This window comes from Melospiza georgiana, chromosome 1, assembly GCF_028018845.1.
Source record: "Melospiza georgiana isolate bMelGeo1 chromosome 1, bMelGeo1.pri, whole genome shotgun sequence".
Lineage (NCBI taxonomy): Eukaryota > Metazoa > Chordata > Aves > Passeriformes > Passerellidae > Melospiza > Melospiza georgiana.
In genome coordinates this window covers 146,467,940-146,730,301 of record NC_080430.1, presented here as the reverse complement: position 1 = coordinate 146,730,301, position 262,362 = coordinate 146,467,940, and the positions used below count along the sequence as shown (strand labels likewise).

The following is a 262,362-nucleotide window of genomic DNA, read 5'->3' as shown; positions in this document are numbered from 1 at the left end:
ATAGGCTTTCCCCCAACCATTCCTAATCTGAATTTGAGAGAATTTGAAGTCTCTTCCATCCTTAAACTAAAATAGAATATTATAAGGAAAATGAGTGCTAGCAAAGGGAAGGAAAACCTTGTTAAACAGCTTCACAGGTCTTAGATGCAAGAGTTTGTTCATGGGCTAAAATAAGTGTCAAGCTAAATTTAAAAGTAGGCAAAGCTCTCTTCTTGAGGCTGGGCAGTGATGGGTGGGTGAATCACTCTGATGGCCAAACTAGAACTAAGATGTTTCCTTAACTTCTGTTCTGCTTTGGTTACCAGCTGGAACTCAGCTGTGCCAGGTTGGGTTGGGATGAGCCACTCCCAGCCCCTCACCCTAAGCAGCCATCCAAACTAAGAGGGACATGGAGCTGTTGGAGTGAGTCCAGAGGAGTCACTTAAGGTGATCAGAGGGATGGGATACCTCTCCTGTGAGGAAGGGCTGAGAGAGTTGGAATTGTTCAACCTGGAGAAGACACCAAGAAGACCTTATAGCACCTTCCAGTATGCAAAGGGGCTCCAAGAGAGCAGGGGAGGGTCCTTTGGCCTTCAAGTAGGGACTGGATAAGCAAAAATATCTTTATGCTGAAAAAGGCTAGATTTAGATTAGATATTAGGAAGAAATCCTTCCCTGTGAGAATCATGAGAGACTGGAACAAGTTCTCCTGACAAACTGTGAATTCCTCATCCATTGAAGTGTTCAAGACCAAGGGCTCAGATCTTGGATGGGGCTCTGAGCAACCTGGTCTGGTGGAAGATGTCCCTGCCTGCAGAAGGGGGGGTTGGAACTAGCTGATCTTTAAATTCCCTTTGTACCCAAACTATTCTGTGGCTCTCTCCCAGCCCTGCTGGGTGTCTGGTGCCACGTGGGGTTTGCTCTGCAGATTTGGCACACTGAATGCTCAAGGCTGGGGCTGACAGTGAGTGGGGTGAGGAGGGTGAGAAATCTGCTCCAGTGACTCCTGGTCACACAGCAGCTTCTGCCCATCCATGCTGTGGGATGTGGCATGGACAGAGTAATGGTTTCACACCAGCTGGACCAAAGGGCTCTAAAAGATCGGTTTGTTTGTCTGGACAGACAGCTGCTCTGGGAGATGATTCAAACAGAATTAAATCAAACTGAAGGAAGTTCCACGAGCTGTCTTCCTCCTCCAGCACCTTCACCCCTGCCACAGCCCCTTCCTAGGACTCACAACCCTGAAGAGCAGGATCAGGATTATGTTTTCTGTCAGGTTCCTCCAGAACTATGTCTATTCTCCCTTCTCTACATCCTCCCCATTTTCCCTCACTTCCTCCTGTGTTTGTTCATTCCAGCTTTTTCTATTTCAATATTTCTCTCACCCTGCTGTCGCCAGCACATCCTTCCTTGTGCGCTCTTGATATTCTGCAGCACAAACCCTGCAATCTTGGTGTCACCCAGGTGGTGTTCACTGCATGTGGACACTACTGAGTGCCAGACTTTGGGGTCCAAACCTCTAATACTCTCTGAAGTGAAAGTAGCATTTTGAGAGTTCAATTCCTCTGACCTAGGTGAAAAGGCCTCTTTAAAAAAAAAAAAAAAAAAAAAAAAAAAAAAAAAAAAAAAAAAAAAAAGTGAAACTATTTGGGTTAGTCTAGGGTAAAAGGCTCAGATGTAAATCTGATAGATAATATTTCATACAGACTGTGATTGCTGCCTTGGAGATAAAGGAGCCACGATAGCAGGTCTGGCAAAAATAACTTTCCAAATGGAGGAGCAAAAGTTCAAAGCTCACGTGGTATCAGACTACAACATCAAGGGAAAGAGCACTTTAGAAATGACATAAACATGGCACTGTGTTGGTTTGGGTTTCTTCCCAAAAAACATTTGGTTATCTCCCACTCTTTGACTATTTCCCCAGTGTATTTCATTGCCTCAGTGAATTCCTTAGCAAATGCTGTGGTTGAGTGTGTCAGCAAGGATGAAGTCACTGAGATGTGGACATCTGCTGCTTGAAGCTCCACAGCCCACCTCAGCTGACTCGGAGAGTTTGTCATGTGATGATAAAGCATTCACTCTGGCTTGGCTTGGATGAGACAGGGCTCAAGGACTGGCCCTGCAGCCCCAGGGACACCCAGGTGCCTGAGCAGCCTTCTGGTGGTGATTCCTGAGTGGGTATGGCACACTGGGGCACGGTGACCGTGTTCACAGGGGTCTTAGGATGAGGGAAGAGACGAGGATCTGACTCCATGTTTCAGAAGGCTTGATTTATTATTTTATGATATATATTATATTAAAACTATACTAAAAGAATAGGAGAAAGGATTTCATCAGAAAGCCAGCTAAGAAGGAAAGAATGATAACAAAGGCTTTGTCTCAGACTCTCTGTCCAAGCCAGCTGACTGTGATTGGCCATTAATTACAAACAACCAACATGGGCCAATCACAGATGCACCTGTGGCAATCCACAGCAGCAGATAATCAATGTTTACATTTTGTTCCTGAGGCCTCTCAGCTTCTCAGGAGGAAAAATCCTAAGGAAAGGATTTTTCATAAAAGATGTCTGTGACAGAGCACTTGCAGGTGCCTGGGTGTAATGTAATTTCATTAAATCCCAAATGACAGGGACATTTTGGCTCTTGTTGAGCTCTTTGACTGCAGCAGCCCAAACCTGGGCTTCTATGAGGTCTCAGGTCCCTCAAAGGATGAGAGTGCTAAAAGAGATCACTGCAGTCCTGTGTCACCCTGGCTTGATCCTGGGGAGTCTTGTACTGATCCCAGTAAATGAAGCCTCTAAAGACACTTCTCTGTCTAATTCAAAGACTTCAATTTAAGATCTTCAAATGATGGAAAATCCACTTCATGTTTTGATGAGTTCAGTTACATTCACTATTAAACATTTGTGCCATATTTCAGTCTGAGTTTGCTGGTTTCATCTTTCTGCCAATGTCTGCTTGGCTGATGAGAATTCAGCACTTTCTTCCAGCATATAAATATGCAAAGGTTCCATAAATCACTGCTGACTCTTCCCTTTAATAAAACAAGGAAGCCACATTGCTTTTAATTCTCAGTGTCAAATTGTTTTTTGGGAACTTGAATATAATAGTTTAATGGCTTTTACCTCTTTACCTTTCCACGGACATTACATATGCACATGGCACTATCCATCACTCTACAGCCATCCTCAGTGAGCAGGCAACAGGCAGCATGTCCCAGTTCCAGCTAGCTCTGATTCTCTCAGGCTGGTGCTTTAATATCACTTCTTCTTCAATACACCCCTTATGTCTCTCAGCCACATAAACAGGTTTCTCAATTTGACTTCATTTTACAGTCTTAGAACAAATAAACTGGGAAATAGATTGATTTATTTTATGCTGCTTGATTTGTCTGACACTTTTACTGAAGGCTATAGCCAGCCAAAGAATACAGGGACTACTAAAAACAGAAAGAGAGCTCAGGGAGGATGGGTGCTGTTTCCTCTTGTAAATGCATGGCAAGGATATCTCCTTGTCTGTAGCTGATTTCCTTCATAAATAGGTGAGATCAGAGTCTACCTACATGTCCAAGGGGGAAAAAAAACCATCTTGGACTTTCCTGACTCATTAAAGGTAAAGGCTGAGTCATGGATCTGACTTTTAAATTATCCAAATTACTGGCTGTGTTAGTTTCCTACCAGGATGCTTTTACTTCTGCTTTTCTCTGTGATGGACGTGACATCCCTTTCAATCACCAGAAAGGCTGGGATTCAGGAAGCACAAACTGGGATGGAAAGGGAAGTGGAGAAATCAAACTGTACCATCAATTATTGTTATTTTTTTTGACATTGATTAGGAGATAGGAAGGAGAGTTACATCAGCCTAGGCCTTTGAAATATGAAAGCTTTACAAACCAGAGCGTGTAACCATCTGTTTTAGCTGAGTCCTGATAACATCAAGAATCTGAGCACTCATCCAGCCCCACTTCAGCACAAGTGAATATCTCATTTTCAGAGATGCTGGCCTTTGCAGATAAGACCTGGCACCTGAGTGAAAGAAGCTGCAATACAGCAGGAAAACTCACTCTTTTGCTGTCTAAAGAGTCTTTCCAAAGAAGAAGATGGACAGGAATCACACTGGATTCAGAGCCAAGAGCTCCTTTGCTGCTGTTCAGCCTCGTGTCCCCCTGATACAGTGATGCAGAAGGTTCCAGGGCCTAAGGGAATAAACCCAGCACTGAATTCCCTCAGTCCTTTAGGACATGCCAGATGAAGGGATTTACCTTGGAATGTTACTCAGCCCAGGTTTCCATTACTGAGTGTGCCTGCACCATGCTGTGTGCGGATTGAACTCCTTGTGCCAGAATATTTGTGGGGCTGATCACACATCCAGCTGCTAAACAGAAAATCAGCTGGTCCAGGTAAACCAGCCTGACTGTCAGCACTCTAGGACCAGCTGGTCATTTCTCCAAAGAGCTGGTGTAAATCAGCTCCACTGAGTTAGGTGAGGCAGCAGCCAAGTCTGAAAAATGGAACATTCAATATTTAATTCATTCATGCAGCCAAAATAATTTATTCCCACCATTTAAGCAGGACTGCTGCCTTTGAGGAGACATGACTGTGGTTTCATTCCCCATAAATAAAGTCAGATTTATTAGGACAGGTCTTCAGCTGGTGTCAATCTGTGTGACTCCTTTGATTTCAGCAGTACTAATCTGGCTGACAGCATCCGAGCTGTGCAAAAATGAACAGGCACCAATGGCAATAGCTAAGAAAAAAGTCATTAAAATACTGTAGTTTGCCATATAAAAGATTATATAACTTCATATCAATTTTCAAATCTGTGTTATATTAGATTTTCAGTTACTGATGACAGCAACATTGTATTTTCTTCATTGCCCTCAATAGCCTCACTACTGTGTTCATCCATTCATAAATTCTCATCACTTCCTGATGGACATTATGTGGGCAAAACACACACTCTGATGGTTTTGAACCACCACCAGGCATTTGTAACAACAACAGCAGTACCCTAGGGTATCCAGTGTTTTTCCTGAATAATTGTCTGTCTTAATATCTGCATTTAAATCCCCAATTACTTAATCAAACCTTTCAAATTGAAATTTGAATAAAAAATAATAACAATAATTTTTAAAAATCAAACACAAAACCATCACATAAGTAAGATACCAAGCTCTAAAAATAATTAATGACCAAAATGAACAGGCCATAAAGAATGAGGAAACTGCCAGAAACACAAACAAACTCCTAATAATTTCTTCCTGTAGAAAAGTAGTCTTCGGGAAAGAAATATTTACATAATGTTTACTGACCATTAAAAGAAGCTGGCTTAATAATACATATTGAGTCTGAGCCTCAGCTGGTTTAAGTATGAAGTGCTTGGAGTTGCATTGATTTGTGGCATTCATGGGTGCAATGCATTATTCATAAATATTAGTTCGACTGTTTGAACAAATGCAGGAGGTGCAGGGGAGGAATTAATCTTTGGGCTTGCCTCCTGCAGATGCTTTTCTTGATGCCCATTAAAAGAGAGGAAAATATATTGGCTAAAAAGCTATGAAAGCATGAAGAGTCCTAACAAAAACATTCCTGAAATTCAGGAATATTGTGCCATTCCTGAAATGGCACAGCTTGCTCCCTTTGTAGGTTTGTCAGCTTCATTATCATGGTCTCCTGGACAAGCAATTTTATTACATGCTCCAGAAAATGATGTCACCCACTGCAGATAATGTCCACATGCTGACAATTCTATTCTCTAGATCAGTGACCACAGAACTGCAAAATTACACATTAATCTGGCCCTTTTTTATTTCTACTAGTGCTGCAATATTCTGCAGTCTCTGGGATGGAGTTGGCTACACGAGGAGGGAAATCTCCTCTGTTCTCCTGGAAATTCAGTTCTAGGGAAGAATAGATTTTGAACTTTTCACTCACACACTGAGGCTTCCCAGCACTGTAGATATGTCTGTGCATTTCCAAGACTGGGTTAGATTACACATATATTTGATTGAGGGAAATACCAATCAAACAAGCCCATGAAATTGCCTTAAATGTACAAGAAATAAATGAAGTCTATAAAACAGAACTATCTCCTGTCTGAGATTGCCTTGTTTTTTGTTGGAAACCAGGTCTGCTCTTCCAGCCCAAGTGTTGTTTTTAAAATTTTTTTTTTCATAAATCAGACAAATCATACTATTTTCTTATTAAAGGAAATAATAATGAAACCTTGTGAGACGTTTAGAAAAGTTATGAATAAATTCCCAAGAGATCAAACCTGCTTGAAACATGAAATATTTGAGGACCAAATATTTTTCCTCCATAGCCCAAGTATCCAAATTCTGCATTCTAACTCTGGTAACTTTTTATTCAAAGTTTCCTGTGGCATTTGGTTAGTAAATGTTTTCCTTTCAACAGAGCTACTTTCAGTCTGTGTTTCCTGGGGAAATGGAGCTTATGCAATCACTTTGAGCGTGTTCATGTCTGTCTGTCTGTGTGCCTTTGCAGTCATTTTTGAGCCTTTTGGGCAAAACCAAGCCAAATTATGTCAGAAAGATGGGTATCTCACTTGATGATGCCATCTCTCCACTCTGTGAGAGGAGGCACAGAGGGAGATAAGAGAGGCCCCTGGAGTGTGACACTTTTGGGAAAAGTGAGCTGTTTATTCACACACCATTAGAGCCAGAGAAGCCACACAGCTGAGACCTGCCAGTCTGCAGGAAAACACCTTCAGCTGCAGTTTGCAGTCAGCCTCCAGACACAAATCTGTGGGGAAAGTGGCTGCTATTGATGTAATGCTCACAAAAATACTGCTACTTTAGGCACACATGGCCCACGTGCTCTCAGGTTCTCATATTTTTATTTTTTATTTCTTGCAAGCAGAACTCTACAGTTCCTCTTCTCCCAATTCATGCCAATTTTTGTTCTTAATTTGATCTTGGTTATAAAAGCAAAAGAGTTGAAAACAAAGGTATCCATTTTCACACTACTAACTTAGGAAGTAAAATATTAAGTCCATTCCCAATTCCTGCCTGGATGCTTTCAAAGTGCAAAGATACAGCCACTTTCCAGTAGATATAGAGTGGTTCTCTCTCAAGAAGATGAATAAATTGAGGGTCTGATGATGTGAGCTCTTTTAGACCTCTTCTCAGCAGAAGGAGGTCTAAAAGGAGATCATTCAGAATATTCACATTTTTATTACCATTGATAATTGTATTTGAAGCATTAAAAAAATATTACAGTGAAGATAATAAACTACTTTTCCATGCCCTGGAAGGTGTTCATCACAATATCTGCTGGCATTCAATGTCATTTTTACAAAATTGGGAGCATTATGTCTTTGTCTCTTAATTTTATTTGGATACTGTTGCCAACACAACAAACCCAAGGCAAAGAAAGGAACCAGAGCACAAGATGTATCACACCTGGGATGCCAGAGCAGAATCACTGCCCTGAGCTCTGATCTTTGTGATCAGTTCTACTTCTTTCCATCCCTGCCTAGTGTGATAAAACTTTCCACCTTCTCCTGGTCTGAGAGCATCACACACAGTGATCGCTGTTTCCCTCTGGACTTATTTTTCCTTCCTCTTCTCTTATCACCCTTTTGGAGCAGAAGACATGATATAGACTTGTATTCAACCTGAAGAAAGGGAGGAAGGAGAAGGAGAAAGAAGGAGAAGGAGAAGATCAGGCTGCATCAAAGCACTGACCCCACATGCTCAGGGGAAATGTTGGTGCAGTTACGTCTGCCTTGATCCAGCAAATGTTTTTCTTCTTCATCAATTGAACTCAGGATCTCCTGGGTTCTGGGAATACTTCTTTCCTTTTAATATGACTTTGGTCCATCTCCCTTTAATCACACCTGAAGCTTTTGAGTCCCTGAGGAACAGCTGGGCTGCAAATATTCAGTCAGGACAGGCTTCCAAAAGAAATTTGGACAAGGAAGATATATTTTGGGGCACTGTGTGAGACCTCATAGGGGATCCACCACATTGTGTTTCTTAGGCTGCATTTGTTATCCCTGGGTTTAAGCACAGGAAAAATATCCAGAGGGAAAAGCCTGTAGTTCAATTGAGGAAAAATTGTGGCCAGCATGGTGTCTGGTGTTTGTCTGTTTGATTTTTTGTTTTTCTCCAAGAAAATCACTCTTTTCTTTGCACAGTGGGGACTGTTGACTTCATCTTTTGTCACCTTCCAAAGGAAACTCAGAAAGAAAAATATCTGACCCATCTGATGCTTAAAGCTGTTGCTGAGATTACAGGTAAGGTGACCAAGTCAGGAGAGCTTTCATCTGTTAAAAACCTCTTGGCATTATTTATTCACCATGTGCTGGGTCAGGGCTCTTGAAATGTGCCCAGGAAAAGTGTCCACGTGGGTGGTGGAGAGGCCTGGCCTCCATCAGGGTACCAGAGATGGAGCACAGCTCCTGGCAAGAACCTCCTCAGGTGGGAGCCATCACAAGCTCTCTCCTGCCTCAGGACTGCAGGTTTTTTGGACCAGGGAAGGATATGGGCTGAGAGCAGGGCCAAGGTCCTCAGCCTTGAGTGAGCTGACTGCAGACATGAAGAGGAAAAACAGGATGCAGCTCCATGCCTGCTGTTCTCCTCAATGTCTTTATGAAATAATTCCTTCATAGGATCTCCATGGGATCTTTTATTTTCAAACCTGGATTTGCATCATCAGCGGTGCAGCCCTTATGTGCTGCTGTTCAAGGCAGATTTTGCAAGACCCCAGCCTACATTCCAAAGCCCCCCTCCAGCTTTTCCTCCAGGACAAGGGGGCAGCACAGATAACCCCTGCTGAAGATAGCCATGGACACTACAGGATGGAATCTGGATTAGCTTTCCAATTCACTTGAGCAAATTTCATGTGAAATATTAGCAAAAGCCTTCCTACAGTCAAGGTGAAATCACACCACAGCAACTTCACCTTCTTTTACAGTATATACTCTGTCTCCCATACCTTCAAGATCTGTCAAGTTTGGTGTTCTTTTAATCATGATTTGACTTTCAGAGTGTTCCAAAATGGTCTGCTTCACTTGTTTCAGTATTTTTTCCAGGTGTTGACAGTATGCAGATTGGCTGATAATTCCCTAGCTCTTCCCTTTCCTTCAGAACATCAGACCCAAATCTGCCCTTTTCTCTCCCTCCTAGGTCTCACATATCCTTCAAGACAGTGGGTAGCCAGTTTTGAAATTTGAACCAAAACAAAAAATCTGTGCTTTTAATGAAACCCCTTAGCTGCCTTCTGCCTGCTGGCAGCTGAATTACTCCTCTCCCCTCACTGGTATTACCATGTTATAGGCTCGCTGCAGTTTTAGTGAAGGCTGAAAGGTGAAAGGCATTGACCACTTCAGCCCTCCAGGCAGTATCAGCTGTTCTTCCTCACTACGTGAAGGACCAGCTTCTTCCTTCATCTTCCTCCTTCTGCTGAAATATTAGTAGGAAGCTCTTTGCTATCTTGCACCATCCCTTGCAAGTTGTGTTTAATTTTGTGCTTTGGCCTTTATGATTTTGTCCCTGTATGCTCCAGCCATTCTTTCATAGGCATCTTCATTAAACTGACCCAGCTTCCACTTCTTGCATGTCCTCATAGAGCATTTGCCTGATGCCTGGAATTGCCAGTCCATACCAGGGTAGGCTGTGATTCACCTCCAAGCTGGAGACTGCGGGAAACCAGGATCCTCTGCACAATCATTTCCACCAGGATGAGGTTGCTCAGAAGAAATATTTTGGGATCATCTCTTCTGCAAGCAGAGAAACCTCAGTATTGCACTGGATTGGGAAGCAGGTGCCTAAGAAAGAGTTGCACCATTAAATGGCAGAAAGTGTCAACCCTCTGTATTCAATTATTGATGTCTCTTTTTTACACCTTCCTTGGAAACTGAGGCATGGGAATTTTGAAGAGAAATAGGATATTTAGTGGTTTCAGTGGTTTCAAATTCACATCCTTCTCCCATGTTTTCTCAAAATTTTGCTCCTTTGCTCAGAATGGTGACACATCCTCACTAACAAGCCCAAATCTGGCATTTCTTCTGTCCCCTCCCGTGGGAGATGCAAGTACTTGCTGAGGAATAGCTGTTTCCACTGTGCCGTCCTGTGGAGGACCGTGGTGAAGAAAGTGCTGGAGTAAATTATCTGTTGTTTGAGTTATTGTCATGAATGCTAAAACACATGTTTCTTATGCATGAACTTTTCATGATCTTGGGCTGCAGGCTGGCAGGATAATCAAATATTATTACAGCATGGAACAAGGAGTTGTAATGGGCATATAAATCTCAAATCTAGCCCCCAATGATATAGTTTTTTCCACAGCTTATCCCTTAAACCACACACGTGCTAGTTCTTGCACATCCAGCAGCATTTTCTGTACCAATTCTTAGCTGGAAGTGAGACTTTTGGCAAATTATGTGGAAAACTCCATAAAATGTATACTCCTGCTTCCTCAGCTAATGCTAAGCTCAGTGTCCTTCAGTGTGCTCGGGGTCTCTGGAAGGTTCTTGGGCATGATTCTGTTGCCTTGTCCCAGATGGGAATGTCTATTCCTACACCTACCATTAGCATGCCCTGGGCTTTGCAGGAGAAAATGCATCAAAGCCCTTTGCAGTGCCCCAGGGACACGGAGCAGCTGTAAAGCAAGCTAAAGCAGCTAATTGCTCTGCTTCCCCAGAGCAGCATAAAGGAGCTGGAGCTCCCTGGAGAATCCAGCATTTAGAGAGTAGTTTCTGCTGTATGAAAGGCACAACTCAAAATCATAGGCATAATGGTCAAGGGGATTTTGGATCACACAGTCCAACTTTTCCCACTGGGGTGGGCTCAAGGTGAGAGGCAGGTTACAGCTGATGGTGCTTGCTTGCTTACACCTTTTTACGAACTGGAGGTGTTTATACAATGTGTGTCTGGAGGCAGCTTTGTCCCTGCCCATGCAGAGTGGCCAAGCTCTCAGAAGTTTGCACACCAAATCCTCAGCTGCTCTTTCTGTTTGCTGTGCTGTTCTCATACCTAACGTGGAGCATCTGACAGGAACCAGCACTGGACACAGCAGCAGAACTCTCTTCTTCCAGCATCCCCTGGCACTTGAACCTGGATTCAGATTTGTCACTGTGTGGGGGATTGTGACCCTGTGACCCTGAATTTGGGATCCAGGCCAAGCCTTCCTCCAGCTGCACTGCTGGCAGTGCTGCCCCATTGAGAGCTGCCTTTCCAGTGAGCTTGAGTACATGAGCTGAATATCCCTGACATTCTGCACATGCTGATCTGAGGTCAACTCTACATTATGTGACTGCCACATTCTCTTGTTGTAAGCAGGGGGAAGAAAAGGACTTTTTGTATAAATGACTCTCATCTTTAGCAATTCCTTGCAGTATTTCCTTGCACTCACCCTACTAATCATGAGGTTAGGGAAATACTGCATGAAAGATGTGGTAATGACTTGAAACCCAGCACAAGCAGTAAAAAATTGCACTGCTTTAGGAAATATTGTCATTATCTTATAAATACAGCATATCTGCATAGTCTCTGTCTTAGCACATATGGACCACAGAGAAGAAATTATATTTCATCATCACATTACCATGTGCAGTTGGCCAGAATTCTGGGAGCTGTTGCTTAACTCCAATGTCAGATAAGAGCAAAAAGGGGAAAAAAGCAAGTGACAGGTAGAGCTGCATCAAAATAGAATGTTCAATTTTTTAGAATAATTTTTCATCTAAGATAGTTTTACAGTGGTAGAGATATAAACCCATCTTCCCCCAGTTTGGACAAAGTTTCTATGGAATGAAGTTCTTTGCATGCAGTTTATTCATGTGTTGAAGTAATTTGCTTGGCTGTATCCTAAAATAACAGAGACATCAATTTTCCTTTACCATATGAAATAAGAGTAATTGCCAGACAGGCCAGAGCAATGCATTCAGTTTGGCCTTTTATGGCACTCATATCAAACCCTCAGCAACAGGGAAGATCTGTAGGACAAATAAAAGTGTGTTCATGACATCTGCCATGGTAGGAGGCTCACCTGAGCTGTCTGCTCTGCACTCACAGCCCCTTGAGCCAGGGGAGCTCATGGGCTAGGTTTTCCACCCATAGACAGGTGTGTACTGCTGAAAGTGTGTCACATTCATATTTTCTGAAAAATCCCTTCACCCAGGATTCTTCTCCTGGGAAGCTGAGAAGCCTCAGAGAAAAAGGAAAACAAATTCTTATTTCATTTGCCTCTTCTGTGTTTTGCTCACATGTGGAATGTGTTTGGAGATTTGTTTACCAACAGGTGGTTGTTTTGTTGGTTTTGTGTGAATTGTTTTGACTCACTGGCCAATCAGGGTCAAGCTGTGTCAGACTCTGGAAGGAGTCACGAGTTTTTTATTATTACCTTGTTAACCTTCTGTAAGTATCCTTTCTGTATTCTTTAGTATAGTTTAGTATAGCATTCTTTAATATAATATATTATCATAAAATAATAAATTAGCTTTCTGAGAACATGGAGTCAGATTCATCCTTCCTTCCTGCCACGGGGCACCCCACAAATACAATAAACATGAACCATTCCCTCAGCCTCACATTACTGCTTGGCTGTTCATGGAACCACAGTCACAGAATCACAGAATGGTTTGGGTTGGAAGGCACCTCAGAGATCATCAATTCCAACCCCTCTGCTATGGGCAGGGACATCTTCCACTGGACCACGTGGCTCAAAGTTTGACCACACGGGGAGCCTGGATTGGTTTGGGCACATAGAGAGATGGGCACTGCTTGATCTCAGAACCACTCACTGACTTCTGTAGGAATCTGCAGAAGTCATCCTTCCACCATGGAACTGAATGGTTTGGGGATTTGAATTTGTTTCTTTGATTTTTGTTTCCATGAGGAAATTTGCTAGGTGGTGGAAATGACTCATTGATGGATATGCAATGCCAGATACGTACATGGGAATCTGAGCTACCGGCCGGGTTGGACATGCTTTGATTTCTATCAATAAATGAAGAAAAATAGGTCAAAAAGAACAGAGACAATTTGGAGAACTCATATATCCTGCTTCATAATCCTTTGTTAAAAACCAAGATATGCCTATGATACACATATGAATGAAGTGGGCTCTGAAATCTCTGTACAGTAATATATGGATATATATTATGCATTACTTGCTCAGAGCAGGGACATTTTTACAGGATTTAAGACCACCTTTCTGTGAATTGTAAGTCACAGAATATCACTCAGTAGCCTGCAATCAGATCATGCTAAAAGATTACCTTGAAAAGCCTCCAGCCATATCTGGAAACAGCGGGAGACTGAGCAGCCACCACTACTCCTGCTGACTTATTTCAGCAATCCCATCAGTCTGCCTTTGCTGAGACTGGATGATCTTACCTCGACCGTAGGCTTGCCTCATGTTTACTGATAGTTTTGTATTCTGCACTGATAATTTCTGTATTCTCTTGGTGTTTTCTCCATGCCTCCAAGAAGCATCTCATTCTTCTTACCTAGTACCTTACAGAAGCCAAATTTTTTAATAATTTGCTTATTTCACTGTGAGATATTTTCTTGCTGCCCTATTCCTTTGTTTTTTTGGTTTTTTTTTTTTTTTTTTAATGGCTTTTCTCAGGTTCTGTGTAATTTTTCAGCATCCCTTTAAAAACAGAGCTATCAGGCCAAGGTGTGGTACTCCACTACACACTGCTGCTACAAAACCAGATAGAAATCACATCCCTTCTCTTACTCACTTTTCTCCCCTGTGTAAGTCTGATGACCACATCAATGTCATTTCCCCCAGCATCGTTCTTAAGGTTCAAATTAATCTGTGCATCCAGTACCATCTTTAGGTCTGCTTTGGTTTGTGCTTCTGGGACTCACCTGCCATCTTTATTCACTTGCATTTACTTTGAATGGCCCTAATTTACAAAATGTTTCATCACCTCTTGCTTACTGCCTAAGCACAGGAAAAAATTAGGAGTCTGACAAGATTTATGCCATTGGAAAGGTCAGGTTTCAACCCCAAAGTTGTTGATAAAAACTTGGGTTTGCACCAACCTCTGTGAGATCCACTATGAGATCTATTGCTTGATAAAATCTACTCACTAAAAAAAGTAAATATATTAATAACTGATAGTTAAATGGTTCTTTAATCCATTAATTTTTGTGCTTCTGTGTTTTATAGGGCATATTTTATCATAGTTTATTTAGAAAATGATGTGCTACTAAAATCCTAAAATATCTAGAGATGTTCGAGCTATGCAGTTTACTGCCATAAACAAAGTATCAGTTCTGTTAAATAAGAGCCATTTTCATATTAAGATGTCATTAACTGTAATTAATTGCAGTCCTAGCCTTGAGCCTTATTGTTGATTTATGAACATGTCTCTTTTTAATACAAATAACTTGTTGGCTTCAAGCCTATCTTTGCATGGTCTTGCTTGTCTCCAACAAACATTGGCAGAGAATGAACATTTTTCCAGCCATTTGTAGCCTCCCCAGCATTGTGAGATTAAAAGGGAACATCAAGAACCAGACACGACACCAGCTTCACTTTAAGGTGCCTGAGTCCAAGTTATCCAGACCTGCTGTTGTTCCTTGCTCTCTGAAGCGCTGCAGGCACAGGAGGGGGTTTGTCATCCTCATGTGATCTCAGTGTGTCTGTGTCACCCCTCAGCTCCAAAACAGACTGGCAGCATGCCACCTTCGCTGTTGCTGGCATTTGAGCTGTTCCTGATGCACTCAGAAAACCCCTCCTTCCTCTTGCCTTTGGCCCTTCAAACCCTGATGAGTGTCCAACTTCTCTTATCAACCACTTAATCAGAGAGGAATCCCAAAACATATCCCCAACCTTTCCATTTGCAATATTGTTTTATTTTTTAATTCTTTGCACTTACTGCATTTACTTGCCAATTGTACTTCTAACTAACTAGCGTGGGGTTTTTTTCTTTTCTGGTGTTTTAACACCATTTTATCAATAAAGTCCAGCTGCTATCCCTGATGACTCTTGCTTTCCTTTCTTTTAGTGCATTTTTAATTGTGATACTTGAGTTTATGGGCAAACATCACTGTTTCCATTTCTGCTATGAGAAATGCTGAACAAGTGACAAAGAGAGTTTGAAACTTCAGGAGGAAACTCCCAGTATACAGACACATCCAAAAATAATAGCTAAAAAATACAAATCAGTACAAGAAATCTTTTGGTGATTTTGTTAAAGCATCTGCAAGAAGGCATCAGAGCAGGGTATTGGTTTGGTTACTGGGATAATCAGGCCACCGGCTGACCTCTGATACCATCTGGTTGTGTGACCACTTTCAACTTTTTCTCTGCATTTGTCCTTTAAAAATGAACAGATAACATTAAATAAACTGTATAATTAATATCTATGTTTAAGAAGAGTTCAGTGAAGACTGCAGATGCAATCACAAATCTGATGTTCTTAACTGTTGAGGACTTAACTAGCAATGAAAAGGTTTTTATCTGCATATTTCCCCTTGTTTGTTTGCTTTTTTAATATGCAGTTTCCCAAGAATCTGGGTATTTTTACTGAAGGAAGAAAGCAGCTTTCTTTTCATACACTGCTGTTTGTTTACTTGGTTTTCTAATATGCTGCTCCCATGGATTTCTCCTTTTTTTGTGGCAAGGGAAGAATCCCACAATGTTTTTGCATCATTCTCCTCACTCAGCAGCACCAGCAGACAGAGCTGCTCTGAAGCCTTGCAGGAAACCTCTGAGCCACAGCCTGCAGGTGTTGAGCAGTGCTGAGCCTGATGTGGTGGGCACAGGTGAGTCTACACAGAGATCTTGTCTTTTTTTGCCTCCTGCTTTTATGTCTCTGCTCCTGTCAGTGGGGTTTTACTGACACAGAATATGTTGTGTAAAACATGAATGTATGTGGCCACACATTCATTGTTAACAGGCTCACAGAATATTCTTAAGAATCACCTGGGACAGAAAAATGCTGGTTTTATTAATAAAGTTTAGCTAAGGCAAATACATCTGGAATTCCACATAATAAATGAAAAAGGCAAATCTCTTAACCCTGGCCTTCCTTGCAGTGAAACTTTTAAGGCCAGCAGACAGAAAAGGTCTTCTTGCATTTCTCAGAAAGATTAGAACAGTGCAGGAAGTCTGACAAATATCTCCATAACTCTCCCTGTGCTATGACAAGGTTAAGTTAAATATTTGCGTTGCTCAAATCTTATGCTGCATTGCCGCTGAGGCTGCTGCTGAGCACGCTGTGATCCACCAGCTGTGAAGGCACTGCAGGAGACACAGGGAGCAGAGGAGGCCACTGAAATCTGTGGAGGATTCCTTTGCAGATGATGGGATTGCTCCTGGCAGAGGATGCTCCTCTCCATAAAGCTATCACTGGCTGATCTTTCAAGGGCTGAGTGCCACCAGCTGCGATCGTCAACTCTGGAACACTTTATAGGAAACTACTAGAAAATGTGATTTCTTTAGTCATTCAAATTAACTGCAGATTGAACATTTGTATAGGAAGCTTAAACTCATGGCTGCATTTCCTTACTGTCCTCAGAATGTTTTTTAATGGGTCTTGTTCTGAAGATGCTGGAAAATATGTTTTTATTGGAAATTCTCTTGAGGAGTTGCAAACAACATGTTATCAACTTAAAGTTCTGTGTTTGTCTCTCTGGGTTTTTTTGCTGAGGCCACTTACTAATCCCACGCTTAAGTTCTTGTTTTGATGATTTCAGCTTGCACAATGCAAAATATGAATGACACCAGCAAGAGCCACATCACGTATTGGTTGAACCCAATCCTGAGTGAGGTACTTGCCTGTTCCCACTCTCCCTTACTGAATACTGGGGATACCTTCCCTCTGTCAGATAACACCACCCAAAACATACCTTCAAGTCCAGTCCCCTGTTCATACACTTTCACTTAACACTGATTGTAACTTGCACTTTCTTTTGGAGTGAACTGTCTCTTCCTGAAAAACAAAACCTGTCATGGGGCACAATTCAGCTCAAAGGTCCTTCCCACAAAACAGGAACAGTAAATCTGCAATGTGCACAGCTCCAAGCCTCACACCAGCCCTGCAGCATCCTCCAACACAGGCATTCCTGCAAGGCAGGTCATGATGGCCCATTCCACCAAACACCCCTGGTCCACACGGTGCTCCACAAACTGCTCCAAGCAGCTGAAGCAGAACCAAAGCCCAGGGGCTGGCAGGGATATCTCAGGGGCACAGAGCAGCTGATGCCAGGAAAACACCAGTGCCACTGCTGAGCACTGTAACAAACAGAGAGTGCCAGCCCTGAATGATGTGGGCACGTGGTTCCTGCACCATTTGTGTCTGGCTGGGTCCATATTCACCCTTGAATGGCTATAATAAATATATTTAATACACCTGCAGCCTGAAATGTCCTTGCCCATGCAACTTATGAAGTCTTCCCATCTGAGCCTTCTGTGTCTACTTCTGTAGGCTTAAAAGAGATTTAATCTTTTCATTCTTCATAGATTATTCATAATAAATATTTTAAAAGTTGAAATAAGTAAACAACATGTTTTAATCCATGTCTAACACAGTTGAATAACCCACTTGATCTTTCACTAAGCAGCCACCTCCAGTAGTATAGAATATACCAGTGTCCATAAATGGTGAAAGAACCCTGGAATCCCCAAAATCCCCAACAGCCATCCAAATAACAACAAAAAAAGTCTGTTTTTTTCACAATGTGTAATGGGAATGCTATTTGAGATGCATCATACTCTTTACACACTGCAAGAAGCATCCTCTGTTACTTGAATCCCATCATTTCCCTTGGAAAAGGGTCATGGAAAAGAAACCCACAAACCTTATGTTTAAATAACATTGTAGGCCTGGCTGCAGCCCATGACTGTAATGAAAATGCCTAATTAAGGTTTCCAGCTTACCCCTAATTCCCTCCACAGTGCTCAAATATTACAGGATGTGCCTCATGTTGTGCTCACAGTGAGATCCCTCAGGGACTCAAGAATCCCCCACACCCAGGCAGTTTGGGTTAATCTGAAAGTATTTTATGAGCTCTGAGTGATCTTTAATGTTATTTGACTACTGCATTCTGGGCAGGAGACTCCAGCTTTTACAATAACATTGAAATAATTCAAGGGCAGCCTAAATATGGCAATGTTATTAGCAGAGCTGTTTAAGATTACTGCTTGATTTTTTCCTTCTACCACTACAACATACAAAGACAAAGCACTAAACAAAGGTCTTATGAGACAGGACTTTCTTACAAGGTTTCTAGGTGGCTTTGAAATATCACTTTGGTCCACATTTAGCCCAACTAACTTTGATTTGAGGCTACCTACATTGTCAGAGGATGAGAAAGACAGAGAAAGCAAAAAAGGAGTGAGAAGCTTTCAGAGAGAAGTTCATTATTAATTAATGAGGATTGTCCAGGTGTCCAGCCTTCTCTGAAAGTTGCAGGAACCTTGGCCAGCTGTTTTCCTGCTTGAGGATGTTCAGTCCAGGCAGTAAACTAAATAAAACATATTTGGGCATATGTCTCTAGGCAGCAGATCTGTAACTGGTAAACATTTTTTTGGTGTAATGGGGAGCATTGCAAAAATATTCCCTAGAGATCAAGAGACACTGTATCCAGAGTATCCCAGCTGCTCCAGTGCAGTCCTGTGAGCAGGACATGATGTACATTTGATACTGGAATTCACAGAGAGGGTACCCTTCTCCCTGGCCTGTGTGCATTACTTTCATAAGGTGTGAGCTCAGACCAGTTTAAATTGAAAGAAGGCAAATTTTGATTAGAAAGTACAAAGAAACTCTTTCCTGTGAGGGTGGTGAGGCACTGGCACAGGTTGTCCAGAGAAGCTGTGGATGCCCCATCCCTGGATGTGCTCAACACCAGGCTGGGCAGGGATTGAGCAACCTGGGCTAGTGAGACACGTCCTGCCCAAGGCAGGAGGGGTTGGAACAAGGAGATTCTTCTGTTCCCTTCCACCCTACACTGCTCTGGGACTCCAGGATGAGCAGCCTGAGTCTGGCATTGCCCTGGTGAGCAGCACATCCCAGACAAGCACAGCAGAACAGCTGAAATTTTGCCCTTGCTGTTGTTAGTGCCTGGTTCATCTGGCCTTGTCCAAGATTATAGTTCATCCACTGACATCCTACTGCTCATTGTAAATTGGTATTTGCCACACACACACTTCTTTAAGGGCAACCCAAGTTTATGGCAAATTAAATACCATCTAAATGTAAAATGTTTGGATTTGTAAATTTGCTTTGCTGCTATTTTAGCTTTTATTGACAATTGTATTTGTTTTTACAGAAACAGTGTTTTTCTTTTCCCATGTTCTACAACATGGCTAGGAGAGACACAGAGAATTAACCCTTCCACATCCAACTCAAACCCAAAGCACACCCAGCCAAGCTGCTGAGCTGTAGACAGACAGCTCATGGGAAAACCACTATACCTGTGAGGGTTCCCAAAACCAAGGGCATCTTTGTACAGAGAGTATACATTTTGCTAGAAATTTGTGCCCCGTGTGAACCCAATGTAATAAACAATTATTATAACCAAGTTAGAATATCTTGGTTCTGGCAGCTTCCTCAGTGAGTGACATTTTCTGCCACAGACCTCTGCCCCCAGAAATTAATTTCAATTTTGAAGCTAATTTCCATTTTGCAAGGGTCTGTAAGCTGTGTCTACATCAAGTGACAACCACATAGCCTGTAGATATTGGGATATGCTTTGAACTGACTAGGACAAGGAGCAACACCCCAGAGCTTTAATGTGGATTTGTTTTTGAGGCAGATAAGCCAGCCTACCCCTAGGCCATCAACAGGCTGCTACTCACACGTGGAGGGGAGAGCTGGGTGGCATGGACAAACCTGGAACAGCTTTGGTGCTGGCAATTAACCTTGAGGTATGACCATGGCACAGCTAGGTCTATTCCCCTTTATTAAGGCCTCCTCTTATGTAATGAGGCAGTGTTACTTCATGGAGTTGAGGCTCCCATTTTTACAGGACATAAGACAAAGAGAGGTGGGTTTGCCAGGAATGGATGTGCTCACTCCCCCACCATATTTGCATCACAGATGTCTCACAAGACAAAGAGCTAAGACTGTTCTGCAGCAGCACAGATAATTTATGTTCCCCTTTCACAGTTAACTTTCCTTCCATAATTACAAAATATTTCCTTCTCTTTCCTCCTTAAAAAAATATAAATTAAAAAAAGCACTGGTTGGGATGCTTGGTGGGATGATGGAATGTCTGTTACACTGAAATAGGGGACTGTGCTGGCTAAATGTTGATGTGTAGAGTGCAACTTTTATCTAAGTTGTCATCTTTAAATGTTCAGCATCTGCTCCTCACACAAGATGCCCTCTGTCCCTGCAGAGTGAATGCACAGCAACAACTGTGATGAAATATTTTGTGTTCTGGGGTTTAGAATGTCTCTTCTCTTATGGCAGAATGTAATAAAAAATTAACCTGTGGATGACTAGGAAGTGTTTAACAAGGGTGGGAAGGCAGGCAATGTTTTTTTACTCAACTGAAGCCCCATGACGGCTAAAATAAGCTTTTGTCCTGAAATGAAATACAGACTTGAAGTTCAAAAGTAGAACCTATGTTGCCAGCTTGCAATTCTGACAAAGCTATGGGGGTTTACTGGAACCAAAGCAGCTCATGGCTTCCAAAATAAAGCACAAGCCCAGTCATGGGATGAGAGGTCCATCACAGACTGAAACCATGAAAGATCTAATCATCAGATGTGATGACAAGGGGAAACACCCAAGGGTCAATCTCTTTTTTTCTCATTGTAAGACTAGCTAAGGGCAAACATTTTTTGTCCTCTTTTTATTTTTGTTTCTGGATCATTACTTATAGGGAATAGGATGGAGAGTTTTTACATATGATTCTATGATTTATTTTTCTTGGATTTGTATTTATTTGGGCAAATGATTCATCTGTGATTAATTATATTTGCTTTAATGCCATAAACATGTTTTTCCAGAAGAGATTTTCTGTATTTCTTTTGTCTTCTTTATTGCATTGTGAATATATTTTTTTCCTAAAAAAACCTCTCCAGAATCTCACAGCTCTTGTTACTGAATATTTATTAATAACAAAAATTTGCTCAAGAATCAGGATTAAAATCTCCCTTAGCTAAATATCACATATAGGCAGAAAATAGAGGATATGACTGCAATTGGTGTTGTTGTCCATGCTCCAAGTGCTGTTCTTTAATATCACAGTGTCTTTAATAACACAGCATCTCAGTCATGGCCTGGAGGATGAGCATGTTACTGTGAACAGATTCTTTTTCTGCTAGTTCTTCCCTAGTAACCCCAGTTCCCTCACTGATTCAGAAACTACAGGAAAAGGCATTAATATTGCTCCACACTCAGAATTTGCAGCTGTTTTCATTTACCTGCCACAATTTTACACAAACAAATTTGCCTTTTCAACCAAACCATAAAGGTTAGAAATGTACTTTTGTTTAAAAGAACAGACAAAGCCTTGCAAAATCACATGACCTCAAAGCTGTCTTTTGAAGGAAAACAAAAATTATGGATCTTTGAATGATATCATTGTTCTTCCAGGTCTATTCTCACCAGTTTGACAATCTGGTCATGCCACTCTTGCTAAATTTGGCATAGGATGGAGATCAAGGCAGAGTTCAATTTGGCCGCATAAAAGTTAAGATTTCTGAGCTGAGATAATCATCCTGTGTCGACATTCCAGAGTCTCCAGAAGAAGACAGGGATTGGGAATTGAGCCAATTTATTTTAAACACTTATTTTAGTATGAGAAGAATTTTCCTCTGGGATTGACTGAAGAGGGCATGTAGCTCACCATTTGGAATACAGGCACAACAGATGCATAATCTAATTATTGTAGGTGACCCTAATTATATTTTATATGCCCTCAACAGAGCCCTCACAAGTCGTGGAGTGCCTTTCAGCATAAAAATGTTCTGAGAAAATACCAACCTTTGCTAAAGGCCAGAGGAGACTCCATACATGAAAGAGTGCTCCAAAATAGCATTGGAGTGGACATAAACAATGTGTGTCCTCTGTGCAAGGACAAATTCCACCATCTCATTCCTGTCCTGTTCCTGAACTTGGGATGTTAAGGCCCTCTGGGATCTGATAATGTTGTTAAAATATTTCACTTATGAAATTAGCTCTTATAACACACATGGTTATCTTAAAAGAGTCCAGTGCTGGAGAAGTACTGGAAGGGCAGCGTATCCACCATGGAAACACCTCCTAAATCTGAGGATTGATTTTTTTGCCTCATGCAGTACACATGCATGCCAACCCTTTTGTGTCGCAGACATCTTTTATGAAAAATCCTTTCCTTAGGATTTTTCCTCCTGAGAAGCTGAGAGGCCTCAGGAACAAAATGTAAACAATGATTATCTGCTGCTGTGGAATGCAACAGGTGGATCTGTGACAGGCCCATGTTGATTGTTTCTAATTAATGGCCAATCACAGCCCAGCTGGCTCAGACACAAAGCTGAGCCACAAACCTTTGTTATCATTCCTTTCTATTCTTAGCTTAGCTAGCCTTCTGATGTAACCTTTTCTTCTATTCTTTTAGTATAGTTTTAATGTAATATATATCATAAAATAATAAATCAAGCCTTCTGAAGCATGGAGTCAGATCCTCGTCTCTTCCCCAGTCCGAAAACCCCTGTGAACACCGTCACATCTTTGGAAAACAGAAACCCACTGACAATCTTCACCACAATCTCCCCTGGTCTGATGCTGAGCTATAAATAGAATGTGTGCTCTCTTTCCTCATGCCAAGCCACAACAATGCACAGTAATGGGTGCTTCCCGTTGGGACAGACAGAGCCAGCTCAGAAACACCATGGTGAAAAAGCACAGCCCTAATTGCCTTGAAATTGGGTATAGAGGGAGCAGTTTCCTGTCTGAACCTGCTGTGCTAATTATAGTCCTGCAAAATGAGCATGAATTCTGACCCATGTTTGCAGACAGAGCTCAAAGAGAGCCCTTGGCCAGCAGCAGTGTCCAGGCAGTGGATCCCAGAGCCCATGGATCTCCAGGAAAGCAGATCCTCCATGGACAGAGGAGAAAGCAAAAGTCGGCTGGACGAAGAGATTATAAACAAAATCTGCAACACAAACAAGGTGGGTGGAAATTCAAGAAGAGTGATGATGGCAAATGAGCCTTGTGGAAGTGTATTTGTGTAACCACAAGCTGGAAAATAAAGATTGTTTTATAATTGAGATGTGAAATTGAAGGGAGTCCAAGTTCAGACTCTGGTTCTTGTAGACACTTGTTTCATATTTTTCATCATGTCAGTGATTCTATGCTTCAGAGCTTAGAAAAGGCTTTGAAGAAGAAGTGCCAGGTGTCCTTCTCCTGCAAATGGGGAACTTTTAATTCCTGTCTACATGTCTCATTTTTTTGCAGGAGCCTTTCCCCCCTCCCCATCACAAAGAACAGTTCAAAGATGCAGACATAGCTACAGACTTAACATTCATAACTTGTAAATAGAGATTGCCATAAAACTCTAGCTTCTGAAGGAAAGAAAATGTATGAAAAATAACTTTTAAAAGTCATTTAAATGTGTCCAAGTTTAATTTCCTGGGGGTTTTTCAGCAATGGCAAAGTGAGCTGAGCCTTCTTGGATCCTTGGTAATTATCAGGCATCCTGAAACCAAAGTTTGCTTGATGATTTAGATCTCATAACTGAGATAACTGAGATTCTATATTTGACATATGAATGGAAAGAATATTTTTTTAATTTGAATGCAAAAAATAATATCTTAGAGGGCATGAATGGAGGAAGAGAGTGTCTGTCAATCCATAAGAAATGTGTCTGTCCACATGGGTCAGCAGTGGCATGTAAACCATCCTCAGCAAATTTTCCTGGAAAGGTGCAGCAGAGAAATAAATCATTGGACCTGTTCACTGGGACCTTGGGGAGTGGAAGCACATCTCATAGAGCCATAGAATCATATCTTGAGTTGGAAGGGACCCACAAGGGCCAATAAAGTCCTGGCCCTGCACAGAATATCCTGACAATCCCATCATGTGCCTGAGAACATTGTCCAAACATTTCTTGAACTCTGTCAGGTTTGTGCTGTGACCTCTTCCCTGGGGAGCCCATTCCAGTGCCCAACCACCCTCTGGGTAAAAACGGCTCCTGATATCCAACCTAAACTTCCCCTGGCTTTTCTTCAGGCCATTCCCTCTGTCACTGGTGGCCAGAGAGAAGAGATCAGTGTCTGCTCCTCTGCCTTCCCTCCTGAGGAAGGTGCAGGCTGCAATAAGGTCTCCCCTCAGACTCATTCAGGCTGAACAAACCAACACCTCAGCTGCTTCTCCTGTGGCTTCTCCTCCAGACCCTTCAAATCCTCACAGCCCTTTGGATAATCTCTACTAGCCCTATATCCTTCCTACATGCAGCACCACAGGTTAATTAATCCACTGCAACCAGTCACAAATCCCATTTAATTTTACTTCCAAGCCTGGAAGAAGGCATTATAGCCAAGGGAGCATGATTAGACATCAAGTGTTTAAGGACAGTAGGCTTTTCATTAAGAGGGTTTTCAAAAGCATCCAATTTCAAAAGTGTTGATGAGCCTCCTAGCCAAATCTAAAATGCCTAAAACATGTATAGGATCATGCTTTATTGATTAATTGATTTCAGACAGAAGTAATGAATGGAACATGCTAAATCAAAATGAGACCCCGGCCTAAAATTCTTCGCTCTTTAGTAAGGAGGGCTGATGATTTTCTCTTCAGCCTCAAAAGGGTAATTGCTATTCAGTTCCAAAATTCTTTGCCCTGACAAATCTGAGCACAGTTTATCAATTCATCCAGCTAAATCCATCTGACAGCAGCAGGAGGCTCTGAAAGGTTTTGCAGCCAGGGTGGGATTATTGGTGTCTCGCTTGTTACCAGAGGTAACTGGGCACAGCCATCAGCACTGCTGATGTGATGACAAGGGGAAACATCCAACTGCTTTTTTTGCTAAAAGTTCCTCTGAACTTGGCTGTGTGAAAAACTGGAGTAAATGGAATGTTAGCTTCCAGGTTTCCAGGTGATGTTAGTCACACTGGAATTAATAACACTTAGAAACAAAATGCCTTCTTGCAAAAATACAAAATTAGCTCTGGAAGAAATTAAAATCTTTTCATTAATGCAGGCACTGAACATAATTGAGAATACATCTGTTTTTATCACATGAGAAGCCCACAAAGCATCCAGCACTTTCAGGATTAGGGAACAAAAGGAATATATGGCCACTGGCACGATGGAATTTCCATCACAGCAGACAAGAAACCCATGTTTTCACATCTCAACATGGAAGAAAAAATGAACACATGCCTTGGAATTATGACACTGTGGTTGAATTTCCAAGAAATCTTAGCAGCTGTGACTGAGCCAAATGCCTCAAGCCAGGAATCCTGATGTGAGCACTTTAGATGAGGAGAGAGTGTTTGGGATGCTTGTGGCAAGGAACCTCCTCAGGCTGAGAGAGGTCAGAGGGGCTGCCCAGAGAGCAGGTCAGGCTGAGAGCAGTGTGCAACCAGGGCTCCTCTCCAAGGGACTGACACAGAAAACAGAGATTAACTACAGAAAACAAGAACTCCTTGATATCATGCATTCATAACTGGCTGAGGTTTCTGAGCTCTAGGGTAGTCAGGTAATAGAGAATCTTCATTGTGAAGAAGAGACTCCAAAACTGATCTTCAAGAGAAAGCCTGAGCAGGAAATTTATATTTCAGCTGTGTTTTCTGCAATTCCTTGCCCCTTTCTTAGCTCCTTGCATGTCTCAGACACTCAGATACAGCTCAAATGATAAATGAATTTTCATATTAAAAAAAATACTAAGGTGAAAGAATCAAATCCTGATAAACATGTTACTTCATATTTTTATTCAATATGCATTCAAATCTCTGTCTTCAGGAGAGAGAAGAAAGGGGGAATTGAAGATAGGTAACATTTTGACTGGCATGTGCACAGTCCATACAGCAGATGGGACTGTTAGAATTTCATTTTGATAATTCATCCCAAAAGAGAGACAAACTGAACTGGGAAGTTCTCTGCTCACAGGAACATTTTAAAATCATGTGAGACTCCTAAAGCCAGATTGGGGTGTCTCACAAGAATCCCTTAGTAGCTGCTAGTCAGTTATTAGACTTTTAGGCCATGAAGGAGCTGATCCATGAGGTGCATCAGCCCTGGAAGAAGCCCTCACCCTATGCCCTTGGCTGCTCTGTCTGCTGCAGGGGAACCTGCTGAGCTGGAGGCACATCCTCAGCCAGCCCCTGTGGGTCATCATCCCCTTCAAAAGGCTCCAGAACAATTTAATCCTGGCATTTTGTAAATTATAGGGGAAACAAACACAGTGCTCTTAATAAATATTAGAAAATGTAGTTTTCTGTAGTTACTTCTTTCCATTATCTACCGTGTCTCCAGCCATATTAGTGAATTAAATAAAGGGGAACTTATCTGTGACCTCCTACCCTGAGAATCATCTGTGCAAGACAGGCAATTTCTCGTGTGTTTCCTGGCCCTGGATTGTCACCATCACTTCACATCATCCCTCTTTTCAGAATGATCAGTTCTGAAAGAAAATAAATAATATCACGGAACACAGGAAGAGACAGGATAAGTGTCTTTTGGTCAGGATAAAACATTTCAAATTACTCTGTTGATGAAGATCAGAAAGGATTGAAGTCACCCAGACATTTGGAGAAGCAGTGAAACACCTGGCCCCAGACTGATGTTGATTTCTTGAGGGATGATGAAACGAGGGCCTTGGAGTAGCTTGCAAAAGCAAATGTATACAGGGACTCCTGTTTGCTGGACAGACATTTTTCCTCAGTCAATTAAAAAGAAAAAAAAAAGAGAAACTCACATTTTATATTGTGCTTTTTGGTCTTTGGAACTGAATACAGAAAATACTCTACTATTTCAAATTAATAGCCTGAAGACTGAAAATTTCTGCCTTGGTCTTTGTGGTGGAAGAGTGACTGCATCCTCCACAACAAAATCTCCCCAAACAGCCAAGGCCTTATGGAAGAATTAATACACTGCCATATCCTTCCTCTTTTTTCTCTTTTTGCATTTTTTTTGCAGCAGTTGGTTCTATCAACATTTCATTTTTCTTCATTGAGGATCAACCTTTTATCCCAAAGGAACCCTGAATGGTAGCCTGAGCCTTTTCAGAGCTTTGAATGTTTGGATTCCTTCAGCAGAGAAAAAAAAATGAAAGAAAACTTCAGCTCTTCATCTGAAGGCTGTGTCTGACTCACCAGCTACTGGATGACAATTTGGAAAGTTTTAAATTCTCCTGACAGTTCTGGCCATTAATAACTGAGATGATACATGCTTTTTTGAGACTGCCAACAACCTTGTCTGTCCAGGCTTTTGTCACAACTCTGTTGATTGTTTTTATGTAACTTAACGCGTTCCTTTAATAAAGTTGTTCACAAGAAGACTCTGGAAGGTAATAAGAAAACCCACCGGGTCTCTGTGGAAGGATATCTGGTTCCACAGCCCTTTTCAGCTCACCCCAGTACTGGTGCAGAGCCTCCCAGTTCCTTCACTGGGGTTTTGCTGTGGATTTATGAATTTCTGTGATATCTGCAATTTCCACAGGCATAAACAAGTAGAGTGGTATTGTCTAGAGGAATGACAGAGAAACCTGGCACTGCTAAATGCTTTTAAAGTTCCCCTTCAGCTATGAATGGTACTCTGTACTTTGGGGATTTAAGATAAGAGTCTTGATGCAGCTCTCAACATCACCAACTCATTTCTGAATTCATCATATTTTCTGCCTGTCTGCAGGGATTGACCCAGAGCTGTAATAAAAATTGATGTCCTTCACATGCCACCAACTCCCCAGGTTCAGACCACAGCCAGAAAGGGCAGTGCCCAGTGGAGGCTGCAGCCACTGGGGCAAAACAAATATGTAAGAGTAAATTAGATGGGCTGGCATTGCGAGGGATGAGGAGGTGATGATGCAGAAGAGAAAGCTTTCAGAAAATCCTGTTTCTGTTAGCTGGGCATTTAAAAATGGTGTAAGGACTTCACAGTCATGGGGACCAATTAGCAATGTATTTTAGGAGGGTGACAACATATTGTGAGTATGTTGTATATAGTAAATGTACTGTGTCCTAACAGAGACTGATACACCATTCCTGCCTAAGAATTGCTGAAAAAGGTCTGCCCTGGGCTTTTGTTTAAAAATTACTAGCAAGTAGCATGGAACATGCCTGTTGCACATTGCACAGCAAATATCTCATTATTCATATCTCCCTGTGTAATCATAGCAATATTTCAGCTGCATTGGGTCTCTGGTTTGTCTCATGATGCACACCTCTGGAAGGAGACTTGCCCAGACAGAGGGAACATTTTGTGTTCCACTGTTCACCCTGCTTAACCCTGGCCCTCCTTCTCCCCAGCAGCACCAGCTGATGCTCTGACACGTGCTCTGAGTGGGGACATCTGTGCCCCTCTCATTGTCCCTGCTCATCTCTGGTCCTTCTTGCAAAAAGTCAACACTTAGGTTAGTAACAAATATCATGATCTGATATTTGATGTTTTTAGCTCTTGTCCTGGTTCTGTCTGCACTGCAGCACACAGGGTGTTGGGGGAAGATGGAATTTTGCCCCAGCTGTTTCTAAATGAGCCATGGACCAGACTCAGCCCTGCAGCACTCCCCTTTCTAAGGCTGGGCCTTGGTGGCCTTGCAGTGTCAGCAAGTTTGTTTTGCTCTTCCCTGACCATTGCTGTCATCAGGGAAGACAGATTTGAAGCCAGAGGGATTTTAGCTGTGGGTTTCAGTGGGAGAAGACCTCAGCTCTGTTTGGTTTTCTGGCTTTTTTCAAAGTACTGAGAACTTCAGGCTGCTTCCAGGGCCAGACACTTTCTTGGCCAGTTGCAGGAAGTGTTCCTGATCTGGCCGCAATACAAGTGGCCAGAATTTCACTTGGATGAATTGTTCTTGTTGGAAACAATGTCCCCAATGTATTAGGCAAAAAAAGGCTTTTCTTTTGATGTTAGCTGTTATGCAGGTTCTTTTATCTCAGCAGACTTTCATTCACAGACCTATTTACTGTGGTGGTTGAGTGAAAATGCTGAGTGGGAATTAAAGAAGTTGTGTCTCAGGCAGCACTGCACTGCAGTTTGAATTTATTATTTTTTCCTTTATACTATTACCATTAGATTTTATCTACTACCCCTAAATGTTGCTCTTAGGGGCTGTGAATCATCTGCTTTCTGCAGAGCTCCACTCCTTTAATCAGCATTAAACTAAGTCCCCAAGCACCTTTTAACATTAAAACACCATATTATTTTAAATATTCTTCCTTCCTCTATTTTATTTTTTATTCACAGTCATCATGAAATGTTAGGCAAATCTCAGGAAAAGTGGAAGTAGAATAGGTCTGAGTTCCCCACAGCAGAAGTTCAACAAGCTCTGGTTGAAGGCGGGTGAGAAGAGTTGTCTGAAACCAAAATAGACAGTGAGAAGAAATGGGATAGAGTGGAAATAAATAATTAGGGATTAAAGAGAAGAGCAAAAACAGCTGCAGAGGGCAAGAGTGGGCAGGAAGGAGGCTGAGTGCTGGCTAGCTCAGGCTCAGCAGCCCAGGGAGGGCTGTGGATATGGAGCAGAACTCTTCCAGGACAGCATTTCCTGTTGGCTCAGGGGTTGTGAGGAAACCAAAATCAGTTGGGGAGTGTGGATTTCTTGATATGCTTCTGTACTGGCAAAAGCATCACCATTACAGATTAAAAGTGCCCCTTTTTTGGAGTTTCAATAGGACTGCTCCTCCACTAGTGTAAATTGATTTGTGCAGAAGGATCTGTCTGGAATAACCACCCCAGTTCCAGTGTCCTCACAAACAAGACATTTTTCTCACACAAACCTGACCTATGGCAGGATCAGGAGCATGGTAGGAGTGTGGTCTCCTCTAATTTACCTTTTCCTGAGGGTAATTTCTTACTTTGCTGTACCTTAAAATCTACCTTCCCTTCTACCCCAGCCCCATCCTGCAGCCCTCATGAGGTGACAGAAAAAGAGGATTCAAGCAAACAATAAAAGAAACCCATGAAGATGTGTTTGGGGGCTTACACTGGAACAGCCAGCCTTTCAATGGTGCTGAAATGAAGCTAAACCACTGTCACCAACTGTCTTGGTTTGGAAGGACAGGAGTTTGCTAAGCAAGGCAGGAGCCTCCCCTGAAATGGAGAATGTAAACCCTTCTCTACCCCTCTGAATTGCTATAAATTTTAAATTAAGGGGCTTTCAGGCAAAAATATGGGAGCAGGAAATAACAGTTCTTTAATAGGGAAGGAAAAAAAATGATAAAATAAACAATGCAGTACACTAGAACAACACTAACAGAGTCAGAACTCAACCTGACACTCTGTGGCTCAGGGTGTTGGTGGCAGTCCCATTGGAAATGTGGCTGCAGTCCTCCTGAAGTTTCAGGTGAGGTTCTGTTGGAGCAAGGGGGATCTGTAGAGGAGGATGCATTCTTCCTCTGAAGATCCAGTGGAAGAAGAGGCAGCTGCTGTTCCTCTGGGGAATCCCATGGAGAAAGCCGTGCTGGTGTCTCAAAACCTCTGGATTATATCTGGGTAGGAATGCTTGGCTCCTCCCCCTGGGCGGAGCATCTCACAATGGGATGTTATAGCTCTTATCAGTCATGCAGTGACATTCAATAGCTGTTATCAGCAATGTCCCCTCCTGAGGGAGGTGTGAAGAGAGAGATAAGGCAAACTGCCCACTTGACAAAAGTAATCTGCCATACAGATGGTAATAGAAAATATCTTGCATTGCAACCTTCAACACCAGCTTTGGGTCACTGACAGCTACACACAAAGGGGAGCAATGGATCCTTCACCAGAATAGCCTGGTCAGCTGTGGAGAGCTGCAGGCAATGGAAAGGAATGAGAATAATAACAGGAAAGGCAAATTTCACCCAAAATAAAAGGTAGTGGACTGAAGGAGTATGTTAGATTTGTCTGGGCAGATCCCAAGCACCTGATCCCTGGGAATTACACTCAAAATTTGGCTTTCTAGTCTTCCACCAAGCTTCCTTGAGCTCCAGTCTGTGAGACAATGGCCTGACTGAGAGCTAAGCACAGCCCAAGGGATCTATTTTTAGCATGCTAAAATGTTCCAAAGAAGGTGATAAAAAAGGTGTAAATCTGCAGCTGGACTGCAGGATGGAAGGCCGTGGGGAGGGGCTTGATGAAAAATGGCTTCTCAGAGAAAGTGCTCCTTTTGGAGCACTTGTGGCATCTTGGCAAAGGAATAATCCATTGCCTCATAAACACAGTAACCATCCTGAGTGCCACTGCTCTGGATCAGTGCAGCTTGCAGCCTCTGGCTCTGATGACATTTTTGACTTCAGCTGAAAGGCAGGGCCATGGCTTTCCTGCCAAATTCAAGAGCCTCAGCCCTTGGTGAGGCGTTTATTACCAGGCATGAAAGGAGCAAACTGCCATGGAAGTGATGTGAAGCAAACACCCTGTCAGAGTTTGCCTTCTCTCCTGCCAGCCAGCTGCTGTCTCTGAAAGCAGTCAGGCTTGTGATGGGGTTTTTGGCTGTGTTGGCTCTGCCAGAAACCGCTTTTCAGGATGTTTTAATAGACATGGGAGCCTGTCTCCTGAGAGTGCTGTCCCTGAGGAGTCCCTTGGGTGGGCATGCAGCCTTTGCATCATCGTGTCCAAGTGATTCAATCTTCATCTCTCAGCCACAAGTTCTGACAGCCCAGGAGGCTGCAACAGAAACTGTGAGAAAACAAAGCTTTGGAGCCACAGAAACCAGGCTGTCAGGCACAACTCTATCAGTTCTTGAAAGCCTCATTCCATACTCACATCTTGTAGGAGTTACGGACAGTAATGAAGGGTAGGACTGCAGGTGTTTGGCTTAGCTAGCTCCCAAGGTCCCAAGTTAGGTGCCTAAATAGCTTTGTGAACTTGGAGAGAATGGGGAGATGAGACAGGGCTCTCTTCAGCACAGGGTGGGAAGGGACTGCTTCCTCTTGGGATGAAAGGAAGAGTCAGGTTGAAGTCCATCCTTCCCCTGTGGTGAACATTGCTGGAAACATCTCTACTACATCTGCCCAAGGGCTGTTGGTCACCACCCCAGGCTGATCTACACCCTGTGAAACAGAATCTGCCTTGTGTAACTGCCCTACACCTTACTCTGCTGTAAGGTAGCATTTTGAATGAACACTCATCATGAATTTTTTTGCACTTTAGGCTGATCTGAGATGCTGAATTTAAATGGTGCTGCTTTGGCTTTTTCCTACAATAAACCAAGCAGTCAGTTGTTAAATATTTGAGTGATCCTTAACATGGCCTTTACTTTAGAGCTGAATCTCCCAGGTAGCCAGCATGCAGCCATTGGCTTTTGAATGGCCACTCCAAAGAGCAGCTATCAATTCATGGTTGTATTCCCTGTGTTTTAGGATACAAGTACTGAGGAAACTCTTCAGAGCCAGAATAAATCCTTGCCTTACCTAGGTATCCTGTTTTTGAGGTATCCAATCAAAATCTTTTAAACAAGAGATTTTTCAGTGAAAAATCATTCTTCTATTACTTAAAATTGACATATCTCAGCAATTGTGATTGCATAATGTAGAAGAACACAAAGTCTCTTTGCTCTTGAACTTGGGCTCTCATTTCCCTCAGGCTGACACATGCAGAGCAGATCACTGCTATCAGTGGTATATATAAATAGCTGCAGTAAACTGATTGTGACTCCTCTGAATTCTTTCCTGAATTTAAAACAGGGATATGTGAGACCCTTTGGAGGTGTGCATTACTTCTCTGTGTGAGACAGTACCTGTGTGCTAATAATGGTCATGAAAATGCTGGCTGCCCCTGAAAACTGTCCACTGTCTTGTTTGGATGAAACAAAAATAAGCCAGCTTTTTTGGTCTGTCTTGCTAAAGATCTCAGTCTGGACCAGGGAAGCTAAACAACAAGTTAAATTCTCCCCTTGTGGGTCAATGAACTGTTGCCAATTGCAATGGTGCTTTTGTCTGTGGCCATCCACTCTTCATGAAAGGGAAAAGATTCCTAAATGAGCCCTGACCATTGCACAGGTGTTGAGTGGGGTTTCCAAAGCCATAATGGGAACCAGGCATTCAAATTCCCTACAGGTTAGTGGGATCTGACTTACAGAGTTCCTTAGTCAGCTTTGAAAAACAGCTGTAATGTTTAAAAATATCCACTCCCATCTGACTCCAATCAGTGGCCTAGAAGATACTGAAAGTTAGATTGACTTGTGCTCACCAGACTGCCTGTAGAGTGATTGTGTAAGAAGCAGGAAAGATAAACTCCTGAGGCATTGCCTCTCGTGCTGTGATAGCAGAATATATAAGGACTAGCAACAGGAAGGAAAAGAGGTCTCCTTAAATAATAACTTCTGTAATGATCCAAAATCTGTGCTGTGAAACACAGCATTCTCCACACCCAGTCATACACCAGCCTCTCAAAGAGTGAGTAGATTTGTCAGGAATCCTGAAGCAAAACTGTGTTAATTGTCCTTGAGGGCACATGAGCTCTCAGCTGAAGGTCACTGAGTTTTAGCCAGTGCTGGATTCAAGGGTCTTCCCATGGCAGCAGGAAAATCAGGAGAAGGAGCAAACATCATCATGACCAAAGGCCATACTAGAGGATTCACATCTGCAGGAGCAGGAAGTAGCAACCCTCAGCATTGGGCCAGATCAGCCTCATATAAAAACAGAAAAAAAATATAAAAAGTAGAAAGCCCTGGCTATCACACTTCCGATTAAGGAAACTCTTTCACACCTGAAACTTAAATAAAATCCTAGCCAGGCCAGTGGCTGTGTTTCAAAGACCAAATGAGAACCATGTGGAGGATCTTTTGCTTTGTTTATTTTTTTTAAGCCTCACATAGGGAGAAGCAACAGTCCATAAATATCTAATTACTACTACATAAGACACTGCTCCAGAGCAGTGCATTTGGAGCAAGTTAGAGAGAATGTGAGTCTTTATGTGATACATAACTTTGACTATGATGCTGCTATGGTGAAAGACTGAGTCCCTAATTTTAGCCAAGGGAATTATATGATGTGGGTAATAGCATGATCACAACTGTGATGTTCCAGCTCTATGTGTCAAGTACTTATGCAAACAATTAACGTTCCAGCATTGCCATTAAGTCAGTTGTTTTCTTTCCAACTCTGCATGGTAAAATATTTCAAATACTTCACATTTTTTCTCTGTTGCCTAATACCTCCTGTGTGAAAAAATCACACAAAATGCTGTAGGTTAGATATTCAAGTATTAAAAGAAACATATACAGAAAGGTTCTGATGGCTTGTCTTTCAAAAAGTTCAGATTAAATAACATTAATGACATTAACTTGAGTTGTCTGTGTGTGTGCTCATAGGAAGTTTTAAAGAATGCTGCCCTTTTAAAATATTATAGCCATTTCCAGTAGAAAGGAGGAAAGCATGGCTCTAGTTGTGCTTCTGTGCATTGCCTCAGTACCAGATCACTGCAGCCTTTGGTATTTCAGTTTAGAGCTCAATGACCTAAATAGTCTGGGAATGTATTTTTCTTACTAGGAATTATATGTGGGAGCAGACTTGGCCTCTCAGTATCACCAAGGCTAAAGTTTCCTGACCTCTGTCAGTCAGTCCACATGTGTGCTTTTCTAATTAAATCTCCTGTTGGATTTGACCAGGATATTTCTAACAGTGTGGTTCCCCATAAGAAAGAGGAGTGAAGCCAGGAAGGTGATGAGACTCACAGCCAAAAAGACTGACTCACTTGTGCTGATGCAAAAGTTGTCTTGGAATTCAAAGATGTTTGAGCTTGAGGATATGGGATGGAAGATGAGGAAATGTGGAATTACAGGAACACAAGGGATCATGGGACTGCATTTGTCAGCATCAAAATGTGCCTTGACAGAAGCAAGTTTAATGGAGCATGGAGAGTGAGCAGGACTAGCATAAGAGAAGAAGAGGGTGCAGAGAACTGGGGAAGAATATATTCATGCTTTTTTAAAGGAGGAAACCAACACTGGGCTATAGAAAAAACACTTCTAGGAAACCTGGAGAGAGATAGAACAGCCTAAAGACCTGCATCCACTATCACAGGGTGTATGGGGGACAGTCAGTCATGACATAAAGTTGTTTTCCAAAAAATCCACACTAAAGAGTCTCTTTTACCAAATTGGCAGTTGAGCTGGATATCTCAGGAGAGGTGACCGAAAAACCCAGTCAGACCTGTCCATCTACCAGTCCTACCAGATGACCAAAACTGTAATTAGGAGCCTACAAGGCTAAGTTGCTGCATTCCTACCTCAAAATGAAAACCTGTGGAAACCCAGGGCACTGGAAATATTTCTCTGCCTGCTCTGGGGTGCCCTGACACCCAGGGGAGCACTGACTTTGATCCTCATTCATGGAGAAAGTTCCCTAGACTTCAAGGTAGACTGGAATCCACAAAAGTGTGAAATAGATTATAGAGAGTAGTGTAGGTATATCACATGGTGAGAAATTGAGGTTTTGGGATTTTTAGTATGTTGTGGATGGAAGCAAGATGGAGAGCACAGGGTGTTGTGCTGGGTTTCTTCTTCATGCTTCTTTTTCCTTCTTCTTCGTGGGGTTGGGTGGCATTTTGTAATTGGACAGAAAATTCCCCATTGCAGCTCTTTGGGATCAGTTATTGGGTTAAAAAGGAAAATAATCTATGGGTCCATTCTTACTTGGATAGTTTAGTCTTAAAAGACCTTGTAACAAGAGATTGTTGGCCATTTTGTGCCTTCTAATGAAAAGCTGCAGAAGTCAGTAGTGAGACTGTTTTACTGATAAGAAATAATAAACACTTGAGTCCAAACACAAATTACTGTCTCAAGTACCTTCAATCCAGACCTAGAAAAACCAACGACTGTTACCCCCACAAAAATCTTTTCTCAAATTCCTGAGACATCTCTGGACTCAACGTGGACCTAAATAGGGAGTGGGAAAAGATTACATATTTGTCTTCCATTAACATAAGTCAATACTGAATCCTTTTAAATCTGTTCTCTCTTTGCCAGTTCTATGGGCAGCAGAATAATACTGGAGTTACTGTGACCAACAATTACTTCTCAAAAAGGGCAAAAATGAGCCCAATCTTGCCCAAGGAATCAGAGCTGCTGTATCTATGGCTACTGCAAAGAAAGCATCCTCTACAGAGAGAGATAGATGTTTAATATCTGGGCTTTTTAAAAAGCTCCTAAATAGTTCTGGGTTTTGTTTTGTTTGTTTTTGGTTTTTTTTTTTCCTTTACTGTTAGCTTATTTAGGTATAGGTAATGATGGAAACCAAGTTTGAGTTCTCCATATTTACTCTTTTATATTTAACCAGTTAACGAGCTTCTTGATTCTTCCATTGTTTATTGAAAAGGATGTGAGTGTAAGAACTAGGAATGTTACACAGTTTTTCTTCTATCTTGGTAAGACCTTTGGAACCTGGATACATGGCAGACAGCAGTAACAGCTCATGTGCTGTCAAAAGGCTCAAGCAGCAAACAAAACCTTTTGAGTTGTTTTGCTAAATCATTTCAGCACTGCACAAGAAATTTGTGTCCTACTGGGCAACCTTGATTTTACTTTTTGTGAGGTCTCATGGACATGTGTGTGATATACTGTCAACTGAATGCTGTCTGTTGCCAAATGATCACAGCAATAAATTAACAGCCTAATCCAAAATACCTTCAGAGCCATTAGAGGTATCCTATGATTTTCCTTATGCTCCCAAAACTATTGTGTATCTCACCTTCTTCTTTAAAAATATAAATGTCCCAGGGATGGCATGATCTAAGCTTTAATGAACATATTCTTTGCATTATCTCTTCTGTGTACTCTGCCTTATCCAAATAGTCTTCAAATAATTTCACAGGGTATCATGAGTATAGCATGTGCATGACTTCATGAGAACACACTCAATGCATACATTTGATTCCCTTAATTGCTCTTCCTTCCTACTTTAGACTTCTTCATTTTTCTCCAGAATGCCAAAGCAGGCTCTCTCTCCTATCAGCAGCTTGTGATGGGATGAGTAATAAAAAGGACAATACAGATATGACATTTAACAAATGTGAGACTCATCATTGAGGGGCTTCTGAGTATTTTAATGTCTGTCCTTTTCTGGCTGGTGGTACCTAGAATATGCTGGCATTTGTGTAGTTGCAAGAAATAAAGACCAAGTGTAGTTGTTTTGGTTTTGCAGTTTTTATTAGTACTTAATTTTTTTTTAATTACAGTCTCTTTTGAGTTAAAATATTGGCTGTAGTGCTCATTTTGTGCCATATTAATAAATTTTCTTGAAAACTACTTTATTGAAAGGTCTAATGGACTTGTTGAGAAATTTAACTAAAATAAGTGTTCATCTGGTGTGAGATGGTTGTGTGGATGCACAATTGTGTGACAAAGCCACCCCACAGCCCTGTGATTGCCTATCTGCTGTAAGCCACCTCATCCCCCAGGGGCTGGCTCTCCAGGGAGGGAGCTTCACTTGGAGCTTCACCAGAGCTGTTTCCTGCAGAGGGCTCTCCACCACTTGCACTTCCTGAAAGGACAATGCAATTAAGATTAAAATAGGTGTCGTATCATTGAGGCAGCAAGCTACAGGGTACACATTTTGTCAGCCACACCTAAAAACCTTTCATGCAGCTATAAATGTTCAGGAAACTGGTTTTTTCAGTTAGCAATCCATTTGAAAAATGCTTTAGAGTAATGGTTGATCATCTCATGGTAATTAAGTATTGTCCTTTAAATAACTGCCATTGGAATACATAACAGTTTTTTCTCCACTCATGAAAGGTTTTATTTTTCTATTATCTCCTGAAAATTCCTTACCAGGTAGGAAGTGAGGGCAACATTAATTTTTTGTCTGTCTGTAATAAAAAAAGTCTCAAACACCCACCTCCAACAAATCTTTTTTGTTATCTTTTACCTCCTATGATTTCAGTTTTCAACCCTATTTCAGTGATGCAGTTGCCTCAACACCACCAAGTTCTGTCAAGAAAGTGCACTGAGGGTGTTTATTTAATGCCTCATAGCCAAAGAGCTCTCATTGCTGCACAGATGTCCCTCATACTAAAGGAATGTTTTCTATTTGAGATTTCCAAAAATGAAGGTGTGACTAGAAAGCATAAAAGATGAATGCTAACAACAACATTCTTGATTCAGTTTTGATTCAAGTTTGAACTCTGAATACTCTTACTTTGTTTGGACTCTTGTTTGGCCTCCATGGCATCCCAGAGCTCATGGAGAAGGCTCCATCTTTGCTACCTATTGAATTTTCTACAGATAAAGTCCAATCTGGCCAACTTAGGCATGGAAAATATACCTAAAAGTCAAAATTTAGGCACATGAGTTAGGCAGACAAGAATTCACTGTGAGACACTAATGCCACCTCTTTCTCCCCAGCTGCAAGACTGTTGCAGAGGCACTTGCTTTAGGAGGATTGGTTCTGTTTAGATACCAGCTAGAGGAGCAAGAGATGCAGGCTGGATCCAACTCCACCTGTTTGGGATGCAGTGAGAGGCCCCTCACAAAGGGACTCACTGTTAGGCACACACAGTCCACCACACTATGTAACAGGAATGTTAGCATCCAGACATCTGTCTGAATATATATAAACATTCTGGAGATCCTGTTTTGAACTGAATTTCTAACTGAGTTTCAAGTTATTAACACATTCCCTGGAAAAAGCCATCTACAGCTCCTTTTTTCCACAACTGCCACTCTTCTTGTTTCTCAGTTTGATGTTTCCCATGGAAACCGTCATAATTCAAAATATAAAGCACATCTTTGAAATGCAACCATGGGAGCTCCAAACCTCTTCAAGCACCATCACTTTCATAATTCCCCTAGCAAACTGCTCCTCAAAATGCCAACTTTACAAACTGGTCTCAAACAAAACTTCAAGAGATTGTTAGTTCATTGGCAATGAAACAGATTCCAAGTTCCCACCATAGTTTGTAAAGGCACTGCCAGCAAACATTATGATGAATCATTGCATTTATTAAATGGATTTTTAAAAACTATCTTCAAATACAACAACATACATTCCAACTGTGTGCCAGGGACAAATGATACATTCTGTCATTAAATATTTTGTTCTGATCACAAAACAAAACACAAACTTGGACAATTTTTTTACTAAATGGAAAGCAAATTACAGGTAACAGTTAAGATAAACAGCTTCTATATCCAGCAGTGAATAACCTAAAAGACATTTCAGATTCCTAATATGAGAGGTTTTATTTCAGAAGTTGAAATTTATGAGTTTAGCTTAAACCACAGCAAGGAATACCTCAGTTTTCTGTTGGACAGAGATATTGAGGTTTGAGCCTTTAGTCATCCCTGACTTGACATTTCCAAGTCAAGACATTTCCCACAGCAGTATACAAAGGATTGAGAAAAATTTTTAAAATGCCAGTTCCAGCTATATTTTATGATCATTGGTTTGTCCAGTTCTTCTCCATTTTATTGAAATATATCGGGGATTTTTTTGCTTATAGATTCCAGATGGGATATGAAGCTGGAAAAATATTGATTTTAAGGAAAAGATGAGATGAACAAAACAGGATTCATCACACCTGGGTGAGATTGCATCACACTAGTTCCTGTACACTTTTGTACTTAGATGTGAAGACTGGAATGTTTTGTTATCCATACTTCTCGCTGGCACACTTCTAAATTCCATCTACTTGGCATGAGGCCACAAATTGCAACTCAAAACAACAATCCAAGAATGTTATAATGAACATTTATAATTTTTGAAAGGCAGAAAAGTGTTAGATTGGATCTCAGGGTAGCTGACAGACAAATAAATCCCCCTCAGGAAGTAGTACAAGGTGCAACATCCAAAAATGGTTTGCAGCATTGTTCTCTCAAATCTAGTATTCAGCATATGCCAATGCCCCACAGGACAGCCTGACAGCACCCCAGGAGCAGAGGCTGGAGCAGCCAGGGAACACCAGAGATGCAGGGCTTCAGTTCTGAAGGCAGGTACAGCAAACTGGATGCAAGGACACACATCAACAAGGTAAAAAAATAATGTATAGGGACTCAATTCCTGCAGAATCTAATTTTTGGGAGCCATGAAAGTGATGAACTTGTACTGGTAGACTGAGCGTGCTTTGGCATGAATTTCAGCACAATATCCTCTCAAAAATAAATTAAGGCTCAGCCATCACCATCTGAGTTTTTTGCAGTCTTTCTAACTGAACTGATGAACACTATGAACCTTTTCTCATTAGGACCTGGGGTCAGATTGTTCTCAAGAGACTCACAGGGTGTGTCTCTGTAAGTTACCATCCCAGGCTAAGGGGTCTGTAGCAGAGAAGGGTTTGATGTGATGTCTACTTAAACTGTATGAAAAAGTTTAGTATTCAAGAGAGAGAACAAATTAAAAATTACTATCAAAGCAGTGTCAAGCCCACATTTCTGTGAGATGGAATTTAGCTTGGAATTTAGCTTAGATGGAATTTAGAAATCAGCTTTGTAACTCCATTACCATGGTGCTGAGGCCAAGCAAATACTGCCTTGGAGATCCAGCTGGGTGTACTCAGTTCTGCTTGAAGATTAACATGTACTTTTGACATGTACTTTTTAAACATTTTCTTGACAATCCATGCTCCATAAATTTCACACTCTATGGCTTATTTTCAAATATTTTACTCAACCTTGTGAACTCTTCAAGTATGTTTTTCTCTTGCTCCCTGTATTTTTATGTTTAACATGCAAGTATTTGGCTTTGGCTATGGACAAGAGCAGGATGTTGAGCTAGACAGATCATTGGACTAACCCATACATGAATTTTGTGTTACTACACCAGTTTGGATAGTTTTAAATCTTGTCTATGTCAAAACAAATATGCCCTGGTGGATATTTTCCCACTTTTTGGGAATTTCCATAGGTGCTAGGAATAGTCTCTGTCCGTGGTGCTTGGTGAGCAGTCACTCTACCAGAGCTGTGACTTCAGCCCAGTCTGGCATTACACAGCCACAGTGCTGTGAGGTAAGGTTCAAAAACATCTAGGAGTTATTGCCAGGACTGTTTAAACCTCAGAATAAAGCTGTGAAAATTAGCAATATCTCAATCAGCACAAACCCATTGGAGAGATCAAAATATCCCCTCTGACCCTGAAAGACATTGAAGGATACCAGGAAACTGATGAAAAGGCTAACAAAATCTTTGCTCCACTTTGGAAGAAAGACCGTGAGTAAAGATTGAGTTTATCTATTGAAGTAGATAATTGATGCTCTGTGTTTGCATCACAACCACCAGCTTGATGGTTCTGAGATGTTTTAGTTTTGAGTCACTCAAACATCAGCCTCAGCCCATCTGAGGTCTCGTGTCAGACACAGATAGCCTGGGTAGCTCAGTGTCTTGGAAAGTACATTTTGTTCTCAGAAATTCAACAGCCCCCAAAGCAGAGCAAGCCTGAACTGTATTCACTGTGAAGATGAATCCTTAAGACATAAAAAACACATGCAAAACTTGCAGGCCTCCAAGAACAATTCAAAACATCTCTGCCTGCCAAAAAGGGATGGTTTTGTTTGGTTTGCTTGAGGCTATCCATATTTATTTACAAGATACACAGATATGAAGAGGAGTTTATTTACTAGAATAAATTCGGGACAGGCAGCAGATTGAAATCTAAGGAGAATTGGTTTTACTGTCCTGTCAGTTTTAAGGACAGTTTTACTGTCCTTACAGCAGTAAGAAAAAATTGAAGGGCTCTCATGGCTGCATTAAAATTTATGGCAAATATAAAAGGACACATGCAAGAGGCATAATCACCACAGCTATAAAAAAAGTCCAATAAACTAATCTAGTGAGAAGTCAAAGCATGCAGGAACCATAACAAGATATAAAGCCTCAGCTGCAATTTTGCAGTGGATGGAAATGATTTGTGCCCTTCCTAATCCATAGGTGTCTCAACATTTTCATGTTAGGTGTTTCCAGTATACAAAAGAGGCCTGTATAGACAGCCTTCCTGTTTACCCAGAGTCTATATTATGACTGTAAACAGGGAGCAAGCCCTCTATATGGCTTCACCACATCTTCTACCATCATAAGAATATTTCTCTAACTAGTTAAAGTCCAGGACAATTAAACTTTATTACACATTATCTGCTATAAAGTAAATTTGTTTAGTGTTACATTCTTAGCTACATACTCTGGACATTGCAAGATGTTTAATTTGCAAAAAGTGTTTTTCTACAGCGATGTAACAGCACTATAGTCAGATAAAAACATTTAGCAGAGAATTTAGGGTTTATTTAATGTCAGAAAATACTTTTCTCACCTGTGGATGCTTTCAGCCTTCTGATATAATCAGACCAAAAGGAACAGTCTGCTTTTTTCAGTCCTTTAAGAGTCGGCAAAGAGGCAGTGAATTCCTTGTAGTTATCACCACCATCACTTGACAGATACATTGGCCAGGCAGGCACCACCCCCAGCATCCTTCTCGAGAAACTGTGTGGGTAGTTTGGATTTCTAAGGGAGTGGGAGATATCATCATTAGAAAAAAATGACATGAACAGTAAAATGATAAGAAGATTGGCTAGGTCAGGGAAATGTGCATCCAGTCCCTCTGACCAGCAGGGTTCAGATTCAGTCCAGACTGGTGAATCATTCATGGTGCCTTGTCTGACTGTACCTTTTTAGTCTGGTTCACCTCCTAAGAACAGGTGCACAGAACCTGTATAGACACAGGCTTATGAACACCCTCAACAGCCCTCAATCCCAGCCCAACCCAAGACACTGGAAAAAGCACATTAAGTCAGTGTTCCCACCATTCCCACACTAGCTTTCCAGAGATACTCCTCATTCTCAAGCATGGGCACGGCACAGTAGTACAGAATGATGTTCACAGAGTAATTGGTAAAGGGTGCACTGTGTCTTCTTGTGCTTTCCCTTTTCTTATGGGAAAAAGAGAACTCTTAGCCAAGAAGTTTAAGAATTGGGGTCCTAGAACTAAGCTCTGAAGAAAACATCAAGGCCTTTGAAGCCTGCATGTACTTTAGGAGGATTTGCAGCTGGTCAGTGGAGATAAAATCTCTATTCCTCCTGGCTAAGTCTCCTACTCTAAACCTTTGGTGGCTGCTCTGGTTGGTAACTTGGCCATGACTTTCCAACAGTGTGGACCAAATCCCACTGTAGGCTTACAAACTGTAGAGGACATGGAGAATGATTAAGTGAGGGCAGGGTCTGGACTGACGACATTCCCTTTACTTCTCACTGTCTCCCCAGTCACAGCAATTCTTAAATGTTTCACACTTACCCACAGTTTATGAAATTGGAGAGATACTGCATAATTTGCAAGGAAAGGCCCTTTTCTTCATCAGTAAATTGTGCTTCATACTTCGGGTAAAAGGGTAGACCAAACGCATACTGAACATCCAGCAGGAACTCCTGACCTGAGCTAAACCAAATATTTATAGAAAGGTAATTAAAACCATCATTTATTTATTTGTGGAAGAAAGAGAAATAAATTACTTCAGAGAATAAAGCAAAGTTGTAAATAATTAATGGCCATTAATTAGAGTGTGGTGAGCTGTGGGACTTCTTCAATCCAAAACATAAATGAAGAGCAAGCTATAACAAGGAGAATTTTCCATTATGTTAGTTCAAGGTCATTAACATTTGTTACGAAAGGAAACTGTGGAAGGTGTTAGAGCACAATTTTTAAATTAAATGGGTGTATAAGGGAGAGTGATAGAGGGAGAAAGTCACTTGGCTATTCCTTAAATGCCTCTTAAGTTCTGGACAGATTTTCACTAAAATTAAATTCAGAAAGTGGAAACAAGTGGTGACATGGATTCTGGCAGCCCCAATGGAAGGTTAATTATGGCTTATTTCACAGACTTGGAATAAAATTCTGGCCTTTCTTAGCAGCAATTGGAGTTTTTCCATTGACTTCATTGTGGCCAGGATTCTGGATAAGAAAAGATGTAACAGGAGATGTTTATGAAGATTTCTCTTAGACATAGTTTTAATCTAATTTCTCTGCTGGCTGGGTGGTTTTGGTTCATACACTCTGTTCATCCCAAGTTTTATATGGCAGACAAATCAAAACAGCTTGAAATAATCTGATAAGATTTAAGAAAGAACAACTGCTGTGTAGTTCCACGTAGTATTTATAACTCATTATAAGGAATATTTCACCATTTCAGAGACAAGACTGGCCAGATAAGACTTGCAGGACCCTGCAAAGATTTCAACATCGTCAAGTCCTGCAGAAAAACAGTGGTCAACTTCTACAAATAAAATTATAACTAAATATGTTCTACACAGAGCTTTGAACCACAGCTCAAAGCTGTGGACCTGGCCTGGTCCAATTGCCTTTTCCATATCTCCACATTTGGACAATGGTCTTATTGACTTGGTTGAATGCTGCATGAGGCAGACAGCATCAGGGGACCTGGGACAAGGAACAGATGTCTGTGAGGCAAGAATAAACAAATCCCAGATCCACTCAACAAGATTTCATCTGCAGTGGCATTTGTCAAAAGGTAGCACAACTGAAACTATTTTATCTTTGGACATGAAATGCAGCAGCACTGGTGTGACCCTGATACTGCCTCCAATGGAACAAGGTGGTTCCACCACCATTATGGGCAGGTGGTCTAAAAGCAAGATGACTGCTTTACACTTTATGAGTGGTGGCACCAAAGCCTCTATTTTGAAAAGCACACAGCCCTCTAAATTAAATACATCTTGGGTTGTGTTTTCCTTAGTCTTATCATAATACCTCAGTAATACTTTGCATCTGGAAAGTGAATTATTCACAGATTATTCACCAAAAAAATGTAGAACTGAAACAACATTAAAGCATATTTTTCTTTCCCAAATATTTATAGAAGGATTAAGCAAGATCATAGTTTAATAATTTTGCCTTAAAAATAATTTGCTTGGCCCAGTACGTAACAGCAATTTCTCATGTCAGTATTGCAGCAAAGGTAAGATATACATAAAGAGGCAATTTTCTTGGCAAAGAAGAGTCACTTTTGATTAGATTAGAGAACATGAAATTAGTTGAGGTGCAATGAAGAGACAAATCTACCCATTTAGGGACTGCACAGCAGAGGTGAACTTAGCTGTGAAGCTAAAACAAGTAAGCTGGGACTAGGGGTTTCCCCCTAAATGGGATTTTGTTCTTAGCCCTCATGTTTCTAGAGGTGAAAACTGTTAAGGTCACAGTCCAGACTAATCTCATAAATAGAAAATTTATTTCATTTGAAATGATTTGTATGACTGTACTTGGTTTGGTACAGAGACATAAAGTGGTACAAAACCCTACAATTTCACAATTTGTTTTCAATATTTCTGGTTGATGAAAAAGAAAACATAAGGATGGGAAAAAACCTCTGAGGTTAAGAGGGAAAAGAAGCACATACATAAATGCACAGAAGAGCAGGAAAGACAACTGGGAAAGTCTAGATGGCAGCTGGATGGGAAATATCAGGAGAATATTTCTGTCTCTTTCCTCAAACTCTGATCAGAGATTCATAGAATCGTGATCATAGAATCACAGAATCATAGAATAACAGGACCATAGAATGATTTAGAAGGACCAGAGGGAAGTGAAAAATGCCCAGAAATACCCAAATAAGGATTTTGGAGTCATGTAGGAGCTCTGAACATACTTAAGGTAACACCAGGTAGTGACACTTTTCACTGGAGAAGTGGAATGAGAGAAAGAAAGGAGAGACAAATAAATAAGTATTTATAACTTTGATGTTGGACACTGCCAGCTCTGAAGGCAGTTTTTTATTTCCTGAGCTGCTCCAAACTGCACTCCCAAGCATGTGCTCAACAGCAGCAGCTCTAATTGGGGATATGAAGGTCCCACAACTGTTGGACTTCAGAGGACAATCTGACAAAAGGGAGGACTGCAGAGACAGAGGCAAAAGGAGTTTTTAAGGAAACCAAATAGCAAGTAACTTCCTCTACAGAAGTTTCTTTTCAAGGATCAGATCTATTATTTTAAAGACAGCAGTGAATGTAATTATGTGTAAGGATGAAATCTTGGCTTTGTTGACTTTACAGGACTTGTATTTTGTGCAAAGTTGGCTCTTCAGATCTTCTCTGCATAGCTTTGCTTTTTAAGATGTCAATATCTTTCAGATTCACAGCTCTTTTTATTTGGCAGACCAGTAAATTATGCCATAGGGAAGAGAGAAACCAGATCCTACAATTTGTTCACACTAAAATGAGATCTCCATGGGGAATTCTTACCTCACCTCAGAAGTGAAGTGTTGCTGGAGTCCAGTTTACAGAAAAATAGATGGTAAAATCAGAAACTTTGTGATATTCATAACCAACAATTTAACAGTAGACCCTGAAATATCATTTGCTGGGAATTTTTATTATCCAGTGCCAAGCCATTTAATTGGGAAGGTATAGGTTCTGAGAAAATTTTCCTTAAACCTAAGATGGATTTTCCATTTAAATTTTCAAGTAGGAAAGACAGAAAGAGATTACTCAGCCATCAGATACTTCACTTCTCTCTCTGCAGAGCTGTGGCTACTTTCACACACAAAGGACAGCTTCAACAGGGAAGGTAAAAAGATGAGTAGATCAGAATTTAGAACAAAAATACCCCAGTTATGGTTGATTTGGTTTAAATTTTCGTTCCAAATCAAACAGACAATAGATATAAACCCCCATGTCCAAGAGCTGAAATTAAAATTTTTATCACAAGCTTTTGGCACAGAAAAAAAACCCAAGCCAAATCAACAACTAACAAATAATACCAGACAAAAAAAAAAAAAAACCCAAACCAAAATGCCTCACCACCACCACCCCAATTCAGAAATCCTCAAAAACTTTGCCGAATGGAATTGTCATTACTGGCAATTCATAATGAGTCAAAACAGAATATGATCTGGCAGACTACCATGCTATGTTAGGACTGAATGCACAACTCAGAGCTGGGGCAGCAGGGACCTCACAGTGGGAACCATAGTAAATTAGGACTTAGATCTCATTTTGAACCTTGTCCTTATTCTAGGTCTGGCTAATTATTTCATACTGGAAACTCATTTTGATGATTAATGATTTACTGTAGCCTAATATTTCTCCTTTTCCTTTCATTTAAAAATAGTCCTTACTCTCTGTTCCAACTAATATCAATTAATCTCAAAGCATTTTGAGTCATAGCTTCTATTCTTAGTTGCCTTAATGTAGATTTTGGTTCTATTTTAGACCTCCACACAAACACAGAAGCCAATGTAAATTAACTCAAAATTCTAACGATGTCCTATATGATACCAAAACACCAAACTTCCCACTGCTATTCAATCATTTAAATTTTAAAATAACAAGATAGATATAACTAGCTAGAGTTGAGCCAGAATTACCAGTGATCATCGAGAAATGCAGAAGAAATATTGTGCTCAAACTCAATCAGTCACCAAGTAAAGCAGATGTTGGCAATCTGTGAGATTGCTGAGATAATAAAACCATTTGTCCTTCAATGTAAACTTTTATGAGAATAACTGCTCCTTCTAAAAATTCTGTGAAAGATTTTGTGTCAGAGAAGAGATCATGACTTTCAGTTCCCAGCCTCACAATCAAGGCCCTGTTCTGTATCCCATTTGCAAGGACATGCCTACCACTAGGAAAGTAAAAATCCCCAACTCTTCAGTGTCCCTTGGCTTTGCTGAGAACAGGTTATTTACATGCTGAGTGAGTTGAACAGCACAGGTGAAACCCAGACTCAAAGACTGCTCATAAACCTCGTGCTGATTTGAGCTGAAATAGGATTTCATAACAACTCTGTCCCAGGAGAAGAGGATATGATTTACATAAAATGTTCTACTGCCTGTGTGCTCTACTGCCCCCATACTGGTTTTTATTTTCAGCAAATGCATTTAAAAATATTTTTTTAAGAATTATTGGAAATATTAAATGCACAATTAAAATTGCACACATCTGCATTATTTTCACATTAATACCAGCAGATTTTTGCAGAGTATATTAGCATATCCAGTATCCTGAACAGGGACTGTCTCATCTATGTCATGGGAGAGGAGCAGCCTACCAACCCTGCACTTTGCTTGAACTGAAATGTTCATTTTTATGCCAAGAAAAAATAATTTTAAAAATTATGTACAGCCACACATTTTATGAAAGGAAATGGTATGTGATTGCAGGGAGAAAAAAATAATCAAAGGATAGCTGGATATTTATAGAAATTCAGTGAGCCAATATGAGGCCTGGTGTGACCTCAGCAGTTCTAGGGATGCATTTGGCTCATTGTGTCTCCTCTCATCATGAACTCCTGCCAAACAAATGGGGGAAAGGATGTAAAAAACAGATGAACATTTTGCTTTCTTCTTTTCAGGAAAATCAGGACATATGGAAAAAGCTTAACTCCTAACAGGATTGAACTGCCAAGTTTATCCACCTTTGTACCAAAAAAGCCCTATAGATACATGTGATTTGCAAAAGTATTCTAGAGTCTGCTGTGTCTTTTCCACTTGAATTACTCCCAACACACACAATGTTCCACTTTGCATTATAGCTGTGCCAATTAAAGAAAATAAAACTGAAATAGCAGACAGTAAATTCAAGAGCCTGAAAGCTCACACTAATTGAAAAAAAATATCATAGATCTTAAGGCAGGAAGAAAGAAAGCACTTTGTCAGAAGAAAGAAATCAGCTTGTCAGAATTCCTAAAGAACATAGATTACACAAATCTGTCAGGGAATTACTGTATTTAAGATCTAGTAATAGGCATGCTGACATTTGATTGGACTTTTGGGGGACAGAAATTCATATGTCTGTTCAGTATGGCTACTCTTGAGTGGAATTAATGGATGAATCTCCAGAAAAAGGTGATGTGTACACCTAAAGACCCCAGAGAACCAAGGAGAACATGGTGCTCAATATGCATCCACTTTGTGCTTATCTTGTAGATTACATTTGATAGGAACTGCCACTGCAGCACATAGAGCTCCAAAATTGCTTTGATTTTTTCTGAGTCTTTCAGCTGAATTTTGGTTCATTTAAAGATGTTTTCTGCTTTTTCTGAGCTGGCTACTTTGCCTTTGCATATTTATTGCTGATTTTCAAGATCTGGAAAATCTACTGAATTACAAAGGTCTCTAAACTACTTCACAGGAGGAAAAAACAAATTGTCCAGACCCCAAGCCTTTAGAAGCAGAGAAACTTTGCAAAGAGTTGAGAATAGGATGATGTGGCTGTATCAGTGGGACAGTGTTTTCATAGCTGCAGCTGGCACAAAGCAATGGATAAGGCCAAAGGAATGAGAGGCACTTCCAAAACAACAGCTTTTAGGGGATGGCTGGGAGTAGAGACTGGAATAGAGAGCACAATGACAAGAGCTTGATGTTGTTGCAGCAAGTGGACACAGGCAATTGTGGTGCTTGCCCAGCTATGAGCAACATGCATTTTGTAATTTATTTGCCTTCTGGTTTTAGATCATTCATTTGAAGCCCAGAGGCACTCTCCTGTCTGCCTGCACAGCACCCAGCTTAGACTGTGTCCCCAGCCTGTGGGGTGTTGGTATCACATCATCTCACATGGGAGAGCATCAAGTGGACAGCAAGTAGTGCATGGATTAAAGGACAAGAATATGATATCATTGTTGTGAAATGAAAAGAGTAGAAAAATCTCCTTTAATTAAAGAGATATTAAGTATAGCCAGAATTCCTGCTGCATCCATAATAAACAGAAACCAAGAATACTTCACATAGTTGAATGGGCTTATACACAAACATTTTTTGTTTTATCAGTCAGGAGTTCTCGCCTTCAGTTACAGGAATCTTTAGAAGTGTCACCAAAACCCAGCCAACTATGTGAGCCTTGGCACACAGCAGCCTTTTAACAACTCACACTAACACACACCAGTGTGCATGGCCAGGAGGTGAAGACAGCCCTGACCAAAAAGACTCAAAAAAGGCAGCAGCTCATTAACCTTGGGTAAATCTGCCCCATGCAAAATAAAGAAAAGCTTTAATGATGATTATTATGGTCATGTTAATGACTACAAGATAAAGCCTCATGAAGTCTCAGTTTGATGCTTTTCCATCCTGCTGCTGATGATGATCAGCCCCTTTCAGTGGGCAGAGCACTGAATTTTAACCACCATCTTTAAGACAGAACATTTAGCACCACAATGTGACTTGGAAACTGTGCTAACATGGCAAGAGGTGCTTCTTCAATATAACACACAAAAATCAGCCAGAAACCTCTGGAAGGGTTAACAAGGCAAATCTTTGTACAGTTAATAATGTTATCCTTGTCAAAACATACTTCTCCTATCACACATTTCTTTACCATACCTAAAGCTATCCTCCAGTTCTCCCCTCTAATCCCAGGCAGTGCTGAGCAGTCAGATTCCTCCTACATTGTTTAGAATAAATGTTTACTCCAAGGCCTAAGTGTTCTCAAAGAGAGAGTGAGAAAATGGCAGCTGGGTCATGTATATATTTTTACCACAGATTATTAATGTGGGAGTTGGCTCCTCATTCAAATGGGAACTGAGGACTAAAGCAGACATGGTGTCATGCCAAGCTCAGGAGAATGCTACCACGTGGAAGGAGATATTATTTTGCTTTCTGCAAGATCCATTCATTTATGCAAAAACTGTCAGTTCATGGTTTTATGTGATTTTCCACATATGTCATAGGCATCAACGTAGAGCAGGCTTTTTAACCCTACCCTTGTATCTACACAAGCTTGAATGTATATGTGTATGTGTATGCATTTTAGAAACATCCAGCTAAGAGACAAACTTTGGTAATTTACTTTTACTGGCAGAAATTCCTCCCTGTTTAATAATTTTTTGTCCACTTTGCATCATTGTGGTTCAATCTGTCTTTGCTGGCTGACTTCTCCCTCCCTCTTGTTTATTTTGCTGTTAGTTATTAAGTGAAACAAAAGGAAATACCAGTATTTTTTTCATCCCTACATTTTAACTCTCTTTTCTGTTACATTTTGGGAGACCCATAAAGTAGGAGAGAGGTGACAAAGTAAAAATTGAAGAATGTGTTGCTATAGGGTGCCTTATCTAATTAGTGAATGGCTATTTTCCCAGACAGAATATTTTGTCCAAGAGTAAATAGTCTTCCAGTGTTGTAATTATCTAAACATTATTTTAATGTAGTCTTTCCAATACCACTGTGAGGTAACCATTAGCAATTATTATAGATTATATATAATTATATTATCATCATATTTATGATACAGATTGCAAACACAAAGAGACAAGGTCCATCTCCCATGTAAACTGACTTCTTAGGAACATTTTAGACACCAAAGTAAAAAACTCTCATTATTTAATCTTTCTTGTTACCCTATGGACATAACACTATAAAAATTCCCATTTTTAGAAGTGAAGGGTTATATCTCAGCAAACTGATTGAGAAATAATTATTCTGTCAAAAGCCTATGAGTGATAGGAATGTCTAATGAGGTTTTCCTCCAGCTACAAAGAATGAGATCTTATTTAATGTGTGCACTCACAGAATGCCCTGTACACAGCTACCATGTGAAAAAATAATACTCTGGCTATTGCACTCATTAACACAAAGAAATGGCTGTAACAGGGTTCTGCTATTCAGGCCTTTAAGAGAATGTTTGCAGGGTTCAATTCTCACTTCTGCTGAGCAAGTTCACGCCCACAAGTCCTGCCTTCCAGCCTAGGGTGTAGCTTATCTGGGAGAGTGCATGCCTCTGCTTTCCCCCCTAGGAGTCACAGTTTTCAAATAAGAACTTGAGAACTTTCAGGACTCTGTTCCAATGGTTACAGAAGTCTTGTGGAAGTTGGGGACATGATTGCCAGATCTTTCCCCAAGATTAGTTTATATATTCTACTCGAAAGCTGTTTCATGGATATCACTGGTTTTAGTCTGGTAAGATAAATTGCTGATAATATTCACAAGAACTGTTTTTTTTTTTGTTCCAGATTCTTGATGGTTTCCCATTTTTAGGAGTCACTCTCCCATTTGAAGCTCCTTCCCTCAACAGCATCAAAGCACTGTCGTGAGTGGGGCTGCAATGCACCTCCATTGCATGGAGGGGGAATGCTCCAGAGAGGGTGACATGGCAAAAGTGGGATGAAGAATAAAGGAAAATTAGTTTAGGAATGAATGAATGAATGAATGAATGAATGAATGAATGAATGAATGAATGAATGAATGACAGACAATATTTAAACAAAATACTTGCAGTGTATTCAGCAGAGGACCTCATGTGGGATCCCTGGGGAAAACGAGGGTATCACTTCATAAATAGAAACGTTGCAGTAACAAATGTGATCCTCTCATACATAGGCAAGCTGAATTCTGCAACTTCTGTTAAAGTGCTTGATTTTCAAGCCTTTTTTTTTTAGCATTTATTTTAATGGCACTAAAGGATAAATAAAGATGAAAGGAGTAAGGATGCCATGCAGCATATCAAGTTGGGCCATTTCTCCATGCAAGTGGCTTAACTTAAGGCAATTGAGCCTCTGCCTCATGTTCCTGCAAGGTTCAGACAGCATTCTGGCTTTGTTTGTTCTTTTAAAGAGGGTTATGTAAAACCAAACCAATAACTTTTGCACTAAAGTTAAAGTAATTAGCCTAGAACACCACTGTCCACATAAATATAATTACAAAGTGTAGCTGCATGCTATGTAAACTATTGCTGCACAGAAGAGTGTGAGGAGAGCTAAATAACATCAGCACAAGAGAAATCTGAAATAGGGCTGGATAGAAGAGAAAATTCTTATCAATTCAAAATCACTGCCTCAAAGCCAGTGAGTCTAAGCTGTATAAGTACTATTTAATCTACTTACAAATAAGATCTAATCGTAGATGGCTGGGTCACTATCATTCTCCAAAGCAAGAAAAAACTTGCTGGCTCATTTGAGAACACATCTTTTCTTTTTGTGTGGCTGGATTTTTGGCATACCATAGCTCAGCCCTGTTTGGAGCCTTGTAAAAATCACTTATCTGGGCCTATCAGTAGCCAAATGGAACACTGTGAACATTCTGGCTGGAGCTGCCAGAGAAATAACAGCTCCCTGAGGATTAACTTCTCAGTTAAAAAGAAAGCAAGACTGTGTTACCACAGCATAATGGCCTTCATCTGTAACCTAGATCTGGGCTGGCTTCTTTCAATTGCTTTTTCATTATGCTATCAGGAAGGGAAAAAACCCAGGCAGTTTGCAGGGAACTTCACAGGATCAAATGGTGCCAGTAGGAATCCACCATCCCTCCCCTGAGCCCTTTTGGAGGAAGCCTGAGAACAAGGAAAAGGTCTCAAAAAGCCTTCCTGGAGAGAGGTGAGAGGCAGTCCAGGGGGCTGGGAACAAGCATGGACTCCTCATAAGGAAACAGTATGAGGATAAACATCCCTGTGTGCTTATTCCTGCCCTGGTGGGGGGATTCAGGGAACAGAAGGGGTGACTGTCACTGCGGTTTCTGGTCACCAGGCCTGTGAGAGCAGGAGTCACTCTGGCGAGTCACAGGGCAGCCCAAAGTGCTGACCACTGCCTGCAAACATCAGCACCTCTTCCTGACTTCTGTGAAAGGCTGGGTCTAAAATAAAGCCAGGGAAGGTCACCTGAAAGGCCTCTGCCTACCAGATTGTTCTGTGCCCAACAAGACATTGCATCTCCCACAGCCACTTAGGCCTTTCTGCCTAAAATATAATACAGCTTGTCCTGCTGACAGTCTTTCAAGAAAGCTTCTAAAATGAAGGATGACACAGAGTCTGAGTCCACCAATGCTTGTGTGCAAAAATACTTTTCTTCCCATGAGACAGTCTGTCTGCAGAACAGCAGTCACAGTGCTGGCACAGGAAGGAATAAATCCCTGAGCTCATCCACACTGAAGGCCAGTCAGTACAACTGGAGTACAACTGCACTGACCTCAAAAAAGGGCAGTGTTGAATTAATGTTGAGTAATTAGAAAATGACACCCCATTTATCTTGAGAGCCGTGGACTCCTGCCGACTTGGACCAAATTCTGATTCTTTGTGGGAGGTTTATCAGATACAGAGTAGGAATCTGAAAGGCCAGCTTTGGAATTGGTCAAGGTAGGTAAGCTGGAAAGGGGAAACTCAATTTAGATGTCTAATGGGAACTGCCTCAGTTCAGAAAAAACATTTCTGTAAAGGTAAATAATTTATTAGAGACCAATCCCTCCTTTGCTCATCTGAACTGTTTATTTGACATAACTACATCTATTCATGTATTCCACAGTGCATACACAAGCTGTCAGCCCTGGTTTTACAAACTCTAAATCCAAGAAACATAATAAAATCCATCTCCTTACCTGCTCTGTGTGGAGCTCTCAGGTACATGGTACATGAAGACATTTCCTTGAGAGGCAGCAGCCCAGTAGCTCGCCATGTTTATGATGGGACATGTGATAAACTGGTCACTGACAAAAAAGGGGGAGCAGAGAACAGACACAGTTGTGTAAAGGAAAAAAGGGAAGAACCCTCACAAGCAACAAGTCTCTCTCTGTTTTGATAGTTTACTTCAGTTTTCCAAACCAGCTCATATCTCTGTCTTCAAATCAACTGAAGGAAACCATATTCACCCTCTACAAGACTAGAACTACTTAGAATTCTCTAGAAGTGCTGTTTTATGGAGTGCTGAACAATGATAGTAAACACTAACCAGATCTGACACATAAGAAATATCCTGGCAAAAGAAAAAAAAACCCAATCCCACTTTATAAGGGGATTTATAGTTTAGTTTATAGTTTATAAGGGATCATGCTTATAGTAGTTTAAAGTTCTTTCTGGCACCTCTAGGTTGTGATGGCATCTAATAAGAAGTCTTATGTATTTCCTGGTTTAAGGACCAGTAATATAATTTCTGAATTTGTATCTGTGTGATTTCTTGGATAGAGTTTCCAGAACAGGAAGAGGTAAGAGACCATTTTTGAAGATAACCTGCAGGGCTCATCCATATGGAATTCCTGGTGCAATATGTCTGGGAGGGAAGGATTAACCAATAAAAGTGCAAGAGGAAGTCAAATGGTCAATTTAACACCAGGTCTAAAAGGTACAAGTGAAGAAAATGTATCCAAACCTTCCTACCTTTCTTTGCCCCAAGAAGGGGGCTGGCAGGTGGGGTGAGCAGTAGCTGGAAGAAACATGAGTGGTTCAGGAGGGGCAGGAAGAAAAGAGGAGACCTGACTGCAATAAATCTCCCTGTGATTCCTCAAGGCAATATTATATAGACATGCACCCTCACTCCCTGTTCTTCCTGTGCCTGAGGACTCAGCACGTGCTTTGGGTGTTTATATACCTTTACCTAGGTGAGTGCACACAAACATTTCTGCTGAGGAACTGGGAGGTTTCAATTCTCAGTTTAGTGAATCTGAAACAGCAGCTTCTCCTTCGGACTTGATAGGTTGAAAAACAAAATAAGAAACCACTGGTGCAAGAACAAATGGCATCAGAGAAGCATGAAAACATGTTGCTATTTTTAACTGGTATGGTTATGAAAGGCACAGTTTGGGTAGCTATCTTGGTTCAGCAGAGTTTATTTTAAGCTCATCTGTGAGACCACAAGCCTTGGGCTCACTGACCACAGGGCTCTTTGACAGTTATGGTTGACAACACCCAAATGAAACAAAAATTACTGCTCTTCACATGCCTTCACATGTCAGCATAGGGCTTTAGAGGAGCAGATGGTCTTTGAAAACCAGGGAGTCTGGGGAGAGTAATAGCTCTCAAGAAATGCTTTGAGTTACATTTAAAATGGATTCTCAGTTGGTTCTGTGGGCAGGAAAAAAGTCAGCTATTCTAAGGAAGTAGAAAAAAAAACCCTAAATGCATAGTAGCCACAAAAATGTAATGCCTGTTTCTGACAAGCATGGAATACCAGAGTTTTAAAAAGGAAAAAAAAAAAAGGAAAGAAAATGAAAATTAAACTAATTTTACACTTGGGAAAAAATACCAGAAAATTGCAGCTAAAACAAATTAAAAAGTAGAATTATTTTAAAACCACAAAATCTACACAAGGTATATAGTTTATAACAACCACTTATGTTGCTTTATCACACTTTGTAATCCTGTTAAAACTTTAGCAGTTAATTCCTTACATAAAACTCTTCTTGGCTTACACATCTATGCTGGTAGTAAGTTTTTTGTTATAAAGAAATAAAACCAAGTAGAAAAAAACCTGAAACCAAACCAACCAACCAAACATCAAAAAACCTGTTTTCTCCACCACATATGTGATGCTGATATAGCATCTCCTATATCACCTATATGCTGATATAGGTGACTCTCATTCCGTACCTAATGTTTCACCTCACTTTCTGCTGTAGCTGGAGTAATTTCCAAAGTGTTTGAAGTAAAGTATTATCAGATGCCCTTGTCTCACTATTCATCCTTTTGCTTGGCCAGGAATAAACAATTCACTTCTTTTCTTAGCCAAGGTATTTGCCTCATATCATAAAGGAGCAGGTAATCCCTATACCCAGGAGGCTGCTGAGCCTGTGGAGCTGCTGGTGTATCCTGTTTCCCTGCTGGAAATGTGTGGTGTATCCCATCCCTGCTGGAAATGTGAAGTGTATCCCATTCCTACTGGAAATGTGAAGTGTATCCCACTCCTACTGGAAATGTGTGGTGTATCCCATCCCTGCTGGAAATGTGAAGTGTATCCCACTCCTACTGGAAATGTGTGGTGTATCCCATCCCTGCTGGAAATATGTGGTGTATCCTATTCCTGCTGGAAATGAGTAGTGCATCCCATTCCTGCAGGAAATGTGTGGTGTATCCCATTCCTGCTGGAAATGTGAGGTGTATCCTATTCCTGCTGGAAATGTGAGGTGTATCCCATTCCTGCAGGAAATATGTGGTGTGCCAGCCCTTGCAGCTTTGCAAAAGTCAATGTTTGCACCACACTGAACCCTGGGCTGAATGCCAGTGATCAAATGTGACAGCCCTGTGTTATAACTGCTCCTTCTAGAGGGTTCTCTGGGTGGGAAGAATGGCTAAAATGTAAATTGTATAGTGGTTTATTATGAATTAAAACATCATTGATCTAAAGAATATTCCCCCAGGGGTAACAGTGGTGATAGAAGGAGACAAGACAAGTCCTGGCTTTGATGCCCACGAACCACAGTGCATGCACTGCAGGCAATGGCACCAGTGTCATGGTGATGGGAGGCCCCTCCCTGGGAAAGGCTACAAAGAAGGACAAATGTGGCAAGATGTGTGAGTTGAAAAATGGCACAAAGCTCAGCCCACAACCCTCTGGCTTGTTTCCTCCATGACCTCAGTGCACCAGCACACCTGGACCACCCAGAAAGGACTGTCTTCTTTTTGAATCAGATGTTTCCCAGAGAATCTTGGCTCCTGCTCCTCTCTTGCTCCCTAAGGCTCTCCCAGAGCAACATTCTGCAGCTCTGATGGAGGAATAAAAAGAAAATCCTGTCTCTGAGATGTTGTGGATAGGCTCACAGTGGGACAGAAAACACTGAGAGTGCAGACACCAGGAGCCTATAGCTGTGATGTCTCAGTTCAGAACGCAGGTGGAACATCTTGGACAGGCCCATTAGGATTCAAGTCACCAGTTTATAAGCTACATCACATTTGAAAAGTGAAGAGTTTTCACAATGAATCTGCTCATAAAGCAGAGACAAGAATAGGGAAATAATTTTTTAAATCATTTCTGGAAAATCTGTTCCACTTACACTTCCAGTCCCCGAATTTGCTCAGAGGCAGAAAACAGGAAGTTTTCAACTTCCACCTCCCAAAGGTTCACACAATGTTTCAATGCAAAGGATGGAGGTGCATTTACTGCAGGCAAGTTGCTCATTCCTCTGCTGACATGCATGAGGTGATGGAGCCTGTGCAGAACAGGGCAATGGGGTGGGGAAGGGGCTGGAGCACAAGTCTGATGAGGAGCAGCTGAAGGAACTGGGGGTGTTCAGCCTGGAGAAAAAAAAGGCTCAAGGGGAAGAATTTTACTGTTCTTTACAACTACCTGAAATGAGGTTGTAGTGAGGTGATGATTAGTTTCTTCTCCAAAGGAACAAGCAAGAGGAAATGGCTTCAAGTCATGCCTGACACTGTGAATAAATGTATTTTGCAGGCTTCATAATTAAAAAAAAATATTATTGTAATTGCTGAAGTTTTCAAATTTTACCATCAGGAAAAAGTATCTGACTGTATAATTAGGAGACTGGGAATAAAAGGCAGACCATTAATTCTATTGTCACAGGGATGAGACAACTCAAGGAACTGTTGATGCACAGTGTGCAAGCAATCCAGACATCTATGACATGAAAATGCAAAAAGAAGTATTAGTACTCTGAACTCAATATCCACTTCTAGAATGACATGTCAAACTTTTCACAAGGCATAAAAATCAATTCAATGTTTGTTTACCAATGACATTGGAAACGTCAGAGAAAATGAAATCACATTCCCCATTTTCTGTTCATTTACATAAGAATTTCTCAAGTTTTTCAGAATATAAATGCACACTTTAGATAAGCAAAACAAGTCTTGCTCAGCTCCAATCACACAGTTGTTCTAGGATGACTTTCTTACCGGGTGGCGTTTTCCAATGCCCTGGAAAAGGAAGAATAATCATCAGTTGAGTGTTCCAGGGAGTAATACCATGTAGCTGCATCTTCAATGAACGAGTTGGACTCTTCTCCTCCTAGAGAATTTTGCAGAGCCTGATAAAAGGCTGTTTTGCTGTTGGCTCTTCCTTGACTTTCTTCAAATTTCTGAGAAAAAAGTGCATACATGGAATTCAGAAACAAAACCAAAAGATAAATTTTTTAGGAACAATGTAGGCTCAGATCTCCCTCTGCTGGAACAAGTCCTCTCTGCTGTGATCTCTGATTCCTAGGGGATTGAGTAGGGGACAGTCCTACTTTTGCTTTGTCATCAATGAGAAATATTGGCTTCCTCTGGACACACAATAGTACAGAAACCCTGATCTAGTAGGTCCAAATCATAGGTACCAAGTTGTGGCAATGGATCTCTAATAGTACAGAAATCCTGCTGGCTCTGACAGAAGGAGTTCCCAGGGACAATCCTCCACTGCAGGTCTGTCCAGTGCTGCCTTTCTGATGATCTCCATGAAGGAAAACTAGAGGGGAGAGAGGGAATTACTGTTCTTTTCCTTTGAAAATTACAGAAAGCAAACTTGTGTAGGCCATTTCATGGCTATGTCCCTCTGCCTCTTCTGGGAACACCTACAAAGGAACATGGCTGCTCCAAGTTCCATATTTAGGTCCCTTCTGGAATAATATCTGCCTTAGACCTGGAAGAGAAATTCCATTCCTTCAACTCCCAATTCAGGGAGCAGCCATGATCTTCAAACTTCATAACCCTTAGGGCCTTTCAGAGAAACCAACAGGGAAATGCCCTTTTTCCTGAGATCTGTGACCTTTCCTAACATAAAGGCAAGTTCCCCAGAGCAAAGGGCCTATGTCACAAGGACCACCTTCTGTGCCAAACTTCTGTAATCAAATATATTTTTACCAAAGCTAAAGACTGCTGGAATTTTTCAACACATCTTTTTTTGAGGAAGTTTTTTACCTTATCCATTGAAAGTTTTCACTTTTTAAAAAAATTATTTCAATTTCAGAAACAAAACAACTTCATAAAAAAAAAATCTACCCTGGACTTTTCTGTGCATCAAGTCAGTTCTAAAGAGGGCACTATACAGGTGTATATTGGTTGAAACTTGGATAAGAACCCCAGAGAAAAAGATCTAACAAACCACCTCTATTATTTTGGGCAGTCAAACCACCCCTATTATTTGATGCAAACTAGGCCAGTGTCTGCCCAGTTTAGTTACTGTAGATGCTTTACTTAATATATTATTTTGATGGCCCACAGCTGGTTTTCATCATGCTGCTAGAAGGTCTTTCCACAACCCTATACAGAAAGTACAGATGGAATTATACCTTTTCAGTAGAGTCACAGAAACTAAAGATGGAAAATAAGTTCCTATGTGCTGAGGGTGAAGTTTGTCCTTAGTATTCTAACACTGTGCATTTTGAATAAGTGACTTTGAGGGATTTGAAAACTCTACCAAGTATCCCAAGGTCCAGGAAGATCTTGGCAATTTGCCTTGTATTTTTAATAGATTCTTCTTTTGCTGGATTTTGGCCTATGCAATGTGAAAGAGTCATGTGGTGCCAGCTTCAGCAATAAAGCTGTACTCCAAAAAGGATGGGGAGCTCACTCCTGACACGTCACCTCATGTGCACAAATGCCACATATGAAACTGCACAGCACTCCTGCCTGCAAAATCATTCAGCTTAAAACCAGAAAGGACACATATTCTTCTGCAGAAAAATGTTCACTGAAGACCTGACTGCAAGTTCATTGAATTCAAAAGCAATTTCTCCATCACAGCTTTGGCACACATCACTTTGGGTTCCGACTAACCATCAGAGGCATTGCTTTGCTTAATTAAGAATCTCTCATTTGAAGACTGGGGTTAGCAGTTGTGTGTAAGAAAAAATACTTTTCTGTAGCAGAGCAAAGCCCAATCTCTTGTGTATGAATCAACCCATACAAGAAACTTACATGAAGTGCTTTCATTTTGTTAGCTTTTTAAAAGGGATTTGTTAACTTGTTCTACTCTTATCATAGATACTTAAACCAGAGAGAAACAAAGTGAAAAAACATTAGGGTATTGATTATGTAATCTAGGAACTTATCCATCACTCTCTCATCAATGATCAAGTATCAAATAAAGGTTATGGTTGAAAATTACAGAGAAGGAGATGGATCATCATACACCAACATATGGCTAAGGTGACGAACTCTCTGCCAAATGTTTTTGTAAATGGCAAAAATTGGTGAAAATTAGGTTTCATCAATGATTTTTTGAAGTAAAAAAAAATTAAAACCAAAATAATTTGATAGTTATTAAATACAGAAGGATCAGTTCAGGATAGGAAGTCCCTGAGCTGTAAAGTACTAGAGGTTTGGGGAGCTTTTACCAGAAGTATCATATTTGCTTACTCTAATCTTACAAGCAGCCTCTTTTAACCACTGCTGAAAACAGCATTTTGTGCTGAGCAGCCCTTTGATCTGACTCAGTGTGGTTGGCCTTGGGTTTTAATGTCAGAAGTCAAGGAGAAGAGGCAGAAGGCTGGTTTGGCTGGACAGGGATCTTCTCTTGGAAATAAGGCAAAAAAGAAAGGTATAGGCCCAGCTGAAGCAAGGTCAGGTGACATGGGAAGAATACAGAAATGCTGCTTGCCACTGTAGAGAGAGAATTCATTTGGCCAAAGCTCAAGTGGAGGTGAAACTGCCAGGAAATTGAGGGGCAATAAAAAGCTTTTTTTTCAAATATATTAATGAAAAAAGGCAGCGTAGAAACAACATGGACCCTTTCCTGAATAAAGATAGTCAGTTCTCCCAGAGGGACATGGACAAGGCAGAGATGTTCAATCCATTTTTTACCTCTGACTTCAACACTGATGATGGGCCATGAGGGACTCAGTGCCCTGAATTGGAACACCATGACTGTGAGAATGATGAACTCCCAGGTGACTCTGAAATTGTGTGGGATCTGTGCTCCAGCTGGATTCCTACAACTCTACAGGGAGTTGTAGGGATCTGTAGAGATCTGATGGGATTCAGCTGAGAATCCTCAGTGAGCTGGCTCATGTCATTCCAAAGCCTCTCTCAATGACTTTTGAGTAGTCTTGGGAATCAGGAGAGGCCCAAGCTGACTGGAAGTTGGTGAACATTGTCCCAGTTTTCAAGAAGGACAAGGAAGACCCAGGAAACTACAGGCCTGTCAATTTCACTTCAGTGCCTGGTGAAGTTATAGAGAAGATTATTCTGTGAGGTATTGAAAAACACCTGAAAGACACCACTGCCATTGGTCTCAGTCAGCGCAGTTTCATGAGGGGAAAGTCCTGCATATTAAACCTGATTTCCTTTCATGACAAGGCAACCCACTTTTCCATGATCTGGGAAAGCCAATAGATGTAATCTATGTAATCTCTTTGGAATTCAGCAAAGCTTTTGATATTGTCTCTTACAAAATCCTTCTGGACAAAATGTCCAGCTTTCACCTGAGTAGCTGCGATACATGATTGGTGAACATCTGAATCACAGGTCAGGCACCAAAAGGGTGTGGGATGGGGTGAAGCAGCCTGGTGACTGGTCCCTAGTTGGGTTCCTCAGGGTCCATGCTCAGCCCAGCTCTTTTCAGCACCTTCATTAATGACCTGGGCACAGAACTCAAAGGAAGTTTGGCAATGACACTGAACTGCCAGGGCAAGGGAGGGGATTGTCCTGCTCTGCTCTGCACTGGGGCAGCCTCACCTCAAGGACTTTGTGCAGTTTTGGGCACCACAATAAAAAAAGACATTAAGCTTCTAGAGAGCATTAAAAGAAGGGACACAAGGATGGTGAAGGGTCTGGAGGGGAAGGCATATGAGGAGCAGCTGAGGTCACTAGGTCTCTTCAGCCTGGAGAAAAGGAGACTGAGGGGAGACCTCATTGCAGTTACAATTTCCTTGTGAGGGAAAGTGGACAGGCAGGCACTGATCTTTTCACTCTTGTGAAGAGTGACAGGACTCAAAGGAATGCCTGGAGTTGTGTCCAGGGGAGGATTAGGTTAAATGTCAGGGAATGGTTCTTCACCCAGGGGATGGTTGGGCATTGGAACAGGATCCCTAGGGAAGTGGGCACAGCACTAAGCCTGTCTGATTTCAAGAAGTGTTTGCACAATGCTCTCAGGCAGAGTGTGATTCTTGGGCTGTTCTGTGCAGGGACACAAGCTGGACTCAATGATCTGGAAGGATCCCTTCCAATTCAGTGTATTCCATGATTCTGTTCTACAATTCTATAAAACTACCTGTGCCTATAAATAGGTTTCAGTGGTCTTCAAAATGCCCCCAGAACTCTGCATTTTTTTCAGTTTCCTCAGCAATAATTTTTAATATTATGGAGCCATCAAGACGTGTTGACTCAGATGAAAGAGGGGTCAACAGGCAGAGATGGATGATAAACAGAACTAGCATTTGTAAGATGGCAAGAATTTTCATCCCTCAAATAGCACTGAAATAGCACAACCTGAAACAATTTCTCAAGCATTGCTTTGGCTACAGTATAATTTAAACATCCGACTTAAACATGATAGCCAAAACCAAAGCAATATGTTCAAAATAAAATTCATTAAACATGAAAAGGAGAAAATATTTTAACTTCTCAGAAACTTATTCAGTTCAACTGATTTTCCATGTCCAACATATGTTCCCATTAGAAAATATATGACCAAGGAACAATTTTGAAATCATAGTAGATACAGCAGCTGCTACCACATTAATACAAACAGCTGCACATCATATAAAATCATTTACATTTTGCTAACCTTTAAAGAAGCATTAGGAATTGGCTTAGAGTTATAGTCCAGTTTTCTAAGAAATTATTTAAGAAAATATTTAAAGGCAGCACATGCACTCCTTTCTACTCTTCTGATTATTCAAAAACATCATAAGCATTGCCTAAATAATGAGTTAAATACTGCTTATTGTTCTTGTTGCTGCAGGATAGCTTATGGAACATATGAGTAGAACTGGCCCAGTGTTTTACTTAAAAAGAAATTGAAGCAGTAGGTAGATCAAATATTTACATCTTTCAACGGGCAAAATGTACTTTTTTGACAAACTGAAATGGTGATAATGCTAAAAGTGTATGTACAGACCTTAGGCCTTAAATGGTTTTGACAAACACTGTCGCAAAAGATGGTGAAAGACCTGCCACCATTCAGCAGAGTCTTCCAAGATTTTTAATGAATTTCAATATGAAGTAAAGAGTTCAGCCCATTCTCCTCACTGATGGCATTTATGGAGACACTTCTTTCTGGTTATTATAACAAATATACATATATCTACCACCTGTTGTATATTGCTGAATGCCTTTTTCCATAAAGGAATTACTGACTGCAATAAATTGCAGGATGGTAGTTCTGTTCTGCACAGATCCATTTGCTTACATGAGGTAAATAAACTAGATTTTTATCTACCCACTGCCCTATGTACTGGATTTGGGTTCTGCATCCAACTAGATTGTACTAAGGAGGGAGAGAAAAAGAAAGGAAACACATGAAATACAACCTCAGTCTTTCATATCCTTGCAATGTGGAGATTACATAGTAGTTGTTTAAAATATGGAGGACACAGAATGGGCTATACTGACCTCCGTTCAGACAGAGATAAACACAGACATAGAGCAGCATGAGTGAATCCATAAATTTAAGGCCATTAGGTGCTCCCACCTGACCATCATTTATAGGACAGGGATAAAATTTTTGTCCAGTTGGGAATTGAAATCAACATTTCTAGAGATTTCTGCTCAGCTGCCCTAATCTATGACTGCTCAAAGCTAATATTCCCTGAAGGTGTGCCATGGGAATTGCAGTGAATGGGTTCAGGCTTACCCACTCCATATGTCCATAATAGTGCATTATGGTACCACTTGCCATTCCCTTAACAAACTCTGCTTTGTTTCCCACTTAGTTTCAACTTTGTAATTGCTGCACTGGGGATGAGTAGGAAGTGCTCCAGGAAGTGATGAATCTGGCTCAGTTCACAAGAATAAGCATCTCAGTGAATGCCATAAAATGGACACTTCATGAGCATACTCTCTGCTGCAAACATCACTGAGAGACCTCAGCCTTTAATTGTAAGCAAATCAAACATAAATGTTTTGCTAGCACATAAGCGGTGCCTTCTGTCTTTCTATTTCATTTTTCATCGCAAAGACCTTAATAGGCACAAGCACAGTGTTGCAGTGGGAGCAGAGAGACACTCAGAGCAACCCAAGGCCACTGAGATCCCACAGAACAACATGGTGCCAACTGGATTTTCCATTTTCTGGTCTGGTTGCTGCCTAGAATTTCACTCTCACTTCTATGAGAAGAGTGCCAAGAGTTTATAACACTTGCATGCAACTTCAGTCTAAGGTGATAAGATTTGCATTATGTCTCAAGCTTGCTTACATCCAAATGGCTCAAAGTGCCTCCTTACCATTTACAGGATCAGTACTAAGAGAAATCAGGATTAATAGAACAAGTCCTTGACAGGATTGCCCAGCACAATTATTCCCAGAAACTGGTAAAAAATGTTTTTACCCCTCACTCTTTGAACTGTCTACACTGACATCAGCCATCCTAAAGAAGATGGAAATTAGGACTTGGCCAATTCCATAGGCTTGTCAGAGCACCTTTCAGCTGTGTTTGTCCACTGAAATACATCCAGAGATCTTCTCTCTGCAGAGCAGGAGCACAGCCATAGATGAATTTTCACCTCAAGAGGGAGGTTTGCTTCCCTCTTTTTAGAACAGATGAAATACTTAGGTTGTAGTTAAAGGCAAACTAGTAATTATGCCTTTGTTTCCCAAGTTCAGTTCAGTGCTCTGTCCATCAGCTAAGCCTTCCCACACTCCTTAGTGTACCAGTAAAATCAGCTTTGGCCATTCCTAGAGAGGTACAAGTGAGATTTACCTCAAAGGAACCCTTAACATTAATTATGAAGATGATTGGGATACAGAGTGGATTGTCTCAAATCCTTCTGTGAGGTCTGTTGTGGAGAGAGGACATTTAGCACAGGTTAAAGGTCTCTCATGACATTTATGACAGAGGAAATGGGGTACAGACTTCCAAGTAACAACCACCATCTGCACTAGATTTTGTCGCTGTAGCTAAATACGTCTGTGGCTTGTTCAGGACTTCATAATCTGATTGACTGCAACCATACATGGTCATGGCCAGCACACAGAAATGCTGCTGAGGACCTGGAGATTGCATCTTTATAAGTAGCTCAGTGATGGAAGGAGCATTACAGCTTCCCAACAATTAATACCCTAACTGTGTTGACAAGGGAGAAATCAGGAAACTTCAACCTTGTCTTTAAGAAAACAACCCAGACAGGAACACAGACTGGTCAAGGCATTCATATTCCCCTAAGTCCTAAAAGCCTGAAGCCACAGGAAAACAGAAATAGAGAGAAATTTTAAAAAGCCATCAGTAGATATGATCCTTTCTTACAGTTGAGTTGCCCCAACTTACTGATTACCCTTCCAATCTTATTTTCTGCAAGCCTTTAATTAAAAAAGATATTTCCAGTTTTATTTTTGGACAGGCAACATTTTTCTACTGAACTCTCAGTTTCAAGTGTTTTTCTTTTCATTTCAATCTGACAGTGGGATTTAGCACTTGTGCACTTCATCAACACCATGATTTGTTGCAAAATTTTTAATACAACATGGAATTTCATCTCAATTTTGCAGACAACTGTCATATGCAGAAATAGTGGTAAAGGAAAGATTTCACTTCCTTGTCTTCATCACAGGACTTATAATGAGGTCAATGAGGTTTATTCCACTCTCAGAGGGCCTTGATTATTATCTGCAGGCCTCCAGCATCACACTATGTCTTCTGTACCTTTCTCTTATGACTTCCTCTTGAAATTGATTCCGAAAAAGAAATGAAAAAAGAGCAAGAAATTTCTGACAGAGTGTAAACAAGTAATATGAACTTTAATTCATGTGGGCCATTAATTCTGAATTAAATTGGTCTATGTACTATTGGCTACCAGCAAAGAGAACCTGGAAACGGCATTTCAGTGCCTTCTAAGAGGTGAAGTATTGCAACACTCCTGTTGCAAGGTAGCAACAGACAGTATAGCATGGATGGAATTCTTTTTGTTTTCACCAGTTTCTGTCTGGAAACCTGAGACCACACATGAGGCCAGTGCTGCTCCTTATAACACCTAGTCCATAATCAGAATCATCTTTACAAGAAAATGTATTCTAGGAGACAAAAGGAAAAAAAGTTGCTAAAAAAACTCAAAATGATGATTTAATCCTGCTGCACAGTGAAGAAATTTATAGTTAAGTTGCTTTCATCTTTGTGAGATACTACTGAGATTGAAATATAAATAGGATTTGAAAGACAGTAGAGTATAAATGCTAAATCACTTCTGGTGTCTTACCATTTTGTATCTCCCACAGAAATATTAATCAACACATATTATTATGTCATTAGTCATCTTGACCAAGAGTGGCTGGAGAAGGACAATGCATTTGCATATTTCTGTGGAGCATAATTCACAACTTGTAGAAATCAAAAAGCATCTCTCCAGGCTGCATGTGGTTACAGTCATTACTGTAATCACAGTGATGCCATCAGCTCATTACCAGTGAGTGTCTTCCTACCTTAATTGCCTTGGCTCTGCTGATGAGACCATCTTGTTGAGCACTTCCAATGAGCAGATCTATTTTCTGAAGCTGAGGGCGCTGCAGGGCTTTAGCCAAAGGTTCCTGGAGGTAGATTCCATCCATCACTGGACCCCAGTACTGGAATGGGCCACTTATAGCCAGCAGCTATGTTGGCAAAAAAAAAAAAAAAAAAAACAAACAAACACCAACCCAACAATAATTGTGCAGTCAATTCAGCTTACCCTTTAAATTCTATTTTATTTATGCTTAATTCAACTGATTGATTCCTTTCAAGTGAACGAGTGGCCAGGTAATACAAGTGCAAACTCATCATTGGCAGGAAACAATGATTTTGCTGACAGTCTCAGTAGATGAAACAAACTGAAGAGGCCAAGAGAAAAGATCGTCTTATAGTCATAGAAATGTTGTTTTAAACTAGGGATTGACTCCATGGTGGTCCTCATTGGAAAATTTATTGCAGGTGGGTGTTTTAATTTGTGGGTAAAGGATCAATCTCAGATTTATTTATACTGCAGATTTCACAAGCCTCCCACTTCAAACACTGAACACTGACATCCTATCCTACTTCATTTTCTGTGTAAGTTCTGTTATTAAAGCTGCAGACATTTGACTCTGAGCAGAGTAACACCCAGGGGCAGGCTAGAGGGAACTGAAAGGAGGGAAAAAACAATTTTTAGATTTGTTTCAGAAGACATGATTAAAGCAGTGCAAAAGGAATTTAGTCTAAAGGACAATCAAATTGTGATTATTCATAGCTCAGAGCTGAATGTCATGGACAACTTCCTTCCGCCAAAAATAGTCCAGTTCCTCTTTCACAAGGATTCAGACTAAATTATTTTTTATGGTTTCTCTCTCACAGCTTTGTGTGAATGGAAAATTTTTGATTTCTTGCCAATGGCATTTGCTTTGCTATGTTGTACCTTAGTTTGAGCATCATTGAGGACACGGGCAGGCAACTGACGAAGGCAGGCTACAATTTCCTCACTGGTGGATGAAGGGCATCCCACATCTTCAGCCAGGGCTGCTGCTTGGGTCTGTGCCCTCCTGGTAGTAATTATGGATGCTGGAGAAAAAGCTGAGCCTCCCTAGAAAAAATTCCACAATACCAGTCAATATATGTTGTCAGAACACCTGGTTCCCTGGTGCAGGTAAAAAAGATGAGAAGAAAAATCTTTCCACCTGTAGAACTTAAAACCTTGGTACTTTAAATTAAAGTAAGCAAGTTCTAAAGATCAAAGCAAAGGGGTGAAGGGTCAGTTAGGCTGCTTCCAGCTCTGCCACAGTTATTTTGGAAAAGCTCTAAGTATCTATATTATGTCTCTAACCAAATCACATCACAAATCTTTCTGAAAACCTTGGTGGAAGGAGAAATATTAAGACTGGAACCGATATAAAGAAGGTGATGTGAGGAAATTGAGACCTCATCTTACAAGAGAAGACAAAACAGATTTTTATCAAAGCTCTGATAAACAAGAACAGAGAGCAGCTGTGATGTCCATAAAGAAGAGCTATTTCTACCTTGGGACAATGCTGGTACAAGGACAAATGAGCACTAAGTACTCACACTGAGTGTAAATCAACTTCAGCTAGAAACCAAGGATAACTAGCACAGGGAGCAGTGAGGGTCTGGAGGTGTTATGAAATGAGGAATTAGGAACAAAAGGAAACTGCTGAAGATTAACCAGAGCATGAAGATCAAAACCAGAGCACAGGCTCCAGTGTCTACTCCAGACTCCGTATTCTTGCTACAGCTGTGCCAACAGAGCAAATGTTTTTCACAAGAAAGAATGGCACAAGGTTTTTGAGTAAACATGAACACTAGTTGTTGCAAATGCAGATGAATTCGTTTAAATCTGATAAGACCTGACCTAGAACAGAAAGGTTGGAATAGCTCTGACATGGTTCCAATGACTAATTTCCAAACATTTGCATCAGTTTACTGATAATAGCTGCTAAAATTAGCTCTGTCCTCTAAAACACCCCACAACCCAGATGCATGATATGATAGACCTCAATCTATTGAACTGGTTAACATACTTCTTACTGAATTTGCTCAAAGCATAACTACAAGTTAAAAAGAAACAAAAACCAATCGGCAAATCTTTAAATTGAACTTGTCTCAAACCTCTGAACCCAAAGAACTCTGTGAAGCCCTGGCCAGCACCCATGAGATTTTTTTATACTTCAAAGAAGCAGAGCCATTGATACTAATGGGGTTCCATTGCTCACAACTGGAGAAATTGATTTCCAAAAATAGTGAGAAAGAGGTACTTTGAGTTTGAGAGTAGAGACAATCTTTTTAGTTCACTGCGTGCAGAATTTCCAGTGCTACTACCCTCCTGAAAGATTTCTCTTCTTTTTTAACAGATCTGGAAAACAAGCACTGTTATTATCTTAATGATTGAGATGAAAATGGTTGCAGACAAGCAAAGGAAAAACCTAATTTTCTGGGCCACTGTAAGAGCCATCTTGAGTTTTAGAGAGTCGAAGAACTAGAGAAGAAGAAATAAGCACCACTTGGTGTTATGCCTCATTTCAGCACTCAATTTAGATGAGAACTCAAGTGAGCAATGGGCTTTATTCTCTCATAGGATTTGCAGTGGCCTATTTTGTGTTTGTAAGGCACGATATTTGCCAGCTGCTGACTAGGTGCACTGACTCAGCTGGTCATGAGTGAGAAAAAAAAATATCTTTGATGAGAGTATCTTGTCTGTGGGTGGGTTCCCAGCACATGGAGTGAGAACCATGTATTTTTAACCTGGCCTTTGGAAGTACATGTTCATCAGAGCTATGATGAACAAGACTAGAAAGGGATAACACACCACGTCAGCTTCACTCAGAAAAGGAACTTCCTTGCATTTCATGAGGAGTAAGGAATTATGAGCCCACTCAATTCTGCAGAAAAATGAAACGCAGGACTGCACAATATTTATGTACTAATCTGGCAATATTCTTCCACATCAGATCTGAACATGCTCAGCATGCTTTATCAAGTATCCATTACCTCCAAATGGTATTAATTTAAAACAAAATAATAAAAAAATTAAAGGATTTCAGTTCCCTAAACTCCAAAAGTCTCACAAATTTTGAAAGTGTCAGTTTCTGTGGAAATTCTGAAGTTGCCATCTTAAAAGGCCAATTTTGGTAGGGAAAGAGTACTGAAATCAGATGATACATAGAATCCAAAAATTCACTGGGACCAAGCAAAACATCCTTGTGTGTGCTTGATTTTGAACACATTTCCTCCTGGAGATTTTAAAAGCTGTGCAAAGTTTCCCTGTCTCAGGTATCTACCACCTGAAAGATTGCCCTGAGATCATGTACTGAGCAAAACAAAGACTGCAAAGGTTCTGGATAGAGGTGTCCCCCAAGTTCTCTACTGCAGGGGCAGAACTAAAAGTTTGGGCAGGCAAATCTTCATGTCACAGCATGGGACATGTATGGGCTGGCAGTAGGTACAGTCAAAGCTCAATGAGTAAAACAAACCCACAAACTTCTGCAAATACATTTCTGAGGGGAGAAGAGCTTGATGGAGCCTCAGTCTTGCTGTGGATATTTTCTCTTCTTTCTGTGAGTGGTTACAACAGGTTTATTTGCTCTTTTTGCTCTTAATTCTGTATACTTTTTCTTCCATTTTTCCACCTAAATGCCACTTCCTCAGTTTGCTTTTTTAGTAACAGCCATATCCAGGAAGCAAGTGTTGCATCTGGGGTTTGAAAGAGACCAAATCTTTGGAGTTTGAAAGAGATGTGGAATATACTACTTTTAACCATGTTTAATTTTTGCTAGGACTGGAAGCAGGGGATAGAGAAACACAAGGCATCATTCAAAGAGTATTTAGGAACAATACCATTATGTTTCCTTCCAAGGTGCATCCAAAATATGTTCCAGGCTTTAGAAACATGACTTCTCTTAGAGCAGAAGTTATGCAAGCAAAACTGTACCAGTTCTCTGCTTTACAAATGCACATCAAAATTCAGGGTCAGTGTTTCTTCATTATTGTAAAAAAAAATCCTTCAGGAAAAAATAAGTGAGCATAGAAGCTGGTATTGCCTAGAACTAATTTTCTTTCTTTTTTTGAGCTTGCAGTTTTCACATTAAACAGAAATCTTCCCTAAACACTGAATTCACATTACAGGTTTGGCTCAGGACAGAGAGAATAACAGAGCTTCACTTAGCAGTTCCCTCTTTTCCTATAAAACTATAATTTATTTGTGTGATTAGTCCCAGAAATCAATAATGGAAGACTTGTGTACTTTAAAAAATAGTACTACTTAGGCAGAAGCAGAAATAGTGGAGGGCCTGTTTGTTTCCATTACATGACACCCGTATTACCATCAACATGACAGAATCATGAATCAGAAAACCAAAAATCATGAGATCAGCTCAAGAATAACAAACACTGTGTTCTTTTTGTTAGTCCTCTGGTTTTTAATTCTCCAAGAATTCTCCTGTACCCATGGACACAAGAGCTAAAAAATTCACTTTTAAAACTAACAAGTGAAATCTTTGCTGTTCCAGCAGAGTTGTTTATTGAAAGTGAACCTCTAAAAAATTACATATACAATAAAATTGTAGTCAATAGTCACTTTGTCATCACTGGGGGATCATTTAGAAGTGATTTACAGGGAACTGAAGCCACACACACTTCTTGTTTTAGCTGTCCTTACAGACAGACCCACAACAAGGGGGAAAGGGTAGACAGAGGAAGTTCCATTGACATTTTTGACACCAACCCCGTTGAAAGGGTTTGAAAGAAGAAGCAGTAGCAGCTGTTTTACACAACCCACAACAGCATCCTTACACTGCTCTCCAAAATTCACAGGAATAGGAGGAACTATACAGTGTTGAGCAATAGCACCTACTGAACAAGTGATGGCATTGAAAATTGGAGTCAAAGAAAGCTTTGGGTACTATTTAGTTCAGGGAACAGAAGCATTGCCAGCATTTCTTAATTTCTCTTTTCAATATTAAAGGTTCAGATACACAGTAGAAATTCAGATACCAGGAAATGTTGCAGTTCACAATGGTGAGAAGCTGATGAATCAGTATTACATGAAGGTGAATTCTCACTTTGTTATCAGGTTGTGACCAGCTGAGCTGGGGCTGGTGCCTCTTGCAAACTTTTATTTTGGGACATCAGAGCTCAAAAAACTTTCATTGGTGCTATCCTGGCCATCCCACTTCTTTCTCCACAAGCTCTTGCTGCTGTTCTGATGAGATGATTAAATAGAATATATCGACATCTGTTTGGTTTGTGTGCCCATGTTTTGGTAGTGAGGGAGTCTAAATGAAATAATTGCAGTGTTGTGAGGAAGAGTGAGAATGGAAAATCCCAGATGGCCATAATCATGCTTTACTTCTCATTATCCTGCTCTGTTTAATTGGTAATAAATTAAACTAATTAAAATAAATTAGTTTAATTTCCCTGTCTGTGCTGGTAACCAGTGGGTGACTTCTCCCTGTACTTATCTTGATCCATGAGATTTTCATTTTATTTTCTCTCCTGTGCCAGCTGAGGAGGGCAGAGCAGGTTTAGTGAGCAGCTGGTGTCCAGCCAGAGTCAACCCACCACAGTGCTATCACTGTACTCTGTACCTGCCTCACAACATATCTGGAAAAGACAATTGCCAGATAAGCTGCAGTGCTGAATGTCTTTTGATTCCTCATTTAGCTTGGAAGCTCGCTTCTGCAAAATGTTTCAAAAATTATTCAGAACACATCTAATGATTAGAAACTTCACGGGAACTAGATTTTATCACCCACACTCTGCAAACCCAAACGCAGCTTCCTCTCCTCACATCACGATCTCATGTTTTTTCCCAAACTGACTTAAAAATGAAATTCTTTCTTGTTCCCTCAACACACGCACTCCCTGAAAGTGCAGGGGGTTTCTCTGATGGCTGCAGCCAGAGCAGGCTTTCTGTGTGCCCTGAACCATGCTCTAGGCAATGCAAACAGCAATTACAGTAACACCACCCAAAAATGAGATCAAAAGACATCTAATACAAACAGTCAGAGCAAGGAAATGTCCTGAGAATTCTGCTTTCCCAAAAGAGCCAGCTGCACAGCAATATTTTATTTGTTAAAAATAGGCACTCTCCAGGCTCAGATGCACACAGTTCCCAGCCAGAAGTATCTGTCAGACCATCTGGTCTGACCTCCAGGATAGCCAGGGCTCTTCCATTTCCTGACTGCTGAGCTCAAGTGCTTCCTATCCTTTAAAACATGGCTTGTGTTTGATTTTGCATGAAGCATTTAAGCTGGGCTCAGAGACACAGAGAAACAGATACTACAGCCTTCTCCTTGGTAGTCTGTGCTTAAGGATAACTCCATGGACAGCCAGCAGAACCTTATTTCTCTTTGAGGGTGCCTTCAGTTTTAGCTGATGCCAGATTAAAGATACTGTTTAAATCCTGTTTTTCTTTCCTGCAAAAATAAGCAAGCTGCAACTAAACAACCACTGACTCACTTTCCCAAAGAGTTCAGGAGAATATTCTTTAACAGACCGGAATTAAACTATTTTCAGAATCAATTTAGACCCTATTTGCTTCTTTCTTGCAGGGCTGATTTTCAGTGTCTTTCATTGTTTTTCCTTAGATAACCAATTCTGCATAGTGATCAGTGCTTACAGGATACCGAGGCTGCAGGGCTCTGTGTGATGACATTAATGTCATTCTCCCAGGCTTTCATGAAGCCTGGCTTCAAGAGCCTGGAGAAGTGGAAAGCTTTGGGAACAGCTCAGGGAGCCTCTGTCACAGCTAAGAAGACATTTGGCAGACACCTGGCAAACACCAGCACAGGGGGTGTAACAGGGAATTGTCAGGTCAGTTCAGCAATGGAAGGGGGGACTGAGAAAGAAACATCTTTCCCTCCATAATTGTCTACTAGACTGTACTTTCCATATAAAAATGGGAGGAAGGCAAGGATTCTCTCTCTTATATCAAAAATAACATTTTGAAGAAGGAAAATTTCTTTCCTTTGCAAACCCCTCTTTGCTGACATCAGAGGCAGCCCTGCAAGGACAATGCTCCTCTCACAAGTGACTCACAGAGTGCCTGTGTCAGGTTAGTGACTTGAATAACAGGATATGAATATTTCTAAGATGACATACAAAGTCCTACTTAATTCATACAAGCACTTTCTTCCATTTAGACGTAAACACTAATTATCAAATATCCTATTTGACACAAGGTATTAGGTAAATGCACAAAAAGAGTAAATCAGCTGTCATCCTTGCATAGCAGCAGCCAGCCACCAGCAACAGGCAGAAATGACAGGCAAATGGAGAATTCTATCTACCACCCTTCACTGCAAACTCATCTGTTCCTCTACAAGCACGATACAAACAGCATCTGAGATTTACTGTGTTTCCAGCAGATCATGTTCTATCAAGCAAGTCCAACTTCTTCTTAAGTGTGACCAACTCTCCTGCTAAGTCTGAGACCTGTCCCATTCCCAAGTGCATCTTAGAATGGTAACTTTATTTCTTATAAAGGCACAAAGACTGTCAGAGGCAGCCTGAGGCTTAGGGTGGTAAGAAGAATTGGGAAAAGGCTCTGCCTATTCCCACCTGCAGACATCCCCTAATCCATGATATTTTAGTAATTCTAGACACACTGTTCATAAATTTAGTGAATACCATTAATGGACATGCGTGTCCCATCCTTGTGATTTGAAGAAAGCAAGATGGTCCTAAAAAATAAAATATAACTGGCATGGGTAACCATGGAGCTGTGCTTTAGACTGATTAGCTTATCAAGCTCCCTTGTGCTTTCCTGACCCTTCAAACTGAAGACTGCTATTACAGCCCATCAAAGAGAAAGAACATTCTCCTGAAATTACCAATTTTTTGCACAGCTTTGGGGATTTGATCAGTGTCTCCTGGTTTCAATAATAGTTACACAACAGCTTCCACAGAAGCACCTACTTAGAGCTGCTCTGGTGCAAAGTGGGAAATCTGCTAGGGCTTGCTGGGTTATTTTGTTTCCTTTAGGTTTGTCGAGAGTTTTTTAACATTTTCCTGTATTATGTTAGGGAGTTTTTCAGATCCCATCTTGGCTATAAGAGCAAAGGGCAAACTTTAATAAATCCTTTTGACTTCTATATTCATACCCACAGTACAACACTCTTCAGTGACTTTAGTCAGGTTATTCAACAGGCCAGTATCTTGGTTCCTCCATCTCAGACACTGAGATGAGGAAGGTCCTGAAGCTTCTGCACTTTTTACAACAAATGTGAAAATGGGCTTCACATACTGGTTTTCAATCCATATTTCTTCATTGCTGATCTTAAGCTTCAATTATTTGCAGACAGAGGTATTTGGTGTACAGAGTGAAGCATAAAGCAAAGGCTGCATTCCTATTCAGACTCAATAAGAGAGAAAAAAATGTTTTGTGCCTCTTCCTGCCTGTCAGAAAAAAAAAATAGTAAAACTGCATAAAAGAAAACAGTTGGGAAATAAGCATTACTGGATAAATAAATTCAGAAGAAGAAGAAAAGAAAATAAACCCTTTTTGTGTAAGTAATGCAAACTGGGTTTTTTCCCTCATTTTTTATATCTGCTGAAACCAGCCCTGATGCAATACATTGAAAACCTCCCTGTTTTTCTCAGCCCATAGATAAAATGTGCCTTCAGTAGTGACTTGCAACAGGAACCTCATCTGTTGCAAACACTTTGAGCCTTCCTTATTTCTCAGAGAGGAAGTATGTGGCCTGTTTGGCAAATGCTGCTCTACATGACAGCGTGAACTTCACAACACTCTCATTCGACCGGCTGCTCCTCCACTTGATCAGCTAAACCTTGCTGGCAGCCTGAGAGCAGTGCTATGACTACGGCTTTTCTCAGGAATACTGCAACCTGGAATGCCATGCCCAGCATTTAAAGGTAATCACTGCTGTGATATCTTTTACATTAGCTGCGTACGAGACCAAATGTTTCCATTTTATTTATATACAAGGGTGTTCTATTTCATTAACAATGACAGGATTCAGACCGGGGATTTCAAGTACCACCAAAGGCAGAAATAGAAGAGCCTGCCTTGATCCTTTTCATAAGGAGTGGTACTAAAGATAGACAGGACAAGGAGTATTTCTACTGAAACCTAAAAGTAAGACAGATGCTCAAAACCTTATGCTAAAGCAAACTGCATTTCACTGTAACCAAAATATAAGCCCACAGATTAGTGGGCTTTTTATTCAAAGTGTTAGAAGTGTGGATAGTGTGGTATTTCTGTATTGTTTCATGTTTGCATGTGTCTCTGAATTATTTTGATGAGAGTATTTTGTTATTCTTTCTAAGTGCAAAGCTACAACTGCCTCAAAGCTGGAAGGATGTTCATTTTGATTAATGATAAATTAAGGAAAATTCACCAAAAAACATATACAGTTTCTGAAATCTAAGTTGCTTTGCTTTTTCTTTCCACACATGAAAAATAACAGGATGCCAGTGCTTTAATTTTCAAGCTAAATGAGATTCAGACATTACCTGTGAACTTTATTGAGAATTAAATTTTAAGACCTTAGAAATATAGATGTGAATATCAGGAAAGAAAAATAAAATATGGTATAGCATCTCAGGAATGATAAATGTTCTAATTTTACTAGTCTACGGTATTCCTTGTAGGAGGGCTTTATTCATGTGCTTATCTATCTTGCCTTTTTATTCCTCTTATTACTTCCATTTCTTTATATTAACTAATTCTCAATCATATTAAATATAACTTTTTCAAAGTTCTCACCGAGGAGCAGAATTTCTCATGTTCCATGCTATTTAACTGCTGCAGAAGCACGTTTTCTCAGAGAACAAATTCTGCAAGAGGAAGTTATTGCTACATGTGCTGCACACAGGAACGGAAGGGGAAAATTGTACCACAGGTTTTGGGGTCACACAATGTAGGTCAGTGGGATTCCAGTCTTGACAAGTGAAGAATTCATATCTGCTGAGAGTTCAGATAAATAGGGCACAGAGCAGGTCTAGGACCGCAGATATTTCCACACGTTCCTTTTGCCAGCAAAGGTCCCTAAGCCCAAACAGCTGTGTGTGCCATCAGCCCTGTGACCACCCTTCCCTGACATGATGTGCACAAGTGGAAAGGGGAGAGGAGGAAGGGCCAGTGCTTGGAACACTGCAAATGCGATCTTAACAGTTAAAACCAAATTTTCATGCAAGCCCACGGAGGTGGCTGCTGAGGGCTGCAGGTAGATTTTGGTTCCCAGCATCCCAGCGGGCTTGGGGTAGATAAGACACAGTGAGTTCAGAGGCTATCATTTCTCTTTAGTTCTTCCTTCATCACCCTCAGTGAATTATTTCCTTTGGATATGGCCTAATTATCTACTCCTGTGAAGGAAGGATGGCACTTCTACTTGTACCCCAAACTCTGTCATCAAGTTTAGATATAAGGAACAAAGTTTTTACAATGAGGGAGGTGAAACACAGGTTGTTAGATGCCCCATTCTTGTAAACATTTAAAGCCAGGTTGTATAGGGCTCTGAGCAACCTGATCTAGTTGCAAATGTCCATGGAGGGAGGGCTGGACTAGGTGGCCTTTAAATCTCCCTTCCAACCCAAATTATTCTATGATTCAATAAGGTCAAGTGAGATGCAGTGGCTGTAGCAAATTTGCTATTTCAGAAGATTATAATCTATAAAACTGTTACTGTTCTATCGATTTCAATGAAAAGAATTGGTTCATGAAATTTTTAAAGCTTCCAGTAAGTCTAGTTTTGCAGAGTGTCTCAAAATTTCAGAAAACCACAAAAGAATTTATCATGCAGTGATGGAATGGATTTGTATTGTGCAGACAATAACTCAATACAAGCACAAGCTACTTAAGCCACCAAGTTCTATCACTCACTTGAGAGCAAAGCACACCATTGTTTTAGAAATATGACCAATTTGTACATTCTTACTCCAGAAACTGTGATACTACTTTGTACATTCTTACTCTAGTGACATGCCATTGCTAGCCATCAAGTAGAAACACTTTTTGCCTCACTATTTCAAACAAAACTTCCATGTCCCATTTTCAACATCTGAACATTGAGTCATACCTCAGAACATTCACTCCACCACCTTTGACTGGACTATGGGAACCTTTACTCTGTCCATACGCACAATGACAAATAGCATTAGTAGTAAAATCTAGTCTGATGTCTAATTTTCCTTTTAGTCACTTTGGCTAAGTGAATTAACAGCAAGAGTCAGAGCTTTTAATTTTTTTATTTTCACTGAGCACTCCTGCTCTGAAACTGGAGAGCATCTTGAACTCTCTGTCCCTTTCAGGACTTTATGCTACCACGGTAGTGACAGTAAGAGAGCACGGAAAATGCAATGAGAAACGGAAAAGCGACAAGTGAATGATGGCAAAGCCCGAGACGTCACTGCTCCTCACTGCACTGAAAGCACTCTATAACCTTTGCATTTTCCACAAGCCAGATTATTCCTCATCTAAGGCAGCAGCAGAGAGCTGCACATTGTGCTCTGATGATCAGAGGTCCTTTGAGAACAATGCCTGGTATGGCAGAAGGGAACCAGGCTGTGCCCTGCAAAAATACAAATTAGGAACTTCCCTGTTGTCCAGTATTGAATTCCTCTGTGGTTTAATTGCAAACAATGTATAAGCAACCCTGCAGAAACACTTCAGGTATTTCTAAAGCAGCATTTAGAGTTTGGATCCTTAAACACCATTCTAGAAAAATGTAATTGCCTTGGTGAAATGTGCCATGCTTTTAGAAAGATTGATAGCCTGAAGTAAAATTTTCAGAAGCCTTTCCACCATGCACAAATACTACATATCACTTTCCAAAGAGATTCAGGCATGCCTCAAATTAGGAGGAGGAAAAAGGCCACTGGTCACAAGCCTGACACTTGTAGGATGACTTGCTCTCCCAGCCCTCAAATAACAAAACCCAGCATTAAATGATACTAAGAGGTAGGACTTTTTTTTTTCCCCATACACTTTTGGGACACAAGAAATTCTCATCTAAATATCAATTGCATGTGTCAAAATTACAGATGGACATCAGATGTTTATGCTGTTATTCTTGCCACCTACCTGGAATTGTCAACGTTTTCGATAACTGCAGCTTAGATTCTATACACTGAGCAAGATTTGAGCCCCTCTTCTAAATTACTGCAAAAATGCATCTACCAGAGCACAGAGCTCAGCAGAGTTTTTCAGCTCAGGTATTTATCTCACTCTCTTGGCTGACATTTTCAGCCCTGTTGAGCTATCTACTGCTGTGCCCAGGAAATTTTTCTGGCTGATTTGAAGATGAGCCATGAACATCTATAATATCTGTAGCCAAAATACTGGCTGCACTACTCCTATGGGTTTACCTCTTGTTCTTTATGGGATACAAGTAAGAAAAATGTTCAACAACTTAAAATTGGGTCTTGCAGAAAAATACCCGTAATTAGATCAGAAAATTATGATCTTGAAAGCAGACATTGCCTGACAAAGTGAATTCTGGTTTCAGGTTTAGAAATTAAGGTGCATTTGGATGAAGAAAGATTTTTTTGTTTTGCTTTCTATAAAGAGACCTATTTTTAAAATGTGAATATGCAAGTAATGTATTTAAATTTAAGGGCGCTGTTTTATTCAGCTTCTAGACTTCTCCTATCAGGCAACACATTTTTGTTCTTGTGAAAGTAGGTTTCAGATGCTTGTCAGAAAGACACTGGCACAGCTGCACCCTCCAGATGTGCCACAAGCCAGTTCTGAGTGCATAAAGTGAAGGGGTAATGTTCCATTTGGCCAATGAAATAGAGAATTCTAGCAAAGAGCCTTTGGGAACAGCACTAAGAAGCTTGGAAAGCAGATGAGGTGGAGTCAAACTGTGCACTACCATCTGTTCTAGCACTGAGCTCCTTGCATTTGGTAAGGGATGAATTTTCTTTCCTTTGAATGGCATTTTATTTTGTAGGATAAAATTCTGTCTTCCTAAACTTTCTGTAAGATGTTAAAAATTTACTGTATTAATCAACATACTGAAATTCTGCCAATCTTATTCTGAAAGACAATTAGCAATAAAATCTTGCTGATGTCCGTGGTTCTACTTCTCAGCTTGGACATCTCTCCGCCTGACTGACCCTCATCAGGCTCTAGCATGTGTAAGTGAAGAGCAGCACACCAAATTCAGTAATCATCTTTGAAATATTCAAGCTAGAAAAGGCCACAAGATGTAAAATACTAATACAATGCTGCTAGAGCTCCTGTTATCATTTTCACAGGGCAATGGACGGAAATACATTCTTAAAAAATAATTACCCATCAGCTGGTGGTATTTTTTCTTTAATGAACAGTTTTAAAATAGATATAGCTTTTAGTCTTCTGCCTCTGAAAATATACCATAGCATGATACACCTTCCACATTCAAAATATTTATCTCTCTGTACTCTGTCAGAGAGAATTAGGATGGCTGCAGCAAAGCTATGAGAAAGAACTGCTCTTCTCACACTATTTAGTACCACAATTGTCTGATACTGTTTCTTGTATATCCACCAAAACTTTTTAATACAGGTATCTGAAGAATTTTCACTGGCTGGCTTTATGCAGGAGGACTGATTTGAAATCAAGCATTTTTTTAGGCAAGGTGTTACTTTTAAAAAAATTGCCCACATTTGCTGAGGGCACAATTGCATCCGAAAAAAGCCCAAACGTACCAAACTGTGTTCTTTGTGCTCAGTAGTAAACCAGGAAAATACACACACAGTGCTGAAAACCAGGGACATCATTCTAATTAGATCCTTTGTAGCCTCAGTACCCTAAATGCTGAAAAAATATTTTGTATATGAAATGCCCATATGGGCACAGCTCTGCTGCTACTTCCTATTGTGCTGAGGTACTGGTAATGGAAACTTTTACTACATCATGTTCTTCTGAGCAACTTCCCTAGCTGCGGTTTTCTGCTATTCCCCTGATAAAAGCACCAAAGTGGTGAGAGTTTAGCAAGTATGTAAAACTCTTGCATGAATTTGACACCAGAGTTCTCAAAAGCAAAACTGTATGAAATTGGAGACGCCCAAACGAGGTCATTTCTCATCTGCTGGCACAGCAGGTGTTATTGTGATGTTAAATTTCAATGTCTGCTTTGATTTAGTTCCGAAGAACTCTGACGGAATTAGCGAGCACAATGGGAAACACTGTGAAAGCTCCAAGAGCATCTGAGGAAACAAACACGCTGAGCCAAACGGGTAAGAGCTCATTTCACTCATTTCACTCATTTCATTCCTTCAGGAGAAAGAGCCGCTCACGGTACGCGACAGACTCAGCCATGTGTCGCTCCTCAGCCGCCTGACAGGAGCAGGCGAGTGCATGGCTGCTGTGGCAGAAGGAGGGCATCCACCAGACACTGCTTATATTTAGCTACGTTTTAGCTCATTTTCCAAGAAGCACTTTAATTAAAAACCCCAAATGTTAAGCGTATTATTTGCTGGTGCTCCTTGAAAGACGTTCCTTCCAAATCAGAAAGCACTGAAACAACACTTCAGAAACCAGGAATGCTGTGTTCTGACATAATTGCATGTGATATTTTATACAAATTTATCCTTGAAATTTGGGGTTCCTTCATTTAAGGTTAAAAGTTTTAATGATGTATTGCATTGAACCTTATGTCCATCCACTGTCAGATAATTGCATTAGAAGTAGCACACAGCCAGCCTGTCACCAGATTTATCCATAAAGGCTAGAGAGGAATACAAGTTTCACAGGGCCAGCTGCCAAAGAAGAATAACACATCTGCCCTCTGTATCCACATGTGAATAAATCAGGTTGAAAAATCCCTCCCTGCCACCTCTGTAGGCTGCTAGAGGTCATGCACTGGAGGGGGAAAGGAAGAGGGGATTTGGTGATCAGCTACTACAAACTGTGAGTGAGTGGGTGGAGAGCCAGTAGTGCCTCAGCACTCCTGGTGCACTAATACAGGCAGCTGGCACTGAGCTGCAAGAAATCACTCTGCAAAGCTGAAGAGGAGAAAGCAGTTTTGGTTTTTTCCTTTGTGTTTGGGGTGGGCTTTTTAAGTAGGTTTATTTGTTTGTTTGCTTGCATTTTGTTTTGTTGTGATTTTGGGTTTTTTCCATCAAAGATTTTCCGATTGGGCTGCTCATTATTATAAGGATAAGGAATCAGCCTGGTTTAATTTTTACTGCAAGGAAACCCAGGCCTGATCTTAGTATGGTTAGGAACTCACTGAGATGGACAGCCTTGCAGAGGTCCTAACACAGAACATAGCAGAGACCAAAAACTACTCAGCAAATTGCCTTTTTTTTTTTTTTTTTTTTTTTTTTTTTTATGTTTTTGGGGGTTTTTTGTGAAGAAAAGTGCCTTATGCTGATATTCCCAACAACTGTTGACACGAATACCACATATGAACACCAAAATAGAGACATGCATTCACTCAAAGCAGTACCTTGGTGATGAGCAGGCCATAGCTGTGACCAAGTGTGTCCTGGCCCTGCATGTGCTAAAAGTCAGGATTTAGCAGGGCTAAAAACAACTGCAACCCTTTCTGTGATCGAACTATAACAAATCCCTAAAACACACCTCTGCAAACATTGATAGCACAGTAGTTACAATGGGGAACTATCTCTTTAGGAATTCAGGACTCAGTCTACTTGAACTTTCCTACACACCCAGCACATCTAGAAAGGGATGTTGTTAGTCCTACCTGACCACCGCGACCACCTGGGGAGAGAACAAATCTCCTGTAGATGCAGTGGCACCTGCCAAGGCTGGAGGGATGTTTCAGACACTCTCACAGCTAAAATCGCACCAGACACCCTTGTTTAATCATCCAATGGCAGGGGGGTGTCACAAAAAAGGTCAGTGATGGAACACCTTTCCTATGAGAAAATTTTGAGAGAGTTGGGGTTATTCAGCCTGGAGAAGAGAAGGGTCCAGGAGATCTTGTTGCACTTCTCAGCATTTAAAGAGGGCTTATAAGAAAGATGGGGATGCACTTTTCAGTAGGGCCTCCTTTGATACAACAAAGGATAAAGGTTTTAAGCTAAGATAGGATAGATTTAGACTAGAGATAAGAAAAAAAAATTCTTATAATAGGGGTGGTGCAATACTAGACCAGGTTGCCCACAACAGTTGTAGATGCCCATCTCTAGGAACTTTCAAGGTCAGGATGGTTGGAGCTCTGAGCAACTTGATCCAGTTGAAGATGTCCCCACTCACTTCAGAGGGTTGGGCTAGATGACCTTTAAAGGTCCCTTCCAACTCAAACTACTCCACGATTCTAGGATTTATCAGCCTGAGTAGCTCTTTGGATCCATCCATCTCTTAGTCTGGATCAAACCAGTATCTTTCATAATGGTTTAGATGTTGCTAATGAAAGTTGGGAATACAAACATCAGTACTGTCATCCAAATCCAATAAAAAAATGAACCTGGTACCAAAGTGTGTGTTGGGGTTCACCCAGTGGGTTTGTATCTGTTTGCCTTCCTGAGCAGATCAAACTCCAAATCATATCACAAACCAAAGATTTCCACCAGGCCAGGAACAGACTTCATTTAGCTGAGGTGAAGGATCCAATCCATGGACTTTCAATAGTTGAAATAGTTATTAGGAGAAGTAGGTTTGTCACTGGCTCATTTCAGGGAGACTGAATAAAATGAAGGATTGAAACAGAAGGGAAAGAATGGAAGAGTTTCCAAGAAAAAGGGGGAAGAAAATAGATAACTGCAGTCGGCAGACTTGGTCTGCAGTGTTCACCAAACCCCTATGAGCCCCCTGTGTTCTGAAAGCAAAACCTTGTGCTTTCCTCAGCACCAGTGGGTCAGTCTTGGCCCTGAGAAAGGGAACAGTGTAAAAACTGCATTTCCCAAGCGGGATTTGGAACCCAAAGATAACTGCATCCCAAATGCTCACACACTGACAGGCATTCCTGACACAACCCAGGGACTGATGACAGAGTGAGCAGAGAAACAAGGGGTCATCAAGGGTTGTGAGCCTCTCTCTGTCCTTCTTTGGGACCCTGAATCAAGGGTTAATCCTTTTGGGCTGCACCTGCACAAATCTCAGTTCCCAAGCTGGCTGGTTTAGATCTAGCTTGGGTACCAAAGTGTGACTCTGCAGCCACATCTCGTGGTGCTGCACAGTTTCCCAGATGAGTACCCTTCTTCCCCCTCTCTGGTGCACCCCCTGCCATAAATCATAATATTTCTGCTGGCCAGTAAAGCTGGATGATGCATGGAGCTGAACTCCAAAGAGTTCATTCCCACTCCAGACATGGACCACGTCAGTGCCCAGCCCAGCAGATTTTTGAGGGCAATGACCTGGATCTGGATGCTCTGCCTATGCTCTAATAATGCTTCATTCTCCATTCCCAATGAATAATTTGAAGGATACAATATTCAGTCTCACACTTTGCAAGACATGTGGGTGTGAAGACATCTAAAATTAGCATGTATTTCACATTCATTTCCTATTCCTAAAAAAACCACCCAGAATTAACACCTGATGCAGTGGAAACGATTGTGCTTCGATCTTTCCACTCTAACTTTTGGGTTGTTCCATTGCAGATGTAACCTCCACTTGCCCTGTGGAGGAGAGTTTGTGCTAGATAAACTCAGGCAAATCTTTTTTCTTTTACATCTTGAAAGTGTGGGGAGCTCATCAGATGAAATCTATTAGATCACTGTGAAATTTAGGAGTGGAGAAAGCGTGTAATTTGTTTCGTTCCTGTTTCCAGGCTTTTGTGTTTGTAAGGAGCTGGCATGGGTTCTGTGAAATGTTGTACAGCGTGGTGGAGCGTTTTGCATGACCAAAAAACCCAGTGAGGTTTGACTTTAATACCAATCAAAACGAAGAAAAGAAGGAGGGGCTCACTCCTTTACTTTCACTTTAATATAATTGTATGTAGTTCAAGAGGTAACATTTGAATGGATGTGGAAAATAACACTCTGATATATTCCTTCCTATTCAGAACTAAAAATTACATGCAAAATTGAAACAAAAATTAATATAAATATGAAAGTGTAAGCAAAGTGAGACAGGTCTTGCTAGAGTAGACAAAAAGTCACCTCCCCCACAGTGCATAATGAAATGCAAATGACAGTGCACAAGGAAGGGGAGCAGAAAAGCACTTGTTTTCCACTCTTTCACCATGGAAGCAGAATATTTTTAAATAAACAGCATAATTTTTAAAAAAAAAAACAATGCTAAAGGCATTAAGCTAAAAATAACTATATTCAATGTAGCATTACATGATGTTTTATAACCTATAAGGAGAAATTAAGTGATGGAACTTTATCCTCATTTTGCTATTATGCTCATTTGCTACTTTTAAAATGTATCTTCTGGTCCATAATTCTTCTAGTAGTCCTGGGTAAAGATTTTGTTTCATCAAAAAAGACTCAGTGCCAATGCTTAGGTGTTATTAGCCTCAGGTACTAAGTAGCTTCAGAGACAGGAAGGTGCCACTGGATTTTCTGTGCAGAACAAGGCAGCCATCAAAGGCTTAGCACAGAATTTCCTCAATAGGGTTGAACTAAGTGTATAATAAGTCATATTAGACTTATCACAGTGGTTGACTGTACTGGACTGGTCCTACTTAATTCAGTGACACTAATCAACTAAGAAATTCATGGCAATTTCAATATTACACGCTCTCAAAATAATCATAGAATGGTTTAGGTTGGAAGGGATCTTAAAGATCACCTAATACCACTCTCACTGCCATGAGCAGGGATGCCATCCACTAGATCAAGTTGCTCAGACCCCATCCAACCTGGCCTTGAACACTTCCAGGGATGGGGCATCCATAACTTCTCTGGATAACCTGCTGTGTTTCTTTCCTTCATGTTTCTTTCATGAAGGAAAGAAACACAACAGATTACCCAGAGAAGCCTTTTGTCATTATCTCTGTGAGTTGTTTCTAAGGCCCTGAGATACATAGCTAAAAACACAGAGCATTCATTCAGGTATTGCACCTAGCTTTCCCTCAAAAGCTGTCTTCCTTAAAGAGAACTTGGCAAAAAATCTATATTAAATGAGAAAAAACTAACAGGATACAGAAGTGTTTCTATCTCTCTAATTTTTTTCTGTCCTACCCTGAATTCACATCCATATTTGCACATGTTGGGCTGCACAGAGTGGGAAGAATGGAGGTCAAACAACCTCTGCAAATGAAGTGCTAGATGGTACTCCTAAGAACCAGGGTGCTGATGCTGGTGGAGGCAAAGGGAAGCTCTGTCTCCCTGTGAGATCATGGAGGGTACTGAGATGTGGAAGGGGGAAACTGCTTCCAAGAGAAATGCAGGCAGTGTATGGCACAATCCCTCTTGCCAGGACTAGTGACAAAGAGCTCAAAACACCCAGCATGACACATTTCTGAACCTCCCAGCTGCCAGCATTTACTGGGCACCACAGATTCCAGCAGGATGAGGAGCATTTCACATTTGATGATCCCAGTCTTGTGTATAGTGCTCTACCCCTCAGAAACCCAGAACACTCAGCATATCCTACACAGGGTGCAAGTCCCAGCTTCATCCCAGCTGATGTAAAAGGTCTTCTCATCTCTTGGCTGACCTCAGCTCTGCAAATTGCCATTTTACAATGGTTTCAACTTAAACATCTCTGTGCCTGTTTTCTGTCACTGAAGCTCTTGCACTTCTCCATGCAATGCTGAGAAAAAAGTGTGCTGGCAGATCATTAAGCTCCTTTAAAAAGTTATGGAAATGGGCAATAATGGCTATACTTTCATTGACCATGATCTAAACTACCATTGAAAACTATCAGTGGTGTAACATTATGAAACAATTCAACATGCATCTTCCTTGTCTTAAATTTAACGATACAAAACTGTAGCTGGAGGCAATTAGGGACAGTGGCATTAATCAAACAGGGTTACTTCCTAATACTCTAAATAATTACTAATTTTTTAGTTCCAAGCTGAATATGTCCTTTAAATATGGTAATTGCTAGAAAAAGTGGTCTAAATTTAGTTGCTTACAATTAACCACATGACTTTTCATTTCTAGTATCTTCAAAGTCCTCTTATAAATCTATAGGTTCTTCTTTAGCTCCTTGTTTATTAATTGACATTCAGAGACTTTTTCCCCATTTGACCTACTACGTAAAATCTATAACACTTAAAGAAAAATCCATTTATGTCTCAGAGCACTACCTTTGTTTTAAGTGACCGTTTATTTCTTCTTTCACAGGTCAGGAGAGTGATTTCCTTGCTGTTCTCTATGACTATCCTTCAGCAGACATAAGCCAACCTATATTTCATGTAGGGGAAAAGCTACGTGTGCTATCAGAGTAAGTTGATCAATTTATTTCTAAATTAGGTTTTATTACAACTGAAGCAAAGCTCTGTTTTATGCACCTGGCCCAAACTGGATGCAATTCAGCAAAATCAATTGAGTTCAGAATTTTCAGGGAAGGATGTTTAGCCATAGCGTAATTTTCCATGTAGTTTAAGAATTTGGGATTACATATTTTTTATACATTTATCTTAGGTTTCTCAAGCTGGATTCAGACTCTATTCTAAAATAAAACTCAGAACAATTTTCTTTAAAAAGCAATTGTAAGAAAGTATTCCCCAAATGTAATGGAAAACAGAGTAAGAGCCAAAATAGTTTGAATCACATAGAAAATGAAAATCACCCTGAATTTATTTATGTCAAGTGTGTCTGTAATTTTCTCTCTCACCCTTTTTAACCTAACAACTCCATTATTATTATGTCTTAGAATTTCATCCCAATTTGAGGCAAATGTAAAAAAAAAAAGTTTTAAAAAGGGGAGGGGGTGTTTTTATGTTTTTTAATCAATTCTGCATTTTCTTAGTGAGGGAAAAATGACAGATTTCTCAGTCAGTTCCACTCAAAAAATTTAGGAGCCCCAGAAGTACATAGGCTTTGGAGAACTAGTTCAGACTGACCTTAACCTTAGTGCAGTATTGCCAGACACAAGAATGAGCACGTGTACAAAAAACAGAAGAAAGCAGCCCTGAAGTTCCCCTAGGCACAGCTTGTAGCAGCACACAGTGACCTCCTGGAAGTTACTCAGCCCCACAGCCACTACTTGCACTGCTCAGAATGAAATGAAAGGTTTCATTTTTGCAGCTGGTCCAGCAGATGGATTCAATGGGAGACCAGACAATTGATAGCAGAGGAATCCTTGGAGGACTTCTAAAATAATTTTAAAAACTCTCAACCAGATAGTGAAATGGCTGGAGGAGAGAAATAAGAGAAGCATCACGGATGGCTGATGAATTCTCAGACTCTTCTCCAGGCCACCATGACCTGCAGTGGCCTTCATCAGCCACAAGACACAGGCTTACAGGGCCTTTGGTCTGACCCAGAATGGCTGCACTTATGTTCTGCTAACACAGTGCTTTCTCTTCCTCCACCCAAAACTCAGACAATACCACCAGATAAATTTTCTGCTGATGGAGAGCTCCTCTAAACCAGGGGGATTCTCTCTGCCTGCTTCTAGCAATGTAAACCTTTCTGCAGTTTGCAGAACATACATGACATGGTGCAACAACTGCTTTAGCTTGGAAATTCCAGCTCAAAGCCTCACTCTCAGGTTTCATCAGCTACAGGCCCTCACACACCACAGGGCTGCCTATGCCCACATCAATGGGAATTATATGTGTGGCATATTATATGGACACATGTGCTGCAAAGTAAAATCTACTGCAGGAACACCTTCTAAAAGAGTAGGCTTTGGCAGCAGAAGGTTTTGATATGTTTGTCTGTTGTACAGTGAACAAGGGCTTCTCCTGATGGATAAATTACATCCAGAGCAAGCCTTGATGGGAACTTTCCTCTTATTTTGAATCGTGAACTTGCTCACAGATAACAAGACAGTCCAAAGCTCTATGCAAACCACAGTGTCCTGATGAAGGACCTGCTCTCCCCTGCTGGGGCACATGCTGATGTCAGCCTCCTCCTCTTGCCTGAAGCTTCTTCCTGCTCATAAGCTGTAATTCTTTTTCCAAGATCATTCAAAGAACTAAAAGACAGTAAAAAAGGAGCTTTGACCAGAGCACAAGTGGTGAGGAGTCACCACAGAGGAGTCAGCGCAAGCAGCAGCTTTTCAGTTGCTTTTATAACAGCAGCTTTTCAGCCTTCTACCAAAGTAATGATGTGTAGTGGCAATCAGCCCCAGCAATCCTGCCAGGAACAGGACATATGGCACCTCCATAGGAAATGCAATTCCTCACAGATATTTGTGGCTGCTCTGGGTTGGTAGATTTATGTAAGCACCACTGGCACAGATTCTCACTCTCCACACTGGTCAGGCACCTTTCATTACCAGATGAACTGCATTTGGCTGGCAATAATCAAGCCAAATGCCCTCCAAGACTGACCTCAATATACATAATGTCTGTAGCTCCTGCAGCAGGAGAGATGAGCTGCTTTGGAATTTTAAATCATCATAGGGATTTTTCAGGGTTAGTAATATTAAAGTTTGGGAGGAGAGAGATGACAAATCTCTCGGTTTTGGGTTTGGTTTTTTTTTCGTATTGCAATTCTTAGTTCTGTCTAGGAGAATTCTGGGGGAAAAGGACTAAAATTTTTATAGATAAATTCATTTCATCTGGAAACCCAAACCCAAAACTCCCCCTTTTTCCCTCAGCACAGACATTCTAGACCATGGTCCCAGAAGCTATAACTCATGACATTTAACCTAAGTGATTTCAACTCAGCTGTTCTGACACACACTGAGAGTCAGATCTGCAGTGTAGACATTATTTTGGGAGCATTTATATGAACATCCACAAAACCAGCATTTAAACAAGACACAGTTCCTTGGATTCAAACTCCTAAAGTGAAGGTGCAAAGAACCCAAGAGTCATCAGGGTCATTGCACTAAAGAATTCTTGTACCAAGAATTTTCACAGGGATCCTTTGCAGCATCCCTGTGAAAATTCTTGGTACCCTTTGTTTCTGAAGGGATTCAAGAGTAAAAGCCAGAATTCAGTATCACAGCAATAACTTAAGACATAGTGGGGGAAATGGATATGCCTGCAGCTTCAGCTACAAGGTCTATTTGATTGGAGTCTGCTCTGCAGCTCATGGAAGACAACGAAAAGAGCAAACCACAAAGCAGGTTCAGTTGGACTCACAGCCTGTTCCCAAGCTGACAGGCTCCATTTCCCAGATCCTCTATCCTGGTGTTACAGGGCTGTTCAGACACAACACTCTCAGCTGTAAACTGAATATCTTGGACACCAGTACAAGTCTAGCTGTGGGAAGGCAGAGCACAGCATGGTTTAACCACGGAGTATTTATCCTTGTTCTTTCAACTGCAGAAAAATATTTTATTACTTACGTAATTTAAATGGAACAAAGTAGCTTATTTCTGCGTCCACATTTAATTCTCAAGAAGGTTTAGAAATGGAACTACTCTAAATGAAACCAAACAGGGTTCCTTTCTGAATACACAGTTTCAGAAGCACACACAGAAGGTTGCAGGCTAATTTGTGTAACTTCACTAACTTCCACATGATGAGAAGCTCTGAAAATATATCTGAAAATATCCCTTCTCTTGCTTTCACACAGTGAAGGAGGCTGGTGGAGAGTCCATTCCCTTAAAACAGGTCGAGAAAATTATATCCCAGGAAAATATGTAGCAAAGGTTTATCATGGGTAAGTAAATGCATTTCTATAGCCCTTCATCACCACATTTTTACATATCCTCCTCTGATTACTCTGAGTCATAGGCCAAATAGTGCCAATAGTGACTTGGCAGACAGAAATTTTATTTATTGAGAATCTAAAAGACATCTTTTGAAAACTGAGAACGTAAATCCACTTATAAATTTAGACTAAGTGAAAAGGAAAATCCTTCTTTTAAATGCTGGAAAGAGCCAAAGACACCTCAAATCACATATAAGATATTTAATATGCATCTGTTGCATGGACTGATCATTTAAGTTAAAGACATTAATGAAGAGAGCCTATTTAGAATGGATTTTTAATATTTACATAGAGTAAAATTTTAGCTAGGTTTGCTCATGGAAAACAGGCCAAAAAGAACAAATAGAAATGCTAATAAGTCATTCAAGAATGTAAACTTTCTCACTGGATGAGCTAAGAAAATTTCAGACATTTCTTGTTGCCATAGTCACCACTCAGGGGGGAAAAAAACCAACAACAACAAAAAACCCCCCAAAAAATCCATTAAAGCACAGACTTAAAAGCTTTCTGACAAGTGTTTTAATACCTGTTTAATTTTAAGGATATGAACTGCTAATGTCATTGTAAACTATGCAAGGGCTTCAATTTTAACATGCTTTTACATCCTCCTGAAACAGTGATGCTTTCCCAAAGGCAGGGCACAGATGTGGGGCAATGGAAGCCACTGTCTGAAACTTCAGTGACAGCAGACTGGATCAAACATATGAGAACAGCTTTAAAATATAATTCCATTCTATTCCATAAGTCTAGAAGAGCTGAGCAAGCCCAAGTGCACGGTGAGACACTGGCTGTGGCAAAACACAGAACTGGACAAAGTTATGGTGGAAATTTGTAGGACTAATTCCACATTCCCTTATCCACAAAGCCCATTAACTTAAATGGTTGGACTGTTCCCTAGAAGAAGCAAAATAATTGTAACTTATTTGGGGTTTATTTATGATACAATTTGGGTTTAACAAAAGTGGTTTAAATGAAAAAGAGAGATTTAACTAATGCCACAGATGTCATCAATACACCACATGAATCTGTACCCAGAAATACAGATCAAAGCAGCTCCAAAAGTTTTGTTTTCCCTAATAAGTCCAAATCTTATTACTCTTCTCTTAACCTCACAAAGGTTAATGGAACTCAAAACCAGCAAAAGTTTCTCCATAAACTGGGGAAATAGGGCTGAATATAGACGAGAGAATAACTATAGAAAGCCACAGTGTTATTTTTGCAGTCACTTTTCCTGGCTAATGCAGCACTTTCACAGCCACATGCTGCTCACTGTTCCACTGGTATCCAAATTTCAGAATTTGTTTTTTCCTGCTTCACAGCTGGTTATTTGAAGGGCTGGGAAGAGAAAAAGCAGAGGAACTTCTACAGCTGCCCAACACCAAGGTCGGCTCCTTCATGATCAGAGAGAGTGAAACTAGGAAAGGTGAGACAATACAGATATTTTACCTCTTGATCTCAGGCATTAACTCTTTTACAGCTCTTTAATTCACTCTCTGTTCTGATTCATATGGATCAGACCAAAACCAGAAAAGGCATGTAATGGGAAGGTGAAGGCACCCAGTGCAGTGTGCCAGCCTTTACCAGTCACCTACTGGAAACGGGGTTATTGATGGACATGGAAAGTTCCACAAGAATCAGCACAAACAAGACTCAGTTTTTTAAACACAATTATTTACTTTGGTTGCATGCAAACCTGATGAGACAGTGGGACTTTCAATGAAGGAAAAGTCACAATTTTGCCTTTGTCCACAAAGGATTGATTCAAGAAGACGTAAAATGTACACCAAGTACTAGGGGGTGGTGGATAAGTGTTTACTATATAAAAAAGGGAGGTCTTTTATTTATTTTTAAAAATGACTGGCCTTCAATTTTTTTTTTCTTTTTACATGGAAATTATACTGTACCAACTTTATACTTTTATTTTCTTCAATGGGGACATAGAAACAGAATCATAGAATTCCTGACTTGGAAGGGACCTACAGGGATCACTGAGTCCAGCCCCTGGCCCTGCACAGGATCACTCCAAGAATCCCACCATGTGCCTGAGAGCATTGTCCAAGCCCTTCTTGCACTCTGTCAGGCTTGGTGCTGTGACCACTGCCCTGGGGAGACAGTTCCAGGGCCCAAAAACCCTTTGGGAGAAAAACCTTTTCCTGCTATTCAACCTAAACCTCCCCTGACACAACTTCAGGCCATTCCCTTGGTCCTGCCACTGGTCACTAAAGACAAGAGATCAGGGTCTGCCCCTCTGCTGCCCCTGCTGAGGATGCTGAACACAATAAGCAATAAGGGCTCCTCTCAGTCTGCTCTTCTTCAGGCTGAACAAACCTCCCATGTGCAACATGCTGTATTTCTTTTCTGAAGCACCAGAACACATTCTAATATCATGATACTACAGATAAAAGGGAATAACACATCATCTCTTCCGACCTCTTGCATACCACAGGCCAATTACCTTCTTAATATCTATACTAAATTCAAAGAAATTTAGGATTGGCATTTAGTCCTTGCCAATAAATGCCGCAGAACAGTTCTAAACAAAGAAACAGAAAAACCCAAGTGGTCATCTCCTGCCATGACTGCATTACCAGGTCTCAGCTACTGCATTACTCTAAGCTGTACATAGAAGAGTACCAATCTGGGAGTCTGATCTCCCTATTCAGTGGAGGGCAAACAACTCTGTGAAGGCCTATTTCCTTTGTGCCCTTTCAAAAGATCCCATGCCAGCAATAATAAAGGAAAAGCACACCAGAAATTTGGTTGAATTTAATTTGGTTGAAATTAAATTCAACCAAAATCTCAAGTCATGTTATATTTATGTATATCTATAAAGTATAATAAGAAATACAAGATGGCCACTTGGGTTTTTTTAGCTGTTTCTGAGATGTTTTGAGTAATGGCACCACACCTTACAGATACTCTATTCTGCTACAGACACCCAAGCAGCCCTACTTTGGTGTAATTAGTTCTTCTCTCTCTCCAGGGTTATATTCCTTGTCAGTGAGGCACAGGCAGGTGAAACATTACAGGATCTTCCGCCTCCCCAATAACTGGTATTACATCTCTCCACGACAAACCTTCCAGTGCCTTGAAGACCTTGTCAATCACTACTCAGGTAAAAATGAGTGTAGAAAAAACAAATTTTCCACTGGCAACTGTAAAACTATCTATCAAAGGTCCAGAACAAGAAGTTTTGCTTATGTCCAAGACTTGCAAATATTGCCACAAAACAAGCAATGGAAAAAGTTTTGGTTTGTACATTTTACTTCATTTTTCATCCTAAATTAAAATATGCTGCCCTTAACAGTATAACTGAAATCAATACAAGAACTCAGCTAAATAAGGCCAGATGGGATCTGTCTACATTGGTGTTTTGTAGGATATTGTATAGCCATGTCAATAACAGTGTTTGAGCCAAACACCAGGGTCTAAGGGTTCCCTAAAGAACTTCCAATTGCAGTTTGGAGGTCAGCACAGGTCAGGGATGCCCAGACCCTCTATGAGCACAGCTAAAGCCAAAGTGTGAGCATACAAAAATGTTCAGCTGTACAGAAGCCATGTACCTGTAGATCTGAGTTCAAGAGACAGATTGCAACTCCTGGCTGACTCTGTTTGCCAACATGAAGATGTCTGCCATTCATTTATTTGCCATTTAAGCAGGCAGATAGCTTCAGGGCATGCAACACCAGGTTTCTATTCACATTTCCCCAAAGAACCACTACAGCACACAACCTTATCTGCAGTAGAAAATTTTCAGAAATGTTGTGAGCTTCTTCCCTATCACTTTAGCAGAAGTGCATGGCAGGAATTTATCAGCAGAGCTTATATCAAGAGGCTCAAGCTGTTAGCTCAATTGCAGAGTCAGTGCCACTGTTACTAACGTCAGTCCAGTGGATGACACTTTTTCAATGACAGTTTTCCAGATTTATGGGAATTTACCCATATCAGAAAGGTGTCAGAAAGGTACCTTGACAAACAACACAGTTAAGTGGTTGCAGTTACTATGCATCATAATGAGAGTGTTCTAAAATGAGGAAGGAAATGGCAAAGAACAAATTGCCTAAAAGTTACAAGAGAACAATAGATTCTGTGCTTTAGCAAGCAATGGATACTCTGTAATTTTAAAAGTGTGAAGATTCCATTCCTAACTGTTTCACAGGTAAAAGAAAAAGTATGATGGACAAAGAGTACACTAAGGAGATTAGTGATCCACATTTAAAACAAGCAAATTAAACTTTCAAGTCCAATGACATAAAGAGAGTAAGAATTTGGACAGTAGATACATGTGTATTTACATGTTAGCTAATTGACACCTTTCACTATATAGAAAGAAGGAAACAATTGAAGCCTAAAATCTGGGCTGGGGCAGAACCCAAAACTTGTAACAACTAACATTTTCACTTGGGTTATAGGTGTAAGAGGACACATAGTTAGATTTAGGTCTCCTCCTTCCCTCACCATAAGAAGATACAAAATCTCACTCTGAAATAAGACTCAGAGTTGTAGAATACCCGCATTTAGGCATCATGTTCTCTATTTGGGCAGAAGAGTATCTGTGATGTTCCTAACGGAGCAAGAAGGTAGAGCATAGAAACATTGATTAAGGTAATATGGGAACCCCAATTCATTCCACAGTCATGTTCCACAGAAGAGTAGGTGTGCACACAATCCAATCTGACCTTTTTACGCTCAGTTTGCATGGCTGAGACAATAGGAAGCAAAGCAGAACTCACCAAAGGCTCCGAAAAAGTGGGTTTAATTTTCTATTGTCACAAGATTCTTTGTAGTCTTTGAGCAAGTCACATTGCCTTTCTGAGTCTCAGTTCCTCACTTGTACTGTATAAAATATGCCCAATGAAAAATTAAAATGCAAAGGTATGAGGAAAGGAAAAATTAAGCCTGTGTTAATGTCTCCTTGCTGAGAACACAACTTTTGACTGCTGCTGCTGAGTCCAAAACTGTTTATTTGAGCATGCAACAGAGAAAGAAAACAGTAAGCAAAGATTAACTGTCTGTGTGTTCATTTTCTGTTCAGAAGTTGCTGATGGTCTCTGCTGTGTCCTTACAACACCCTGTCTCACCCAGTGCACTAACAACAACACCGAGATGAATCCAGTTCCTCCTGTGGTGATGAGGAATAAAAATTTCAACTGGAGAAACATTCACAGGTACCACATACAGCACAGGCTGCCAGAAACAACAGGGCTGCTCCCAGCCATGTGTATACTTGTGCTTGCAGCACAGAACACATAGCTATTTATTTCCTTCTAAAGGAAATTAAAAAAGCAGTTTTAAAGTTTGAACAATCTGACATCAAGCTAACCCATGAAAACTGAATGCCCAGCTCTCTAACTGATAATCTAGGTTTTAACTTTGAAAGAAGTATTGTTAGCATTCAATCATTTTTCCTATCCAGCTATCCATGTGTTCAGTCCCTTTGGGACTCCTGAGTCCTTTCACCACGGGGGAGGAGTGAGACCTGGGTCACAAAGCCCAGTGACATCCACCACTGCTGATCCACCCCTCTGATGCGCAGGGCAGAAGTGGTTCCCCTCTCTTCCCACACCCAGGGAACAGCACAGGTGTAATGAACATATCATCCAAGAATGAACCTTTCCTGTTGTGTCTCTCTTGACACACAGCCCAATTCATGAGATTTCTAATATCATAACTGCCCCAAGAGAAAGTAGGTCAGGTTTCAGAAGCTGGGGAAACAGCCACCCTCAGAAACAAAAGCACCTTTTACTCTTGAAGGGTAAATTTCCCTTCACTACTCTTCTTCACAAAACATTCATGTGCTTTTGAAGGTAAGAAAATTTTGTGCAGTATTGAGGTCATTTTTCTTACAGATTAAGAGAATATAGATGATACTTCGTTTTCAAGTGCCAAAAATATTTATATATTACTATTGTACTTTTTTATGAGAAATGCTAAGCAACAGAAAGGCTTGGTGATTTATGAGGCAGAAATGTTTTTATACAACAAAAATAACATTATTAGGTTTAACAACTGTTAATATTATCCCAAGAGGCTCAGTCCAAGTAGCTGAAATGGTAACAAAATTCTGTTCTTTTAAAGGCTGGAGGTGACTGAAGATACCAAGAGCACCCTGGCAGCAATAGATGACTCTTGCCTCAGCTATGGCCTGAGGGAAAGCATCGCTTCCTACCTCTCCCTAACTGAGGATGACAACGCTTCTTTTGCAAGTGCCAGAAAGAAGAAATCCCAATCTCTCATATACACAGGGAACAAACATAAGAGTGCCCTCCCCTTGCCACCTAGATACTATGATAACTAAATACAAGACAAGCAGGAAAGAGCCACAGACTGACGAGTTAGGACAGAAACCAGAGCATCCTGTGGTCCTGCCATCCTTCAACAGCTGGGAAATACAATCTGCTAAGCTGGTGACCAAACACCAGCAGTGCTTCTGCATTTCCTCTTCTGAAGACCTTCTCAAGGTGCTATCCCAGCCATGGCATATGCTGGGAATGTCCCCAGTGCACCAGAACTGGTTCACAAGCAGGATGAACTGAGATAGACTCAAAATCAAAAGCCAAGTGGTGCAGGTGACTCTTCAGCATTGTATAGAGGTGACTGCAGAGGGAAAAACTAACTGCAGCTCAAGAACTTAAATTAAATCTGACTCTGGTGTTCTCCACAAGGCTGAAAACCTGCTTTGTAGAACCTATGTACACTGAAAAAAGGAGCATTTTTCTTCTCAAGATAGACTTATCCATTGTCATTGAGAATGGATCAGAGAGACATCAATAACCCCAAGAAAGTATCTAACATCTGGCATCCAAGAAACACCTGATTATAGTGACTCCATACTTATCTTTTAGGAGAGAAAATGAAAATCACTGACTTTACAAGAAGCATTCAACTCACTTGCTGGCAATGCTGCAGTTTCATAGAATAGTCACAAAATTAAGAACAGGCTTAATTCACTGAGAAAAGTAGTTCCTACTCACACCTGAGATGGGAATTCAGGCATATCCAAACATGCAATTCAGCTGCTCATAGTAAAGCAGAGAACAAAGGGGGGGTTTAATTGAAAAGTAAGATGTGATGATGTTGTGCCTAACTGCAAAGGTTGGCTTGCAAAGGTGTGACCTTTTATGTGTACAGGGAGATATTTTAACTTTGACTTCTGAAGTCAGCCACATATTTATGTATAATATTTATATTAATAGCAGCTTTAAAAATAATTAAACTAAGGAACAAATCAGTAACAGTGGATGTTAGAGATTTTTTCTCATTTCTTGTCTGACAAGAGTTATGTCAAAGAGAAATTACACTTCCCATCAAATCACTTAAGGATTAGAGGGTTTTCTAAATTTTATTTTGTTTTACTGGTATGTACACTTTTCTACGTCATAAAACAGTACATAGCATTTTCACAGAATTCACAGAATGACTGGGTTGGAAGACACCTTCAAAAGCATCAAGTCCAACACATGCCCCAACACCTCAACTAAACCATGGCACTGAGTGCCACATCCAGTGACTCCACCACCTCCCTGGGCAGGCCATTCCAGTACTTTCCTTTGAACCTGCTTGTGATTGCTTTCTAAACCAAGCAATCACTCTTGTTTGAGTGTGTAAAATGTGGCAACCTAGGCTGTCAAGCTGAGATAGTTTCAATCCAATCATTTGCACTAGCAAGGACGGTTCAGAGATCAAAATATTTCACATGTTTAAACATATTTCAGGACTTAAAGGATGAATATAATTTGGCTGGTCAACACTGAACTCCAAATAACAAAACGCACTCAAGAACTCTAGGCATTTGTACAATCTAATTACTGTTACTGATAATCAATACATTATGGTGACAGCATTTAATCCATGAAATGTATATGGGGAGAATTTCAGATTTCTAAGTCATGACTTGTATTTATTCATTAAAATAATATTCAGTAGTTACTTTGTGCTCCTTTTAGAAAATGAGAAACCTGGTGTGCAACTAGTACAATCAGCCAGCCTTGCAATGCCAGTACCAGAAGGTATCTTGGATGGAAGGTGACAAAAGAATCCCAGAGCCCACACAATTGGCAGCACTCAGACTCTGTGAGAAGGGGATAAAACATTCTGACATTGACAGGTTCAACAATCATGGACCAGTTCAGTGTGGAAAGGACCCCCAGACATCCTCTGCTCCACCGGGGCCACCTTGAGCCATTTGCCCAGGACCATGTCCAGGTGGCTTTGGAATACCTCCAGAGATGGAGACTCCTCAACCTCCCTGGGTGACCTATGCAGACACTCTGTCATCCCCACAGTAATGACATGATAAAGTTACAAGAACTAATTAAATGTGCCTTAGGAATGGCTGGATTTCACAGATGGTTATGGGGAAATTCTGTGAGGTCTGGCCATTTTTACAGTTAATTGAAAGACTTTACTGGGGACCTTTTGGGAAACACAAGCTTGCAAGGGATAACAGCCCTTGCTGTGATTTTATACAAATCTGACATTACCTATGAAATGGTATCATACGAAAAAGTAACCAAGAGAGGTGGTTGGTTTATCTGAGAAGGAATGAGACTGATAACGGGAGAGAAGAAGGAGATGGGAAAAGAGGGAAGAAAGGGGATCTAAAGAGTAGCTAATTACCAGGATCAGGGATATTTAGGGTCCATGTCAGAGAGCCCTGCACCTGACTGCAGTAGAAGAGCAATAAACCTTCTCTCTGCACCATTGTCTGATCTGCTTCCATGGCCAGGAGGGACCTGGTGTGTTCCCTTGCACTGGGTGGAAGAAGGTTGGAAGCTGCCCTTGGCACCCACCAGAAATGCCTGGAGAGGACACCCAGCACAGCTGCCCTCTGCAGCCCCCTGCCATCCATACCACTCATCCAGTCACCTACATTAACACTGCACTGGTAAATTATTTGATTGATCAGAAAATGAAGCCAAATGCCAGGCTAATGCTCTTAAGCCATTTAAAATGAGACCAGAATTACTGATAACACTTGTTTCTAATCATACCACTGAAAGATGAAATAAATTCTAAAAAGTCCCCATGATAGCTTTGCACTGATTTTGTTCAATCTGCTTTCAGATTTGTTCCAAGCAAAAGCTATTATAGGGTAGACACGGGAAACTCAAAAACATTTTGCTATTTCAGGTGCACATTTTCTAGTAAAGAAAGTTCATGCACCACTCCTCTTTGCATGCTCAGGAACAACATGGTTTTATCATGCATAACAAATACAGAAACAAGGAGCACAAAGCTGAATTTTGCAGAAGAGCTCTACTGAGGGATTTTCCCTCAGGAAATGTATACCTGGTATATATTCTCAGTTTCATGATTCTAATCTGTGTGCACCTCCTTTTTTACAGTAAAATTAAAAGTACTCAATGATTTTGGTGTCTTTGAACACAAACAAGACACATCCCTTTACAGGAGATGTAAGTGAAAAACCAACTTTGTCAACACTTAAAAAAATCAAATATATTTTTAAGCTACAAGCTACTTCTATTGTTGATCGCTTTTCATTTTTCCAGTGTATTTCACAAGAAAACTAAATCCACTCTGAGGCTGTCAGGATAAATAATTAACACTACTCTGAAATCTGAAATTAAGACTACTCTGAACTCAGTGGAGATGCTGGTTTTGCCAAGACAGTCATCTTCACAGTCCCAGAAAAAAAATATATAAACACTAAAAAAGTGGGCAGAATTGGTGCACCTGTCTGCTCATTGCTCTTGCCACAGTTTTCTATCAGTGTTCTGCTGTAGGAGAAAGAATGAGTTTAAACTTCTTTTATAAAAGAAAATACATAATGTGGAACTACTTTCTAGAAGCAACAATAAGCAAAGAGGTCCTTGCATTTCCCTTCTCTAAGTGGCTCAGCTGTTGAATTGCACTGTGTCCTGCCACAGTTTTCACAGGGTCCCACCCTCAGCCATGTCAGTAAAGGGTTTGTGACTTTAGAGTAGGAGGAAACTGAGAGAAAAGTACTCTGGGTCTTCTAGCAAATTAAATTTCATGTCAAGAGCTGACTAAAAATTTAGGAACTGTGAGAGGAATTATCTGATAATGACAGAAAAAAAAAAACAATTAATAAGCAGCAATTTTCAAAAACTTCCTTTGCCTTCCTCACTAGAGTGATACAATTAAAATAAACATATTGAGCCACAGGGATGCAAAAGCAAGTTATGTTTCCTGAAGCCAGGACACAGTGAAGAACAATTAGGTACTGAATAAAGAGGTCATTATAATCAAGGCAGCATTTTATTTAATTGGGCCCTCAGCTTCCTGAACCAAGAATTCTATTCCGCTGCTCACTGTTCCAAGGCAGCACTGCTAGCAGAGCTCATTTTGTCCAAGTACCATTTCTGATGGATATATAAACTTCCTCTGGTGATTAAGCCTCATTTCAGAGCACACTGAGGCTGTGAAGATAAATGGCAGTATTGATGCTGACAAAACTGGTATCAGAGTCCTGAGACTCAACACAGGAAAGGCTGTAAGGATATGGATCACTTGGAGTGACTGAGAAAATGGTCTAAGGTGACAGGAAACAAGCCCATCTGTAAACTGATTTTTACTCTCTGAAACTTGTTTTTTCTTTTAAATGAAATCTGTCTTAAGATCCGATAAAAAGACTGGATACTTGAACATGTGGGAGTTTGGCTCATCAGTTTCGAGGTCTAAAAGCTGCTGAGCAACATCAAATTTATGGAATGGAAAGTAAGCTGTTGTACCTCCAGGTTACGAAACAAGGTTATTTATATAACACACAAAAAACCACAATGACGAAAACTGGATTCTTACTATGAGTAAACCAAACACCAAAGTGCATCTCTTGTACATCCTGGCGAAGCATCCAGCTCCTGGAGATAACAGTCACAGGTGAGATGAAAAATAACTACAGCAACAACAGCCCTGGCAGGGTATGGATGAAATAAAACCAGCACCCACACACTGCAGCATCCTCATCTCTGCAGCAGCATCCTTTCCAGTGCAGGTGAGGCTGAAGCAGGAATGGACTCACCATCAGCAGCAGCCTCCTGAAGAGCTCTGTGCCCGCTGTGTCGGTCAGCAGGTGGGCGCTGGTGACATCGGCCCCGCCGCGCGCGGCGCCCACGGAGACGCGGCCGGGGTCGCCCCCGAAGCTGGCAATGTTCTGCTGCACCCACCTCAGAGCTGCCAGCTGGTCCCAAAGGCCAGCGTTCCCCCTGGCCTCAGCAGAGCCTGGTGGAGGAGACAAAACACAGCTGAAAAGAAAACTGTAAGCATTGAAGTTTGGGGTAGATGCTACATTTTTTGCAGATCTTGCAGATGAAACTTGACAAAACTGATACCAGGGTTTAAAAGTCTGAGGTGGTCTCCTCCAAGGTAATCACTATATACAGTGAGTCCACTTCAGTTTTTACCACTCCACAGGGCAGCCCTGGGGGTGCTGCTTTGTCCCAGTACAGAAAAATAACACATGAACTTCTAAGCTTCATTAGGACACATTAGGACACGCAGAAGACTAATCCAGGCTCAAGTGTCCATAGATTTACCCATAAGATTATTTTTCTACATAACTAACTCAATCTTAAAATTAATTAAAAACAAGCAAAATCTGTGTATTTGCCAAGTTCACAAGTTGGAAGGGATCTATAAGAATTACTGTTTTCCTGGAGTACACCTGATTGCATGTTTCCTTCCTACATACCTCTTACACTGGCCCTGCCTGACAAGTCATAAATCACAACATTTTGAATTTCTTTACACTCTTCCAGATATTATTTTAAAATTTATAATATTTCTGTCTATATTCTTTGAGATCATCCTATGACTATCCAATACAAATCTGATATATATATATAAATATTTTTGCAAACATAAAAACAAACAAATAATTAATCATGTGCTTCTCATACCTAAATATGACCACCTCCTTTTCAACACCAGAAAGTGATAACCTGATACTTTGATTAATAAGTAACTAATGCTCAAAGTATCTAATGATGCAAGAATGTAGGTAAGCTTGATTTTATGTCAACAAAAGCAGAAATAAGTAATTCCTCCATGGTTTGTAAAAAGGGGAACAGAAAATTATTATTCACTGTCTTGCTTTTTAATCCACAATGAGCCATTCATTTTCAAAGTTTTAAAATTCTTCACATTTAAAACTTGGAAAAAACCAAAAACCCACAGGATAAAACAGAAAAACTGTGAATGGAAACACAGCTGAAACTATTTGTTTCTTCCATTGCCAAGACCAAATAGTACAAGTTTAAAATAAGAGTAGGTTCAGAAACTAGTGAATTAAAAGTATCAGAGAACGGAATAAAAAGATGCTGCTTTGTGGACAGGTCTTGGGCAAGGAGCAGTTTAAGTGTACATCCTGTAGTGAATTCCTGAGGTATCAAACACACCAGTTTGCATAGCAGAATAAACACAGAGGAGAACAGAATAATGGTAACCTTGCAGATCTTAGAGGTGCCCTACACTACAAGAGCCATTGCTAGGAACAGCCTTTCAGTAGGGCAGCCAAAAAGTGAAAGGCCAAAAAAGCCATGACCTGCAGCCATTGTTTCAGATGATCAGTCCAAGCCACACCAGGGAAGCAATGGAGGAAATATTTTCCCTGCTTAGTTTTTTTAGTTTTGTGATATGTGTTTTTGGGTTTTTTAGTTTGTTCTGCATACCATGACCAGCTCCCAGAGACCTCAATCCAGCAATAAACCCACTCTTTAAAAAGGAAATCTCATTTTAAGGACTTGTTCCATCCCCATTGAGACTACTCCAAAGGAAGTGAAATCAAAGAATCAGTCAGGTTGGAAGGGACCCTTAAACCATTGAGCCCAACTGTTAACCCAGCACTGTCAAGTTCACCACTAAACCATGTTCCCAAGTGCCACATCTACATATTTTTAAATATTTCCAGGGATGGTGACTGAACCACTGCCCTGGGCAGCCTGTTCCAATGTTTTGGTGAAGAATCCCTTTGGTGAAGAAATTTTTATGTGCAGATCCATGTAAATGTTTTAGCCACACAATCTGCCTTGCTTTCACTATACTAAAGAAAAAGACCAAAAAGGGAAATATAACCAGTTCCTTTCACCCTTGCAAAAACCACAACTGGGTTGTGAGATGTACCACACTGGAGAACAGATGCATGCATTGATGGACCTTCGTAGGAGTTAGACTGAAAGAAACATGTCTGCCAGGAATCTTTTCCACTGCCTTTTTGTAGGAAAAGATCACATTCCTGAGGACCACAGGAAGCTGAAAAGAAACCGGAGTCCTCGTGTGCTTCTTTCTGTTTTTACTAAACAGAAGAAGAACAATAGTGCTAAATTAAAGCATGAAAATTGTTCTGCTTTATATGACTTCATGGAATCTTTAAAGAATAGAACCTAAAAACATGATTGTCTTCTCCAAACCCTTGCCATCCATATCACTGGCAACTCACTTTAATTTTTTTGGATACAAAGTAAGAAATGGAGGCATTAGTAAGAATGTGCATCACTTTTTGCAACATTAATGGGTGATAGTAAATTTAATTAAACATCTTTTATATTTAGAAGAAAGAGAGCTCTTTCACTTTCTGCAAAAGCCCTGCCACTGAGAGACAAGAAGAACTATAGAACTAACAAAAACTCTGTCCACACAAAAGGAAATCTTCTGTTTTCACTATCCTTCAATTCCCTAAAAATCCATTTAACTCCTTCCTCTCTAGTTTTGTAATTTATAACAAATCAACTTGAGAGGATTCAGGACTTTGCTTAGTTGGACAATCAAACTAATATTACTCACAAGTTCATAACTTTTATTTCTGACTGCAGGGCCTTCAAACAGCCCTGCTGTGAAGCCCTAAGGGTGAACTCCTGCTCCCTTTGAAACCAATGGCAAAAGTTCCAAAGGCCCAGGTGCAGGAAACTGGAATGTTAATGGTGAATGACCTAAATAATCACCCATTTATGGTCATGGCACCAAGCCTGACAGAGTTCAAGGTGTGTTTGGACAACATTCTCAGGTGTATGGTGGGATTCCTGGTTGTCCTGTGCAGGGCCAAGAGCTGCACTTCAATGATTCTTGTGAGTCCTTTTCAACTTCAGATATTTTGTGATTCTAGGACTGTACGATTTTCCCAAATCCACACCATGGACTTCCCAAAGACGAACAGGCCAGGAAAGACTGAAATTTTCTCTGACCACAGCTCCACAGTACAGAGAGCAGGAGAAGGCCCCCAAAAAGTCCTGTAATGAACCACCTCTATCTGAAGGTTTGCAGGAATGCCAACCAAGCCCATGTACTGACATTTTTGGACATGAAGGTAGAACCCTGTGAAACAGAGACCAAATAATTTTCCTAAATTATGCATCATCATATAAATACTGCTGTATCATATTCAGCCCAACCAGCATTTTCCACTTAGGAGGAAACCTAGGTGAGGTTCACAGGGCTGAAGGAGGGTGGTATGGGCAGTGCTGCATACTGGAAGCTCCCACAGCATATATCCATACTGCATTTGGCTCTAGACAAAATCAAATTATTGCATCACTTTCATAAACATTGGGTTTACACTATGTAAAGAGTAATTGATTTTTTTTCTCCAGATACATTCATGACCAAATTCTTATCTAAATAAGTAACAATCTTGTAGTGACAGCTCTCTACTTATAGAATGAAAGAGACTTTGCTGTAAGTTTTGAACAAAACAGTAAACTCAGAAGGGAAAAATAACCAACAACTACAGCTATAACCTCAAACCAGGCAAAATCCACCCAACATTACTAGCAGTGGACACTCAAAAGGATCATGAGGCCAAGTATATAGGTCAGAAAATTGCAAACATGGCAAATATGACATCCTAAAAGTTTAAAGTGCATTAAAATGCACACTAAAGAGACCAAGGATTGCCACCAGACTGAGAGAGAGCTCCACTTGCAGCTGTTGCATTTTCTCTCAATGGCTCTCTACCTTAAGTTCCCCTGCCCCATGCAGAAGTGAAAGATGGTAGAAAGAAAAGTGTTTCCTACTTGCTTAAAAAGGCAAGGCTAAAAAAAGGCAAAATGAAAAAAAGCAACCCCAGGACCAGGTGGCACTATCCCAAAGATTTAGGAAGATTGAATGTGTGTTTTCATACCTCTTTATACAAGACAAAACCCTGTTTGTAGTGGGAATTTGTATAATTTTTAATGACAATTGGCATTAGGAGAGCAAAAAATTCTTTGGAACAAGGGGAAGGGTGGCAACACAAAACATGCACATTTTGAGTCACATCCAGGACAGTGCAGATTTAGATTAAATGTGGCAAGTCCTTCAGAGAAGTCAGGCTGAATTGTTAAGGAACCAACCAACTACCTTTGTGCCTTACTTTCCATCCGCTCACATCCTCCTTACCGTGAACCCACAGTTATCTGCCTCTGCCCCTTCCCCACTCTGACATGGGCACAAGAGAGCATCAGCAACATTTCATGGATGGAACAGGTTGGGAGTTGGAATCATTGACAACTCTACCCACAATGATAGGCCACTGGAATTCACAAGAATTTTGGTACTAACCTATCTTCACATGCATCTGCAAAACTCAATATCCAGAAGTTCATCTGCAAGCACAAGTCTAGCCAGTGCTTTGATACAGATATTGGGTTTGGTTTGTTTCTCTCCCTGTTCCCCTAGCCTCTCCCCTTTCTTTTCAGATCAAGTCTCCGCTACTTCTTGGCCATTTTTTTCCCACAATAATTTATAAAATAATCTGTGAAAGATATAGGTTACTTGAGTTAAAAATAACTTGAAAAAATAAAAATCAGAACCAGAAGAGTCACAGAATGCATAATTGTGTTTGCCCTGGAAACCCATGACTTACCAGTGCTCAGGAAGCCAAAGATGCCGACCCGGTAGTTTGCCATGACGACAATGACGTTACCGATGGCAGCCAGGTATGACCCATCCAGAGTTGTCTTTCCCTCCTCAGCATTGTAATTTCCTCCATTGTGGAAGAACAGCAACACTGACATGTTTTGGACCTGCCATGACAATGAGCAGATTAATATTCCTGTTGCTTTGGTAGGTCACAGATGATAACACAAGCAGGTTCCTCATGAACATTATCTAAGCCATTTTGTAGCTCTTTAAGAGTGACCATAAAGAGGGAATATCTGCCTATCTGTCTGGAATTTAAAGGGTCTTGTCCACAATTGCCCACAAATTGTCTGCAATGATCTGCATATCACAAAGGGGGCACTACCTCCAGTATAAAATAGATCTAACAGTACCACAGTATTCCACCAGCCAAAATCTCCTCTAGGCCAGCTCCTGCTGCCTTGGCCACTGAGCATGTGGTGTGCTTGTCTTTGCTTGAGCACATCTGCTTTATACAAACATGCAGGACAAGTTCAAACAAGTAGGAAACAGGAGAAGGAAAAGGCCTGTTGGGTTGCTCCAGCTTGAGTAAGACTAACAGCTGTGCACAGCTGCTTCCTGCTCTCAAGTTTCCAGCACTCACACTGCCTAGGCTCAAAAATGTCACTTGATATTGATAATACTCCATGCTCCTTCAGTGCCCATGGAAATTTTCCCCTACCAGATACACAGAGGGATCCTACAGAGAGGACTTTGCAGAGGAGAGACCCACATCTCACAAAGTACAGATGGACCCAGATCAAAAGAGCCCAGCAGAACTCCTGGGATGGCAAGGAGTGCCAATCTGCACCCATGTTAACACTCCTGGCAGAACTATATGATTTTGCACAGAAACAGAAGCTTTTTTCCCAGAGCAGCAACAGGTATGGACCCTCTCTGCACACACAGCAGGGCTGCTGCTGCTGCATCAACAGGAAAAGGCAGAACAGCCCCAGGACACCTCAGCACTCACCAGCAGGTTACAGACACTCAATAGAAAGTTCCTTCAGTGAACAAATGGGGCGAGGTTGGTTTGGTTTTCCCCTTTCCTGTAGCAGCATCAAAGTACATCTGGGGCTGGTTTTCCCTGCACCTAGAGGGCAATGGGCTCTGCTGCTGTTATTTTCTGGATGGAGCTCAGCTAAACACAGCAGTCCCATCTGTTCTGGCAAAGAAAGTCTCCAGCAAAAACACAAATGGCTGTATGGGAGAAGCAGCAGAGAAGCGATGGCTGCAGCATCCTGCAAAATTACATATATCTGTGTGCACTCCTCACTTATCTCTCTGATGAATCAGTTCAGGGGCTTCTTGTGAACATAACAATGTTGCCATGAAAACACAAGACATTACAAGCACTGGGACAGTTGTTTTTTCTCATGAACTTCTCTTGAACTGAAACTGCCTAACTTGCAGTGCCTTGTCCCTGGTTCCCATCCATTTCTGCACTGCATGCAACACAGAGAGAGATGGGGGTGAAGAAAATGAAATCATCTGTTTTCACATGGAAATTCATTCTGAAATACAACCAACGTCAAGTTCTGTCAGCTAAAATGGTATTAACAGTTATATTTAGCCTGCTCCATCTCCTCAGCTCAGCATGGTTAACCCTGAGGCTCATGTTAAGCATTTCCCACATGTTCACAGTCTCCACAGCACCATGACCTCCAGCTGCCCTGCAAATTGCATATTACCTTATTCTGAGTGACCCTACACAATAAAAAGCTTATGAAGGGCAAAGATGGGCAGTAAAATTTGGAAATGGCAAACCAAAGCCATTGACAACGGCTGCAACAGATATGGAGTAATTCAGGGAATATTTAGCACTGGGATTGTGCACAGAGCCAAGTGTCTGGATGCAGCATTCCCATTTCTTTTTCTACACCAAGCAATGGGAAGCCCAGCAGCTCCATCATGGTCTCATGGGGACTAGGAGCAGGGGCTTAGGTCCCATGTGCAAACCCTAATGGGGTAATGAAGTTCAGCAGCCAACAGGATGCTGCAGCTCAGCTGGAAATCTGAGAAGCTTCGTAACATTCACAAGCATCTTCTCCATCACAGAATGCCAGAATGGTTAACCTTGGAAGGGAACACTCTTGGGGCCATCTGGTCCAACCTCCCTGCTCATCCTTCTGTAAAACACTTGATGAGCTACTTGACAGGGACAGATTTAAACTCCCCCAAGACAGGAAACCTTCAGTGCTTTTACTACTGTACAATATTGATCTGTAAAAAATTGAGTGCAATGGGGATGACACAATAAAGATGGGAATGTGCAGGAAATGGAGAAAGAAGAGAGAAGATTTCTCTTCCTATTTAATGGGGATTCTTAAGTCTTGATCTTACAATTAAATCCTTTCTAAATAAAGGCAAAGCACAGCTTTGCTGAGCTAGTGTGACAGGTGGTGATAATTATAGGTGGAAAAAAAGTCAGAAGCACTAGTTTAACTGTGGTACATGTAGCTATGGAAGCAAAATTATGTCATTCAACTTCTTCAGTGCTCGACACTTTGAAAGTCCTTTGGTGACAGGCAGCAGTCCCTGCACTGTGCTCTTTTTGAGGCACAAAATGCTCCTGAATGACCTCTGCATTCACTGCTCTCTGTGTAAATATATTCCATATTTACTAGCTAATTTAACTTTTCACAGGCTGAAAATATATAACTTTCTATCTGCATGGGAGCAAAAAATAGAACTTGCCACAAAAAGAGAAGGGAAAGTCAATGCCTTCTGTTCCCAGCTACTTCTGCAAAACCAGAAATTTTAGTTCTCTCCTGGACTAGACTTATGCATGTAAAACTGATTTTCTTGACTGGATCTACTTCTACCTTACAACTTTACAGAAGACAGGAGAGATTCAGTTCACAGGACTGAGAAGGAGAATAGAAAAGCCTATTTAGTCTTTAAGTGGAAAATACAAGGTTTTCAAATAAAGTATCTTGAAAGCAGCTCTTAAGCATAGATGGCAAACTGCCTGGGACAGTGACCTGATGTTTTCAATAAGTGGTGACGGCACTCTAGGCAAAATGACAGCCTGATGCTGCAGGGAGAAGACAGACTGCTGGTCTCTCTGATGGTTTAAATGGGCCTGCAAGGGACTCTGTGCTGCTGTCAGATTGCTAAACCAGCTCTTTCCAGACATGCAGTATGACAGATTCATAAATTTCTATTACAACTACCACCACCTTCTGAAAATTGCCAGTACTGTGGGAAAAAAAAAAGTTCCTGTCTCTCGGTCCTCTCCTCAATGGGATTCACATGTTATTCAGCATCTTCATCCCCAGCCCCCCAGGGGCTGGCCAATCATTTTAGCTTGGCTTTAACTTGCAGCTTTCTTTTATATCTGCTTAGAATGAGAAAATCAAGAACTTTCAAATGAAAATTCTTCGCATTCTACTAGTGGCCCAGCCATTTTTGGAAACATCTATTTTTAACCTCTGTGAGCTGGCCACAAATCTAGCACTGCTTGCCACTGTCATTTCCCAACAGACTCCCACAGATGTCAACAGAGGAACAGTAAAGAGGAGGGTGAAAAAAACCATCAGCAGCCTCCTGTCTGCTGGTAAATGTTGATGTATTGTATTGCATTCTTGTCTCCTGGACAGATGGTCTGCTTGCAGGAGCACTGCCATCCCTGTCCTTGATTTCTCCTCCTCTGCTGTCACCTTCTGGTGTTGTGTTTCCCTCTCTGTCTCTCTCTCTCTCTTATTTCTGGCTTTTTAGTGTGCTGTCCTCCTAGTCACCCAACACCTCACACAAAGTAGGGAATACTCTTGTACCAGTAAAGACACCAGAGTGCCTAATTTAACTTTGCAGACTTTGTGGACAACACAGGCAAAACAGCCACTCATGCCAATTAAAAGCACTTTGGAAAGAGACAATCTTCAGCTACAAAAAAATTTGATTTTAATTACATCTCATACTTACAGTGGTGTCAGGAACAAAGATGTGCAGATACAGGCAGTCTTCACTGACAGACTCTGGTGGGGCCTCCCCATCTCCTGGCTGCCAACATGCTGCCCTAGAGACACAGATTGAAAAAGTCCCAATAAGAAAGACTTTTACTCTTCTTCCACTGCTGCTACTTCCTTATATTTTGATGCATTAGGTTAATAAAACCTTTAAATCTGTAAATCTTGATCGCATTTAAAAATGTGCCCACCTATAAGTTAACAACAGCTATGTGGGTTTGTATGAATGCACATAATGCATTGAATTTGTGTGCCTAGAACCACTCCTCAGAAACCCTGTCTCATTTTAAAAAACTTAAAATTGTGCTTTCAAAAAACCCACACTTTATATAAAGTACACAAAATTACCACCAGCTGTAAAGAGAGCAGGCCTGAGGCTCACAGGCAGTCTCCCCTCATACCTACAAAATCCACTCTTTTGCTGAAATGCTGGATATTTATTTACATTCCTAATAATCTGTGGGCTACATACATTTTGATTTATTTCCCAGTGGTCTGTGGGCTACATTTCATTGTGTTTAATTTAATTTCTAATGGTCTGTGGGAAAATTTGGTAACTTCAAAATTTTAATGCATTTTAAAAATCTCTTTGTTCTAAGAGCATAGCAGGCCATTAACAGTATCAATTAATGTTAAAAGTACCCTTCCAATAAGAATTCAGTAGCCAACCACATAGAGAAAATTATTTTCTGGCCACCATCTGAATGAGATTAATCTGCTCAAGCTTATCAACCTTGAATCAAGGGGATGATTTTTGCTGTTTAGTGATAACCTACTTTGAAGCCAGTTCCTCTATTTCACAGCTTTATCCATAGCACACAATGAATTAGGAAAAAAATCACAATTTCTTAGTGAAGAAGCCAAAAGTGCTTCAGAAAATATGGTAATAGCCCAGAAAATTATTTCTAAATTATCATTTTTAATGTCCTTGCAAAATTTTGTCCTAGAGGTGTAAAGAAATTATTAGAAAACTACAAGGAAAAGGACCAGACTTAATGGAATTCTACGAGTTTTTTTTTCCATAAGGGGAGATTCATCTAGGATGGTGATGTCACTCAACAACTTTCACACTGACATAGTGGAGCACATCATCTCCAAAACAAAAAACTGCTGAAGCCACTTTTGGCAGAAAAAATACAAATTTCCAGGTAGGAAACCTGCCAGGAAAATAGGTATTACATTATTAATCATGCAGCTTTCCACAGGGCAGCAGAGATCACCTGTGACCAAGGCTTTTTTTGACCAGGAGAAAGACTGCCACCTGCTGAAGCACAGGAGCTGGAGACTCCAATAGCTAGCTGCTGGTTTTGGTTGGGTTGGGTTGGTTTTTTCAAGTTTTTAAAGTCTTTTATCAAGTCCAAGGTGATAAATAAATATTTCTGTTCCATCAGTAATGGCACTGTGCTAATGTGAATTTCTTGTATATATTTAGCATCAAAACAGAATATATATAATCCTAAAAAAATCAACACTTTCTATACATAAAGTGAGGCCTCTCCAATTCCCCAAGTGTTAACTCAAATAACTGCCTTTTTAACTTTAAATAAATAATAGAAGATAATGGCCAAATTCTTCATTGGACTAAGCAAGAATCGTGGATTCAAAAGACAGGAACAGATTGACAAAGGTCCCCAAATTGTTTTGAAAATCTCAGCCAGGTTGCTCACTGAAACCCTGGGTCTTCAAGGGGAGATCACAGAGGCAGGTGAGTCTAACTAAGCCCTACAAGACACCTCACTGTGGCTCAGGCACCAAGAGCTGTTGCTGTGTGTGCTAAAATAATGCCACTGAACACCTTGGGAAACAAAAAGTCACATCCCACCAGACCCCTGCACTCAAGGCTGTGGTTTCACAACCCCACAGCTCAGGTGCATCCTGAAGGATGGGATAACCAAAGGCCAAATACACTTTCAAGTCCCCAGGTATTTGCCTTTTAATAGGTTTTGGACAGAAGAAATTGATTTTCTGATCTCTAGGACATCACCAGGCAGAGAATTTCTTTATGAGGCCCACAGCTTCTAGTTACATCAGTATTGAAGTGCCCCTTTTGAACGAAATGTGTTCAAATGTACAGCTTAGCAGGATCAAAACTGTTTGCATAAATATAATAAATACCTGTATAAATACTATTCAGAATGAAAATGAACTGACAGCAGACAGTTGGTAGGGCGTTATGCAGAGATTCAACAGAGTGTACAGGAATTTGACTTTTCTCTTGAGGTGCTTGCATGCTTTAACATATAGATGGAGAAATTATTCTCTTAGCTAATCAAAGTTTCTATCTGTACTCTGTAGGTTGCTTTAGAGGAAAGGACATGAATATTGTTGTCATCACTCCAGCAGCTTTCCCAGCCCTGGCTGGACCTGCACTCCTGCATGTGGGAATCCATAAAATCAGAGGTTTTGGGAAAGCTGCAAAAGGCAGGCCTCAGAGGTAGCAGAACTGTGATTAGAGCTAAGCAGTAGCCATAAGATTTGTCAGCAGAAAAATTATGTAAGAAGTAGAAAAGTAAGGCCAAATAGAACAATGGTCTGTGTATTAATGCTTATCTAGAATAACTCCTTAAGCTGCAGAAAAGTTATCTAGCAAGATATTAGGAAGTTCTAAGCTTAATACTGGAGCTAGAACCATTATTGTGTGTCTAGAACTCATCCTCAGAAACCCTGCCTCATTTTAAAAAGCTTAAAACTTTAAAATGTTCTTTCAAAAAACCCACACTTTACATAAATGGCACAAAATTAGCACCAGCTGTAAAGACAGCAGGGCTGAGGCTCACAGGCACAGTCTCTCCTGCACACCTACAAAATCCACTCTTTTGCTGAAATGCTGGTTATTAAATTTATTTAATAATAACAGTTTATTTCAATTTCTAATAATCTGTGCATTGTGTTTTAAGGTTTACAAGCAGGTATTGTGTTTGAAACGAGCATTGTTTTAACTGAAGGTATGTGTGATTACAGCGATTGGATGGATGGATTGGATCAATATGCTTTTGCTTTGTGTGATTGGTCAAAACCCTTTTAAAGTGAGTTGTAACATTAAGTTCTCGCTCTGCTGCCTGGGATGTGAGCTGTAGCACCTTCCCACTGTCACAGCCGTGCAATGAGGCTGATGCTGGACAATGCCTGCTGTGCTCAGGGTTCCTCACCGGGGCTCGGAGGCGTTCCAGGGCTCCGGCCAGGCCGGCGGCTCCGGGGCGCTGAAGCGCCGCTCGCCCAGGGGAGGGGCGGCGTAGGGGACGCCCAGGAACTGCCTGATGCTCCTCCATCCTGAGCCCACCTGGATCACCTGGGACCTGCCCAGCAGGTATCCCTGGGATGGGATGTACACTCTCGGGGTGGAATCCGATTCGGAAATGGGCTGGAGTAAATCTGTCAGAGGGTGAGCAGAGGAAAAATAATTTGTTTTTTCAAGTTAGGACCATCTCAGAAATGAAAATTAGTCCCATTTCCCATAGTTTTAAACTCTTATATTTAAAATTCTTGTAACTCTGTTATGTTTAAAATTCTCTTCTTTAAATGAAACACAGATACATTTACTGTTTACTTTTACTGTTTTCCCATAAATCAGTTCATTAAAACGCAGAGAAGTGACACCTCCTGCTATTTTTCTCCTAAAACAATGTATTGGATAGACAGGAACAAAATTCAACGTCATGGGACTAAAACCAAACCTGTAACGAACAATAAACACACAAGTTTTGAGTCTCAGTTTGTGATTTTTTTTTTACTTGGCAATGGTAAAATGCTTTTTCTCTCATTGAGTTTGAACCTCAAAAGTTCTCATTGACTTCACAGAATTTCAGTGAAAAGGAAAATTTTCTTCCTTTCCCTCTTATTGTTGCCTGGGCTCTAATTACCTTTAATAAATAAAATAATCAGTATTACATAAAAGAAAGTAGTCTCTTTAAAAATCAAGGGGAATAAACCAAACAAAACCTATACTTTCAAACAAGTATGTAACCAAACAACAGAACTGTTACTTATCTACACTGTCTACACAACTTCTTTTTCTCTCTAAACATTTTTCACTTATTTAAAATATTATTTTATCCTGTTTAGGGAGCAGGGATATCTGTTTGGTTTTTTTGTTTTCTCTAGAGATTGTCCTTAATACTTTCAGGTGACAGTGGCTTTTCAACACTCCTAGTGTTATTCTCCCAGCTTAAAAGGAAGAGCATATCAAAGCATCTTCTGCAGATGAAAAGCTGAGTTGGACTTGTATTATGTTGTTGTTTGGTTTCACTACTCTGCACTTTCAAAACATCTTTCATAATCTAGACTTCCCCTGTTATGCCTGCTTCAGAACCAGAGGGTAACACTATGATTTCACGCATTTTTAAAACAGTATTTGGGGACAATTTTCCCATTCCCTTGGCTGTTACTCCTCTGAAACAGCCATGGACAAGTGTCTAGGAGACCTCCATGCTGCTTTATGAGGTGAGGAATTCCTCAGTCCTCCATTCACAAGAATTGAGCACCACAGTTGAGCTCCTTCCTCCACAGCTCTGACCTGTCCTTACCTTGTCTCCTGTAGATGTAGGTAGCAGGTTCTTTGATTAAAACCCAGCAGTTGTGCCCTTGCAGGCCATGGGCACACATCTGAGTATCAGGGTAGAACATGCACCTTATGGCTGAAGGCTGGATCTCCAGTGTAACCACTGAGCATGACTGGTTCTTTGAACAAGCTGTGAGGTGAAGCATGAAGAAAAAGGGCAGGTCAAAAATGTGTTCTGACATTTTGCATGACAGTGTTACACTGTTCTTAAAAGAAAGGTTTTACAACAGGAGAAGCAACAAGGGTATGATGTAATTCAGAGTAATGGGACATAAATATCCCCAAATGCTCAGAACATTGTTCAAAATAGCCAAAGGACAGAAGCTTCTATTGGCTTTAAAAATGAATAATGCAGCAAAAGAACTAAAACTAGGTTTTAGAAGGAGAAAAACATCATCTAGTAAAGTGCTGATAACCTCATCTGAACTCTAACAGTCCCCAGTGAGTAAGTGGGAACTTTCCCTTATTTCTAGTACTCTGTGGCATTGAGGATTTCCCAGTCTTGTGAAATTAAAGAACTCTTCTGTCTGGTCAGGCTGTAGAATAAAGCAATTCTCTTTGCTGTCACTACAGCTCAATCCCTGCTTGCTCCTAGCCCTCAGTTAACCCCTCCTCTCACACCCCTGCCACAGGTTGCTTCAGGTGTTGGCAGGTGGGGTTAGCAAATATCTGTGGTTCTATAGAAAAACAAGACATCATTGCTTTAATTATTTGCTATAATATTCTCCCAGCTGTACAATGCCTGGAGAAGTAAGAGATCTCTGTGCCCAAGAGGTGTCAAAATTACCTAATTACTGTATTATATTACAGCATTTATATCTATTGCATCTATCTCTAAACTACTTCAGACCCCCTCTCTCAGACTAGGAAACACTGGGATAGTCTTTAAAGACAAGTAAAATCAGTATATCTATGTCAGAAGTGGGAAAGCTGCTCTTGGTTTTCAGGCTCACAAGCCAGTATTTTCTGTAAAGCTGTGAATGACGATTCCTTACCAGATAGGCAAAAATCTCTGGCAGTGGAGAAGTCATTAGATATATCTCTGCTAACATGCACAACTTCAAAGTGGGAGATGGATGAATCCAGGAGAACAGATGACATATTTAAGGGTTGCCATGCATCCATATACTCTGTAAAATGAACCATAAAAGAATAATATGACTAGAAGGAGAAGTAAAAATTTCAGAGGAACCTAATAAAGAGTTAAAAGCATTGGGGATTTCCTCAATGTACAAGTGTAATTTTCCTTTGCATCAACTGAGAATAAATTACATATTTAAAGGCCTTTAATCAGCTTGAAGGTCCAATCCCATGTTCAGAGGTCAGATATTAACTGGTTTACAAAGGTAAACAAGGTTTAGTAAAGTAAGGTTAAAAGGTTTAGCAAAGAAACAGACAAATCCAGAGCAGCTTTATCCAGTTTTGAAGTTAAATCCAACTGATTTAAACAAAAGGTTTCTGAACAGCTCTAATTACATTACAACAGGAAGAAGTCCAAAAAATAGAGAAAATTGAGGAAAGATACTGGTTTGAGTTTACTGTGCTTCAAAAATTATGAAGAAGACAAAAAAAAAAAAAAAGTTAGTTTCAAATTTACCATGACAATAGCAATTTCTATCTTAAAATAGTACTTTTTATCTTAAAGCAATATATATACACAAATACATGTATATGTGTAAATATAATCATGTGTATTACATATATGTGTATTCCCATACATACATTTAACATCTATGCACTTGTGTGAGCCTGCAAATACACACACATGCACTAACCCCGGTGTTCCTCAAGGACTGTCCTTCTGTCTCAAACTATATTTTAAAAAATACCACAAACATTCTTTTCTCATACACAAACAGATAAAAATATCTGAGAACTCTTAATTTTGCACACAGAAGACAAAACAGAAGGTTTGGGACAGAATGGGCCTTTAATTATTTTAGTTCCTTTCAGAAGTTCAATATGTTCTAAAAGCAAAAGGTCCTGCCTGCTGTGGCCACTGAGTCCCAAAGAGTAGGTTGGTGTTGCTCTCTCCATGTAATTGTAGGGTGAGGACAGAGCAGAATCAGCTGCTCCTTTGCTATTCCTGGTGAGCAGATCTTGCCCTTGAGTTCATTCACCCACACAGACACAAAAGTCATGACCTGTCATTTCATTAAACATTTCTTTTATTCTACTGAGAAATCAGTGACTGGCAAAGATGGCCAAAGCTTCCCCCTCTCAGAAAGACAGTTTGACCACAGCTCTCAACATGAGTGAAGGTTAATATGGTGTTGCACTGTGTCATGTTAACACCACAACCTTCCTGGAGTCACAGAGAGGCAAAGTCATCACCAGTGCTACAGATCAGGGGGGATCTGAATTAGTCAGGAGCAGTGACCCTGCAGCCACAGCTTTGCTTGTATGACAGACTCACTGCACTGGATTTTTTTCTTCCCTTTAAGGACTGATTACTCAATTATTTTAGAGGAACAGAGTGATTTTAGTCATGTGGAAATTACTATTTTCTGTATTGTCAATGGTTTCTCTTTTTAAAAACATCCAGTATGAGCTGTTGCATAACCTATGTTAGAAAACTTCAGCCTCTACATTTAGAGTGACAGTTTGTGGCACTTGTTTAGAAAGATACTTAAAAATAGACATCAATTTTAAGTGATGGAGAATTAACCATTACATCCTCTCCAGAGATTTTCTGCCTGCATTACTAGGTCCCCCAGGTCTTTCTTTTCCAGACTGAATCTTACAAATTTATGTTTTCAGTTTGTGTTTTGTTTGTTTTTTCTGAGGAACATGAAAAGCTTTCTTTTATCAATATGACTCAAAGTTTGTTTTTACAAGAGCAATGTTGCCATCCTGTGCTGTCCACAGTACCAGCAGCTGAGGTCCTACTGCTGGAACAAGCAAAATCTCTCTAGGTTCAAACACAAAGCTTCAAATTACCAGCTGTGGTTCTGTCAAAAGAGAGCCTTGTCTGGATTCCACTGTGACACAGAAAGTCTGGGTGCACCAGTGGTTTTGGAAGATATTTCCCCAGACTCTCTTCCCTGACTCACCAAGTGACCTGGGGCAAGTCTCACCATCCTCATTTGCCTCCATTTCCCACAGGCCAAACTTTCAGAGGAGACTTTGCTCTCTCAGGAAGGAAATTCAAAATTAATCCACAAAAACAAAATAAACTTTTTGGATTTTCACCTCTGGATTTGGATTTACACTTGAATTTTATCTCCTATACCTAATTTCACAAGCTAAACTTTCTACTTCTGCATTAGAAATTTCTTTTGTCCCTTTATCTGGGATAGAGTCAAGTCCATACCTTTTAAAAACATATGAGGCATACTGGGCATTTGCAGTCCATGCTAGGCATGGAAGAGTGATCACTCATGATGTAAACATCCACAGCTCATACATTCCTACCTAAACTGATTATTCATTGCCACAAATCTCACAGAAGTGACCCTTGCCATCTCCCACTGGGGAGGTTCTTTGGGTTGGGTTGGGATTTAGATTGTTTTGGATTTTTTTTTCATCCTCCATCCTGGACAAAGCATTCATTACCTCAGGTCATAAATGCTGAGACTCCCAGTTTTTTTCTTTTCTCCTTTTACTGCCCACCTGACTCCAGATGCAGAAAAATTAATGATTATTTTAACAAAAGAACAAAACTCTTTAACCCAGAGCCGTGCATGGCACCACTGTGGACACTGACAGCCAGCAGCGAGCTGCTAAAGAGATTTTGGATATTGGTTCTTCCCTTCTCCTGAAAGCAGATTTAGCAACACCCACAGCCACGACACCCATTTCATTCTGTGAGAAAAACACAACTTTCCATGGCTGATCTCAACTTGTCTCATGTGGAGACTGCTCTCAGGCAGAGCTGCAGCCTGGCCCTGTGCTCCTGGCAATGCACAGTGCACCTGATGGGCTGGAAGACATTTCTGGTTTATAAATAGGTTAAGAGCTGACCTTCCAACCCACATTTTGGCAAAGGCTTTCATTGGATAATTACAGCCCTCTGAATCCAGCCATCCCCGCAACTCTTATTTCAAAATTATAGATGTCCCATATAGAGAGCCTCTCTCTTCCAGATGTTCTTGTTTGGGTAGGCAAGGTTTAAGAATGGATTTGCAAAAACGCTCACATTGGCCTTACTCTGCTCCCACTGCAGTCACAAGAGCCCAAGACTGGAATAGATTTCCTGGCAAAGAGGTTATAAAACCCTTGCCATAAAGTCAACAAAAGTTTCATCACTAACTTCAGTGGAAGAAAAGAGGCATCAATTATGAGTTTGCTGTAAAATTTAACACTTGATCTAAGGAGACAGAGATACAGAAGTGCGTTAAAATAACAAGTTAAATTTAAAAGAAAACTTGTGAAGTTGAAGAGGTCAATGTGAGGTTAAGGAGGTACATAAATCAGACCTCTGGGTTCAGCATGCCTGATTTATGTTTGAAAAACAAATTCTGATCTTAATTCTGAAATTTGTGAGACATATTTAATACCCCTGACTCAAACCCAAAACATGCTTACAGACTGAACTCAGTGCTTTATACTCCTGGTTTTCAGAGGTTTTTTCCAACAGCTTGCTAACTTGTTTGTATACCAACAATCTTCAAAGCCAGCAAATCATCAACTCAGAGTGGACATGCAGAAAATATACTCTTCCTAAAATAGAACTACTTGTTTTTGTTGATCCATTGAGATTTGTATAATTCAAAATGAATTATTTTCTTTAAACTGCTGCATAATAACTGTAATCACACCTCAGACAAGTCTCAAAAATAACAACTGTGTATTTATGGCCTTTAGCAGGGAGCAATCTTGCTGTGTTCCTGTTAAATACAAGCTTTCTGTCTCCTTTAGGGGTGCCAATTATAGCAAATGATATAGTAAAGGTATTAAAAATGTACTAGGTATTTATCCAGGTTTAAAATAAACAGTTTTCAAAAGGCTAAAATTTTCATATTTACAAACAATAAAAATCAAACTAAAGACCAAAGATAGAATAATCCCATGTCAGGGATCAAATTTGCTGTGTGGGAGCATGGTAAATCAGTTCCCAAAAACGGACAAAATAAGGTTTTGTTTCACACTAAGGATGTTTCTGACAAATACTCTACATTATGGGAAAACAGGAAGATAAATGATGCTATTAATCACCAAAATCAGCTACACCAGCACTTGTACTGCTATCAGCATCTCTCTTGAGAATGGAAATACCCCATGGGCAGACATAGCCCGATGGGAAATTTACTCCCATGTTGGAATATCCTGTAGCCACTGCTCTGCTCAGTCCTGCCTCAAGGGAATGACTATAAATCACTGGGGGATCATAGGAGGCAGCAACAGGAAGGGCCTGAGATCATTGCATCCACATGCCTGGGTGGTTTCTCTGTCAATTACTTGATTTGCATGGAGTGGGAACAGAGACCACACGATCTGTGTGTACTCCACAGGGCCATGCAGGATCCACCCTGTAAGGGCCACTGCCTCCCAACAGCTGCCAAATCTAAGATAGATTGGTATGCTCTATTCAAAACTGAAGAAAAAAAATCATTAAAGTTTAGATAATTACTGTATTCAATTAATAAATCTCATTAAAAAGTCATAAGTCACCAAGGTTGCTCCTCCCACATACACAACAGTGTTTTCAGGCTCTCCAGTGTGCTCTAAGCACAAGTGTTCCTTTAGAAATTCAGGTAATATGTCTCATGGATTGTTTTGCTTCTTTCACACTAATTTGCAAACACATAAAAATTTCCAAAACTCAAAGTCTTGTGCATAACCTGCTTGAATAACAGCATTGCATGTTTGGAAAATAACAACAAAAAACATATAATTAAAAACCTCATTTTCTTATCTCTCCTAGCTTACAGCTGGCTGCAGGAAGTTCCATCTCAAACCTAATTATGAGACTTGGCTGCTTTCTCTTTATAAGACAGTCCAAGATGTTCACACAACTGAGCAGAGCTGTTTAAATACCAGCCTAAGTAAACCAAGACTGCAGGATGACATATGAGCATTTTCAGCATGGGCAGTCTTAAAATAACATCTGTTCTCCCATTGCTAAAGGTCACAGATTGTACCTGAAACTCCCCACAGATGGTTCCATGCTCAGTGTCATCACAGCACATGAACTTCTACAGGGGAAAAAATGCTCCAATCCTAACAAGCTGGACTTCCCCAGTCAGCTCAGGCTATCAATTTTTCAAGCAGCACTTGTGAGATCACAGAAACTGTGTGGAAATGACAACAGACCAGCAGGAGCCTGCTCTGCTCCATGCAAAAGATGCATAGAAGAAAATGGAAGTATTCATTCAGTTAAAGATGAAAACCATGCACTGAGATAAACACACTACAGCCTGGAGATGAGATGACTTGGAGAGTTCAGCCTTGCAGCAGAAAGGCTTTTGCAAAACTTGCTGAGGCAACAAAAATCAATGAGAATTCAGGTGAAAGCCATTGTGCACTTCACCTCCCTCCTGCTAGAGATCAGTGGGCTACAGGCACTACAGAGCACCAATTCCCTTTTTTCAAAGGCTAATGAATGTTAGAAACACAGTGTTGTTTGTAGGGGCAATAATTTGGGAAAAGCCCACTGGAGCCTCACGCTTTTGAGAGAAATCACAGGGCTGCAATGCACTGCTGGATGAACATTCTGGTACAAGACAAAGAACGGGAAGAACCCTGACCCTCTCCTTTTGTTGGGTCTCTCCCAGGACTGGCCTTACATAGGGAAGGGACTTTTCTTGCATCTCCCTAGTGGCTGCAGGCTGTTCTAGGAAAAGACATGAAAAGAAGTTGCTCCTGAAAATTATTTTTGTCATTGCAGATTCTCAACATTTTATGGCGATTATTGTTGAGGAACTTTCTCAAAAGCCCAGACCAGGGAACAGAAAGAAAATATATAATCCCCTCATCACCTTCAAAGGTACTTGAGAGTGGCCTCAGAATGACATTAACCAGCTCCCTCTGCAATCCTGGATTTGTATGTCCAGCTTGGTCCCTGACCTGATCCTCCTTCTCAAAGGCTAAAATTTCCTTGCTGCAAACTTCCCCCTGGTCTGAATATCCTGAAGGCTGGACTTGCCAGGAAAGACTGAGGTGAAAAGGCACCTTGTCCTTTCCCATCTCCTTTCTCATCCTGCCCCATTCAGCAGCCCCATATTTTCCCTACCCTAACTTTTGCTATCCATGTACTTGTAAAAACTTGTTGAGATCTTTCTGTTGCTTTATGGTCCTACAATGCCACCACCCTCTCTGTTGAGAAGAACAATGAGTAAAACAGGCAAAGCATCTACTTCCCACCAGGCTGAAAATAAGTCTGCTTGTCTGGGTTTCTTTAAAGCATGCTGGGGCTGCAAACACCACAGATTTTGAAAGGAGCAGCATTGTAACTGCAAATGGGAGGAAGCAAAATGCTGGACACTCTGTCCTGAGCGTTGCAAACTGGCTGATGCAGAAATGAGGCAGTCAGGGCATTAACTTTCAATGAAATGTAAGCCTTAATAGAGCTCCAGTTAACTCAGGCTCTAGATCGGACATAACATTAATTCACAATCTCACAGAGCCTTCTGGCAAAGTATGCAAATTTAAGTATTTTTCTGATCTTTTGATGAATAATTTCTATTTTTCATATGTATAGATACACTTACATTCACACACACACACATCTACTCATGGCAGTGCCCTTTAATCAGTGACATTTTCTCACATTCACCATCTGGCTACCACAGAGCAGACACAGTAATTTTTTATCCCCATGTACAAGCATTACCAAAATGTACAAAATTCAGTAAATGCTAGTAGCTTTTGTGTGATGCCCAGCTCTAAAACAATTTGTCTTCTATAGCACATATTAATATAACATACAATCATAAATTGTTTGGAAACAATGTTTTTGAAAATTTTCTAAAACCTCTGACAACACAGCCCAGTTCATAATCTGACGAAAATAAGCAGTCTGGTACTTTTACTATCAAAATGAGGCAGAACAAGGACAGATGGTGTCCAGGTGCATTTTGAGTGGGTTGCTCCAGTGATATCAGAGGCCCAAAGTGTCCAGGAAATGGGTGCTAATTTGACTCCTAGCCTGGTTGTGTTCTGTAATTAAGTGATTTCTCCTAAATACTATCAGTCCCCAGGACAACCACTGTAACCCAGAATCCTGCATCTCTGTGGGAAGCTTGGCTGGCTTGGGCTGCTTAACCAGAGATACCCATAGTTGTTCTGCATTTGGAAAGATGGCCTGGAAATGGATGTGTGTGATAGATCAGGGTTGTTACAAAGGATGAGCCCCTCACTTGCTGAGGCTGCTGTTCTGGGCAGCCTTAGAGGCAAAAGCAAACAGCAGAAAGACCCAATTTCCTGATTTTCTTAAGTGCTGCTTAAGGCACTGTTTTCCTAGATTTAAGCAAGCAAGAAAAACATAAAAGGAAAATTACAAAATTACTACTAAGCTTCTCTCTGGGAGGAAGAAAGCTTCAGTAAAGTTGTTTTCCAAATCCCAGGGGAAAAATATTCAGCATCCTTGGCAAAGGAGTTGAATTGTCCAACCTACAGGCCAGGCCTCCTCCACCACCTCCTCAAAGTGTTTCATACACAAATTATTTCTGCTTAACTACAAAGATAGGAGTTTTCCTTCTATTGCATTAAAATGATCATATAAAAATCACAAAGTTTTCTAAAAATAGACCAAACTTGATTATGACTTGTGGTTATGGATATATGAAAACACAGATCATATAAATTCTGAACGGAGTGTTGAAAATTCTTTGCAAATATCAAGTCCCCTGCATGCTCAGTTGAATAAAGTTTAAAGAAAGACAGATTCAAACAGATTAAATATTTGTTCAGATCAAAGGCAGAGATGGAAGTGACTTCTCAATTTCAGTATAACTGGAGGGTTAAATTGACTTTTCTAATAAACTATCAATTATTAGATAAGTCCATTCTCTTCCTTTCTGTTAGACACAGCATTTTTCACAGTGTATTTCTGGAAAGGACACTTCAGGGAAGCCTGCAGCTGCTGACAATTTGCATAGATTTTTAGGGGTCAGTAGACGCAAAGCCCTGAAAGAGAGCAGCTAAGTTTCATTTACTAAGAAGATCCACCCACTTTTAAAATAACACATATGAGGGCCACCAGATTTATTGTATCTGGAAAGTGAAGCAACATCCACACTCATAAATAACTTTTTTCATCAGTCCTGACAAATATTTTGTCTCATGTGGCAGCAAGTGTGAAAAATTAGGTCAGCAGTGTGGACATGACAGGTCTTTCTTTTAAATGATTCACAACTAATGAAAATGAGTAAACATCTAAATGAGTGACCTCATGGGGAACATTTTCATTATAGTGTGATTTTTCAACAATATAAACAAGATAGAGGATGAGGGGATTTTTACTGCTCTCTTTATTTTTTCGTTTTTGGTGGGGGAAGGTGGGGGGGAGATGTTTGGTTTTGGTTTTTGTTCAATTCATAAATTTACTTACCACTTTCTTGCCTGAAAGGTAAATTAACAGGTGGACACAGGTTGGGAATGGTGCTCTTCAAGTCAGCTAAAAGCAGAAAACAGTATAAATAATAAATAAACACTGAAAACAATAATACTTAAAGGTTTAAAATGCAATGTTACTCAATATTTCCAGCATTACTTCTCAGACCTGAATGTTGAATCTTCTCCCCACAAACACTAAGAGTAAGGATGCAAGGCTGCTTTGCTATCTAATCCTTTTGAGCTTGTACATGAAACCAGATTTTCCTAAATTTCTGTATTTATAAACATTTCTACAAATGCTTTTTGAGGTGCAGTTATGAACAACTCATTTCAGTATTTCTGTGTTTTTTTCTATGCCCCTCTCTGTATTTGGGTTTCTGCACCAGGAGAGAGACAAGATTCTCTCTGCTTCCAGCAAACTGGAATTTCTCAGAAATATGAATTATAAATAAGGCAGTTTCCTGTACAACACTTTCCAAATTGAAGTGCAAATAAGAATTTATCATACACAAAACTTCATATTCATTTCCATATAAAAAACTTCTCATTTGCCAATACTTCCCATAAATATTTTACAATCACAAATAATAAAAATGAAGCTTTCGCTGTGCATTCATATTTTGTAGAACACTTTGGCTAGTCAAACCAGTTACAAATTCTCCACTAAGACACAATAAATGACCATCCCTACAGAAGATGATGACAGATCAGATTTTCTGTTAACTTCTTCCAGTATGTATTTCCCATGCATGTAACTGATAAATGTTTCTAAAAACTCAGAGGTTTTCCCATTCACAGCAGTGAAGGATTGGGAAAGGTCTTATCCAAAAAGTCTTTGAAATTCTGCTTTATGTTCCTTTTTGACTGAGCTGCAGCTCTGACTATACAAAATCAAATAGCTCATGAACAGGGCTGTGCAGCAGATAGACACACATCAACTCAGCCTGTTATGAAACACAGAGACAGAAGTGCCTTCCTCAAACAAAACTGTGGAATACAGTCACAGACCCTGCATCATGCTAATATCCCACTGCCTACAGTAAATCACTCCTTCAGATTTTACTCATTTTTCTTTTTACCCTCAGAACGTTTTTGTTCCTTTTCCTGGTTCTCAGGCCCTCAACACACAGCAGAACTGATACAAATATTTTTCTGTAAATATCTCCATTTGCATAAACATCTGTGCCCTGTTGAGTGGTATGGTGGAAACACATCTGTAGCTCCCTCAATGCATAAGGAAATGTCACTGTCTCTCTTAACATTCCCTACTTTGCATACACCAGGGCTCCTCTTCATCATCTCTCTGTCTGGCACGTGAGAAACAGCCTTTATTTTCTGTTGGTTCTTTGTCAACAAGGGGAAAACAATTCCAAGAAATGGAAGTGTATCCAAACCACTGCTGTCCTTCTTTGCTCCACCTTTCTTTGTTTCGCTTTTAGCCCTGTCTGTATCTCAAGTCCCCCTGCCACCAGGATGCTGCCATTGCTTTAGCAGGGTGTTGTTCCCTTCCTCTAAGTGCCAGACCCTCAGCCCACCCCCTCCCAGCTTCCAAAATGCTTCCATGCTGTCTCTACCCTTTAACAAGGGCTGCCCCACAAGAGGACATGGATGGCTCTGTGGGCACAGGGACAGTGCAAGACTTGAAAAGCTCTAAACTCAGTTTACATTTCTGACACTTAGAGTGTGAATGAAGGTTTTGTTTATCAACACTGTAAAATACACTGAATTGACATAATATCTGATCCATCTCTACACAGCTTTAACTGGATTATCTTTCTATCCCATTCCCTGGACAATAGATATCCATGCTTTGTGCCCCCCTCTCCTCTCAGCTATCAGCCCTTCTCTACTCTGCAAGAACTAAGGGTATAATCCAGTATAAAAGTAGAAAAAAGTATTCCTTATTCAAAAATTTTCCCTGATTTTGTCAACATACCAGACTTGCCCCCATGGGGGCTCTCAGCTCAGGAGTTGTGTCTGTATGAACAAGAAACAGGCTGTCCTCCCATAAAGGGAGACAAACTCAGATGGGCAATTGCTTTCCTTATTCTTTCAGTCATGCAAAATCAGAGCTTAAGAAAGTAGAACTAGACTTGCCCAAAAGGAGTGTGACAAATGGGAAGCCCATTTAAAGTTTTCAAAACAGCAATGACGCTTTTCTTTCTCCACAGAAAATAAAATCCATCTTCACTAGGAGTGGTTTTGATTCCTCCCCAGAAAACAACACAACACCTCATAATTGCTCTTCTGTTTAAACACCTGATGGCTTCTTGCTGCTTGAAAAACACAAGTCTGCTTTGGAATTTGATCTTGATCCTTTCTTTAACCAAAACAACCAGAATGGAATTTTAAATTCTGCAGCAAACCCAAATCTTTTGAGGTTATGCATCCACATGGATGGTAAAATCCTAAGCCCAGGAATGAGAAACAAAGAATGGTTTCCTGATCAGGACTGCGCAGTGAGGTAAAATGTATTTAAATTCTGACACTGGCCACAAGTTTCTGATATAATGTAAGAAATTAAATTATGCATCTTTGATGTATTGCTATTCCTTTTCTATTAAAATGGACATCAAATTGCACCCTTCTTTCCTTTGCACATACTTGTTTGCCTTGTCTACTTGAGGTCCTTGCAAATGGGTCCTACAGCTGGAAGCTGGAATTTTCACACACTGAAGCCAAATAATAAACTTCAATGTGCAGAAATCCACTAGAAAGGTCATGTGTCCTGCATCACTTACCAGGCTTTTGATACCAGCCAAATGGGTGTATTTTGACTTCAGCATCTGGTGAAGTGCAGTTTGAAATGTGCCAAGAACTTCTTGTTTCCTCAGCACAGGTCTGGATTCCAAGGCTGTTCAGAGTCACACACACAATCTTCCCACCTGCCAAGGATGCACGTGGTTATAGAAATAAGGAAGAAAATTTTCCTTTGCTAGACAGTGTTGTGAAGAAAAAGAACACAGCATGGCTCCACTGAGTGTTAAGTGAAATTCAACCAACTTAGAAATCAAAGGACGGAAATACCTGAAATGAGGCAAATGATTGAAACTAGTGCTGAAAAATCCCACTGAATTCATTGTGAGGGAAGGTGGGTGCCAGCATTAAAATCCATTATAATCCAAATCACAGTGAATTTCACTGAGCAAAGGTCACAACTCTGAGCAAGGAGCCCTTCCATGTTAATGCAATCAAAAATCTGCATGTATTTTGAAACATGTTCCCTACTTACATAAAGATAAAAATTCTTTAAAAGCTCTAGTGTAAATAATTTTGTTCCTGAAAACTATGGAGAGTTTGAAACACAGTTTCATTGAAGATTTCAGCTCATGTTAAAATCACTATTGAAAGTTCTCTTGAATAAATGAGTGCCAAGACTGGATGTCTGAAATGTCATAGATATTAAATATTAATCAGATAAAATAAAAATGGTTCCATTTTGCATGTTGGGCAACTTAAATTTTTCTATTTATTTTAGAAATACTTCAAGAAACTCAAAATCATATTCAGTTAAGACTTCAGATTTTACATGATCATATGGAGGCATGAAAACTATCAACTATTTTTTATTTGCACATTAATTCTTATCCAAAACACACTGGATTAATTTCATAGGCCATTCACTTTTGACCAAGTGAAAATTTTGTCTGCTCAACAAAAAAAAAAAAGAAAAGGGATTAAAAACATGCATTTCTGAAGCGTTTCAAATTCCAAAATGCATTATAAAACCAGCCCATTTAATGACCTCAGGGAGAGCTGATTAGCACATGACTCCACCAAAACCAAAGTTACACATTTCAGTGGCCTAAATCTGAATTTGTAATAACATATTAAAATCCTTTTAATTGACTTTGAGCTGGGTGTTATCCAGTTTCAAACACCAGCTGAAGACTTTGCTCCTCAAGCAGAAGACTAAAATTTGGGAGCAGAGAAGATCAGACAACCAAGCAAGCAAAAAGGCTAAACTGCCCCAGAATATCCACAGACATTATGTGCTTGCATGTACCTAATTTCAGTAATATTTAGGTTTCAGAGTCCTTTAAGCTTTAAAAAATGAAACAACATAAAAGGGGAAAAAATCACTAAAAGAAATCAAGTAACAGTTTGGAAAAGAAGTTGATGGATGACAAAAAACTGGAGTTTTATCAGTTTGAATTTTATGCTGTTGGAATTGCAGCCTGTTAAGGACTCATTCTCATGATGTTTTCTTAATAATTTCTGAAATGTGGAATGTATCATTGGACTGAATGCCTAGATATGGTTATGGTTACCCAAAAAGGTGCTGAAGAGAGGTACATGAGATCTGAAAGGGCTTTTAAAGTGCACTTCAGAGCAAAAGAAGGGTAAAATCAAGATATTGAAGAAAGACTGAAATTATTTTAGAAACAAAAACAGGGGGGAAATACCTGTCAGCTGTGAGTCATTAAAAAAGCCAAATCCTGTGCAACAGGGATCAGCATCACACCAACGCTCACACTCAAAAAACCTGGGAAAGGAAAAGCATTATCCATGAGAACCTGTAGAGATTGTGAACCTTTCACAATAAGGCTGCAGAACCAGCATACACACACACTTCCATACATTTTCCATATGTAGATGAAATTATGCTTGATTAGTATATTTATTAGACTTCATCTATTAATTTAGATAATTATTTTGATATCTGCCCTAAAAATATCAGCCTAAATTGATTTGGTATATCTTTGGTAAGGGATTTAACAGGCCAAATGGTAAATAGTAGCATTGTAAGTAACAATTATCATGTCTATAATTAATAATTATACAGATTATTATTTATAACTCAATTATAAATCTCCTTTAAATCATATGTTATCTTTTCTTCATTAAATACTCTCAAACAATGCAATTCTTTGATCAATACATCTGATTTCCTGTATCTGCATAACACAGCCTTGGAATTCCAGACATGGTTAAAATTCCAAGGAGAACAAAGGAACTTTCATGTCCTACCCATCTGAAACAGGTTTTCTGCTCATGTCAGTTTTATTCCTCACTGAGATTTCTGTTACTTTCTGGAATGGTACACGTGTGTAGAAGCTCTTCACAGAACTTTTAAGAGTCACTGGAAGGAAAAAGAAAAACAAAATTGGAATAATCAGTTTAACTTTGTTGTATACAAAAAATGGACAAGTAATCAAATGGTAGGGGTCCAGCCTGTGTTTTTATGCTGAGCTCTCATTGATTAAAAGATAGTTTCATGCTGTCACAGAAAATTCTGATTTTTTAAGCCTGAAGATGAATAAAAAATGACTGAGTGAAGGTTCTGAAAGCTTAGCAAATTACATCACCAAGGAAAGACTTCCAGACAGGCCCTTTGTTGCTGAGACCTGTTGATGCTACTTCTTCCACAAGGCCTTAAACTGGGATACAGCTCCAGACTCAAAGACTCCAGTGTGCTCATGCATTATTCAGCCCATGCTGCCCTTTGGGCTCCCCAAAATGACATGATTGAATAGCTCAGTTCATGGACCTTTACATTTGTCACAGCAAAATTACATGTTCCTGTGAAAACAGGCTTGTTTGTCCAGCTTTCTTTCATGTGCCCTATGAGAAAAACATTGAACTTCCCAAGTATCCAAAGAGCAAAGGTTAAAATTCACATCTAAAGCTCTGCATTTGCTAAAAGATATTTAAAGCAAAATAAGAATTACACTCAGTGCTTTCAGTTTTTGCATTATTTAGCTACTGTAGAAATTTTAATGGTAGATTGTGACATTCCAATGATATTCCTATTTCACCCATATTATAAAAGGGGCTAAAACTAAAATACAAATTTGAGATCCCCTTGGCCTCTCCGACTTGGGAATGGCTGATGTGGACAGAGTGAAATTTCCATTCTGAACTGAAAATGAAAAACCTTATCCCAAACAGCCTGACCTTCCCTTGCACCATCACATCCCAAGACTCATTTATACATGCAGACTTTTTATCTCAGAACCAACAGCCAAAAACACTGGCTTGCATTCCCAGGGTTAGAGCAGACATTATACATCCAAATAGCAAAACTTGCCTATTTTATGGTACAGTGTCTGTGGCTGCCAGGGTAGCACAGTTGCACAGTTTCCTGGTATTTGGTTGATGCTGCTGTCACAAACCTGTGCCTCTGGATAGAGGGTACACACAAAGTATTTGTCTGTGGCACTTTGCAGATCTGCCATTCGACAGAACTCTTCCTCTTGGGCACAACCTGGGGAGAAGGTCACGAACAGTTACACACACGAGGGTTCCTTTCCCTCTCTGCTCCCCTTCATGTTTTCAGAGCAAAGCTATCCATCAGCAAACAACTAAAAGGGAGAATTGCAATATTATCCTACTAATCTGCCAATTAATTAATTAATTAAAAGTGCGAGAGAACAAAGGACACATTCTGGCCCCAGTGGCACTCAAGAGCAGGTTTACCTGGAGAGCAGATAAAGAAGATCCAGCACAGCTACTTGGGGAGATAAATTCCCCAGCTGTAACAAGCATTACTCCAGTGCATTGGTCTCTCTTTAATATTTCAATTAATAAATATATCTTTCTTTTTTAGCAAATCTGACATAAAAATTGTATAATCATAAGAGAACTCTGCATCAGTCATGGTCTCTAACAAATAAAAAGGACAATAATGTCTACAATGTCTCAATAAGTTTTTTACAAAAAATATTTCTGAAGCATTCAAGCATCACACAAAATTAAACACAACTTTCCTAGAATCAACTATTCAAGACATTTGCTCACAGCAATTTGTTCTGAAGTTTGTCCCAGGGTAAGAGCACACTTTCAGAAAAGAAGCAAAGCTGTCAAACCCATTTCTTAATTGCCATGGCAATGGCTCCTATAACATGTGTGTCAATGCTTAATTTTAAACCATTTTAATGTTTTGGCCTCTTACAGTGCAGTCTGTGCACTGATTAGTACTCTTAGTTCTGACTTCCTGGTAGAGCTAGAAACTCTTCTCCATTTATGGCATCAAAATATAATTTATCACTAACCCAAATTATCTGCATTTTACCTTCTTTTACCACTGCTCCACCTCCCCGTTTGGAGTGGTACACTTCAAGAACAGCAGGGCATTGCCCAAGCTGTACCTTTGACTTTTCTTGCCCATGACAGGGGCACCCTGGTGGTGAATTATGGGCACCCTTTCTGCCATAGCAGGCAAAGACTGTAAGCAATAAACAAACATTGGCAATTCCCATTAAAATTTTAGAAGTTGTCTACAAAAAAAACCCTCAAAGTCCAAAGTTTTTACTCAATATTATTATAACACTTGTTAAAAGACTTTATTTAGTTATTATCCCCTGCAGAATAGCAGTCCCCATGATGCCTTACGTGTGAGACACCACAGCAGAGCTTCCTCAGCTGAGTACGTCTGCCTGAAGACCCAATACTGCTGGTAAGGGAGGGAGTAGTTCTGGTCACTTTGTATCTGGCTGTTGTCCATTAGGTAGAAAAGATCCTTCGTGGAATCTGAGATACAAACAAACAAAGCATTCCACAAAAAAAATTAACTATGATCTGGAATGAATTAAATTTATTTATATATAAAATTCTGCATTTCTCAGTAAAACAGCTGCAATCATTTTGTAGGGCTAGAATACACCAAAGCCTGCTTTTAATAACAGAATTGTCCACCCACAGTGACTCTCCTGTAGGCAGTGTCTCCTCACTGAGCTGCACTGTACAAAATAGCACTGCCAGACTGTTTCCAACACCCAAAAACTGATGAGAATTCCTGCTCCTAGAAATTAGAGGGTTTGCTCTACTCTGTCATGTGACACAATATCCTAACAGTGAAGTATGAGGATTCAGAGGATGTTTGTAATTCCTTAATTTATGTTTTGTTAATTCAGAATAGAGCAGTTTCCTTACATTCCCTTGAGAGTCTTTCACACCTCTCAGTCTCAAAAGTTTTCTTGACAAGCTTAATACCTATTTCAGTCATTTAAGCTCATTTTTCTGAATTTAAGCTCCCACAGACCACATTAAATAACTCATTTCTGTCACCTGCTTGTGAACTTTAGGCATGTATGCAGTGATTTATATCTCCTGAGCTCCCTCTGAAACAATCAATCACAGCTATTTTCTTGTTCCCAAATTCATCCCCTTAAATAAGGGTCCAGTATTAAAAGAAATGGACACTCTTCACTGATCTCTTGAAAATTTCTTCATAAACACTTTCTTATTTATCAAATATCATCAGCAGATCTCAACCCCAGTTCCAACATTGTGAGACTTTGTGAGACTAAATTGTGAGACTAAATCTCACATGCAGTGAAATATTCAGACAATAATGAAAACAAGAAGTAAAGACATGCTGATGATTGCTGTTGAAGTGCAGAAGCACCTACTGGCATGCTGAAAATGCACTGTAGTTTTGACTTTTCTATCAGAAACTAGAAAGGATATGTTGCCCTGTGTTTTACAAATTATTATCAAGTGGTAACAACTCTGTAGACATTTTACCAGATGCATTCATGACTTCCTAAAAAAGGTAACCTGTAATTCCTGTTACCTCTCAAGTCATAACTTCAACCTTCAGTTTCTCTTGAACAGCTGGTGCCAAGACTGAGATTTAGGGATGGAGGTAAAACTGCATTCCTTGCATAACTGCAGGTTTTAATGATATCATCAGCCCCAGCAAGGCAAATGGAGAACCCTGAGGGCTGCACTCATGCCTTAGCAGGTAAATGCAAGATAATTTCAACCACCATAGTAAGTGCATTTTTTTTCTCTCTCTTTTTAAGTCTAGACTTTAAAAAGCCCCTAACTGTATAGGAGCTCTGCTAGGTTAATGGACATTTCTAGGTTTTTAATTAGATTAGTTTATTTTCCTTTTAAATACCATAAGCAATTCACTTTCTTTTAGGATTTTACACATATTAAATCATGTGCTCAGACATTCATCAAGGCTCCTCAGCAAAGATTCTAATTCATTAAAAATTAATCTAGGTGCTCCTCAAACTCCAGTGCTCACTTTCTCTTAGGATTATGGTGCTGAAGGCCCCAGTGAACTCCAGTAACTTCCTACAAATTATTTTGGACCTATACATGACTTCATATAACAAAGAGCAAACACTGGAATAACAAAGGACCAAAGAGAAGCTTACAGGTCCCTCACTATAATCATGAATGGAAGAAACACTTGTGACTGCATTTCATCCTGGGTTTCTCTATGCCCTGTATTTACAATCACACTGTCAGTAGTAGCAAATATTTCATTCCTGGGTTTATGTGAAATTTTTTTCTCAGTCAAATAATAGTTCCTGTGCCTCTTCAGCTCTGTAAGTCTGACAGAACAAGTTTCACATTGAACATTTTAACACCTTAATTTCCAGCCTGTCCTGGCAAGGTAAGAATTATAAAGCCAGGCCTATGTGTTGAACATCTTTCTCAAAACCTGTATCAGGCATCCTGCTTCAGGGAAATCCTCTGGAATTTACAATACCTATACCATAATGAACATGTAGCAATATAGGACATTTTCTGGTTAAATTCTGCACTCCCTCCCTGCTCTCTTCTATTGCCTGCTCTGTCTGCTATTGCTCAAATACCTGATAACACCAGATCATCCTTTGTCTCCAAGGCAGCAGCCTCACACAGAGAGGTTTTCATCCGGGTGGCCATATCAGAGTCTGGAATGAAACAGGAATCAAAGAGCAGAGTAATTCCCTTTATCTTTCTTTCACAAGACAAAATAATCCTCAGCTCCCAAAAATTGAACAAATATATAAAGTGCACCACCTAGGAAAATTCCTTTGGTAGTTCCTCCAAATTTTGAATCAAGAATGAGTAAAACTATTTCTGTATAGCTCTGGGGAGCACCTAAACCAAAATGCATTGTTTGGATGACAAAAACAAATGCCATATCCACAGCCACTCTGTATTCAGCATCAGCCCTCTGAAGGCTTTGTGCACTTACAAAGCACAAATTATTATTACAAATCATTTGTGCAATTCCTGCCATGTACATGGTGAGATTCAGAAAGCAAAATATACAATTATTCTGCTAATAAACATAACCCATGTAATTAGGCATAAAGTGCCAAATTATTATGGTACTTGGAGACTGATGGGACAAAGGCAGGTGTCTTCATGATATTGTTTTCAAGGATACTAAAATTATCTCAGACACAAGATTTTACCCAAATTTCATGAAAAACTGGCAGTAGAAGAATTACTCCAGATTACACATCCCTGCCCAAATAGGCGTCTGAGTTGTGTCTTAATTTGGATAGCTTGAAATGAAGTGACAATGACATTTCCATAATAGAACTGACTTCTGCCACACCCTACAGTTCATCATAAGTTTTTATAAGAAATTCTGTGAGATAACTTACCTCTCCACAGGTAAATTTCCTGGTAGGTAGTGAGATTTCTTTCTGCCTCTTCCATCAACTGAGAAGCTAATAAAGAAAAAATTTTGTTAGAACAACTGTTTAAATTAAACATGTTTTTTGAATGCTCAGAAATTGCATAGAAAACACATCACTAAGCTATGCATCACTTTGATAACAATATAAAAGTCTAAGGAAGAAGGTCCCAGGTGTTATGGGGATAGTCTGGGTCTAGGGTGCCAAACTTTACTCAATTTCCTATCATTGCTTTTACCATGTAGGTCTGAACATCTCCCTTTTTATCTTTGCTACAGACTCTACCTTTCTTTCAGATTATTGGCTTGGATCTGCCTGAATTAAATGCTGTAGGTATTACAGAGTGATATATTAAACACAGTCTCAACTTTCATTAATATTCATGTGGCAAAATGTGAGAGGTCCATTTATCCAGCAATGCATACAGCCAGAGAATTTTTATTCTCTTGTGATATGGATTTACTTGATAAAAGCATTGGAGCACAAGGGCAGGCTGGTGAATAAGACAGTGTCTATACAACAATTAAGGAGAATTGATGTAAATTGAGGTAATTCACTTACATCCACTGAACACTTGTCCTCCCAGGGTGAAAGAAAACCTCTCCTCCTTCTCATCATAGCTCACACCTTTACACACTTCCCCCATGGCTGAGGTTGGTGTTGGACTCCATCCTTTGACATTGCAGATCAGCACATCTGGGGAGCTCAGCAAACTGCACAGAATGGTACCTGGGGCAGGAAAAGACACAGCTGCATCACTGCACTGAGGCTTTGCACCTACCCAAGCCCCCCAGAAATTTCTCTAAGCTCCAGCTAAACCTGTGTTACTGAGAGAGGTACCCTTCAGTATTAATACCCAATAACCCCCAAAAAACCTAAATAAGCAAATTAGAATAATATGTTCAAGTTTGAGTACTAAGGTCAGCTACTCATACCCAAACTAAACATTTATAGCCTGTTTTTTAGGAATTTCAGGCACATACTATTATCAGTTAATAAAATATTACTGTTATCTGATAACACCCAACAATGTTCTCAGCCCTTCATAGCACCACAAGAGATACATCCAATCATTTGATAGTCTTAAAATCTCAGATTCTGAACAAAAAAAAAGCGCACTTGTACATTTTTACTACAATGGGTTCCTGAACTGGTGCCTGATTTCAGCCATCCCAGGCCTAAGTCTCCCTAGCACTGTGATGTGAGTTGGGGACCAAAGTGTTTAAGGCCACATGTTCTGGCATCAAAAATTACCATAACTTCTAGACAATACTCAGCTCTTACTTTGCACTTGGTGTCACAGCTAAGGCATTTCTAAGGTTTTACAATGCCCTCTCTAGCTTGTTTTTATGGACTGCGTACACAAGATATTGAATATGTTACCTTTTCCTTCTTTTTTCTTTCTTTTTAAGCAAAATGCCAGTCCAAGTAATGCATTTACCTGTAGAACTGATCCGAATAGTCACCCCAACCAAAGAGATATTCACCTTCTACACTCACAAGTAGAGAGAACCCAAAATTTGATTGTAAATGTATCGAGAAATGGACTTTACAAGGCCATCTAGAATACTGTGATGAAAAAAAGAAAAAGAAAAAAAAAGAGATGCCAAAACAGAGAATAATTTTCTGGAAATATTTTCTTGAAAACCTTCACAGATAATTTGTGACAGATTTTCACAGATTTTCTTAAATCTAGGATCAGTTTCCACTCCAAACTGGTGAAGTGCTTGTCACATATCAGCCACTAGCACATGCCTGGATTTCACAGAATCATAGAATATCCTGAGTTGGAAGAGACCCACAAGAATCATCAAGTCCAACTCCTGGGTGTTGATAGAGCTTGTCTTTAAGTCCTTGAGGCATGTCATTTAAAACTTCACATTTCCTACAGGAAATGCCTCTCCAGGAGGAAAGTAAATACTATGTCAGCTTGAAACTAAACTGCAAAAAGTAAGCACTGGCATAAAGTGCTTGAACTTGTTGGCAAAATCTGGTTGTGCCAAAGTCCCACCTCTGCCAGACTCCATCCATCCACTACCACTCTCTCTCCTAGACAGACATCCAGACCTGGGAGATTTTAGCATTTCTGCATGCAATTATATAATTTTGTCTCTCATCCTTTTTTCCTGCTCTTAAAAGGAAGCTGATTTTTATTTGCATCACAAGAACTCTGTCTGGAGGCACCTTCTTAGTTCCTGCATCCGCTGAAAGGCACCAACTTCTGGTAACCAAGCTGTCTATGTATGGAGAGAGGTGTTTTCAGAACAATTTGTCTCATCCAGATGGAGATGTCACACACACAGAGAACAGGCTGAGTTTGGGAAGAGACCCACAAGGATCCCTGAGTCCAATTCCTGGCCCTGCACAGAGTCCCACCATGCTCCCAAGAGCATTGCCCAAACACTGCTGGAACTCTCTCAGGCTTTTCCCTTCAAAATGCCCATTTTTGTTCCAAGAGCAGGCTGCTACCTAAGGTCTTGGCATTACTCAAACCTTCCCAACACCAAAGAAAAGTCAGTGATGCAGAGACAGGTATGGCGCAGAGGTGGGTGCACTGTGTCCAACGACTCCTGCTCATTTAGCACTGCTTTCCTGGGCAGGCAGGCAGTACCTGCATCCAGCAGGAGCTGGCTCAGGATGAACCCATCACAGCACGAGTCCTGGCTGCACTCCTGCCTGCAGAGCAGCTGAGCATCAGTCAGGGATGTGCTGGATGCTGGGAGCACCAGGGAGCGGTACACGCCCGACAGAACGTTCTGGAAGCCAGTCCTCTCAAAGGCCTTCAGTCCAGAGGAGCTGAATTCTGGTCCTGGGGAGACACAAAGGGAAAGGAGCTCAAGGGGTGCCCAAAGAATGTTTTAGAATTGCCTGCAGACTGGAGCTGGTTGAAAGTTTTATGATCAAAACTCAGTTTTAAAAGTCTTTTTCTGGGTTTTGAGTTTCAGAGGCAAGACAAGATCATCAAATGACGTGGTGCCATTATTCCTGAGTAGCTGGTTTAGTGCACTGCCAGCAAAGAGCTCCTAAACTGATCTATGCAGTAAGGTTGGTAACATTCCACCTTCAAGCACTCAGTTACACTGTTAGTAACTCCCAGATAAAAATGAAACAAATTTATCTCATTTAAAAAGTAAAATGTGTCATTTGGCCAGCATAGCTGCATCTGCAATTAAGACTTCTGCTAACTAGGAGGGTATGATTCATAGAATTTTGGATCTAGAAAACTAGAATAGATCTGGCATTTAAAAGATTATACTAAACACAACTAGCTCAGGGGACTTGATTTATTTTCAGGTGAGACTTAGATCTTCTATTTTTATTAATATTAATAAATAGTGCCTCAGAGGTTTGGATAGAAGTACAAAGAACATGGTAAAACCAAAGAGTTTTGACTCAAACCCTGCAGCATTTGATTATCTTGCTTCCAGTTTGGCAGGACAATTAAAGCTGGACACACAATTAATGTGGCGCTATCAGCCTCACTCAAGCCATAAATAAATAAATAAATAAAGTTTTTCTCATGCATTCATTAGTTCAGCTGAAATGTTTTAGGATTCATGGAGAGCTGTTTACTTCTTGGCTGGCATATTACTAGAACAATTCACAATCAAAAGTAAAGTGAAATTAAATTATGTACAGGCTGGTCATTAATAATGCCTTATGTATTCAAATAACAAACTGCTTAGTTAAGAGAAGTCATAACTAGAAATACATTGCAGAGATTTTGAGTTTTTATGGGACAAGTTGCTGGCAAAAATCATCAAAATGATTTGATGATTTCACAAAAGTATTCCTAATTTCTAGGGACCAAGATATGAAAGAAAGATTTGTTGAACCTTCTGGACTGCCACTAAATGTTGATCTCTTTAAAGTATTGTGTCTTCTTAAACAAAGATGCTCTCAAATTTAGTCCTGATCCTCTACAGAAGTAACTACCAGCTTGGACACAGAGTCAGAGTTAGGTGAGGGATTCACGTCTGGTACCTCTCTTCAAAAAGGCCATCAGGGCATCTCCCTCTGGGCTCCTGACACGCAGCAAGCAGCTGAGGCCACTGATGCTGGTGGCAGCAGGGTTCCCCAGGACACCTTGCACCTGAGACAGAAAACAGGCAAGCAAAATAAATACAACCGAATGGATTTCCTCTCCTAAAATACATTTTCTTTATTAAGAAACTCATGGGGAGCAATGAGCAACACAAAGGTTATCATAGCACAACTCCATGTGGACATTTTTTACTCTTTCTCATACAGACAATTTTTACACAATCCAAATGAGATTTCAGCTCCTCAATGCCACATTGCTGTTTAAAGTAGTAAATAGGAAAATGGCACAGTGATAAAGAGCACACAGTTCAAACCCTGGGCTACAGGAAGGGACTTGGGAAGTAGGATTTTTTCAGGTGGCCTGATTACCAACCTGGCTACTTCTAGTTTGGACAATCCAGATTAACCCTCTTTTTAAACCAACCTGATATCCTATCTGCAGGTGCTCAGCATGATTTAGGGAAAACAGTGCTGTGTGATGTTTCAAACACTGAGGTATTCAGATGTCATTTTTGGAAACATCTGGGTGTATAGCTTCTTTACAGGGATTCATCACTGCCATGGGGAAGAGCAATGTCCAAGGGGTTAGGGGACAGCCTGCCTTTCTTCTGTGATCTTTACTTACATTGGACACACAGCACTGTGATAAACATATATTTTTAAATATGATCATTCTTACCAATCCAGAGGTGGTGCAGTTGAAGTTGGCTTCAGCAGCACTGTATAACTCACAGAGCACTTCAGTACCAGCAGGAGTTACAGTGGCAAAGCCACAGGCATCTTCCCTCTCACAGCCTGAAAAACAGGAAGGAAATTTTAGGTTTCCAAGTACCTCACATGAATATTTGCTACAAATTCCACAGTTTATTGCTACTTATGAAAATTTCCTTATGTCTATCACACATGAATTTAATTAGCCAAATGAACTTTAGTACTCAACTACTTTAATAGAGAATTAAGTACTTTAAATTGAATTAAATTAATGCAGAAAGTTGTTCATCACCTGATGATATAAACAGCTGAGACAGGTCTGACCACACACCCAAATACTTAAAGTCTGCTGACAATTTTGCCTGAGGCAGGACTCTCATGAACCACTTTGCCAGCACATCACATCTGTCTGATACAGTAACCCCATGGCAAGGAGGTTGTGACAAATATCAGAGTGATAGGAAGGAGGGAAACCTCTAATTTCAAATTCTTCAATCATGCTGGCTGCCCCTGCAGCAATCCTCTGGCCTCTGTAAGGGAGAAAGAGCCATCCCTGGCCAGTTTAAGGGAGAAAGAGCCGTCCCCTCCAGATTTAGGGGAAGATCCTTCTGCCCTTACACATTCACCATTAACTTAATGCCACAACTCTGCTCCTAGCCCAGGTGAAACACTTTCTAAATCTTTAGTATAAAATCAACCACCTTAGATCAAAACATCAGCTGAAATGCAAGCTCAACTATCTGACCTTAGAGGGATAGATTAACCCTCCCCCCTCAGTGAGAACTTCAGCAGTAATATTTTCTAGTTGTGGCACCATTAATTTACACAACTTAACAAAGAAAACACAGCTATGAGAGAGATGGAACCAGATTGGTTGGCAGAGGGGCATGATTTTGTCCCCAGCTCTCTCAGTTCAGTGTCTTGATTTTGAAGATATCAATTTTCAGGGGAAGGTGCAAGAAATCTTACAGTATAGAGCCAGGATGAGCTCATGAAGGAAGATCATCCTAGTAATAAAAGGCTTCACATATTCAGTTCTCAGCATGAGAGGTGATTGCGCCAACTAGACCATGGCATATGACACAAAGCCACTGATTTGTCAGAATTTTGGACATCTCTATTACTACAGAGAGTTTTTACTTTGAACTTTGCCTCCTTTCACAGCCTGAGCTTTAGGAGACACAAGGTGAGACTGACTCAAAGCACCCTGAAAGCAGTGTGCTGATTCCTCTGGGTTCTAGGTGATTCTGAACCAACTTACACTAGATGCAATATAGTAGATAACTGCAAAAATTGGCAGAGGAATATCTCTGAACTCCTTATAATGCCCTTCTGATGTAAGCAATGATGATTATTCCAATTTATGTGCCAATCAGATATTTTTTGAAGAAGTAAAAGCTGTCTTTTCGTATGTTCTGAACACCTAATTCTTCTTTTGTCTGCACATCTGCACAGTCTGATGAATGTTTCCTGGTTTAAATCTCAATTCTCACTCATATTGCAAACTACATCAACTGGCTTTAAAGTCAGATGACTTGTCTGAAGTAGTATGTAAAGTCAGAAGACTCTTTCTGACAGAAACATCAATCTCTTCTCTGAACCAAGGCCACCAAAAGTTGTAAATATCTTGCAGTTAATTAGTTAGAAACTGCAGAACATATATTTCATCCAGGAACTTAACTATAAACTCACATGAAAATATTATTATTTGCCACAATTATTAGTGTTGCCTCTACAGGCAACACTTTTTCTCACCTGAAATGCACTGAAAATATGTGCTTTGCAGATCTCCCCCAAATGACTGGGACTGAAGTATTTGAGCTTCTTCTGATCCATAAATCAGGTTGGAGGCAGGAACTCTTTCAAATTTTCTGAGCACTAAAACAAAGACAACAAAAAACCCCAATCAAGTAGTATTATCAGTTTCCATGCTGCAAACAAAGACTTTAGGTAGAAATTAAGCTTGAAGAATTCTGTGGGGAAAGGGGTTTGCTCATTAAATGATGTACCATAACCTCACAGATAATTTGGGAGACAGATGGCGTGAGGGTAGAATTTCTGCTTTGGAATAAAAAGTGTCACAAGATGTTTTAAAAACCAGTTAGCCAGGAGTGGGTTGGGATTTTACTTTTCAGTGAGGGTTCTCTTCCAGCAGCAGACCTGCCATCTCTCATTACTTGTTCGGGGCATTGAACCAGCTATTGAGTCAAAGGGGAAACAACCTTTCTCCAATCAGACACAGAAACAAGAACCAGCTCCAGAAGCACTTGGTTAGGCAGGAAACCCAGAAACACAACAGCCTGATCTCAGCTGTGGGAAATAGTAAAGGTAAGAAGATTTTCAGAAAGCTGGGAAAAGCAGGCATTAGAAACAGAAAGAGCAGAGAAATTAGAACTAGCTGCAGCTGCAAAGTTTGAGAGTAGAAAAAGTTACAACAGTACAGCAAGCAAGACATGATACAATAGCTTGAGTTTTGGGCTTGGCTAAGATAGACCTTAAGAGTGCAGAAAAAATATGCTTAGCAAGACAGTAGAAGGTTTTAAGCTTAAGAATGAAATATTGTGTATTGTTAATAGAAAGCAGACAAACAAGCATTGTGTGAAGCAGGTATCCATGTGCTTTTAGTGATTGGCTAGAACAATTGTCTGTAAGCTTTAGCAGTGGGCTATTGGCTAGAAAGTTTTTAAAATGTTCTGTAACAAAGAAATCTTTGGCTGTTGCTAGCAGTAAGCGAGCTTTTGTCATTTTTCTATTGACTCAGCCATGCAATGAGGCTGATGCTGTAATAAAAGCTCAAGGAATGCACCCCAGCAGTCCCGTTCTGTTTGTGAAAAGAGAAAACTTCCCAACACATCCAAAGCTATATCCAAGACATTATGTCCCACATGCTGCTGTATTACTCCTCCATTCTACTTTTCACACCTGTCACTTTACTGACCAAACCATTTACCTGCTCCCTCTGCACTGGACCTGCCCATGTGTGAGGAGTCTGACAAGCAGCACTGTTTACACACTGGGAAAAGCTCATGGGGTCTAGAGATGCAAACCCCAAAGGTCACTAAATGGGATGAGGAATCTAATCCAGGCTCCAGAGAGTTTGGCCCTGTCTGTGCCCTGCAGAGGGTTACAGGCTGGTGTGAGGACACACGGTGGCACCACCACCCTTCTGAGGCTGCTGCTACCTCTGTTACCAGGGGTTGGTCACAGTCTGCCCACAGGTTGATGTACCAGTGTCACAGGCGTATTTTCTGAAAAATCCTTTTGCTGGGATTTTTCTCCTGAGAAGCTGAGGCCTCAGAAGCAAAATGCAAACAGTGATTATCTGCTGCTGTGGAATGCAACAGGTGCATCTTTGATTGGTCTCATGTGATTGTTTTTAATTAATGGCCAATCACAGCCCAGCTGTCTCTGACTCTGGTCAGTCACAAGATTTTATTATCATTCCTTTCTATTATTTTCTAACCTTCTGATGAAATTCTTTCTTCTATTATTTTAGTGTAGTTTCAATATATAATTTTCTTTTAATATAATATATATCATAAAATAATAAATCAGCCTTCTGAAACACGGAGTCAAGATTCTCATCTCTTCCCTCATCCTGGGACCCCTGTGGACACCACCACACACCAGCACATTTGAGAGAGCACAGCTCACCAAGCCCCCTGGCAGGGGCTTGGAAGTAGAGGATCTTTAAGATCCCTTCCAACCCAAGCCATTCTGTGATTCCATGACACATTGTTGCTGTGTTGATAAACAATCATAGATGAATTTTCAACAGTCATAAATATTTGCGGGGACGTCTTCTGGCATGACCCACAAAACCAAGTACAAATATCTACAACTGCTCCATCCTGCACAGAGTCAGAAATGCCCAAGCAGAAAGGGTCATGGTAACAGAAGAATTAAGATCCTGAGTCCTCTCTGCAGAGAAACATCCTAACAACTCCATGATTGAGAGCAACAGAGGCTTTCACCTCATGTTCATAACTGTGATCAGTCTCTGAGTATGCTCAGAGGAAAAAAAGTTATTTTAACTGAAGATAATTTTGCAACCTCTTCACAACTGAGGACTTTACTTTTCACACTCCTTCCACTGATCACACTTGTCATAAGACATTGCCTAATTCAAAGCACACCATGACATCAGTTTCTAAACAGAATATTCCATTAAATTCAATACCATGACTTTCTCTGTTTTTTCAAGTTTTTCATCCTTGAAAACCAGCATTTTGTAGCTGTATTCAGGCAGAAGTAACTTCTTCCAGCCTGCTAGGATGTGTTCCCCAAGTGATACCTTACAGCAGGGGCCCAGAGGATGATGTTATGTTGTGGCTCTGAGGTCATTGCTGAAAATATTCTATTTCCCATGAATACCCAGTTGAGGGATAATTTTACAAAGAAATTAATAATTCTGCTTCTTTCTCATTAGCCCTCCTCTCATTACTCTTTTGGGTTTTCAAGCAGAGAGCACAAGTCAGCACACATCAAAAGCTGGCAGCCATCTGAGAGTGCAGGAAACCTGCCTCTCTCTCTTCCCTTACCAGAAATAACTTCCCAGTGTAATCAAGAAATGCAAAACTAAGGAGGAATGTGGCTTAAGGCAGAGGCCACAAGTATTGGAAAGTGAATAACTATGGGACAATGAATCCCTATAAACTTTGGAGTACTCTTCATAAGGAAGCTTCACCTCTGAGGGGTCAAAGCATATCCAAAATATCCTTCTGCCACTTACCCAAGCACTGCTCATCTGTCAGGAGATCCTCTGTTTCAGTCCAGCCCAGGGCTGCCCCAGAGCTGTCCACACAGAAGGATTTCTTGGTGGCAGGGTCCTGCTGGGAAGGTCTGTACTGGCCATCTCCATCACACTGCAGGCCCTGCTCTCTGCTCTGGCACGGGGTGACACCTGGTGAAAGGGAGAGAAGGGAAAAAGGCTCTTTGATAGTGCTGACACTGGGTTTCACAGAGTTCAGAGGCTGGACGGGACCTCTGGAAGTTGTAAGGGCCACCTAGAGCTGGCTGTGCAGAACCCTGTCCAGATGGATTTCACCCATCTCCAAGGACTCCACAGCCTCCCTGGGCAACCTGGAAGTGACATCTTGGTTGCTCTCACAGCAAAAAAACATTTTCTGATGTTCAGAGGGAACCTCCTGTGCAGTCACTGGTCCTGCCAAAGCAGTAGGACAATGTTTCAGAGCTGTGGGACAAAAGTCTCCTGAGCACAGCAGAGACTTCACTGAAAATTAAGCTGAGATTTGCACAGCATTTGCACACTCTGAAGCATGGTAGTCTCACTGCTTTGTTGCTATTTCAATTTGTGTTTCAAACATTTTTTTTATTCTCTGTCCTGCATCAAATCTCTGTTGCTGTATTTCCAGTACTGTAAAGCAAAGTGAGGAGAAGGAGCTGTACTTTCATCCAGGTTTGTTCAGGGACTGCTGCAGTGGATCTGTGGAATGCTGTGAGCAATGAGAAGAGCTATCACACCACTAAATTCAGAAAAATCCTTCAGACTCTGCAAGGAGACAGCAGGGACTGAAAGAAAGGAGGGAGGTAATGTGTAACCTGGCCTTTTGGAGAAGGCTGGAGCTGAGGTGCAGCACAAAGGTAAAGTGGAAACCAGGCAGGGAACAGGATTAGTAAAAAAAATTGCAAATGGAAATTTTTAAACCCCAAGGAGCAAACTCTTGAGGACACAAGTCCAATACCTACCCAGGGAACACATACGGAAAAGAAGAATGACAACCATAGGCAAAAGCTAGTTGATATTGGGGTACATTACAATAAAAATGGGAGGTTTATCCCACTTAAGAGAACAAAGAGGCTGAAAGAGAACAAAGTAGACGATATACTCAATGACACTTCCCAAGAAGCCCATTCTTGTTACTCTTATTTATATATTATTTTATATAATTCTGTAGACAAAACTGAATTTGTGCCGAATAACTGATTTTCTGTACAGAACTGCATGAAAAAACCAAATCATTTAAGCTGAATTCATCAGCTTGAGTGAACATTTCAATAGTTGCTTTGTGAGAAGTGTTTGTATTTGAAGGGGAAAGAACTACACAAAACAAGACTATTTTAGTGTTCGTGGAAATGACAAAAAATGAACTTCATAAGAAGTTTCTTACTGATACTGAACACCCAGATATCATTCCTGAGGACAATGAACATGTCTAGAGGAACCACAACATCCTGGATGAGACTGACCACTTGTTTCTCATGCATTTTTGGTCAAAAAACCAGACAGTTTGTACTTTGTAAAATGATTTTGAATGTATGCAGAAGGGATCATATCCATCCAAAAACCCCCAGAGGGAGGATTAATTTTTTTTAAAAAAACTTAGAGATGAATAAAAAAAATCATTAGATATTTGAAGCCAGAAAATAAAGGATATGGAAAAAATTAGTCCAACTTACAGTGATCGGCAGTGATTGCTCCATAGGAGTTGGTAGTTTTGCCCACAGGACACTTGATACAGAAGGAATGTCCTGTCTGATACTGATAGTAGCCAAGAGGGCAGGGAATGCATTCATTGTTCTGGAAATAACTGCCTGGAGGACAAACAACTGCAAAGAGAACAATCACCTTATTACTCCTTTGCAATTCAACCACTTCTGGCATTTGCACACATGTGTGGGTGTGTATATATATATTTTTAAATACATACATATAAATATATAAATATATATGCATAATATGTATAAACATATAATATATTCGATATTAGATATTAGATATTAGATATAATGATAATATATAATATAATGATAATATATAATGCTGATAGATTTGCCATAGGCTTCAAGCTCTTCATATATGTATTTCTAAGTGGTAGAACAAAGTAAACACCCTTTAAGTGATCATTAAACTCTTCATGACAGGAAGATGTGCTGTGATATGTTTTCTCAGATCACCCAAAATCTCTTCTTGAATTAGAGCACATGAAGCTCTTTGGAAATGCCAAGTCCAGGGGTGATTCCCAGCTGTCAAATCCATTTGTAATAAGATAATGCAGGTGGATGAGTTGTGAAAGAAAATAAAGGAAGACAAGCTACAAAAAGGGTAACTTTTAAAACTACAAATAGAAACAGGAAGGTTCTGAGGAGCAGAAACTCCAAAACCATCATAAAGAAATCTACCATATGGTAACACTTTTATTCAGAATTCCTGGTAAAGAAATTTTTGTTAAGCACTTCCAAACTAAACAGTAAGGGCTGGATTAAAAGCCACTAGCTGTGCTCATGACAACCCAAACACAAAACAAAAAGGTGCTCCCAGTGATGTTCTTAGTCTGTATCTATATAATTTTCAAAGCAATCAGGAGCAATATTTCCAGCTGACCTGTTGCATATTACAGAGAAAATTCTTTGTCTTCTGGGATGTCATGGAATACTGTCTTTCCCTCCAGAGCATTCAGATGAACATTAAAGCAGAAGAGTTACAGACATATTTGCAGGACAATACCCCTGCTTGTTATTTCACAGCTGCTTCACAGATGTAGATTTCCTTCAAAACACAATCAAATGTATATTTTGGGACTTTGACAAGGTGCAAAACTTTATTTCTGTTCTTGCCCTGCACGCTGACAGAAGTTTAAGCTTCCATGAGAGAGAAACAGCAATGGAATATTGGCCATTCTCACTACAACCCATGTGATGAATTGCTGTTCTGGCCAACACACCAGAATGTAAATGAATTTAACTCATGGGACCACCTCAATTATAATAGACTAAAAAGACAGCTAGTAGGAAAATTGTCATATCTTCCTTCATCATCTGTAAATACTCCAGTGGGAAGGTCTGGGAGGATTCAACTGTGAGACTGAAATTTTCCTCCTAGTATGAATCAAGGCAATTACTCTGGGTAAAACACATATATAAAATCAATTACAGAATGAAAAAAATCCTGGATGAGTCAGAATTCTCCTTTCAAAAACCCATCATCTAATACACAAGTGTCTGATATGTTTTAAAGACAATTTCCAACACATGCAAAAAGCATAATAGTCATTGAACAACCGTAGAAATTACAATGAAATGAGAAATTCACACCTAAATTGAAGACAAAATGCAATGAATGAAGAGGCTAATTAAGCAATTAAAGTTTAAAAAGAAACAAATTAAGCTTTTCAAAGCATTCTGCTTTTCTTTTGTGGTTTTAGTCACAAGGTGAAAGAAACATCTGTGTTTCTTATCACATTTTGAGCAGGAAAAATTGCCTTTCATTTCAAATGTTGGATTGACAAAAGAGCACAAAGAACAGTAAAAATGTTGGTGCAGAATCACATTTTCTAGACTCTTTAACTCTTGGAGGGACCTATCAGTTCAGCTACAGGCCATGTTGATACAGTCACATGTAGGTTCAGTTTGACCCTACAAGTGAGACAAACCACTATATTGTACTTCTTTCAAGCATTGACATTAATACATTTTAACACCATAAGAAACTAAAGAACAACTTTCAACAAAAATATCAGAGCTAAGTGGTACCAGTGGGACCAAACTGTGCAAGCCTAAAAAAGCCTAAGGAAAAAATATTAAAAAAAGAAATAAAAATCACCAAATAGATAAATTTAATCCCTTGCTCCTGCCCATGAAATTTGGAACCTGGCCTCATTTCTAACTGGATTTGGGCTTCTGAGTACCAGGGGGAAAAGCTGCAAAATCCAGGCTGGGGAGCAGCTCACTGAAGTGATTCCACAGGGATTCTGCCGTTCACAAATGCCTCAGCTCTCACTACACTGAGCAACTTCAAAAACTGTCCCAGCTGATCATTGCCTGATGCTTGCCCTGCTCCTGCTTCCCTCCAGGGACACTGGAAAACTGTGGAATATCAGATTCTTGATATAAATTGTTAGAAATAAGTCTCAAGCTGTCAATCAGCTACAAATCTAGCCCTTTCATTTGGGTTATATTATGTTTAAAGCAAATCTAATAGAATCATTGAGCATTTTAAATAAAAAAGCCTGCATAAAAATGGTTCTTAAATAAAAAGGTTCAATAAAAAGGTTTTTAATAAATGGTTTTTAAATAAAAAGAACCAGCAGAAGACAAAGCTAATTTACAAACAGCCTTTAGGTTTATTCCTGAAATAAATGGGGGAGAAGGGTTATGCTCCTAAAGTCTCCCTGGACAGTTTCTAACTCTCTTAGTTCTAAGTCATACATTAGCAAAAAAAACTGTTAAAATTTAGCTAAAATAATAGTGTTATCCCCAACTCTTAAAGAATCATATTCATAGATACCTGTGACATAACATAACTAAGTGTAAGGCTGAGACTAAGAAAAAATGTCATATAAGAAAAACTAACATATGATAAATATTACCCATTTGACAGGCAGGAAAACATGAAACAACACAACAATAGATGCAAGAAAGACGTAAGGAAAATACAAGAGACAAAGAGGCAGATCTGTGTAAGTTGCATGTCCATATATTAATGAATATATTAAGCTTATTGTGAGCACCAGAAACCTGTTGCTACTGAGCTTCCTGAAGGAAAAGCAATCACGCCAACAATGAAATAAAACCAAACAAATCAAAAGAATCAGGAGCTGAAAACACAATTTGTATTTCAAGAACAAGCCTGAACAGTAAAGAGAACAGACTAAAGAATCTCTGCCACCCTCACACAATTTTGTTTTCTGTAGTCACAGGTGATGCTTCTTACTAATTGTCACTATTATTAGTGAGGAAACAGGCCCAGACAGGATGGATGAGCAGTATATATCCATATATGTGTGTGTGTGTATATATATATATATATATATATATATATATATATATATATATATATATATATATATATATATATATATATATATATATATATATATTAGACGAATCAGAACCTGTATTCCCAAGTTCCCTGTTCAGAATAAAATACGCAGTCCTGCAACACAAACCAGTGCCCAGCAGCAGGTACACTATGACAGCTCAGAGTATGAAATCTCTGTCAAAGGCTGGAGCAGAAACTGTCTCCTTTCCACATATCTATGATGTCTGTTTTACTGAGTGACATTACCCTCACCTAGCTGGTTGAAATATGTATGAATTAACTCACAAGGCAAGTTAATTCACTGCTTCCTAGAGACCTTTAGGCCTGGCAGGCAGGACTTGGCAGAAAGATCCAATTCTTTGTAAGTTCTGCTCTAGGTGATGGATTCTACTTAAAAAATAATGATAGCTTTAAGGAATACAACACTATATCTTGTTATAGTAGCTGCAAGTAGCTATGGACTCTGGACTCAGCAGGAATTAATTTTTTTTTTTCATGTGTTTAAATAACCCAGATCTGAAGTATTTCAGACTGTGGAGAGGAATTGAACCTCCAGACAATTTACCATTAAACGTCCAGGCTGGAAACTGCAGCAGTTCAAAAGTGTTCAGCACTTGATTACCTTACCCAGGCATAGTAAACTCTGAACTTAGAAACACCACACCAAGCAGGGAGATAAGTTTTTTTCACATATTCTGACGTACTTCATAGCAATCAAGTGATGAATATCTGAAAACATTTCCATTAGAAAACTTATCCCAAACCTGCCTCTGTTATCTTATACCTACAAGTGGTACCTCTCTCCTCTGTTCCCTAGATTAAAAAAGGCTAGAGATAGTGAATAAATCCAAAAGTGGCATAAATGAGACATGGACTCATTGAGGACAACTGGCCAACAAGAACAACCAGGATCTGAAGGAGGGTTGGTGTTGATAGAAGCAAGAGTGGGGCTGGTAAGGCAAGGCACTTTGGCAGCATGGCCTGGTACCAAGGACAGGTTGGCACAGCCACAGGGAGCTGTGGAAAAGGCTGGTTTGGCAGCCCTAAGCAGGATGCTGGCAGAAAGGCAGCCTGTTCCAGGGAAACAGACTAAACAGAAGGAAAAAAGAAGAAAAGAGGGCAGAAGTGCAGTTAGGTCTGGGTGTTGGCCAGAACCAGGGAAAGCTTCCATCTGAGCTGGCTGGACTTGGCCCAGGAATTCACAGTCTCAGGACTTTTGCCATTTCTGCCTCTAGGTTTCTATTCCAGGTAATGGATCATTTTCTGAAGCTCCGGCTACATTATCTTTGTGAAATCCTCTTATTAAGGATCATGTGCATTACAGAATGACCTTCTATTACCAGACAGATCTAAAATGTTACAAAAATCTAAAATGCTTACAAAACTTTCTACACAATATCAGTGCCATGATGCCTATTTCCAAATCATTGGTTCAACAAAAGGAATGAACAGTAAGCAAAGCACTAATTCCCATCACTCCCATTCATATTGGTGCCTCACACCTTTTAAGTATGAACCTTAAACACAAGGTCATTGATGACTTTCTAATTTCAGCTTTATACTGATTCCCAACAACATCTAAGAATGGAAAGCTAAAAATGAGACCTACCACATCCTTGTGAATTAGGGCCTGCTTTCCCAGGAGATGAAATTCTTCTAAACCCGCTTCTACATCCGAGCTGCACACGGGGAGACAGATCATACTCTTCATCCCGGGGAAAATCAATGACAGAATCTGCTAGGAACTGCTTGGAATCCAAATGCAGCAGAAAAACACCATCCTTAATCTCTTTTATAAATGCTCCAATGAGATTTTCCCCAACAATTGCATTTTCTAAAGAGGGGAAAAAAATACAACAAAATAGCATGAAAGACATTTCTACAATACAGGAATGGATAACCTCAGAAACTGATAGGTTGAAGTTAAAAACAGGCAGATGCAGAAATACAAGGATGCTGACAAACAGCAGACCATAATTAATCTGCACAGCATCTATAAAATTACAGTCTTACTTTATTCTGTTTAAATACAGCCAAAACCACCTCAAACAGAAGGCCCCAAAGCTGCCTTAGCAGATACTGGAAGTTGGAACCTAATGGGACATGATGGTGCCATGATCATACAAAGAGAGCAGGCTCTGCTCTGTCTCTTCTGAAACCATACAATCATTCCCTCAAAAAGCTGTTTTTGTACTACAGGGGATTTTTAGAGTGGAGAAGGTCAAAAAGGTAATTCCCTCAAAGAGGAACACTTTCAAAAGAAAAGTCAAATATAAAACCAAACACACTTTGATTCACTTTCTGCAAATTGCTTGAGTATTCCCAGGGGCAATGGAATAATAGATAAGATATAATTGAGATGAGAAATAATTTAGATTTTATAAAAGGAAGAAGTTTTTTTACAGTGATGGTGGTGAAACACTTGACCAAGTTGCCCAGAGAGGCAGTGGATGTCCCACCCCTAGAAATGTTCAAGGTCAGATTGGAAGGGACTCTGAGGAACCTGACTGAGTTGAAGATGTCCCTGCCCATGGCAGAGGTGTTGGACTAGATGACCTTTAAAGGTCCCTTCCAAGCCAAATCATTCTATCATTCTGTGTTTTGTGATTCCCATAGAATATGGAACAACTGGATGGATGCAAACAGTATCAAACTGTAGAGCCAGGAGCTACAGGACCACTGCAGCTGCCATCTGTGTCTTGAAGGATTTTGAATTCAGTTCTGGTCAAGCAAAATTGCTGTAGGACACATATCTCCAAGCTCCAAAGTTGGAAGGAAGAACACATGCAGACAGAGATATTTCTTTTTAGTGCTAGAAACACCATTCCAAAGCAGTAAAACTGGAGAAAAGGTCACACAGAATCACCAAGGCTGGGAGAGATTTTCAAGATAATCTTGTCCAACCACCAACCCAGCAGCACCATAATCACCCCTAAATCACATCCTGAAGTGACACATCCAGATGCCCCTTGAACACTGGAAGAGATGGTGACTCCACCACTTGCCTGGCCAGCTTATTCTAATACCTGACCATCCTCTCAATTTAAAAAGTTCTAATATCTAATCTGAACCTCCCTTGGGACTACCTGAGCCCGTTTCCTCTTGTCCTGTCACTTGAGACCTGGGAAAAGGGAATGACTCCGACCTCCTTTCAGGCAGCTGTAGAGAGCAATAAGATCTCCACTTTTCTCCAGGCTAAACAGCCCCAGCTCCCTCAACTGCTCCACATCAGAGTTGAGCTCCAGACCCTTCTCCAGCTCCATTGCCCTTCTCTGGAAACATTCTAGAACCTTAACATCCTTTTTGAAGTGAGTGGTCCAAAAATGAACACATGATTTGGGATGTGGCCTCACCAGTGCTGAGTATGGGGGGTCAATCACTGCCCTGGTCCTGCTGGCCACATTATTCTTGATACAGGCCACTGTCCTTGATATGCCCACAGAGGGCATTTGAACTTGAGATATATTTTTAATATATTTTATATTGAAGGAAAATACTGACTGCTTTGAAAGAAGTTCCTTACACCATCCCTAACTCTCATGGAAACCACAGGAAACATCTGCCAGTCAGAGGTCTCCTTATAGGGTAAGGATCATTCTTTAGTGTCAAAGGTAATGTAACTAATAGAAAAAGAGGGAAAATGGGAAAAAAAAAAAAAAAAAAGAAAAAAATAACTTGGAAGAAATGAGTTGAGTTTTTGACAATGTGTGAATTGTGTTTCTCTGAATACAATGAATATAAACACTTTTCCACCACTGAGGACTTGTCCAATGGAAATTAACATCTGGGACAGTTCAGCTCATGCCTGATAAAGTAATTTGCAATCCTAGTTAAGGCAGCTGCAGTCCTATCTGAAAGAAACGTTCAATTATAGCTTCTTTCCACTGTGTGGTCACAGCCTGAGAAGGGAAATACATCAACACCAGAAGCTCAAAAACACAACACCAGCGTTAAAAAGACAGGGAAGCAAAATGATTAAAAGCAAATCAGGTTTAATCCACTGAACAATCAGAGAAAGCAAAATTACCAATATCATGTAAGTCAGGGAGAGAAGCTGTGGGGATGTTTTCCAGCTGAGCCCTCCACGTGATGCTCACTCCCAGGCGATCTCCGCTCAGGCACTCGACATAGACAGTGGAATCATCACACATGGAAACTGAGCCAGTTGTTCCAAATGCATTCACCTTGAATTCAGAATTAAGTGAAATCACAGTTAGACAACCTGAGAACTTTCTTATTCTGGCCTTGCCCTATTCGTTTGCACTGTACTTTACTGGAAGTAACACTGTGAAGAGGGGCTGTAAAAACAGAAGCAAGAAAATATAATTTTAGCAAGCCATATACTCATTGTAAGAATAGTCAAAATATTCTCTTCCATTGAAACAATTTTTGAACAAATATTGGGCTGGTCTGATGTGACTTTTATGTCTGGAACTAAACTGATCTGATGGTGTGGTGGGAAACTAAACCTATTTTCCCCCTCACTCATACAAGAGTTCTGCCAATCCTAACAGATTTCATGGTATATTCCATTCTTCCACATTTCTCAAACAGGCAAAGGTCTATGTTGTGTTTCACTTTATTATTATTTTTAATGCAACACAAAACCCAACCAAAGAAAACCAAAACAAAACAAAACAAACAAAATCCACCAACAGGAATTTAAATTACCTGGAGGTGACATAAACCACGAGCCTTCAATTCATCTAAAATAAATATCTGGAATGCCTGGAGTAATCCAGAGTAGTCAGAACTACATGTTTTCTCAGGAGGCAGGCGTAGTTGAAAGCGTGTTTGAGCTTGGACCGTCTGAAATAACTGGAGCTCTAAAAATGAAGTAGAGAGGACATTTAGTAACCTCACTCACGAGGAACCCGACCTTCAGAGTTACTTTGAGAAAAGATAACATTGACTTGACATTCTAATGTTGCATCAAAAACATCTCCCCACTTTTAGATGAAAGGAGTAGAGCTGTCAGTAGTAAATAACAAAGCAGCAAGACACAAGCTTGATAAATATAAATGTTGTGCATTAGAGAAAAAAACAAGTGATACACTTAGATAATAATGAAGAGCTATTTTACACTGGAGCACTAGCTCCAGTGATCCAGTGGATCATTACTGATCATTTTTCTTGAGCCTTAGTAAATAGGAAGTTCCAGAGAACCACATGAAAGCTGACATTATGCCAATACTTATAAAAGAAACAGAAAGACAAGAATTATTGACCTGTCGATCTTCTCTTCCATGCAATCATGAAAACACTTCAATTAAAAAAGTAATAAAATGGTGAAAGCAATTAATACTAATGTAAATGGGCCTTGGAAAGCCAGCTTGTGAAACTAACTAGGAGTAAGTTTTAGGAGAGAGTAAATTTGCAGAATAATGGCATTTCCATGGATGTCTACAAGTGCTTTCTGAAGTTTTGATAGAAGACCCAAGTGATGCTAATCACACAAATTGATGACAAATCTGTGAGCTCATCGGTCAGAAAATCAAAATCTATTTAATCAATTTTTAGCAAGAAAAAAATGTAAATCTCTTGTCTCCCCTGGAGTAACATTGATCCCAGGCCCCATGGAGGGTTTGTTATCTCAAGTTCAGCACAACAGCAATGCTGTCATTCCACCTCCAAGTGGAGCTGGCTCTTATCCCACCAGGCTGGACAAGCAGCAGAGCTCTCCCTCATTCAGCTCCTCTGCAGGCCCTCCCTGCATCACATACAGGTGTCACTGCTGGAGAACAATTCCTCATCTCTCACCCCAAAAATGAGCATGAGAAAGCCTGGAGAGCTTCCAAGGAGAATGGCAGATGGATATAAACCCCTGCTTCTTCCTGCAAGGCACAAAGCCCTCTCTCTGCTCAGTGTCTCAGAGAGTATTTAAAGAGCTGATTTAACCACAGTCTCTAGATGTATACATAAAGAACAGGAAACATGATTTTTGAGAGTGAGGGTAATTATCCATTAGAACAAATTACTAAGTGTTGTGGTGAATTCTCCATTATTGTGAAGTTTGTTCAAACACCTTCTCATGTGTTGGGAATTTCTTCTTTCTCCTTAAAACCATGCTCTATTCTAAACACAAATTGCTGGGCTAAGTCCTTGGTTCACACTAAACTTTATAGCAGATTACCACACACTCCGCTCTGTCCCTACAAAGTTATCCCACTGCCATCAGACAAACATGGAAGTTATTTCATAACATGCTACAGAAACCTCACAAACACAATCACAAGCAGACAAAAGTTTCAGTCTGAAATTGAAAGATTAATAAATATTTGCATTTGGAATAGAAGAGTTTAACCCATTCTGAAGACTGATTAATGGGTGTAACCTATTCTGGAAGTGAAAAGTATCTGCAAATTTAGCAGGAAGGCCTGCATTTCTCAAAGTTCAGCACTGCTACAAATTGCCATTTCAATCTGAATATATGTCTTTTTAAAATAATTGAAAAGGCCAACACTAATATCCAATTACATGAGCTCTGAATGGACATCCAATTCTTCCAAGATTTAAAGTGCTATTTTTTTCTTGAAATCAAAATGTTTTGAAAAATACCAGAAGTCAGCCAAAAAATACAACAATAATCCTTAAAAACAGACTTCTGCAAAAAAGATGCAGAAGTAACAGTGACTTGATTATGCAAATAAACAGTCAAGTTCTGCCAAATTCAAACATCTGGCACTCATCTGTTCTTCCAGGGCTAAGTAGTTCCATCAGAATCACTTATGGTGCCAGCATCTTTTAACTAACAAGAAAAATCTGCATATAGATTGAATAGCTATTTATAGCTCTATTCTTACAGGCAAGAAGGACAGTTTCTGGCACAGGGGCCAGCCAAGAGCCAGAGGTGAAGATGGCAGAAGACAGAACACATCCCCTGCACCTCATCTTAGCCACTCCCCTATAACTTATGGTTGTTGTTCACATGGTAGTTGTGTGATAAAGGCTGATTTTTGCACTGTTCACACTGCTCTGAGCCCTCCCCAGGCCCCAGCAGATCAGAGCAGAGCAGAGCACAGCAGATCAGATCAGATCAGAGCAGATCAGAACAGACCAGATCAGACATACTCTGGCAGGCCTGGAGCAGAGGGGCAGCCGAGACCCAGCGCCGCTGCCGAGCGTCGCACTGGGATGAGGTGCTGGGGGTGGCACTGTGGAAGCCCTGGCGACACAGGAGCTGGCACTGCTGGATGCCTGGAGCTTCCCCAGGGATGTTTTCACAAAGTACAGCCCCATTGGCAACTGCTGAGGCACCAAATGGCAGAGCACACTGCGGACCTGCAGGCACGGGAGAAAGGGGAGATGTGTTAGGGGCTATGATGACTTTTAGGACAAAGTCCATAAATCCCTCACATCCACAGATTCAAATCTAGACAGGACCCTGTGCCCTTTGCACTCATCAGCTTTGACCTGGTTTGAGGGCAGCTTGGTTCAGTTTACTGAAGCTGATGGAAAGACACACATTGACTGTGATGGGTAATGCATCAGGCCCAGAAAGGGACGTGCATGGTTTCTAGGAACAGATACATTATGAACAGTCATGAATAAATTTCAGCAGGAAATGAGAAGGAGATTTCTAACCAGCAGCAGAACAAACTTTACAGAAGATATCTATCTAACCAACAGTAGAATAAACCTTTATAGAAGATATCTAGTGGAAACAGGCAGGGCCAAATAAACCTCAGCTCACCTTAAACTGAAGTTTGAAAGGTTTGAGATCTGGAACTCATGACTGTGGTGTCTACAGCAGCAGCAAGATGTTTGTTGTGACCAGTAGGGCAGAATATACATTATATATATATATATATATATATATATATAAACAATAGTATACAGCTCTAGAATTGGAGCAGTTTTCCCTATCAACTCACTCAGTATGAGTGCAGTCATTCAAACCCTGCTAGCCCACTGTAACAGACTAATTACAGTGATAATTAATTTTTACTAATCAGTGCAATTCAACAACTTCACTCAATATTAGCCAAATATCAACTTAATTGCTAAATATGTACAGTAATAGTTAAACACTTGTTAGTTCCAGAGTTACAAAACCTAAGAAGAAAAAAACTTCCTCACTTATAAATAAATACAAAGAAAAAGATGTTATCATATCATACAATTCACTTGTTTGGTGTATTTATAGATCATTTTCCAAATTACAATGCTCAGATCAGACCTAAATTTCCTGATTGTTGAAGGGAGGCAAACACTGATGATGGTGCAGGTCTGAGCACCCTCCCTCTCCCCTTCTGATGGAGATTAACTCCACAAATAAGCAGCCACTTCATTTAAAGTATAAAAAACCTTGCATAAAACTTTCAGCTAACGTATTAAAACATTGCAGGATGAATCTGGGATCCAATGTGTGCGGTACATCTTTGTTTTCCAACTCTGAGCATGTCAATGCCAACAAAAAAAGCTTTCATATCTGCCTCTCTGAATTGCCAAAAGCATATTTTTATCCAAGTCTCCTTCACAGCAACTTTTTTGCAATAACTCTGTAAATGGGGCCACTGCATTCCTTCTCTTCACTCATTGACTCTGTAGCCAGACTCCCTCAGTAAAGGTGGAAACCTGGAATCCTTGCTTAACAAACTTCTAAATCTCCCAAGGTCTTAGGACCAGAAGGCCTCTCTGTAAAGAGACAGTAATACTCATCCTGGCTGCTAAATTACAATAATATAATCTTTATACAGAGTATAAAAAAATCAGTCTGTGGTTTCTTAATTGCTCAAACACGTTTCTTTGTCCAGCAAGTCATATCCAGTCTCAGCTGAATGGGGCTACAATCTCCTGCCGCCTGTTCCATTGAGATTTGGTGTGTGAGCCAGGGAAATATCCAGCTCCCAAAGCAGAAGTGATCAATGGTTTCCTGGTGTGGTTCAAAGGTTTCAATTCACCATCAGTAACTTGCTCATCTATCCCTCTACAGATTACACTTCATTTTTACTAAGCCTCTACCATTTTATCATTGTCCTAAATCTTGGTCCTGTAGAAGTGAATCAGAATCCCCCTGAATACTGACACTTCTTTCATAGGTGCTTACAAAGATTTTCACAAGGAAATTAACAGCTCCAGGACCTTCTCTGGAAACCTCTCTCCTGTCTCTACTCAGAGTTATGGGAAGTGGGCATGAGGATGGGAGATGCAAGAGGATTGCTGGGGTACTTGGCATTGTCTCTCCAGTGCATCCCAGCTAGAAGAAGCTGGATTCTACCTCTGATGGAAGTGATTAAACTAATGAAAACCTCCTGGCATGTACTGGACACTCTGAGTTATTACTTTCTGTTTACAGCTGTCTGTTCTGATGTTGGAGGAGAAATTTATCATATTTTCCCACCACAACAGCTTATTTTGCTGAAAGGCAAGCTCTCCAGAGTAGCAGTATAGTACTCTTTTTTCCTGAACAATTATTAGTAATTCCCAGAACTAGAGGCATAAGGCTGGGCAGACTGAGGAGAAAACTAATTTTTGATTCTTTTTTTTTACACAATAACTAAGTCATGTATCATGAAAAGTTCCATCGCTCTTTCAAAATCCAGGGAAACCATTAAAGATTATTTCAATCTTTATGCAGAAAAAAAATTATTAGCTTTCAGTAAAACCAGGTTTCCATTATATTTTCAAAGCAGTTCTCCTTCTCAGTTCAGTATTTTTAAGAAAGGTCATTAATCACTATTATTTTCTATAGGAAAAGTACAGGATGGCAGCAGGATTGTATTTATGGTCATCTCTGCTTCTCTGGAGAGCTAAAAACCTGCCTTGGATGGCTACATTCAGGTGACTACACCACCCTACTTTGGAGCTTATCTCCTCAGAGCTCAGTTGGCATTTTCAAACAACACCACAAGCATGGGGCAGAAACACCCATGGGGTTTCCTGGTTTCTCATAAAATCCCATCCTCAGAACTCTCTATTGATAGAAGAGAGCGCAAATTAAATTATTTCCAAGTTGGCTGAGCAGTTACCTAGTTGATAAAAACCTTGCAGGCAATTGGGTTGACACATTCAGGTATTTTGCAATAGAATTGTAGAATCATTAAGTTTGGAAATGACCTGTATGATCATTGAGTCCAGCAACTAACCCAGCACTGTCAGCTCCACCACTAAACCATGTCCTCAAGTGTCACATCTTCCATTTGGTTAGTGAGAACAGGCTTGTGTTGATCTTTATACAGCAGAATCACAAAAGGAAACTGAAGCAGACTATGTGGTCGTGTTTCCCTATTTTTTTTTTCAACCCTTCTCTCCCAAAACCAACAAAAAACCTGAAAACAGCAGTGTCCTGCAGACAACTGTTGAAGGTTTTCTTTTTACATCTCTACTTCCCACTAATCATTACATTTTGGAGCATAGCCTTGTAGAAAGTTTAATTAATTTTGCTTCACATCAGTGATGGGAAAAAGCATAAAGGACATTGCAAATTAAATTTATCCAAATGTCTCCCATTTGGATGTCTCACTGGAAACCATGAGTGAATTCCAGTGCATCACAGCTCTGGCCATTCAGGAAATACTCTGTGAATATGCAATGTTTTGGCACATCTTTTACACAATTCTGGTCACAAGCCAAGACTCAGAATGGCAGAAGCATACATTTTTCAAATTTTATTTTAGTCAGCCGAATGGGTTCTAATCCCAGAGCCAGCTCACACTGGAGCAGGTTCAAATTTGCAGCAGGCTTTTCAGATTGGCCTTATAGCTGGGTTTCATAGCTCAAATGGTTTGATTCAACCAATTTTATGAACTACAAAAAGTCAAGGATCCATTCCATTCTCCTTTTTCTCCTCACAAAGCACCTAAAGAAAATCAGACAGCATGCCCTGGCAGGTCTGAAATCTGCTGTAAGACAAAGATAAGCATGTTGCTTGAGAAAAAAATCTCTAAATGTCTGAAGAAATAAGATTAAATTCAACTAGGGAGTGGAAAAATTTAGGACCTGAGTTAAATTCCAGGCCTGGATTTGCTCACAAGTGGAATGCCTGAAGCAGGAACTCACTTGCACATTCTGGTTGTGCCCCATGCACTCGTGTCCCCGGCACCTCCTCTCCATTGCCAAAGACACACCAGCAGCTCTCCTGGTCCTGGCTGCACTGCACAGGGGAGAAACTCCCCCTGGCCCCCTCACACTGGGGGATGTCTCCTCTGGCAGCTTCTCGGGAAACCACTCTGGACTTCAGCAGGTTACAGAAACTGGGACCTGCAAAGAGAGAGATTCTTTGCAAGATACACAATAGAAGACAACAAAGTGACCTAGAGACTTTACCAGAAGTGCTTCCAGCCTGTTTTGTTAGTAGCAAGAAAGAAGAGTGACCACAAAAACAAATAATTTGTTTCATTATAGAAGTGGGGAATTTACTTCTACTAGAAAAGAAAACCCATGTTTTTTCTAAAGATTTAAGTGCAAATGATACTCTTTTAGAAAAACAGTTGGGAAAATGCTGTTATTTATTTTTCATTTATATATATATATAGGGGTTTTTTTACAAATATGATAGTGTATCATTTAGCAGCTCCTACTTATGGGACAAAAAAAATCAAGTTAGAAAAGTTAAGCTTTTCATAAAAAAATTTGATCAAGGTAATTTTAAATTTGATATGATAATTTACATTTTAAAATAGTTAAAATGGTGTTGAGAAGTCAAAGATTAAAAAATTAATAGAATTTCATTCATAAATTTGCATATACTGCTTTATTTTTGGTGTTATGAAAGTAAAGGGTAACAATTCTCAGATACCCTTTCAATGTTGCTGTGCTTTGTATGTACCCCATCACTGAGGAATTAAACTATGAGCCTCCCATGTTTCACAGGCAGCATTCTGAAGAAGAAAGTTCATGTGCTGCAGAGCATGAGGAATCACAGGCAGGGGGCAAAGCATTACTCACACTCAGGATTGCCATCCAAGTCTTTGCTGCCACGCTGGAATATTTCTCCTGACACAGGATCCACACACCAAATATCTGTGTTAGATCTCTGCAGCACAGTGTATTCTCCTGTCTACAAAGAATTAAGGAGCTGTCATTGCAGAGAAATGTGTTTTAATACAGACATACCAAAATCCAGACCCCAAAGATTGGTTAAAGTGCTTTATTATATTTACACTTGTCCATTATTAAAGCATATTGAAAAGAAACACAAAATACAGTCTAACTAATTTAACAGATAGACCAGTCCCTGAGAGAATCAAGAATCATTTACATTGGAAAAGACCTCTAAGATCACTGAGTCCAACCATTAAGCAGGATGTAGACTAGAAGTCCACTGAGATAAAGTTCTGAAAAAATTCTAGCTTGAAATGTTTTCAAAAGATGTGTAGGTGTGGTGCTTCAAGATATGATTCAGTGATGAACTCAGCAATGCTGAAGTAAAAGCAATGCTTGATCTCTGCAGTCTTTTCCAACCTAAATGATTATGTGATTCCATATGATAATGACTCTATTACATTGAATGTCTATTCCTGTCTCTCTCCTGCTCACTGCCACATATTGAGAGCATCACAGACCCTGTTTTTTTGGGACATGTGCACCCAGCTCCCCCTCACATTGTCATGCTCTCACAGCTCAGGAGGAAAGAGCCCCCCAAATGTCAGTCAATTAAGATGTGCCTTTGAAGCACAGCCCTGCAAGCCAGCCTGTGGGAGGGAAGCGTGGGCCGGCACTGAGCTTCCTTTCCTCAGTCCCCACCTCAAAGCTATTTAAATTCTGCCTTCTGCAGGGCAACACCAGCTGTTAGTTTGTCCTACCCTCTTCTTTCAGGTTAATAGAAATGCATAAGGGGTGCATAAAGAGCATGGACAGAAAGTGTGTGTGCATGGTGCAAGCACAACTGCTTCCTCCCTCAGTCATGTGAAATCACCTCAAGGCAGCTGGGGGTGAACAGATCAGCTGGAGACGTGTCCAGCTTTGCACTGCTCTGTCTCCAGCTGGAAAGGAGGCCATTGGCTCGAGATCGCTGACATGAAGTGCGGCCTGTCAGAGGGAAAACATTTTTAAAATAAAATCAAGTTTCAGACCTAAGCAAGAGAAAGAGTTACATCACCAGCTCCCTCACACATCTGTGTTAGGCACTGCTACAATCTCAGGCAGGGCCACCAACACTAGAGGGTTCACTCTCAAATCATGCAAGCCAAAATCACACACAATGAAATTTAATCAATTAGCAACATAAGAATATAATTCTGTTTACTTTTCTTGGAATGGCTAGAAGAAAGTCTTACTTCATGCATATTAGAATTTCCAATAAATATTAAAATTTGTAAGAACAGGCCAAGACAAATATTTAGGAAGAAAACCCAACTGACATTTGGGAAGTTCTGATGAACGTGAGACCAAGGAATCCACGACATAACGACCTCTCTCATCCACACACCAGCAATGACCTGCCCGGGGAAGAAAAGCAGTTTTATTTCAGATGTGGTACTGCTGTGTGCTTTGTTGCATACTAGGAAGATTTTCACCCTCAGCAGCTCTATAGAAAGGGGTCAGTAAATCCAAGCACAGCTATCCAGGGGTAAGTAGACCACACCTCAGAGCCATGGTACAAAAGGAAATGTAGCAGCTCTGGTGAGACTCCCCCACTGCAGCCCTATCACCTCCTGCCAGAAATTTGGCATCATCCACGAACTTGCTGAGGGTGTGCTCCATCTCATCATCCTGGTCATGAGTGAAGACATAAGGCAATACCAGCCCCTGGACCAACCCACAGGGAACACAACTAGCAGCAAGCAACTGAATATCTACTCATTTTTGAACCCCAGTGAGCTACCACTTGTGTCCAGCCAATTTAGACACATCTCGTAGACCATATGACCTTCCTCCAGTCTGACCACTACTGGATTTCTATCTTTTAATTAGAATTCTTAGGGTTTTGCTTTGTTTTGTTTGGGTTGTTTGGAGTTTTGCTTTGTTTAGACAGCCCAGAGTGTCTTGTTAGGAATTGCTCACCTGTGCTCTCATAGCACTGAGTTGGCTCCCAGTTTCCCAGGCCATCACACTGAGGGATGTAAGGGAAAAATCCCAGCTGTGCAGCTTCCCCAGCAGAACTCTTTGAAGTAAAGTGGCTCTGCCAGTAGAAGTGCAGGACTATAGAAGAGAAGGAAAAGAAAGCTCTAGTGCCCATACAGGATATATAAAATGCACACCTTTGCAAAAATCTGAATGTTCCCTGGACTTCAGAAGACAAATTAATAAATGTTTAAAGTACATAAAGTAAGTGCCCAGATTTTATATTTCCATTGTGTTATGTATATGAAATCAGTTCTTGGGGGACAGCTCAATGACCCTGATTAATTACACCTGCTGAGTCCCACCTGCTTTTCAGCAAAGTTGCATTTGACATCAAGTGCTCTTGCACAGATTCTGGGCATGAACCCATTCAGCTCAGCCCTTCTCTCCCTCTCTGACCCACCTGACCATGCAGCCAGCTGCAGAGCAGAGTCAGTGCCTGACAGCAGCTTCTGGGAGATCTCTGCCCCCAGCCCTTGGGGCCCAGCGGGGCGCAGGAGGTCCCTGTCCGTGAGCTGGATCCCCTTTGCCAGGAGGAAGCTCTCTCCAAAGGCAAACTGGGACCCATTTGAGGCCAGGATGAGCTGCTCTGCCTCCTCCATAAATTTCATGGCTTCCTGCTTCACACCTTCACATACACCAGGGCCTGTATAAAAAAATGTATACATGAAGAGTATATTAATGACTTTCATCTAAATCCAGTAAATATTTACATGTGAAAACTAATTGGTCTTAAATTAGCATTGCCTTTTTCCCTCTGAAATCAGTGTTGAATTGCATAACAAAACAAGCAAAGGAGACTTCCAGTGTTCAGCTGTTTAACAGCAAGAATCTTAGACTGCCATAAGTCACACAAACATTCTCCATGTCCTGAGCCAAAGGCTTGATGCTTTTAAGTCCTTATTGGTTACAAACTGAGTTAATATATCTCTACAGAACATCCCCTCAGTTGCTGCCATTAAAAAATGTGGATAATCACAAGTGAGAGTCAGAAAGGAAAATGAAGGTCTATCCTTTGGGTCTGGAGTGGCAGCTGGCACTTGGCCTGTCCTCTCCACACATCTACTGACCCAGAAAGGGCAACTCAATGCACCAAACCAGCTCCATGAAAGCTGCTCCTCCAAAATAACTCTGTTAATCTGCTTCATCCCTTTATTCCCCACTTGCCCACAGAACTGGAATCTCCACCAGTTCATTGTCCTGTCTCTTCTTCACAGCTGGAAAAAAAACTGTGTGATGAGAACAATTTCAGTGATGGCATTTATAATATAGGTCACCTGCTGGAGTAACTCCAAAGAGAGCCAGCACCTTTGGAGGAGCTGTCGAGACAGAGAGCTTACTGAACTTCAGTGCTGGCCTCACTCTCCTCCTAGTGACTTCTAGGGGATATCTGTTACTCTTGACCACTGTCACTCTAATAAGAAACAGTAAAGAAAATCCCTCTTGCTTCATTTTAAGGCACTCTTGAAAGTCATTTACATTACAGTGTAATCCTGATTTTCCCATACAACTCTTCACACATTCTAATATCCTTTACCACCTGGATAAGTATCTTCTGCAAAAGCATTATATGTCCTAACTCCAAATTATAAAATCTACTCGAACGTGATATGGAACTTTATTTTTCCTTATTCCCAAAGCTCAACCATCAGTTATTTAGTGGAAAAGAGTCACCCTACTTCTGACATCCCTGGAAAAGAGTCACCCTACTTCTGATATCCAATGATAATGGCAGTGCTGATGATCTTTCTGACAAGTTATTGTTGGCTACTTTACAGCAATTGAAAGGATTTCCCTCTCTTGTGGCATAACATAAAAGACCAGAAAACTCTCTTACTTACATGCCAGAAATTGTTACTTACATGTTGGAACCTGGTTCACTCCTGCCTTTGTTCCTTCCAGCTCTCCTCCTTTGCTGTCAACACACCAACAATCACGAAGTTCAAAGTGGCCTAAAGGAGCACTGAAGTCAGTGTAGGGTCCTGGGTAGTAGCTGAGCTGGTCAGTCAGAAGCTGCCAGAATATATATGGGTCCAGCAAAATGGTCTCTGATGCACTGGTCATGTTTCCTTTCAGCACTTGAGGTGGGAGATCCGTGAAGGAGGAATACATGGAGAACGTGGGGAAGACATTCTGGTGCCCAGCCTCATACAAAGCTTTAACAAAAGCTGAAAAGTCTCCAGAGGATGCCTCTTTATACCCAGCTATTATGTCCAAGAGGTCAGGAACAGGCAGAGGCTTGCCCTCATTGTTCTCTGCAATCCACCTTTGGTACCACTCGAAGGCTTGCTCAGGGGGGCCACTGCACTGCACCTGCCTCCAGCCACCCTCATCATCACACTGAGGGAGGTGAAGGCTGGACAGCTGGGGCACAGCTCTTGGATCTGACAACAGCAGCTTCACAGCCCTGAGAAACTCCTGACCAGCTGTGACTTGGCAAGCACTTGGGCCTGGGAAAAGAAAAACATGCACATCTTCTGAATGCACTGAAGATATACAATAGCCCTATCCTCTAGTACAACAAACACCACTACTAAAAATCGGTCACTCAGCCCAATAATAACAACATTCCTTGCCTGTTACTAAGAAGGCTTAGCAATATTAAGGTCCAATGCTGAACCAGGGTAAGATTTCCAAAGGGATGTGAGCCCTCCAAGATGAATACAGATATGTTATTTTAAAATCTGTGAGTACATTAGGTACTTGTTGTTCTTACTGGGGGGCTAGGTGTCACTAAATGCCTTCCTGAATCTGTTTACATAGATCAAGTATTTTCAGATATACATGGTAGTTGGGTTGTTACTTGTTATTCAGCCAGTCAATGCAACCATCTGAATAGTGGGATAATTTTATTTCCCCTTGGACTGAACCCGAATCTTAATACAGTGTGTCCTTTCTTTCCACGCTCTACTGAACATTGCTGCAGAATACAAAACAAAACATCCCTCAAAATACTGGAGTGAGTTTCGTTTGGAAGCCTTTTCTGCCATCTCCAGAGCCAAATTTCACTTTGCCACCAAGCAGCTCTGCAGATCCAGCCAACCATAGGAGCTCATCTTCTTTTGAGCTCCAGAGAATTCTGAACCTTCTTATTTTGGATTGCACTACAGATGGGTAAGGAGATATAAATCCCCTCTCAGCTCAGATTATTACAACAAACTCCCTACTACTTCTGCAAACTGCTATTCAAAGGAGCTCCCCCACTATGCACCACTCTCAACTGCTGGTCACTGCTATTTCTCCCAAAATGAGAAGCAGGCTCTCCTCTTGGTCTAATCTCCCTGTTGATGTTTTGTTGTCAGTTCACAGAAACTTGAAAAACAAATATTCACTGCCTTTGTACTTCCTTATTTCTTCATATCCCATTAAAAAAGAGCAAGGAGAGGCAGTTCATAGTCTATCAACCTGATGTCAGAAGTCATTTTGCAGCTCGCCTTTTTGGCCTGACTTTGTGACTTATGAAAAACCTACCAGTCATTAAATCCCTCTCCTATGTTTGGAGTCCTGTGATATCTTATCAATTTGAGGATATATTCTTGAGCTAAAAAGACTACATCAAGTTCATAGTTCAAGGCACTGAAAATGTTAAATTCTTATGAAAAGATGAGCCAGTGACTGTGCCCAGGTGCCTTGGTCTGGAAGTAAAAGGGCTTTTTCCCCAGGCAGGGTAACATTCAGGTCCATGGATGGTCCAGGTCTCCTGGGCATCATGGATGTTACACATTCCAGCTCCACTGAGGTAGAGACATGCCAATGGCACATTCAGTAACCAGGCAAGACCTCAGGCTCCTCTGCTTTGAGTGTGCCCACCCTAGACCCTGACCACCTTTAGGACTGGGGATATCAAGGCTGACACACACTAATCAGATGCCTTGCTTTTCTGTGAGGAGACATTTGCAGACATCATCAATTTATTTCCAGATGTAATCAGATATGAAGAAAGAACCATTAAATTCCAATAAAAAAGAAAGCATCTTTAAATTCTCAGTCCCTAAAACTTACATTGCATTGGATTTCCAGCCTTCCCCCTGATTCCTGGAATAGCCTTGCCATCCAAATCAACACAGAAGCAATTTTTTCCAAAACACTGGAGTGGCAGAAAGTCTCCATCCTCAGTACAAGAGGGAATAAAGAGATCTGATCCTGCAGGCAGGCTTTGCTTCAGGTTTCTCAGATTTCTCCTTTGCTTCTCACACTCAGTGGGGCACCTTGGGCGTTTGCCTCGATGTCTTGAGCCTGGAACCTCCTTACCCAAAGTGTCCAAACACCAGCACTCTCCTGCATAGCACTGAACCTCCTCATACCTCCCCTCCTTGGTGCATGTTGGAACAAACAGGTCCCTTGGCTCCTCACCACAGCCTCTGGATCCCAGTGCTAGTTTCACCACTTCACCTAAATCTTCAGCAACACTTTCGGGGACAGAAATTACTTGTTGAAGAAAAGTAAAGAACTCTGGTAGTTCCAGGAGAGAAGAAAGGAATTTCATCCGATTCTGATTGTCCTGCAGAGTTACTGTGCGGCCAAAGCTGCTCATGAGAGGTTTACTCAAAATGGAGCTCCCCTTTGATACCTCCAGTGAAAATGCCTGAGGTGACTCCAGAGGGCCTTGGCCATTACCCGTCTCTGACAGATCCTCCTGTAGGAAAAACTGGCCAATGCTGTACTTCCCACTAGTGCCAAGCACCCCTGTGAAGTTAAACTGGATCAAGTTCTTCAAGAACCTTCCTCCAAAGAGGTTTTCTTGGAAACGCTTTGGATTGGCAGTAAATTGCAGTGCCACTCGAGCCAGTTCCCTGGATGGGAACATCCCTGTGACGGCTTCACTGAGGATGGTTTCTAGATCAGGAGTCTGGCTGGCAAAGGGGCTTTGTGCAAGTGGGGATGACAATCCAGAGTCCAGAAATAGCTCCTTGAAAGAGGGAGGGCACGGCCTTGAAAAGCCATCAGTTTTGTCTGACTGCTTATCTGGTGTGGAGAACAAACTGGACTGACTGAAGGAGCCAGCAGGGCCATAGAGGAGCCTCGACAAGGCCCGTCGCCGCTCGGAGATGCACGATTGCTCCTCACCTAGAGAAAGATTTAAAAAAGAAAAAAAGAAAAAAGTACATTTTGGAACCTCCAGAACCTGTAGTTCTATTTCTCTCTGGGGCAAAAACAACATTAAAGTATAGATTGACCTGCTTCTCAACTATGCATCATGCACATTGTTAAGGAATTTGAAATGTTAGTGCCTATGATGGTCTACAAATAAAATTCTCCAGTCAAGACCCCAAATGAAAGGAAGAATTCCTTCCCCACTGCTCAGTTCTCTGCTCTGTGGAGTTTTACTGGTTCTGTTGCTTCCCAATGCAAATTCTCATCCCTGTTCCCATGGCAGAAAGAATGAAAAATGTCTTTTCCAAATATTTTAGCACTCTAGTAGGATGCCTGCTCTTAATGAAAAACTCCAGTGATCCAGGTGAAATGTGGGAACCTAAGAAGGAGAAATAGATTGTGGAAGAACACAAAGTTATTTTTAAAAATATCCACCAGTGAGGAACTTATGGAAGTTTCCTTCCTAGATCTTCATTTTCAAAGTGAGGTGTTTATTGCAAGAGGTTTGAAAATGAATTGTTAAAATTAGAGTAATAGAGTGCTAAGGACCAGGTGGCATTAATGAATGAGCTCTAAAGGAAAAAATGACAGAATTAAAAAAAAAAAAAAAGTCTAATGACAGCATATTGAGGGTATCAACAGTGGCCCTGGGCACCCATATCCTGGGCTAAGCTGTGTCACAGGTGTAGCTGCATCCAGCCCCACCTGTGCACTGATACACAGGGAGAAACAGCTCCAAGTTAGGATGCAACACATCACTGAAGAAGGACAAAGCTTAGCGCTCAAAAGACAGCAAATAAGGAAAGACTTGATAAATACAAAGACATCAAGAAGCAGACAGACAGCATGGTGATGGCACTGACTGCATGTCTGGAATGCACACAGCAGCTTAACTCACATGCCACACAGTTACCTGTCCCTGGAAAGTAGAATTATAGAGAAGGGAGGCAAAAGTAGCAGAACTATAGAGAAGGGGAGACAAAAATATTTTGAAGACAGAACAGCTTTTCCAGTATGAGAGAACATTCAGCCTGAACAAAAAAAATATGAAAAAAGGTTTATAAAAAACAGGATTCTCCACATCATTCACAATAGACAATTATTATTCAGTATTTCTCACAGCACAGAGAAGTCCAGATGTAGAGCACATAATTATGATAATGAAATTTATTGCCAGAGAGTGTTAGGAAGGATAAAAGGTTAGAGGGCAATTAGGCAAATCCCTGGAAGATAACTCCATAGGGGAGGGCTGAAAACAATGATCTTGACTCAGCCTCCAGTTTGGGGCATCTCCCACCTGCAGGAGGATATTTGGAAGTTATTTTTAACATTTTCCATTTTCTCAGTCTTTCTTACTCAGCACCACTGCTGTCCCTGTAGGGGACAAGATGGATAAGCAGCTTTAGTCTGCTCCAGCACCAGCTCCCCTGGGCTCCCCATTCCATCTCCATTTATTCCACAACCAAGCAATACGATAAAGCAGTCACACATCCTGTTAACAATAAGGATAAAAGCTGGAAATCTATAAAGCTGTTAAAAAGCTAAGCAAGTAATCTGATGTTCTGTGATTGACATCTTTCTCACTCCTGCTTTTGCACCCTTGTCGTGCTCTGTAGTTCCTGACAGGAGCTGAGGGCCCCTTCCCAGAAGTTCCTTTGTAAAAGAACTTTCTTTCTTTCTATAGGATGGGCCCCTTCTGTTTTCAGTGTTGGCTCTTGGTGGTTGGAGGGATGAAGAACATTCCTCAGAGGGCCAATAAGTTAGTGTAAGCCACAATTCCACAAGAACAGTAATATGAAACAAATGTAGGATCACGGGTCATAAACACTCTCCCCTCCTACCCACTGCTGAATCAAATCAAAACAGAGGAAGAAAGAATAAACACCAAAGCACTGCTGGCGTGAATCTACTGCAGAAGGTCTGAAGAGAAGCACGTCCCCATCAGGGCTGACTGGTGCTCTGACTCCTCCAGTGTTAACACTGCTGAGTGTGAGAGCCAAAGACATTAAACAATCACAGAATCATTAAGGTTGGAAAACTTAATTGAGTCCAACCATTAACCCAGCACTGCCAGGCCCACCACTAAACTGTGGCCCTAAGTACCACATCAACATGGGTTTTGAACACAAAATAGAGGAGAACTGGAGACACACACAAGGCATGTAGTTGTCTGAAGATTTCAGCCATAACCTCATGAAATACCTTCTCAGGAGTTAATCTGTGAAACCTCTGCAGAAATTTTTTCCCTGCTTAAATTTCCTGAGACTGCCAATAAAAGCAGCAAGCAGCCTGAAGTCATTGCCCCCCTTTCTTCACCCCCCCTCAAAAAAAAGAAAATTATCAGGAGGGCTCAGTAAAGCATACTCAAAAAGAAAACAACTACCCTCAGCATATGGCAAGGCCTCTCAGAGGTTCCCTTGTAATATCCTTGGTGAGCAGCCTTGAAGGCACACTAAAGTTTTCATTTCACAGCAAGCTTGTGTGTGCCCAGAGTGTTCTGAGCACTAGGAGCTGTGACACCTAGGGCAGATTCCTCCTTTTTCAGCTGCATGGGAAGCTGTGTGTGTCTCACAGACACAGCAACTGCCTTCCCCCAAGGCAGCCCCCACATTAAGACCCTGTGCCCCAGCCCTCCAGCACAATCCTGAATATTTAGGTAATGCACTTCAGAGCAAAGGTTTTTAACTTTCCTCCTCCCCTCCGGCCCCTGGACATTTCTGCTGTCATTTCCATTTGGGGCACAGATTTGATGGTGAATTCTCTGTGGAATCTCTCAAAGCCCTAACCTATACATCTTTTCTGAATTGTTTGTTGGGGAGTTTTCTACAGGATTTGGCAGATTTCATGGCAAAACACACAGTGACAGAGTTGGAAAAAAAACCAGTCAGAATGGGAGATGAAATTCCACAGCATTTCACAAAAGGAAGAAGACAAAACACAAAATCACCATCACTTGCACAGATATTCTCACTTTACACTTCAGTTCCTGGAGTCCAGTGAAAATGCCTGAGGTGAGTCCAGAGGGCCTTGGCCATTACCCGTCTCTGACAGATCCTCCTGTAGGAAAAACTGGCCAATGCTGTACTTCCCACTAGTGCCAAGCACCCCTGTGAAGTTAAACTGGATCAAGTTCTTCAAGAACCTTCCTCCAAAGAGGTTTTCTTGGAAACGCTTTGGATTGGCAGTAAATTGCAGTGGCACTCGAGCCAGCTCCCGGGATGGGAACATCCCTGTGACGGCTTCACTGAGGATGGTTTCTAGATCAGGATTCTGGCTGGCAAAGGGGCTTTGTGCAAGTGGGGATGATATCCATATATCAGAGCTGCTAAGAAAAGCCTTGCTGCATGCAAAACTAAAAGATCACAACAGAAAATAAAAGCAGTATGATATTTAATAATTTTTTAGAATGTGACTCTTAGCCCTGGGGAGGTTTCAGGACCTTTGACCGCCAGAGTCTGCCAGAGCTCAGAAGGGAGCTGGTCTGCTCTGTTCCCCATCTAAAGATGTTATGAATAAGAAATCATCCATTTATCAAAAGTTACAGAGTTGATAAAGTTAAACCCACTGTTACCAGTCCTTATTGTTACCTTGTTGATAATCAATTACTTGTTGTTCATCCTCTGTTAATTACCTGTTGGACATCCCTCTCCATAGGGTCAGGTTTTCACCTATGCTGCTTCCTAAGAAATGGCACCCAGGACTGTGAGGAGGAAGTGACATGAGAGCTTGTATGCAAAAGTAGGAACACTTCGCCAAGTTCAGCAAAGAAAACCCCTGGAACAACGAGCCACCACAGAACTGAACAACCTAAGTGACATCTAAGGAGGGAGGACCTCAGAGCTTGAATTGGGGTACGGAAATCCTGCTGCACCTGTGAGGACGGAATCCCCAGCTATTGGCATGCAAAGTGGACAAAGCTGCACACCTCCTCCTCCTCCTCTGCGCCACTCCGGGAAGCAGCGGTGGTGTGAGCGCGACCTGTTGGGCCCCCACCAGAGCTGATCGATCTTAATAAAGGCATTAAAAAGGAGAAAAATCTCCTGCCCTTTATTTATTTCAAAAGACACTGAGAGATTTTTCCTTTGGCCAATCTCATAGGTGTTATGAGTAGAATAGCTGCCCAATTTTTTAAAAGGTTGCAGAGTTCACAGGTTGGGCTAGTTGCTGCCAGGGTGGAGTTCTAACTGTTTGTTACTGTAATCATCTGTCGTTTTCGTTAACTACTTGTTGTTGATGGTTAATAATTCCCACTTTTGTCGAGTGACACCATGCTGCTTCCTGGAAGATGGCACCCAGATGGTGAAGAGGAAGGGACATTGAGTTGATATGCCAATGACCTCAGAACCAGCATGCAATGGGAAAAGTCCCTCACCAAACCTAGCCAAAAACCCCTAAAAACAACGAGCTAACATACAATTGACAAATCAAAGTGATGTCTAGACATGACGAACAGAATCTAGTATCTGCTAAGACCATTTTACCCCTCATCCTAAACAAAAGATGTCGGCAAGACAGAGCTCCTCAAATGTTCAACCAAAAAGCAGGGAATCTCCTGACTCTCTCATGAGGATGGAACCCCTAGCTCTGCCCACAGACCAGTGGACAAAGCTGCATCTTCCTCCTCCTCCATGCCATTCCTGGGAGCAGCGGCACTGTGAGCACGGACCCATTGGTTCTCCCCACCAGGGCAGATCGCTTTTAATAAAGGCTTCAAAAAGAAGAAAGGTCTCCTACCCGTGTTTATTTCAGTACATACCACAGGCTGGGGGCTGTGGTATCTACTGAAATACATACCACGTACCTGGCCCCTCCTGGCCGCGGCTGTCTGAGCACCAGCACGGGCCCCACGGGTGGCACTGCTGGGCCGCATAGGCCCCGCTGGCCACGAAGGATGGCACCAGGGATTGCTGGAATTGCAGTGCTAAACACACTGAGGGATTTTTCCTTTGGCCAATCTCGTACATACCACAGGCTGGGGGCTGGCCTCGTCGCCGTGTGCCCGGCACCTCCTGGCCGCGGCTGTCCGAGCACCAGCATGGGCCTTGCTGGTGGCACTGCCGGGCCGCGTAGGCCCCGCTGGCCGTGCAGGATGGCACCAGGGGCTCCTGGAATCGCAGCGCTGCTGAGCGCTCAGCCTCACACCTCGAGGGGCCTGCAGGGAAAACAGCAAGGGTTAAGCAGGGAAAGTTCAACATTTCAGAGCCACCTCTGTTTGATCCCCTTGTTTGCCTGTTTTGGTGCTGGAACCCAGGAAATTCCTCTGGCTGCCCTGGAGGATTTGAGACCCTGACAGGGGGCTCAGAGACCTTGGCACAGAGCCCAAGACCCCTGTGCCTTTGATCTTGACCCATGGAAAAACAATTACCAACCTTTGTATGAAGAATTACAAGTCAAGAAAGTTTAAGTAGAATAATAGATATTTTGTCATGGGGTGAAAAGTAGATTTTTGAGGTTTTTAGAATGGGGGCTCAGGGTCCCAAGATGGAGGAATTTGGGCGTTCCTTGTCCTTTTTCCTTCTTCTTCCTAGCCTCCATCTTCTGGGTGATGTTGGCATTTTTAGATTGGTTTCAAGTAGAAACTCACTGTCTAACATAGGTGATAGGTATTGGAAAGTTATGGTAAATAATGTACACATAGTTTTTAGTATAAAAGATAACACTGTCTCTGAGGCAGTCAGAGTGCCTCTGTCTGACCTGCTGAGCAGACCTCGGCAGGCCAGAGAAAGAATTTTATAGATAAAAAACAATAAACAGCCTTGAGAATGAGAACTGAAGAGTTCTGACTCCATCTTCAACCACCAGGCTGGGAAAAGAGACTTTCTAATGTATCACGGGGTCACTCTGACCAGCAGAGATTGCGAGATTTGGGAGAAAAAAAAATGAGGAAAAACAATTTAACTTCCTGATCACTTCCAGTGATGCATCAAGTACTGGCTCAAAATGAGAATTCTCCTTCCTCTTTTCCCATGAAGAATTTGCCCCATGGTTTTCCACTGTAGGTACTAAGTTCTATGGAGGGGCTTGACAGCTGGCTTGCAAGCAAAGCTGAGTTAATAGAAGAAATAACAACTGATGATTTTCGAGTGTATCCATAGCAACGAAGAAGACAAGGCTGTCAGCATGGAAATAGATGAGAAAAGATACATGGAAATCTTTGTAAGCTAGACTACATGCATATGCAGATGTGTATATGTGCCTCATTAAATTTCTGTAAAACTTTTGCCAATTATATTGGCATTAATTGCTTTGCATCAATGAATATAATAAGTTATTGCGATGTAGTTAATGACTTAAGATCACGCTTTGTTAAAAGTATACAAGCAGGAGAACACACAGAATAAAAAGCTTTTCTCTTCTTAGACCCTGATCACATGTGTATGCCATGTCACCCCTAAAGGTGACAATTTCTGAAAACTAAACAGAAGATAAAGCCTCAACACATTTTTTAGCCATGTTTGCAAGTAGGCAGAACAGGAATATTTCTCCCAGGGAACCATGCTGTAGGCTGGGGGAGCTCTAGCCCTTAGTGCAAAAGCAAAGTTGGTCAACAGAGACCTGATTTGAAGGCAAAGTTCAGTGTTTCTGAAGAGAATGAAGCATTGCTCCTGCAAACAGGTCTGCACTTGACTGTGGAAATTTGGGCTAAGAATTTCTCCATTTCCCTCTGCAGGGATCTGAAGACCCTATTCCTGTCAAACTGGCCCTAAAGGCAGAGAGGGCAAAAATCCAGCAAGTAAATTTTCTGGGGTATGATCTCTCCAATACAAGACTTCACCCTCTGAACAGAAATTTTGCTTGTTTATATTAACCTGCAATCCTACAGCCTAAACACTTCTCACCTTCAAGAACTTTCCAGCTACACCCAGCTACCTGAGTGAGGCAGCAAGAGCACCGTGTCAGAGCAACCTGTTCATCCAGGAGACTCTGACAACTTCTCCAGTTTGAGTAGATTCAGGTGACAGTGTGAGAGCTTCCTAAGTCACCAGAGCATCCCCCTCTGCGGCTGATGACTGAGGTCACATCTCCATCTTGTGGCTGGTACAGCTTCATCTGTGCTGACAGCTGCTACAGCCCCAGCCAGAGCTAAACCAGAACCACTGTGCAGTGCAGAGGGAAGATGCCTTCAAAACTCCCCAGAAAGATCAGCTTGCCCCAAAGCCAGGAAAACTGTGTGACTACACAGCCAAAAGACTGAAATCATATCTGCTTCATATTTCTGGTGATGCAACTCCTTAGCAAGAGTCAGAAAGCAATGTCAGAGGAGTTTTGGAATTTGGATGGGAAGATGAAGTATCACATGGGAGATTCAAACTCTTCCCAGCCAAGGCAGTTTGCACTGGGCTCTGGTCTAGGAGGGAGGAGGTCCCTGACCTACTGTCCTGCAGAGTTCATCGCCTGTAGGTGGAGAAACTCTCCCCCCACATGCCTGCCCTGACCAGGGAAGGAATGGGCCGAAGGGCAGATCCAAATGTTCAGCCTTGCTGGCCAAGGCTCTACAAACTTTTGTGTGGCCTCCAGGGAATGGAGTGTGCTGTGGTCAGTGTAAAATCCTTCCTGTTTCTGAGCGTACCAACACAAATTAGGGAGCATTTTCTCAGGCTATTAATTTAATAAATCAACATATCCATCTCCATAATCTCAGGGCAAGAGATACAGAGAGTTCATGGGATTTCAAACAATGTGATCTGCAGGAATGTGGGAAAGCATTGATCAGAGGACAGGAGCAATCTGCTGGCAAAGAATGTACAGTGCAGAGGATAAAAGCCCTCTGCAATTCGGGGACCTTGATTCTTGCATTGCAATTGATTCTTGCATTGGAACTGTGATATTAAATGTTTTTAGAGCAAAAAACTCCTACAACAACTCTCCCCAACAGCAGCTGTCACATAAAAGCTCCAGAACTGCCATCTGATTTACAGGGCATCTCCTGGGTGCTACTTACACCTGAAGTTGCCAGAGGTGGCCAGCTGGACCCCCAGGAATCGCCTCTGCAGGATCCGATGGATGCTGCTCTCCGTGAACGTGCGGGCAGGCTCTGGCCCCGAGAACACCGTGTCATAAACTTCATCCAGCAGCAGCTCCAGGCCTGGGAAAGACAGACTTTTATCATAGGGACAGCTTTTAAGACAGAAATCATCCTTACCGCAGAACAAAGCTGGGAGATTCTCAGGTAAAATAAATCCAGTTCTTTAAACAAGTCAAATGTGAAGTTACACTGCATAACCCTAACAACCCTACATAACCCTAATGCACCACACCCTGCATCCAGTGTTGGGTGCCCAGGCACCACCTTTATGCCTTGACAGTGTCCTGGTTTGAAAATGAAGTGAGCTTTTTGGGAGTTTGGTGGTCAAACCATGACAGACATCCACCAAAACAAGCAGAAGAAACATCCTGTACCTGGCTATAGGCTGTGGTTTTATTAAGTTCAGCCTGCAGTACAGAAATTGATGGAATTTTGGAAATAGATATTATCAAAACCAGCTACAAGTCGTTCTGGTTGCATATTAAAAACCAAGATATTCAGTAGTTTCTCTGAGTGCACAGATTTTTTGAGAACTTTTTCTTTTCTGGGAATTAAATGTTGAAGTTCTTGTCTATTATTTAAATTTCAAGCTATTGTGTGTTGTATTTTTCCCCTTTAAAAAAAATTGAAAATAAAAACCACAGTATCTAAGGAAGGTCTAGAAATTCTCAACCTCCTCATTCTTCCTTTCAGAAAAAAGAATTCTTTCTTCTAAAGCATCCCATCAACTATTAACATGCCTAAATCCTGAGGTTATGAGAGAAGAGAATGTCCCTGCCTATTTTAGACAGGTTGGACTAGATAATCTTTAAAGGTCTTTTCCAACCCAAACAATTCTAGATTCTACCTAACAAGAAGAAGAGTTCATTCTTCAGGCCCTTTATATTCCCCTGGATTTGCTAATCATATCAAATATGACACAGCTTCCTAGTGTGGGCAGAAAGTGGACATTCAGAAATCCCATTCCACATCCAAAGAGGACAGGATTAGCTCCCAGGCACCAACTCCACTCATTGCTGACTGAAGTTCTGCTCCAAAGAGTGGGATTTCACTAGTGAGCACCAGCCCTTCCCATGGGCATTACATCTGTCACATTGTTCTCACTCCTTGTAAGAGTGAAATCGAACTTCCAAATGAATCTGAAGACTGACAGTTGTTATTTGTCCTTTCCCTTGGGAATTCAACAACCCCCAGGTCAGAGGATGAGCTGCTGGAAGGCACTCACCTGTGTCTGCCAACTCCCTCCCCAGGCTGTCCACGCAGTAACAATATCCCGAGATCTCTGGGAATGCTTCCCTCACCGAGCTGAATTTTTGGAAAGCCCTTGGGAGCCTGGAATAAAAAGTAGGGTGCTGTGAAGAGCCCAGGGAGGCCCATCAACCACAACAAAGAATCAGCTGTTTCCTTCCTCATTTCATAGGAGAAGGATGACTGCAGAGCACAAAGCCAGTACAAAAGGCTTTGGTCTCCTTTTGGCAACCAGGCTCTTACAAGATCAGAGTGCTGTTTCAGCAGGATTGCAACTCTCCTAAATGCCATTTTTCTAAAAAAACAGTGGATAATCTCCCTTCAAACAGATTTCTGAGCCCTCCTAAGCACGCACCCAGCATCTAACTCACTTTCAATTCTATTCTCATCTTTGAAAGCCTGTCAAAGAGTGTAAAATAGATGGGCGTTGGCCTAATGTTATTACAACAGCTATTCATTAGCTCCTTCCACAAATCTGCATGAGATGGCAGAATGCCTAAAAAACCAGGTTGCTTCCCTTTCCTTACATGCCACGTACAATTTCTGCACTGAATTAAGTACAAAAGCTGATAAAAACCTCACTAATATCTTTCATTTTCAAGGCATGGCTCAACAGATTAAGGAGAAGGTGAAAGGGATTTTAATATGAAACAAGAATCACTTTAGCTTCTGGAGATCAAAGAGATGGTTTCCAGTGTAATATTCTAGGAATGACAACAGCCAGATTCCAGCAAAGCAATTATATAAGAAAGAAACTTAATAGGGTCTAAGTTGTAAAAACCATAATAAAGGTGGTCTTAACTGACAGACATCCTAGGGTTTCTCCAAGCAAAAGATAAGTTTCAAGTTCTAGTTTCAAAGTGCCAAGTTCTAAAACAATCATATTATTTTATGGACACATCCCTTTACCCTGAAATACTATAAAGGTGTGGTGATCCAGCTGCATGTGGCTTATTTGGAAAAACTCAGCAAAAGGAAGTGGGATTTTCTGCTCAACACCTCCAGAGAGTTACACAAATTAGGTTTTTACCAAGATGGACACTCAGCAATAAGAATATTTGTGGATTAAGCACTGATTAACTGGGGAAAAGCAATTCACAGCCTCCCTGTGAAACTGTGACCAGGCTCGATTCAGTGCCACACTCCAGCAGCCTCAGGAATGCTCCAGAATGTGCAGCCCGAGAGCAGCAGTGAAATGCTTGTCTGGCTCAGAGCTGGTGCTCAGCTGAGCAGAGCAAGGGGTCTTTGCCACCTCCAAGACTTTGCCTGAATCATAGAACATTCTGGGTTGGAAGGAACCTTGAAGACTATCTAATTCCAACCCCCCTGCCATGGGCAGAGGCTGCTTCCACCAGACCAAGCTGCTCAGGGTCCCATCCAGCCTTGGCCTCCAGCACTCCTAAGGATGGAGCATCCACATTTTCTGTAGGTAACCTGTGCCAGTGCCTCAGCACTCTCACAGGAAAGAATTTCTTCCTCATATCTAAATCTAAATCTACCCTCTTTCAGCCCAAAGCCTCTCCCCTTTGTTCTAATACTACTGCATTTGTTAAAAGTCCTTCTCCACCTCTCTTGTAACCCCATTTAGATATTGGAAGGTGCTGTAAAGTCCCTTGAGAGCCTTCCTTTCTCCAGGGTGGACTCCTTCAGCCTGTCTTCACAGGAGAGGGGACTCCTGGGAGCTCCACCACCTCCTGTCAGGAGAGCTGAAGATGTTTCTGCTTCCATAGGACATCAAAGCACAGCCTTGGGAAAGCAGAAAGCAGCAGCAGCTCTGTCAGAGGAAGGGGCTGTAACCTCAGGGTTGTCCCAGCAGTGCTCCTGTCCTGTCTCAGAATTTGTACATCCCTCTGTAGTGCTGCTTTGCTCTGGCACCCACATCTACAAATTAAAAGTCCACTGACTCCCTCCACTTTAGATTTTCAAAACCTGCTGACACTTGGCATGCTGATAGAGATCAAAATGTCACACTTCAGGGCACAGAGGAACTTCTGCCAGCATGAAAACAATACAATTTAAGGTATAAACATATAAATAGCATATACCTATAGTGTTCAATATGAACATAGGCATAAACAGCTTGGGGTTTTAACACCTCTCAGCTGCCCTGGATTATCATGCACTGTCCACTGCCCAGTCAGAAATATGCTCATTTTCTGTACTGCTCATGTCCTTGGAGCTCATCAGCTCAGCATTTCAACCTCTGAGTGACACAGGATTCAATGAAAAAACTTTGCATCCTGATTTTTTTCATTTTCAACATTTAAAAGTCACACATATTGCTTTATATGGGGCAGATGTGTAGTCACATCTTGTCATTCTGGTTATTTTTGTTCCAAGTTGAGAGTAAAACTCAATAAATTACAAACAGATATAAATTAAGCCTACACAAACAAGAGGGCAAAATTTTTCTCACCTTATGTGGAAAACCCAATTCTTACCACATTTTTTATTTTCTCAGACTCTTTAACCACAGCCATCAAGATGAGTAGCATTAACACAGAATTCCTCATATTTCAGAGCCAGTCTAAACCAACTGTGATTACATTTAACTTATGGATAAATTTCTAGTGTTTCTATATTTTTCAACAAGAATGCTCACACTTAAAAATACAGGGAAATAAATAAATGTGAAGTTGTTGGCCTTCCAAATTTAAGTCTCTGCTCTTGGCTTCCAGCAAAGACAACTCATTATTGATTATATCAAGAAAGTAAATAAAAATCTTCCTTGACTTTTGATTTTTTTGTAATTCCCATCAATCTGCTACAGGGTGTTCTATATGGCTGCCTATCCAGGCAGGACCTGGACCCAGTCCATGCAGAAAAAGTAACAGGAGCCAAGCCCTCCAGGTGAGGCAGGAAATTTGGGCTCACCTTTCTTTTTGGAAGTCTTCTGTTTGGGAAAGTCTCAGCTCTAAACTTCTGACTTTCCCCATTTGTTTGTTTGGGGGAGGTGGTTTAACATATTGGCTTATTCAGGAATATTTATGAATGTCTAGGGAAACTGTTTGGAAAGAGAGGTAGGATGCTATGTCTACATTTTAATAATCAGTCTGTGGAACCAAAGAAAGTTTCTCCACTGGTTCCATATAAACATAAAATATGGGTTAAAATCCCTGTTCAGCTACAGCCCTTTGCTGTGGAACTGATCCCTTCAACTAAATATTTGGCCCTGGTTTGGGGAAGGAATAATGACATTTCAGGCAGGAGTAGTGTAAAAATAAATATATTAATGACCTGAAATACCCAGATATGATGGCAACAGGTTAAGCCAATGCCATAATTAGAAGGTGGACAGCTGGGACTGAAATGATCCTGCTGTGATTAATTACATTACATGGACAGAAAATAAATCCAATCTTGCAGGTCTTTGCAAGCAAATCTCCCAGTGGGAGGAAAAAAAAGTCAATTTAAAGCATTGATTTCTCCACTGTAGTTGCTTTTTAGCATTTCAACACCAACAAACAAAAGAGTCAGATTATTTTGCTCTCACCAAAATAATCTCTCCTGAAGCTCTGACAAATGTGCACTGTGCATTCAGACCTGTCTTTCAGTTTGACTTAAGTTTTAAACAAAGAAACCCCTCCACACAGCAAAGCTGACATTTACAATAAAACACCTCTGCTGCTACAGAGCCAAGTCACAACGAGATGTTATGTTTAGTGCTCTGCCCTCCACCAGGGAAACTGGTGCTGACTGAGAAGCCAGGTCAGTGGCACTTCACGAGACACTGAAAGGTTTCTCTAGAGAGTCTGAACAATTGCACCAAAACAAACTCCTCTCCCATCAGCTCCCCTTGTCCATCCCTGTGTCTCCATCACAGTTAATTCCCAGCTCCTCCACAGGACAGGGAGCTTCCCACTCCCACAGACAAGGATTTGATCAGAAGCATTCCCCAACCCTCTGCAAGCACCTGAAGCCAGCTGTGCACCAGCACAGCTGTTCATCATTTTCATCACTTGCTGTTTCACCCATGTGAGCAGCCCTGGCACTGCCTAATATTTAGATAGGTAAGAGGTTCTCATCATCAGATGGAACCTCATCTTTGCATGTTGTCACTTGTCCATCTGCTCTCATCTCCCATATGGAATTGTCTTTCCTACCTCATATATCCATCCAAATTCCTCTGCTCCTTCTGCATCTATCTCATTTGCTGTTGTCTGCCTGTCTCAAAAGCAGCCCTGGCTACTTTTCCAACTACAGATCACAATGTGGTATCCAGTGCTGTGTGAGGACACTCCAATTAGACTGCATGGATGGAATATATATATATATATATATATATTTTTTTTTTAATCAGCAGATTTAATTCAGAAGAAAAAGGTTTCTCACTTGGTCCATTCTTTAACAGAAAATATAATGTGCAGTTACAGAATAAGGGGTCCATGTAGCAAAAATCACAAAAAAGCAGTCAGATGGTGCCTTGAAGGGATCTGCAGGATTACATTCTTGATTCAGAAGCCTGAGCTCTTACCTGTTGTAACTATGAACAAGATCAAAAACACTCATGTCTGTTGTGTTGACAAACTTGCACTGGACAGGCAGAAACTCTCCATCTGCTGAGCACTGTGGTGGGCTCTTCTCCCCAAACCCGTGCAGGATGCGACGGTCCCGGATCTCACAGTTCCCTGGACCTAATGAGAAAAGAGGCAATGTTTATTTGTGTATTAATTTCCCCCAAACAGCTGAATGGTTACCCTGTTGTTTAAAAGGGGGTTACATTGAGCAGGGACACTGAGATGCATCATCTTGTTTTTATGAAGAGCAGGGAGTTGGACTCAATAATCTTACTGGTCCCTATTCACACCAAGCCTTTCAAACCCACAAACTCCATCATTTTGTTGAATATCACTTACACCGTGCTGGCTTTCCTCTTTGTCTGGTGCCATAAATCTCCATTCCCTCTGGATCTACACACCAGCACTGCCCCAGCTCTGTGTCACACTGCACCTGGTCGAAAGCCCCTGAGTCCAGGCACTGGGGGATGTACGAGATGCTGCTGCCATTGATGTATCGGCTCACCAAGATCCTCTGCTTTTGCAGCTGGCAAAAGGACAAGCCTGTGGTACCAGAGAGGGGCACTGTTAGAGGAAGGTTCTTGTTGGGCACTGAGTCTTTTATTGAGGCAACATTTGAGTTTTCTCAGAATTACAAGTTCTAAGTCTGCCACCCAGGTGGCATGAGGGCATTGATGGACTTGAGGTTATGAAAATGGGTATAGAGAAGCCCACCACAGATGGAGTTGAAGCTCTCCAACTCAAAAGCCATTACACTAAATCAGTCTTTCATTCACAATTTGTCTTACTGGGACCTTCATAAATACAGACATTGAGGTGTATCAGATTTCCATGACAAGCCTTGAAGAAACTCCAGAACTTCCAATAGAAGACCTAGCAAATTACCATAAACTAGAGTCCATTGAAGTCTGTGGCTAGCCTTTTCTTGATTTAAGCAATTCAAATGCAGATTTAAATGGTTCTTTACCCAATCTGAGCAAAGACAGAAACTTTTTACTTACAAGATATGGGATATCCATTCTGTTTGCTGCCAGGAACCTCAACACCGTTCTCATCTACACACCAACAGGAAAGACCATTCCTAGTGCACTGGACTGTCCTGAAGAAGATCACAAGTAACGTTTTATTTTGTGTGTGCAGAGTCCTCAGTCAGTACCAGACATTAAAAAAAAAAAAAAAATAAACAAACCATAAAGCAAAGTAAACCACATCAAATACTTCAAAACCACAAATAATGGAACTGATAAGAGCTGTATTTCTGGTGACTCTGATCAATGGGAACTCTTAATTCCAGTAATTCTCTGGACTCTTCAGGAATTGCAGATACATGAATTGAAGTCATTGAGGAAGCAAGCACATTGGACAGAATCTTAATTCTCCTCATCTGAGATTCACCAAACACTTTGAGACAGTTTCAAAGTCAAATCTAGAATGGTCACAGCTGCCACCAGTGGTAAAATAAAGATAATAGCAGAGAAATTACAATCTGTACTCAGCCTCAGGTTTAACTTTTTAGCTTCTTGCACTGTCAAGCAACATGCTGCTCTCTAAATCACTGTTCTCTGTGTGGTTTTTTGCCCCTTCACTGCCTTTAGAAGGAAACCTGACTGTGCCACTGAGCAGGGTGGATAAGTTCTCAGTCACTTGGCTGAGCTGTGCCAGCTGGCACATACATTCACCCATGAGCATGTGTAGGAAGACAGCAAACTGCATCACATTGCAAACTGACCACAAAAGTATTTGCAAACAATGCTGCCAAAATTAGCCTTTTATTGTTAGATAGACATCTTTACTCAGAGATTATTTCTCATAACAAGGAATTCATTTGGGAGAGGTTGGATCTGCAAAATGACTCAGTGAAGTCCCTTCAAGTCTCCTGCACCACTCATCCTCCAGTCCACTGTTGCAGTGGCTCTTCCAGACAGGCTAAAACTCTCGTTAGCAATGAAAGGTCACCTCATATGGCAGCACATTAATAGCAGGGATGAATTACCTGAACTGGCCATCCTCTGAGCACTGAGGAACGTAGGCTTCTCCTGCTGAAAAAGCCGCTTCCCTCTGAAGCTCACACAGACGCAAGGGCTGGGAGTCGGTCTGGTACTCTGAAAACAGCAAGGAGGTAAACACCTAAGGGTGGTCTCACCACAAACCCACTTTTACCAAACCCCTGATAGTGCCAGTGCTGCAGGGAACAGGTTCAGGGCTCCTCCCTGGCTGTTTTCCCATTGCTCCCCATGTGCATTTCCATGTGGGACAGCACAGGGAGGTACTGAAGAAACCACTGCTCTGCCAGCTGCAGGATGAGCACATGGTGGAGCTGACCATGAAACCCTTTGCCAGGCTTGTGTTTAGTTAGTCTCAGCTCTGTTCTGCACTGGCCTGGCTATAATTTTCTGGTACTTGGGGTTCTTAACTTATTTGTGTCTATGACCACAAAAGAGCCCTTTGCATAACCACACACACCACTATTAAATTTTCTGAATAATTATCCTTTACTGGAGCCAAGTTACTCACTATTTCACAAAAAGGAGAGATATTTCTTCTTAATCTCATAAAATATTTAAAAATAATCATTTTTTAGCAATAGCATCAGACTAATTCATACTAGGAGCACTCTCAGTTTTCAATGGGACAAATTATTAACTACTGAATCCACCTAGCAAATTTTTAATGCATTCAAAGCTGCACTAGCTGCTGTTTTAGATGTAGAATGTAGAATGATGAAATTCAATAAGTTCTTTTTAACAGAGCAGATTAGTTGATCTGACACTTTCCTCACCCTTTAAAAACTGATCAATGTCATGCTCTTAATACCACGGATTAGTTTATAAAAACACAGCAAACAAACCCACAGCAATTTAGTCCAAATATTTGCTTAAGCCAGTATTTGGTCTGAGCATGATCATACACTGTAGTGCAAATACATCACAAGTATCCTGAATGCTTTTCAGCCTGAAATAATTTGCAATTCACGGAACTTCTGCAGCTGCAGACTGCTCCTGTGCTTCTAATGCTTCTCAGTCACATCTGTTTCTTGAGTTTTTACAGTGTCCCCTCAAAACCACGTGAAAATTTTCATGAGATTGCAAAATTTCAGGTGATCTCATCTATAGACAATGTCACATAGGCAAAGCTCCCCCTTTTCACCTCAAACATCAGCTGCTCTGGGATGTGTGGAGCTCCCTGTGTACAGTGCTAGAGAGGGTCTACCAAGACATCTGAGTTAAATGATTAATTAATTCAGTGATTCAAATCACTGGTTGTTCAGGGCTATCAAACTCAGGCCAAAGAACTGGGGGCAGAACTCAGACTATCGAGTATCTTTAGGTTCAAGCCTAAATTAGATGATAGCACCTACAAGTTGATATGATTGAGGAACTTCACAACCCTGCAGCAGCACCTTTTCTTACCCTGTTCATTCTCTAGCCCTTGAGAAAACATTTTTTTTCCCACCTAAAATTCAGGTGTGCAAATTCAGGTAAGCCTAAACACCTAAAGATCCTGATAGTTTAGTATTCAACCAGGAGCCCAGCCTTAGTTTGCACAGCACACAATAACCTGCTAAATTTTCAGAGTGCAAGATTCAAGACCATTATATATTTCATCAGGAAAACATGCAGAGCAGCACAAAGATCAGTCACCCTTGGACACAGGCAGAGGAAAAGGACAAGCGTACTTACCAAATATATTGGCTGTTGCTATGCTAATAAAACAGAAGAGGGTGCAAAATGGGATGGAGCCCATCTTGCAATGGGGGAGCCCCATCCCCTTCTGTCCTGAGGCAGCTCTGTGCACCCCACAGAGCCTTTGCTGCCCTTTTATAGCGCCCATCATGGGGATGGGCTCACTTCAGTGCTGCTGGCTGGGCACAGAATTGGGTGAGTGACGCACACGAGGCTTCTGAGCAAACCCAAGAGGCCCCTTGAGCTGGAGCTGCCCTCCCTCAGGCCCCTCTCATCCCCGCTCCAGGGAGCACAGCTGAGACAAGGGGCTGCAGGCACAGCGGGTGGCAGGGGCTCAGTCATTCCAACAAGTAAATTGGGGATATTGGAGTGACCCTGGGCAGAGTCCTGGCCCTCACCTGCCCTAGGGTGCAGCCAGGCTCTGTGCTCCCTAGGGAATTGCACATTTTTGTATTCCCAGAGAGCTGAGCCTGCTGAGGGACAGACCAGAGTGAGATCTCTGGGTGCTGCACATTAGGAGTGAATATAACTCATAATGTGGTTTTTTCCTAAGTGAAAAACAGGATGGATGCACTCACTGGCTAAAGTGAATTAAGGATCAGAGTCAATCACATTCTATCTTTTGTTGTCACTCCCACTTGCACCATGCACTTTAACACAGCCTGACAGGCACAGCTTCACTTCTTGGGCTTCATCCTCCAGCTGTAAGATCAGTATGACCATGAAGCTTCTTAAGTTAAGCTTTTTGGTACTAATTACATGCAAGATCCTCAACATAAAACATATGAGAAATATTTCCTTGGTTCCAGAATTTCATTTGTTAATTGGCCACCTCTTGTAACTGTGAGTCAGCATTTACTTGCACCAGGAATTATGAGAACTCACCCTCACTTGTAACAAATGTGGTTGGATAAATAAGCCCTAAAACATTACTAAAATAATAACAGCACATATTTGAAGCTGGATTTAACTTGATTTCAAGAAAAAGTGACAGCAGCACTCCTGTTTGTGATTCATGGGTACTAGACAGCCTAGAAACAACTCCTCTGATACTCTCCCACAGACACAGATCACGACAGCAGTGATCCAAGCATCTTCTGTGCTGGCTGTAAACCACTGCCATGCCACAGTGTCCGATGGATATGGTAAATATGATCTCCAAGAGCAGCACAAGCTTGCTTTAGCATGACTAGGCTTTTAAAAATAAGTGGGACTGTATTAAGTCTGGAATAGGTAGCTTGAACATAAATTCCAAAGTCAACAGTCAAGATCAAGGGAAAAAATGATGAACATGTCCAGCATAGATGACAGACTAAAAAAAGGCAACACTTAGAGGCATAAAGATGACAAATTCTGTAAGAGCCCTGATAAATAGGCACAGAAAGAAACTGAATTTCTAGATTAGCACTGCATTTGTAGGGAAACATCCATGAAGAGTGAAAGAATCAGACTAAATAACCACTATTAACACCAGCATGGCTAAATCAGGAAAGGAATAAAGTTTGACCACAACATGTATTTCTGACCCAAGGGAGCTTCAAAAGCCTCAGGTTTGTGTCTGAGCGCCACAGAGTGGGGCAGACACAGGAGAGCAGCAAGAGAGAGCCCAGCCCAGTGCCACAGTCAGGCGCTGCAGGGGCAGCAGCTCTATGCTGGCAGTCCTGCGATGTGTCCAAGCCACTGAAACATCTCCAGAGTGTGTTGGGGTCTGTGTGTGATACTGATTTAGCCCAGTTTTCTAAAGCTGTTAGAAAAGTGTTACTCAGGTTCCTTGCACAGAAAATGGGGAAAGGAGCTTATTACGGTCACCACTCACTTTCCTTCTTTATTCTTTGCTATAAAAGACTGATAATGGTGGAGGGCAGACAGGAAAGCACCAAGTACCAAAGGACTATAATTACCAAAAAGAAGCAAAAACTCACAATATCTATGCATTGCTGATTCCCAAGATGATGTTTATTTCCTTTAGAAACACTCAAAAAACAACCTATGAACTACTCAAGCTGGGAAGAACAGCCAAGTCTTAAAAGTCTCTTAAAAAACTAAATGAGAAAAGGAATTTTGGCAATTGGCATCACTCAAACCACTTCTAGATGTGCGTCAAACCAAGGTGGGCATCTTGGTACATGAACCTTCAAGGGGATACAAGAGCCCATGGATTAAAAAGGAAAAAAATGTTGTTTACAAAGCAATGTGTGGAATTCACATCATCAGAGAAAAAAGAGGCCCTTGTCTATCTGTGGCTGATCAAATACAAAGCAAGAAAAGCCTTGCATAACCTTCAGTGAAAGGACAATGGTATTGACCTCTATTTTTAGCACCTGAGAAAAGATGGAGTAACATCTTAAATTAGCTCACCAATGAAGAGCAGAAAAGAAGTGGAAAAGGTCCCTGTGGCCAATATGGCCTTCAACTATCGTGTCTTCAAAATCATTGCTCTAGTGCTGGAAATGAGGGGTTTGTTTTGTTGAACCTACTGGCAAAAGCTACTCAATCTATAATACAAAGTAAACTGCTAGGGCAAAGATAAAGGTCAGTGGGATGAGACACTGAAATCACAAACCTCAAAGAAGAAGAAGACATTTATTCATTGTTCCAGTTTTGCATACACTTTCTTAGCAGAAGAGACAGTTTGTGCAACTGCAATTTCACATATTGAAAGGTCCAGGGATAAAAGATTCATGTATATGAATACACAGACATCTGTACTCACAGAAAAGTTACTCTTACCCCAATCAAATTTGAGCCTGAAAAGTCAACCTTAGTTTAAAAAAAGAACCAGAAGGAGCTTCCCAAAGGAGGCAGCAAAGTGAAAGCAAAAGAGTTAAGAAAACATTGTGAAATTATGCTTATATCAACAATTCAATAATTTCAAAGAATAATTTTTTCATCTGTGTTAAATAAAGCACCAATGTTGGACAATCATCTCACACATTTTAAGAAAGCTACATTAAAAAGGGTTAACACCATTTGCTACACTTAGATAGAGAACTAAAGAGCACATTTCTTTCCAAGACCTTGTGAAGCACTCATCTGTATCATCATTGATTAAGACCTCATGTGATGCAAAATTAAAAGACTACAAGATGACAGCCCCAGGTAATGCACTTTTCAGTGTATTCACTTTATATGTGATATATTCTTCAAATTTAAAGAACAATAGGGAAGTTTCAGTCATTCCCATGCTAAACTTCGCTAGATCGGAAAAGTGGGCACAGGACTTTTCAAATCTTAAATTATAACTTACCATTTGGACAATTGCCTTTGGTGATAGAACCTAAAGAAGCCCATGTAAGAATATTTGAATTTGCATTTGTCCCTACAGGAATTGACCATTTCTAGGACAAATAAAAGGCCTTTTTTTCCTTACTTATTTAATGAAAATAACAGTTTTCCTCTATCCAATAATACCACAGTGATTCCAAGTAGAAAAATAGGTATTTTATTCTCACAACACCAGGGATGCAGATTGGTTTGAAACCCCAAGTAGGAGCCAGGTCTGCAACCACAGTGACACACAGGATTTGCAACTTGAATCAATTCAGTATTTGACAAAAAAAAAGTTGAGGCAGTGAGAAAAGTCCCCAGCAGTCACAGAAGGACAGCAACAGGGTGCCAAACTATTGGTATTGGAGGGACGGAACGGCTTTGTGTCTTTTCAATAATGCAATATCTAACCTTCTCTGAACTAAAGGCAATGGTGCACAGCCAGTGGAGTCAGAAAGGAGTTCAAGGACAAACACAGCTCCCGCCACACAACAAAGCTGTGAATTCCACAAGCCACCAATGAAAAAGATGGATTAAACTTGAGGAACTCATCTCTGTCAAGTGACTGATAAAACTAATGGACTAAAAAATTAATTTTGGTAAAGGAACCCTGTTTGCCAGAAGTGAAAGACATATTCAGGAAAAAGGCAATTTGCACAGATATTCCATGATATGTTTGTACAGATCTGATATCCTCTTTCTACTGCAGACAAGACTCTGGGCTGGCCAGGTGTTTGGTCTGACTCAGGAAAACTTCTTCAGAAAGTCTGCTAATTCAAAAAAGTGTTTCTGTATGTTGCTCCAAGCCTGAATCTGGTCTTGTATCTTGTTTGAGAGCCTGCTTTCAGACTGTCCCTTCAACAATGATTAAAATGTTTCAGAATTAAAATTTTTAAGTTCATGATTTATTATCGTATCTGCTTTTTCTGTGAATGAAAAATTTTTTTCTGTGTCAGTAACTTACTGAGATTCTGCCCAATTTAATTCACCTGCTGCTTATTCTATGTGCCCTTGTCCACAGGATGTCTAAGAGAAGAACTTGCTCAGCATTGTTGGCTCATTTGTTTTCTACCACAGTAATGTCTTGAACAACTTGTGGATGATATTAAAATAAATTACCAGAAGCAAATTAAAGTTCCTTTGTAATGATATTGTACAAAGGCACATGTCTGCCCACAAGAAGAGATGCCATTACTGTGAATATATTGTTGAAAGACATCGACTGTAAAGAATAAAGTGCATTGCAAAACTCAGCCCCTGAAATTGTTAAAATATCAAAAGAGTCCAAGAACAGAAATATCTTCTAATTACTTCGCCATATGCATTAAGTAATTCAGTACTGTGAATAATTTACTGATTGTATCATTTGCCTACAGGCTAAAATACAACTGAAGATTCCCTCAAGCCTTGCAATGTAGAAAGGTATCAATGGCTACATATAACCTAAGGACTACAGGCTAAACATGCAACTGAAGGTTCCCTAATGCTTTAAAACATATGCAAACAATCACCAGCTCACCAGAAGAGAAGTCCATGGAAAGGGAGCCCAGGCATATAACAATCTCAACAGACCTTTATTGTGAGTATTAGAATGCAGTCAACATTATTGCTATTATAAAAAACAAATCACAGAAGGAAGTATTTTGCTTCTCTCACAGAAGATTTAATCATAGTGCAGTGCTGCCTCTCTCAGAGTCTTTAGTGACAATACACTGATGCACGTGGCTACAGCTGAACACAGGAGGCTTGGCCAGTTTTCAGGAAAGGAAGACAGCTGTTTGAAGCAAACAGCAATTGAACCAGCTTTAGTTATCCCACCCACAGAGTAAGGGAAGGGAACTTTTGTCCTGAATGATTTTTCATGCTAGTTCATTTTCTCCATGTGGTCTCCAATTTTTCATTTGGGTTGTTCAGGCTGGTGCAGAATGGCTGCCAAATGCACAGTCTGCACTCGGTGCAGTGTATTTTCACCATCGTTACATGCTCTGTATTTGTTTTCCATATACAAACAGATATACACATAGTGTATAAAATTTATTGCTAAAGACAGACCCCCACACCCAGTGCCCAGGACATAACAAAGTATAACAGAAACCATTACTGAAGCATTTCAAACAGCCTCTGCAAAATCCTCACCTAAAGCCATATGCAATCAGTACAAGAGAAAAAAATTGTGAGCTAATAAAATGTGAGAATAGCAATGGGTATTTCAAAAGTGATTCAGCCTCTGACTTTAATAAGCACTCCAAAATTAAGGTGCATATACTGAAACAATTTTAAGCAGTAGAGCAAAAACCTATAGTTCCAGTGTTCTAAACAATCCTGCTTGCAAATGAATGGCATCATTGCACACACCCCCTTTACACACCAGCACCTCCTCAGAGCTACTAACAGGGCAAAGGCAGCTGGGACAGCCTGACTGCTCTTTTGGCAGAGTCCTGCCCATCCTCCACTTGCTGAGTTTTACACCAAGCTCCAGTTCAGTTCAGTTCAGGATCTGTTTTGTGCCTTTAGAGTTCCAGTGAAGAAAAATGGTTACAGCTTCCCTTTAAATACACAGGAAAAATAGTGTGGTTTACAACATCAAATACTTTTATAATTTTACTGTAATGTTTGAATGACTCCTTTGCATCCCAACCCTCGCTTTGGTAAGGAGTGCTGGAGCCCAGCAGTGCCAGAGGGGTTTTGCTGTAATATTAATTCAAGTCTAGTTAAGTTAGAAGCCAGATGGGAGTAGAGGAAGGTCACCAATTGCACAAGACAGAAGAGGCTTACTTAAGAAAGGCATCAAAAACACCTGGAGGTTTTGATTATGGTGCACACACCCCAACTGTACACAAGTCCCAGGATGCTCTGGAGGCTGTGGACAGAAGAGCCAAAGAAGCCTTTCCCCATGGCTGCTTCCCACAGCAGCCAGGAAGAACTGGCCAAAGAAAGGAGTGACATCCTCCAGGCACCTCAGAAGCCAGAGTGCAGAAAGCTGAAGAACGAAAGGACAAAAAGATGCAAGCTGCAGAATGAATAGATGAGCACATGTAGAAGCTCAGAGATAAAATTAAGAGAGACAGGTGGCTGTCAGCCATACAAGATTACTGCATCCATGGAAGAACAGCTTCAATTCTTTGCCACCCAGCAAATACAGGAAATCTATCAGAAAATTGCAACCCATCTTTTTTGTCTATTTGAGAGAAAATGACAGGCTTCTACCACTGTAAACCACAGCACGGCTGAACAAAGATCTATGCATCTAAGGCCAGAATATCCAAAACATGGGCACTATGCAACCTACAGCTACCCAGGAAAAGGGTTAACAGGAAGCATCTTCCAACCCATTCCCTGCAATATGACCTGAAGTACATCCATTTTGTAACCAATGGCAGCCCCATCATGTCATACCAGATCACAGCACCCACACATCTCATTTATGACTGCAGAACTGCTCTCCTGCCATCACTGCAACTGAAACACAATTCCTGATGTAGATGCCTCTGGTATGGTCACAAGTAGGAGCAGGCTTTGAAATGAAATCACCCTGATACCTCCATTAAAAAAACAAACAGGCAAACCCCTAACTAAACCTCAGACAAAGAGCTGGGCATTCAAAGGCTTCACAAGTTTGCCATTTAGCTCTTAAAATCACAAGAGGCTTCTGTAAAATGGCATTTCCCTTTTGTCTATTACTATTTAAAACTCCTATTCAGTGACAGAAGGCTTCAAATTTAAACATTTTGCCTTTCTGAGCACAAGTATCAAACAGTCCTGACATTGCCATCTTTTTCCTCAGAGAGGGTCTGTCCCCTTCATCAAAACAATGCAGTCACAATTCACACCCCAATAAATGATGTTGCAAATAGACTGAGTGTACATCCCTGGCTTATTTAGAGAGGAAGCAGGAAGACAGATAGAAAAATATGCCTACAGGAATAAGATTCTCTTGATAAGGCCAACTAGGAAGAAATACTGGTAAGAGCCAGATCACACTGGGGTTGACTGGTACATGAGCAAAGCAATCAACTGTAGGCTACATTCTGTGCAAAACACAGCATTTTTATGGCACTTGACTTGTGTTTAAAAGAAAAACCTCAAAAGCATCCCAAACCTTTGAATACTTGAGAAACTGGGGTCAGAAACTAATGTCCACATGTTACATACAGACCAGCACCACAACTTGAGAAAGCAAACTGAGACAAGTTTGTGAAACATTGGAGCAGGACACGATGTATCATACATAGCACGGTCCATATGGACACTGAGATTGTATTTCTTAGAAGATATGAATGATTGCAGGAGAGTTTTTATAATACATGACTACACAATGAACATAAAAAAAATACTGAACAGATTGTTTTTGTAAGCACAGTCCATCCTGAACAAGGCAGGATCTTAAGGGGCAAAATTACATATTTGTGTAAATTAAGAGGCCGTTACACATACAAACAGAAGACACATTAAAGCTGCAAGGGCAACTTCAACTTTGACCTTAGGATTTCCTTTTCAGGATACCATTCCTCCATTTCTGTAGTAAGAATAAAACCTCTGTCCTCCCCCCTGAACTTTCCAAGTCCACCTCCACCTTCAGTAACATTTACAATTATATTACATCACACATATGCACACACATTGCATAATATTGCTACAGTGTATGCTGTATAAATTCTGTAAATACACTCCACTTTGTTTCAAAGTAATTCATCTGGATTTACACTTCTCTTATACAGTACACACAGTACCACATTCAAGGATATGCAGCAAGTGAATAGTCTATAAAAATGTCTCACATATCCAAAAGCAAGTAGGTCACTCAACTATTCATGTTTGAAGCAGTTATTTAAGCATCATCTATGTAACACAGAGTATTTATAAACAGTTGCTATAAAACATCAACAACTCCACAGCTCTAATGTTCTTTCTGCATAATGGAGTTGCCAACCATTCCATAATTCCATGTTTTCATGCATCTCTGTGATGTCTCCTACAAGCTTGATGTGGGAAGACTTTTTAAGTAGCAACCACTCTGTAACAGGGGTTTACATTTTGCTTTGGCCATCAGGAGTGATAACTCACTTCAGGTATGACAGAGAGGAAAGGTCAGGGTAGGTTTACTTTAGCAATGAACCAGCCACGCTGCTCTCTTTCTCAATAATGGTTTTATCATGAAAGTTCAATGCACTGGTTGCAAAGTCTTTCCCAGATAATCCATCTTTGGCACGTTTTTCAGTTGTATGCATCCTTAAAAGGCATTCCAAGATTTTTGATGGTCTGTACATAGTAACAATCACTTCTTTTTTACATTTGTATGTAGATCAGGAAGAAAAGTGGAAAATGTAGAGTATGCAGAATAGTTTTAATAAACAGTTTTACATACAGTACCTTACATATAGAACAGTGTGTTTGCAAATTTAAATAATTTTTGAATGTACAGTGGCTTGTACTCTTATCAAAAGGTAAATTCAAGTTTACTGTCTATCAGTTCTAAAATGCATTTATACAGATAACTAGAACTGATAAACAGACATGAGGCATAAAATGTTCAAGTATCTTAATGTCCTCAGTTAAATAGCCTCCTTTTAACAGTCATATTTTACAAATTTCAAAACCTGTACATACATTATTTTCAATTTTAGAAACTGCTTGTTAAAAGGTAATATGAACCACCAGTTCTTGTAGTTTATGGTAATAAAACCAGACATGTGTAGGTAGAAGTGTGCATGGCATGTATATATGTACACATAGCTATGCACATATACATACACACACAGACACAGATGTAGCACTGGGTACAGCGGCAACTTATCAGCACAGGAAAAGTCCTGGGCTCAAAATCCAGCAAGAGCTAACAGAGCAAGGAGGTTGCCTTTGGTTTCATGACATTTCATTCACTGAAGCTGAAAAATTTTGTAAAAACAGCTTGGATAAGGTATCTTGTGATTTTTGCCTCTAATGGTTCAGAATTTCCACAGCCGCAGACAGTTTTGCTGCTCTTGTCATTCCTCATCCCCACTGAGGATGGTGAAGTTTTCACAGGGCCAACATCAGAACAGAGCTACCCAGGACAAAAATTGTACCTTGATTCCTGAACACTGCTACAGAACATAAAAAAAATATAAAGTAGATACAATTTTGGATGGACTGCTGGCACTGAGTCGGACTTTGGAAAAAACCTTCGCCTAAGTCATAATTAAACTCTCATCCCAGTGATTTTAATATTATTTGGCACATCTGACCACTATTTCCCACTTCTGTTTTAAAGGAGCCTAGGGGTGCTGTTCTAGGGATTTCTATTTAAAAAAATACTTTAAAAGGGAGACCATGACAAGTAATTTTTTTCAAAAATCAAAGCTAATAGGTTTGTTTTCCTGAACACTCGTAAGAGAAAGAAATAATCTAAAAATCTTCCTTGTAGAGAAGATACAGCTCTCTCTGTATCTATCTTTCACTAGCAAGATAAGAGGATTGCATTTTTAGTCAGCTGAATTCTGCTAATTTAGAAATGCTTGCCAAGGGTTTCAAAATAGCAGCACTGCTCTTCGAAGAGTTTTTGTTTGTTGAATTTTCTTGTATATGGGGATTTATTGTTCAACATGTTAAAATCCTGAGAAATTGACATTTCTAAGTAGATTATATATAATTTTGAACCCCAGACATTGAATATTCATATTTTGAATAAAACAGATTCCTGACTCTAAACTTCCTCTCTTCTTTCTAAAGCTTCAGCCTATTAATGTAATCAGCAAAGAACCAGATAAATGCTCAGCTTTTTGCTGTCTTCCTGTCAGTCTTGTGGCTAATAAAATTCATTGTAAAGAACCTATTTTTACTTCTATATTCTTCCTTTTGTCATACAGAGCAAAGTGTTGCTATTTGCTGTACTTTTCCCATGTCGATTAAGAGCTGTTTGATGCGTCGCTTGAGCTGAGGCAATCTGGCCAGAGGATCTGGTGGTTCCAGTTCTCCAGTGAAATCAAGCCAGCTTTCTAAAACTACAGAAGGGAAAGGAAGAAGTTGATTAGAGTAACTCTTTGAGAAACAGTTTCCATAAAAATCAAACTTTTCTTTCTTACTTTGTCTTTCAAAAAAAGGGAAAATACACTGAGGCTGTGAATTTTATTTAACAGATGAAATTTTGTTAGGGAAACACCAACTAATCCCACATTTCTCTTGAGCAATCCAAACTCCTGATTTGATTGTTGCTGTAAAAAGGTATCTGGGAGTAAATTTTACCCTTGGTTCACAATTTACCCTCTCCACACATAAAGGCAACTTCAGTTCATGGTCTACTCTGACAGTTTTGAAACAGAAAATGCAACCCTTAAACACAAGGTTGGCTTCTGCCACTTTAACAGGCTCCAGTGGACAAGGTCCAGATTACAGAATGGTTTTCCAATTCTCAACAAATGTTTTCAAGGAATTTCTTTGCTTGTAGAAACAGAGAAAAGGTAACCCTGTTAGTTTAGAAACACTGTATCTAGCAAAACCAGGGATACTGGAAGTAAAACTGCAAATAGAAATAAGACAACTTTATTTGTTTAAATATTAACTAAGGAGTCCTAGGATTAGACTACAAGCTCCCTTTATTATTAGTTTCTATGACTGGCAAGTCACAGACACTTATGTACTACAATATTCTCATACAATATAATTTCATTCAAGTTCTCGCATGAAGACTGAATTGTCTTCATGAAACCACTTGCTTACTAATAAAAAAAAAAAAAAAAACAAAGTTGAAGGCAAAATAAACACCTTCTTTTTCCCCTACATACTGTCATTTACTAGAACAATCAGGCAAAAACCACTCCAGGTGTAGAAAAGGCCATCAACTTTAGGATTCATATCTGGACAAAGACTAGACAAGTTATCTAAGCTTTCTGAAGTGTGAGCCTGAGTGCTTAATGTACTTTACTGGCATTGAAAACTTGAAGAAGGGAGTGGGGAGATCAAGGGTACAAGCTCTGCTTATAATTCTGGGGCCCAAATTTGAACAGAATACTTAAAAGTCCCTCCTCAGTGCCTCAGATCACTTTGAACAAATTAGTTAAGAGAGATGCTGCTACAGGTACATTAACAAGTAATCTGGCAATGCAGTTACCATCAACTTCTTTTTCAATCAGGTCCATTCTGCTGGTGACTTCATTCTGTACATTCTCTATATGGGTGAGGAGATTTAGCTGCCATTGAAGATGTGTGTCCACTTGTTCTTCTGAGCCTTTTCTTTCATTACAAACAAACACAGTGTTTCCTTCAGCAGAATTCTTCATAGGAGCAACAGAAAGAAAAAAATTGCCATTTAAGATTTTTTTTTCTTTGTTTTAATTTCTGGTGTTGATTTCAACATTTGAGTCACATGATAAACTCTGCTGGCTTAGAATTGTGCTTCTGTACACACAACAAAAAGCTTACTCAGAAAGCCACATGCTATGACATATCAATAGACTAAACTAAACAAAATGCAAATTTCACATAAGTAAGCATCTCTACCTTTTGCCTCATTTCCCTAACACTGAAGTTTATCATTCAAATGCTTTCCTCAATGCAGTAAGACAGACTGTACTTCTGTGCCCTTTTTATATAAATAGCAACTTAAATCATAAAGAGTTGAACTGCATGGGTCTACTGCCACCAAAAATTAGAAAAATCCTAAGGTTTGTTTCCATGGAAAACTCTCTACAATGCAGAAGTATCTAAGATGTCAACAGTCACTACTTTGCACAAATAAGGTGGACATCCTATTTCACAGAACCCCAGAATGAGTCAGCTTGGAAGGGACCACAGTGGATCACCTGGTCCCAGAGGGTCATCCCAGAGCACATGGCACAGGATTGTGTCCAGATGGTTCTGGAGTATCTCCAGTGAGGGAAGAGAGTTCACATCCTCTCTGAGCAATCTGTTCTGTTTGCTGATTAAGACAAAAATCTTCTCTTCCTACCTGCTATTACCCCACCTACCTTCCAGGCACAAGTCTGGGGTAGAACTGAACATGTTTGGGGACAGTTATAGTAACATGTGGAGTTATGCAAACACAGTATCTGAGGAAGACTGACTTCTGCAATATAATTAGCACCTTCACAGCATGCCAGAGATAATACACAAGCTCCTAATCTCTCTGTATTTGATGTTTCAGCTACTGAGTGGAAGTAGATCAGATTTAATGAGTTAAAAACACTCAGCATCTCAGGTAATTAGGAGGATTAACAGATTCCATTTTATGTTCACCATGACTTTTTACCCAATGAAGTTCTTTCACTATTGAAGATTTTATTGTAAGGACTAGAATGCCAAAGAGATGTGTTCACCCAGTGTCAGTTCATGTCAAATGCCAGAGCCAAGAATGACTTTAATTGTAATAATACACCTCTCTGAAGAGCTCAGCTAATTTTCCACATAAGATAAAAATGGTGTTAGGTCTGTTATTAAATTTTTTTTTTCTCCAGTCAAGTAAAGGAAGAGTGAGAAGAGAGGTAAAGAAGAAAATAGGAACTGAAGAATTTTAAGTTACAACTTAAGCAAAAAAACCTAAAGACTTAAAATCAATTAAAAAACACCAACAAAACAAATAAAACTCTGTCTGACCTGCAGGCAACTTTATTAGCAACTCAGATGGGACAAGTGTTGTTAATATTCATAATGTTCAATAAAGGAGTTAAAATTATGTATCAGATATAGATTTTATTTGAAAGGTATGAGAGTGTTGATGTATGATATTTAAACTCCCTTCACTAAAGGCATCAGGTTTACTTCCACAGTGTTTTCAGTAATCAAACTTTTTGTAATCTTATGAAAAATATTTCCAATACAAGTAAGAAATTAGCTATTCCTTACAATTTTCAGACCCTCTCCAAAACTACAGGAATGCCATTTTTCCCTTACTGTAAAGGGATCCAAGTCCATAATTCTAAAAGCAAAATCATCTTTCAGCCTGCTTCAGCAAGATAGAGAAAATTCCAAAGCTAAGGAACTGAATATCTAAATAACATCATAAATGTTGGTTTGTTTTTTTCCCTTCCAACCAAAATCCAACAGGTTCTCCTCTAAGCTATGAGATCAATGTAGGTAATCGGGCAGGGAAGAAGAGTTAACTTGTGGACAAAAAATAACAGGAGGTTCAGGTGGGGAAGTCCTGTGCTTTCAGAAGCAAAACCAAGGAAACTAAATACAATTTTAAAGATAATGCACAGCCCAAAAAGGACTTGAAAACAGTTGATCCAAACACTGTTTGTAAGAGAAATGGAAATATGTAGCAGAACTGCAGATTAGGGTAAGAAAAAACAGTATGGAAAACCAGAATATGAAAAGGCTCTGAAGAATGCTAGAAAGGAAAATTCAAAGCCCCAACCAAACTTTGACAAGGAAAGGAGAAAAGGCTCCTTAGAGAGAAGTCAGATGATTTAAAAATGATCCTTCAATGTCAGTTTTAAGGTAAGTACAGACAGGTTTATGGAGAAACCAAGGAGAGCTTTTCCATGCCAATCATGTTTGGGCAGAAGACTTTTTTTAGTATCAAGGCTGACTACTGGAAAGGTGATCAAGGTGTCCCCAAAGGAAAGAACACTCTTAAACCAAGAAGAGATCTGTTGGGGCCAGTGCCAAACAGAGCACTCAGCTTTTGAGATATATTCCTGAATCTCTGAAGGAAATACTAGTCTTGTTTAACTGCTCGTGTATATTTTCCTTTAATTCTAAATATCCTTATCCTATTTATACTGTTTACAATGACAATTTAAACTACTGTTGGAAGGCAAGAGTATTTGACACTGCTGCATGTCTCCTTACTAGAAATCTGAATATAGTTGTGCAGTTTAGCAAATTTAGCATAGAAACAGGTATTTTTAATTAGAATGAGCCTAAAATTCCCCGTTCAGACTATACAGCTTACATGCCACATTTAGAACTAAAATTAAAAAGAAAAAAAGATGCATCATACTCATTTCTTCCACACCAGAAACTGTACTTCTAAAGGGGGATGAGTTGGATGATTTATCCTCATACAGCTGGTATTGCAGGAAACAGAAAGGTTTGTTTCTCTTTGGTTTTTGCTCTGAGAACTGTTCACAAAAACCAGATTAACAAGTTCCAGACCTTTTCCACCAAATAATGGATTCAAACCATTAGTGTAAAAATGAGAAAGAGATGTTTAAACAGCAAAATATAATCCTGACTAAAAATGTTTCATTAGAAGAAATATGCAATATAGAAGACTGAAAAGCAGTTGTACATGAGGTGAAATTAGTTGGTCAGTAAATCATTACAAGTGAAAGACATCCTAGGTAGCACTGCTATTAAAAGAAGAGTACAGTACAATAAAAAACACTCTTAAAGAAGCCTTGGTTTAAAAAACAACAACCAAAACTCTCTAACACATGTAGATAACCAAACTGAGAGAAAAAGGGAAACCTGTCCCATTCTCCTCACCTTGTAAAAACCATGAAAATTCTGTTCCAAGACTTTGCATTTTAAGAATGGGGTTTTCTTTCAAAACATTGGATTGAGAATGATTTTTTAGCATAGGCAATAAATACCTTAAACCATACCTTCTATTTCATACACCAGCTGAAATGAACATACTTCACCTGGAACAATTTCAGTGATCCAAGTTTGTTTCTAGTGACTTCTGCTGACTTATTTGATAAGTATGTTGACTTACAGCAACAAAGATTTTTAAATACCTGTATGTACTTCAGTTTTATCAGACTGAACACACTTTTCCAAATAAAATTTCCCAGATGAAGAATGATACTTACCTGCTCATTCATACCACCATCTTTAAAAGAATATTGTAAACAGTTTTTATTCTCTGTGTGATATTCCTGATCTTCCTCAAAGCTACTTGTGTCTTCATCATCTGAGCTCATAGGGTCAGTGACTGCTTTGTAGTCATGACTAAAACTCTGTGGTTTTTGGTAGCTGTGCTCACTTGTGATGTATGTTTCTTCCATCTTCTGGGGTATACTGGGTGGCTCTTTATGGTTTTGACTATGACACGTCCTTTCAGCTGGATTAACAGCATCCTGCAAAGTCACTAACTTTTTCTCTACCCCAACAGTTCTTTGTTCTTGTTCTTTTCTCATCCCTGAATAAGCCCAGAGATGAAGGTCTGGGTGATGCTTATTTCTGCAATGAAGGGGAGGAAAAAAAGCAAGTTATAGAGAACTGAGTGCACTTAGAGGACTGAACTATTAAGCGTCCAATTCTCCCAGATATTAACTACCATTATCAAACAAGAAGTATTCCTAGGTCATTCATCAATTTAAGATAAATCTAGAATGTCCCTTTAACACAAAATTTAACAAAAAAATAACCAATAATCCAAATAAACCAGATCTGCTTGGGTGCTGAACACCTAGCTCCTGCTGAAGCTGAGGGTACTGCACATCTTGCACTTAAATTACTTAAGATATTATAAGAAAGAACTTCAATGTGAGAGAAAAATGCAAATGGAATAATGGTAGTCTTTGCTACCTGAATATATACATCTGGAAAATAAAGCCTGGAGTGATACCTACTTCAGTATCCCAATCTTCAGCTGGAGTCCATGCAGTATTTCAGTTACCCCATAGACATCTGCCAGTAGGTGATGTGTTGACACAATCTTTTTGGCATTAAGATGAGAGTAGTTCTCTTTCAAAAACGATAATCCACACATGTGTCCATTGTTTAGCCAGTCTTTGTCATAGAGATATTTGGCACTCCACCTCTGTCCTGGGGTAAGCAATAAAGAAATTGAGGGACATCTAAAGGCACAGCAGAATTATGTTTACAACTAGAGTGTTGTGTTTATGTCCTGTACTTGCCTAAATATCTCCTCACATCCATGAAAGGATGACTCAGGATTTTGCTATTAATATATAAAAAATTTAGTTTTTGTGGATTAAGAAAAAAGTCAAAACTTACGAGAAAGAAAATCAGCCTGAAACCTCAAGACCCCTCTAAATGGCATTTGAAGTTAAAATCTAATCACCTTTGCAATCAAACTATGTGATATTAAGATCTATGCTGTTATCAAAATAAAAATCACAAAAAAAAAATTACATTGACATTTTATTTACTAAGTAGTTCAACTTACTTAAAAAAAAAAAAGCCTAAGTTACCAAGAGAAATATTAGAGTGGATTTTATATGGATATATCCAAAACACCCAGTTTGTTTCTAAAAGACAAACGTTTTGCTTCAATACTGAAGTCAATATCGATTTATTACATATTATTATTGCCAGTGTTTAAAGTACATGCTGGCTCACTCTATTTATTAGAAGCCAAGCAAAGGCTTCAGGAAAAGCAGATATTTCAAAGTTATCTGACAGCAGAGCTCTTACACTCCCTTTGAGGTGCCTTTCACCAGACTTGTAGAGAGGGTATTGATGTATGTGGGCCTCAGGTCTCCCCTGCTGTGTCTTAACCCAACCAGCAGGAATGAGGATTTAGCTAAGGCTTCTACAGTAGCTAAATAACTACTAAAAATCCCAAATAAATAAAAAAACAAACAAAAAAAAAAAACCATAACAAAAAAAAAACCAAAATGCCCACCCAAAACTAGAAATGCATAATGCTAATTATTGCAATGTTATTGTTTACAACAAGGCACCCAGACAGACTGACAATATCTTACAGTGGATTTCAAATCATAACTATCATCATAGACAGAACAAAGAATGGGTTGATGGAAGCCCTTCATACCTTTCAGGAGAATACCCTGTCTATCTCCTTTTTGCCCATTATCCCAATACACTTTAAAATACTGACATTGAGAATGACTTTTTTCTCCTGACATAGAAAGAAAAGAAGTAATGGTTAGGAAGGGAGAGAAGATAAAAATTAGGGACACAGACTCTGCATAGCAGGGGAAAACAAAGTACCTAACACAGTGCAGGGAAAGAGCACAAGACAAATTAGCTGGGTTTAGTAAGAAAAAGCTGGGCTGCTCAAAGAGACACCACACAGAACTATCAGACAAGACTCTCTACCACCAGTTTTGATTCACACTGGGACCAGCTCTCCTTTCCTAATATTTCATCTCAGAAATAGCTAATAAAATCTCTGCAATTTTCATAATTCACTTCTTAAATTTAGAATGACAGTAAAGTTGAGGTTGTAGTCTCATTGCCCTTTTGAAACAGCTGGAGTGCTGGATATTTCACCAGAAGACAGGTATGTGCATTTGTACAAATTGTCAGAAGAAAATACAAAAAACTTACTTCCAAATTCTTTAGTTTTTCTCCATATAACTCTTAAGAAAAACGTGTTTATACAGAATAATTTTTAAATCAACATCTTCCTAATCAAATGTATTCAGTTTAAAAGTAAAGTTTTCCTAGTTCGTATGAATTTGACCCATCTGAAATTCCACATATGCTGTTTGTGCACTATTGTCTACTCTAAGATTGAATAGATTTTCTGTATTTTAAATATTCAGTTCCACACTTTTACACAGTTCTGGGCTAATGTAAACATTATAAAATTGCAATTACTATGAAATGCCATTCACAGCATGTTTGAATGTACTGTGGTACTGAGTCCTTTTCCTCTAAGAAAATATTTAAATGAACAAATGTGATTCCAAGTATTGGCAAAACAGACCCCTGAAAAAAAATTATTTCTTTAGAAAGGTTTTTCAGACTACACTGACATAAAAAACTGCAAAGGTTTGGGGGAAATTAACTTTCAATGAGTTAAACAATGGTAACTGAGTTAATGGATAAGATTTAGCATAGCTGACCATGATGTTACTAACACAAAAGTAAGTTTCTGCTCAGAGCCAAACTTAGAATCACTTGCCCCAAATAAGCATCACACGTAACATAAAACAGACAAAGCTTGAACAATTTAAGCAAATTCATAACATCTTTGCTCAAAAATCCCAAGCAGGGTTGCAGATAAAGGTGCTTTATCCATACCTGGTGGATCTCTGCAGATGTAACAGATGTACTGCTCTGGAATGCTGTCCTCCAACAGTCCCATGCATACACTGTGCTGCCAACACAAGCATTCTTCACACTGACATCAGAAAAAAAAACACAACAAAAGCAAAAACTAAAACTGAGACAAGTAAATGCAAAAACCCAGAGGCTACTTCTTGAATCATCAAATTGCAGAGAACAGCACTTTAATTTAAATAGCTGGCTTGAGCAAGATTATTTTAGCTGGGCAATTTGTACTTGGGTAGACAAAGACATCACGCTAAAAAAGAGCTCTAGATCTGAAAGGTACCTCAACCACAAACTTCAGACTGGAGGAAAAAAAAAAAGAAACTGAAGATGGAATATTAAATAGTATTTTATTGCAACATTCAGTATTTTAGCACCTACATATTTAGTAGTGAAACATAAGACAGGAGTATAATATTATAGTAAAGTAGAAAGATAATGTAATACATTACAGCATAACAGTGAAAAGTAGAAAACTCTTCAGTTTAATTATTTATATTTACAAAGCATCTCTCCAGTGCGCTAGAAAGATGTGCTTTTAATATCGCACCAATGGAAAATCTAAAAGAAAAAGAAAATTAAGAGAAAATGAAAGAGGAGAAACGAGAGAATAGGAGAGCAAAATAGAAGTGGTAAGACATGAGAGTCTAGAAACAGCAAACTAGCTGCTCTCAGTGAGACAAGCATGAAGAGGAAAAATCAGGCTGCCACTGGACTTCAAAAACAGACAGGAAACTGCCTCTTATAAAGACACTTCCCTTTCTCAACTCTGTGCTTGCCAGTGTTTTAAATATCTGCTGGCTCACTGCTGAAAATCTCTCTTCTTTGCTTTGACATGCCTTTGAGCATGAACCTGTTCAAGACACTGAAATTACCTTTTCCCCTGTCACTACAACTACCGTGTTCCCTCCTGTCTCAGAAGATTGTTACACCAGTCCATTTTCCACATTGTTACCACAGCTGAACTGCTCAGTTCCTCCAACACAGCACAGCCTTTTAGTCTGCTCCCCAAGACAGCCTGTGTGCCCTTCATTTCCAGGGCTCTGTCAGTTCCAGAACAGTGAGTCCACTAACACATGACAGCCCTACTTGTTTCCTTTAAATCTTGACTAAAGAGCTCCATACTGTCAACTGGAAATGTAGCACAGCAGTAGTTGAATACAAACCTGATTCTGAATGGGAGTAAAAACCACAGAAGGTTCATGACCTTTTTAAAGTTGTTGACAACTCAGTTCTTCCTTACTGCTTTTTGCATCTGATTTAATCACTGCATTATAAATTGCTTGAGGAAAAATACTTGAAATTACTCATAGATGGGAAATTCTCCCCTAACTGGAGTACAAAGTAATAAACAGCAGTTGCACTCTATCAGGAGTTGCAATCTGTCAACACCTGAATGCTGGGCAGACATGGAATACTCTTCTTCCCTTTTATCTATACCAAGTTAAGACGTAAATCCTCAGCAGTTTCTAAAACCTGGTAGTGATACCCAGTGTGAGAAGTGCTGTTCTAAAGATGAAACACACCTCACAGTACTGACAGTATTTAGTGTCTGCACAGGAGACACACTGCACACAGAGGAGGGACATTTACAGTAAGCAGAAAGGTTTCTGCAAGTGGTACTGCAAAGCACAAGGGCCAAGCCAAGAGGGTTGTAAAATCTGGATGGTCTGGGGAACAGAAGCAGAATGGTTTGTGTGTGGCCGAGGAAACTTTATTCCAAATTTATCAGCTGGCTATAAAGAAAAAGGTTACCCAGCAATTTGTCCTATATATCAAATTGCTGCAGAAACCCCATCCTAGAGAAACAGCTCTGCATCCACTGAACAGAGCCAAACCAAGCGCAGAACAAAGAAATATTGTGTTCTTGCTCACTTAAGTACAGCTCTCTACATAATTCCAGTCTGTGACACATCAAAAGGGCACCTTCACAAGCAAAACATTCACATGGAAAATGTAACTCCACACATCAAACTTCTTTACCTGAATCATAAAGCCATTTTCTTCATCAAGTTCACAAATGCATCTAACAATTTCATTGATAGCATCATCTTCATCCTGAGACTCTTCAAAGTTAGTTGAATCAAAATCCTGATTGTATTCATCACCACTAAGTAACAAACTCTCTGTGGAAGAATCATCCAAGAACTCCACATCTGAAAGGTCTAATAGAAATAAATACACGTGAAACTGTGTGGAGAGACATAATAATTGAAAGAAATACAGGGAGCTTTGACAGGTAAAAATCTTAATCTGCACTAGCAAAAAAAATCACACTCAAACACACTGCTGATACATGAGATTTCAAGATGAATTCTGCAAAGTGCCTTTAACGTGCTCTCCTCAGATGCAGAGTAGCAACACTTAACCAAAGCAAGTACCATGTAGAACAGCTTGAGGAGTGCAAGCATTTTGATTTAAATAGATGAAGGATAAATCAGTCACCACATTTACAGCTACAATCCCAAACATAAACCAAATTATTTCCTTTGAAATTCCCTTTCTTAACAAATTAAACCTACAAACTCAAATTTGCTGTTCATTCCACCTACTTTCTCCACTAAGGTCCACAGACAGGATGGCTCTGGGGTACTGGTACGAGGTGTTCTTCTCTGAGAACATGCTGCGCAGGGTCAGGGAGCTGCCCGAGGAGCGCGTCAGGGGAGAGGAGCACCTGTCCAGGAACTCCACAGAGCTGTCTTCATAATCTGAGTAATCTGAAATGTTGAAAGAAAAGAAGTCACTCTTACAAAAATTAAAATTTATAACAAATGTAAAAAAAAAAAAATTGTGTATAGATTTTACTGCAGCATTATGTTGACAAACAAGGATTATCAATGCTGAGGTATCAGGATGATGAAACTGTAAGTAAGAAACGGCAAAAGCTCTCTGTAACATTTTATTAAAAAGTTTCCAGTGAGAAACATAATCAAGTTTGATAGATAAGCATCACCATTTGTAAATCTGCCACCTCTGAATGTACAGAGGGGTAATTTTTCCTAGAATATTATGCAGTCTTCTTTCTTCCACAATTCATGCTGCACCATCTGCTATCCTTAGAGATGCTGCTGGTCTGTCTCCTTTGCCTTAAGGCTGCTTGCAGCACTACCAGCATTGCTACCTAGAAGCAACCACAGATGACCCTGCCAGCTTAAGTGATAAAAGCTTGTCTGCACTCCTGCAGAGGAGCACAGGGAGCCCAAAGAAAATTGTCTTTGGATGTTTCCAGGCCCATGTCAGGAGGCATCAATGGGCCAACAGGTCCTGGGATGGGCTAGGGAGCATCCCAGAAGAGCATACCTACACAGGCCCAGAGGAGGAAAACAACAAACATCCCATGGCCAAGCCCCTCTCAGACTTTCCCAGCAGTGCCATCACCTCCATTGCATGAAACCCATCAGGATGTGTTACCCACAGCAGCTCTCTGCATCATCTCCTGGACTAAGGGCAGCTGCAGCCCGGGGGTTGCCAATGGAGGACACTACGGGATATGGGGGAAAATAATTTGGGGTTTATGAATGACTTACTATGAAATGTTTAGGGAAGAAAATAAGGGTGGGGGAAATGGATGGACTGAAGTGATTTGGGGAAAACAATTATGGGCAGAACACGAGAATAAGAGGACAAAAAAAGCCACATATGCATAAAGTCTTGTGGTCAGTACATTTCCCTGGCCATGCGCTGCATCCCAGCCTGTGCTGGCAGAGGTTTTAAGTCTCCTTCCTTGGAGCCATTGTCTGGATATAAACCTCGGCAACCAGGACAAGGGGGTTGGACCACTGCACCCTCAGAGGTCTCTTCCAACCTCAACTATTCTGTAACTTTTATTAAACCTCATTTCCATCTCTTACCTAGGGAAGGGGCTCTCGTACATGCTCTGTGTGCCAACAAATGGAGCAGCCCTGCAGGTCGAAGGGTGGTGCCAGCACTCAGAGACTGCCCCATGCCAGGGGTCTCTGGTCACAGAGGCCCATGAGCTCAGGCTGCAGCACCTGCAGCCAGTCCAAGTGTCTGACTGCTTGCACGGACCAAGCTGGACCAGCTGATGAGCAGGTGGGAGCAAGGGTCAGTGGGTCTGCAAGGGCCAGCTCTGGGTGGGAGTGGCTCTCTAAGCAGGAAAGCTGGGATGGGGGGCTCTGGGGAGTCCTGGCCAACACTGGGAGCGTGTGAGAATGCACATGGAAGTGAGACTGTCTGTACTGCAGTGGGGCTGCTGCCTCATGAGCTCATACCTGCAGGCACAGAAATTGGAAAGACTGGATCCAGAGGAGCTCCTGGGCAGTGTCTGAGCCCACCTGCTGCAGAAATCCCCACTGTACTTACACACCTCTGTATTATCTTCCTGCTCAGCCACAGAGAGGCGCAGGGTGAGGCTGTCACAGCACACACACAAGCACAGACATCATGTGCTTCTGCCTTCTGGTCACACAGGGGTACTGACATTTATCTTGATAACCAGCACTGTATCTTTTCCTCTAACAAACTACTTGCAACACTCTCAAGAAACACATTATAAACACATCTGGCTGTCCCTAATCATAATGACTGGAGAGACTGCTCTAGGAAAGTCATGTAATTGCAAATCATTGAACAGTTAGGGCTGGAAGGGACCTTAAAGATCATCCTGTTCCCCCTCACCTTCTAGCAGACCAGGTTTTTCAGAGGTCCATCCACACTGGCCTTCAACACTTCCCAGGACAGGACATCCACAACTTCTCTGGGCAACCCATTCCAGGGGCTCAGCACACCCAAAGAAAAGAATTTCTTCTGAATATCCAATCTAAACTTATCTAGATCTACTCTCTTTCAGTTTAAAACTGCTACCCCTTGCCCTACCACCACACTCCCTATCCCAATCCTTTCTGTGGGTCTCCTAAAAATACTAGAAGTCTGTTATAAGGTCTTTCTCCAGCATTCTCTTTTGCATAAGAGAGCCTAAACAGCCTCTCAGCCTCTTCTCACAAAGTAAGCTTTCCACCCCTCTCATCATCATTGTGCCCTTCCTCTGGACCCACCCAAGCATGGCTTCAATCAGTAATTAGGAGTAGCTACTCATTTACTACTCTGAAAAATTAGTACTTCAAATATAAGCAAGTGATCAGATTACTGCACTTCCATCCTTCTGTAGGAAGCATTCCTGCTCCCACCTATCACTACAGCTTTCCTGTTGTGGGTTCCATAATATCCTTCTCTCCTACATCACCTTCCATGAAGCCACGTTCCTCTTTACTGTCTCTGTCCAAAGCATCTCCAGCACTTCCCAAGTGTATTCACTGCAGTCAGCTCAAGGAGCAGCAGGGTTGACTACTTCATGCTGCATGGCTTTCAACCTCACTGCAACAGAGCAGCAGCAATAACAGGCACTGCTAATTCCTGCTACACATGGGCTTTATGCAATCACAAGTCATGCACACACCTGGAGCACAAAACCAGTCTTTGCTGGGGTTTCTGTTTTGTCTTAAAGCCTTGTCCAAAGTTTACCTGGGGTACACAATGTACCTGCTCCCTCTTCTTCATTTGAAACAAAAGGAGAATGCCTCACACCTTTACACTCTTGTCCACATCTGGAGTAAAGTGACCTAGTCCTGGAGAGTCCTGTTTCTTTTGGCAGATGAGCTTTTTCAGGGTCAGATACTGGAGTTAGAATTTACTGGAGTATTTCAAATTTTTTCCCCAGTTAAAAAAAATCCAAATGGAAAACGTTTGGACTGTGAAACCCAGACTTTCACAAGATGAATTTTTAAAGAATAAAACATTCAGGTTTTACCCAAATTGCTTTTTGCATCTGGATTTAAGATTTCTATTTGTTGAGACATTGGGCATATTTCCTTCTCTTATTTACAAACACTGGATAAGACTCCTAGAAACTGGAACCTAATCATTGTACCTCTGCCAAGCTTCTAAGTTCCAAGACAAGCTGGCAAAAAGACCAAAGGAATAAAAAGATGAAAAAAAGAAAGAGAAAACCCCAGCCCACAACAGACCCCCTCATGACCACAAGAAGATAAAACCAAAGAACAATACTGGACACACACCTAGCATTTATCAGTATCTTCTTGCAAATACTTAGATGCCTTCTCAGTGCAAGTAAGAAGCTCCCAATGATTTTTAAGTAGAATAAGAAATTAAAGTTTTTAGCTTAAAATTATATTACTGCAATATAAGGATGATGAAGTACACAAAACCTACAATATTGCAATTCACACTAAAGCACTGAATGATTTGGAAGCATTTTCATGTTGTAGCACAAATTTTGGACAGAGAAACACATAATCCACAAAATATAATCCCCATTGGTCAAGGCAACAGACAAGGCTGTTATAACAGAGACACCAACCTCAGCTGAGAAGGGTTAACTGTTAAAGAGAGGGTGCATTACATACAGCAAACCACTGAAATGTAGCAACAAACTTGACACTAGAATGATTTTACTGTCCAAGCAAAATAGGTATGACATGTCTACAGAGCTTTAAAAGAAGAATTTAAAGAGAAGAAAACAACAAGCATATCTTTCTGAAGAAGGAAAAAACCTCTGTGAAATATGTGTGTCTATCACATAGAGAGAGACAGGCTATAAATGCAAGAAAAAAAAGAAGCCCAAGTGTCCTTTTCATATTTAAGGGTAAAAATTACTCTTGGAACATTTCTAAAATTTTACATTCATATTGTTTACAAACAAATTCTGCTATCTAATGATAGAAATACACTGGGTGGTTTTACTTACATTAAAAACATATAAATTGACTTACCATGCTGTTTTGATTTCTTCTTTTTTTTCTTCTTCTTTTTCTGTTTTGGTTTATGATCTTTCTCCTTCTTTTCCTTTTTCTCCTTTTCTTTTTCTTTCCTTTTACCTGAAATAAAAATTAAACAATTTAAAGCAGTTTAGCCTAAACAAGGCATTCAAAATCAAGTGCTCTAGTTGTCTAGGCAGATCAAAATGACTCAGTTAATTTACTTGATGTCTTGGATAAACCTCTTATTAATTGCTGGTAAAATAGTTCAAAGAATCTCATTTGACAAATAATATTTTATCATTTAGGTATTTCCAAGTAAGATATTAAGGCAGAAAAAATACAGCAAAGTACACAAAATATGTAACATCACATAAATAGCTTATAGCTTCTATTTTACTTACAGTTCATAACAAAAACATTTGGGCAAGAGAAAAAGCTTTCATAAGGGCAAAATTCCCAATTATAAAGGTTACATTGTCCTAGAAACACATATTAGGCCTACAGAAAGACATTTGAAGGAAATTTCAGTATCAGAGTGTTGATGTCAGCACTCTGCACTATACACTGGCATCCTCACAGAAAACTGATTCTGACTCGAATTTGACACATTTTTTATGCTGCACTTCACTTTTAACCACTGCTAGTACATACAAGGACAAGCACTTTGAAAGATTTTTTTCATCCTGTTAATTCTCCCTAGACAAAATACATCCCACATTTTCACTCCACAATAACTTTTTAAGTTATCAGCAGGGAGAAAAAGAACAAGCAAATTAGCTTGTTACAAAAAATAAGCCTGAAACCCAGGATTGTTTCCTGCACACAAACTGGAGCATTCTTATCTTCTTGGGGAACACAGAGACAAAGCTTTTACCTCCTGGAAAAACAAAGTAGAATCACTTCTCAATTTTTGCCAGTCCTTAATAACCTATTTTATTTTGAACACAGGATAAAAACAGAGTCCTCTTAATCTGTATTTTATTTTGTGAATTGCCAAATGTTTTGCCAGTAACCCTTGTTTGTTGTTCTCATCTCAAATCTGACAGTACAATGAAGTAGCCAGTATTACTAATTCCACTAAGAAAAACCCCAAATGAAAAACCAAAGGCAGTGGGCCTTTCATAGATACTTTAGGATCCTTCAAACTCCTTGCTATGGACACTTCATTTTATCTTATAAATTATTCTTCTGTTATAGACCTGTCATATGCATAACATTCTTTTTAGGACTTAAACAAACAAAAACTGCAGCTGGGCCCAGGAAATATTTTATGTTTTTACATTTGCTCTTCAGAGACAGGAAGTGTTAGAGAATTTTACTTTTTTTTGTAAAAATAATATTGCTTTCTACATACCATATGCTGAAGAACTTTTCTCTTCCAGTTTTCCTTTCCTTTCCATTCTAGCTGCACCTGCAAATTGAAGAATGTAACACATAAGGCCAATGTCTGGCTGATGACCCAATTTCTTGTAAAAGTCATTAGACTGTAAAAAATCGTCACAGCACACAATATTAAGAAACATACAGACAAAACAATTATTTTTAATGTTGTTTTACAATTATTTATATTGTCTAAAGCACTGGAAACAAAAAGTGTTGTAGTTTACCAACTTCTGAATGCTTGTCCTTCTCAATCACGTTCTTTAATATTTTCTCCTTCAGACTCTCAAAACATTTCTCCTTTATGGGCACAGAGCACTGTATCTCTGTCCCTTCAGAGCTCACTGATGTGGAAGACCTCTTTTTTTTACTATTCCCTTTGGGTAACTTGAGACTATTGGTTAAAGGCATTTCCAGATGCAAGGCATGTACATGGGACGAGGGTGCTGAAAACAAGAAGATGGATTTACTGGGCATCCCAGAAGGATTGCAGCCAGCCAGGGCTGGGTCAGATCACTGAAATGTCAATATTGCTCATACACATTTAACAGGTTATTACTGCACATGAATGCCTAGATCTTAGTCTTACATACAAGACAATACATGGCATAGAAGATTTCTTCCTATATTTTGGAATTTGCATTCACTTTTAAACTATCTGTACTGGTTAAAATGTACTTTTGCTGACACTTTTAAGACTTTTTGTTTCCTTTTTTTTCACTGTAATAGGAACCCATGACAAGAGTAACAGTTAAAGGTGCTCATCCTGTCAGTATCATTTAACTTAATGCTTCATTATGTTAACAAAGAAATTAAGCTCTGGTACAATATTTGTAGTCCTATGTATAAAACATTTCTGCTCATTGAATTTTTCATTGATTTTAATAACATTTAAATAACTCTCTTTCTTTCATTAATCCACATTTAAATAACATGTAAAAGTACCATGACTTGTCAGAATTCAGCATCAGATACTGACAATTCTCATCTTGTATTATTTAGAAAAGTATATTCAGTGAAATATTTAGTTGTTATTTTATCTCTTTATCTGATGCAAGTTAGGAAGTAATAAACTGTGAACAAAACAAAACTGAAATTGCAATTTTTCACTGCTAATATTTATAATCATTTTAAAATAATCAAACTGGAATAAAAATTATTTATAAAGAATATTATTGAAGTAATTCAAAACCCTCTATTTCTGTGCCCCTAAATATTGTTAGAGCTTCAAGATTCATCAAAATGTAATTAGGAAAGTCTAATTTTCATCAGACCCTTGGTCCATTTTAGGACCATGCCAAGGACATATTGTACAAAACTGCAGCTCTGTGAATTCACAAAGGGCTCAGGTTTTTCTGTGCCAGATGTAAAATCCTGGAGGCACCAGTTACCTTTGGTGTCTCTCAACAGAAGAGCCCAACAAAAGCATAAGCATGTAAAACAACAAAAGTCCTGAAAAATACCAGCTATTGGCCAAGATATTCAACAAGACAAAATATGGAGCTGATTTGGAATGCATTAAATAAGCAGCATTAAGATAATTTAGTAAATTTATCAGTCATAGAAAGATTCTGGGCAAAAGGCAAGAACATATCAAGCCTTCCCAACAGGGACAGACAATCCCAAATCTACTGGGACAGAACACAGTTCACACAACACCTGCTCTCACTGCTGAGCCTTCCTGGGGACAGCACCACAATGCCACTAGCTGGAAAGCTGAAAGGCCAGCAAGAACAATAGAAATTGGTGCATCACCTCCCACAGCACACAGCACTTTTCAATGCCAGGTGTCCCCAGCTGCAGGACAGCTCTGGGCTGTGTAACCCAGGCAGCAGCAGCTGCTCAGCTCTGTGTGCTGGCTCCTGTCACACAGCACGAGCTGCACAGCCACACCTGGGGCCACCTGAGTCTTTCCAATCACCTAAGATCATAATCCTTTAAAGACTGATTCAGGCTCTTGCCTATGTCTGTATTTCAAGTGCATTTAGCTTACTGGAATACTTATCACTGACACAAAACACTATCCAAATTATTCCTTTCTTAGGTTTCCTAATTACCATTTGTCTCTGTTACAGGACTGAACTGCTCTGCCATCTGTAGAGCAATAAGTATATTTTAGCACATTAGTAAAAGCAAAAAGTGACACTTTCCCACATCATCATGCTATCAACGTCTTGTCTCATTTCTAAAAAGAGCTCAAAAAGGATCACCCAAATGCACGTAATTCATTTAGGTCACTGCCATTTTGATGAAAAGATGTGAGAACATTCCATCCAAACAATCTCAAAAGAAATTTAGTCTCAATGTTAGATGAATTAGTATTTAAACTTTATTACTAAGAAGAAATCCTGACCTGACATCCAAATATGATTTAATACCAACAGTCGCGACACAACAAATTTCGGCATCTCAATAATTTTCAATGCAAGCACATCTGACAAAGTGATTAGTAACTGCTTGAGGGAACACTTATACTGGCAGAAATCTCTCCAGTCAAGCAAATTCCCATCTTACTGTCAGAACTCCCCAAATGCCGTTCTATAGTAAAACTTGAAAACAGAACCTGCTATTATGCCTGCATACATTGCAATGTTATTCCTGGCTTTTACTTTTCTTCATTGTAAATAATTTTAGACAGAGAATCTTAAATTCTCAAATACTACATAAAGTGTGAAAGCTTGCTAAGTCTGCTTTTCAACTGTGCAATCACTATGCCTTACACATAACCACAAAACTGGACAAGGTGGTCAGTCAGAAGGGCAAGTAACAAATACAATCAGGAAATATAAGTTCCTACCTTTTTTATTTTTAACTGCTACTTTTAATTGCAATTTATTCCTCTTAAGGAGTCTAGCCAGCCACCTCCCACACAGTGAGAGTGGGAGCTCTGCAGTTAACACTCGGCACAGAGAAAGACGACCAGAGATTAGACTTGGTAAACTACTGATTCTGTCACCATTCCAGAATCAATTTTATCACTAGAAGACTAATTTCAGATTAAAAAGAAATGCAAAGCACAGCATTCCCAGTCCAGTTTATAACATGCTTCCAGTTCTACTTCTCCTGTTACAGAACAGAGAAGTGACACAAGCCCCCTCATGCAAGGACAGGATGTTGTGCCCCAAGTAAAACAGCACAGCTGGGCTTGCAGTGGTACTGCTTATTGCAATTCAACAAGCTCAAATGAATTGTAGCAATCTGCAGCAATTTATTTTGATGACTAATACTCTATTTCATGGCTTCCCATGTTTAAAATAGTAACATAAATATCATTATCTGCATTAATAAACAACCTAATCATATTGCAATAGAAATATCAATCGTGCTGCTCATGTTTAATTTAGTGCTTTGAATTTCCAGGGCATAGGATAAATTTTATACCTAAACAGACTTTTAATTGCATACCACAGATTAACACTGGAGTCTGCCCAAAATGATGTCTTTAGGAAGGATAAGCTGATCAAACAGTTCTTGCCTGCCTCATGACCAGATCAAACTGGGAACTTCAGGGCAGATATCAGAATGGCAGGGGTTCAAATTAGGGAGTAAATTTATTGTTAATAGATGGTTGAAGTAAAACAAACAACCACAAAGTAACATGAGAAAGTAACAAGATGAACAATAGTTCATCCCTCTTAAAAGCAAGGTAAAGCAGAAACACTGGCAAGAGTTTTTAAAAAGTGATCAATCTCATTTTCCAAAAATTTTGAACATCAGCTGTCTCTTGTTCCTGCTGCAGTAAACTGTTACCAAGGAAATTATATAAAAGCATGCAATGGTTTTTTTTCTTTTACTCTTAAACTGAAATTTCTCCATATAGTTAACCTAATGTTACCCTAGCAGCAAAATCATTTATTGGTGTTAGAACAGAAAATAACAGCTAGTGATAATATTGTTATATCAGCATTACAAATATTGTACTGTTAGATTAGAAAGTGTAACAATATTTTCCTTTTACTTAAACTTCAAAACCCAGATTGCTTGCTGAAATTATGTTTGCTCAATATTTAACAGTTAAAGTAACATAAATGGTGCAGGGTTACAGAAGCCAAGAGAAAAGATCACAAATTTAAAGAGAAGCACAACTACAGAAAGACCTGAACTTCATATATTCATAATGGCAAAACTACTGTGCTTTGCAAGTATTCTGATTGACTGTAGATTTAAAATCTCTGAAATGCTAAAGTGATCAAATGCCAGTTATCTGCATTATAACTAATTTAGCAAATGAAAGCAAAGATTTTCAGTCATGTGTGTGCAGTATCAGGTGATCACAAGCAGGACTTCACAATAGTTTAGTAAAGCAGTACCTAAGTTCAATAACTAATGGTAGTGTGCAGGCGTCCACCAAAGTGCAAAGTACTTCCATGGAGCCTTTGGATTGAAGGAATTATCATAGAACTTTTGTTTTGTCTCTATAAAATGTTAAGGTGTTAATTTTGAGCAATGATTTTGAAATCTATGTGCTAATACTGTGAGTTGCCATTTATGCATCTGCACTTCAGTGCACCTAGTCTCTCTCCTCTGAAAACACATGTCAGTATCTTCTGAATAAAGTCACTAAAATGCATAATTTTTAACAACGCCAAATCATTTTTTCAATTGACTCAACTGATAGCCTCCATCAGAATTCACAGTGTGCAACATCACAAATCTCAGGGCTTCAACCAGCTCAGCTCTGCTACAGAAGGGTCAGGGATCGGACCAGGCGGTCCCAGGCTAAACACCATTGTGAGGTATCTCAAACTATTCACAGTTATCTACTTCAGTGGTTACAAAGACAGCAGGTCTAACTTAAGTGCACTTAACAGAATCTGCAGGGATGTCAAAATCTAGAACTCCAAATATGTCCAGACTGTGTTAATAAAATCTTAGCAGCAGAAATACCATAAACAGATGCAGATTTATAATAGTTCTTTCAGATCAAGAAAACACAATTACAGAATAGTTTGGATTTTACACCAGAGTTCTCAATTTGTAATGGATAGGGTCACAATGCATACATTTAAAAAATGCAGTGTATTAAACTGCACTTAGGTAGATGTTCCTGCTTAATGCAAATTTCTCAATTATTTCAAGAATTGACAGGAATAAGAAAGGAAAGCTTTGGGCACCTCTCCTGTATCTATTTGCTTGCTAGTGTTTAAACAGATAATGAACAAAGTACTGATAAACAGAGTGGATCCTATTTATTTTCCTGAAGCATGCAAGCATTTGGTGCAATTACGTGTGCTTCAGGAATGTGACTTGAGAACCTGTGCTATTTCAAAGGCAAAATGATGCCTTCTAAAGCAGAGAACACAACCAATTTATTCAGTAGTGTAGACTAATTCCAGAAGTTTCAAACCTGAACTTTAAATTTACATTTTTCTTTTTCTTCTAAGATTATGAGGATAAACATGTTCCAGAGTTAGAAGACTGGGATGAACCCCAAATATATGAATTCTACTTATAGAGTCCTAGTGATGCCACTGACAGAGGCAGATAGCTCCAAAATCTGTGATGAAATCTGTGAATTAAAGATATCAAACAGCTTAGTTTAGTCTCTCAGGCCAAAAAGTTGCTATTCAAGAAGCTTTTGGGCTACGTACTGCAACTTACTGAAAACTTCTAACATTTGGATAAAAAGTCAGTATGAAAGCTCAAGACACAGTTCCATTTATTGCATGATGGAAAACTGTAATACATGAAAATTAGGAACAAAACACAAGATCCTGGAAGGCAAAACTCATAAGACAAGGAATGTAGCTGGCAAATCAGTTTCATTAGAGATCTTAAAATCATCCAGATAAGAAAAAAGGCTCACTAAGCTTATATACAGTATGAACTCTATCCTCTGGTAGAGGTTGCAAGCACTTCCAGCTTCACACTATGGCCTCAAGCAGTAACAACAGACAATTTTATCCTGGAAATCTTCCCTGACACAAATCGTGTGGACATGTCACATAATTCTGAGTCATTAAATAAAGGTGGCTCTAAATGAAATTTAATCTTTCTTTTATTGCTTCACCTGTGGCCAAGACCAGACCCAGCTCAACAAACATGTCCAAAGTGCACTCCTGAGTGCTGGGTTTAGAACTAGATCACTCTGCCCCGAGCCAGGCCCTTGACAGAACAGACAACTCCCAGCATTACGAAGTAGACATAAAATGAGCTAGAAAATATAGCAGAAAAGCCAGAAGTTAAATTTCTAGTAACTGAAATGAGTTTTACCGAACAGGAAACAGATGGCTGTTGGTAGCTGTTGATTTCTTTTATGATCCTGTTCAATGAGTAGGCAAATACAAAACTCCCAAAAGCACTTCTCTTAGTGGCACAAGACATGACATAAAAAGGACTTTTATATAAGTAATTTTCCCAGGAATCTGTAAGTCTGCTGCTATGCCATCTATCAAGGGCAAATTAAGACTGTCACATTGTTTTATTCATGCAATTAAGTAGTATTTTAATATTTCAAAAAGCTTAAATGGTGGCTCACTAGAGATACCCATAAGCCTTATTTTGACAAATCAGTTTAAGAGATTCATAGATTAATAAACCAAGATATAGTTTAACTGTCATAACTATCTTTTAAGGTCATGCTGTCCTCCCTTACTACCAATCACATTTATCAAAAACTTTCCGAGCATAATATAATAATTTGATTTTTTTCCCCCTCTTCTTACTTTTCTGAACAAAACAAAATAAAAAAAGGCTTTAAAAGAATTCTTTCTTGGAAGCGCATTAAAAATGGTACAATAACCACATACAAGTCTTATAAAAAAATTATATGAACACCTAGCATACAGTGGATGAAAACATCCCACTCTTAGGGTCTGCAAAGCACTGTGTAAATCCTTCCCCCAATCTCTTGGTTACCTCTATCCAAGTGCTTCATGTCAACCACAGTAGTCAGTAAACTCTTAAACGGGAGAGGCAGCCCAGAGCTGCAGCACTGGGCTCTGTGCTGAGGGTGACCAAGTCTATATAAAAGTTTTCGAGGATTTTTCAGAAATATTTCTAAGTAACATTTTGTAGCAAGTGAAGGACAGAATTTCCATGGCAAAGAGACACGAAGCAGAAGAATGCTGACTGTCTTTGAGAACACCACTGCTTTAAAGCTGAAGCCACAAATTAGTATGTTAGTAAAGACTTCACTCCATTAATTATTTTTACAACTCTTAGCAATAGCAAAAATATTTTTGAGATGCTGCTCACTACATTCCACAGTCTCACATTCTCCTTAAATCGTGTTAGAAGTGCCAAAGCAGCTCTAAGCCAGTGAAGACAAAGAATATGCAGATGAGTGGAGTCCAGAAGAGAGGCAGGTTTTTGAGTGTGCAGAAAAGAAAATAAAAAGCATCCCCTCTTTCTGTGGGATTGAATACACACACATTTGAACCCTACAGCTATAAATCTCTCCGGTTGTACACCGAATCTCTTTACCTGACGCTGTTGTAGCTACTCTTCCATCAGTTAATGCTTTGGAAGGAAGATATGCAATCATCTGAATATCTTCCTTGTCTTTACTGGAATATTCATTACGGAAAGTGGATTCTGCAGATAATGGTGCTGTAACCTCCGAACTACGGCTTAAATCAAGAGGGAGACATGGTCCACGCTTCTCAAGTGACACATGAGCAACATCAGGTACTACACAAAAGAAAAAATGTCATATTAAAAAAGACACATGGGTCCAACAATTAACAGTCTGGTTTGCAGCGTTACATAACACAGGAACAGCAAACAGCTTTAGCTACAGCAGTTCAAAACATCCCATTAGTTGAAAACCATGAAAGGTCTAACTTTTTTGATTCAATTTCTCTTGGGCAGTTCTTTATGAGATTAGATACATTACCCTCCAATTTTGATGACTGTTGGTTTTGACCACTGATGGAGAACACTTTTCCATCAGTTACTGAAGAGGGAGAAGAAACTTTTTCTACAGAATCATCAGGCAAGGAGCAAGTGGCTAAACGCTGTGATCTTCTTCTCCGTTGGCTATGTTTGTAGGATCTAGGGGAATTCACTGGCTGTGATGGACCTAAAAAGAGATCTTTCAATGTTCATGAAGCAGAGAGATACACCATCATCTTACTGCAGCATTTGAGAGCTAAAGATGGGGAGTGCTTTTAATAGCTCTTATTTGCAAAGCTGGTAATCACAGCCAAACTGGTATAAGTAATTACAGAACTGTGACTACCAGGAGCAAATTAAGATTTATGCTCAAGACATGATCCTGGGTTTTGCTTATTATAAATTACTAGGGTACCTACTTCCCCACTGTAAAGGTTGTTGTTTTGTGTATTTACAGTAAGCAACCCTCCCCATAAAACCCAGGCAGCAAGTTACTTATAATGGAAGAGGGGCAATAGGATTTAACAATAAACATAACAAATTATTACAGTTAAAGATCTAAAAAGTCATGGATAGTATTAACCTACAACTTAAAAAAAAGATTGAAAACAGTGTTTAATTTTATATCCCACCTCTTGCCTTCTGATAACCTCATATCAATACCCCAACTGAAAAACTGTAACACACACTACGGATGTGTGGCACAGTAAAAAGGCTCCAGAACTTTATACTTAAAAAAACCCAAACAAATGGGGGAGGAGGAGATATAGGTTAATATAGGCCTGATTCATTAAAAACAAAAAACCCACATTCCCCTACCTCTCTTCAATATTACCCAGTTCCACAAAAATTTGCCTTAGAAAACCATTTGAGTTACTATTACACTCTCTCCTTTTTGTAAGCAGTTTTTAGAGTCAGATATACAGATTTAAAAATTAAGACACAGCAAAACTAACTTTCCACTAGAGGTAGAAAAAAGTTGGAAGCCAAAGATTAAAGATAACACTAACAAGATTCAAGCTACTCAGTAACCAAGTTTGAAATTAGCTGTTTTTAAAAAATATTGCTATACAGAAATCCAACTTATTCCAAAATAAAAGCATGCTTCAAGGAAAGCTACTTACCATTGCTCTAGGGGTGGGGATGGAAGGCGTATTACAATATAGATGATTGTTAACATTTTGTGGGGACAAAATACAATTTTTACCAATGTGTCCTGAATAAAGAAGGCTGAATTTGCACTCCTCCCTCTGCCACTCATTTAAAGTTATCTAAGAGCAAAGATTAAAAAGAAACTTATCTCATAAGTGAAAATACAAAATCAAGGTTGAGGGGAACACATGATGCAGGCTGAGTCTTCCATCCTCAATCTCTATACTCAAGTGAAAAAAAATGTAGCTTTTAACTTACTGAAACCTCCATATATGTTAACCTTTGGTCTCAGCATTTAATATTCTTTAGGCAAAGAATCTGGCACTAAGCAAGACTAAAAATCTAATGTAATCTCAAAAAAAATCATAGAAATACCTTAATATTCACAAAAATTAGCATATTCAAGCATGCAGCATAAAGCTTTCCCTATTCTTCTGATAAACAGCATTTTCGTGCTTGGCAAATCAGTTACACAGGTTAAGAAGCTGAACACCCATGGAATTTTTCTGAGACAAGGAAACACAATTTTTAACATTTCTCCATCACAGATCTTGAACCCATCTTCTCTTTCACATCATGTTTGGAGGAAATATCACATAAGGTGACGAATGCCACAGCCAAGAGGTACAGAACATCAGCCTGCTGAAGGTGAAGGTTCTCAGAGGAGGAAAGGTCCACACCAAAGTGTACGTCTTTTCTTTTTAATGAATCAGGCCCTTTTCAGAAGGGAGGTTTGATTTTTCCTGTATCACTGTTAACACTAGTGTGGAGATTTAAGCTAGAGGAAAAGCCAACCCTTAAAAGCCATGACTCTATAAATATCAATATAGTATTTAAATGTATTATTTCTGATAGAATATTTCAAATGCCTTATTATGTGACTTGACTTTTAAATAGTGAGCTACCCCTAATTCTCCCACTTGGACATTTTATTTAAAGCAGATTCATTTTTAAAAGCAATAGCCATTTACAACCAAAGAAAATTTCTGTATATCTCTTAGAAGTAGTTACGGAATTTTTTTTAAAATGTCTGTGCTCACTAGTTTTATTTATCACAGCAGAAGGAAGCTGAGAGACCAGCGTCAAATCCTCGACTTGTATTAATTCTGGGGAAAGTGGTGATTTAGGGGGCTTTATACACCCGGAAGAATCTCCAGATTCTTGTTTGCATTTCTTGCTGCGAGCCTTTCCTGAAGACAAAGTTGAGGATAACAGTGCAGGTTTCTGAATGTTGGCAGAACTGCTAATATCAGCTTCATTTTTTTTCTGACTTTGTGGTTTAGGTGAAATCTCCTGAATAAATAATAAAAAATTGATACTTTTATTTCAGTTTCTTCGTTGTACTTCTTGTATTCTATTTTGATCTTTTTAAAAACAATTTTAGTACTCAAACACATAATAAAGCAACATTATTTTAAGTACAAATGAAAACTATTTAAAATGCATCACATTCTATTTTGCTTTTTTTAAAGGAGCACTACCAATTTTTTTCAGTATTCAGAATATTCAAGTCTTACTATTTGAAATACCTGAAAATAAAACATTTTTCCTCTATTCCCAATTTAAAAATGAAAGAAAGTATTTTTAGTTTTCTCTTTCACCTCCCCTGTAAGTGCAGCCTCCAAGCAGAACCTGGAGAGCATCTGTTCCCAGCCAGAACACACACACTGATGCACCACCACAGAGCATCTCAGGCTGGAAGGGACCCAGAAGGATCCTCAAGTCCTCCTCCCTGCTCCTCACAGGGCTGCCCTGCTGCTGAATCACGACTGGGAGCGTTGTCCAGACACTCCTTGAACTCTGGCACTGCTGTGAGCAAACAATCCTTCCTCAGGAGGATTGCAGCTCTAAATAAAGTTGCCAAGATCTTCCCTACACACTCATTTCCCCAACCAGAGGCAAAAAAAAAAACCAAAAAAAACAAACAAACAAACAAAAAAACCCACACAGTTTTTTCAGGAAAACTATATTGAACAAGGAATTTGTATTTTTGAGAAACTGAAAAAGTTGATAATGCTCCTTTAAGGAATGTCTGAAACAATGAGAAATTTCCAATGCTGAGCACACTCTCACACAACCCGTTCAGTGCTGGGAGTCTGGATTTCACCACATTCTATGTTTGTGCAAACATGAAGAAATCACAGCTTCTAGCACCACAGGGTTGGACAGATTGCTAACTGTCAGGGGAAAACTGGCAGATGAAGAGTTAAAACAGTTTTTGAAGAAAAAGAAGTCAACATATAACACATCTTTCCAAATTCTCAATTTTCATCCTTCTTAACACAAACAGTACTATTTTTAGACCATTAGCATGCATTGACAGACATTAGCACTTTAAATTTTTCACTGGAAGATCTTCCTACATTACCACAACTGTGCATGTGTTACAACTTGCCTAATAAGGCAAAATCTGAATATAATTTCTTAGGCCTGTCTCCCTTCTCATCCCAGTTACATCATACAGAATAGTAGCATCTAATAAAACCATAACTAACAAAGCAGAGAGGTACTTGTAGAACGTGTGCACTACTTTATCCAAACTAGAAACATGGTGATTTGAGGGTATTATTGAGATCTGTTATAAATTGCAGTTTTATTTTCCACTAGAACTTTCCATGTTCCAATGGAGGAAAACAAAACAAAACAAAAAGTAAAATAAAGCCCCACAAGTGCATATTCTATGTCTGTAAAAGGGTGCCCCTGAATGCTACATGAATGGCTCGCTGGGAGTATCCTGTAAAGATGCAGTGCAAAACATCCCATTCAGCAGACATCAGTTCTACCTTGCATAACTCCATTACACACATACTAAGTGCAGTTTATTCATTTAAATAAAATATTCCATGAATTGTACAGTATACCTATGCTGGTTATGAGAGGTATTACCAGAAATTAATTAGAGTCGTAACTTGTAAATAAACAATTTTATTGTTCATCTTCACAGATGTGAAAGACATACTACAGCATCCATTACTTTCAAATTACAAAGTTATTTAAACAAGATTAAAAAAATTAAATTAAGATTTTGATAAGGTGCTTAACCTCTTAACAGGACAAATTAACATTAAAAACCTTAATGAATTAATGTTATCCATCTACTCAGGTCTTGGTCAAAAGGAAATATAACATGACATACCCTAATACAATTAAATAAACTATCGTATCTGCAACTAATTGTCTGAGGTTTTGGGTTTAAGACAACTGTAAACTAAAAATGTATAAATATAAACAAAAACTTGCATCAACAGAGTCAGTTTTCGGCTATTGGCCTGAATATTTCTACCATATTCTGCATTACATTATTAAAAAAGCCTACAAGATACTTTATCCATTCAATTTTATAGCAGTAGCAGACAAAGCCTCTAAGGAATGTCAGCTTCACTATCAGAAAACCTTTTGGGGAGGGTTATAACTCGGCCATTTTAATTTCACTTTGCACAGGAACTCAGGGAAAAAAGCTTTAAGCTCAAAAAACATCCTCCCCACAGTCAATCATTTAAATGTTTGGGAGGTTTCTGGTTTTAGTTATACACAAAAGAATAGGACAATTTGGGATTTTAGACGCCTCTTTAAAAGAGCTTAACTATTATTTCCAAAAAAATGAGGTTTTTCAGACCATTAGCATGTAAACAATGACAGAGACATCTTGTTTTTTATAGCTGATCAATAAAACAGGAACAGCCGAGTTACTAAGTCTGAGAAATAACAAAAAGGTTATAGTAAATATGCACTGCAGTTTATACTGTTGCATACACAGTCTATGTAAACCACAAAGTCCCATTCACCGCAATGGGATTCTGCATGGCAAGATTTACATTGTAATGATTCTCCCAAAAACAACATGCTGTAAGCCATTTCACAGTTTTTTGCACATTGAAAATATCACACACAGTAGCAAGAAAATCATAGCATCTTTAATATGCAAAAATTTGAGAAATGGAATGTCATGTCAGTACACTGTAAACCTTTATGCAAAATATCGGTCAATGCATCGGCACCGCAGCGGCTCCACCAGCCCTGACAGTGACAGCATCAAAAACAGAAATCAGGTTCCATTGACTCTCATCCAATGCAGCATCAATGGAAAAACCAGAGCAATGCAATTAATATATCAGCTCTAAAGAACCAGTACAACCAAAATATCAAATCAGGTTTGGGGTAGGGACTGTTCATAGAGTGTGCCGGGGCTAAAGAACAGAAGTGCTCATCAAAGAATTGCAGGCAGCAAGGCTACTTTGCTCAAATGCTGCTGTTAAAGAATGAAAATGCATACAAAAAAGCTGTATTAAAGATACATTAAGGCTCTGATTTAAATAATTGAAAAACAAAGATGTCCTGAATCAAGACTACTGTTCATCCTTAGCTTGCTTTACCATGCTCAGGCATTCAGCCCTTTTAAAATGCAAGATAATGCACAACTCGGAGTCAAGCAATGCCTGAACACAGTGCAATAAGCCAAAGACAAAATGGCAGCCTTCAGATCCTGCCAATAAGCAGGTTTAAAAATCAGACCCTTAACATTATTTAAAAGTTTCTTTTTTGTATTTATTAAAATACACACTCTTGCAAAATGTATGGCTCATTGAGCAGTTCATAAAACACATACAAGCCTACAACACCAAATTCTTACAATATAAAAGAAACTTCTTTTAAAAGAAGTTCTAAGTGATGTCAAAAACCCTGTTTCAAACACAAATCAAATTTGTGTAAGGGCCTGTTTCTAAGCCAGTCATCATTCCAGCTATAAAACTGGACCTTGGGACACTGGTCTCCTCGTATTTGTTGCACGGAGACTTTATTTTGTTTTCTGTTAGTTTTCTAACACAAAAGCTCATTATTGAAATTCAAGTTAACACTGTGTTTAGAGACAATTAAATTCCATACTTCTGGCTCTGCCAGAAATGTAAACATAAGATAAATTTTCAGTTCCCTGTTATATCTGAAGGGGAAAATTTTTATGTTGTAGGTACTATATCTCCATGGCACACTCCAGTGGGAACTTTGCAAAAGAATCAAACTCTACCATTTCATACCTGCTCCAGGACTGGAGCTGTTTCTTTGTTGCCTTCCTTTTTTTCAGCACCATCTGCAACAACAGCTTTGGATGCCAATAAACCTTAGGAGAAAAGGTGCAGATATCTTTAGTTAGAAGTACCTTGCAACAAGAATTCCTAGAGAAAGAAGTAAAATACTGAGACAAGAAATATGAACTGCACAAATCTACAACATGAGCTTTTCTGAAATGGCTCCACACAAAGCTGATCACTTTGAATTAGAAGAAATAAAAAGTTTAAAGGACATCCCAACAATGGCATGCTTACATAGGAAGCATTTCTTTGGCATATTTACTGACAAGAAGAAAATCAAATTATCAATTCTAATATGAAGCGTCGCCATTTTTCCAAGGCCCAAGCACCTGAGCTTTAAAACCAAACAAATGATACAGAAGTTATTTTTGAAATCAGAATTATTTAAAAAACTTTTCTCTCTCCCCTTTCCAGTCTTTGAGAAAGTCACATCAGAATTTGTATTACCACTTCTTAATTATAACACATACAAACCTTTCTAAGACATAATACAACCAGGGATTTAATTTCCAAACAAAGAGCTCCCAAATTACCTCAACAAGATGACCATATTGGGAGCAAATATTAGATAGAGTATGTAACTTCAGTCACCAACTTATGTAACATATCACTACTGCAAAAAATCTTGATACACAAGGGGAATACAAATATAAGAAAGCTTTCTGTCAGTGAAATATGGCAATAGCTTCAGTTGTACCTCACACAGTAACTTTCATTGCCTAACAACGCAGGGACAGAACTCTACACCTTTAAGAAAATACAGAACTGATAAAACCTAAAAAACAAATGTGAATAAAAATTTCTATTATAATCTCTAGGAATGTCAATATTAGGAGTGAGGAGTTCTAATCCTCAACATTAACTTGACAAATTCAGAGGGAATTGCTATTGCATTCCATAAAAATTAGATATGGCTAAAATTAATTTAAGGTTCAAAAATAACCAAGGTATTTTAAATTAGTGAAGCCTGGGTTTTCAGGAACTGTTCCAGACATTAAAATAAAACAAAAAAATTGCAGTATTCAACAATAAACACCAAGTGGTTTATCTCATTTACTACTTATGTTAGATTAAGCTATGCTTTAGTCTAGGTGACTGAAAAGCAGAAACTCAGTCCTATTAGATTAAAATGAAATTAAGTCCTATTAGATAAAAATGATAAATTATCAGGTAAGATTTCAAGTCTACATTAGACTACATACAAGATTCAGGTTTTATGGGCTTAAATTCACATTTAAATCAAGTTGCAAAAATTGCAGTGTTCTTTGTCTTTGCAATCATGCATTTATATCAAAAAAGTGTAAAATCATTTTCAAAGTGAAGTTGAGTTTTAAATACAAAGGTAAAACAAGCTACAGTTTATGAGAAGCATTTGTGGTCCTGTAAGGCACAGGCTGCCCAGAGAAGAGTGCCCCATCCCTAGGGGAGTTCAAGGCCAGTCTGGATGGGGCTTAGGGAAAGCTGGTCTAGGGGATAATGTTGAATTAGATGACCTTTAGGTTCACTTCCAACCCAGACCATTCTGTGATTCTCAGATTCTCTGATTTTTAGTTTTGGCTAGATAATCTCTGCTCAGAAATTCAAGCTAGTAAATCAATCCAGAGTCAGATCTGTCACTATATAATCCTTATGACTTCCTTTTTCTTTACACCATGAAGTATTTTTCTAACCAGGCACCATGCTTGTAGCACAAAGCATCTTAACAACTACTGCAAACCAGGACTACAGGCTCACCACCCTCTCTGTAAGAGCACCTAAGAAAGCAAAAGCAGGGAGTGGCACAGTGAACCAGGAATGTTTTGTTCTACAAACTCACTGTAGTTATATCTGGTTTTAGGTACCAACATGCCAGAAGACATGGAAGCAAACATTCCAACAGGGGAAAAACTGATTGGAAGATGACATTAATATGTGCTTAGCAGGGGATGTTCTTCACCTCTGGGAAATGCAACTGCTACCAGTGCTAGCAGCAAAAGAAAGGGCAAAGGAAGGAACTTTGTTTTGTTGAATGGTGAGCAGGGAACACCTGATGCAGCCGTGGGCCTTGTGGCAGACAAGAAGACCCTTCTCCATCAAATACTGAAATCCAGGGAACAGTTCCCTTCACACAGCCTCCTGCAATAGTGTTTTGCACTATTTCCCCAATACAGCCATAAAATCCTGGTATATGTTTTCCTAACAGCTACAATTCTTTTATTATTTTGTAGTCACTCCAATGGGTACACCAGCATTATTCCCAGTCTTCCCTCAAATCTAAAAGCTTCTGGTGCTGGAGACAAAAATGTTACAATTCAAGTGTACACTGATATACATTGTATATACAAGCATTTAATGCATAGGAAATAAGCGTGACAAGGATTAGCAGCCACATTTTCAAAATGTACTGGTATAAATGACTTACTATGGTATGAACTGCAGAAATGTGTTAATTTGAGAACAGATACATGAAGTACCTACAAGGCAAGACAAATTTCTTCTTGCAGCTAAAGGATTAATACATTTTCACTGAAAGGTAACACATCCTCTGCTAGCCAAGTATGTCTTGTGGAGACAGACACACTTTTTAAAATGGTAACAGAGTCAATGGTTTCAAAATCATGTTGAGTTTGCATGAACCTGTGTCACTGGTATGATTCTCATAATGCTCCTGAGGTAATCTAACCACAAGCACAGGCAAATATAATTTCTAAAGGTAAAGGTTTTTCAGCTGGTTTTGGTATCTATTGCTACTAACTGCTATTGGAAAGAAATTAACAGGGCTCCATCAATATCCATCTCCAGTCTCTACATCTTCTACTACTACTGCTCATAGCAGCAATTAAATTGAAACTTAACTGAAAATGTATGTAGCATGGGAAAGGAAAGAGAAATGGGGCTGATAAATTTGACATCCATTAACAAAACCTGGAACCAAAGAAGGAGCCCTCCAGGAATAACAATCCTGGAGGGAGAAGATGGGTTCTTCTAAATAATGCTTCCTTTGTACAAAAGGAACAGATCCTTTTCATCCTTTTTTGGATGAAAAGCTGGACATGAGCTGCCAACACTCTTCTGGGCTGCATCAAAATCACTGTGGGCAGCAGGATGAGAGAGGTGATTCTGCCCCACCTGCCCTGCTGTGTCCAGCTCGGGGGTCCCTGCACAGGAAGGACATGGACCTGCTGGGGTGAGTCCAGGGGAGGGACCCAGCGGTGGTCAGAGGGCTGCAGCACCTCTCCTGTGAGAAAAGGCTGAGGAATTGGAATTGTACAGCTTGGAGAAGGCTCCAGGGAGACCTTACAGACCAGTGCCTAAAGAAGGTCTAAAGAGAGCTGAAGGAGGGCATTAATTTAGAGGGGCAGGTTGTGATGGGAAGGGAATAGATTCAAACCTGAAGAGAGTAAATTTAGATTAGACAGGAGGAGGAAATTCATTCCTAAGAGGGTGGTGAGGCACAGATTGCCCGAGAAGCTGTGGATGCCCAATCCTTGGAAGTGTTCAAGGCCAGGCTGGATGGGGCTTTGAACAATCAGATCTAGTGGAAGGTGTCCCTGCTTATGGCAGCAAGGTTTGAAGTAGGTGAACTTTAAGGTCCCTTCCAACACAAACCATTCTGTGATTTATAGCATTTTATTTTTACTGATTGAGAGACTGAAACAGAACCATTCTCATAAGAAGACTGACTAAACATCCTCCACTGCAGACCAATGAAAGGCTGGATAAGCCAAAACAAGTATGAAAAAACTCTCACTATGCAGTTTAGTAAATTAGGTTATTTTTGTTTTACAGAAACAAGTAAGAATTTTTATCCAGTTCCAAAAAAAAACCCAACAAAAAAGCCCCTCTCATTTGTAGCACAGAAAAGTTTACCAGCCTTCACATGAAATACTATTGACTAGAATAATGAGTGGAAGGAATTTCTATCTTAGAGTGTGTCCAAGGGCTCCTCTGTAAAGGCAGACACTTCACAACTTTCTTCAACCCAACTTTTGAAATGCATCTGATACTTTGCCAGCACAGATACAAACATAAGACTTTGTCCTAAAGACTGACAGGACCAAAGGCAGCAACACAACTTTCTTATTTGGAGGACCATAAATTGAAATAATTTTTTCACAGGTAAGTAAATTTCTATTAAATTCTGGAATAAATGCAGTTCTCAGCTTTTAAAGATAAGACAAATTATTTGATTTCCTGTTCTAGACAATGTATTCTGTAGTAACATTCCTGTTTTCCATTAATATCTTTGAGCAATACAGATAGAGAATGAATGCTTAGACACTGAAAAAAAAAATCAGATCTTTATAGCTTCAATTTGTAGGGATGTTTATTTCTAAATGAAAAACTTTTTAGCAACAATTTCACTTTGGGGAAAAAATATTTCTGCTTCTCCACAGCTAACCCTAGCTTTAATTTACAGTAGTATGCAATTCATGACATTCTTAAGAAGTTGTATAAACCCATATCACCCAATAATGAAGAAAACTGTATAGCTAGAGGTAAAATATGCTCAAGAAATTAATCAATTCAGGATGGTTACTATACTAAAAACCTAAAAAGACCAAGTACAGTCTGTGACCAATTTATGAACCAGGTAGATTTTACCATTATGAATTCCTTTAAAATTCTAAACAAGTAGTGACTGCAGTGACCATCTGCCTCATGAATGTGCTTTATGCAATCCCCTTCAGCACCTTCTTTACAAGCATGAATATTTCACTACATGAAAAAGGAACAAAGCCAACAACAAAAAAAGTCTTTTACCAGTGATCTTGTTTAGGCGAGCTCTCTTTGCCTGAAATGAGTTGCCTAGATTACTTTTCCTCTTGTGTGATAACGTGCTCTCTGCCTGCACAAAGGCCATCTTTGGGACATCCACTACAGGAAATCCTACTTCTAAACACAAGAAAAACCTCATTAACTCACATTTCATAAATGCATAACACCCAAAATACTTGAATATTTCAGAACTGCTAATAGAATATGGTAGTAAAGAAACTTCAAATGTTTATGAAAAAGGAAAATGATACATTCTGAAGATCTGGAATTACATATTTAAGCAATAAATGGCAATTATCGAAAAATTTCTACTTTTTCTGAATGTTATGAGAAATAAGCACTAAATACTTTAAAGGAACAAATCTTATCAACTCAGATACAGTTTCAAACACCCTGAATATGGATGTATCATGCGTATTGGACGGTTTTGTTTTTTTTTTTAAAACAAGATAAGGGATTATCTCACAGGGAAGTGAAGATCCAGGAACATCAACCAAATTGTACAATGAAATCATTAATAAAAAGCTATGTTCTACTCTTGGTGAAGTTAGTTAGAAGTTTAGCACAAGCAGTAAATGCTGACTGAACTACATTTATCTGATAAATATAGTTTCTGAACCAATTACCATTATGTATCAGAAGATTACCATAACAGCAAATGTGACATTTTCCCCTAAAAATATTGGTTATTACTTAACTGCAAAATTAGCAACAGGAGTTCAACACTACAGAAAAACCAATTTTGTGTTTATAGAATGCGCTTTTACCAAATGTGTCACTAGATGTAGGCTCCTCTTCCTTTTTTTGGACTTCCTGCATGATTGTAGAGGTTGAGGTTTCTTCCTTTTTTGAAGGGACTTTTAGCCATTTTCTGTCCTCTTTATCTTTATTGCTGTTTGCACTGGTTCTAGGTTTACTTCCTGCTTTGTTCTTGGCTGCTGCAGCAGCAGCAGCTTTGACCAAAGCTATCCAATCCTCCAAAAAGGAAAAAATGGTGAGTAAGTATTATAAAGTGCCTAAAACTCAAACAGAAAATACTTGTAAACCCAGAGAACTTTATTTAGAAATATTCAAAGGAAATTCAATTTATTTTTATGGTTACTACTCAAAGTGTGGTAAAACTGACCTTCCCAAATTTCCAAATAAACTTGAAGCATTATCAGTATGTCATGCGGATAAAAAGGAAAAAAAATCTTCCAAAAAACCACTGTATTTAGAAATCTGGCTGTACACATTCCCTGTTAAATTATTTTTTATGTCATTGCTTTAGAAACCCAGGAGCTCCCAGGCCCAGAAGACTGACATTTTTCTTACCCTTCTGGCTCTGAAACACACAATTCCATACTTGTTGACCTATTATGCAAAGCTACAACTGCCTCAAAGCAGAGCCCAGCTGCATGGAATTCCTCCTGAACTAAACTTATAAACCAGAGATAACTCCTAGCTCATTACACCTTTGTTTCCAGAGCAACTACAGACACTTTTACTCTTTTTGTATTACATATTACAGGTTTCACTCACTAACTTCAATAAAGTACTCTATAATATAACTGAATTTCACCATCTATATTTAAGGTAATTATGTGTCATTTTGCATAATTGCTTATTTGTACCATACAGAAACATTCAAGGGGTGAACAATACGTCCCACTCTAATCTACTTTTTGACATTTAGACCAAGTCAAGCCACCCCACAAGGCAATAGAGAGAACTTCCTAGGCTGAGCCAAGCTCTTTCCACTAGTTTAGAGCAATGAGACTCCAGCCTTATGTCTCCTGAATGTCAGGGTTCAATCTGACTGCCAAAATTGTAACTTGATCCTTTTGACTGAACTATTTTTTTGAACTTTCTATAACACTGAGGTACAAAATTCTTCCCTGGAGAAGTTATGTGCAATACAGAAGGCAGCAGAAATGATCAACCAGTCAGAGTAAAGCATCTGAGTGCTCTGAATTACAAGTATACCACACACAAAAAAATATGAAAAAAGCATTTTGTCTAGTTACCCATGAGTGCTTTACAAATAGTACTTTTTTTTTTCCAACTGCAAACAGACTATTTTATTCTGGAATATCTCCTTGTTGGTCTGTCATCATACAAGATACCTAAAGTAGCTTGATTTTACAGATCTTGTTCCAATGCAACCTTTTCACCACTCATTACATATTATAAACCTTTCAAGTTTCTGTTCTGTTGAGGGTTTCTTTGCCTTCTTTGATATATGAGGAAATCATAACACCAATACAGAGTTAATTCTCCTTGCATATGCTTTTCCTTTTCCATAGTTCAATACTTTTAGATCACTGCTTTACATGGGTTATGCTTCTTCTTTGCACCAACTTAAGTAATTCAAAACAGCAACAGTTTTGATTCCTCTAAGATAAAGTGTTCCATGTCCACACTGTCAGTGCAAGATGCAGACACTCAACACTTTTTTAGCCAGCAGCAAAGTTTGGAAGCACTTTGGTAATGCTCACACAACAGGCAACTACTGAGGCCACTTGGTGACATGCCAGCACAAAGGAGCGTGTCTAAGTGCCAGCTGCATAGCCAGTCAAAGCACACAAACCTCTCTTTTGGGCAGCCAAAATGAGCACACCTACCAGCTCTAGTCCATCCAGGGCCTTGCCCGTCCAGCAGGACAAAGAAAAGATTGAGCTATTTGTGGTGGTGAGGAATTAGGAGACCTGAGAGTAGAAGTCTTACACTGTACCCTGGCTAAAGGATGAAGAGGTCAGTAACATGGCGGGAGATGAGATCTTATGATAAAAGTGGGAAGGGGAAGCAGTGCAGCTTGCATGAAAACAGCTTCTAAAGAGCACTCTAATTTTCAGTCAAGCTAAGCACCCTGGAATCACAAGCTTTGAGAAGATACCAAGCTTCAAAAGACAATACTGAACCAAGCATCCTGGTCTAAGTGCAGCTGGTGCCACACGGAAAGGAGTTTTGTGGTTTTCTTTTTATTTCATTTCACTGTTTGGATACTGTTCTTACAACATGGAGCTTACAGTAGCAGGACACATAACAATGAAGCAAACAAAGGTGGAACACTCAGAAACCAGAGAAGAGACACATTCATTATGGTGACAGTTATACTTTTTTCCAAGATTAACATGTAAATTTAAACTCAGTGAAGAAAACCTTAAGTAGTTGGGATGGACGAGATTATGACAAGAGATTCCTTTCAACTTAAAACAATTTTGTGATCCTGAATTGTTCAGAAACTCTGTGGGTCCATTTTTGTTTTGGCTCTGGAGTAAACATACAGGCACTAAAGTGACACAGTTAATGCCTGCTTTTTAACCTTGAATACTGCCGAGTGCTCAGCAGCACAGCTCCTGACATGTGAGAATTATTTGACACCTAAAATGGTAAGGTGACTATTTTTCTTTTGTAGAGCACAGGAATTCCTCCTTCAAAATGATACATTTGTGTCTTTTTCAGAATTTTTACCAAGAAATTAACAAAACAATAGAAGAATAATAGTGGGATCCCAAAGCATGATAAATTCTGAAATCTTCCTCAGGCTAATAGTATGTTATCTATTCTATCAACCATAATAGCAGGACACAAAATATCATAGATATCGCAGAAACTAGCTAGAAATTTTAACAGTAGGACAATTTCCCAGATCATACAAAGCCAAGGACCCAAATATGAACACATTTGAAATTAACAGAGTAAAAGCAAAATCCTTCTAAGAGAAGTTTTCCCTACTTTTCTTTCATTTCCTGACATTGTCTCTCTATTGGAAGTAGTTGTGTAACTGAACCAGCTACTCTGCATCATCCAGCCTGATATCCCACTTCCCTCAGTACCTCACCTCAGTGAGCTTCTCATTTACATATGTAACTTTAAAAAAAATATAACATAAAATACATCCAAAATGTGTATTTCCTTCTTTTTCTTTCTTACTAAAATTCAGCTTTCCAGTAAGCTGAGAAAATTGACAGGAGAATAGTAATGACCCACAGCAGTTAGAAAACAAAGCATTACTTTATGACTACTGAGGAAAACTGTCATTATGCTAATTAGAGTCACTAAATCAAAACACAGGAAACTGCACGATCAAGAAATACATAAGCAGAAATTACTTAACAGCCTTACACATCAATTGGCTAAAAAACTTGCATTTTAAAATATTCCTTGTGTAACCATAATCCTGCAAGAGTGGGAAGGCAAAACCAGAAGAATTTCCAAAATCCAACCCTTGCGTCAGCAGCAGAATTCACACATCCATCGCTCTCCCTCCACCTGCCTACAACCACCACCTTTTTGCTTCTCCACAGTACTAAAGATTCAGCTGCTTTTTCCTCTTCTGTCACACCATAACTTCCAACTCCCACACGTTCATACATTCACATACATAAAACATGAATCTATAGACTGGCTGATTCCACATCAAGCCTGGATTCCTTACCCTCACCTTTCAATTCTACAGTCTGCCCCACCTACATCTCGGCTCACATTGTCTCCTGTCACATCTTCTTTTTTCCTCTGGCCCATTCGCAAATCCATGCTTTTTCCTCAGCTTCCTCTTCCTGTGTGCCAAGTCCCCTCCCTCTCCTTCAAATCCCTCCTCAAAACTCACTTCTTTTGGTTCGATTTCCGTCACTAATCTCAGCTCCGGCGCTATCTGCTCCCTCTCGCGCGCCTGATTACATCGAAGATAAAACAAAAAACATGAAACAGAAAAAGTAAGTTATCCAAACACTTCATATGTGCTCTCACAAGGGCAGTCTCAATATCCCTTTTTCCCCTCTCTGTACTATGTTAGTGACAGATCTGTGTGATTTTGAATAATTTGTGCTTATCTGAACCACAGCTGAGCCTCGAGACTCATTGAGGCTGAGGCTCATTGTCACTGAGACAAATATTTTTCACTCTTTAAAAATTTTGCCTTTCCATCCTCATTGCTGAATTTTATTAAAACACACATCTGCTGCAACTCAGAAATAATTTGAGTGCTACAGCATCTACAGTCTTTTCCTTCAAGTCACACTAAGCCCAAATCAAAGTATTAACTAATCTCTATCTCCTTCAAGTAATTTGAATTCTGCATGCTTAGCACACACCTTCCACGAAGATCTTAAAATTTCTTAGACTTACTGATGCACTAGAACTTGAACTTTCTTAAGCTTACACTCATCTCTGGAAATGTATATTTTAGTTTGGATATGCAGAAAATACAAGTTATAAGTTTAAATGAGGCATGAATTGCTGCATCTGACAACTCTATTTAATTTTTCCAATCAGTTTACACTCTTGCAATTTTTGTAACCTATACATAAATTTTAGTAAATATTTTCTTACAAAACACATAATGCAAAAGAACAAAAACATCCATGGAAGTTTCAGGCTTAAGCAAAGCTCAGCCTCAGATAATTGATTTTCAACCAAATCTTAGATCATGTTTTTATTCTGAAATAACATAAAAACACTTTAAAAAATGAACATTTTTCCATTGCATTATATGCAAAAGAAGTTGCAAGAAAAATTATATCTTGCCTTTGAAAGCTAGAGATTTTGATGCTTATTTCTTGTTTTGCAGGATTAAATGCTACAACTAGTATCAATAAGCATTACAGAAAGCAGAGTTGGAGGTGTTCTTGTATCCAGACAACTTAAAATTCTAAATCCATCTCAAAGTGTAAATTTGTGCCCCCAATTCCTTCTCAAGATTTCATTGAAGCAGCCTACATTCAACCCCCGAGATGCATAAGTGGCACCATAACTCTCAACTACTGAGAAAAATTAGAAATAACAGATGAGCTGGACTGCCACCAAAGTCTGGACAACATAATGGCTGTGAAGTAATGGATTTACTTTTTTTTTTTTTAAAGCTGAGATTGCCTGTGGCCTAAGGAGTAGTAACTCAAGATTAGACACAACATTGCTCCCTAGGAAAAGCACAGGACAGAATCAGGGAGTTCTTTCCACTGCCACAAAAGGCTTATTTCTTTTTGGTCACAATCACATTACCCAAGTTTTGCTTTTTGTAAGGAAAAAGGAACACTCAAGCTTCCTAAGTTACTGCCATACTGACAGTATTCCTTGAAATATTACACAGTGGTTCTACAGAGTTACTGTAAGACTGCAGCAAGAAGCCAGGGTTAGTGTGACTATAGATTTCAGCTTAATGTCCTTCAGGAAACATCTTTTAAATAATGCAGTGGTGTCTGCACTAAGTTCCAGTGTCCCTTGCATAGTGGATCAACCCTACCATACAGCTACCTTTACCCTGGAGGCCAGGATGTGGTGATGCTTTCAAGCCAGTCCAATTATCCACGTGCCCTGGTCACAATATGGATGGCTACAATGGTAATTCTGATATATTTGAAGTCTACAAAGTTAGGAGTATTCTGAAGAAAACTAAGAGCAAAGACCAGCTTTCATGGATTTTGTCTCAAATAGTTTCAGTGGAGTAATTTCTCATTAAATATTAAACACAGTCACCATGCAAAATAAATGCAATGGCATTTGCACTGAAAGCATGTAAGAGTTTTCAATGATGTTTCCCTTTCACAAATAAAGATAGGCCTAGTGACTAAATCATGCCTCTACTTCATAGCCTTCCTCAGCTTCCATTCAGCATCTCTTCTTTAACAGCAACTGGACATTATAAGAGACAAGAAATAATTAACTGTCTGCTTGCCCCAAAGTTCTGATACAGAGGGAATAACCCCAAAGTCATGTTTGTAGGAACATGTGGGCAAAAAGCTCTCATAGTGGCAAAGAAAAGACATGGGCAGAGGGTGGGGAATAAATAAAATTAAAAAAAAAAAAATCAGCAGCACAGACTGCTGACAAGCTAAAGCTTTTTTCCTGAAAAGACAACAGAGGGAAAAGTCACTGGATGTCCCTGGTTTTGTAAACTCTGTAAGACAAGGCTTTGTGAAGAGATTAGTTGGCAATGGAGTGTCCAGCAGCCAGACATTTCAGTGAGGCAAGGCCACTTGAGCAGCACACTCTGAGGCACCATCCATAAACTAGTGAAGCAAGGCAGTGCAGGGCCTAGACAAAGACTAATTTCAATCTAGTTGTGCTACTGACACTTCTACTGTCTCATGATATAAAAAAACAAACAAACAAAACAATGAAAACCCAAACAACTACACAAAACCTAACAAAGCAATTGCTTTAAGCATCCTTACCTGCCCTTTTGCATCCTCTGGCATAGATTTGATATGCATCCTTTTAAGACATCGAATGACACCATCATAGAATTGCACTGTGAATGTTCCTAGAAATGATTGATGGAATCACTATGAATAGTTAAAAACAAACACATTTTGTAACTATGAAAGCTTTATGTTTTCCATGTTAGTTTGTATGACAAGAGTAACCAGGTGTTACCACTAGTCAGGATCAAGAGAGGTAAAAAAACCATAAATGATGGACTCAATGAAACCCTGCTTTAAAACTGTTAGTCCTTGTCCAGCTGGGCAATTTCAAGCATGTTTAAGCTATTGAGTCACTTCTGCTCATAATTTATTGAAATAATCATGTAATATTTAAGGTGCCACTCTAGGGAAAAAATTCAATTCACATACAAGTCTTCATTTGCTCAAAATTGTAGTAAAAATGTCAATTTTGTATGTTCATTAGAAATATCACCACTGTGAAGTATTTAATCTGTGCCCTTATTTTCCTATTTCCATTGTTTTTCTTCCATAAAGAGAACTAAGACAATTATGAAAATTTAAATAGAACATTAACTCAAATCAAAAATAGCACAAAATTGTCCTCAGACTGTGCACAGGAGCTTTTGATCATTGAAACAGTAAAAACATTTTAAAAAGCATTTTGTCTTCTAGGAGAAGATAAAAAAGAGGTTTTAAAATTTGATACAGATAAAAGACAAATATTTTACTAAATTTGATATATAAAAACGTTTTCACTTAATATTGGGGCAGAGAGGAAAACTTTATAGCTATATCACTTTTTAAAGTAGACTAAATCTACAGCACAGCATTTTCAAGCAGGCCTTACCAATGGAGCATTGCAATACATACCCTCTTTATTAATTGCTTCAATCTTTGCAGGGTAATATCGACAGTCTGTCCAACGTGCTAGGACTTCTTCTCCAGGTTTAAAATCCTATTTTAAACAAAATTAGCAATTAATATTTAAATAATTTAGATTTTTTTTCCAAAAAATTAAGTATTATGTGCTAGAGAGATTCAATGACAAGTAGAGCAGTTTACAAAAGTCTAAGACAAAATAAATGTACCACTTACAACAAATTCTTCATCATCCTTCAGCCCCTCTTTCCTCAAAGCTGGTCTCTCCAAAGGTCTCAGCCTGTTGCTGTCCCAGTAAATCCACTCATCGTAGCGATGGCTCCAGCGCTCAAAATGCACCAACATCTTCCCCTCCTCATAATCTATCTTCTCAATTCGAGATGGATACCTGAGTGTTAAACACAACTGCTAAGTCTCAAAGGTTTCTGTCTTGGTTTAGATACAATAGTGCCTACAGGATCTTCCAGAAAGTTGTATTAACACTCTGTACTGAAAAATCTCTAAGTCTGAGAAAGGCTAAGTAACTGAAATGATTGGATAACATTTAGTTCAAGAATCTATAAACAACATTGAAAATTAGAATCAGGCAGAATTCAGCTCCTTCTGCCCTTCAAAGAAGTATTGAAACAGATTCAAAAGTGCACAGAATCTCCTAAAAAATAAAGAAAGTTAATTACATCACTGATTTTTATCAGCATTTATATTAGGGCTGCTCTAAGGTTAACAATGTGTATGGAAAAGAAAGACCACAGGAAAAGGACAGCTGCCTTTAACAACCTGTTTTTCAAACCAAGTACTACTGTGAGCCAATAGTAAAACAGCAGAGCTTGAGCAACCAATTTCCAATCCTACTGCAAATTCTTTAGCTAGAAAGGCAACTGACATACATAGGGAACCTGTCAACATCATCAATTTTGAATATAATCCCTCCAAAATACTGATTGTGCTCTTAAAGGAGTCTCTAACACTAAGTTCTGACTAAAATGTAAGTTATCAAGAAGTATAGGATTTCCTTATTTCTTACTAACTGGACTGCACTTTAAAACAAAAGATGTCAATCTCAATTTGCTCCTTCTTTTCTCCTGTGCTACTTCTTCAACTGCAGTGGTGTATACAGCTTCCCAACATTTAAATATCTCAGGAGCTACTGATTAAGAAAATCTCTCTGATTTTCCAGGTTACTACTGCAGCCACATTTCACCCTCACACCAGAATTCAGAGACACACCAAGCTCTTGTTGCATTTCGCTCATCCATAGATTTCAGAAACACTAAATATTTTTATATCCATTCTTTAAGACCCCATCTTTTTCCTGCTGAACTTCCAAAAAAACCCACAAAGTCTTAGTCTAAAACTGAAGCCTCTGATTTGCCACTCCCCTAATAAAATGTTTTTCAAATCACTTTTTCAAATCTTTCAAAGAAACAAGATCAGCCTCTCTTCCCCCTCTAAAGTAGACTGATAACAACAATCTAACAAGAAAGGTGAAACTGATGATCTACTGCACTAAAACAGAATGTAAAACTCTTGGGTCAAACCAGTATCCCAGCAGCAACATTCTGGTTTAACTCTGAACAAGGCTTCAAGAAAATAAGTCAGCCATGAAATGGTTTTCCTAAGCCCTGCCTCTGATTATACTTTCTTTATAAGTCCATATGCTGCTACAGTTAGAAATTTTATTATAAAAAAATTAATTATAAAGTTTCTAGGTTTTTTTCATATTCTGGAGAGTTCCAGTTTCAGACTTAGAACTTGACACTAAAACACCAGAATAAGCAGGAAGAGGAGCAAAGCAGAGGAAAAAGTTAAGTTACTGTTACAACAGCAAGTGTGTGAGAAACAATGTAACCTAAAGGAGTTCCAAGCAGAAGGAGGACACAGAAGACATTTACCAGAGGGAAAGGAGGAAAACCACCAGAAAAGCAAAGGAGAGAAAGTTCATTTTGCAGCATCAGAAATTCAAGCACCAAGAACGGTGCTGCCCTTTCCAGTACAGTTCAAAATTTTAGGTTTATTGCATGTCAGCCACCAGTGATGCAAAACTATGGCTGTTTCACAAAATTCAGGGCCAAGCAGCTGAAAGAGAATTCTCCTTTTCCTACACATGTCCAATGCAAACACTCTGCTCCCACTATGGCACATCCCTGCAGCAGCTCCCCTGCTACGGCCAGGAGCTTCCTCCGGTCAGGAGCAGCCAAGGCAACACTCCAAGCACGCTGTGAGACAACAACAGGAGGGACAAAATGGGAAAATCCAGCACTGACATGGAAAGAGCAAACCACATCAGAGGGGAAAGTAAAATGCAGAGCACACTTTAGAGACAAATAATTTTAAATTAAGATAATTATAAGGAAAACTCAGCAAGCCAAGAATCAAGACATTAATATATATACAAAATCAAAAGATAAAAAGTTAGCATCAGTTAATAAAAGAAGAGATGCAAAATGTTAATTCTCATTAGAGATCACTTTAGATGAGACAAGAAGCTCAAGGTATTTACAGGGTAATTTCTCTTTGCTAAATATGATTTCTGCTACCACCATCTTTCTAAAAATCCATGATATGTCCTTAGAGATGGAACTGCCCAAGCCATATGCAACTGGTTATTAGGTAAGCCAAACACAACTCTGTATTTAGCAACAAACTATTATCTTCAATATCCACTAAACTTAGCCACACATTGTGCCACAAATATGCACAAACAGTAATATTTCACAATACTGATCCCACAGTGGAAAAGACCAGAACATATGTACTGCAGAACTTACTCTTGTAAATTATCCCCTGCACAAAAAGATCTTCCTGGTGATTTTGTATTTTTACTGAAAAGAATCAATTTCATGAATTAAAAATATTAATATTAAGATGATTACATTTCTCAGACTTCAGAACTTGTATATGGAAGTTCTTTCCATCACAAAGTTACAATTAAGCATTTGAAGAAATACTGCAAAGGGAGACACAAATATCATTCTTTACAGTACCAAAGAATAATAATATCTAAAGGCCAAAACAACTTTCTAGTCAGGTTAATTCCCCCAGCAACTAAGCCACATTAAGTCATCACAATGAAACTGATATACAGCTGGATCTCACAACACTTCATCAGCACAAACCAGAAAAACACACTCTAAAATTTGAGGCAAGTCTTCACTTTTCAAAAAAAAGAAAAAAAAAAAAGACTCAGGCCAGCACACTGAAATTCAATAATCAAGGAGTTTCTTTTATGGGAAGAAACAATATTCTGCACATTTTGGGTGTGCTTTTTCAAAAACAGCTGGAAAGAGCATGTAATAATCACAAGTGAAGCTTCATCCAAATTTCAGGGGGGTTTGCTCTTGCTTTTCCAAGAGGGAACAAGAGAACTGCTGGTAGCTGAATTTACCTGCCCAGTTTACACATTGCATGCCCTCCATTCTCAGGTTCCAATCTTGGCAGTTCCAAGCCATTAGAATTATGCAATATTTTTGGAAAGCCTCAGAATTTGATATGGCTTAAAAATGAATACTATGAAGCCCTGGTCAGGCAACAACAGTGTTCTAACATATACACAATAAAAAAAAATAATTGAAAACTTCCCACTTCGCTTCTTTACAGTGTAAAAAAAAACCACTGAACATTTTTTCCACTGCACTCAACACACATTAACAACCACACAGACAGCACTTCTTTTACATCATCCTTTTAACCTTTCAAAAGTGGCCAAAAAGTAGCGAATAGCCTTGTGAAATGGGACAATAGGCATTTCAGACTGTAAAAGAGAATACAATATTACTAAATTTGCCCAAGATTGTACCTACAAAATCTACAAAAACACTTATAATTCCTGCCTTTGCAACACTGGTTTGGTTTAAAAAGTGCTTCCTTCTACCTCATAGAGGATATAAAACCAAATACCCTCCATACTGACTTCCCACAAATAGTGTTCTAGAGTCTGCAAAACCTGCAAACACCTCTTTCTAGGTCCCCACATTTATTATACATATATTGTATTAAATATAAAGCAGACTTCACTTCCCTTTCAAACACCTGCCAGGTAACCCAGTCAACTGAAATCCAAAGCAAGGACTGTACCAAGTAAGAGTTCTCAAAGTCCTTCAGAGAAAAGACTTCCTCCATACTGGAGCAGGGGTGGAAATTGATCCAGACAATCAAATACACCAAGAGGTAGAACTGTTGTTCCAACAACTAACCTATTTAGAGGGCTGTTTCCATTCTAGAAAGCAGGGCCATCTATCTGTACTTCATCACCTAACTTAAGAGTTTAGATTGAGCATATTAATAAAGACTATCAGAAAAACAACAGGGTTTTTTCAAATCAGTATCTGATGCTTACAGGACAACCAGTAGAGAGCTACAGCCAAAAAACCCCCACAAAAATATTACAAAAAGGAAGAGATGCATCTTTAAATACATCAGCTTTGCAGGGACAGTGTCCTACTTGTGGGAGCTGACAGCTCAAGAACTGTCTTACATGCAGACATGCACTTGCAGGCAAGGGCAGCTCCACTGCTCTTTCACTTGCTCTGTCAGCAAAGAGAGGCAGTAGAGGGTGCATGCACGTGTATCAGTTTTTGTATGAGATCACAGGAGAATTCAAACTGAAAGCAACCTCAGAAAGCCTCCAGTCCGACCACCCACTCAAAGCAGGGTCAGCTATGGCAACAGGCCAGGTTTTCCAGTGTCTTATCCATCCCAGTCCTGAAAAACTCCCATGCTGGACACTCCACAAACTTCAGGCAACCTGATCCACTGCTTGACTGTCCCAACAGGAAAAAGATTCTCCTTGAACCTAGTCTGAATATCTCATTTCAGTTTGTGCCTGGTGTCTTGGTTGTTTTGTTCTCTAACTACCTGGAGGGTTTGGCTAAGGCTGGTTGATGACAGCCCTGTAGGTATTGGAAAGCTGACAGTGGGATTTCTGAAGCCTTCTCCAAGCTGAAGAAGTCATTTCCTCACTCTCTCTTCATAGCTCATACACTCTTCCAGCCCCTGATCATTCCACATACTTAATAAATTTCTATTTTGTAATTTTCAATGCCATCTCATTTATTATCTGCTGACAGATGATCAGTTTTGATTAGAGCTGCACTTCATGGTTTGCTTCAGTGGATTTAAATGGAACAAGTGGTACAAGTTCTTTATGCAAGATGATCCCCTGCACCAGCATAACTGCTGTGCTTGATAAAGGAGCAATACAGCAAAACTAAACATGCTCATTGACAGCCCGTCTTGTCTTTGCTGACCAGTTTGACCAGGCTTTCTTCTACTCTGTCACAGTACATGACAAATGACACCAGTGATCCAAACACCCTCTGCAAAAACTTCATTTAAAAGTACAGGGCTTTAAAGCAATAAGTAGTTAAGGTACATTGATGACATCTCAGAAGTTTACAGAACACAAATGAAACACCAGATGCCAGGAGTTCAATTTCAGCAACTACTACACAGGTGAAAATTAAAGACCTGCAAAAGTACCTCAAAAAACAAAAACATATTTTATTGTATTTCTTCTTACAGCTTCTAGAAGCCTTTCTTGATTAACATTTTAACTAGTCATGACCATCAGATGACAGCAAGCTTTCAGAAAAATGGAGAAAAAAATTAAAACCTTTTTAAAGACTACTTCTCAGCAAGTATGCTCAATTTGTCACTTGCAGAAAGACTGAGCTAAGCAATAGCAATGCTCTTCAATTTGGCTTTTGTTAAAAAATAATAAAGAGATTTCATGTAAGTTCAGCAAGTTTATTTTCTTTGAAGTATGTATTTCTGCATGCAAATGAGCAGAATGCATACAGATTATATATAGCAAGAATTTTAAAAACATCCACCACTCCCTTATGCAACAGAAAGCCAACTAAAAAAAAATCCCATAGACTATCATTACAACCCCTGACACCCTAATAATAGCACAACAGTGGATTTTCTGTCACAAGATATTTGGGTTTGTATTATTAGTTCATTTTGTATTACTAGTTCACTTGAAATGCAGTCCAGTTTTCATTGTTGCTGTAACTGCTGAATTTTGATATTAACTTTCTTCTGTATATGGCAGCACAAAAGTTTACAGGTATTTAAACTTGACCTGGGTCTACCTGGTGTACAGATAATAAATCAAATCCTGGAAAGTTCAGGATAAATTCTATTCTTCCTGAAAACACCCAGCAACTCAGCTGCAGAGCTTGTGACATGGCCATGCCTGACAATCCAAACCTAGACAAGAACTCCAGCACTGACATGCAACCCTTTCCTGGAAAAAGCTGGGCAGGTCTGACACAAACATACACTGGATACTCAGTAATATTTTTTTTATATATTATTAAGCTATTTTTACATACTAATTTTTGTTATCTGATTACATAACCAACTATCTCTAGTCACAGAATATGTTATAAAAAAGTTTTATTGCTCTATTTTGGATGTTTCCCTTATCCTGCCATTGAGTATGCTGAAAACCCAGTCTACAGCAACAGGTAAGAACAAGAATAGTTCTATAAACCAAGTTCGTTAGAGTCCATTAATTAGACAAACACTTTCCCTATAATTAAAATCAAAGCTCTACAAATAAAAAGTTTGATCCAACTTTGTAAACAGAGCACATAACACTGGAGCAGACATGTCAATAACACACAGACTTCCCTCTCACATCACTTGGAGTCACCAGGATCAGATATTGACAGGAAGATGCTGAACTCTCCAGGAATGCAACAGAAAAGCAGCTACATACCTCTACATTTCCCAGCCCTAATAAATCAGAGAGCAGCTAAGAAAAAACTTCTAAGTAGAAGCATCAACTACTTCAGTCACCTACTCTAACAAAACCAGGGACTTTTCAAACTCAACTAGCATGGCCAGCACACATCAACAGATTAGCCCACTTGCTTTAATAAAATTTTTACTAGCAACTTTTTTCATCAGAACAGCTCCTTTCACAATACACATGCTGTGCAGCAATAGTCCTTGTGCCCACAATTTCCATTTTATAGTCTGAATTCACAATAGGCCTGGCTGGTTGGGAGTCACAGTTTTAAGCACTTAATTCCTCCAGCTGTTTAATAAAAACACAACTGCATCTGCCTATCCCATGAACTCCAATTCAGGATGTGGGCTTGGTTTTTTTTTAGAATCAGTTTTGTGGACCTGTCAAGTGTGACAAGTGAACACAAAACAACTCCCCTTGCATGCCTTCAAATGAAGACAAAAGAAGTCTTTGATCATGAAGTTTGCCTCATTGACACACCGATCACCTCGGCCATGACACTGAATTCCACACTGCTCCAGAAAGGCTCTTTGCTCCCTACAGCTGCACAAGTCACCAAGAGCACAAACACAAACCCACAGGAAAGTTTAGCTTGAGATTTCTGAAGTGAAAATATTTTCCTGAAAGCTAAAACTTTCATCAGACTTAGGTGGAAACTCATAAAGTTCACATGTGGAAATTGACAAATAATAGATGCACTATTTTTTATAATCAATTATCAAAGCACACAAACAACACAAAATAATTACTCTCTCAGCAGACACCACCCAATGTCTTCCATACCATTTTTGCAAATAGTCCAGTGCCTCCAAACGAGCACCAATCTCAAATGTGATTCCAGGACGATTTGGAGGCTTTTTACTCATCTTGATATTGTCTTTTTCGCCACCTTGGAAGAAAGGAAAAAAGTAGCATTAAAACACATTATGCTGCTTAAAATGTGTCATTGACAGCAAATATATTCCAGAGGGTGAAAAGATGCAAAATTTTGATCCTGACTTTGTATTAACTGCTTAGCTTACAGAAATACAGGCAGGGCCCAAAAAAAAAAAAAAAAAAAAAAAAAAAAAAAAAAAAAAAAAAAAAGTCGTAAAAACCCCTTCATACAGACTTTTATTCAGATTTCTTTCCCTTCAAAAATATCTGTCATCAACCTTAACTCAAAAAATAATAAGAAAAAAACACAGTGCTCATCTCTGGAACTCTACTAGACTGTAATTCCTTCACATAATTTTTACGCAAAATTTTAATTTACCTATAGTTAACATGTGTGCTGTGTCCTCGGGTGAAGAAAAGGGAAACTAAGAAGAACTTACCTTATCAAGAACAGATAAACATGGCCTAAAGGGCAAGTAAGATTAAATGAGCACAAACAAAAAATAAACAAAACCTCATCTTGAGTATTTCTATGCACTCATAGTCGCATTCATAGCACTGAGTTTCAGTCACAGCTGGCTTCTAATTTTATTTTGCAGCTCAGTCACTATCAAAAAGGAAAAAAAAACACCAAAAACCTCTCTGTGCAAGTACTGTCGCTATCACCGCCACATTCCGCGGTGCTCCCTGCACCAGCCCAAGCCCCCTTGCCGAGCGGCACTGCCGGGATGCGGGCTCGGAGCCTGCCAGCCCCGCACTGCGGGGGGAGCGGCACCGGCCCCCGTTCCGCAGCGGGGCTCCCCTGCGAGCTCCGCCAGCGCCGAGAGCGGCCAAGGGCGAGCGGGGCCGGGAGCGGCGGGGCCGCGGCCGCAGCGCTCGGCACAGCCGGGGAGGCCCCGCCGGACCCCCGGCCGCGGGCGGGGCCCGGCGCGAGCAGAGCCGCGGGCGCCGCCCCGCCAGGCCCGGCCGGGGTGCGGGGGCCGCCGGAGCCCCGCCGCCCGCGCTCCCCCCGCATTCCCTCCTCGCTTCCCCCGCGGTGCCGGCCCTTACCGCCCGCTCGGCTCGCTCGGGGCCCGGCGCGGCTGCCGCGGGCTGTCCGGCACGGCCGCCCCTCACCGCCCCATCCTGCCCGCGCCCCGCGCGCGTCACCGCCGCGCGACGCGCCCCGCCCCCGGCACGTGACTGCGCAGGGGCGGGGGGCGAGCCAGACAAAGAGCGGCGGCCGCGGCCCGGGACAGCGACATTGGGATAGTGACACTGCCACACACCTTCACACTGCCACACACCTTCACACTGCCACACACCGCCACACAAACAGCGGAGGGAAAGGAAGGTGTTTAATCAAGGCACCGGGACATTTCTCGCCTTGGCGAAGGCTGAGGGAATTGGGGCTGCTCAGCCCCAGAAGAGGCGGCTGAGGGGGAACCTCGTCCAGCAGTGTCTGAGGGAGGGGTTGAGAGCACGGATCAGGCTCTGCTCGGTGGTGCCGAGTACAAGAGGGAACGGGCACAATGCACAGGGAGTTTCAGCTGAGTAGGAAGAACTTTAGTGTGCAGTGACCCTACACTGAAACATTGTCTAAAGAGGTGTGGAGTCTCTGCACTAATTGAGGTGGACACAATCCCGTGCAATGTGTTCTAGAATGACCCTGCTTAAGCAAGAGGGTTGGACCAAATGACCCACTGCTGTCCCTTCCAGTCTGACCAGTTCTGTCACTCTGTGATAGGAAGAAAAAGACTCAGGGCGGTCACTGAGAAGGTCCTGGAGGTGCCACAGCCCCAGCCAGGCAGCAGCCTGACAGTGGCCTGTCTTTGCCTCTGTTTTTCACCCATGAAATCACCTTCATCTGACCCACAGATTTTCTTGTTGTTATTCATCCCAGCCTCCCCCCATGCTGCTGAGGGCTGGGTGGGTGCTTGGCAGCTGGTGAACAGCCCACTGCTGTCCCTGTGACACCCAGGGTTGTGGTGGCTGCTGTGTTGCTTATCACTGTGCTCTGCTCTGCCTGAGGGACCTGTGATAAAGGCAATGACCATGAGCCAAGTCTGGCATTTGGCCCCTGCATTGCAGCCATCCCAGTGCTCAGGGAACAATCTCATGGAGTCTTTCCTTCTATTCTTCTGCCGGACAGATGTTCCCAAGCTTGTAATGGCAAGATCAGCAGCATCATCACATCCCCCTGGATGTGATCAGTAAAATAAATGTCAAGTTTCCGCCAATTAATAAAAAGGCATAGAGTATTTCTGGAAACTGCACATTCTGGATCACAGCTTGTCAGTCCTTTCTATTAAGTGATCTTTAAGAACTGTTCTGAGTGTATTGAGTTTGTGTGGCAAGATTTTGGTAGTGGGGGGCTTCTGTGAGAAGCTGCCAGAAGCTTCCCCCTTGTCCACCAGAGCCAAAGCCAACTGGGTCTAAGACTGTTTTGCCTCGGATGGTAACTGGTGAGTGATCAGGAGTGATCTTTAGGACTGACCTCTCCTCTTGCCCTAGAAGCCTTTTTTTATATTTGCTCTCCCCTATCCATTTGGGGAGGCCAATGACAGATTGGCTTTGGTGAGCACCTGGTGTCCAGACAAGGTGACTGAACAGCAGCAGGACAGACAGGACAGTTTGTGTGGTAGCCCTTGGACCTGTCCAGAGAGTACCAGCTGTGAGAAACCTGCTCTGTGCTCACCTGGAGCTTCTGGCAGAAAACACCTGGAAAGACCCAAGGTTGACCTCTGGGATTGTGGAGCTGAGGGTATCAAGGGTCTGAGATGTACCAGATGTTCATAGGAAGGGGCACCTCTACACGTAATGCAACTGAAGGTACAGGGAATAAGGGGATAGGATTGATCACACAGTGGGTTCTGAGGAACTCCCAGTGCCCCTGAATGCTGAAAGAGGTCACCATTTCTTGCAGTGTGTTGCAATTTCCCATTTTAAACTTCCCAGCCCCTTCCCAGGTGTGGCAATACCTTTCTTCCCCTTCCCCCTTGCCCCCTGCTGGGCTGTCAATCAGTCTTAACATTCCAGTAAGGCCATCGTGTGGTTGGTCAGGTTCAAAGATGCCCCTATGCCCAGAGGGGATTGGCCTGTCTAGGTGTCCCTCATTCCCTGAGACCCTGCCCCTCCCACCTGGTTGGTGCCTCACCTGTCCCTTCCCTCCCCCTGTCCCTGGCCTTAAATTGAGCCTGGACCATGTGCTCGGCATTCTGTTGGAGCTGTTACCTAAAGATTCAGATGTCTGTGACCATGGAATAAATTCTGGATATAAACCCTCTGTCAGAATCTGTCTCTTTTTCTCTTCACCTCGCCTGAAGCCTTTCCACCAGAAGTAAACTGAGTTTCTTACCTTGCCTGGACTTGTTCCAGTGCCTGCTGCCACATACAGCCAGCCAAAAGTGTCTCTGAGGTGAAATACCACAGTCGCCGCCTTTGGCCAGCAGCAAGGGTCAGACAAGCCCAGGCGCAATCTACCTGGTAATATTGGGATTCAATATTCCAATAACCATTGAACCAGGAGGCAGAGATTTCAGAGCATCATCTGAGGAGGTGGCTCAAGCCCAAAAGTATAATAAAGAGCAGAAAGTGAAAGGCAATATGCTCTGTTTACCAATGCTTCCTCTTGTGTTGTGCAAAACCATCTGATGTGGAAAGCTGCTGGGTGGAGCACAAGTCATGGACCAAATTAATTGATTGCACGTGTATGGATGTTTGGGGGATGTCCCACAGACTAAGGGAATGACATCTGTACATGTATCACTGGACAAGTAGGGGATCATGATTGATGGTGATGTTGATATCACACTGGTGTGGTGGCTGCTGCTGAATAACACTTGCACAGTGTCAGGGCTCACTTTTTTTTCCCCACTCATCTTCCCCAGCAAGCAGGCAAGGGGTGGCCAACAGACTGGGAGGTACAGTTGACCTAAACTGGCCAAAGGGATATTCCATGCCATAAAACATTGACATCAGCAAGAAAATGTGGGGCAGAAGAAGAAGACTGTTGGGACATTTTCTTTCAGGGTGACCATTGCTGGGAGATGGAGCGATATAGGTCTGCTGTGGGAAGTGCTGAGTCCTCCCCTTTGAATTGCCTGGGGGTTTTTTGGGGTTGGGTTGTTTGGTTTAGGGGTTTTTGCTTTCCTTTATTAAATTGTCCTCATGCAGATCTGCAAACATTTCTGGGGGTGCTGGTTGACAGCAACTGAATGAGCCAGCAGTGTGCCAAGGAGAACAATGGCATCCTGGCTTGTATCAGAAACAGGGTGGCCAGCAGGACTGGGGAATGAGATTGTCCCTCTGTACTGAGCACTGGTGAGGCTGTATCTTAAATCCTCTGCTCAGCTTTGGGCCCCTCACTGCAAGAAAGACATTGAGCTGCTGGAATGTGTCCAGAGATTGGCAAAAGAGCTGGGGAAGGGTCTGGAGCACAAGTCTGATGAGGAGCAGCTGAGGGAGCTGGAGGTGCTCAGCCTGGAGAAAAGGAGGCTCAGGGAGGACATTGTCACTCTCTACAACTCCCTGGAAGGAGGCTGTAGCCAGGTGGGGTTGGTCTTTTCCCCAGGCAACAAGTGATAGGACTTGGAAAGCGCCTCAAGGTGTCCCAAGGGATGTTTAGATGGCATATTAGGAAAACATTTTTTATGGAAAGAGTGGTCAGGCATTGGAACAGGCTGCACATGGAAGTGGTGAAATCATCATCATTCCTCAGTGTTCAAAAACAAACGTGGATGTGGCAGTGGGAAGCATGGGTTAGTGATGAACTAACCAGCAGCTCAATTGTCCAGCAGCTCAGTTGTCTTAGAGTTCTTTTCCAACCTTAATGATTCCATGATTCTCACTTTTGTTCTTCCCATTCTCTTCCCTATGCCACTGCTGGGGGAGTGAGCGAGTGGCTGTGTGGGCGTTTGGCTGCTGTTCAAGGTCAATCCATCTGCTTCATTTAGTCCCCAGGAGGCTGCCTCCCACTTGAGGAGTCTTTATAGACATAATGTTCAGTAGGATATTTTAGAGTATTTGCTATGATATTTTTTTTCCTCCCTAGATTTTCCCTTGTTACCATTTTCTGGAAGGTGGTAACAAACAGAAGAGACTGAAGGAAGAAGGAGGCTTGAAGAAAAGAAAGGAAACAAAATAAGAAAACAAAGAGGGAAGGGAAGGGAAGGGAAGGGAAGGGAAGGGAAGGGAAGGGAAGGGAAGGGAAGGGAAGGGAAGGGAAGGGAAGGGAAGGGAAGGGAAGGGAAGGGAAGGGAAGGGAAGGGAAGGGAAGGGAAGGGAAGGGAAGGGAAGGGAAGGGAAGGGAAGGGAAGGGAAGGGAAGGGAAGGGAAGGGAAGGGAAGGGAAGGAGTTTTTCCCTTTTTTTAGTAAAAATGTTGCCATTGTATTCATTTGAATTCTCCAGCTCTTACTACTCTTGGTGTAGTTTTGATGCAATCTTTGGTTTAGAGGGTTTGCCACAGGATAGTGAAGGCTGTTGTGTAAGAAATGAGCTCTTTTTGAGTGACAAAGAATGTGCAGCATCAGGATAGTTAGAAAAGTGGAGGTGCTTCTGTCCAAGGAGAGGGAACGGGGGAAGATAAAGGCCATGAGGATGGAGCTGGGCACATGGGAGTCACTGAATCATGCTCTTCACTGCTGAAGGCTGAGTTTTGCCATGGTGTGGGATGGGCTCAGAGCAGTGTGTGGTACCTTGAGCATCACCTTGCTGCTGAGGCTGTTGAGAGGGAGGCAGAGCTGGCTGGCAGGAGGTGGCAGAGGCACAGCAAGCCCCTTGTATTAATATGGACTAAAAGCACATCTGTGAGCACAGAAGAACACAGGAGGACAGGCCCATATAATCCCCAGCCCTGGCAGCTCCCAGGAGCAATCAGCCCATCAAGGGCCCATTTTCTCAAACTCAGAGGAGCACAGGGACAAATGGCAGGTGGGAACCAAGCTAAAGACTTGGAGGAAGGGACACCTGATGCAGGGTGCCATGTGTGACTCCTACCTCACTGCCTTCAGAACAGCAGAAGTCCACGTGTGGTCCACCAGCACAGGGCAGCATTTCCTTGCACTATTATCAAAACATCTGGGAGAACAAGGAGCCCCAGTCACTGTCCCCATTTCTTTGCTACCATTCCATGTATAACCTTCCCTGCCCTGCTGGAGCCCACAGGCACCCATAGCCCCTGCTGGCCCTGATTTGCCTCTCCCAGTGCCTCCCAAGCTCTGCCCATGGCCCAGAACCCCATTTCAGCTACACTATTCCACCATAAAACCAGCAAGGAAAAATTTAGGCCAAGACATTTATTATATTCTTTTAGTACAAAACCACATCTGATATTTAGTTTTGTCTCCTAGGAAAACAAGGCCTACATGGCTGCATTGCCTGTCTGCCTTCCATTTTCCCTTTCTTCGTTTACTCCTAAAACTTCTATCTTACTTCAAGCTTGACACAGAGAGACATACATAACATTATTCCAACTTTTCTGTTAAAATGCTCAGCTGGACAGGGGAGGGTCACTGAGTCAACCTCTTCACGATGGAAAGACTCAGTGATAATTTTCCTTCAGACACCAGAGCATGACAAGACAGAGATGCAGGAAAAGAGATTTCAGTATTTGTGCTCCTGACACAATTTGGTGTTTAATCTTGTCACGAAGCATGTCTGCAGCTTCGTCATGAATATACAGGCCATAAATTGGAAACCAAACTGGATGGGAGATTTTATATTGCCAGTCAGTGACTCACTGAGACTCGGAGAGGGGGAGAGAGGATTTCATAATCAGCTGAGCATGAGCTCATGATGTGCTGTTGATGCTGAAAAGACTAATGCAGTCTTTGCAAAGCACATGCACATGGAAACACGGAGTAGGAGTAGAGAGGTGACATTATCGCTGCACTTGGCACCAGTATGTTGTTATTAAAATAACTGGCTGTTCAGAGAACCCATCCAAAAATGGGAAGGGTTCAGGAAAGGTCTGGGAAAATGATCAAACACCTGGGAAAAGAACGATATTATGTGAGAAACCCAGACATCAGTTTGTTTATTTTGCCATTTGTTTTTTCTTGTGGGCGATTGAGTTAGGTCATGAAAGAACTACTTTAAATGTCAGATATTGCAATTGTGAGGTGGCAGTCAATAGAATAAAACTTTATTGTTGTTTACCCTTATTATAATAGAGAGGTATATTTAAAATTACTGCTGGTGCTTGTATTCAAATGGTGTCTGCACAGCCTCAGTCTGGCAAATGTGCAGCAGCACCTCTGCCCTGCTCTATCCATCTGCACAGGCAGCTTTCATGTGGCCTGGCTCTGTTCTGTCATCATCTGTCCTTCTCCTGCCACTTCCTTGGTCTATTTTGGCTCCATATCTGACATCAAGCTGTTATGGCCCTCTCTTCAGTTTCTCTGCCCTTCTTCTTTCATCCCAGAAACTCCCTCCTTTCCAGAAATTCCTCCCTCCTTCTGTGAAGATTTCCATTATCTCACCGAACACTTCTCTTTCCCTTTTAAAGTCCTAAATTTTTCAGATGCTGGGAAATACCCTAAAGTGAATGAGTTTTGAAGCATCTGGCCTTGTATGAAAAAAGAAAGTCACTAACAGCCATTGCCATGGACACCATACAAAATAGTAACCCTGTGGGTTTGGGACATCAACCCCATCTTTTTCTAGTTTTGAAAGACAGAGAAACTGGACATTTTTTACTGAGTTGCTCGCTGGTTCTTTGCAAAATGCCTTTAATTCTGTCAGTGGATTCTCTCAGAGAACTGCCTGTTTGCCCACAGGTGCTGTGTTTCACTGCATTGCTGGAGAGGTGGCATGAAGCTGGAAAGCAGAAGTAAGGATCCCTACTGGATTAAAATTCTGCAGTATTTTAAGAGTGAAGTACAGTAAGGTGAGAGTGCTAAGGAGTGAGACCTGGTAAATCCAGGTGGGGAATGAAATTTGCATTTAGCAGGTGGTTCTGACATTACTGAAAGGGCCCCAAATCCACACAAAGAAAGAGAAGAAAGAGCAAACATTGGCATTTGATGGGGTTAGAGGAAAGCCTTGAGGGAGAAGTTGCTGCCCACCAGAGTGGTACCTCCTGATGCTCTGCATGGCTGCAAGGGAGCAGCTCCCTGTTTTGGATGCAGGCAGCTCTGCTGTGTCATGTTACAGCCTCACTAAACCACTTTCTCAGTATCATTTGATATTTATTGGGGGCACAAGGAACATTCACCACACTATGAATATTGTTTCACAGTGAATGTTAGACCTCTTGAGATGTAATTGTGCTTTTGCCTCAGAAACAGTCCTGTCCAATGCATCACTTACTTCTACCTTTCATATTGCAGCCATAAGTCTTGGATAGTGTTTTGGTTTTAGATTCTGTAGATTGGACTACATTAGTAAATATATTTCTGAATTTTCCTTTAAAGCCTTGATGAGAGCAGTGTTAAACAAAAGCTGTAGTAATGATACCTTTTCTATGCCCTGATTTCCTAGATTATTTCCATATGAGACTGAAATGCAGCATACACTTTCTGGTGGATCAATAGAGCACTTGACTAACAAACATATCCCAGTGGGAAGATTTTCATGGTGTGCATTTCTAAGAGCTGACCTCTGGGTGGACAGAATTTGAAACTTGTGCTGAAGGAAAACAGAATTCCAAACATCACATGTCCAACCTGGTGGAGCCTACGAGTGACAATGAAAAACACACATCACTTCTGTCAGCAGGCAATACCAATCACTTTGTAAAACTAGTGTGATATTTTCCTGTCCCCAGTTTACATGTGGTCCCATGTAAACTGGGGTGTCCTCAGGAGTTGAAGGATGGTTGTTGATTGTGAGATTAGCTCTTTGTGCCCAGCCCTGCCTGTAAAATGCCTGTAATGCATTTGTTCACAGGAGCATGTGCTCTTGGTAGGAGTCACTTGTTTCTTGGTACTTGGCCATTGGGTCTGTGCTTGTGTCACATGGGCAGTTCCTGGAAGGCTATCAGAGTTCTGCTCTCTGTCCTTAATTGCCTTGTAGGGCACATTCAGATCCTTGATGTTTATGCAATGCTGGGTAATATTCAGGCTGTAAAACCACTCTGCCTCTTGTGTACATGGTTTTTCACTGGATACTGAGGCTGCCTGTGCTGTTGCCTCTCCCTAGCCATTGAAGTAGTCCAGGACATACTTTGGATCAAGCTGGAAATGTGAGTTGGGCATGGGCAAGGCTGGAAGAATTGCAAACAATACCAGAAAGGCCTGTGGACTCTCAGTATAAGCCTCACAAATTTAGACTTTGCTTAAATACTGGTATACAGGCAGAAAGGGACTCAGTGTCAGACTACAGAGAGACAAGTGATAAGGTTGCTGTGTAAAGACAAGCATTTTAAAGAACATTATTAGAGTATCACTTCAGTTGTTACTGGTCCTCATTTATCCCTCACTCAGTAGGATTTATTACAGAAATTACCATGATACCAGAATGATCAGTATTTTTCCCCTACTGTTGTCTCAGGAACCAGTGGGACTAACATCTTTCAGCTACAGATTTTCAGTATATATAAAGCATGTTATGATTCTTTACAATCATTTGTTGGCCAAAAGTCTTCACTGTACATCACTACAAGACCCTCTGTTCCATGTAGATCAAATCAGGGCTGTCACAGAAACCACCCAGGTTCCCAGGTACAGTGGGCAGCAGTGCGTGGCCACCTCCAGAGGAATATTATTTTTTTATTTTGGGACTCAAAATGTTACAAGAAAACCCCCAACCAAAGATGAGATTTTATGTGTCTAGTTAGAGCACCAAGCAGGTCCCTAAAGCCATGTGTACCTATGTGGCCTGTTCAGCTTTTAACCACCCAGGTGCTGCCATGCAAGTGCTGTGTCCAGCACTAACTACAGTGACATGGGAGACAGGAGTATGGGCAACTGAGTGTTCTCCATGTCTTATGGGTTATCCCTGGGTTGGTCACATAGTGATGGGTTTTAACACTTAGAGGTGAGAGTCAGCAGTGTCCCCATGCTGTCCTACCTGCTTTAGTCCCTGTCCTTTCCCTCTCAGTCTGTGTGTCCTAAAATGTAGATGTGTGCTGGAGTGTGATGGCCTGTGAGCTTAGGAACCACGGGTGTACACCATTCATACATCACCTCAAACCTGTTCCCACCCATGCTCTGCTCAGACCCATGATCTGTGCATTAATATTTCTATTCTCTGCAAATCAGATGCTGCTGGAGCACAATTGGCCAACAGCTGACTCTGCCCTGGCTGCTTGTAGTCACAGCAGACACTGCAGTGTGCTGACTCGTGAACTTTTGTCATCCTTTATAAAATCGAGCCAGACAGCTTTTAGCATAGATCTGTGTGTTTGTTGCTTTGTTTTAGTATTCCCACCTTTTTGTTCAGTAACAGTCAGATCTTCTTGTGAGGAAATTTATGGAGAACTCCAATGAGGACTCACCTATGTTTTATTAGAAACCTTGGCTAAATTCTGCTTTGGATTTTCTAAATTCGGCTGATGGATTTGAATCTCTTCCTTTTGTTTTCTTTTTCTGATAAAATGGGTTTTAAAGCAGTATTTTCAGATGCAGGGTGGGGGAATTACAGATTCTAATGGAAGCACTTCTTGTATTTTTCCATGCCTATTTTTACACTGCTCTTGTATCGTGATGTGGCATTTTCCCATGTCTACATCAGGTTCTGATATCAAGGAAATTTCTCCATGGTACCATATAATCAAGAAGCAAGGAGATACAACATAGCCTGGTCATAGCTTTGTACCGAGAAATATAATTTACATCACAAGCTGATTACATGATTTAGGTCCTTTTTAAACATTTTTTGTCTATCTGTACTGTGTCTGTGGTGTAATATAGAGGTAGCTGATGTAGCATTATTGGAGGTAAGCTCTTGAGAGCTAAGTAGTATGGGTGTATCAGGAAGCTCAGAGCTAATTCCAAATTTTACAGGTCTATTCATTGAACTCCACCATGCAAATGCCAAGAAATGCTCTTTTTCAAATTTTACAAAAATTTGTAAAAATGCCTTTTACAAATGCCAAGAAATGCCCTTTTACTCCACCAAGAAATGTCCTTTTTTGCCTGTTTTCCAGAACAATTAAGCTAAAATAATGAATTTGGGGGCAAAAATCAATCCTGAAACTCAGAAAGTCCCTGATAGAGTGTGATGGGATTTCCATGTGAAAACATTTAAAATGGATTTGTTCCACTTCAGGGCAAATTAATCTTTGTTCAGGCTAATTAATCTTTGTTCATATAGCTGACCTGATAAGGTTATTAAAATCATATATGATGTGACAATTCTGTAACCTGCACCAAAATTCTAACTAAATGCAGGATTAGCCTTTTCTTAAAATTGAAATAAAATGTCTAGTTTTGTGAGATTTTTTTTTTCTTAATTACTACAGTCCCTCAAATATTGCTGTGTTTCTGCTGCATAAAGGAATGCACTTAGTTTAAAACATTATCATTCACAAAGGTGAATGAAAATGGGTCCTAGTTTGCCCTGCAGCAAGATTGCAGGCAAGGAGAGTTTCATAGACCTTCATTTTGACCCAGTGAGGCTGCTCAGAGATGCTCATGACCAGCCTTTCCCCTGCTGGATTTTTAAGTTTTTTTCAATTATTTTTCAGATATCAAGAAAATTATTTTTTTTTACTATTGAGTACTATATAAACAATATTGACACAGACCTGTGATAGAGGAAAATGGCCTGATTTGATGATTACTGAAGCTGGTGGACAATTAAAGGTTGTCAGGTTTCCAGGAGGTTCAAAGGGAGTTACAGGAGCATCACATTACTCTCAATTACATTCAATCAATAAGCACTCCACTCTCTCTCCACCATGGCCACTCAATTCACTCTACCAGAAAATACCCTTCCTGAAAATTGTGTGTTTGGCAGAAGAGTACTCTGCATTGAGTTGCAGTTGGCTGTTGAGATGGCAAAGTTATGGTGCAATATGAGCTAAAAGCTCATCTGCACACTCACAGGGGATCTCAGAGTGGGGGGAGTGGGAGCACAGCAGTGGGGAGAGGAGCCCAAAGAATTCCCTGCACCCAGCTGTTCCCATTCCAGGAGGCATCAGCCCATCAAAAACCCTTCTGATCAGCCAGAGGAGCCTGGGAGCACAAAGGCAGGTGGGAATATTTCAGAGTAAGGGACACTTTGTCTGCTGGGCCTTTCCCTGGGCTGTCCCAGAGGAGTCTCAGCCCTCACGGCCAGGCATGGAACCCACCCAGATTTAACACCAGAGCACCTCGGGATTGCTGCCTGGGGCATGGGACACCCGTGGGCTGGGGTGTCTCCCTGTGGGCTGCTGAGGCCCTGGGCAATCCCAGCCAGCTGTACCTGTGTGTGTGATGGTCTGCACCACCAGCTGGGCTGTGGGCTGAGAGCTCAAATGTCCAGGTGGGTGCAACTGGTGAGACTGGGATCCAGGGACGGCTGTTGGGCAGAGTTCCTGAGCCCAGCTGCTGGAGGGGCATGTGCAGATGTGTGTATCCTCACTAGAGGATCCCTGCACTGTTCAGCCAGACGGGTGAGAAGAATGAGGCTCTTGGTGCTGTGGGAGTGCTCTCTGTGCCTGTTGCCTGCGTTGCCAGCCATGTGTGTAACATGTGGTTATAAATGCACTCTGTGTGTGTCCCTCCCAGGTGTGAGAGACAACTGCTCACTTGGAAAATTTAAAAAGGTTTATTAAACCTTAACAAAAATATAACAAAGGATTACTAAGGAAAAAGCTGCAGTGCTGGTAACTGCCCCTCATGCATACCACGTGGCCAGTTAATCTTCAAGATGGATGCTCAGTCTTTTATACCCCTGGGGGATCGCATCAGACAGCCCTGGCCCCTCCCAAAGTCTGTCAGTCAGCTCTTCTTTGCCATTTATCAGTGGAAACTGCTTTCTTGTACCTGGATTGGAGGTCAGGTGTTGCCATGCCATCCCCCTGAGCACCCCCAAGCTTTTCCATTCCCAGCTGTCCCATGCAAGGGACACTGTGCAGCTTCTTTGTACCTGTCCTGGACAACCCCGGGTGTCCGATGTTATGAACAAAAATTTGGTTAATATTTTTTTTGTGAGAAAAAGTTACCACTACTGCTGGGCTGCTGCCTTTGTTATTGTAATCACGGGTCGTTGTCGTTAATGGTTGTTTTTGTATTAGTAAAAGCCCTGGCTGGGGCGAGGTAATGGCCCTTCTCCTGGGTGGGGACCTTGCCCGAAGCTAAGTTTTACCTTTCTCAGAATAGGGAAGACACCTGAGAAGGTGGGGGGGGTTATGCAAAGTGACTCGCAAGACCAGAATGCTTTGTGGGACCCCCATCTCCAAACTCATGGAGAAACCCCAAAAACAACGAGCCACCTAAGAGTTGAGAGACTGGAGTGATGTCTGGACGTGAGGAACCGAGTGCTGAGCCTGCAGAGACGCGGAACACCTTCGGACCCTCTCGCCCTGACCACGGGAGTTGACCCCGGCGGTGAGACCAAGCTGACAGAGTGGGAGGGGCACCATCTTATGGGATCAGGAGGTCCTAAAGGCTCCCACGAGGATCTGATCCCCAGCTCTGCCCCTGGTGGACATAGCTGTGCATATCTTTCTTCTCTAAGTCGCCCTGGGAGAGGCGACGGACGCTGCAGACCCGTCGAGCCGCTCAATCCTGAGCTGATCGCTTCTAAGAAAGGCATTAAAAAGGAGAAGAAGTCTCCTGGCCCTTTTTTGTTTATTTCATCTGATGGTCACAATACGGGGGTGGAGAACAGAGGACATCTAAACTACAATAACACAACTATACATCACTAAAGCTTTTATTAATATTCACACAATAGTTATCTTTTAACTGCGAGAGCCAATCATCTCATTATCCATCTATAACACTGGCTCAGTGCTGGTGGGACCTCAGGCATGGACCTGCCCCAGCTCCACCTCTCTTGGACTGTCAGACCCTGCACAATCTGTTGCATCAAAAGCAGAGTGAGCCTGGGAGAAGAGTACAAATATGGGTGGTATTTAGTATCGTAATTTCTAATTTCCTTCCTTTTGTGGGTTGAATGGTAATGTGTGCCACAGGCATAAAACTACTGCCAGTAAGTTGTTGGTGTACTCATTTTGTAAAATTTGAAACCTGCTTATTGTTGAGATAGGGTGTGTTGGTGGAATGGGAAATTTGAGGAGCTACAGAGTGAAGAATAAAAAAGCTGTATATAAACCATTGTGTGTGTGTGTGTGTGTGTATTAACTATAGTCGAGCACTCACCTATAAAATACTCACCAATGCATGAGATTTATGCATCAAAAGCTTGTGGAACAGTGAGTTTCAGATACAAATAGCAGTGATTAAAAAAGAAAACACCTCCAAGCCTGAATATGATGATATAGACACAATATATTTTAACTATATAGACAAACATGAAATGCCAATGTCCTTCAGAAAAGCAGTTCAAACTTGGAATTAACTTCTTCCTGTTGAGAATAATAAGAAAAGAAACAAAAATATGCCCAAGGAGTAAATTCCTGTGTGTACAGAAATTCTTCTGTAAGTGACCTAGTTTTAAAGATCATTGGGAATTTATATTCATTGCCTGTAGAGAGGCAGGGTGGCCAGGGAAATGTTGCTGTGATGAAGCCCATGCATCCATGGAAATAGTGCTGGACTAAATTCCCTCATTGACATAATTCCACTAAATTAAAAGAACTGATGTGAAGATGGACTATGTCCCTATTTTCATGTTTGACCAAAAGGATCATAAAATGTTCATTTTAGTTTAACTCACAAACAGAAGATCTTTTGCAACATCCCAATTGCTTAATTCCTATTTTTGTGTTCTTTTCTGGGAGGTGAGCTTTTTACATTCTTTTTATCACTGGAAGTATTTTTCCTTCTCCAAGAGGAAAAAAACCCACAAACTATCACAAAATTAATCATATTTTACTAGATTTATGGTTTCATTTTTTTTGTCAGTGATACATACAGACATCAGGAAAGAAAACTACTAGATGATTTTATCTATTTGGAGATGAAGTGTTACCCCCTAAGGCTGTACAATTCAGTGTCAAGCAGCTGATTTATATTACTTTAGCATGTAATAGTTCTGTAGCCAAGTCCTTTGATTGCCAGGATACCTTATTCAGGCTCCATTTCTCTTATGTGGATTTGACTTTATTTTTTATACTTTAAAGTATGATGAATAGGTACCTTACAGAGTATGAAACATTTAGCATGCAACAATGACTATGTTTACAAATGGCTTTATTCCTTCCTTCTTTCTGTGGAATTTATATTGACATTGCATGGCATATATTTGCAGTAATGTTTTCAGTGTGAAACGTAGCTCTGAATGCTGCCCAAATGTATCTTCTTTACAGTAGTGCTTTTGCAAAATGTATTGTTATAATTTT

At 40.4% G+C, this 262,362-nt stretch overlaps 3 protein-coding genes across 10 annotated transcripts; 1 reads left to right on the top strand and 2 right to left on the bottom strand.

Moving 5' to 3' along the window:
- Positions 1–37,232: 37,232 nt before the first annotated feature.
- TG (thyroglobulin) lies at positions 37,233–186,259 on the bottom strand. The gene is made up of 48 exons (XM_058024912.1): positions 186,196–186,259; positions 184,509–184,617; positions 183,517–183,614; positions 182,855–183,058; positions 182,473–182,632; positions 177,976–178,082; positions 176,667–176,810; positions 173,691–173,876; positions 167,633–168,697; positions 165,493–166,080; positions 164,034–164,276; positions 163,571–163,708; positions 162,928–163,005; positions 162,483–162,595; positions 161,513–161,624; positions 160,625–160,825; positions 156,695–156,904; positions 154,295–154,449; positions 153,651–153,807; positions 151,233–151,457; positions 146,263–146,412; positions 144,575–144,745; positions 141,598–141,720; positions 139,811–139,926; positions 139,072–139,180; positions 137,699–137,896; positions 135,649–135,816; positions 135,055–135,120; positions 134,269–134,349; positions 132,047–132,184; positions 130,743–130,919; positions 129,683–129,794; positions 129,118–129,197; positions 127,453–127,596; positions 124,707–124,772; positions 116,209–116,343; positions 115,179–115,343; positions 113,805–114,027; positions 110,612–110,705; positions 106,653–106,812; positions 101,838–102,037; positions 68,088–68,252; positions 67,144–67,311; positions 58,489–58,670; positions 54,243–54,350; positions 43,235–43,375; positions 42,257–42,447; positions 37,233–37,501 (listed from the first exon to the last, which is right to left on the bottom strand). The coding sequence occupies exons 1-48, from the start codon at positions 186,257–186,259 to the stop codon at positions 37,389–37,391; spliced, it is 8,301 nt and encodes a 2,766-aa protein (XP_057880895.1). The 3' UTR covers positions 37,233–37,388.
- SLA (Src like adaptor) lies at positions 75,896–97,919 on the top strand. Its single transcript, XM_058024924.1, has 8 exons — positions 75,896–76,054; positions 81,271–81,364; positions 87,341–87,440; positions 90,695–90,781; positions 92,152–92,255; positions 93,816–93,947; positions 95,868–96,000; positions 96,911–97,919. The coding sequence occupies exons 2-8, from the start codon at positions 81,304–81,306 to the stop codon at positions 97,128–97,130; spliced, it is 837 nt and encodes a 278-aa protein (XP_057880907.1). The 5' UTR covers positions 75,896–76,054; positions 81,271–81,303; the 3' UTR covers positions 97,131–97,919.
- Positions 186,260–191,020: 4,761 nt separating the features above from the next.
- On the bottom strand, positions 191,021–248,112 carry PHF20L1 (PHD finger protein 20 like 1). Of its 8 annotated transcripts, XM_058040352.1 has the most exons (23): positions 248,039–248,112; positions 246,896–247,001; positions 239,569–239,740; positions 239,344–239,428; positions 238,483–238,571; positions 235,920–235,982; positions 232,096–232,303; positions 231,314–231,445; positions 226,517–226,599; positions 222,524–222,776; positions 220,333–220,518; positions 219,921–220,127; positions 212,723–212,941; positions 212,470–212,526; positions 211,128–211,232; positions 206,931–207,095; positions 206,362–206,543; positions 204,349–204,448; positions 203,132–203,218; positions 201,963–202,158; positions 201,201–201,570; positions 197,552–197,714; positions 191,021–196,445 (listed from the first exon to the last, which is right to left on the bottom strand). In XM_058040352.1, the coding sequence occupies exons 2-23, from the start codon at positions 246,976–246,978 to the stop codon at positions 196,303–196,305; spliced, it is 3,348 nt and encodes a 1,115-aa protein (XP_057896335.1). In that variant the 5' UTR covers positions 246,979–247,001; positions 248,039–248,112; the 3' UTR covers positions 191,021–196,302. The 8 variants fall into 8 exon arrangements, with proteins under 8 accessions (XP_057896335.1, XP_057896352.1, XP_057896360.1 ...); XM_058040369.1 differs by lacking the exon at positions 203,132–203,218; XM_058040377.1 differs by lacking the exon at positions 212,723–212,941.
- Between the last annotated feature and the right edge of the window lie 14,250 nt (positions 248,113–262,362).

Excerpts from the sequence above, each read along its gene's own strand:
- PHF20L1 (XM_058040352.1), bottom strand. The coding sequence starts at position 246,978 with ATGAGTAAAAAGCCTCCAAATCGTCCTGGAATCACATTTGAGATTGGT. Across the intron at positions 238,572-239,343 it reads TGAAGCAATTAATAAAGAGG|GAACATTCACAGTGCAATTC; the intron begins GTATGTATTGCA and ends AATCATTTCTAG. Across the intron at positions 222,777-226,516 it reads CAGCTCCAGTCCTGGAGCAG|GAGATTTCACCTAAACCACA; the intron begins GTATGAAATGGT and ends TTATTTATTCAG.
- TG (XM_058024912.1), bottom strand. The coding sequence starts at position 186,259 with ATGGGCTCCATCCCATTTTGCACCCTCTTCTGTTTTATTAGCATAGCA. Across the intron at positions 164,277-165,492 it reads AGTGAACCAGGTTCCAACAT|GCCCTGGTGTATGTGAAGGT; the intron begins GTAAGTAACAAT and ends TTTTTTATACAG. Across the intron at positions 68,253-101,837 it reads TCAGGAGGCTGCTGCTGATG|GGAGGCTCAGCTTTTTCTCC; the intron begins GTGAGTCCATTC and ends AATTTTTTCTAG.
- SLA (XM_058024924.1), top strand. The coding sequence starts at position 81,304 with ATGGGAAACACTGTGAAAGCTCCAAGAGCATCTGAGGAAACAAACACG. Across the intron at positions 87,441-90,694 it reads AAGCTACGTGTGCTATCAGA|TGAAGGAGGCTGGTGGAGAG; the intron begins GTAAGTTGATCA and ends GCTTTCACACAG. Across the intron at positions 92,256-93,815 it reads AGAGAGTGAAACTAGGAAAG|GGTTATATTCCTTGTCAGTG; the intron begins GTGAGACAATAC and ends CTCTCTCTCCAG.